Here is a 241,443-nt window from a genome sequence, read left to right as displayed (position 1 = left end):
TTTGTTTAGAATCATGTGATTAATATTACATATAGAGAACAAATTTAACATATTTTCCCAATTTAAATTTTCCTTTATGTCGATTATTTTATTATATATATAGAATATAATTAGGGAATAGGTATCACTTGCTTAGATAGTTGTAAATAATTCAACACAAATTTAAAATATTACATGTTAGACATTTTCCTAATTTATACCAATATAAATAAATGAAAAGGTTTCAACAAAATCAATCTTAATGAAATTATTAAATCAGACACATACATACACGTACATACATAGCTCAGCTTTACGTTTATATAAGGTACATAGATCAGATATACATACGTACATATATCAAATGGTTGAGACAAACAAAAATTCAACAAAAATTTATGAACTTACCAATCTTCTACGAAAGCAATTTATGAAAAAGGTGTGAATAACATTTTTGTTTGATTTTTGAAATTTTTATAAAGTTTCTTTTTTTTTTTGCATTTTAAAATATCCTGTTATTGTCTGTTATTAAATCCCAATTTGTTTTGGAATGAAAATTGGTCGTTTTTGAATTGGAAAATGGTTATTTCTCCGAGATACCTTAGACGGGGCTCCAACTCGAGAAAAAAGTATTATAGTTTGAGTAGGTCTTCACTGGGTCACCGACTAATTTAAAAACAGGTCTGATTAAGATGCTTTTGCTATTAAAATAATTATATCTGCACAAAGAGTAAAGTTTCCTTGGGAAGTTATTATTAAGAACAAGAATCAAATGAACTAATTTATTGTTAAATAATATTAATTAATATTTTTGACTACTACGATACGTTCGTTAAGTAAAAAACAAAGAGTATTAAGATAACAATAAGATTAGATAAGCCTAAAAGAGACACTTTGACATGTAGAACTTGTATAATTGCTAATAGTCAATTACATATGTCATATGCCACTTGCCTCTCATGATAGCAATCCTACAAATTGCTATAATTTAACAGTATGTTATCAAGTAAACTAAATAAATTACACTTTAAACATTAATAGATTAAACTTTGCCATGTCAAGCTATTTATCAAACACCCCTCGTTAGCCTACTCTTATATTCCAAAGCAAACTTGCTGCAAGTCAGCTGTTTTTCTGAATGAAAAGTTTGTTGTTGTTGTTGTTGTTATAGCCGGCTTTCTGCTGTTTGTGCTGATGTTGTTGGTGTTTGTGTTTGCTTTGCTGTTATTGTTGTTGTAGTTGTTGTTGATGGTAAAGACGCTGGAGTTGGCAGTAGAAGAGTCCAAGTCGCTCAAAAGATTATGTACATATTGCAACAGAGTATTCATTCATTTTCTATATATAATCAAATCATTTAGCCAAAAACTTATTCAAAAATTCACAATGGCGCCACGCTCAAGTGCACACAGTCAAATAAAAAAAATAAAAAACATGAAGCGTTGCGCCCGAAAAACGCTAAAGCCAAGGAGTGGGTGGAGGGTGGACAATGAAGCTCTGTAGCAGGACCTTTTGCATTGTTGTAAACAATCCATCATTATCGCATAGACTTCCGCCTCACCAAAATACAGTAAAACGAACGAACTGAAATAAAGAAAGACGGAAGCGAGGGAGTGGCCAAACAGTGCATTAGAATTTGTGGGTCTGGTGTGGCCTGGTCTGGTCTGGTCTCGTCCTCCGTCTGGGACCCCAAAACATCGCTCTCACTCAGTCGCACACAAATTGCTACGTGGCGCACGTGTCTGGCGTCGTTTGTTGGGGATTACCCACCACAGCGGAGGTCCGTTCTGGCTGGAGGCGAGTGAAAGTGACTTGGCAGAGTGTAAAGGATATATGCTATGCGGGCTATATGTCCTAGTCCTCCCTCCTGAAAAGTTGCAACGTCTCTTTCTCTTTCTGCCACAATTTTTGTTTAACTTTTTTAGCCCCAGTGGTTGTTGCGGTTTATGCAAATTAGCAAAGTTAACATTTGCCAAATTGTCGAAATTTCATTTTCTCTTCCCCCACCATTTTGCTTGAACATGTTTGTTTTCCTTTCCCCCCCTCTCTAACACTTCTTCTTTTTCCTCTTCATACTAGAGCACGCGGAAGTCTTTGCTAGCTCTCTCCAAAAAAGAAAATCAAAGGGCCCTATGCATTTTCTTTTGATCAGCAAATGTGTTAAAATATAAACGTTTCAACTATTTCCGTGTCTAGAGTAAAAGTTCTTTATTAAGCGGATTTTCTTTAGATTTCTTTCCACATCGAATGACACCCAGTCTCAGTCCCAGGAAAATGTGACAAAATGCACCTGCACGCACACAGAAAACTCAAAAGATTATCGTTTGGTCTCAGTCTCATCTTCTCATCATAATTAGATTTGAGGCAAATGAACTGCTCGGTCACACACCGAGGGGCAAATAGACCGTTTAATAGGATTTTATTTAATTTACTTTTGTAACTAAGATGGGAAAAAATTTGCTTCCATCTTCATTTTTTCCTGCATATCTCCAGAGCCTAAACTCTCTACCCGACTTGAGTGAATGATGGTACCCAAGTGAGCTGTTAAATGAGTGAGAAACACAAAAAAAAGTACTTGGACTTGAGAACTTAAAATGGAATTTTTGAATAGACATGAGCAATGACATTGTGAAGAAACGAAGCGAAATGAGCTTAAGGTGGGGAGTAAGGAAGGTATGTAGTCCTGAGCTCAGGACATGGACATGGATATAGACATAGACATTAAGTTAAGACTAACACGATAAACAGTTGCAGTGAAAGGATGCCTTTGTTTGTTTGTTGAAAGTTTAGCGAACCCGAAAAACCCAGACCAGACGTTGCGTTTACTGATTTCCTTTGTTTGTGTGTGGCCCAGACACAATGGAAAATATACAAGTTATGTGAAAAATGCTCTTGTTTGAACCATACAATTTATGCTGCTAAAGTTTTCTAGAAGAGAAAACGAATTTACAAGTACCCATTACTAAAAGTTTCATTTGGCATATTATAGAAAAACTATTTGGGATGATTTCTGATTTCTGTAAGGGTTTTTAAAAAGTAAAAGGTTCATCTAATCTCTTCACAAGGACTAAATGATACTTTGGAATAAAGTGAAATGTTTTGCGGTCACTCGTCTTATGTCAAGGACTCTCACAGACTCAAAATTAAGTCTCAATTAAGTTATCAACTCTCTATGATTATATTGAATATTCATATTCTTGATTTATCAATTGCTCTAATATACATGTAATATTTCCCTTATACATGTCATCAATCTGTTGGTGATTCCCTTTATACTAAAGGTTTTTTCTTTACATCGTAATTGCACTTTAAAACTCAACTCAACCCAACTTAAAATAAGAATTGTAAACTAGATTGACCAACTAATATTTTCATAGATTTCACATATCCGGCCCACTTGTAGTATCAGTCACATATTCCGCTACATTGGCAATCATTTTTTTGTCGCTCATTCACAAAACCATTATCAAATCTTGTGTAAAAAGAATTACGTCGCTTAAATTACACAATTCACTCGACTAGATATTAATGGAATAATCATTAAATAAAAACCCCATGTGATTGTAAGAAGAATAACGTAAATTACAATAAAAATATTATCAGTCAACAAAAATTCACTATAAAAATATTTATTTATAGATAATTGTCTTATCTATGCAATGATATAAATGAAAATTATTTATTCTTGGAGATACTTGATATACCGAGATATTTTTAACATTTCTGACTAATGAGGGAGTTTCTTTATCTTTATAAAACGCTAAAATCAATTTTTTAATCGTAATCCACACTGAATTTCAGCTTGCAAATGTTGTAACCTTCTTGTAAGTGAATTTGGGTATAGATTTTTGGTCATTGAAGGGGTAGGATTGGTTTTAGATGTAGAAAGGGTGAATTATAGTTCTCGGTGGAGAAAATCAAGTTCATTTTGTTCTCGATGGATCAGAATCCACTCTACGGCAACCCCACAACGTCTCTTACACATACTTTCAGTAATATATCTGGCCTTATCTTATAACTGAAATGTTACTAATAGCTTGCTGAACTTAGAATGTCCTTTCAGAAACGTTTCAATAAGATTCTAAAGAGTTTTCAGGTGTTGTTTTAAAATCAAACCCGAGTCGATGGCCCTGTAGCTAGTAATACTTTATTTAACATTGTAAATAATAATGACATTTCATTACTAACACTAGCCTAAAATACTAATTAAAAAAGTTTTGATTTTATATACATACATACATTTGATTCTTTACTTGCAAATCCTAATCCTAAATGGGCAATAAGCAAGTGTTATAAACTCTGGATGTTTTCACGGTCTTTTAAGGACGAATCACCAGTCCATCTCTGGGCCAAATGACATAAGTAAGTCGATTTCGGATAAAAAACTGACAAGTTTCTTAAATCTTAAAAACTTTTTGATAGATCACTATATTCGAGGTGGTTGCAAGGATTTAAAAGTTTTCTGTAATGGACTACTTGATATAATTTGCAAAAAGTGTCTTAACCTCGAGACCCTTAGGTGAGTTTTTCAGATAGAAACTCAAGAAATTAATCCTTTTTGATTCTTATAATGCTAATCATATCTTTGATGTATTTGCAAGGCTTTCATTAAAGTTGTCAGATTTAAAATCTTTTTTACAATGGGCTCGGAAGAACCGAAAGAAAATGCAAAAAGTGCTGTGATCTCGAGACCTTAAAGTGACTTTTTAGGTAGAGAAATGTTCACAATTGGAGATCACATAGACATTCGAGAAATGAAAGATTTTTTTTGACCCTGTACAAAAGTATTCATTTGGCTTGTCTCTACCAACTGACTCAAATCGTTTGTAAGCTCATAAACAATACTCACTTAACATTCTAGTCCTCATTAACATAGTAACTACAAACTAAGACCATATTTTGTGTACCTAAATAACAATATACCTATTCTGGAACTTAATGAACGGGGTATAAAGTGTATACAAGAGCATAACAAGTGGCATCTGGCACTGCAATTATATTATATGGTTGCAATTTCAAATGCCTTTCTACTACTCTGATACATACAGACAACATATAATTTGTGATACTATTTTGCATAAATTTTCATAGATATTAACATACAATGTACGTGTGTGTGAAGAAGCACTTAGTTATAGAGGTAATTAATTCGCTATGCGGCAAATGATGCCATCTCTCACGAGTATTTGAGGGAGTTGAAGTGGAAGAAAGGCTGAACTGCGCAGCAGATACATAGAAAGAAAGAAAGGAATTCAATCAAAGTCGCATTACATTTTCAACCCTTTTTCGAGTTTAAGTTTTTGGAATATTTTGTTGAATGCCAGCTTTCATTCTTATGAATGCCATTTATAATAATAATAATTTAGTTGGAAGTTATTCAAAATAACATCGAAACACACTCACGGCATAATGAGCATATTCTATTAGGACAGACAGTTAGCTACCCTCCTAAGGCAACGCACTTTTTTTTCGGTCCGTGGGGGTGGAAATTAACAAAAAAGCTAAGCCTGGACACATGTTGCATTCAATGCTAGAATGCTGCTGCTTTTTGGGGTGGGGTGGGAGGAGTGTGGGCGGTGTTGCCAAGGATGATGAGTAATGCCATGTTTTGACAAACCCCAAATCACCCAAAAACGAACCAAAATGAAAGGAATCCTTTTGAAGATGACAAACATTTTGCACCCGCAACCACCAAGGACACCAACACTCACCCACACACACATACACAAACAGACAAATAGACAGGGGAGTCCAAAAGCCATCGAGAGAGAAAGACAACAGACAACACAAGGGTTTAATGCAAGTTGTAAACGGGCATCAAAAGCCTAGGCAAACGCTAGCCTAGACCCAAGCCAGGAGGAGTTTCACTTTATCCTGGGGGAGCAACTGGAGCATACTGTAGTTTGGTGTATTTATTTAGCATAATGGATTTCCTTTGCTTTTGCTTTGGTTTTTGTGAGTTTTTGTGGCTTCATACCATAATTGAAAATCGAATCAAATCGCGTGAAATTTAATCAACTTAAGAACACTCTTTTTTTTTTTGGTTTTTGGACGGAAGCACTCGGTTACTCCCCAGCGATTGTACCAGGAAATATAGAAAAATTAGCACAAAATCCAAGGGATAATAAAAACAAAATATAAAAAAGAAAGAATACCATTGGCGACTATTTGTCTTGAATTGAGTTACCAACATGGGCGTGCAACTGCGAGGGGGCTGTAAATTAATCAAAAGACTTAGTGTATTGCCCCCTCTGCACCCATGTTTCTTACTGACCATCAACCAGGAAGAGGAAAGCCAAGCCAAACTGTCTGTCTCCTTGGCTACTTAGCAGCTCGAATGAAGCTTTAATGCTTGATTAATGCCAGAGCTAGACACGGACTCTCTGTATGCCCATTAGATAAAGTAGGATAGGGGTCTGTGGGGCGGAAGTGTGCGTCCATTTCATAGGAAATTAAAGACCTTTAAGCGGCTTTCGTTATGTGCAGCTATGCAATTTGAAGTGTGGACTACTTCACTTGCCTTGATGGCCATTTATTTGATGATATCAAAGAAACGAAAAAAAAATACAAATAGGGAAAATGGGGGAAAAGTTAAGTAGATTTACTCCCTCTTGTTGGCCCGGCGTCGATTATTGCCAAAGATGCGCAGGTGTTTGCTACGGGACAATTCACGGGCCTCACGTTGGCTCCACTCATAGACTTCCGTATCTAGTTCCTGTATATAGGCGGCCAAGGCAGCTTCCGGTAGGCGACTTAGCGCTAAGAAAGTAGAAAAAGAATCAGAATGAATTTACATATATATCATAGATTATATTCAGATTTTAGTTACCCATCATTTCTTCTATATCTTCTGGACTGAATTGACGCTTTTTAGTTTCTACTTCTTTGTCTTGCTCCTCCTCGGCTTGATCCTTTTTATCATGGGTTTCCTTTTTAATTGAGCTAACACTTTTGCTGCACTGTGCGGATTCTTCGACTTCTTCATTACTCTCCTCCTCATTGGATGAACTTGAGTTTGCAGGGGCTTCAGCTATTGGCTCAATATCCACTGGTAATTTTTCATTTTTCTTATTTTTCTTAGTTTTCTTAGCTTTCCCATTTTTTGTTACTTTTTTGGACTCCATGTCGATTGACAATTAAAAAAGTTCTCTTTGACAGTCAGCCAGGGTTGCCAGAGCACTTTGAGGGTGCCAAAAGTGGCAACACTACCCATTAACTTTTATTTAGCTACCCAAATCGATCTTTATAAACTTTCAACCCGTAAAACGAACCCCTGAAAAACCCCAAACCATTAACTTCAATTTATAAATATGAAAATTTTTCACCCCCCACAACGAAATAAACGGCCAAAGTTTGAGCCTAATGAGCCAGACAAAATTAATTGTCACCCTAAAAATCACGTGGCTCTAAAAAGGATACGCCATATCTAAACCGCGCATATCCTTTGCCGTCTAGATTAAATGAGCGGAAAGGCCATATTTGAATTGAACGTGTTTGCCTCATAGTTCACTTCTATGCTAATTCTGTTTTTGGCTAAATACACTTGAAGAAAACAAGTACAAGTTGTTAGGATTGGGTTAGGGTTGACTTTTTGTTAGATATTTATAAACCACAATTACAATTTTCCACGTTTTCCAGAAAGAAATTTATTTATTTTTTCCACTGTAACTAACTACAGTGAAACCTCGATATAACGAATCTGAGGGGGATCGCAAAATTATTCGTTATATCTATTGATTCGCTATAGGTACTGAAATGTAAAACCTTAGTATAACGAAATTTAAAGAAATCTGAAAAAAAATTCGTTATAAACATTGTTTCCACCAAAATAATGCTAAATTGCACTGAAAGGGGGTAAATATACAAAAAATAAACATTTTTTTTTTATTAGACTTTATTAAAGTAATTGGTTATTTTAGTTTGTTTGCGCAAGTTTTGAATACAGCCATCTATAGTTTGTGCAACAGATGCTAAGCCATCAAAAGTAGTCTGGGGTGTAGCTTCTTGTGCCTCAAGAAAAGTTTGTAGTTTTTCAACCATTTGCTTAGCTTCTTTTGCGGTGATAACCGTTTCTAGCTCTTCTTCCTCCTCGACAACATCGACTGTCTTCGCAAAACTACCAACAATGTCATCATCAGTTAAAGGCCCCGAAGCACTAACGTTGTCATCGAAGGTAACAAAATCGTCAAAATGTTCATCCAAATTAAAATGGTTTTTAATGACAAGCCATTCTTCACTGTCTTGAATACAATCGTTTGTAGCCGTAATATTTGGACTGTCGACAAAGCCACATGTCGCAAAACAGTTGACAATCGTTGATTGTTTTACGCTTTCCCATGCTTTATGGGCCATTCTGATACCTTGCAAAACGTTAATATTGCTCTTGCGCCCCTCTTCCATGTCATTGATAAAAATTTTGACCACCTCTTTGCGATAGAAATGCTTAAAATTAGGGGCTTTTAGGCTCAGAAATTCGTTATACCTATAGTGTTTTTTTGTATGAAAAACTTCGTAAAAACGAGGTTTTTTCAAGGGACTTAACAAAAAATTCGTTATATTGGGTTTTTCGTTATAACGAAGTTCGTTATATCGAGGTTTCACTGTAACTAAACAGAAGCCCTGCAAAGTCAGTACACTGGAGCGATAAAGGCTATTAGAAACCGTTTCTAAAGGACTCAAATTCATGTAAACAATCCATCATTAACAGCCGGTTGCAACACACACTCACACACACACATATTTCCTTCAACAACATGTGAACAACACGGCAGACAACCCTGTTGACATGGCCTTAACTTAAACTTCAATTCCTGCTGCAGCTACTCCTGTTCTGTTCCTGTTCTTCTTTAGGCAGGACACGTGTCGCTTGTGTTCGATGTCTGCCTGGATGGCTTAGAAGACGGAATAGAAGAAAAAGTGGGAGAACTGCTCATTATTGTATTTGTATTTTGTATATCCTTTGTCCATGTGCTTTTGTCCTGGTTTATGACAAAAGTTTTTACTTTTACTCGCGTCTCTCCCTCTCTCGCTCTCTAAATGCAAATTGTACAAGTTTATAGACACAAATGATGACCCTCTGGCCTCGCGGAAATGTTTCCCCAGAGGGTGAGGGTGAGGAAGAGGTCGAGGGAGGGAGTAACAGGAGGTTACATTGCAGTTTTAGTACATTTTGCAAGGATGTTTCATGTTATTATCGGAGTGGCACGTGCCAAATTGAAGGAAAAGGAACTTTTTGTTGTTGTTGCTGTTGCTGTTGGTGACTTTGATTTGTTCAAATTGCTGCTAAATGTTTGTTTTGCTTTTAGCCTAAGGGTTGAATAACCCCGCCAGAAAACAAAATGCACACATTTGCAGGACCCCATGCCATATTGCAGGACATTGTGCCACATTCTGTTGGCCAAAGTTGCCAACAGTTGCAACTGGTTTCTGCTGTTGCAATTGCAATTGTCCTCAATTTTAATGATTTGAATTTTCTGCATTTTTCTTCTGTTTATATTTTGCCTAGGCACAAATTGGCCATTTAATTGGATTAACGCACATTTCCGTTGCAGCAGCCTCCTCCTCCTACTCCTCCTCTGCCGCCTCCCCAACTCGTCGTTGGCCAATTTATCATTTTGCTCAGTGATTCTGTTGGCTGCTTGTGTTTATTTATGTTGCATTTTAATTATGTCGCCAACAGAAGAAGAAGACGAAGAAGAAGCAAAACTTAATTCCCCTCCTTTTGCGGATTGGAAGTGTGCCATCTCATGGGGTTGGCTTATATGCGGATATTCGCCTCGTTGCAGTGCTTGGCTCTCCTTCAGCTGCAGTCTTTGATTTACTGCTGACTGACTGAGTGACTGACTGACTGAATGAATGAGCGAATGAATGAATGAGCAATGGAATGTAATGTATGAAAAAACTGTTGAAACTGTCGATTGGTAATTGATATCCCAAAATTATTGCCCGTTGCTGTATCTGATTTGTTCGGTGGTAATATGAAATCTTTGCGGTTCACTAATTCCAGTCAATTCGTTTGATTCGATTGTTTGGCTCTCAGCCTTTCAGCCCCACACCGGGTGAAAGTAGCCAACAGAGTCCAAGCAAGACCAAGCCATACCCGATGACGATGATGATGATGATGATGATGATGATGATGGCGATGGCGATGAGATGATTGTTATGGACATCGACATGGACATGGACATGCATATGGACAATGACGTGAATAATGACAGTAGCAGAGATCAGGGGAGAGGGTTCAAGTAGCTAAGAAGCCAAATAACTGTGTTTGACTAGAAAACAAAAAAAAAAATAAAAAAGGGAAAGGTTCAAATCAAAATAACAATAATAGCTTAATCTCAATCTTTCTCAATCTACTAATAAGTGATTTCACAGTCTAGTCCATTATTAGAACTCATTATTTACTTTTCTACAATTTATCGAAGAAATTAAGTAAAGTCACGATTTTTGAACAAATTTTGAGAAAAGTTTAACAATATATCAAATTTTTAAATTTAAATGGTAATTAATTTCAAATTTTATTAATGAAGAACTTTGTGAAATCTTTCAGCAAATGTTTTACAAGCTGTTCAAGTTTGTTTTTTAAATTTGTAAACATTTTCTTTAAATTTATTTAAAGAATTTTTAAGATTTTGCTCAAGATCTTAATAAACTTTGATTATAGATTTCGAAGTTTTTTTTTTTTTATTTTTTAAACTACATTTTCCTTGTTTTAAGTATTTTTAAATACGATCTTCAATAAGTTGGAAAAGTTTTTATGAAATTGCCACACATTAATAATAAATTTGCATAATTTTCTCAGGCTCTGTGTTTTTGACGATTTCAAAACATTTTTCAGTGCTTTTCTTTTACTTTTTTTTACTTGAAAATACAATCTTCAAGAATCTGGAAAAGTTTTGATAAAATTGTCAAATATTTTCTTGGCGATTTTAAAAGTTTTTTTTAGGACTAGACAGACATTTTCCACTTAAAAATACTATATTAAAAAGTTCTATTTAATTTCCAAATTTAATTTCCAAATATAATTAACCAATTTTTGAATCTTAATAAGCTTTGTCCTTGCGATTTCAACAGTTTTTTATGACTTTTCTGCTACTTAAACATACATATAATTGAAAAAAAAGCAAATTGAATTTCCAAATTTTTTTAGTTTAGTTAAATATATAAATATTGACTATAATTTCTTATACCAAGTGACTTTGAATATGAATTCAAAGAATTTTAACTTAAAATTTTTAATTTATTTTATATATGTTTTTAACAATTGTATATTTTATTTCATTAGTATACAGTTAGTTTGCTTAATTGGTTGCTTTTTAAGATAAAGTGCTATATTTTTCTGTCTTTTGAGGTCTATGTGGGACCTTTTAAAAATCTTAATTTGAAAACTTATTTTGTACTAAATATATCGTAAAAAATCAACAAAGTTTTAATTATTAAAGAGCTTTTATTTACGGCCAATGAAGGAAAAATTTTCGAAAATAATGTAAAATTTTAAAAAAGGTTTAGAAAATAAAAATTACATCGAATGAATTCGACTTTTAGAACAGTTGGTTATGACCAAACTAAAATAGGTAGAATTTTTTAGCACAGATTTAGCTTCCTTGTATGCGATTTACTACAATCAAATCCAACCCGATCCAAAATGGATAAGAGAAGTCTCATACATGGATCTTAAATAAATTTGGTAGAAGCATTAAGAGTTATACTAACAATAAGTCCAATAAAATAAAAAAGAATTCACATTAACAAGCTTTCCCTCTCAACCATTTGTTCCTAAAGGAAATTATGGGCAAGGTAGATAACTTCTTTGGGTCAAAATGATTTCCTGGAAGCAAAGCTAACTTTTTCCGTAGAATAAAAGTTTAATTATTACTCCACCTAGAATGGAAAAGTCCGGCTTAAATGAATGTAGCTTTTATTATTCATTTTTTGTTCAAAATTCTGACACTAATCCATAATCCTCTTCGAGAGGCACCAAAAATGTTTGCATTGTTTGCAGAAAATACAAAAGGAATGCAAATGCTGCACATGCTGCAAAAATGCCTCAGGAATTGGGTTAGAGATCTGATATGAAAAGTCACTGGGATTACTTTTTGCTGCTCTGACTGCTCCTATGACAGAGGAGGCAGCAGTAGAATATGTATGAATAGACAGGCGGCAGGTAGCCTAAAAGGACCTGAGGCACACGAAAAACTGAAAGTTGTTTGAAGCTGCAAACCATAAAAAAATTTCCATCTGCTTTTGTTTTTTGTATTGTGCCTTTTGGGGATGGGAGACTCATTTGGCGGTTCGTAGCTCCGTGACATGTCCTGATGAAATTTATAATAGATATTTATCTTTGCACCCTTTCGGTTTTCCTTATGCTTAGCTAGTAGACGCTTTTGTGTCAACTTGGTTGTAATTTACGCTGACATTTTCTGGTTTCTTGTGTTTTTTTGCCTTTATTAATTGCCCAATGTCACGACTCGTGAACGCCAAATCCTAAAGTCCTACAGTCCTGGAGTCCTGTTGTCGCGATGTCCTTGGAGGGTTGACTTTTAATGCTTATGCTTGTCGTCGACGCCGTCAAATGCAAAACAGAATACATAAAAAGCATAAATATTAAAAGCCTAATTAATTTGCAGAGAGCAAGAGACCCCAATGGAATGGCCCATTACACATTCCATTCCAGTTTAGGCCAGGTGCAGCAGGTGTGAAAAACTCGCTGGGCAGCTGCTTAAACCAAAAAATATAAAAAATTTTGTCATTGTTAAGCAATTAAAGTAATTTACAAGGATTTTTTTTTTGCTCTTGTTTTTTGCTATTTTACAGCTGCCAAAAGCAAGCAATTAGCCAGCTTGGTCAAGTCTGATTGGCCCTAAGTGATTGATGATGCATACCGCAAAAAAAAAAAAAAGGAAAAGAAAAAAGGCATCAAATTGAAATTGCCATTGCACCCCCCAAGCACAATTAGAGTCTGGCACGCAATCCTCTCATGTTAAGCGGCTCTCAGGTCTTGGTTTAGTAAAAGTCGATCCACTTGTTGATGGCTTCAATGAATGGACGAATGGCTTGTTGGTTGGTTGGTTGGTTAGTCCAATCAAATGCAATGGCCATATCCATATCCACAACATCCACATATTGCCGCCAGCTAGTCTTGCACTTTTAGTTTCATCGAAAACTACTACTGCAGTGGCAGTGGCAGCAACAGCAGGTGCACCCATCTCTGGGCATCCATTCACCATGATGATGTATAACAAGTTTGCCACTTGGAAAGTAGGTGAAGCAGCAGCTAGAAGCAGTCATAGTCGGTGTCTACCTCTCTCTATCTCTATGTTGAGTGTCCATTGAGCCATGAATAGTAATAAGATTGGCAACAACAACTTGCTAATTGTTTTAGCAAGAGATCGTATAATGCATTATTTATATGGAGAAAACTTATATATGTGAACAATACTAGATCACAATTAAATGAGTAGAATACTAAAAATCATTTAACAGAGGAAGTGAACGCTCCTTTTATTCAATTAAGCAAAGAATTGAGTGTAACTAATTTTATTGACCATTTATATACATTAAACTAAATTTTGTTTACTGGATTTGCCAATCTATATAGAAATTAGGAATAAAAATAGGTAATTAGATTATTTAGAAAGTCATTGCTTAAGAGTTTTGCATTTTCAAAATTTAAGTTACAAAATCATTTTAAAGTATGTAAACTCCATAAAACCCCAATTTATACTCAGGAACTTAACAGAGGCTACATGTATTTATTTTATACTTTATAATGGGATCTTTAATGTATAATTTAACTTACAAGTACGATAATTTCTTGAAATGTTTTAAATTATGAGTTCTTAGATTGATAATTACATACTTTAGAGGGCAGAATTCCCCCAATTCATACCCCTAGATGCACCACTGTCATAAATTACTTCAGACCATTCCCGGTTTACTTTATACTTTAAAATGGGATCTTTAATCTATAACTTAACTTACTAGTACGATTCATTCTAAAATTTCTTAGAATATTTCGAAATTTGAATTGTTAGACTGATTATTGCATACTTTTGGGGGCATCCATTTCATAGCCCTAGATGCACCACTGTCATATACAACTTCAGACCATTCCCAGTCTTTTCTGATTATATTCCATTTGATCCTAATAACATCTGATATGCCATCAGTTGGATCATTATTCCCCCTTTGATCTGGCAGATGGTTGCTTCATGGTGATCCTTCAGATCACATACAATCATCAGTCTTGGTCTCTGTCTCCCATTTGACAAAATCCCCCAGCATAACCCATTATGATGGAGGTTTCCCCTCTCTTTGAAGTATTTCACAAAATAAAGTTGTTTCGTGGACAAAAAAAAAATACTGCAAATGGCAGGAAAAACAGCAAAACTAATTTTAGACTCACAAACTGAATGCATTTTGTGGCATACAGAGCAAAAAACTATTTTGCCCAACAACACATCAACACATTAAAACTTTCATTTCAGCACAAACAGCAAAAAAAAAAATGTTGTAAAAATTGACTTTTGACCTCATTTCCAAAAAGTTAGAGGGGGGTTTTTATCTGTTGTTCTTGAGTTTTTATTTGCGTTACCTTCAAGGAGTCAGCCGAAAAGTCTTGGCGTCATCGACCACCAAGAGCCAAGACCAAGACGACGCAGTTGCTGATGACAATGAAGGGGCAGCTTCTGTCGCCGCCAAGTCTGACCCAGTTTCTTCATGTCTGTTTCTTCGTGGCAGACAAATTGTCTGCGCGATATGTTCATCTTCATTGAGGTCCCCCAACTCTAGCTCCAGTTTCAGTTTCAGATTGTTTATGATGCTTTTGAACTTTCCTCCCAAAAGAATTGGCGAAAAAAAAATAAAACGTCGCAAAATAATACAAAACGAAAACGACGCGACCAAAAAAAAAGTGTCAAAACTTGCCACACATTTTCAGCCAGGTCGAAGAAAAGGTAAAGAGAAATTGTATGGAAAATGTATATTTCAATTCAATTATGTCCTAAACTTTGACTCTAATAAGCCTGAGGTTGAGGTTGAAATTGTAAGGAGGTTTGAGGGCCAATTAGGTTTTCTCTCACTTCAATTTGAGAAAATTTTTGCATTGTGCTGTTGGCAACTTTTGCATACTGCAAATTACACAAGTTACCACAAAAACCAGCCATGAAACATGTTGTTGTTGTTGTTGTTGTAGTTGGGGGCATCATCATCATCATTATGACAGAAGTTTTAACCTGAAGTGACCACCAACAAACCAACAAACTGCCTGCCTGAGATCTGAGAGTTAATTTCCCCGTTCCCAGTCCCCCCCTCCCCCTCAATTGGTTGACACAACCGCAAAAAAAATATATATAGGTATATACAGAGCGACTGTGCTCCATGCCACTCTGACTCTGACTCTGACTGTGCTGCACATACATAAAACTGTCAACTGCCTGGAGAGTGCGAATGGATATGGAGATATTGAGTGATGCAGTTGTTTTGCCATTTTGTCGCTCACAGTGGTTTAAAAATGTGCCTAACCATCTAAGTATATGTCTAGGTTATCCTATGGGGGATATAAGAAAAAAATAAAAAAATTAGACTAATTTTGTGGCACGATGGTAATTTTTACACTGAAACAGGATATGGTAATGTTATCAAATATCAATTTAAACTAGTTACTCCTTGAAGTTTATTACCTTACAAATAAAAACTTGTTGACAATTTTGTATTAATTACAAATAAAATAAACCAAACGAAACTTACTTTACCTGTACCGAAGTTTATAAACCATTTAATTCCTTCAATAAATTTCCTTGAATAAGTTTTATTGAAAAATAAAATGTTTTTCTGTTCTTTTTCTCTCTTTCTAGTAAACCAACCATAAGCCTACTTGAAAAAGACTTTTTTATATTTCTACTGAGATTTTTCCCAAAAAAGTTCTGTTATAGTGGTCTGATCCGACGAATTGCTCAATTTCAGCTCAATTGGACAATAAAAAGCTTAAATACTAACTTTTTTCATAAGCGTTCTAATTAAGGGCATGAAGTTAATAATCACAGACACAAAGATGGGTAGTTTGACAATGGATATATCGACTCCGCATATCATGCTGACCAAGAACATATACCTATATAGTTTATGGGGTCGGAAACGTCTCCTTGTCTCCGCTAAAGCATAAGAGTATTAAAAATATAAGCTGATATATCTATAGAAACTATATGAAATTTGTTTCAAAATTAGAGATTATGTAATTTGAACTCACTTAATTTTGACCTATATCTCCCTGTTCTCGTTCCCGAATTCTTTTCAAAATCAAATCGGTTTAATTAAGACGTTTTAAAAGTGAAAATAAAGCGATTTCGAAAAGAGTCAAGTGAAGAAGTTTGCTTGAAAACGAAGGCGGTAAATATATTTGGAATCAAAGACCAGAGCAGTATTGAATATAGTGTTATGTAAAAAATAATAGACTATCATATAGGTAGTCAAAGTTCTATATATTACTAAGATTGGAGAAATTTCCTCACTTCCGGATACTCAAAATTTTTGATTACAACAAAATTCACAAGACAATCAGCTAACTTGTTTCTTTGAATATTAATCTATTTCCAATGATATTCTTGATTACAACTTTATTTTATGATCCTCTTCCAATCAGTTTATGATCTTGCTTTTTTATGAATCTTCTGCCTACTGTGCAACGCCCACAGTGTTAAAAGAGGCTACAACATAGGAAGGGAAAATACTTTATCTAAAGGGGATTTAGCTTTGAAAACTTGATGAGATCTTGGCCAATGTAGAGACGATTGAAATGGCTTCATCTACCTTAGATTGGTAAATATGTACGGTCGTCACCCCTTTATAAGTGCGCCCATGTTAGCATTTATTAGAACTGCTCGCCAAATAGACATATTGAGATACGGATTTTGTTTGGGTTTAGGTTTCGGTTTCGGTTGTCGGGGCTGCCTGTCATTGACTTTGCTGTAACTTTGTTTTTTTTTTTATTTTTTTTTTTTTTTGTTTGTTGGCAGGGGGAAGTGGAGAAGCAAAGTGTCTAAAGTGAAGTGAAGTTTGTTGAAGAGTTGTAGTTGCAGTTGTCAGACAGTTTTGTGTTGTGTTCGTTCTGTTTGTCTCTGTCGATAAAGCAAACAAAGAAGTTTGCCGTCATCATACATACAAACAAACATAGATACATACATACATACGATATGTATATAGAAATTTATGTACATACCTCCTCCCAGTTAGAAACTGTCAGTCGGAGCTATCATCGCATTGACGCACCGGAAGTGCAACTCAAATAATGCACAAAAAGCTGAAACTTTTTTGTCACTTGTCAACACAATGATCCTGTCGTGTATCCTCTCTCCTCCTTTTCGTTGTTAACAATGTTTGCTAGGGACAGTAGTGATAATTATATTTTTTCTTTGTCTAGAAAGTTTTTTTTCCGTCATTTAATTGTATACTCATTAACTTGGCCCTGTCGAATCGATGTTCATTAAATTATATATGAAAGGGTGCTTCAATTGTAAAGGACATAACAAAAAGGGGACTGCATTCGGTTTTCTTTGTGCATTTTAATTTTCACTCAATGAAGCTGCGATTGCTGCGATTAATGCAAAAATTTATTTCACTCTTCAAAAGCTATTCCGGATGTCGACACACGCCCCGAACACCATCATCATTTAACCCTAGAAAGGACAAAAAAAAAAAACGAAACGAAACAGAGGCAACCCCTTTGGCAGTTAAAATGGCATTTTCAGTTTAGTGTTAGAGAAAAAGGAGTTTTGTGTCATCGTTGACGCCGCCATCGCCCCGGCGACGCGTCAGTTAATGTCAGAGCAATGTGTATGCAAATGAGTTTCCAATGACTTGGTCCGAAAACAAAAAGGCAACCAAACGAACGCGCAAAGGATGCACTTGAACTTGGCTCTGGCTGGCGAGACATTGTCTCGGCCATTAGACTTGCGTCTCATATGTATGTATACGTCCCCTTCTCCTCCATCATTTAGCTTTAAATGCTTTCGATAAGAGATAATTTAGGTTTAATGCAGGCCCTTAGTAAACCACATCTTATCACTGACACTTTAAAAGCCACTAAAAACCTGAAATGCATTGCCTTTTGTCTCGTTCTGCCCTTTGCTTCGATTTGAAGTTGGCGCGAAGTAAGCAAAAAGCTGTTAAGCAACACTGCAAACTCAACTATCTGGCAACACAGATGCGGGTAGTTTTGTTTTTTAGTCTGGCCGGTTAGAACGATTACCGAACAAAACAAAAACAGAAAAATTTCAGCAAAAAAAAATTAAATGTCAAGGCACGCTTTAATAGGTAAATAATTGAACAGATACAAGGCAGAGATACAAGTATATACATATTCGTATTTTCAACAACAGGTGGCGGCACTGGTTTTATTGGCCGAAACCTTGCCCAACATCTACTTAAAAAAGGTTAGAGCATTATTTGTGTTAACCCTTTTTGTTTTTGGCGGAGTTGCTTCTATATTTTGTCTTACATTAAGGCTATGAAATAACGATCATTTCACGTATGCCCGGTGCTAAACGCATCACCTGGCATGATCTGGAGAAACAGGGTATACCCAGCCATGTCACTTCAGTGGTTAATTGCACTGGGCAAAATGTTTTGGATCCATCGAGACGTTGGACTCCTGGCTTTCAGCAGAATGTTTGGAATTCTCGGGTCAATTCAGCCAAAACCCTAAGCCAGGCAGTGCAGGCGGCTCCACAGGTTTCCTCTTTCGTCAATCTTTGTGGGGTTAGTCATTATCGTCCGTCGGAGACGAAAACCTATACAGAAGATGATCATGTCGAGGGTTTTGACTATATGTCGCGTCTGTGTATAGCCTGGGAGAAGGCAGCCCAGAGTGCCGAGGATCTGCAATGCAAATGTGTGAGTTTAACTTGAAAGTCATCTATATAAGAAGAAATCTCTAACTCTTAATCCTTTCCAGACTGTGTTACGTACTGGCGTTGTGGTGGGACACGGTGGTGGCATGATAAAGTCAATTTGGTTGCCCTTTAAACTGGGTGTGGGTGGTCCTCTTGGTAGCGGTAAACAAATTATGCCCTGGATTCATATGAAAGATCTATGCCAGCTAATACAGCACATCATAGAGAATCGGGAAGCTGGCGTCTTTAATGCTGTGGCTCCAGAAATTGCCACTAACAAAGAATTTTCACAGGTAATACCCATAAATCTATGACTCCAAGAACTTTTCTAACTGAAATAATTTTATTTTAAAGAGCTTTGCCAAGGCCCTAAATCGTCCTTGCCTCTTCAATGTGCCTGAATTTGTGGTCTATGCACTTTTTGGCAAAGAACGCGCTGCTCTTCTAATGAGTGGAGCCAAAATTCAACCCAAGAGAGCTCTATCATCTGGTTACAAATTTCAGTATCCCACTGTAAAGGCGGCTGTAAACGAACTGATACAGAAATAAGCGAACAAAATGTGAAATATATTTATAATTTTATTTCCCGTAAGTTATTAATTGTTGAAGAAAGTATATAGAGTGATTAAATTGAAGATGCAAAAATGTAACTTATGTTTATTCAATGAATCGATTTGATGTGCACCCCCATGAACTTTTCTATTTTTAAACTTTTTGTATAAAACATGTGAATCGTTTGTTTCATTAATTCATTTTTCGATGATTCTGGAACTTAATTTGTTTACTCATCAGTCATGGTGCCTAATTTCCTGTCTATCTTTCTATTTTTTTTTGTATACGTATTATTAATGCAATTATTTAGTTAATTTGTGGACAAAAAAAAAACTACAATAAAACCAAAAAAAAAAAAAAAACAATTGACAAGTTAAACTACGAAAATTCAAGTGTAAAAACCCTAAAAGATCAAGATTTTCCGTACCTTACATCATTGCATAATTAATTAATGACAATTGGAAAACGATTACATCTGAATTTGTTGACCAGGTGATAGATTTTTCACTCACCTGGCCAAAAATAAAAAATAAAAAAAGAAAAAACGGTTGCCCTTTTACGAACAATTGAAAATAATTAGGTAAAAAAAAAAAGCATAGAAAAAAGCTAATTTATTTAAACATGCGCCATGATATAATTAAAAGATATTCCAAATTCGCTCCTTCTATATAAAGCCAAAGCTCCAATTCATGTCACAAGCAGTCGGAGTTTAAACGTCAAAACGTGCAAAATGTTAACTAAATCGCAACTATTTCTATTTGTGGCTTTGGCTCTGGTCTATGTGGTATGTGGTTTAATAGAGTTCCAAATGAGTGGTTAACACGCGAATTAAATTAATTTTCCTTAATTGGTGTACAGAATTCGACTGGAGCAGCCGATGTTGATTGCTCCAAAAAGCCACCATTTATGAATCCACGTACCTGTTGTCCTGTGCCGGACTTTTTAACTGCCGATTTGAAGGAAAAATGCAAGGAATTCGATACTACCCCATCGCCTGCTAGTGTAGAGGCCAGTGGAGAAGGTGGACGCGGCCGACGTCATCATCCCCATCATCCTCCTCCGGTAATCTAAGGCAAATCTCAATCGATTCTATTTATTTTTACTAACTTTATGAATTTGTAGTGCCTCTTCTCATGTGTGTTCAATGAAACTGGCATCTATGTAGATCAAAAATTGAACTCGGCCAAATTGGATGCCTATCTGAAAGTGGTCTTTAAGGATAGCACTGAATTGCAACAGTTAACAACCGAGGCTTTTAACAATTGTACCACCAAAATGGCTGAGTTCAAGGCGAAAATGGGTGATCGCCAGCCACCACCACCTCCACCAGGCATGCCCATGTGTCCCATGGACTCTGGTTTCCTAATGGGTTGCGTTTTCAAGAAGACCATTAAGAATTGCCCGGCTTCCATATGGAATAATACTGATGATTGCAACAATATGCGTGAGTTCTTCAACAATTGCAAGCCTCCACACCGTGGTCCCGGTGGTCCTCCATCAGCTGAGGATATGTAAATCAAACGAAGCCTTAGCAATGAAATCCTCTTAACACAAATCAACAAAAAAAAAAAAAACCATAAAAAAACAAACTTTTGAACAAATTTTAAATTTCTTTCAGTGTGTAAATAAATCAATTAGATGTGACTATGAAGCTTAAGCTAAGAATTTTGTGTTGTCTTTTTGCATTTCTGGAACTAAAAACTAACTGAAAACTCATGGGGTTAATCAATTGGTCATGGTAGAGAACTGTTTTCACACCATTTAAGTTTTACCTAAGAGAACTTCAAATAAACCAATTTATCGAAGTTGACAACTGTTTTCAGTCTAAGCTTTACCTATTAAGACTTAAAAAGAACTCAAAGCAGTAACTAGATTACGACCTTAATCATAACCTTCCATTTAAGCCAGATCAAGGTAAATCTTCAAAAGTAGGGAAAGCAGGTAGTCTGTATAGCTATTTCAAGAACCACCAACTTCTATCATCAGCAGACTTTCCTAAAGAACTTCAGAATTGCAATATCTTCAACGCTAAAAAGAGTTGGGAATCACAACTAAATGAAGCGAAAAAAGATTAGCAAGGCTTACAGTACCAGAAAATTTGAAATAATCTTTTATTAAAGATTAAGTTTGAGCCACCTTAAATGCACGTTTGAAGTAACTACAAGTTTTGATATCTTTTACATTCTTTTTCTTTCTTCCTTTCTTATTGGCATTAAATTTTCATTGCCTTTTATTTCCTTCGTGCTTTTTATCATTCTGCAACACACACATCTGGATGATGAAGGGCATTCAATGAAATGGAAAATTCAATTTTCACAATTTGAAATTGCTTAGCCATATGGTGAGAGCGGAAGAGAGAGAGAGAGAGGAAGACTCTAGCCAAGGATTCCCATGTCCTGTTTACCACATTGGCCATCATTCGATGACAGTTGGTTCGCTGGCAAAGACGTGTCATGGAGAGTGAGTTAAAGCAGCTCCTTGAGCAGTGTCAAAAGCAAAACTTTAGTTCGGAGCAAATGTCTAGCATATGTGAACCATTAATATGGACAATGCGGTGGAACAAGTTGAAGCGTTGCTTCCTCCTGGGCTTACCTCTACTGGTGATTTATCTCATTTGGATCTATTGTGATTGCTTTTCTTGGTCATTGAGTGCATTGTTTCGACTTTTTCTAATACAAGTTTTACCCTATTGGAATTGGAGTAACTATTATAATGGCAAGTGTTTAATTGCAAAAGATTATCAACCAAGTGAATCACCATCCGGATCATTTAGATGGAATAACTGTGATCTCTGCTCGAATTTGGGTGAGTGAGGCCAAATGTAAAACTATGCAAAAGTGTCTAAAATTTAATTTAACCTACGCAGAAGGCATTTCAACTGTATCAAATGTATCGTATTCCATGATGGAATCTCAATTCCTGGAGCTTGGTTTGCCTGTCATAGTCACAGATGCTGAATTGAAACTAAATCTGAATGATCTAATCAAACGTATGCAGACAAAGGCCATCGATTTGGTTAGCAGTGAGCCCTGTGATGTCTCCTCGAGTCTCATGCTGCGTCAGATATTTCATTTGGAGGCAGCCATCCAGAAAATACGTCAAGGATCAGCGCTAACAAAGTGGCACTTACATTTCCGTAATTGCCAAAGCAGAGCCGTAAAGACCTCAAGATTGTTGTTGCCAAGACCATATTATTATCCCAAGCACTTGGAACCCTACTATTCCAGTTGGCTATTGATGTCCCATCGCCAGTATCGTCCACAGCAAGAGATCTATGTGAAAGGATTGATTTTTATACAGCAATTGAGTGGTCACTTTGAGTTTCGTTTGCAACCAAAGGCTCCGTGTGATGGGAATGTGTGTCCCAGTCTCAGTCTGCGATTGAATGAAGGTGAAGGTTTGGTCTACTATACGGAGTTGTGGCATTTGAGTTATGGTTTAAACAAGCCGGATAATCAAGTCACCTCCATTGCCAGTGTCATGGAAGTGGATTGGGATTTGTAGATAAAATTATGTTTCGATTATGAAACTTGATTCTATTTTAGACTAAATATGTTGATGATATCAGGAGAAAGAAAACGGCACTGAAAAATGTTGTCTAATTTGTCGGGAGTATTATTTTACCTTTCTGGCCGCTAAGTCTATCTCTCTTACACACATTAAGCACTTATGAAACTTGAATTTAAATGTAAGAAACGTTTCATGGTTGTAATATAAACAATTTTTAACTAATTGTTGGTTTGCCGAAATTTTATTTACACCGGATATTGAATAAACATTTAAAATTTGTTCACACATAACTTTGTAGAAAAATCTTTTTGCTTTTTTTATGGAATTTATGCTCGCCGACATTTGGCCTCGACCAATTTCTGTAATGTGGCCGTTAGACTATTAATGGCATCGATTTTCATTCGTTCAATACGCTCCTGCTGGACCAAGGACATCTTTTGAATCTGAACTTGTTCACGTTGCAACGAACGCTGTAAATCCATTTTTTCACGTTCCATTTCCAATTTACGTTCAAAATAATCCTTCCACCACAAATCATCGGCGGCAGTGGAATGTGGATTTGAATGTGAATTGCCATTGGCCACCAATTGCAGTTGTTGCTGATGATGATGCAATTGATGTTGACTGCTGTCGTTGGTTGGATCATTATCATGACTCTGATCGGGATCATATTCCATTTTGGGTTGACGCACTTCGGATAGGCTATTGCTATCCTCATCGAATTCATCATTGGACTTGCTATCCGATATCATTTGGGATTGTAAGAGAACTTGATCCACTGGTGTTATATACGGCTGATTGGAGGCCGAGTCTTTTAACTGCGGTTGTAGTTGCAATTGCGGCGGAGTTGATGCCTCTGATTTTTTTTGATAGTTAACTAAATCCGTTTGGGGTTGGGGTTGAAGCTGAGGCAATTGTTGCTGCTGTTGGGATTGTTGTTGCTGCTGCTGCTGCTGCTGTTGTTGTGGTTGTGCCTGTTGTTGAGTCGCTGAAACTGGCAACTGCATATCGAAATCGGCTTTTTTGCCTTGCAAATATTTAAACATTTCCTCAAAAAATTCCCAATGCACATAGCCGGAGACATATTTCTTGCTCAAATTCTTATTGTAGGTTATCAATATGTTGTGCCATTTCTTTTGCACCTTAGCCGCACTGTAGCGAAAGCCCAGACGTTGCAGTTGCCGGGTACAGTGAAGCCAAAGTGCCGTGCGCTTTTGTCGTCCCTCGGTAAAGCTGCCCTCCATGGGACCACGTATGTGTATTAGAGCACGTGTTGCCTCTGTGGTCCAGGCACGCTCATAGGGTCCACGTCCCAGGCCACCATTGCCACCGGCCGATAGTTCACCCTCCTCCAAGAGACAATCATCGTCCAAGTCATCTAAATCATCGTCGCTAATTTGATAGGCTGCAATAGAAGTAAACAACTTGTTGCCGTTAGTTTGTCATAACAGGCGACAACCCTTCAAAATTACACTCTCTCTCTTTCTCTCTGTGTGTGTGTGTGTGAGAGTCACAGACTCTGCAGACTCTTGCTCTCTCTCATGCTTACCTGGGGCTTACCACCCACCACCAGACCAGCCCACACATCATCCTAGTTTGCGGCCAGGATGCTAACTTCAATCATAGAGTGTCAAAAATGTAGAAATTTTTCCCCTAACTTGTAGATACACATAAATTTTCCCATTTCAAAGGAAAATTGAATTGAATTTAATTGTATTAAAAAAAAACAACAAAAACAAAAAATGTACTTACTTTCATTATCATCCAAATTGGCATTAGTCGATGTTGCAGTTGACCCATTCAAGGGCATTGAAGCCATTTAAAATTGAATAATTAGTTGGTCTTATTAGTTTTAGTCCAACTCCTGTTTTTGCACTTAGACCTTTCGCCTGTCAATAGTTTTCGGTTACTAACGAGGACAATTTTGCTGACTTGGCTGCAGCAGAAGCAGCTTCCAGGCATTGTGAAAATTCTTTGCGCCTACGCCTCTCTCTCTCTCTCTTTCTATCGGTCTCTCTCAGTTAGAGAACTTTCTCTCGCTCTCAGATCTGCTGTGGGAGGCTGCAGCCCCAGCAGCAGCAACAGCAGCAATAGCAGCAGCTAGTCGCATAGTATTGAAGTATCTAGACGGGCCCAAAACTGTGGGTTGGGGTTGGGGTTTGTTTTTTGGGTGTTTGGCATCTGCGCATTATGTTTTAGCCCCAAAATCACTTTATATGTGTGTTTAACTGTCATCTCGCGTTATAGGGCTTAAAGACACAGCAGCCACCCTAGTATTCTAGCCAATGTCAATGGAAAGTAAATTCCAAAAGATGCAGGCAGCATTGGAAAACTATTAACTATTTTAGCCACTTGCAAGTTGTCTATATACTTAACATTTATATTTGTTTTTTGTATATGTAATGAGTTTTTTAAGTAAATTAAATATTTTTACCTCTATAGTAACGGCTAATTCAAATTCATGTATAGAGTTGCCACTAAGTTTCTAAGGCTTAGTATCTTAAGCTTTCAAGTCATCAGGCAGCTTTAATACTAACTAACTTTATGTTTTTAAGTCTTTTGTGATTTGACAAATAATTGCCAATTATTCATTTTAATTCTAAAGCAATTGCGACAAGTTTAGCTCATATTTTAGTTAGAAACTATAAAAATAAATAATTATTAATTATTTCACGTTATTGGCCAGTGTTGGCAGGTGTTAGTAATTGCATTAGAATGAAATGACGTAAAGCAATTACGTAGAACGCAAACGAAATGAAATATTTCACAAATATTTATCCGCGTAACTTTAAAATATACTTTATCAATCAAATGACTGTTGAGGTAAAGTGTTGACCAAACATATTTAATTAAGTGCTTATACTTGTCCAATAGCATATCTCACAGTGCAAGTGAGTAAATAAACAACAACAACAACAACACAATGATAAGATCCTTCATAAATTTGGGTCAAGAATTTAATTAACAATTGCATGTAAGTACCGTAATACACAAACAACAATAACAAAACGGTTGAAATTACTTACAGTTTTAGTTAACTTGTCGTCGCGATACTTCTGTCGCGGTTCTCTGTTATGTTGCAGAGTTTAAATTTTTAGGCAAGTGCCGGGGCGAAAGGAAGGAAACACGCCCCCGGGCATTGCCATTGATAAGCAGTCTCTATATACAGCTCTCTGAGCCCGCTGAGCGTCAAGCTATTACTGTGCCGATAAGAAGAGAACTCAAAACCAAAAACGGTATCAGTACTCAAATTATAGTTCACGGTACGAAAGTTGTATAAAAATTCTCCATATCCCTAGGAAGGCTTCAGTACGTAACTGAAATTCAAGATGTACACATCTTTGGGTCAATTACTTATCGTCAGTGTGTTGTTTAGTCAGAGCCTGGTCAATGCTCTGGATAATGGTTTGGCCCGCAAGTGAGTAAGGACTTTAAAGACAGTGACAACTCTTCGAACGGAATCCTTATTTTTTGAGTAGTGTTATTGTTATATTGTGACTCCCTCTTGGAGTGGAAAACTGTGTATGAAGAAGTAAAAATATATAGTTTTCATTCTATTGACCAATTTCATTTAAATATGCATTATGCATATATATGTAGTGTTATTCTTATCAAATATGTTTTATAAGTTTGAAATTTGTAATTTAGATTTTTTTATTATATATTATATACATATATTATATATATATAATATTAACATATACATATGTTAATTATAATTTTGCCAACTGTTGATGACCTTGTTGAGGATTTTTAAGAGTCAAGACTAATAAAGACTAGACTAGACAAGACTAATCAAAAATTAGAAAACTCTCAAAACCATAAGGTCGTTAAAAAAGTCAGACTTAGAAATTAATATTTAACCATTTAAAGTCTTAAGATATAACAACAAGAAATGTGATAATTCTTATACACAGAAAAGATTATTAAACGAATGGCGATTGTTTAACAAATTCTAAACGTTTATCGCATATATGCATACATATAAATAGTAATCGGAGAAACTGCAAACTCGAGAAAAAACAAAACATTCTTAAACGAACAGCAATCTTTCAACAAATTCTCAAGGTTGAAGTTGCAGAAACTCCAATAAGGGCATTCGTTAAGAGAGTTTATACTGTACATAATTGACAAAAATTAATTTAAATAATACAAAAAAAACATTTCTAGACCACCCATGGCCTGGATGTCCTGGCAGCGGTAAGTAAAGCACATCTCAATTAAAGCCAAAAACTAATTATCTATAATTTGTAGTTTTCGTTGCATAACCGATTGTGAAACCTATCCAAATGAGTGCATAAGGTGAGCACTAATCCAAGATTCGGCAGGATTTTTTCATAAAATTATAATGTTTTGTCTGCAGTGAAAAATTATTCAGTCGACATGCTGATCTACTGGTGTCAGAGGGTTATGCCGATGCTGGCTATGAGTATATCATTATAGACGATTGTTGGCTGGAGAAGGAACGTGATAATAAAACACAAAAATTGGTGGCTAATAAAGAACGTTTTCCCAGTGGGCTAAATGCCTTGGCTGATCATGTATGGCTATAGAAGTTTATTATCAAATTTTTTGTATTCAACCGGTTTGTTTTGCAGATTCATGACAAGGGTTTGAAATTTGGTCTATATCAGGACTTTGGCACTAATACATGTGCCGGTTATCCTGGCGTTATCAATCACATGGCCCTGGATGCTCAGACCTTTGCCGATTGGGATGTGGACTATGTGAAATTGGATGGCTGCTATGCCAATCTCACGGATATGGTTGATGGTTATCCCGAATTTGGTCGTCTATTGAATGCCACTGGTAGACCCATGGTCTATTCATGCAGTTGGCCAGCATATCAAGAGGATGAGGGTCAAATGCCCGATTATGAATCATTGAAGAAACATTGCAATTTGTGGCGCAATTGGAATGACATTGACGATTCATTGGAATCGGTTATGCAGATTATGGATTATTTTTCCAAAAATCAGGATAGAATTCAACCCCACGCAGGTCCTGGACACTGGAATGATCCGGATATGCTTATCCTGGGAAATTATGGTCTTAGCTATGATCAAAGTAAACTTCAAATGGCCATTTGGTCCATTATGGCTGCTCCACTAATTATGTCCAATGATTTGGCTCATGTTAGACCAGAAATTAAAGAGATTTTACAGAATCGTGAAGTCATTGCTGTCGATCAGGATGAACTAGGCATTCAGGGACGTCGCATTATTTTGCGTAATGATATTGAAGTCTGGCGTCGTCCCATTACGCCCAAGACCACTTCTGGAGAATACTCATATGCTTTGGCTTTCGTCAGTCGTCGAACAGATGGAGCTCCCTATGCCATTAAGTTTACCCTTCAAGAGCTTGGCTTGCACAATGATGGCGGCTACGATGTCCGAGATTTGTATGTCAAGACCAACAATAAATTGGGTGTTTTCAGTGCTTCAAGTCAATTCGCTACACGTGTGATTCCAAATGGTAAATCCGTGAGATCTGATATGCGTCATTTCGGCTATTTAAACATTTCTCTTATCTTTTTTTTAGGTGTCACTTTCTACAAGTTTACAGCGCTTTAAAGACGAGCCCACTTATCATCGCGTTGATTGATCAATTCGAATAATGTTTTTTTTTTATACAGATACATTTATATTCCATATGAAAGCAAAGTAAAATTGAATATTACTATGAAATGGGAAATTTGAGAGTTATTTTTTATAGTCATTCGAAATGGGAAACGATATAAAAATAATATGATATTATCATATAGTTAAATGGAATGCAAAACGGTGAATAACCTAAACGACTTCTAGACTTTGATACAAAATTTGCCCTTAAAATGCTTATATACACTCCCGGACAGACGATTAGCGCCAGATAATATTAGTTTAAATTAATATTTCATTTTCAATTGTTGCTGAATTAAACTTAAATATATTAGATATAAAAAGGAACAACATACTTTACGATAATTTCACATTGTTGTTCACATTTTAATGCAGATAGAATGATATTATTATTTTAACTTAAAAGTAATGACATACATTTTTTACGCACTCCAAAAATTGACTAATTTAGAGCTTCACAAAAATGTTTGAATTCTTTTGACTGTGGTATTCTTAAAACAATTTCTAAAGCTGTGTTTGAAAAATATAGTGTTTATTTTGCGGTCAGAGCCATCCCTACAAAAAAAAAATATATTTTCTTGGTTTTGGAGCTTAAAAGAGTCAATTTTTAAGTGTGGGAGGCTTTCAAGACTTTCGATACCCTCAATATGGGGATTGATGGTAAATTGGTCCCATCCAATCCCATCTCTGAGTCTTCAAATGATCGATAATGATTCTTAAAGTTGTACAATTTCATATTTAACCATTTCGAATCAATTTTTTTAATGTTTAGGTCACATTATTATAAAGACAAAACAAAAAATTCAGTTGTTTTAAAAAAGTCCCCCAAACAGTTTTTTGGTCCATAAATAACTTAACTTAAGGACTTTTTCAAAGTCTAATTTAACAAGAAAATTTAGATAAACCTAATGAGCTCAGTGTAGGATTATCAAATGCTACGGACCTCGCAATTTAAGTTCATTCAAAGGAAGATTCAATCTTTATTTATTTACCAAAATACAGTCTGAACAAAATTTAAGTGTGGTTAATATGGAAACTTCATAAAAACATATAACTTTGCGAATCTATAAATCTTAACCCATTTTCGAAAATGATATCTCATTTCAATGCTATTAAATTTAAACACTTTGAATTGGAATGTAAAAATACGCTATTTATTTAGTTATCTTTTTAAAAAATGACAATGGACAGCAAAGTATTCCAAACGATTCCAATTAACCTTAATTTCATGAAACTCTAATTTGGGGAGTTTTTGAGTATTTCAGAAATACATGTCTATACTTTGAATTTAATAGATTAACATTCAATCTGTATTAAAATCTTAAGAACTTAACATTTTTCTAATTTTTGCAAAATATCGTGAAGTATACATTATGGTTTTTTTTCAAAAATGGTGTCAAAATTTGGTATCAAATATCCAAATGTTTGATGTCTTTTTAAAGTATACTAAATTCCGATTTAATTAACTTATCTTTTACACATGGAAAATGATCTTCCAATTTGAATTAAAACCCCACAATCAAGACTGATTCGTGCCCCGCGCTGGACTGTTCCGCCACTGGTTAAGTTATTTGTATACATATATCCAGAGGTAATAACTATCAAGACTGAACAAAATTTCTTGTCAATCTTGTAAATCTAATCTTGCAGAGAAATCCATGATTTATGTACATTCAAGATTTTCAATCGCATCATAGTCTTGTCTTGAAATAATTTCAAACTTGTTAGATCAAATTGTTTGATTTGGTGTTTTTATTGTTGTTGTTGTTGTTTTATTTGTTTATTTTTCTCATTTACATAGCCATTTTATGTAAATGGCATACATACATATCTGCAGCATCATCTTTATATACATATATATATAGGTATATATAGTAGCATACATATATGTATATACACAGGTATAAATTGTACATTTATAGGCATAGAGAAGAAGGAAAAGTTGAAGAGAGTTTCACAATTATTGATTTTTGTTTATCCGCTGGCATGTTTAGAGTAGATATATATAATATAAATAATAAAATTTATGACTGACCTAATGAAATGATAATTGCAAATAAAAATAGATGTAGAAATATGAAATTCCATTTAAAAAAAACCCCCATAAGAAGAGTTATCGTCGCATCATCCCATCAGATGCAGATGTCACTTTATATATTATTGTCAAGTTTAAAATAGAGACAGAATCCATGTTTTTGTTGAGGGGGCTTGGGGGAAACAGGGCGTGTTAGTGTACACCATTTGTGATAGTTGGCGTTCTCTCGTACGTACGTCTATGCAGAGCATCCACATCCTTTAGATAGTAGGTGCCCGGGAACAGGATACCCACTTTGCCTGTAGGCGTATAGGGTGCCGCATGATTGTTTTTCTCACGCACCTCCATCAGCTGAGAGAATTGTTCGGGTGAGACTTTCTCTCGGGAACTGAGTAGGGGCAAAACATAATCCAATTGGCTGGCAAATTTCTTAAATTTCTCCGCATCCGATGTGACGCGTATTGAATACATTGATGCAGCCAGTCCCGAGCCATAGGAGAAGACGGCAATACGTTTGTCCACCAATGATTCTGGCGGCTCACTGATCAACAGTGAGACGAGACCCGAATAGACCGATGGTGTATACATATTGCCCACCTGATTGGCCAGAAGCAAAGATTTCTTCGTTTTGCTTGCGAAAATCTCAGCGGATTGAGTTAGGAAAGCCTTTTCCAAATCACGATCGAAATAGGTTCCCTCAAGAGTTGAGTTATTGAAGCGCTCCAGATCGGGATACTTTGCAGCTCGCTTCTCTTCGCTGGTCAAAAGGAAATCATTGAAACTCAGGCGACCCACAGACTTTTGAACCAACTTGCAGAAGGGTGTGTGAAAGATAATGGCATCAAATTTATCCAGACTGACGGCACTTGATTCCTTTGGCTGCACTTTTTCAAATTTCTTTCGATATAATCTATAGCATGTATCCAATGCTGAGAGGTAGCACTGTATGGACAATTTGCCATCCACAGTGGGGTATTCGGAGCTTAAGTCAGGCTTATAAAAGTCATAGGCATGCTCCATGTGTGTGGCCCTCAGGCCACGTTCCAATACCAATGGAGCATTTGGTCCCACTAACATGGCAATCGCTCCCGCTCCACCCGTGGGACGCGCTGCACCCTTGGCATACACGGCAATATCCGCACATACAGCCAATGCGTAGCGTCCATCCCAACTGGAGGATTCCAACCAATTGACGGCATTGAAGAGGGCAGCAGTTCCACCATAACAGGCATTTGTTGTGTCAATACCCTCAATATCGGTATTACCACTATCCGCGAATAGTTGCATTAGAACCGATTTAACCGATTTCGATTTATCCACTATCGTTTCGGTGCCCACTTCTAAGCGTCCAATCTCCGTATGTTTGATATGATGACGCTCCAGGAGACGACTCACAACCGTTAGGCACAATGAATTGACATCTTCGCGATCCGAACAGAAACCCATTTTAGCTTGACCCAAGCCAATTGTATATTTTCCCGCGGAGGCACCATCAAATTGTTCCAATTCCGTTTGGTCCACATATTGTGAGGGGAAGAGCACTTCAATGGCTAAAATGCCAACTTTTTCGGGCCAATTTGTAGTTGATGCCATAATCCTTGTTTTGATTCTGCAATCATTGACGAAAAATTAAAGAAAGAAAACTGTTAGTCAAGACTGTCAAGGTGTACGAAGGTTCACGGAGATTTTTATCAGTAATTTTCGTGGCAGAGTTCTAAATAAGCCTAAGAAACGAAAAAAAGAAGAATCAGTAGCTTTTCTTCGAAGTTTTCTCCTTAAGAACTAATTTTGAGAGCGCGACCTTCAAATTTTATGATTCGATCCGACTTTTTTCTGTTTAGATTAGAGTTCCTATTCACTTGTCGATCTTTTTTTGTGGAAACACTGGTTTTAAAATCCTTGCCACATGTTCTTTGATCACATTTCTTATAATGTACTTGAAAACAAATTTCACAACACTTTTCAGATAATCCAACACTCCCTTTAGATATCTGTAAGGTACAACTTTCACCTCTGGTTTTTGTGTATTTTGGTTTTCTTGTACAAAATTCGGCGCAATCAGAGAGAAAAAAAAATATAAACGTTTTATGTTTTGAACGTACAAATTGGTTTTAAACGAATTCCCCAACAACGAGGCCAAAGCTACCTACTACAGCTACAGCTAACTACAACTTGTTGCACGCTCGAGCGATTGCAGACGACTCCGAAGAAGACCCAAAGCCAAAGACGAGCCGAGCTTTTGGCCCATTCAGATTTCCCTGCAACGAATGCGAATAAGCGTAGACAGACCGACAGAGAGCGAGGGAGAGTCAAAGTTGTGGCCATGGCCAACAAAACAGCGGGCCAGCCAATCAGTTGGAGAAAGTTTAACACAGAAATAAAAGAGAACACACAAAAGCAGCAGCGGCAGAAGCAGCACGCACCACACACGCAATATTAAGTTAAGTCGTCTGACTAGCCCAAGACAAAGCAAGTAGTACCCTTTAAAAATCAGTTCACTAGTTCATACAATAACTGGCCTAAACAAAGACCTAGACCTTCTTTGTCTCAAGTGTCTCAATGTAATTACCATTTAATATAATCATTTTCCTAGTATTTAAACAAAGTTTCTTTAGAACACTTCAAGATAAGACATTTTTAATCAATTTGTTTGATGTAGTAGGTTCTACCATTAATTTTAATTGAGAGAAGAAGCTTAAAATCAAAAATATATATTCTTATTCAATGTTCGTGTGGAAAATTTTAATTTTTCAGAACCAATTAGACAATTCATTGTATCGTTTTGATTCTAATTGATCTAAATTAATCTGAAATTGTGATTTTTCAGAACAAGATAGCCAAATCTTTGAACCGCTTTGATTCTAATTGATCTGAACAATTTGAATTCTACTATAAATTATAGATTTTTAGAATGAACATTGAAAAGTTTTAATCTGAATAACCAAATTCGACAAAAAATAAAAACCTATTAGGATTATTCAAAAAGAATTAGGAAAAACTTTTAAATAATCTTTAAATTTCTAGTCTATAATAAACATAAAGCATTTTCGTCAGATGTTTCGAATTATTCGGATAGCAAATTTTGATTATCAAGAACCAAATTCGAATCACTTTGATTCCAATTGATCAGAATTGCTAAGAATTCTACCATAAGAGATGTTGTGCCTTTTGGTACCATATTTTAAAAGGGTATTCCGAATTTCGTATAGTTTTGTATATTGATTATTGTCACTTGAAGATGATTAGGAATTTGGTAAGCTGTTTGTTGTCTTTTGAGACAGGTTAAGAGCAATGAAAACGCCTAAAAAACAGCCTGTGTGTGTGCGTGTGTGTGGTGTGTGATGTGGTGTGCCTATGTATGTAGGTCAATCCAATGGGTCTCGGGTAACTATCTATCTCGCCTAACGGTGACTCGTCAATGTCTGCATATGTCGTATTTATGTATATGTATAGGTTATGCATATTGTATAACTGATAAGACTTATAGGGACCCAGTAGCAGCCAAGCCTCATGTTTACCGTTAAACTTAACACCTGACACAAAATGTTTTCACTTTTTGGACTCTTTTTTTTGATTTTTGGTTTTGGGTCTCTATGCGCGCGCGTAGCTCACTCGAGCGAATCTCTTTTGGAACTGAACAGCTCAGGCCGCATTGCAGTGCCTTTAGTAAGTCAATGCCAAGTAAATAGAATTTGTTGTTAAGACGTTTTTTTTTCTTTGTTTTTTGTTTTTGTTTTGTATTTAAGCAAATTAAGAAGAGAAGTTTACGTTGTGTTTTTTTTTTTTTATTATTGTGGCTATTGTATTTAGTTATCGTTTTGGCTCACGTACAAAAGTATTCGCATGCGTTTCCAACGCTATTGTTAGATAAGATGAAAGCGGTTCTAGGGGTCTCTTAGGTGATTGGGTTCAATTAGTCTGCGACGACTCTATGACTGATAAAAAAACAAAAAAAAACCAAAAGTGTGGGGGCAAAGAGTTTCCGCCTTTTCGAGTATACATTTAATTGTTACTTAAGGGTTAAGGTTCGTTAAATAGGAATAATTGTTTATGCAATGAGTTAAACTATTTTTAGCAGCCTATTTCTCATTTTGTTTTTTTTTGTTCCGAGAGGGGGCTAGATGAATGGATACCAAAAGTAAACAAAAGAAATTTAAAGCGCAAAGCACTTGAGTCATTTCCAAAGAAAATTGCAAATTATAAACCGAAAAAGCGCAAAGGTCTAAACCACCTCTTCCCTCCACGTACCCTTCCTTTCTCCTTCTATATGTATGCAAGTAAAGCAACAAATCAGGCCACCCATAATGGAAATAATTTGGTAAAGGGCAAGCCATGAAGGGGCAGAAGAGGAAGGGAAAGTGTCTCAGACACGTGTGTGTTTTATGACTGCGTGTGAGTAACTCGGGTGATTAGTTATGAAATTTATTGTTTAAATCATTTCACCATATGCCAAGACACAATTAGATGTTTAAACTTATTAATTTGTCTGCCGGCACACCACACGCCACTCTCCGCACTCTTAACATTACATCATATAAATTAACAATCACTTGCCTCTCTATATCTAAACACTCACCAAAAATTTCTGATTCTCCGAAATCCGATCAATTCGTGCCAAATAATACAATTAAACTAAAACAAAATGTTTCTTCTAAAAATTTGTTAATAAATTAAGCAACTGAGGGGATGGGGGGCGCCGCGCACTCTTATTTCTTCCATGCCCCCGAACTGGCAGTGTTTGCTAATCCGCGGCAGTCAGCTGTTCGCTTGCACGTTTTGCAACACTGCAACGTTTATCACGTGAATTGTTTGTCAGATTAGCGAGTTGAATTTCTCCATAGTCATACATTCCCACCACAACAATCACACACACACGGGCACTCTGAGTTTTTTTTTTGTGGGTGGCGGCGGTCAGCTTTGCAGCAGCTCCTCAAAAAGTTCGAAAAAAACACCAAATAGTGTCTTTCCATCATCAAACTTGCAAGTGTTAAAAAAAGTAAGTGAAACATATTAAGAAAAAATGCGGTTCAAAAGAAACCATAAAATTCAAATTGCAACTACTTCAAAAGCATAGAAAAAATGAACTCAAAACTCTTGAGTTTGCAAGTGTGTGCGTGCAAAAAAAAAATTGAATATGACCCTGAAATTGTTCAATTTTAGCCTTAGCAACGTCAGCGTGAACAATTCAAATATGCATAAATCAAAATTAAATGTTTCAACTTATTGTAATAAAGAAAAATATGTGTGAAAAACTGCAAATTTTCTAGGCTAAAATGAAAATGGAAAAAAAAACTCGTGAGAATGAGAAATTATTGATCGAATTTTACTGTCATGTGACAAGCCAACAAAACAGCTGACTTGTCTGGGAGAGTTCACCACGCCACACACAGCGAGAGAGAGAGAATAGTGTGGTGATAAATCAAGAGAGAGAGCGCGAGAGAGTGTAAGAGTGAGAGCCGTGTTGCTGCTCTGGGTAAACAAATTGTGTGGGGTCTCCGGCCGTTAAAATTTTGAAATTCTAATTGGGGAAATACGTAATAAACGAAACGAAATTTCGTTGATGTTATAGTGATGAAAATCTACTAAATACAAGGACTACTCTCCATACAAATAGTTGGATTGCGTGCCGCACATTTTAAGCGACCTTGACTGTTTTGACCAGATATAAACTTGAAACGCAAAGTCAAATAATATTCACACAAAGATATATGTATGAATATACTTACATACACACATACATATTTGCTTTGTTTCCCCAAACAGCTGCTTGGGGTTCCAGCGCGTGTCTCCCCTCCCTCACCCCACACCACAAACACACAGAAACAGGCAGGCCACACATTATTATTAATTAATTTTGGCCCAGAAGTAAGGACAATGACAAGGGTAGCAGGAGCTGGAGCAAGAGCTAGGCGAGGTTCATAGAGCAGATCATCATCAAAGTTAGACGAATAACAATTTTATAATTTATTTGTCGTCATCATTGCAAGCCAATTTCCTGTATACATATCTCTGTATGTCTCTCCACCCTCAAACCAAACCCAGACCTAACATTAAGGCCAGCCGTTAGCCAGTCTGGCTGGCGCCTGTCTTTTAGCCACCTCCTCAGCCCACCTCCTGCTCTATGTTCTATACCCCATGTCAACATCATTTATGTCTGTTGTTATCTGGGCAGCAAAGCAGCGAGAATCGTGGAATTGGTGGAGTCTACGTCATCTAGCAGCCAGCCATCAAGTCCCTAGCATAACTCACTCTCCCTCCAACATCCATCCATCCATACATACACATATTGAAGGCAATTATTGTTGATCTAAAAATAGACACCTTACCCCAAACAGCCAAACATGGCCTGATGAGGACAATGCACTGCCTTGAATGTTGATGTTGATGTTGATGGTAATGTTGTCATCCGCGAGTTAGCCCATGAAGGCCAACTACCAGGGAGTTATGTAATCATGATAGAGTATGCCAAAAAAAAGAAAAGAAAGCAATAACCAAAAGTCAAGCATACTCGAAAAAGGTCCTTTCTTTATTTGAAACAAGTTAGATTAAGTTAAAACTTAGATTTGTCTTGAAAGAATGGAATATTGATCTAGTTAGATTAAGTTAAAACATAGATTTGACTTGAAAGAATAGTAACTTAGACTTTGTTTTTATAAAAAAAAACATCCGCTTAGCATTTTGAACAATATAATTTCATTTCTTTTTCAAACATTTGATTAAAAACTTTAGAATTTTCAAATGTTTTCTCATTTGCTTATGATTCCTTGTTTGAAATTATAAACATCACATTATGTAACTATAAAAACTTCCTTCAAAAGTCACATATACCCTTTTTTTTTTGGCTAAGGAACTTGAAATGTTGAGTAAAGTTAGATTTCTATCTCATGATTACTCATACGCACTGTATGTGGTGGACCCTGTATATTAGAAGCAGGAGTCACAGAGCACAGCAAAGATAGGGCAAAAGAGATAGAGAAACAGAGTCAGAGAGAGAAGCAAAAGGCGGCGACACTTACCAAAATTGAACATTGGCTTGCTGCGGCTGCCATTGCGTGACGTTGGCTTTGTCATCATCACCATCATCGATTTGGCCATATGCCAGCCAAGGATAGAAGAACAGGGCAATGCCAAGCCAAGCCAAGTCATGTCAAGCTATTCCATACCAAAACATCGTATCCAGCTCTCATTTCGCTGTCAGCCTTTCGAGTGTAAACACGCAATCCAAAGAGAATTTCTCCTTGTAACTAAAGGAAAAATTTCTTATTTATTTTGTGTGTGTTTGTGTTATTAAAAAGCAAAGGAAAATGCCTAAAAAAGTGCAAGTCAACCAAGTGGAAAAACTTTTAAGTATATTATTAAAACGCAAAGAGTGCTAAACTATCTAAATAAAATAATAAACAAGAAAGTAAAGTATGTAAACTAAAATGTCAATAAGACGTAAAAGAAAAAATGGAAGGAAATGGAAAGGAGGCGGAAATGTTGTCGTCCTTTTGTCTGGCTAAAAAAAGAGGAAAAACATTGGCGTCGACTTCGTCACGTTTTCCTTTCGAAGGCCAACAGAATAATTAATTAAATTTTAAACGATATTGATTGAGTATACTTTCTTTCTCTTTCTCTCTCTCTAGACAATATAGCAAAATGTTGTCCGAATATTGGATTATCTCGGCCCCTGGCGACAAGACGTGCCAACAAACTTTTGATACGATGAATAATTTAACCAGCAAGCAACATAACTTGTGCAATAACTATAAATTCCATATACCCGATCTGAAGGTAAGTCATCTAATCAATTATTTAAAATATTCTAAGCTCTTAAACTAATTTCTATCTCATTTTAGGTGGGCACTCTCGATCAATTGGTTGGCCTTTCCGATGATCTGGGCAAATTGGATACTTATGTGGAGCAAATAACTCGCAAAGTGGCCAACTATTTGAATGAAGTTCTTGAGGATCAGAGGGATAAGCTTCATGAGAATTTGCAAGCCAATAACAGTGAGTTGAGAATTTGATTTAGCATTATCTTTGGATATACAGACTTTTTTGCATTATTAAAAGTTAGCTTAGTTTTAGATTAATAAATATACTTATATATCTATCTATCTATCATATATTAAAAAAGACTTTATTTTTTGTTTAGTCTTTAGTTATTTTCTAAGCAGTAGTTGAAATCTGGAATGCTCTCTGAATATATATATATACATTGTTTTTCTTGAAACTATATACTCTCTCTGTAACTCTCTCTCTCTCTCTATTAACTAACAAAATCAGTCCATTTTTACGCCCTTGAGAAAAACAAGATTAAATTTAAAAAAAAAAAACTATAGAATGTATTTAATTTTCAAATTTTGACTAACATTAAATTATATAATTCAATTTGAAATATTCTATCTTTTTAACTCCTTACACTGATGCCCTTTCTTTGTCTCTCTATATATATATACATATATTGAATAACAATTGAGTATAAAGAAAGAGACAACAAAAAACAAAAAAACTGAGATTTAAAAACTAATCGATTTTCAGATGAAAACATTTTTGAGGTTATCTAAACGATTTTGATTTTTCAATTTTGTTTCCTTTCTTATTTTATGTTTTATTTGGTTTTGGTTTTTATTCTTTTTGTTTCATTTTATTTTGTTTTAATTTTTTATTTTTTATTTGTTTGTATTTTTCTTTATTTAAAACTCATGCGCACAAATCATCACTACTATAAAATTCAAAATTAAATTTAGAACGAAAGGAAAACAAAAAAAATGTTATTGTATTTTCGTTTTTGTTTTCAAAACAACAATGGAATTAAAAGAATTTAAAGTTAGAAATGAAAATTATAAAAATTATGTAACTGCGGCTTGCCGTAGATAATGAATACCCTTGCAGTTGATATTATATTCTATATATGATTTTCTATATACATATGTATGTACAAAGTGTATAAAACAAGAATTTCTTTAATTAATATGTAAATAGTTAGAGTATTAGATTTTAAACCTTTTTTTTTTAGGTGAAATGTTAAGAAATTGAGATACAATTTTTGATTTACCTTTGTTGTTTGGGAATATATTTTGGAAAATTATTTTCAAAGTGCTTAAATCAATCAAAGTTTAATTTTGAGCTACGATTACGTTTCGAATTGTTGTTTGGTACAGAATCCAGAAATATCTTAACTGTACAATTCAGATAGAACCGGATATATGGAATGTTTTTATGAAGTATATAGACATAGATGAATATTTTCGGGAATAGGATTGGAATTTTTGTATTATACAAAATTTAGAAAAATCTCAACTCTCCAGTTTATAAAGCTTTTATGAAATATAGATATGTGATTATATTTTGGAACGAAGTATTTGGATTGTATCGAAATAGAATGTTCCGAAGAACATTCCTACTTATAGGAAGCTTAGAAATGTTGAAAATTATAAAAAGGTCTTAACAAGACACAGTATATTGAACAATTCTAGTTCAGTTGATCAAACAGTTTGAAACAGTTTAATCAAAAATTGAACAAAAAATGTGTCAATATATAGTTTTTACATTGAAAGGTTGCTTCTAAAAAAATGTCGTTTTAAATTGAAGAAATTTCTATTAAAAGTTATTAGAAACAAATCAATATTCTTAAAAATAAAAGACAGTTTGGCTGTATTTTGTAAACTCATTATTTTGTTATAGATCATGTAAAAAGTAATAGACAAAAATGAAAGTTCATGTATTTTAGTGTTAAGTTTCGATTTCTATATATGTTTGTATTCACTTCTTTCATTTCAAATATTAAAATAAAAGGAATTTAAAACCAAGTTTTAGAAAGATTTGCAAAAAAGACTAAAAGTCGTTGCATTAAGAGTTTAGTTTCGATTTCGATGTTTACTTACTTCTCCTTAAATTGAAATTTCCAAATGAAAGAGAATTTTGATATTTGGTTTTAAAAAGATTTGCTTGAATTTGAATTAAATCAACCATATGGAGTCACTTCAGAAGTGAACTACAATCGAGTCTCGATAATTCGAAATGGCAAGGGAACAGCATTTTTTATGAATTTTAGAGATTTTTGATTTACTGGGTTTTCCATTTCAATGAAGTTTTTTCAAGGGACCAGCAGTTTCTTACGAAATATTGATGTTTTCGATTTAGCGGGGTACGAATTATCGAGATTTGACTGTATATAATTCAAATCTTTAAGAAGTTATCTCTGCAAGGGTATATCTATTTATTATACATATCCTTCCCTATATATAGAAAAAAAAAACTGAGGAAAGGGAAAACTTAATTAAAGCGAAGCGAAAATTTGCGTTGTTTATTTTTTGTGTTGCGTTTGTTGTAAATTTATATACACGCCAACAAAACACACACACACACACACACAAAAATAAGAGATCCACCATACATTCACATACTCACTTCTACCTCCTCTGCCCCCCACACTCCCTTTCTCTCTCTTTCTATCTCTCTATCTCTCTCTTGATCCTTATTGTTCTATCTCTGAAATATATAAGCTCCGTATATATATATTAACAAACAGACACGCACATACATAGAAAACCAGAAACACACACATACACGCAATTGACCTGACCTCTGAACTGGCCAGGTTCCGGCTCCTCCTCCCCCTCAATACAAGGCGTTTAACGTCGCATCAATTCTAATTCTAAGGTCACTAACTACAACAACAACTGAACTTCCTCTTCTTTCAAGGCACACCCACTGTATGTGTCCTACCAATATCCTTGCACACATACGCACACACACACAGACATACCTCCTTCTCTATTCCACCTCGAAAAAAAAAACAAAACTTGTACACTTTTGTATATTTTTACACAAAACTTAAATATTGTTGTGCAAAATTCAAAAAAAAAAAAAAAATATCCTTGTTTAATTTTTTGATTTTCCTTTTTTTTTTTTGCCTTTTTATCTATGTGGTTAAAGAAAAAACTATTTTGTTTGAAAGCCCATTAGTTTTTAAATCATTCACCCCCCGATAAATGAATACCAAATAAAAAAAGTAAATATTAAACAATATAAATGATAAACATAATTATAAATATAAAAAAAGAAACAAAAGTCATTAAAATAATATAAAGCGTGTGTCGTTCTCTCTCTATCTCTCTCTCTCTCTCTCTTTATATATATACATATATATATAAAAAATAAATTTGCAGTTTTATTTTTCGTTTTGTTTTGTTTAATTTTTTGTTTTAGTTGGTTTTTCGTTGTTTTTTTCTTTTTTGTTTTTGTTGGTTTTTCGTTGTTGTTTTTCTTCTTTGTTTTTATAGTTTTTCCAGATAATTTAAGTGCAGCGTGTTTTAAATTTATGTTTTTCTATTTTTTTTTTTTTTTTTTATAATGTAAAATGAAATGTAAAATTTGTTAACTCAATGTGTTTGTGTCCGTGTGTGTGCCTATTGTGTGTGTTTTTGTGTATTGTGTGTGTGTGAAATTGAATCTGCTGCTAATTTTCCATTAACTGCACCCAACACTCTCTGTCTATTTCTCCCTCTCTCTATCTACATATCTATCTCTCTGTCTCTACTCTTTTGCATTTAGCTAACACTTCAATATATCATATCCCCCTCCCTTACTAACCCCCGCCGCCCCAAAAACCCTCCCCGTATCACCATGTTAAATGCTTTTTATAATCAACTTTTTGTAGAGGCAAAATCGGCCAAGGGAATCAAAACAATATATCTGTATATGAAAAACAAACAAAACGCTTTTACACTGTCTTAGTAAAAATTGTATATAACCATCCAAGTCGAAGTATATCCCCCCTATATATATATATATACTACATATGTATAATCTCTGTATCGAAATGACATTTTATCAAAATCATTTTTTTGGTTTGTTTTTGATTTTTGCGTTCCACTGTTGTTATACTCATTCTCAAAAAGCGTTTCGCCACTGAACCACATTTTTTTTCTTTTTTTTTTTACATTGCCTGATATCATTTTCATTTTCAATTCTAATTTTGGTTTTTAGTTTTATGTTTTTTTTTTTTAAATATATATTTTTACTTTGGTTTTTCTTTTATTTATACCTTTGGGTAAACTCTCTTTTTGGCTTTGAGTTGATGAAATGGAAATCCAAAAATGGATTAAATTAGGTTCTTTGATTCCCATAATGTTAGTATGACACTAAAAATTAAAAATATATTTCGCTCATTTAAGTATTTAATTGAAATTTGATAAATTTTTAGGGTCATACAAGCATAAGCAAGAATAGTTAACAAACAAAAACAAAACGTATGCTATATAGTTTTTATGTTATATATTTATATATAAAAAAAAAAAAAAACATTAATTTCCAAACAAAAAATCAAAACCCCACTTCCCCCGCCTGAATTCTGAATGGACAAACATTGAATCGGTTAAACCTTAAACCAAACCAAAATCGGGTATCTAAACCACCAAAACCAATCAACCAACCAACCAACCGACCATAATTTGATATGATATGAACAACCAAAAAGGTCCTGGTCCACCCGACGACAGCATGCCGTGTCGACACCATCAACGCCTGAAGCATCTAAGCCTGCGACACCAGCGTAAACACCAGCACACGCACCACCAAAACAATCCTATACACTATCCATCACAACATCATATACACCGTCAGCTGCCAGCGGATATAAAGGGTAAATCCACAACAAATCTTTCAATTAGTCGCGAAACAACAACAACATCCGGACTCCAATCCGCCCTAGGAGGAGTAGGAGGAGGAGATGGTGCACACACTACTAATACTATTGATGTTTCGTCTGCTGCTGCTGCTGCTGCTTCTGCTGTTGGCCCCGTCGGCTCTGGCTCTGCTGCTGCCAAGAGCTGGACTGGCGGCAGTTTGAATAATCTCTCGTCTACCATGACGGATGACTATGATTTTGTTATACCGCCGCCCGGTTGTATATGCGATGATTGTTATGCCGGCAGCGCTGTATTTGCACCCCCAAGCACAAGTGCAACGGCCAGCACATTGATGGCCGATGAATATTTTCATTCACAGACAACATCCTCGATGTTAAATGCCACACGTTGTGCCATCTCAACGGTAGCGGCCATTGCCACCGGCAGCAGTATGGCAACCACAAGTGCCCAAGCAGCAGCATCATCATCAGCAGCAGCAGCAGCACTTGATTCGTCTAATACTAATGAAGCCAATGTCGCCGCCGTCGCCGCCTCTGCTGTAACTGCTCCATCATCTGCTAAGCATAACTCTGCCTCGACGCTCTGCTCATCATCGGCTTATTTCTCCACATCGGCGCCAACAACCAGCAGCTCAGTGCATAGCAGCATGTCGCGCTCTAACAGCAAGAAGCTGAACAATAATACTTGCAGCATCAATAATAACAACAGCACAAATAGAAACAAACAGGAACAAAAGCAACCGGCATCGCCTCCGCCTCCATTGCAATCGCCTACACAAAAATCCTGCAGTTCCTCGATCGATGATGGTGGTGATTCAAAATCAAGTCCCCAAAGTCCACAATCGGAACTCTCTGAAACATTTGACTGGTGGTTCAATAAGCCCAAACGTAGTTCTAAGAAGAGCAGGTATCTTGTTCAGCGTCTTTCAAAAACGAAAACAATATTTTAAATGTAGAAACGTTGCCCAAAAAAAAAAGTTTAAGCACCCAACCAAAAAAAGTTAAATAAACTAAATCAAAGATAAAAGCCAGTCACCCGCAGTCATCTCACCAAATCAAAATCAATGAAAGTAAAAACACTGTAAAGAATCTTACAAAAATTGCAATACAAATAGAAAAACCGTCGTAAATACTTTTGAGATAAGGACCTAATTTATTTATTTCCTAAATTATTTATGATATTTCCGATAATCAAAAAAAACTCAACTTGAAATTTTTCGAGGAATTTTTGTTGTTTTCAAAGCGAAGAAAGTAAATCTAAAAAAAAAAACCGAAAAATTCATCGTTGATAAACTTGAAAGATCCTTTAAGGACAGTATTTTTGGTTTCCTAGCAACCTGATTGTCCAAGAGCTATAATTTTATCTAAGAAGAAAATCCATCGTTGAAATTCTTAAAAGATCCTCTAAGAAAAGAATCTTTCTAAGAAATATGTTTTTCCAAATGTTTGAAAAAAAAAACATTCGAAATTCATTTGAATTTAAAATTCATCGTCGAAAATCTTGAAAGAACTTTTTTGGGAAAAAATCTTTCTACGAAATAAGCTTGTCGAAGTGTTTTACCGACATATATTTAAATAAAAAAAAAAATAAATCTTCGTCGAAAATCTTGAAAAAAAATCTTTAAAATAAGATCTTAAGTGTTTAAACATTATCTTAGATGAAAATTCAAAATTCGTCGTCGAAAAACTTGAAAGGTCCTTACAAAAAATTCCAAAATTCATCGTCAAAAAACGATGATTTTAAAAAATTCCAAAATTCATCGTCAAAAAACTTGAAAAATCATTTCAAAGAAAAACGGCGGTTTTTCGTTTGTATACACCACACACACACACCAATCTACATACATATTCACACACAAATGCACATCAAACGCTTTGCCTGACCTCATTTGAACGTTAAAAAGAATCCAAAACCTAAACAAACATAAAAAAAATCCGTCCATAAATGTTTAATTTCTAATTTAAATGTGAAGAACAATGAACCACGAAATTGCAATAATAATATATTTCTTTTTTAAATCATTCCTCATTCTTCACCAAAATAAATCCCGCCCTTACCACCCACACATCTATCTCTATACACACCCCTTTACACACACACACACAGTGCACCACCACCCACCGCCACAATGACATTTTGGCATCAATTTGCATCAACATTTACACCAATTAATTTGCCACCGTCTTCTACTACACCACCACCATATTTCGCACCATTGACACCACCATTATTACAACCACTGAAATCACTGTCACAACCATCAACACCACCGCCACCGCGCTCTAGTTATCGCTCTTTCTTCAATTCTCTTGCCGATCAAATTTATAGCAAACGTTCTTCTACTTCCACTACTACAACGAGTCAATTAAACAATATAAACAATGGATTTAATTTAACACCAACTCATCATAGATCGTCGCCAGTGAGTAGTTGTTGTGGCAGTAGTAGCCAGGGTCGTTCCAGTCCAGACACGGATAATCTTGAACCACCAGAATTTCCACTCAGTCCAGGTTAGCACATCAAAAAAACCAAAAAAATAAAAGAGTCACAAGAGTCGTTGTCCATCCAGCATGGCCTTGGATAAAATATACATAAATATTTTAATTTATTATTATTGTGATTCCTACGGCCCTTCGCAAAAAAAAAACAAAACTTTATGGCTCTTCTTCTTCTACTTAATATTTCTATGTTTTAAATTTTTCAGTTTTCAGTCTTATTGTATAGTTTTTCTTTTGCGTTTCGTAACTTTCCAAAAACAACTTTTGATGTATATCCTTCACCGCCAAAATAAAAAAACCAGAAACACCTTTAATCACATGAATTTATCTATTATACTATATCAATATATATATGTTTTGGATAACAAAAAAAAATCAAGTGCCAATTGTTGTTTATTTTATTATTTTGCAAAAACAAAGTGTATTTGTTTTGCTTTTCGAATCAAGTACAGTTTTCTCGTCGTCAAGGAAAAGTGTGTTTACTTTCTCTCTCTCTATATATTTCTCTTTAAATCTGCTATATATCTATAGATTTTGTAACAGTGTAAAAGCGTTTTTTTTTAAGTTATGTTTATGTTTTCAGTGTACGCTCATCTAAAGTTGATTTTTTTTTTAGAGCTGCTCCACCACATCCAACAACAAAACAAAAACCGAAACACCACCATCTTGATCTCTCTCAATATTTCTCTTCTTACCAGCCGTTTTTGCCGTCCAAAATTGTTGATAATAAACTGCAAAAACAAAAAAGAATAATTGTATAATATTTGCCAACAAATTCATATTGATTTGCCTGTTTTCTTTTTCAATTTACTTAACTCACCAACAAATATGCCTAACTCTTTAAATAACTTAATAATTAACAAAGCAAAAAAGGTATTTAAAAATTGCTTTTTATTCCAGCTAACAAAAAAAAAAACAAAAAATACTGTAGCAAGTGTAAACCGATTTACTATAGCTTTTTGCCTGCTTTTCTATCTGAGTGTGTGTGTTTTTGTGTGTGTGTGTGTGTCTGTTGTGTGTATTTGTAATTGTTTAACTTATCTTAACCAGCAATAATATTTGTTATTTATTTCTTATTTATTTTATAATAACAATTTTAGCTTCATTTTATGTTTCAAACGTTTTTTTTTTTTTTTGTTTATTTCTAGAAGATTTATATTTACCATAAATATATGGTAAAAAAAAAATATGCATATATATACTGAATATATATTTCAATTTTTGCTAGATTTATAAGATTTTTATAACTCATCAATAACTGAAAACTAATGAGATATTTATTAAACCATTTATATAGCCAACCTACCCCAGTATTTGACACGTTTCCAATGGGATATGGCTAAATATCCCATCAAGCAATCCCTACGCAATATAGCCGATATTATTTCGAAGCAAATTGGCCAAATTGATGGTGATTTGAAAACGAAATCGCAGGCTTATAACAATTTGAAGGGTAATTTGCAGAATTTGGAAAAGAAGAAATCGTAAGTTTAATGAAAAAAAATAAAACTAAGCTAAAATTATTAACCTAATTTCTTCAATATCTTTTTTGTTTTACAGTGGCAGCTTGTTAACCCGTAATTTGGCTGATTTGGTTAAAAAAGAGCATTTCATTCTGGACTCGGAATACTTGACCACTTTGCTGGTGATTGTGCCAAAGTAAGTTTACGATAAACAAAATTTGGCAATGACTTACTCTTGATTTCTCTCTTTACAGAGCCATGGCCAATGACTGGCTGGCCAATTATGAGAAAATCACTGACATGATTGTTCCACGCTCCTCGCAATTGATCAAGGAGGATCCCGATTATTGTCTCTTCAATGTGACCCTGTTCAAGAAAGTGGCCGAAGAGTTCAAACTGCATGCCCGTGAGCGTAAATTCATTGTACGTGATTTTGTCTACAATGAGGAGGAGCTGGCCGCCGGCAAGAATGAAATCACCAAATTGATGACAGACAAGAAGAAGCAATTTGTATGTTAAAGAAAATCAATTGAAAATCTATAGAAAATTGATTGAACTTTACGCTTTTTTCCCAAATGTTTGCAGGGCCCTCTGGTCCGTTGGTTGAAGGTAAACTTCAGTGAGGCCTTCTGCGCCTTGATCCATGTGAAGGCATTGCGCGTATTTGTGGAATCGGTACTCAGATACGGTCTGCCAGTCAATTTCCAGGCCATTCTTATTGAGCCCAACAAGAAGAGTGTGAAGCGTTTGCGTGATGTTCTAAATCAATTGTATGGCCATTTGGATGGTGCCGCTGCTGGTGGACACGTTAGCAGTGCCGATGTAAGTTCGACTCATTGACCTAAAATGTTTTTAATAGATTTTAATTCTACATTTCGTTATTTATTTCTAGAATGTGGACATCCCCGGCTTGGGCTTTGGCCAATCGGAATACTTCCCCTATGTGTTTTATAAGGTCAACATTGAAATGGTTGAGCAGCCAAAGGTGTAAAGTGTGTCAACACTGTGACACGCACACAGAGAAAGAGAGAAAGAGGGAAGAGAAAAAAACGCCACAAAAAATTATGAAAAAAAAAATTTCGATACCGCCTCCAAAATTTTCAAATGCAAAACTATTTAGTGCTCATAGGAATCCTCCTTAAACAACATTCAATCAATTTGCCACGCAAGAAAAACAAAAGAAAAAAACAAAACAAAAAAAAAATACATATAATTTTAGTCATTGTTATTATAATTAATTGTTGTTATTTATGTTGCAAGCAGCGGTAAAGAATTCTGTTTCCAAAACATTTAAAATATCCTTTTTACATGTTAATCAAGTTTTTGTCATATATATTTCACATTTTTAGTTGATTTTGTTTTGCTTCAGTATTTCCATATGTTTTTTAATTTAGTTCTTTATTTTTGTCCTCTGTTCTTTATACACTTAAAACAAAAACAAAATAGAATGAATAGCTAAATTTACACATTGTCACTAAAAAAACTCTCTTATTGTTTTTGGTAGCAATAAAAAACAAACAAATCAAATCATTAAATCAAATTGAGTTATATTCGTTTAGTGGTTACACCTCCCGCCCCCAACCAGCCCTCCATTAAATTTTTATTATATTTTGATATCCTATGACTAATCAGCATCTAAATATACCTAATATATTTGTTTCTATGCCCCAATATGATGGTGTCTGTCGCAAATTTAACTAACGTTCTAACAACTATTTGCATAAACGAAAAGGAAAACTTATTTAATATAAAACAAAACAAAAAATAGTATTGTATTTTATAAAACGAAAACAAAAAAGAAGAAATATTGTTGACTAGATATCAAAGAGTTTATCGAAATGCGAGCATAAATTATCCCACTTTAAATCCTTTCTTCTCTGCAATTTGATGGAGAGAGGGACAAACGAACAATAAATATTGAAAGTAAAGTAAACATTAATTTGTAATTTGAAACTTTCATGGTTATTTCGTTATGTTTTTTGCTACTAAATGCTAAAAATCTAAATGTAAAACAGATAAAAAAAGAGAAAAACAGTATCTACTATATATATATATTATATAAAAAAAAACTATGTTATGTACAACAACAACAACAACAAGAACTATGTAAATGTCATTTTGTGCGTTATATAAGGTGCAAATTAAGAGCCATCCTTGTAAATAATTATATAAAGAAAGAAAGAGAGACATTCCAATATTGTTTTTTGTCTTCAATTCATTTCAATCGCTCCAAAAAGTAGGCAACACATTTTTTAAAGCCTCAAAAGGCAAAAACATGGTAAGGACAAGATTCAAAAACTCTTTTATTATACATTTATACACTGGGAATTTGACTGACTTTGCAAAAATCATCAAAAAACTACTTAAAGAGGGTCCTTGCGTCCTCCTACACTTCTTAAAATAGCAAACGGATCATCAAATCGACTTTATCAACTTCAAAGATCGAGAAATTTAGATCAAGACAAAGGACATCCTTAAAAAGGCTCTTCTTTAAGTACTGACGAAACAATAATAAATAACAAAACACGCATTTTAAAATGTGTACACCTAACTGAAAAATTTATTATTATTAAATATATTTTTAATGGTAAATTTAAAGTTATTTCTTCTTTCTACAGTTCAGATCTCTTGCTTGGTCTTACTTTGCGAAGAGGCATTACGTGATATTTTCAATATATTCGGAGGTTTAGGCTGACTCTTATCAGCCTCATACTGGGCACGATGTAAACGCTGACGATGCTTATACATGTTGGCGGAGCAAAAGAATGTCATTGGACAATTGGGACAGGTATACAATACTTCGCCAGTGTGCGTTGAGGTATGTTCCTGTAAAAAATTGTTGGATTATAAAGAAACACTTCGATGGGGGGAATAACTCTCTCAACTCACCCTCAGCTCTTGTGGTCGTTTAAATGCCTTTTCGCACATGGTACACTTGAATTTTCTTTCACACTCATGATTGTGATAGATGTGACGACGTAATGCTCTCGCATTGGGCGACACTTTGCTGCATATGTGACATCGATGCTCCCCGGCACTCTCCACATGTATGCTCTTCATATGCTGTTTCAGACCAGTCATACCCTTGAGCCAGGCGCCGCATATTTGGCATTGCTTCAGCTCTGGTTCGGGTCGTGGTTTATCCGAATGCATCAGCTCTTGATGCTTTTTCAGTATGATTTTGGTGCGCATCTGTTTGCCACATTTGTCGCAGATAATGGTACTCTCTGGATCGTGTATGGAATTCATATGATTCTTAAGCTTGCGCTCGGTGAGAAATCTATGAAAGAAAAAAAATTACAAATTTATTACTATTATGAATATTCTTCGTCATTTGTCGGTGGGTGACCTTACTTTTTATTGCACTCTGTGCAGGTGAATTTGAACTCCGATTTGGGTACATGTTTATTCAGTTTATGATAATCAATGGCCGTTTTACTTAGGAAAGTCTTGGAACAGAGATCACAAGTGAATGTCAACTTAATGGAGGGATCTAAATGCACTTGCTGATGTGACTCCAAATGTCTTGAGTTTTGGAATGATTTCGAACAGGTTAGACATTTGAAATGCTCTGGATTCCAATGAACTTGAACATGTTCAGCCAAAACTTTACGTTGAGTAAATTTACGGCCACAACACATCATATAGCCGGGATCCACTTGATGGGTGAGGCGATGATGTCGTTGCATTTCCGTGAAATTATGAACCAACAAATTACACAACGAACAGGCCAATACTTTGTTAAAGAACTTGGCTATAATCTCATCATATTCCTCTTGCTGCTTCTTGCGTTGTTCGATAAGTTCGCGGGACATGCGAACCTTTGGTTCCGCCGGCTTTGAGCGTTTCTTATATTTCTTGGGACGTTGAACAGTTCGTTTTGGTATATCAGCAAATTCCAATTTCTCTTGGCCATCATTCAGTTCGAAATCAGAGTCGGTATCTGATTGGGAATTGCTAGAATCCGAATCGATGCTATCCTCATTCAGGAAATCAGGATCTGGCAGGTTATCATCATCATCTTCATCGTCCATATGACCAACATCATCATCGGCACTGAACTCGAGTTTTTCCTCTGATTTTAAATCCAATGACTTTTCCACTGAAGTAGGTGTGGCTCCAGGTACTTTACGGGGTCTCCCACGGCGCTTTTTAGGTGGTTCATCCGCTGCAATTGATTCCGGTTCACCATCCAAGCCATCCTCCTGGACACCCTCGGCTTTAACTCTTTTCCTTAGACGTCTGTCACTTGTGTTTTCTAGTATTTCTATTTTGGGCAAATGATCCAATTCGTGCTCCTCAATCTTCACTTCGGGATAAAAGAAATTTCTATCCGCCTCCGTTGGGGCCTCTGGTTCAATGCTTACAATCTCTTCTACTTTTTTCGGTGCCTTCACTTCGTTTTGTGTTAATGGATCATCTTCCATGGGCAACACCTTGGTCTCCTCAAGTGAACTCTGGGCCGCACTGACAAACTCATGAAGCGTGTGGAATTCGATGACTGTTTTCCAACAACGATCGCATATGCGATCTCTTTCGCGTATCACTACGGGAAAATGTTGGCCCACTATTTTGGCCACATCCAGTTGCGTTCCTCGGGCCGAGTTAACTTCTATGTAATCTCCTCCAGCTCCTGGCGAAAAATCATCCAAGCAGAGAAGGCAGCAGCTCGTGGTCAGCTCGGCAGCTGTCGAGGTAACAGGGAAAGTTGTTTAATATTATTTTATTTATAATTAAAGAAAGACAAGGATGCTAGTTTATAATTTACCCATTTTGAAGTCAAGTCTGCTGCTTCTTCTTCAGAAGTTGTTGTTGGTTTTTCTGCAAAAAATAAGAGAACACAAAAAATAACAGCGCTGCCAGACAGATTGACGCTGCTGACGTTTTACAACACTCGCTGAATTTCACAGCACTGATTCAATGCAACTGAAACTCACCTCACCTCGGTAAATAAATAAATTCCCCACAAAACAAACAATAAAATATTTAAATATATTTTTTTTAGTTTAAAACGTAAATTAGCTGCTAATTAAGTTTTGACTACTAAAACTACAACTATAGATGTGGATGTACATACATCTATATATCAATTACCGATCCTGGACATGCTAATCTAGGAAAAGCAACATTTTTTATAATAGGTAAGTTTCTCTATAATTTACATATGAATGTACATTAAAATTGCTATAATTAATAGAGATTAATGACTGAATTGGATCTGGCTCAAATAAAATGTCTCTGAGGTAAGTTTCTCAACAATTTTCTTATATGTATTTCTGGGAATCCATTCTGATTGTTTCCATCTATTTATAGAGAAGAGCAAGACGAGGATGTAGAAGTGAGTGCAGAGGAGGAGCCAACGAAAACGAATCCACCAACCTTCTGGTATGACATCAACGAAGTCATCGAGGAATCCATTTGCCCAAGTTGCGGCCGACCAATGACTAAATTCAAGAATCGCTGTGCCCATATCAAGAGATGCTTTGCCATACGAAAACTGGGACCAGTTTATAGAATCAAAGGCTATATGGAATGCAAATGCGGCATGCTTATCAACGATAATCCCAAGGCCCAAAAGTTGCATGTGTGTGCGGTGAGTAAAACGTAAACGCCAATGAAAACAACAATATCTTTATTATTTTATTTCGTACAGGGGGAAGTGCCAGCTTTTGAGCCCCATATAAACTATAATCCACCTGTACCTAATGAGTCAATTGCGACCAGCGAGCCCCAGCTGCCCATATTACCATTGAAGCCCAAGCATCGTGTACGCAATTTTGATCTGTCAGCCACAAATACTGAACCCGATGTGGATTGTGATGTCTATTCCATTGAGCGACAGGATAGCGATAGCAATGATATTATAGTCGCCGTCAAAATATGTTCCAAATTAAGACAAAAGCCAACATCAAAAGTGGACATGGTGATCAAGAAACGTCTAATGCAATTGCCCGGTTATCAGAACGATGTCAGTTAAATGTTCTTTACATTTTTCGGAGTATACATATATATTTTTGCTACACCTAAAGTTTTTGTTTAATAAATAAAAAAATCATTTATTGTATATTAATAATATATATATATAAACATGTAAAATTGATTTACAATTTACAATTGCTTAGCGTTTTGTTTACATTTTTTTTCTTTTTTTGTTTCTTTGTGTGAAATACGAAACTTCAAATGCGATGACAATATATAGTAAGAATCTAAATTTATATGTATATACGTATAGTATGTATGTATATATAATAGTAGTAGCGGATGTATACAAAATTTTTGTTGTTTCTATATCAAAAATTACTACTAAAGTTAGTTTTTGTGTTAGAATTCAGCTGAAGAGATTACAATTTGTGTTTTTAATTTTATGATTGGTCGTAGTCTGCATTTAACTATTTGTATATATATGTATATCTACTTAGGAATTGCTCTTTAGTTTTAGTATTTGTTTTTGAAGAGAGGATAATGCAAAAAGCTTAATAAAAAGGATACCATTCAGAGTAGTGCTAAGCCATTTAAAATTGAGAGGAGAAGATTGCATTTAAATGCGTTCGGTGACATATACCTTGGCCGAGGCAGGTGAATTAGTTCTTCGTACGGCGAATGTAACAATAATGCCAATTAATATTAAGGTAATGCCTATTGCACTGGTTATATAATGTTCGATAAGACGATTTTCCGAGCTGCAACAAACGAAAATTTGTGAATTAGTTGAAAATGAAATTGAATTGTAAATTGTAATCTTACCTCAAATTCTCATCTTTAGAAGTTTCACGCTCTTTTTCAATTAAACCCGTCACTGAAGTGGCAACTGCTAACCAAAAATTGGCCAAACCCAAAGAGGCATGAATGGGAACCATGGCAGAGCGGCAGCTATAGGTCTTGTTCTCACAGCAGAGCATTACCAGAAAACTGAATAAAAGATGATATGTTAAATATAGACATCGATGAGGACATCTTCTTTTTTTTTTCTTGTTACCCACCTAAAGAAACCCAAGACAAATTGCAAGACAAACATGCCCATTGTCACGAAACCCAGCCACGAATGAAGACTATAAAAATGTTGCTTTTGCAATGCATTATGGGAATCGAGGACGGATAGGAAACCCAATGCAATGCAGGGTATAGCAGCAGCATGGAAAAACATATGAATCACCTTCACATAGATATGTTTGACGCACCGACAAAGGCGATATAGCAAAATAGCTGAAAGTACATTAAATAGATCTCAATCTCATTATATATAAATTATTATTTATCAACTTACAGAATCCTGAGAGTGTTATAAAGCCAGCGACCATCAGAATGGGATGTAAATTGAATTGCTGCAATGGACTCTCTGACCAGGCAAAGCCACCGCGATAGAACATCACCCAAAATAGGGTCAGGACCAAGACACCAACTAGCAATATGGTCGATAGAATGATAATCAATAAATATTCACACCAGGAACAACAGTTCCAGGCATTATCAGGATCTTCTTCATAGCGTCTGTAAAAAAACAAGAAAAGAAATCCAAAACATTTTAATTAATATTACAAATTCAATTTAAAATAAAAAAGAAAAATTGCCAAAAATTACATTTTCCGGTTTGTAGGCCGAAATATCATACTATTCAGATCATCTATAAAATTTTCATCAATTGTTTTCAATCTTTTTCTCATTTTTTCTTTCTTTTTCTAAATCTCCTATTCTTTTATCATTCAATTGAATCTGTCAGCGTAATTATGTTAATTTCCTTAAGATTTAATTGTAAGTTGAATGTACCACTAAATGGTCTTAATTGGGAGAGGGCAAAAGATAGTAAACTTAGTTTAAGTTTAACTCGGCAATTATCTAATTTACTTCAGATTCTAGAATTATGCGTACTGGCCAATTGTTCGGGTTCCCGCATTTTCTTCATTCCTCTTTCTCCCGAAATATTTGAGGATTGTTTCTTTTACTTTAATTTCTTTACTCTTTTCCCAAAGATCTTTTGCTTTTGTTTTAATCTTTGAATCCATGGCAAAAAGGAATATATAATACAAGTGTTAAAAAAAAAAAAACAGGAATTAATTTTGACAACAAAAACAAAGAAAAATATTGAAACTTTTAATGATCATTCTTAATCGATATAGCAGAAATCTCAATATTCAAATTAGAAATTATAAAACTGAAAGTTATACATTAAAAACATTGTTTAATCAACCGAATAGAAAACTTTAAAAATCCGCTTGAAAAATATTGCCAAAATGAGATCGATTTTATATTGTCAAAAATTAATTGGAAAATAATGCCCTTTATGGGTGTTCTTTCTGGCAACTCCTTCTAGAGACGGAGTCGTGCTCCTGCACAGCCTTTGTTAAACGTTCTTTATTATTGATTATGTATTTGATATATCTTACTTTCCTTAACGCAAAATGAGTTATCATACCCTAAATACTTTATATGGATTTTTGTTTTATTACGTTTTTTGATTGGACTACCCAAACGTCCCTGACTTCTATTATATTTTGACAGTGGCAGATCCTTGGAGTGAAAATTATGAAAATATGCTTCTACAAAATCGTAACAGATAACAGAACAGATCGTAACAGTTTACTTTTTTAAACATTAAACATTTCAAAAAGTGGCTAAAAGTTATAATATAATAACCATAATCGTTAGTTTTGAAATGATTAGTTCTTTATTTCTTCCAAAAACTTGAAAAATTTCAAGAGAAATAGGAAGAAAATAAATTTTTTCCAACACTGCGTGGACCTCTGCCGCGTCGTTTTCGCGTCGCTGCCGAAAGAAAGCAGACAATAGGAAAGGAGAGTAAAAGCACGTGGGTGCCTATGTGTGTGTGTGTGTGCAAAAATGATCACGTTGCGTTTTTTTGTTGTTTTGTTTTTTTTTTCTTTTTTCTTTTTCAATGTGCAAGTGTGTGTAACGTAACAGGAAGAAAAATGTAAGCATTACATTAAATTACATTTTTGGGTAAGCTTCTTTTTTCCATTTTCTTTAATTTTTGTGTGTAAGCATTAACAAATTGTTATTAATTTTCCCGCCTTCTAAATTGAATTAAGTAATATAGTCGATAATTCGACTAGGAATAAAGTTTTTCATTTAATGGTGTTTTGTGTTGTTGTTATTAAAGTAAATCCGGCCTTAGAATTGCAATATTTATTTTTCTAATGATAAGTATAATAATAATACAATTGACAAATATTTAGAAATTCATTGAGGTCTTAAATCAAGGGGTTACATTCATCTGGAAGCCCGGAAATTTACATTACAAAATTACATATGTGTTAATTATTATAATAAGAATTTCAATGGATAACAGTGCTTGAGGCACATCCAAATAAAAAAAGGTCCTCAGGGATAACACTGGCATCTCCGCAAAAATGATCGGCAATAAAAAACGTTCAAAGATTCTGCAACTAAATATTAACAACCAGTAATAGCCGATTTTAAAAATTTGTATTAATTTTTCGCCTACTATGAAAAACGAAACGAACGAAACAAAAGAAATAGGTGTAGTCTTTAGAATAATAAGAAAGAAATGTAAGTCAAATAAATACAAATAATGAATCGACTTTTGGCTTTGAAAAACATCATTCGAAGAAAAAACAATTTCCGAAGTCCCTTACACACACTCCAAATTGGCCTTAAAAACTCAGATATATCTCCGAACATATTTATCGAATTAGCTTCAAATTTGACAACAAATATAACTAACCCTCTAAGCCAAGTGAATTTTTGATAAAAATTTAATCGATTGATTGTGTATAATTTAGCAAATAATGGAACAAAAAAATACTTTTTGGGTTTTGTTGAGTGACTTTATCAATTTGTGAGATAAACTTTAAATATCTAATTTTTTTTCCATATTTGTTGTAACTTATTTAAGCTAACGACTTCTTAAGCAAAACTAATTAGCCAAATGTTTTAAAAAATGATCACTATTAACGATTTTATAAAATATTGTCACAATTGAGGCACTCTTAAGTCTTAAAGGGTTAAATAAATCATAAATAAAATATTCAAAAAATCCAAATATTCCCAACTGAATATATCCCCTTAAGAATCTTAACAATTTCAATTTACAATCATTTTCAAGATTGTAAGTAATTTAACAAGCGATAAGTTATAAACTTTAAATTTGAATTGCAGTGTGAAGGAATTTATTTTGTGTTTTCTAATATTTTCTCTGCAAACATATTTCCACATTCCAATTCGTTTTGACATGTTTTATGATGTCAAAATGATAATTATTCAAAACGGGGAATGATCTCACAAATATCAAGTGCGAAATACATCCATCATCAACTTGAATAAGCCCCACATACGGCTTCCCCTTCCTCCCCCCTACCACATGATGGACCACATTGAAGTTCTGTTTTTGCTCTCCGGATGTTGAAATTCCATTAAATGGTTTTCAAGTTGGATTAATTAGTTGCATTGCTAGCTACCAACGAGGCGGTTAATCATTATTATCAACAACTCCACCCCCTCCACCGCCTTCTCTTCATCGGATTGACAAGCAGCAATTCTTCAATGCAAAATGAAAGCCACACAAAATGATTATAAAAATTAATAGTGCAAAACAAAGCAAAGCAAAGAAGTTGAAATTGAAATTGAGTTGGAGAAATGAAAGCAAAAGTATTGTAATGAGAGTAAGCATTTAATTATTATCACTCACACTTTCACAGAGAAACAGAGAAAGAGAGAGAGAGATACAGAGGCGTAGACAGACTCATGAATATGAATATGAATATCACTTGCATCACATTTTGTGATAATGAATGCTCTAATTTACATGCGAACCAATGCTCCACTGACAACAATTTCATTAAGTGATGACGTTGTCTCGTTGGCAGAGTAGAGGAACAGATTGTAGAGCAGGCGGAGGCGGAGGAGGAGGCGGAGATGGAGGTGGAGCAAACAAGTAAGTTCGATGTCAATGAACGGCTGGTTCAACTCTTGGTGCAATGGGTATAAATGTGGTCTGCCGCCAAGTGGCTGTGCCTTTGCCTCGGCCTCTGCTTCTCTGTGGTTTTGTGGGCTGGGGCAGCTATTTAGCTTTCAACACATTACAGTTGCTGGTTGCAGTTGCAGTTGCATATGCTTTAACACACATTTCTCTTGGGGGCCCAGCCAGTCTTCTCACCCTCCTCTCTTCTCCCTATCTGTCTCACAGCATGCACTTTGTTTTGTGTTGTATCTCTTTCACTTTTCAATTGGTATTCGGTATGTGTGTGTGTGGGGGAAAAACTGAACTTGTCTGAGAAAATTTCGCCTTTTATATGGGCGGGAAAAACTTGCTTAAAACTCGTTTTCATTTTCATTTTTCAAGAGCGGCGCCACCTGTTTTCTTTTTTGTTTGCATTTTGTCGTTGGGTTTGAACCTCTGTGTGTGTGTGGGTCTGTGTGTGTGGCCAATGGGTCACATCGATTACATGAGAGGCCATTCACTTTACTTTTTCACTCCACTGAGAAAGCTTTTCTTAAGATTTTAAGACGACAGATCAATTACTATAAAAAATCGGTTTGTTAGTTTTCCGAATTATCTTCCTTACAGAGACTTAGAGTCATTTTTTTTGAATGGGTGAAAACAGCTTAAGCAAAAGTGCGAAAAATCTTGGGAAAATTTATAGTACAACAATTAAAATTAAACATTTTTTAATCTTATTCAAAAGTGATGTATGATGGCGATTGAAAAAGTTGTTTTCAATATAAAGAAAATAATCTTTATAATCTAGATAGTTTAAAATTAACTCTGACATTTGGTGGATCGATAGATATTGGTAACAATTATTAGTGTACCAAATTTAAAAGCGTTTGCTTAAATAAGGCTAGAAAGAGTCAGTTCTTTTTGGATTCTTAAAGCGGATAGACAGATAAACTTAAAAGGGGCTGTTTGGGTGGGATAATTTTATTTTGGGCTTGAAGAATATCGTCCTTAAAGGCAATAATAAAGTTTATAATTCTTAACTGATTTTGATTAAACAAAGTGCAATCGAAGATAAATAGTCACCATTCTAACCTTATCACATTTCGAATGTCAACGATTTTTTAATCCTTTTTTTTAACCAAATTAGAAATAGAAATTGAGCAATATTGAGAACTATATCCAGAACTATATCCATGCTGAAACTAACGCCTGCCTAAACTTAAATTTCAGACGATCCTGCATCGAATTTTCTTTGTTTTTTACTCCAAATTGTTCTTAATTCAATATAGAAAACATAATTTAAATAACTTTATAAAAAGGGTCCGAAAAATTTGTTTCCAAACGAATTAAGAATTCACCCAAAGAGTTCATGATATAAAAATTCAAATTCTTATAAAATAAATGGCTTTAAAACTCCCTTAAGGTATGCTAAGCCCATCCAAAGTTGCTTAAGGTTTCAGTTTGAAAGATGAAGTTAATGAAGCTTAATGTAGATTGATTAAAAACTCCAAAACTTTGTCCTAAGGGCAACCATGGAAAAGAGAAAGTAGGAAAATGAAAATGTTTGTAAACAAGTATTTTCGAATTCTTTAAAAGAAAACCACTGAGACATCGTAGCAAAGTTGTTTATTTCATTTGCGATCAAAACACTTCAAAGTTCTGTTTTTCCGAGTTATCGAGTAATAAGACCTATACCAAGAAATGATATACATAAATGAAAAAAAATATTGTTTAACAATTGAAATTATATCTAATTGGTTTTAGGTTAATGTTTGGTTAAGAATTTCACATAAAGGTAAGTATAAATAAAGCAAATGTGCAAATTATTAGAAGATTACAAAAAAAAACTTCCTTTTAATTTTAAATTTAAATATGGTATTGTTCTAATATTTTAGATGGAAAATTCTCCTAAATGTAACACTTCAATTACGTATTCTTTTAGAACATTTGACAAATATTTCAAGGTAGCTCGTTTTTTTAGGCTAATCGTTGAGTAAATAAGTTAAGAAAGAAAAAAAAGGTGTTTGTCGCTTATCAAGATAAAACTAGGAGATAAATTAACATCATTATCATCATGATCATGAACATCATATCTATCATGTGACTGACCCATGGTTACTTTGAGTTTCTTTCTCTCAAGACCAGAAAAAAAGAGGAACACAGGCCCAGTTAAAGCGAGGCTAATTATGGTTAAACATGATTCTAATCTAGGCAACCCAATAAGTAGAGCAAACTACTTGGTGTCTAATATAGGTATATGTATATGGTCAATCGAGTTTAGTTGCACATGTTTTGCTTTAAATACCCTGCAAGTTTTTCAATTAAAACGAAAGCGTAGGAGAGCGAGAAGAGATTGAGACATGTCTTTAAAAAATCTAAAGCAAAGTAAATTAAAATATCACGCAAGACCGGACTATATCCTGCGGGTTAATTATGCTTATGCTGAGTGAAGTGTGGGGGGAGGTTGGGAGGGGAAGCTGGTAGCTTTGTGTAGTTATATTTACAATGCTTGACAATTGTTTACAGACGTTCGAAGACGACGACGACGACGACGGCGACGACGTCGCGGCGTGTTCAATTGAAACAAGCGATCGCCCGGCCTGGCCTGGCCCGGCCTGGCCTTATTAAATGGCATGCCCATACACACACACGGACACACACACATGAGGGTGGGAGAGACTGAAATTGTATCTTTTAGATACAATCGAATTTCAACGAATATAAAATGCCATATGATGGTGGCTCAAAACACTTGGCCTGGCAATATCATCCATATACATATACATATACATATGTATATAAGTACATATTTTTCACCAAAAACATATAGCAAAATTATGACAGAGGACAAACTTATTCAATTTATTTATTTCTATATATATATAAGATACTTACGCTGTTGTTGTACCTCCACGCGGCATTTTATTTAAGTGACGATCACGCATTTATTTGAATTTATTTTTTTAATTTTTCGTTTTTGTCGTTTACACACTATATAGAAGACGTCACTCTCTATATAGACAGCTTGAGTATATGTTTTATCGGAATTTCCCAGTGTGTAGAACACACACAACAGAAAAACACGAACAAAACGAATCAAAAAACAAACACTTGCAAAATTGTTTTTTTTTAGTTTGGGTTTGGCTATTTGGTAGTAAAATTGGGCTAAATAGAGAAAATAGAAAATCGCACACACACACAAAAACTAGAGATCTAAATCAATCGACTGTGAGAATGTATCTGTATCTGAATCTGTATCTGAATCTGTATCTAAATCGTTTGTTTTAGCTGACATTTGGTTAACTGATTAATACAGACATTAGAATCTAGTGACTTGCTAATCAACGAGCGTTAATTTGTCAGTCACAAAAAGAAGGCAAAATAAAAAAAACAACAAAGTTGGACAAATTAAATTCAAACACAGACAAATTCAGTTTTGTTTTTTTCGAGGGTCAAAAAAAGTTCACAAAATCGTCGTTTGACTTATGCAATTTCTTTTGATAAGAAACTCTCGATTTCGATTTCAATTTCTCCGCCTTAAATGTTGGCACACCCGTATTTTTTTTTTGTATTTGTATATATTTACATTTCAAAAAACAGAAGACACAACACTTTTGTTTATTGTTAGACAACTCCTTTTGTTAGAAACACAGACACAAACACACACACAGACACACAAAACAGTTCGTTTTCGAAAATTATTTAAATAAAGCCACCGAAATTGTTAATGGAATTAAATCTATAAATTAACAACTGATCAGCATGAAGAACCGAAGACGACCGAATCTAGTGGATTGCAACAAGAAAATGCGGGATAAATTTGAAAAAGTTAATTTAGAAGGGGCTTTTTAAAAAATGACTATGTTTGACGGCGCCACTGCAAGGGGGGCTCGCAACTCGATGTCGCAGCTCGATCCAACATCCAACAAAAGAGCGCTGTTTATGCAAAAGAGAGTAAAAATCGTGAGAAATGATCGGAATCGAGCAAACTCCGACCATTCAGTCGAGCAAAAGAGTCAAACTCCGACAATAGAGTCGAACATGCAACCTCGGAGTCGAACGTCGAAGAAAAGAGAACAAAGAGCATTACAAATGCTTTGAAGATTTGCCAAAGCACTGAAAAAAAGCCCATTTTAGCAGAGACACAAACCAAACGAACAAATTTAAACTAAACAAAGGCGGTTAACATGGGAAATATACTTTTACATATATAGAAAAGATTTTAGACCCACAGTGAGTCAAAAATCAAACAATTAAAAGATCAATACCCATTGAAAACCACCACAAAAACCACTTTGAACATTTAAAAATTTTATTAAATATTTTATAACCTAAAAAAAACTTTTCATAATAGTTAAGTGTTCTTTAAAATTCATACGGAAAACTTTTTGTTATATATTTTCTTTATTTTAGACTATAAAAAAACCTATATGAATCAAAACTTTATAGAAATTACAAAAATTAATGAGCAAATATTGAAATTGCAAAGTTTTAAAGAAAGTTTCCCCCTTCCTTTAGCAAAGACACAAACCAAATGCTAGCCAAAGACCAAATAATTTCCTTGAAACTAAATTAAAACTCTAAACAATTGCAAACTAATGTAGTTAATGACAGTATCATATGAGTTTAAGAATATGATTATGACATTGTACTAAGAAAACAACGACCTTGCCATAAATTTCAAGATAAATCCCTGAAAAAAGATAGTCAAACTACGTACAAATCACTGCATTAACACGAGTTAAACGCAAGAGTTTAGACAACCTTAAGATAAGATAATAAACTTAATTAGAGGACACCTGTTTGTCTTTGCCATATATATACCTATATATAGTCTATAAATAACCAAACTAGGGCAAATAAATGCTTCATTAGACGTATTTCTATACTTAAATGTGAATATCAATCAAAGCACCTGAGACCTAATCAAATATTTATACGGCTACAAAGAGTTCAAGCTACTGGATAAATTGAAGTTTATTAAAGGATATCTAGGACACACCCTGCTCTCAGTGGCCATGTTCAGTCATTACCCACGGAAGTTGGCTCCAAATTAACAAGTAGATGGCCCTACGAATACGAATACTTGTTGGTTTTTTGTATTTTGGTCGTCGTCGTCGTCGTCGCACCCAAAAAAATTACTTAAAATCAAATGAAAATGAAATGAAAATGTGTGTGCGGCGAGGCGAACGACAAATAACAAAAGCAAAAACAAAAAAAAAAAGGCTTGAAGAAGCATTCGTATAGAAAATATGTCGGTAATTACATGAACTGGAGTTGCGTGGCGTGCCAGAAATTGGACTAAAAGGACACAATGTGTAAAAAACAAGCAAATAGAAAGACTGACGACAAGACAGGGGTGTGGTTTAGATGGGGGGGTGGGAAATTATTAGCGGTTTCAAATTGTATAATGTTTAAATGATTAAAGACCATTTATTTAGAATTTAGGGCAAATAAAGAGTTTATAGTAGATTATTATAGATACAGTCTATATATTATATATATAGACTATTATATAGATTATTATCAATCTTAAATACCTTGAAAACTAAACAATAGTTTTTTTATGCATCTTTTTGATTATTCTCTACCAAACAGCCTGAAGGTCTTTGTTGCTCTGGCTTTACAACTCATTGTAACTTAGAATTAATTCTTTTTTACAATAAAATAATAATAATAATAATTCTCTACCAAATTGTTGATAGGAATACTTTTCTAAACGGATTTCATTATATTTAATTTTTGTGTTATCTAATTTGCAGGAAAAAAATTATCAATCTACAAAAGAATAAAGAGTAAATCTACTAAGCTAATCAGTTTATACAATCTATTATAGACTATAATATGGTAGGACAAGTTGAATAGTCTACGTTTCCCCACCAAGAATGAGTGGTCTTTAGATGAGTTTGATATATTTATGTAAGGTTCTTGTTTCGTTGATATTATCTGAAAAATAATTTTTTTGTTTATTAAGATGTAAAATGATTTTGTTGTAATTAGCATACAGCGAATCCAAATCTGTGGTCATAAAATTCTACCTATTTTAGTTTGACCAGAACTGACTTTTGTAAAAGTCGATTTAAAGGTTTAAGCTATGTAATTTGAATTTTTTTTTTAAACGTATAACTTATTCATTTTTAAGATTTTAGATTATATGCAAATATTGATTTGATTTATTTACATTTACTATTTTAGTTAAAACTAGTTTACTATATAACAATAAAATATTGTTTAAGAGTATTAGATACTAAACTTAGCATTGTAGTTAAAGCCACATAGATAGATTATTAGCAATCCACCAAAAAATTTCTTAAAACTGTTTGGATGCCTTACGAATTTGGGCCTAGTAGAAAGATTTCTTCGACTGGATTATACATATGAGAATATTTAGCAATATTTGCATTAAATGGTACTAATTTTTTAATAAAAGTGAAGGAAATATAGAATTTTATCTTACAAGTGAACCAATAAAATAAACTAACTTTATATTCCCTTTAATTTTGACTATAATGCAGAATTTTTAGAAACAGAAAACTTACTGTCAAACAATTGTTCAAAATGGTTAAGAGTCGAAAATATTTTTTTGTTTTTGGAATTTATCCAACTCTTTGTTTATTCCCCCTAACATTTTGGTCTACGCTTCTGTCTGCGGTTGGTTAATGTTGGCCCTAACTTGTCTTTGGGCACGCGATCAACTGTTGAATGGATGTGGCTTTTTGTGTGTATTGTGGGCGAGGGATAGCGATGCTTCCTTCCATTACGTATTCTCTATGTTTGTGTGTGATTTGCGGCTACGTTCATACACATTAAAATAAAATTTACGACATATTAGGAAATTGGCGAACGTAAAAACCAAAAATTAAAGGAGTACGCGTTATCCCTGGCTTGACTTAATTAGGTTAACCAGTATTTCTGCTATATATGTATGTTTGTGTGTACGTATACGTAATAGAAATGTAAATGTCAAAAACATACGCCATGTGTGCCAAGAGACAATTTGATAAGTATGAGGTCAAGTCTCGCTGGCAGTTAGAAGAGCATTCGCAGTCCCAAGTCGTCAAGCAATTGCCTGGCTAGACAAAAGCAAAACCAAACCAAGAATTCAATCCAACCCAAACCAAGCCCAAACAGAGCAATTTGCTTTTGCTCTCAAGAGTCATTTTATTTATTTAAATATTTATACGCAAATATGTTTTGAATTGGTAAATTGGTGATGATTAGATGAGAGTGGAGAGAGAGAGAGAGAGCGAAACACTTACTTTTCATCTGGATCTGGAGGCGGTGGCATTTCAATGCCATTCGGTGTACCCGGCGGTGTCTTCTCATTCTCCATCATGGCTAGAGGCGGCAAGGGACTAACTGAATTTGAGTCCATATGAAAGTAATCAATTTTATATGAAGTAAGGCAACTTCTTCTACTCCTTCTTCTAGGTGGCTGCTGCTGCTGTGAAAAGAATTATGATATTTTTAATGTCAGTTCAGCTCAATGTGTATGTGTGTGTGCCCTTTCCCCTCTTTTGCTTTAAAAATAAAAATTGTGTTTTATTTTCGTCGAGCTATTAAATAAGGTGGCAAAAAAATGCAACGTCAACAGGAACAAGTCAGAAGAAGAAACAGAGACAGTCAGACAGAAAGTGCATTGCACTTGAGCTTCTTTTTTTTTTTTTCGTTTTTTTTTTTTGGTGTGTTTGCCATGTGTAAAATTGGCTATAATCATACGTCCGATTGAGTTCGGTAAAACGGAGCCATTCAGATATACAGACAGATAGATGGCTAGAGAGAACGAGCATGAAAGGAAAGCCAATTTCCGTTCTGGCTGAAGCTGTTGCCAGCACCTACAGTACCTTCATCTCCACCTTCAACTCCTCTATCTTCATCCCACCCTTTTTTTTGAATGACAATGATTATCGTATGCTCTATATTTTAGCTTTGCTCTTTGGTAATAGTATGAAGGTTCATTGAACCTACACGTCACATGGGTGGCACCTTGATGGACACTTCAATGCATAACAAATGTCTGGGATAGTAGGAAAGCCAAAAACTTCCTGTTTTCTATATAACCGACTTCTTCTACTACTCCTTCTTCTCTTTTTTTTTTTGCCTCCTGTGGTGTCTCTTAGTGTCTGTGTCATTTGCATTATCGACATGTGTCCAATTCTCACGGACAACAGTGACCAAGTGTCCAAGTGTCTGCACTAGCTACCTGTATTGTTTACTTTCTTGATTATGCCTCTAAAGGGGGCGTTACTGATTAATACACAGAGAGAAACTAAAGGGTTCTTCCCATTAAAAGTTGGAACAACTATTGGCTAAATCATTTGAAGAAGCAAATCAAACTAACTACTAAACTTCTTTGACTAAATTCTTTTTGCTAACTTTGACTAAATTCTTTTTGCTAACTTTTTTCCTCTCTGTGTAAGTCGAATGACCTATACCATTTCTATGCTCCTTTAGAAATTATGAGGGGTTATACATACGTGTAAATATTTGTTTTTCTATTGGCTTATTCCAGGAAAATTAAATGCGTATGTCTGTGTGTGTGTGTGTGTGAGTGTGTGGGAGCATTTATGAACAATTTAAATGTCCAAAGTGCCTTCAATTAATGTGTCGTTTGAAACTTTCCTAAGACTCACATTTCTCAACTACATATGTTATCATTATGAACTAAATTCCTTTACGCACACATATTTTTGAGAGGAAACTCTCATACTTCTCTTTATTCTCTATATTGTATGTATATATGTATATTATGCAACGTGCAGTGCCCGTATTTCCTATCAGTAAATAAGTCTAAATAAGCCAAACCAAAAAGAGCTAGACCGGAAATGCATATGCGTTTGCCTCGGAATAATATAATGAGGCATGAGAGTTTAAAGAGCTGTGAATGAGTTTCAAAACAAAAGAGATGCTCCATATATACAAAATTATATATATATATATGCTGCTGACTGTCAATGCACAATTTCAGGAACCATAACCTACCCCAAGCTCTTATCGAGTATGCCAAAAAAAAACACAAAAAGAAAGGTTTTTCCTTTATTTTTTGGTAGTTGCTGCTTCAGCCGTTTCGTGTCGGTGTTCTTTATGATTTATTCATTCAACTTTGTCACTTAATCACTCTGAGATTTACTGTCAACAATATTTAATTTCAAATATTTCACACACAAATTATGCACATGAACGAGGCATATATGCATCCCCCGGCAAAAACGCACACACAAAGAGACACACACACACAATGCCGGCACTGGGATCCTTTTCCGTTCCTTTTCGTCCAACTACTCCCGACGAATGCTGTGACCGAACTGAATTTGGAATTTAAGCTGGCCACAAGAGACAGCACACACGCACACACAGACACACACACAGGCCCGGACTGGGAACCTAAGGGCCCACCGGGCATTCAAGTTGAAGAGCCCCCTATTCTTACAAACAAACAAACAATGTTATTTGCCAATCTTTTTTCAACAATGCACTTCTACGTAAGGCGTAATTTTACTAGATTTTAAATCATCAAACAGTCAAAAGTTTTTGAAGTAAATTGCTCTGTAAGTATAAGGCTTTAATAATGCGTTCATTTTCAATTTGATTCAAGTTTTTTTTTTCAACTGCCATAAGCAAGAAAGTTTCTAAAATTTTGAAAACAATGTCTAAAGTTCCAGTAGCTTACAGGGCTTCTGAATTCCAGGGCCCCCAGCGTCCATCAGTTTATTACGTTTAAAAAATGATTCGTACTCGTTTGAAAGGCCCTAGTGACTAAAAACTGCTACTCTACTACATGAAATTTCATTAAAAGGGGCCCCCCTACCTTGAGCCAGTCCGGGCCTGCACACACGGAATGAGAGAGAAAGACGACCACGACCACGAAACATTAATGGGGAGCAGGGGGCATGGAGTCGAAGTGGAGCTCGGAGTCGTATCTTCATTCGTTCATTAACAGTGGTTCGCATACTAGGCAAAAAATGTAAAACAATAATTACAATTAATTAGTCCTATAAACCTAGTCCGATTAGGTATCTCATTTGGTTCAAGATTAGTTGCTATGATAAGATCAAATGTATCTGAGGGGTATCCTACTATGGAAACCCCAAGATATATCAGTTCAAAGGTAGTAAAAGTGAATCGCCTGCTACTTGTTGGAAAAATTAGTAATAAGATATGAGGTCAAAAAAAAAACTTTATTTAATTCAATATTTAGTCTTAAAATATAGTTTTTATATTCACAGGAACTCCCAAATTTGGTGGTTAAAGTTCAATAGTAAACAGAGGAATATTTATCTGCGTTATCATTGTCATCTTTTGTCGAATTAAACAAGGGTGATGTCAAGCTCCAGACAATTAATTCTAAACTTAGAAGTTAATTGAAATAGTGGTTTGTTTTCAATTGCAACTTAAAATTTCTAAAAAGTGTATAGAAACTGTTTGCTATATGTTTAAAAATCGAAACTAGAGAAGAGATTGAATCAAGTGATTCGTAAACCATAAGATCTAACCTTTGAGTCCTTTATAGATGTAAAACTCGTGCCAGATTCGCCACATAACAGAATTAGCGAAATCATTAATCATTTATCAAATTGAATTCTAAAAAAAAAGGTAAATTCTTTTCAAGCAAGGTAAAAAAAAACTAAACATTTTCATCAATCTTTTTATTTTTTCCAAGAGAGTTAGAATTAAGAAAAGTGTTAGAATAATTCGATATATTACAAAGCTAACATACTATGTACAGTTGTGGGGATCCGAAAAATTAAGTCCCTAGTTTTTAGAGTTCAAGACGAATATTAATTCAGTAGGGTTGGACCGGTTGTGAGTTAGTGGAAAAACTTGAATAACTCCCTTCCATAAACGGATCTACGAAGGTAATATGAGGAAAATTTTATCCCAATAGTGTACAATAAACAATCCAAGAATTAATAAAACATATATACATATATATAATTAAATTATTTAATTTAATTTTATTTCAAAGTTTTATTTCACAGTTTCAAAATGTAAAAATATTATTGCACAGGACTGTAAGGGTATAAAAACTTCGGCATAGCCGAAGTTAACTTCTTTGATATATTTTTTTTTTCTTAAATTAAGTCTGTACCATTGAACAGAAGATTAGTGAGTGAATCGACAACCAAAAAAATGAAATGAAATAAAATAGTGCAAGCTGTACACACTCTTCTTAGTTCTCTGTGTTTCTTTATATTTACAGTTGCACTAAGTCCATATCCAGTACAAAGCATGCAAGCAAAAATTCTAGGGTAACAGAAGGTATGATAGGTTATAGGTGTGTTAAATATGTAACTAACTATAAATATATAGGTATATAGTTTTGGAATACAAGGCATACGAAAACTTTTGTTTTGTTGCAAATAATGAATACTTTTCCAGAAGATTGCAGACTTTCAGGGGCGAATTCACATCATTTCATAGTCCTAGATCCGGCTAATGACTTTTTTCGGTGAGTGAGTGAATATGTGCCTCTTTGACTCATTTACCTGTTTACTCAGTAACTCACTGACTCACTTTTTTTTTAATTAATAGTTAAGTTTTTGTAACACTGCAAACAGAATTATTTTAATCATTTTTTTTTAAATAAAATCTAGATAAAAACATAAACTAAATTCATTGGCCATTTATACCAATGTTTTACCCAGTGTTTTTTTCAAAACGTTCCCTTTATGTATACTTATAACTAAATGAAGTAAGTAAGTCGTCTCGCCGACTTAGGTATACCATACACCAGTAAAGCAAATATTTCAACTGTATTAAACAAATGCATTTTCACATGCTTCTTACAATCATATCTTAGTATCTCGCTCACTCAATCATACGAGCACCCTAGCGCCCCCACCAGCTGACGGCCAACTCCGGCCTTATGGAAAAACGTTTATATGCATAACTCGAATGTTTTTTGTCCGATTTTGATCAAATTTGGTATTTTGCTAGATATTAGTATTAAATTTAAGTGTGCCAAATTTGATTGCATAAGGTAAAAAAATACGGGAGATAATCAAGTTTTTCAAATTACGGGGGCGGAAAAGGGCGTGGCAAAATTTTTATACATACAAAATGTGTGCATTTACTAAGCAAATATACATACCAAATATGGTGTCTCTAGCTAGAATAGTTTTTGAGATAAACGCTTTTTTTAAATTGCGGGGGCGGAAAGGGGCGTGGCAAAAATTTGAAATAAACTTGATCACTCTACATACTACACGAGTCTACATACCAAATTTGGTGGCTCTAGCTCTTACAGTCTTCGAGATCTAGGTGTTCATACGGACAGACGGACAGACGGACGGACGGACAGACGGACAGACGGATATGGCTAGATCGACTCGGTTGTTGATCCTGATCAAGAATATATATACTTTGTGGGGTCGGAGATGCTTCCTTCTGCCTGTTACATACATTTTGGCGACTTTAATATACCATTTCACCCTATGGGTGTATGGTATAAAAAGTTAAACTTATAACCGATTAATTAATTAGTTTTAAAATAATTGTATTGCCGGATTCGTAAGTTAGATTAATACATCCTTTTTAAGTACAGTATAAAAACTGTTAAGGGACCTCCAAAAATAATAAACTGACGACTGAAAAACTAAGTCACTACGTGAACAGAACAAGTAAGTAATTGAGTGATCATCTGAGTGACTGATTCTGAGTAATTAAACTTGTTTAATCATTAAAAATGAAGTCTGCGTTTGAATTACCATGATAAAGATCAAGTTTGAGCGTTTAAAAGGGTCAAACTTTTCCAAAAGATTCTAAACATTACTTAGACTATTTGACAAACAAACCCCAAAAACTTGACTAATGCTTAAAGTTCTAAAATCATTATACAAATTAAGATAAGTTTGAATATGATATATATTTAGAGAACAAGTTTAATACACACAATACATATATGTATATAAATTTATATATAGAAATACACTTGTACAAATAGAAACTATAGGAAAACATTTCTCAAAGTTATATATACTATATATCTGTATGTATATAAATTTATAGATTATTGTCATTTGTTACATTTATAGCTGGAAAACAACAAATGTGATCTTCAAGTACCAGACTCGGATCGAATTTGTTGAAAATTGACATACAATACAATTTTTGCAATGAGAAAAAATGTCTAACTAAATACAATTAAGTAGACAAATGCCGCTAAATCGTTCACTATATAATATGGTATGTGTTGGGTTTTGTATTTATTAGTATGAAAGATTATCCGAAAATTGATAAGGAACTCAATAGAAAGGCTAACTAAGTTTAAAATTTTCATATGAACTAAAAAGTTTTGGTGCTAATAATTTAGAGATTCTATAGATAGGTGATTTGTGTTAGTTTTGCTTTTTAGATGTTTAGATACTTCTATAGTCCTGGCTTGGTCTTATCGTCTCTGCTCGTTACGCTGTCCGCTTCCGATGGCACTGGACTGTTACTCAATACGGGACTGGATGTGGCACTACGATCCAAATCGCTGGTGCTGCACAGTTCCTGAAATGTTAGAATTGAATTTTGCTGATTTGCTTGATTTACTTGAAATTTGCTTCCAACTGAACTGACCTCATCAGCTGCGGTTGTTGTCGTTACGGCCTCCGGAGTGCATTCTTGCGGGGCATCCGTGGATTTTTCAGCCCAACTCTTGAGATAATCCACCACATCGGTATGACCGAAATTCTCTGCTTCATCGACGGGTAAATTACCCCAACGATCTTTCGGATTATAGGGGACATGGCATTGTTCTAGTAAAAATTTCACACACTCCAAATGACCCTCTGAGGCGGCCAAATGCAATGCAGTGCGTCCATCATAATCGGCCAAAGTGATATCCATGCCACTCAAGCGATGACGACGCAATGCTGTGACATCTCCACTGGCAGCCGAGAATAATAAATTGACAATAGACAAACCCTTGGTTTCGTAGCGATGTTTGCGGGGATCCTTCTTATTCGACAAATGCTTCAAATTGTCATAACGATGGAAATTGAAAATGTTCACCAGTTCCTCACAGAATTGCAGACCGCGTACAGTGTTCCCCAAGTGATCCAATGGCGGGGACCAGGCAAAAATGCCCATTACATTGGGTATGACCAGCATCATGCCACCGGACACACCCGATTTGGCTGGCAAACCCACTTTAAAGGCAAATTGCCCGGAATAATCATAAGTTCCACATGAATGCATAATGGAAAGAACATCGCGTATGACCTCTGGCCTAAAGACCTTCTCTTCGGTGGTGGGACAAATGCCACCATTGGCCAAACTTGCCGCTATAACCGACATGGCCTCGCAATTTGTTTCCATTGCGCAGCATTGGAAATAGAAATCCATTACCTCCTTGAGGTTAGTCCGTTTCGGGAAGCACTTATTCTCACGCATATAAAAGCCCAGGGCGTAATTTCTGTCCGCCGCCTCGCGTTCGGATAGGAATACAGCGTTATTGAAACTAATGTATTCACCGCCCGATAAACGCTTAAACCACGACATGGTATAATCAAAAATCTCCGCCGATGTCATATCCGGCTTGACCAAAGCATTCATCAAAGAGCAAGTTAAAATTGCTCCAGCATTGATCATTGGATTATGAGGTTTTTCTGCAAAAAGAATTAGAATTAGTTAACGCTTCCATTTACTCGCTTCTACTTACTATTCTGATCCAAGACTAATTCATTAAAGTTTCGACCACTTGGCTCTTGACCCACATACGAGTGCACCACTTTGGGGCCCAGCTTCTCCAGGGCAATGGCATAGGTCAGGGGTTTACTGCAACTTTGCAGGGTAAAGGGTTCTTCAACATCGCCAATGGAAAACCTTTGACCATCCACAGTGCAAATACTGACACCCCAAGCATCAGGACTATAGCGTGCCAATTGTGGTATATAATCGGCCAATTTACCCAATGTATTGCTCTTGCAACGCCAATAAATGTCCTCAATGTCCTTAATGAAGCTTGTGAAATCGGGTATAACGAATTGTTGACGGAATGCCTTGGCAATTAACACAATATTAGGGGCGACCACACTGCAAAAACAAATCATGTTAAGGGGGAATCCCATCATCAAATATGAAAGAGTAAAGACTTACGCCTTAAAGGTCTCTCGATTCAAATGTTGTGTCTCTGCCGAGGAACCCGTTTCATAGTTATTCAATTTATGGACTTTCTTCAAATTGTCCATTAGCTCCCGAACTCGAGGATCATTGCGCCTTATGCCAGTTGTCTTCAGGCCAGCCAGAAATTTTCCCATCGATATGAGTCCTGTCTCCTCGCTGGCAAACATATCGAAGAGCACATCCTCGGCATTTCGCTGCTCCTGTTCGCGATGACTGCAATAATGTATTCAAATTACAAAATTAGCAAAATTCCAGTGAAAAGAGGTTTAGATACAAATTCGTTCGTTCAGATGGGGCATAGTGCTAAGTGGAATCTCTTTTTAATTAACAAACAAGTGTGGAAAAGCAAGTCAGAGCAAACCATATCGATATAAAAAAAAGCAACTATACTACTTGTTGTGGGGGTGGTGGAGAGGAGGGTAAAAGCCAACTGGCTTAGTCTGGATACAGATGAGTGCTAAGTGTTTTGCAGACAACAATAATATTAAAACAACAACAACAACAGCAACAATAATAATAATAAAGGGGGGCGCGGATTTTGCATATTGCTAAAAATAAATCTTAATTAATATTCAATTAAAACCAAATAACTCTACAAATCAAATTGTTTGTGTGTCTACTATATAGAAATCATAAAGATTACTCACGGCCGCATCGAATAGTTGCGTCGCTGATTGCTAAAAGAGTCATAAAGGAAATCGCAATCTATATAGTATTACCATATTGTGGATCATATACATACATATGGAGATATATATTCGTGTAATGAGCGTCAAATGAACGCCAAAAAAACAAACAAGTGTAATTGTGTGTAGTTGTAGAAATCTATTTTTAGTTAATATATTTCTAATATAACATAATTTTTGTTTTTGACTCGACCCTGCTGCACATTTGTGTTTGTTCCTCTTTCTGCTATTTTTACCTGATTATTGCGGAAATGGTTCGCACAATTGTGCCACGACGTTGTTGCAGTGATATACCCTCAATGATCTCCTCGATAATGGCCGCCGTTTCGGTGGTCTCCTGTTCTTTATCTCGCCTATAGTTCTCCTCACTGATCTTATTGGCCCCATTATTTTCACTCTGAGGTTTTAGAGTCTCGAAAAATTCATCCGTTTGCACCATATTTTTTTTTTAGAATTTTATTTAACTATTTATTGTGAAGATTCAAAAGGCAAACCTCAACGTTGAACTGTTGCAAGGGTAATGAATTATAATGTCGATTGTGCTGGGATTTTTATACTTTAAGCGTGATGTGTGACTTTTGCGAATCAGGAGAGAGAAAGAGAGAGAGAGAGAGACAGAGAGGAGTTACTGTCAAAAGAGAGGGAGAGATAGAAAGAGGGGGTAGAGGTGCTAATTTCTAAATCATGTTATTGCCAATAAAATAAATTAATTAACTCCTTTTTTTTTTTGTTGAGATACCCCGCCACCACCAGCGCAAACCCTTTGTAATCTAATGGCTGCTATCTCTTTGTCTGGCTAAATAAATAATGCCAAAAAAAACATGGGCCTAGCCCCACTCAACACACGCGTCGATAAGGTCTTGAATACGTCACGGGGACTCGCCTTTTGAACACTTTTATGAATCACTTTCACATTTTACCTGATATACTTTGTTATCACTTTGATAAAGAGTTCCTTTTGACTTTTCGTACAAAGGCCAGCAACCATTTCGGCTATAATTTCTGCATCTATCAAATCGGCATCGTCTTGTATACGATCTGCCGGCGAGACGGGCAATTCTTCAGTTGCCTTGGCTGCATTTTGCTTAACCAATTCAATCAATTCTTCGCCACTCATCGACTTCAGATCCTCAACAATTTTTTGACGTATAATATCCTTAAATTCGGATGCCTCTTCGGCTGTATAGCCATCCATGGGTAGCGGGGCCTTCTCTGTGGCATATTGCAATAGTCTTAGACTGCGGTGTTCCATCTATTCTTTCAAATTTATATTTATTTTTTTCGCGATTCTTTCTGTTTGGCACGTTTTTGGCTGTACTGTCACTGCCAAAATGAGAGCATCGTATGGATGGGCAACGATTTTTATAGTTTTGCCATATGAATTTGAGCGTATGAAATGTTTTTGGGAGGGTTCGATTTGATTTTTATCTTCATTTAATAAACGTATGTTAATTTATTTTTATGCGCCAGCTCTCGATTGTCGATTGCCGGGACCAATTAGCGGCTCTATACACCCAGAGACACGAGCAATACAAAATGCCAAAAAAAAAAGGGCGAATAGAATAGGGATCGAAAACAAAGCCTGAGCAAATAGTCACACGAATACAGTAATCAATCGTATAATTGAATGAATAATGACAATTGTATTTAGATCATTATTTGAAACTAGTAAAGTTAGGAGAATTTGTATTTTTAACGCAAAACTGGGTAAGAATAGGACGACTTGGAAGCGAATTATATGAGGAAAATACATAGCTAACAAAGCCTCAGAACACAAATTTCCCCTGGTGAGGTTTGGCTTTTTGCTTTTAAACAAGGGAAAAATTCAAAGTGATGTGTATAAAAGTAGTTAAAAGCAGCAGATTACTTAAAAAGAGCTTTAGATAAAGAATTTCCACTGGTAAGTTAAGTCTTTTAGACTTAAAACATACAAAAAACTCAAAATGGTCCATATAAAAGTAGTTAATATTAACATTAATGTCACTTAGAGAGCTTTAAAAGATGAATTTCCTCTAGTGAGATTTGGCTTTTAATTTTTGAACAAGCAAAAAACTCAAAGTAACCAAACCAAACATCAAAAAGTAGATAAAATCAACACAAATATATCACAGAATGCCTTGAATCTTGAATTTTCACTGGTTATGTTTGTACCCTTAAACAAGCGGAAATCACAAAATTATCCAAATAAAGGTCTATAATATCGTTAAGATCATATATAGAGCTTTATATCACAATCTATACATCGGTAAGGTTAAGCTATCAGCCTTTAAACCACTAAAGAAGATCTCAAAGAGGTCCCTATAAAAGTAATCAAAGGACCTCAAATAAGAAATTTCACTAACTGAAGTAAGTCCTTAAATAAATACAATTTCCTTCTGCTTGGATTAAATAGAAATCACTTAATTATTAATATAAATTCAAATGCATTCAAACTGAATAACAAAAATCTATCCCAAAAACTTTTATTTTTCGCAGAAAATCATCAACAAATTACTTGACTTTTGCTAATTGTTTTGTTGTCCTGATGTCCCAACCCGGAAAAATATTTGCCCTACTATAAATAGTTAAAGTAAACTAGAATATATCTTAAAATATACTATTTTCAGTCAGTTGACAGATCTCATTTGCTGATGTGCATCTAATACACGTGGAAGTGCAAAAAATATTTGTTTTTGCTCTCTAATTAATATTTGCAGTGCAGTGTGCAAAGTTAGTTGCTAGTGAAAAGTCAAATGAACTACTTACAGTTTGGCATTATTATCTTCTTGTACTTTGGGTGTCGAGCTGGTGTCATAGAAGGATAATTTCCGATTGGCAAAAACCAAATTCAGCAACGGCGGTGCACGTAATTTCTTCTGAAAAGGTGTGAAAAAAGAACAATAAAATGTTTATAATCACAATTAAGTCGCATTTTTTAAGTTATTTCAAAAATTTAGTCTATAGTCACGTACTATCATATTTAATGGCATATTAAATGTAAGGCAATAGTCTTTACCGCTTGAAAAATATAAACAAAATACTGAAAAACAAACAAAAACTCTAACTTATATAGCTGAAGTCCAACTGAAGGCGCCTAAAATACTGCAATGAATTTTTAAATATATTTTTGTGTTACGAAGAACTTCATTTCAAAAATTAGTTTTCCTTTATCTACTAACTATAAATGGCCTTATCATGATATTAATTAATTAACCTACAAGCACCCCGACTACTTTTATATATCTCGTTATCATTAATTGTAACTAAATACTTGACCTAAACTTAAGTATTCGATTACATTAAGCCAACACAATAATGACATCAGCGATATACTAATCAATTATCTTTTCCCAATACGCTTAGAGAAAAAAAAGGTACAAGAAAAACGAAAATGTTAAATTTATAAGAAAGTAGTTAAAATTGTTGAAAGCTTTCTAACAATTATTAGAAATGATCTTATAGAATTGCACTTGTAAAGATAATGGGATCTAAAAAGGAGTTATCAATATAAAATATAAAAAGTTTGAGTATAAAAATGTATATATTAGTAATTAATATTTATATGAATAATTATGAAAGTACACAGGTCGGCAAAAATGAGCCGAAAATGAGCCTAGATTATAATGCTGTAAATCGCAATATCTTCTTGTTTCGAATAGTGTTAATCTTTTTTAGACTAAAACCAAAAATATCTAGACCAAAATAAAAATAGCTTCAAAAACAGGCAAAAACACAAATTTTTATGCTTTCAAGTTTCGATATTTTCTAAACCAGAGCAAATGTCATTAATTCGTATTCGTACGTAATCCATCATAATATATCAGTTTTGTATATTGAGTTTTGTACTACCTAACTAACTTGACTACCTAATCTGGCGAAACTAATCAGTTTTTTAATCCTAGACAGTCATCGTTTTTTCTTTTCAACGCTTAGGTCATTCTTGATCGTTTGAAAGTTCTTAAGAATGGTCTAGATTCCAAAGCTAACATTTTTAATACTTATCATGTGTTTGTGGAAAAATCACTCAATAAAACACCATAATTTCGCGAATTTAGAAAATGTCTTTTTTTCGTCTTTGATTCAATGAAGGATGGTAGTTTAGGGTTAAGGTCTACAAGCTTAAAGTTTTGACAATATGTGCAATTAATATTATGTTGTTTATATGATATTTCAGATTATAAGTAGATATACTCCCAAAGAGTTATCTTTAAAACCAAAGCATCTCATCTTAGGACTTTTGAAAAACATATTCGGATTGATGGCATAATAATCTATTCGAAAAGGGTACTCTGGTCTGAGTTTTGTTATTAATTTAAATACTGAACTAGGCAAAACTAATAAATTGTTTAAGTTTGAAAACCTAAATAAAATGTTCTTAATATATGTATATTAATATGTTGATAAATCTTTTCTTAAGTTGATATTTGTTTAAGGATACATAAGTCTTAAATTTAGCATTGTAGTTCATATCAAGATTTGTCTATATCTATACTAGTTAGATACTAGTTCAGATGTACTTTTGGGGCCCAAACTAAACTCTCAGTGTAAATTCGCACAACTGCCAAACGATAGATGAACTTATCTATTTGCTAATAAATAGCATAAATAATTGAACAAATAAATCATATTCATATAACTATATATACTATAGGATGTATATTGATTGGATTGGATTGTAAGCACGTGTTATTTGCCAAATTGTTCAACATTTTATTTGGCACAAAGAAAGTCATGTGCACAATAATAAGAACAACAACAATAACAACAACAGCTGCTTAAAAAAACATTTGCAAAAACAACAAGTTTTTGTTTAAAAATATTTTCATAATTGTTGACACCTATTTAACAAAACAGAATACAAGAGAACAAGCAACCAAAAAGAGAGAAAAAGAGGGAGACTTTGAGAGAATAAATTTGGTTATGCTCAGAATTTGAAATTTTTGTTTATTTCATTAATTTTTGGGCAAAAATCAAAAAAAAAAAAAAAAACTGAGAGAGAGAGAACAAATTTTTTAGCGCCTCTCTATGAACAGACATGTGAGGGGCTTGTTTAGTTGCCGGGTAGAACAAGCATATATATATATATATATATATGTATATACATTTATATGTATGTATATTCCATTCAAATATTTAAATGTTTCAGACATTTCACTTGCCATGGCAACAGCCAAAAAAAAACAATAAAAAAATAACCTTTCCCATACATTCACCAGACGCAATTTGTCGATTTGTGATTTGTTTCAAAAATTTAATGATAATACAAAGATTGCCAAAAAATTTGGCAACCGTTGCTAGGCTCACGTTTCCCCTAGGTATTAATGTTATTTATATTAATTTTTTTTTCTTCCAAGAGATTTCTTTCTGTGAGGTGACGGTGACAGTTTCGCGTGACTTTTGAATGTTTACTCAAGTTCTGCGTTCTAGACGTGATTCATATATGTATGATTATTACGCACACATCTGGTCATATTTGCAGTTACCAATTCGAATAGAAAAAGAAATCAGAGCTTATGAGAATTTGATATCGATTTTGTTTTTTGAACTTGAAACAATAATAACAGAAAAACTTACTAAATTATAAATATGTATATTAATTCAGTTGCCAATTCGAATAGTAAAAGAAATCGGGGATCGTTTAGATTTTGTTTTTGAACAAAAAAACTTACTAAATTACAAATATGTAATTGATTATTCTATTTTCAGTGTTTAATTCGATTAGTAGAAGAAATCAGATATCGTTCAGATTTCCTTTTTAAACTTTCCACAATTTTTTTTTGCACAATGACAGTAAAACGTAGTAAATTTAAGAGAAGTGACTAATTTTAGTCGTATGATATATATTTCTATTTTCTCTTTTTAACAAAATCTAATCTTTTAGTTTAAAATACGAATCTAAACTTAATCAGATTAGATACTTTGATGGATTTATTATATAAACATTTCCTGTATTTTTGTCGATGTATGTATATAGATTTATTAATATAGATTTCAGAAATCTAAGATCGGTTTTAATTGACCATATAAATGAGAAGTAGATATAGAAATATAAAACATTTTAAAATGCACTGGAATTTTATGGACCTTTTTGAATTTCATTAAACCCTTTTTGAGTCGACTCTAGGCTTTAAAATAAGAACAAATCAGTTTTCAATTTAATTTGTTCATATTTTCATAGTTAAGACTGCTTCAAAGAACATCTCTAGGTGTTACAATTTTACTTCTAATACGTTCTCTGTTTTGCTCAGTGTAAAATTCTTGGAGCTTAATCAAATTAAAAAAATCGACAAAAATCCAAAGAAGTTCAGTATATTTTTGTATCTTTTTTGTCAATAATAAGTTATGATTTATGTACTCATATATTTATTGCCATAATCTATCTAACAATAAGATAAACTTTTTAATATTCTAACTTCTATAGGTTAATTAACCTAATCCTAACCTAATTAGGTTAGGTTAATAAAGTAACTTGTGTTTCCCTCTCTATAGACGGTTCTAGAAATAGATTATTAAATATTTATATTTTGAAAACAAGTTACATTATGTTACGCAATAATATGTGGTTCAAATATCTCAAAAGAGTTTCATTTATCTAACATCTAGATATAGATAGTTCTAGAAAATTAAATAAAGTTATGAAATATTGTTTAAGCTTGCCTATTGAATTGGAAAGGGCATCAAAATTGAGCCTTATGCGCCGTTGTTTGACTCAGATTACATTATTCAGCATTGTGTTATCAAAATGTTTTGTATATTTTTGTTTCATGGTCTCCGTCTCGGTTTCGGTCTCAGTCTCAGACGTCTGGACGTCTGTACCCAGAATTTTGGTTGGTTTTGCTTTTTACAACCTTGTTTTCTTTTAGCATGAGTTCTAGTTATTTTTGGGTGGGGATTTTCACATGTGACAGTTGAAATATATAACTTTATTTGCATATGATTAGCAACAAAAAGAGAGAGAGAGAAAGGGAGAGGGGGGACTTTGATTAGTAACACATGATAAAAATCATATTCGTGATGATTAAAAAAAATTTCACAATTAAAAAATTTGCAGTAGCCGCCCGCCCACCGATACTAATCAGAATTAGACAAAAAAATCGGAGACTACTGAGAGATAAGATAAACTCAGGTGAATGGGCAATAATGGGTGGTGGGTGTGTGCGAAGCGGAAATCGTGGGCTGGTCCTAGACAAATTGCGTCAGTTTTTTTTAGGGGAAAGATAAACAAATTAAACTCATTTATCTGTAAAGTAGCATGACGGTGAATTACAAAGTTGGCTTCAGTTTTGTTTTTTTGGGTAAAATCAATATAAATGTTATAGGCTCAGCAAAATTTTTGGTGGTTGTTAGCATTTTTATCAAATCTCAGCATTTCTCACTCACCTCGGTGGCAATTTTCTGTTGCAAATGTTTGCCGGTATGACCAAATTTGGTTCGTATCAATTGGTCCTCAATGGAATCCTTTTGCAAATCCAAAGCCGTGGCCTTTGAACGTAGACCCAACAATGATGCCGACGTTTGGGACCTTTTCAATAATTGCAAATTCCAATTCGCTAGCGTGGGAACACCTTTAAACATTATCACACAATAGACACTTGCTTTTTGTTTGCTAAAAAGTTAGTAAGCCAATTTCTTTATCTCAGTTTAGTATTCAAGTTTTAAATAAGAGTTTTTGTTTCAAATAAGAAAATATATATATTTTATAAGTACGTTTATATTTGTTGTTGAGAGAAGAAAATCTATTCGTATATTACTTTTTTTTTTTGACACTATAAACGATGCGTATACGTATTTTCTGCACATGCGTTCTCGTTGGTCGCTCACAAGGTACTAATGCCGCTAATGCCGCTGATGTTGGCTGATGTTAAAGCTTATAATCAGTTCAGCTACCGTCGACCGAGAACGAACCGACTTCTTTATGGCCAAGCAAGAAGTAGTACATAAAGTATGAGAGAGAGAAAGAGATTTGGAGAGAGAGAACTCCCACACAATTTTTGCCGGCCACATGGCCCATGACGTTGCTTTGGGGGCTCGTCGTCTGTATCTCATGACGTCATTTGAGCGAAAACATATTTGTTTTTAATTATTATATAAACTTTATTGCCTTATATTAATAGAAAAATCATTGAAAATTTTTAACAACATCATCGTTAACTTAATCACTCTGCGGTATTACACTAAACAAATTAGACATTAACTGCAGATAATCTTCCTCAACCAATTGAACCTGAGATAATTCACAGAAACCCGGTTCGGTAGGTAAAGAGAAACTATGCAATTCCAATTCAGTTGAGGTATCATCTTCTGTGGCATATTCTCCTTCGGCATAGAGACGTTTACGACTTACGGCCCCATCCAAACTGGGTGTCGATGCGGCCACTTGTTGTGCATTTTGTGCAGCAGCCCCACCAATGGGACTTAGGACACGAGTCATATCGAAATTTGTTCTCTGCTGATGCTGTAAATGCTGCCGCCTCACCACATTCACACGCAATTCATTCAGATTGGAGGTACTAACACGTCGCACGACATCCGTATTACGGGTCGCTAAACTTCTGGCGGGATCGTGAAATTTAATCTTTAATAGACCATGCTTACGCCTCACCCATTGACAGCGTGAATCACGATAATCCACAATCACCTTGCGACGCACAAACTCATGATAACTGAGGAGCTCACTGTTGACATCTCGACGAATTATTTGTTTCCAACGTTGCTCTAGTTCGGGCAGGCGTATCATAAAAATCCCTTGCGAGGCAACAAACATCAACAAATGCTCCAGGGCCACCAAACACAATTGACCATCTAAGTTGGAGAGTAGCTCAGTCGAAGGGCATGCCACTGAGGATATAGAATTGGTTGAAAGGTTCTTGGAAAAAGTGCGTGAACTTGGATTGATTGGTGAATGAATGGAACTGGTTGTATCACATTGATCCGCCATATGTCCTATATCCAGATTGTTTAACTTATTGAGAGGTAGTTCATTGAAGCCATGATTTTGCTAAAAGAAAATCATAAAATAAATCAATTGAAAAACGTTTTATTAGTGAGTTAAACTTACCAGATTTAAAGCCTTAACAAAAATGGTAACCATATTGAGTAGCATGCCAAATGTTAGGGAAACATTTTGATCATTTAATTTTGATGCCCCGAATGTCACATCCAAAATGATATCCCATTCGTGTGGCGAATAAATGGTATTGCAAAGTAAATCTAAAAGATCCGGTGAGAATTGTTGCAACGACTTGACACAATAAATAATGATGTAAATGAGTCTAAAATGAGAAAGATTATTAGTTTTAAAGAATTAAAGGAATATAAAGATGAGTTAGCTTACTCATTGCAGGCTGTAATGATTTCATCATCAATGCAAATGTTATCCGTGCTACGTAATATCTCCAATTGAGAGCGTCGACCAGCTAAAAGACACTTTAAATTGCGTTGCTGATGAAACAGCGCAGAGGAATGACACAAAAGACCTTTGACAGCGCGCTACATAAAAAAATTAAATGAGTTAAAAAACTCTATAAACTGTTTTCGCACCATAATTACCATTATATTGGCCAACGATGAAGGATGATCTGAACGCCATTCCTTTGCATGCACCGATAGACTCGCCACTAGTGTAATAGCTGCTTTGATTAACTGCATGGCCGCTGGTTCTAGTGATTGTTTAACCAGCAAAAGCGATTCGACCAAATAAACCTCATGTATGCCAATGAATTGTAAGACTTCCGGGAGAAAACTTTTCTTATGCTTATCATAGATTATGTTAACCAACTCAATGCCTCTGGCATAGATGGGCCACCATTCCTCCACGGTCCAGCGATCCTTATCAGTTCCTTGGGGTTTGCTAAATTCATTTATTTTCGATTGCAAAAGTTCACGCGGTGGCAATAGGTTCAACCATAAACATTCTCCCACATCGCAATGCAAAAACTCTACAGAACAATGACTTTTGGCAAAGACTATCAGGACATCTAAGAGTTGGGCACTCAACACTTGTTTCGAGTGCAATGGCAAGGTGTGGGAGATGCAGCGCATTAGTCGTTGGAACAGTCTCACCGAGACAAAAGGTAAATCCCAATTGCCGGGACCATCATTGTGGAATATAGTGGCCACTGCTTTAAGCAAGTTGAGACACAATATTAAGGAATTTTCTGAGATCTCGGACGGCTTTGATTTATCCAGTTGTTGATCCAAGCTAACCGAATTCTCCATATGCTGCAGTTCCATGGAAATAATGCTAACCACAGAGTTGAGAAAACGCAAAGCAATCGATGAATCCTTGATTAACAAATTGGTATGCAAATGGGCGCATTTCGTTATAATGGCCAGACATGCCTCTTTCGCCCTCACATGTAAATCCTCATACGATGAGCATATCCTATTCATTAACTGCAGTAAATTCTCCATTAATTCCTCCTCATCTTGCGGAGAATTAGTATAAGAATGATTGAATTTAAGCAAAATGAATACATAAAGTTCAGCCAACATTATAAAGGGCCGCATATCATCCAAATAATGAGCTCGATCCACCAACACACTTAAACAATTTTTAGCCAAAAGCTTGAATTGAGGTTCCGGGATGGTCATGAACTTTGGTTGCTTCTTCAAAAGTATGATAATTAAGTCTTTAAATGATTGCAAACAGCAAATCCAATCGGGCAAATCATCCGAGGAACTCAATTGTTTTGCCGGCTCCTTGGGCATAACGAAAACATAATCCAACCACTTTTCAAACCATTTTTTCTCAAAGAACTTTTCCAAAACTTTCTTTAGGGCTTCATTTTTATCATCGCCAGTGTATATCTCAATGGATACCATATTGATCAATTGCGTATAGATGCGTAGATTGGGCTGAAGTTCGGAGAAGAGGGGCGAGCATAGTTTATCCCAGAAACCCTTCTCCTTGGTCAGATCATTAACAAGCATTTGCAAATTATTTTTCCACAACGAATTGAAAATATTCATTATTTTGCCAGGCAATATTTGCTGTATGGTTAGTGGTTCCTCTTGCAGGGCATCAAGAAATTCCCTCATATAGGTAACAATACTTTCACCAATATTGGGTGTCGTCTTGCCATAAATCTCCTTGCCAAAAAAGGATTGAGCACGTTTGTCCTCCTTATAATTGACCTTAAAGAAGGCTTCGGTTACGCCAGGTTGCTTGGCTATACAGGCATCGACCAGCTCCAGAATGGCTACCTTAATGGCATCACTCTCCAAGTCATCGGGCATCTTTTGCATAAATGTCAGTCTGATCTGATCCGCCTCCATGTCCAGGCAGGCCAACAGCGACATATTAAACTCCAAAGCAATTCGCTTTAGCAGGCGACACGATAAAATGGGTAACCATCTATCGAATATATTGGACATATAACTACAGACTGTGGGTATAATCCTGAGGGTATCTCTCTGCTTGGGTTGCGTATAGATCAGAGCCTCCAGAGGCGATAGAGAATTCTCTCCCGTCTTGCCATAGACACTCTCCTTCATGCGCAGCAGTTGCATTAAAATGCGCATTGACAGTCTCACCAGCATCATTAGACCATGTGGCTGTTGTTGCATCCAATTTGTTTCCAATTCCATGGAATATTGTACAAAGGCATTGCCGACGCCCACAAAACGTAGCAGGACCAAACCATTCTCCAGGTTAAGCAACGAGTAAACACAAACTTTTAGCAACAGATCTGCTGAAACTGTGGACGGGCCATTGCTTGAGGATCCAATTAAATCCAAGATATCACATATGAAACTCAAGACTTCAAAGTATATACGATTCTTGTCCTGTTGCTTCTTAAAGTGCCAGGCATGGATATGAGGAAAAACATCTCTTAGTAGGAAAATCAAACCAGGAATTTCCACCTGAGTATAACGATTCCTTTTCAGTTTCGTATATGTGCGCAGGAAATGCAAATAGGCCAGCAGAAAGTCATAACTCTCATTCTTCTTCTCCACATTGTCTATAATGGAGCCAAGGAAACGGGATTCAAAACAAACTTCACTCCCACTCGCATAGAGTTTGTAATCATTGAGAACATCCGCTCCCGTGGATGCAGTAATCGATGGCAGTATACCCAAATGTCTGACTCTGTTGAAGATCTCCTCATCCACCAGATGCAGCAGGGCAGTGCAGACATTTAGACAACTGGCCATTAATCGTGCCGGCGGATACTGCAAACTCTTGAATTTGTTCAACAGGTCTATGCACATTTCTGTGGGATGAACCATTTGGGAACTGATGCCATCTATGGACTTGACCCGTTGCACAGCTGCCTCCAAATACATTAGACCAGCCTCGACACGTTTGATCCTCTCACTGGACTCAAATTCACCATTCAGATGTGGCGTTTCCTTCAACAGGCAGTTAATCTCATGATGCAAAGCATGAAAAAAGTTCACCTGAGTACGAAAATGCATAAAACAGCTTGAAGGATGTTGTACTGCCGTGCAGGTGGTTCCAGCTGCCAACTCGAAGTCTATGTGAGCAAAAGGCTTGACACTTGCCGTCAATTCATATTCATCCGTGCCTAGTTCTCGCAATCTGTGCTCTTTTTCATCATAAATTACAGCCAATATGGGTAAGGATTCCAATTGATTTTTGATCTGTAAATGGAATTAATTTCAATTAAATGCAAAGCGAAATTCATGGCAAAGGCATCCATCCACTTACATAAGTGCCCTGTCCTGCTTTGGTCAAGGCCACAGCCAACTTAGAAAGGTGACCAAATTCAAGAGGAAAGTTTTCCAGCAATGAATTATAAAGCGAACGAATACCACCATCTAAAAGTACATATAATTAAATATTTGATAATTATTAATTTTCTATATATAGCCCACCTTCTTGACTACAAAAATCCTTGGCCAATTGGGGCCATGACAAGAGTTCACAGAGTACATCATAGATTCCCTCATATTGTGAGCAACTTCCATCGCCATCGAAGAGATCACACAAATAACCCAACTGATTGTAGATGGTCTTTCTAACAATTCGCGATAGCAAACTGTCATCGGAGAACATGGGATGCTTGAGAATGGAATGCATTTGAATGAAACATTTCAAATCCACTGAACGTTTGCCCAATTGACGGCAGAATAGTAAACTGGCTGGATCATCTGCATCATTGGTCAGACGCAGGCGTAGCAACATCCAAGCGAGAAGTAAAGGACCATGCTCTGTTTTATGATGCATAGAGGCAATATCTACATTGAGATCCGCTATGAATTGCTCAATCTCATTGCTGGGCAAATGTTCGAGGGAATCAAAGGATTTCAGAAGCAACATCTGTTCCGAGTAGGTGAGAGTTTTAATTAGATCCTGATGATAGATATTTGCCTCGTTTAGGTTATTGTAGATCCGTCCAAACGAATGCTGCTTGAAGGCGGAAAACATGCGCTTTATCTCCTTTAGACCCATGGGCAAATGTTCGCTGAGAAGCAACAAGATGTGAAGAACTTCATTCGTTTCTCGGGCATTTCGTTCTGACCAATTGATTAGCCTATCAGACGAATGAAAACATTCTCCCGCCATCAGTTTACGTGGGGGCAGTTCATTTATCAAACTTTCCAATTGCTCCAAGTAAGAGTGAAGCAATTTTTCCAGCGTCAGATTGTCTACAATCTGAATGTATTGCTTCTGATACGGATGATTTGGTACTCCATAGAATACTAATATATTCTTCATTATCTTTAGGACAATCATCCGTTCGAGCGAATAATAATGACGAATATCCTCCAGCAATTTGGTCATAGTGGTATCTGTGGATATGAGTTGGGTCAGCAAACTGGATGAACCTCTATACTCTTTGGTTAGATAATAGCACAGTAAATCCCAGCATTGTGTAGACTCAAGATTTAGCATTTCCTGCAATGTCTCCGTGAAGGGCAATAGCTTCTCCTGTTTCTTCTCCTTCAACAAAGTGGCCAAATCGACATTTGAAGCATTCTTGGGCTTGAACTGAAGCACACCATCCTGCAGTTCAGAGGAGATGCGGAGTAACTCCTCACCCACTGTCTCTTGCGGTGTCTCAAAGTGTATGCCAGAGACCATTTGCCACAGCCGTTTCCAATCATGGCTAAAAGACGATCAGAATGAATATTAGATGGGAATCTATTGGTTTTAATGAGCACTTACATGTTGCTTCTCTTTTCGACTGCCGGCATGGTTGTGTTTTAATAAATAATAATAAATAAAAACTCTCGGTTTCCCACGCGCAACTTTCGCGGTAAATTTGAAGCTGCCAACTCGTTTTTTTTTTGGCAATATAGTGAAATATTCTGCCGGCTGTATTTTGTGATCACATTGTGATTAAAATGTTCAAATTTCTATTCAACGTTTCAAAACGTTTGATCACGTAGAATTATTATTATTCATTTAGAAGAACTTTAACAAATTTATTTTTGTTTTTGTTTATCGCTCAATTGCTGGACTAAGTAACATTTGCTTTTTAACTGTGACTGATAGAAAAATATTTGCTCATCTCTAGTATCGGCACAGTTTGGTCACATTAATTTATCGTGCTTCTGGCGCATTTCATTAGTTTTTGTTTCTTATTTTTAATTGAGAGAAATAAATGTCATTTCAATTGCCAACGACTACCACAGCTCCGGCTGCTGCACCTGCGTTCTCCTTTGGACTAAATACCTCAGCTGCAACAGCCGCAGTGCCGGCGGCAAAGCCAACGTTTTCATTTGCCGCACCGGCAGCAACTGGAGTGCCCACACTTGGCGCCAATCTAGGAGGAGGCGATGCAGACGCTGCTAAGGTGGCTGCCCAGGCAGCACCTCCACCCTTCGGTGGCTTTGGACTGGGAGCAACCACGACGCCAGCTTTGGGAACTGTGACACCAGTGGCAACCACATCGGCTGCAGCTCCAGCTGCCACACAGCTCTTTGGTGGTTTTAAGGCCCCGGCTGCAGCAGCACCAGCAGCAGTAATAGCACCGGTGGTGGCAGCAACCACTACTGCAGCTCCTGCTCTTGCTCCACTGGTGTCGGCGCCTGCTCCCGTTGCTGTGGCTTCCACTTTGCCTGCAGTGGGTACCACTGCTCTCAATGCAGCTGCAGTTCCAGCCACCACTGGAGGTTTTGCCAACCTTACTACAGAAACCAAAACCACGGACTCATCAGCCGTCTCCACCACTACCCAAATGTCGTACAATCAACTGGAGGATCATATCAACAAATGGACACTTGAGTTCGAAGAGCAAGAGAAAATCTTCACCGAACAGGCCACCCAAATCAATGCCTGGGATAAGCTTCTAATAAGCAACAACCTCAAAATTGTCGAACTAAACGATGCAGTACGTAAAGTAAAAAACGATCAACAAGTGCTGGATCAGGAACTGGAATTTATTGCCACCCAGCACAAAGAGCTCGAGGAGAGTTTGGGCCCCCTGGAAAAGGAATTCAATAGTTTGAATCGTGACGATGTGGAGCGCAAGCAAACGTATCTAATGGTTGAGAATCTGGATACCCAACTTAAGCAAATGTCGGAGGATCTCAAGGAGATAATTGATAATCTGAATGAGGCCAACAAGGGGCAGGATAACACCGATCCCATAATCCAAATTGGCAAGATATTAAATGCCCACATGAGCTCCCTGCAATGGATTGAGTCCCAGTCCACCAACATATGCAAGAAATTGGATGACATTGGCAAGATTCAAGATAGCCAAAAAAGAGAAATCTTTCGTCCTCCCTTCTAGAATACATATACTTATATATAAATATAGAATGTATAATTTGGAAAATAAAAATTGTTATATTCCATTAAAAGAAAACAGAGTTAAAGAAATTGAATAATGAATTCTATTTTTCCATTTCATAAACTTAATAAATTGTTTATTTCTTTTTTTTTACATACAAAAATATATATTTGAAACAATGTCCATTAATAATTCTTAAAGTGCTTAAGTCTAAAGAGCGGAGCCTTTCTACCCTTAGTACTACAGGCTAAGAATCCACTATTTGGGGAAAAGGCGATTCCACGGACATAGCCAATAGAATCATGATTTTGAGTTGGAAAATTCGCATAGACCGTGGAGCTAGGAAAATGTGCCAATTTTAAAGAATTCATGACATCAATCGAACACATGGCCAGCAGTTCGGATGAATGATTAAATTTCAAGCCCGTGACCGAGGTGCGCAAATTCATGAAGCTCTTCTCAGGAGTGGGAACCGAGGACTTCCATACCTTCTCATAGTCATAGATATTGACGACGCCCTCACTACTGCCAGTGGCCAGAAGGCGTTGATTGGGTGACAACTCAATGGTTTGGCCATTGATGCAGCCCTCATCCGTGAATGAATGCTCCACGATGCGTTGTCGAATCGAAAGTATATTAACCTGGCTGGTGATGCCACAGCAGATAACATGGTTGGAATCTGCCGTCCAGCTGAGTGCTCTCACTTGACCCTCCTGTTTGTAGGTGTGCAGCAGCTCATTAGTGTCCGTGGTGTAAATGTGTATATGACCAAAGGCTCCACATACGGCTATATATTTGCCGCACGGGGAAATCTCGAAACGATTGAAGCTCTTTACATCCTTGTGAATCTTTAAATACGTCGCCTTGGCCTCCAGCAGATCGTATACACAATAGAGTGGTCGTGAGGATCCAAAAAATGCCTTTGTTCCGCAAGGTGTTATCCTTGTGCAATAGATCGGGAATTTGGGAAATCTAATCGTATGCAATTTCTCATTCTTTTGGCCATCCACCTTATAAAGACTGGCCATGCCATTTTGGCCAGATACCAGAGCCGCTGTACTCGTCGGATGAAATTGAACACCGGATACGGTAAGCTCGCTGTAGGTGGCTCTATTTAAATCTTTGACTTTTTTGAAATACAAGATCTTGGGTCTTAACTCTCGCGACTTGGCCTTGTGGTCTATGAAGCCAACAGTCTTCAATAGTTGCTCATCATCGGAGGAGGAGGAATCGGTGGAATCCACGCCCTTTTGTCGCTTCTCCTTTGGCTCTGCCCATTTGGGTTGGGCCATGGTACGTTCATAACGCTGGGTTAGATATTCTTTGTAGGACTTATCTTTCTTCAAGTGATTCAAGGGTCCTGTATGTTTTGTGGCCTTCTTGACCTCGCCCACTTCCAAATCATCATCATCCGAGTCGGTCCAAGCTGCTTGCCGTTTGGTAACAGGTTTCTTTGCTTTCTCCTCATCTTCGGGTTGGTATTTGTGGCCCACAGATTTAGCTAGATTTGAAAGAAATTTCTGCTTATCCCCAAAGAGCACCTTTTCCATGGGCACTTCAATGTAGGTCGATACCGCTTTTTGGGCTTCTTCCTTTTTCTCCTCCTTGGCATAGATGTCCATAAGCTCCTTTAGGTCATCCATGCTATCGCTGGAGTCGTCAGCATTCATGGTTGTATATAGCTTTTAACAATCAATCTGTAAATTAATGTCTTTTAACAGCAAAAAGTATACACGTGCAGTGTTTTAGTGTGCCCAGATGCTGTAAACAAAATATACTAGCCCGGTAAACGAAAACAGCTGTTTACATGCTGGTATGACACTTTTACAATTTTATTTTATTTACAATTATTTTTCGAATAATTTAAACTGAAAATGGTTATAAAAGTATTCTTTTATTCATCTGTACTTTTAATCCAACTTTGTTTGGCTGGTTAGTTGTAAATTTAATTCAAACGGGAAAAACATTTTTCCAGTGTGTACACACTGAATGGTGGGAAATATATTTGGCGGCTTTTTTGAAATACGTTTACAATCTAAACTGCTTGCGAGAATGTTTAATTCTTAATTCTAAGCCAATTTCAAAAATGAAACTCCACTTTGTTATGAAAACCTTTCATAATTATAACTAATATTTGTTTAATATATTTCAGAGAACATCAATAAAAATGAAATTGCATATATTGGCAAGTTGGCAGCACCTCGTGGTCAGTTTTGAAGCCCTGAAGAATGAAAGCGCGTAGCGTGGTGCGTGAAACTTTGATCGTAAAAGCATTTAAATACAAATTCTTGGAATTAAAGTGACTTGAGATATCAATAATATAAAAAAACACACGGATACCAGCAATAATTATGTACATTTCATCTGCAACCCTTTTTGCCTTCGTCTGCGATTAACTGCGGTAAGCTCATTCATATCCTTTACTTGTTCTTCCTCTTACCGTTTTTTTGTTTTATGACACGCGTAATTCGAGTCAAAATATGCAATTAAACAAAAACTTCTTGACTGTAAAAATATTTGCATAACTTGGGCAAACAAATGTCAGAGCACGTCGTCCTCGTCATCGTCGTCGGCGGCGGCATCATCTCAAGCTGAAAGACAATGCTAAGTTGTTGTTGAACTTGTCATTACACACACACAAACACACACACCGTGCACCATCCTCCCCCACACACACACATACAAAACAAAACCATGGGGTGGTACTTCAACTAAAGTGTAGATTAATAGCCTGGGCGTAGAGTGAGACAGAGAGCCAGGGACAAAGAGTGAGAACGGCATAGACTGAGTGGGGGTGGTGGAGATGGTGATGGGAGTGAGTATAAGCAAGAGGGCAGAAATCAGCGCTCGTAAAATTTACGTAAAATTCATTAAGCGCAACAAAAGACGAGGAAAAACAGGTTGCTGCCAAAAAGTAAGAGAGGGGATTTACAGGAACACGAAAGACACAGAGAGAGAAAAAAAATGGATTCTCGGCTAGTTTTCCTTTCTAACCGTTCCACTCTTCATACATATATTACGTAACAAAGTTTTAAAAAGAAGCTTTTAGCGTAATGTGTGTCAAAATAAACAAATGTAACAAATAATTTCCAAATTTCAAGGAAATTCACAAGGATCATAAATATCTTTTACTGCAAACACTATCTTGTGTGAACCAACATCCGTATTTAAAACTCACAAGGACTTCGCAAACTACTTAACAATACGTTAAATACATTTGGGCATTTTTCAAAAGTTTTCATTGAATTTTTTAAAAAACTTTTCAGATACTAAAAAACTATGGTTTTTAGAAAACTTTTGGCCTTTGATTTTCTTTCAGTGTATTGTACATACAATCGTTTAGAGACAAAAGCCTTTTGCATAGTTGATAAGAAGCGTCGACGCGTTGCGATGCGATACCAAAAGCTTGTGGTTCCCCCTAAAGTGTCTGCCCGGTTTGTTGTTGCGCCACAAATTTTTGTCATTTCAAAGGATACCAGGCCAGCACATACAGAGCACCAGTTACCCCATCCCCATTTATCCCTAACGTATTCCCTCTCTCCGCTTAGTGCAGCGAAGCGAAGCGCAACTATGTATTTTGCGCTGTGCACCTTAAGTAGCCTGAGACGTCATCCTCATCCTCCTCGTCGTCGTCCTTGTCGTCGTCGTCGTCGCCCGGCGTCACAAATGACTGACAGATTAGTGTGTTGACATTAAGTTTTATACCATTTTTTGGCCTTAGCATAGCAAACCAAATGGTTTAAAGTATTCTATTGGTATGGCGTCCAATTTTCGGCCACGCAAAATGTACCAACATGTGTTGCGGTTGTATCCCACTCCTTCACCCAATGCTTGCTTGATGATGATGGTGATGCCAATGCCAATGCCGTTGCCAATGTTGGCTGATTGTGTGTGGCTGTGTGTGTGTGTGTGTGTGTGTGTGTTGGTGTGATTGTGTGTATACAATTTGGGTGGGCGTTCCCGTGGTCGCTGTGGTATGTAATGAGTTTTACGTTCTTGTTATTGTTGTTGTTGTTGTTGTTAATGCCCCCATTCAATTTACCCCCGTGTTGTCGTGGGTGTCTGTCGAAATTTTGTGTGGCCAAGAGATAAGCCTGGCCTCGTCCTAATTCCGGTAATTAACGTCTTTTATCAACTGATTTAAGCGGTTAGGTTTAGGTAACACAAATCCTTACAAGAAACGTAATAGAAAGCACTATGCAAAAGTCCTTAGAAATCCAACAAGGAATTAATCATAAAGTCTCGACGACTTTATTAGCAGAAAATACTTCAATTTTGCCACAAAATTTAAGTATGTTACTTAAAGACTAACTAAAGGTAGGGAAAATTATTGTATAAATGTTGAGACTGATTAACTGCCTTCTTAAGTTGCAACAAACATTCAAATTATGCTTAATTTCTGTTAAAGTTCAGTTACTGAAATTGTTATTAACTTATTTGCTTTATTCTGCAACTGCATACATATTTTGTGCATGCAAATTTTAAGTGCAGTTGGCAAGTATGTACGTTTATTACAAATTTTTTTCCTGGTATGTCAGTACAATACTGACAACACAAGTTGAGCGACGGTAAAAGGGCAGCAGCAAGAACAACAACAACAACTTATTAACGCGCAATCTGAGCTCTGCAATTGACCGCAGCGATGATGATGATGACGGCAACAACGTGAACGACGTTGGCAATGGCGATGGCGATGACGACAGACGGAAACGGAAACGGCAAATAAACGCACGAGAGCACGGATAACGTGCGGACAAACGGACAACACCGACTCCGACTCTGACTCCGGTTCGTTTTGGGTTCAGTAACTACGCGCGCGGTACAATTGTGTTTGCATGCAACATTGAAGCATTGGGGCAAACGGGCATTTATCTGGCTACCCTGCTGGTTGAACCTGCTGCAACTGCGCCAACAACTGGCCACGCCCCAAAATGTAATACATTGCGGTTGGGATGTTGCATGTTTGTGGGCGCTCGCTTGCGTTTTTTCTTTCTCTCTCTCTCTCTCTCTGAACAATCCTTTCCTTTCCATTCCTTTTATTATTTCTGTTTTTTTTTTTGGTTTTTTGCCTGCACGGAAAGGATTTCTGCTGCTTAATTTGTGGCTTTCAACCAAACAGAATGCACATACAAGCATATGTTGGTAGGTAGGTAAAAGAAGAGTTAACCAAATGCTGGCCCAAACAACCAACTAACCAACCAGCCAGCCAGCCAGCCAGCCAGCCAGTCAGCTGGCCATCAACAATCAGCACGAATATTTGCCTTCTAGTATTCCGGGAAGGCCCTTAAATATGATTATGGCCCACATATGTATGCAGGTTTGTTAGTAAAACTGAATTGACGTCGGCCTATGTGGCTGGCTGGCTGGCTTTTGATTGTCCTTTTTGCATCTTCACGATGCAAATTTCCACGAACTTGATTTAATTGTCACACATTATTGTATGTACCACAATTACACGGAAAAATGCGCAACAACAATTCATGGAAAAAATAATAATAACAAACTACGAAGCTCTGGTTTGGTTTCTCTCTCTCACTCTCTCTCTCCTTTCTCCATTTCTTTTATGTTTTCTGCTGTACTTTTGCCCCCCTTTGCGCCATTTTGCAATTGTAGTTTATTTTAATACCGCAATTAGTTGTACGTAGCACTGTGAGGGCACACGCAAAGCCAAAAGCCCAAACCAACACATTGTATTGTGCCCCTCGATGGCACCCACCCCCTCTCTCCATCCATTAGAGGTTGTCATGTTGTTGCTGCACAATTTAAAGGTGGAATGGCAACTGTTGGTGGTTCTGTACTTGGTGCTTTTGTGGCTCATGGTGGCTCGTAGTGTTGTCATTATCGTTAACAGATGCATAAAATGTCCAAAGTGAACGATAATTTTCCAACATACATACATTCCGTGTGTGGGTATATAGATTCATCAATTATGTACTCATTATTCTAAAATCAATTTGTCCACACGGCTTCAGTGCAGGAGTTATTAATTGATTTTTAAGTGTCATTCGAATTGCTCAAATTGTTTCGGTGTCCAATCAGAGAGAAACCAGGTGCTGTCAACGACAAACGACTGCAATACATTCATATACATATATGTATATATGCTATATGCTATATGGTATATCGAATATGCAAAGTGCACTGTGCAAAATGTTAAGGTTTAACTTAAAAAGACTTAACTATAAATTGCTCTAAAAGTGCAGTTGTTTCTTTAGGACTATATTTAGTAGAGAATTCTCTTTAGAACTGTGTTTATATTAGTGCTTTAAGTTAATATGAAGATATGGCTTATACAAACTATCAAGGTAATTATAAATTATAGCTACGTGTCGGTTTAGACCAGCTTAAGGCTTATAGTAATCAAAAAAAAAAACCAAAATACAAAATTTTTTGAATTTTTTAAACATACATACATACATATACTTTTGGTCAACCTGCCTTTCTTCAGACTGGTTTTTGGCCAATTTCTAACTGATTTTAAAAAGTTATACCCAAATGGAAGTGCAATTCGGCATGTTTTAAAATGGCATCAAACACTTATATGTTTGAAAAAAGTGAATTAACTAATGTCGATCCAATTTCGAAAAAAAACCATTTTTTTTAGGAAAATTTTAGTTTTTACATTTCAACGCAGATTGAAAGTAATTGTCCTAACTTAAAGTAAAAGTTATGAAGACAAATGCTTCAATCATCGAGTCATGAATTAAACTTTATTTGAATACAGTTTGCTTGACATTTTATTCTCGCCCGAAAAGATAACTAGATCACTTTCGAAATTCGGTTAAATTTGTCAAAGTTACTGATTCGCAAGTTTTCGAGTTTTTCAAAATTACTTCCAATTTATTTTTGTCAATTAAGCTGTTTTTCCTTTGAGTATTGAATAATCGTTTTACAATCCTTCAAAATCTCGGGGCCCTTATCATACATGCTCATCCTCCTATATTGCTAATCCTGAACTGGAGGCATTTCAAGCTTGAAAGCTAAATAAAAATCAAAAACTTTTGAAATGCTAGATATACATAGTTAAATAAAATAGATAGATATTTTGCTAAAAAAGTTTTCTCACAGGTTAGATAACGATTTTGTTTTTAACGAACTCTCATTTGTCGATGCTCTATTTCTATATTTTTAAATTTCTTAAGTTCTCGAGACCAATTGATGATAACGCGGTGTGAGAGCAATTTTTTTTAAAATCGATTCCTGTTAAACTATTAAAATCCTAGAGGTAAAACTTCTTTTTTAGAAATTCATTTCAATATTTACAGATATTTTATTATTATTTTGGTTTCGATAGAGCAAATATCATCCCATCAAACAACGTTTCCCTTTTTCCTATACCAAAAGTTTGTTTGTTTTGTTTTACCTTACCTTCAAAATGAATTAGGTTGGGAACGAATTTGAAAGGATTTTGTAACATTGTGTAATCGGTAAGGCTAAGGTTCTAGAATGTTTATGTCCTTTGAACGTTTTTCTAGCTTTCTTAGGAGTCGCTAGCTTCTTCTTCTTGGGAAATTGGAAATCCTTCCGAGTTGAGATGAGAACATTTTTTTACAGTGTTGTGTCATTTGCCATATATAGAGAGAAATAAAAACCGTTAAAGTAATCAATTATAAAAGCGCTTTTTATGCTGATTGCACTTAATATTTTTTTTGTGTATGCCTCAACTAAATGCCAATTAAAATTCGTAATTATTTTTTAATGGCATTTTGTGGTCAATATATCCGGCGAATCATTGCACACAGCAGAGAAGGCAAGGATTACGATTGCTTTTGGTTTGAGGCCAGTGACAAGCGCTAACTGGTCGGTGAGGTCATTCAATCGGTCGTTCAGTCGGACGGTCAGTCATTATGATAGTGACGCTATTGACATTTCTGTCGTGAATGGTCAATCCAATACTTACTTCAATATCAAATATCAATTGCATGACTTGTCCAAAGTGATGACGCCTCAAAGCAACACACACACACACACACACTCACAGTCATACATTCATGGCCCAATGTCCTTAGAAAATTGCAAGCAATTGCAACGACTACAAGGACATAAAGGATTCGTATACGCAATGTAAAGGAGAACCACCACATACCGCCTGGAGCGTTCGAAATTCAAGCAATCATCACTATCAACGTTTCGTTTCAAAAACGACACGACACCACACACAGACACACACAATACACTCCTGGAAAAGCGGCAGGTTGTCGCTCATATCGTTTCAAACGACATGCCGCAAGTGACAATCATTTATATTTAATAAACAACTAACAGAAATGCGAGAACGAGCAGCAGCAGCAGCGACAGAAGCATGAATAACTGGCGGTGAGCGGTTCCGGGTGCCTCCATTGATTGCTATGTTCCTGAAATGCCCAAAGGCAGAAAAAGCCACCCAGGACAGGGGACATAGCAGAGGACCAAAGAAGAATGGTGATACGTTGGTCATTGTCTATCTGTGTGTGAGTGTGTATGGCCCGTTAGAAATTGTTTATCATGCATTTTGTTCGGCACTCAATGTTGAGGCGTCTGAATAATGCAGCAGGTAACCACCTACCCTTGAAACCACCCACCACCCACACGACATTTCCGAGTGATCAGCGCGCCAGAACAAAGCAAATAAATAAGTAAGCATGAAACAATACGAAATATAACAGAAAAACACAAGAAAAAAGAAAAAAAAACAAACAACTACAATAATGCCAGACCATAAACTATTCTCTCAATTCCGATTCAGTTGTGTTTTGCTTTGGGCGTTCATTCAAATTGAATATTGAAAGACCATCGACCATACAAAAACTGCCAAACGCTTGAATTATGCATTAATGATGTTTCCCCCTTACCCCTTTTTTTTTCTCACAGTCCAAGTAAAAGGACAAGACAATGGCGTACCCATCCCTCCCTCCAAATCCTGGTTCGACCTGGTTGTTGGCCCCTTTACTTATTAATTTTTTATGCGTCTGCTATTTTTATGCTCGGACATGAAAGAACTTTTTATATGTTTTTTTTTTTTTTTTTTTTTTGAGTTTAGCTGAATTTCCATAAGTGTTGGCTTTGTGGACGTTTTTCCTTTTTTTTTTTTTGTATTTTGGAGGGTGTAGACCAAACGTTTTCGATTATTTAGTGGAAAAATCCAATAAACCGTCTCTGGACATGTAAAACTCATTATTACTTTGGCCATATATAACTCTATTCGATGATGTTTGAATTTGTTACTAAAAACCTCTACCCAGTTGCTTGTGTATTTCAACTTTCAACAGAAACGTTAAACTAATTGTACTTTATATGTATATGCAGAGTAAATGCCCTCAACCTATTCAAATGTACTTAACTCTTTCATTTATACTATCTTACTAAAGGATATGGACATAATTATGGCTTATGTAACTAATTATTGGTAACACTATCTTGAAAAGTTAAGAAGAAGTTTCTTTCTTTCATGAATGTGAATAGCTCATTGATATACTCATTTGACATAATATCTCGTAATTCCTATATACAAATTTCCTCGTACAAATGTAACACTGGAATTTTGAAGCAAAGGACGAGACTAAATTATTATCGAAATTAATGTATGAGTCCTTATGGACTATGTCCTTATCGGTCTAGCCAGATATTACAAATAATATATGTATGACATGTTTCAAATATTTTGCCGATAGTCTTTAAATATGCTATGAAACAGGGTTTGTTTTGTTTTAAAGAGGCCACTTATAATCAAAGTCTGCAGATTATAATGGAGTCATTCACAGTCTAATTCATAAAATTTTGCAATATCATCGAAAAACGGATAATGTTAGTAAAAATATGTTTCCTTATTGAATTAAGAAAAAATAGAAGTGGAAAAAAGTTATCGGCCTGTAAAGTTAGGCGAAGAAAGAGATATGCTGCTGGCGGCAAGAAAAACTTGACGCAGGATCGGCTGAAATTAAAGTTAAAGCCGGCGTTAGGTTCAAGATAGATCTAATTCTGATCCAGACCTTAATCCGAATTTTGGAATTTTCTCTGATAAAATGGAGGCCGTTCAAACTGAAAATGAAATGAATTTGTTTTGACCTTTTTTTGTTTGAATATTGTTGAAAAAAAATAGTAAAACAAATCAGAAAATTATGAATGAGGACACGAACGAAATCGTGGCAATTTCGCGTCGATTGCACTCTGTTTTATGCAATTAAGTTCAAAATTATGGGCTGTATTTTTGAATCAAAAATTTGGTTTCGAGAACCGTTTAAAGTTTGAAGAGCGGGCAACACATGAAAAAACATTGCTTCCTTTCAAAACCCAGCACGACATTCTCAATACTTCAAAGCATAATTTCAACTACAAAGCAACTAAAACGCATAATTTCATACCACTACAAAAGAAAAAATAAAAAAGTGAAAAAAATGTTCCCAACCAAGATAATCTCCTTAAAGGTTACATTCCGTGAGAGGAAAAATGAACTTTTGTCTATTCAATAGGTCTTAAAAGTAACCATAATATTTTAAAATTATAGTTTTAATCTTTTTAAAAGTATTAGATTTTATTGTAAGCCTTATATTCCATTGATTTATCATTATTGTTAAGGGAAAAAACCTTCCTTTTAATATAAAATTAAAAGCGTTACACAATTTATGATAAATGACTACTATTAGTTACTTTAATTTAAATTTTTCTGCAAGTGTATTACAATCGATGTTTTCTTTGTTGACGGTGTTTTGTCAAAGTTGATGAACACAGCAGCAACGGGAACAGCATCGTCATCATCATCATCATGAACATCATCATCATCATGAGCATCACAGTTTGACCCTCATTTGAGTTAAGCTGATGTTAGTTTTCGTCCTGCTTCTTCTCCAGCTCCCTCCCTTCAGGGTGTCAGCGTGACAGTGGCAGTGGCTGCTGACTACATAGTCAACTAGTCAACAACGACAGGGCATTATCATCATCAACAACATGTTGCTGCTGCTGCTGCAGAAACAACAAACTACTAGAATGGGAGCCTCAACAGTGGCCAAGGCAGAGCCAGAAGCAGAGGCGACAATGACTTTACTTCACTTCACCTACTGATAGCATCAGCAAAGCTTTTGTATGCTCCACTGGTCTGCAAAAGCTAGCTAGCTGGCAGGCAGGTTTCCCTTCTCTTGACAATGTTGTGTTGTTACCCCCAGTGTGGCCCGTGACTGTTTCTGCCATTTGAAGTTTTTATGACCCAAAGTGAAACTAATAACAGTAATGCTCAACGTTTATTGAATAGAAGTAACCCAAAGAACTGCAGCACCTGGTAAAATGTTGTTGATAATATCAGCTCGAAGTTTTCCTAGTGTTCAGTTTAATGAAGCAAGTCGACAGTGGTTGGTACTCACTTTGGCATTGTCACAATTTTTGCATCCCCTCCCCTTCTCCCAACATCATGCCGCCCTTTGTATTGTAAATTAGCAACCAAATACGATCAGATATGCCACTTAGTAAGGTTAGGCTTTTGTTTTTTGGTTAACACTTACAACAAAGTCAAATATTTTCATAGCACTTTTTGGCCAAATTTTGTTCATTGTTACGAAATTGGTTGAAAATGTATAAGTTCTAATCTAAATAAAGATATTAGGTTAAACAGAAGAATAGAGAGAGCTTGAAACTTAAAGCATATTTTCGAAAGAGTTAAACGTAAGTAAAACATATCTTTTAAAAGTAAAAGAAGTCAGCATTTTAAAACAAATAACTTTTAATTTGCATAAATTTACTCTCAAAAGTCTAGTACACACCTTGAACTGATTTTAGTAAATGTCTAAAAAAAATATATATAAATATAATATGATAATTATGTAGCAGATGATAATGGCAGTTAAAATTTCCGGTATTCAAAATCAATTTAGTAAAATATTAGAGTATGAAAACAACAAAAAAACAAAAAAGCGAAAGTCGTTCTGCCCAACATATAAATCAAAATATGCACAAACATGGAGGGCATTTAGCATCTACATCTATTATATTGACCATTAAAACAAATTTGTCGACATTTGCCATTAAGAGTCGAATAACAACAACAACAACAACAACAAATACATTGAGTGTAAAAAGAGCAACAGGAATGAGTGCCCAAGTGCCCATAAATCAGCGTAAATAGACAGGAAGCGCCTTAAAATCTGCTACACAAATGTGGCCCGTGCCCCTTTTGGCCTTCCTTCATCTTTTGGCCCTGGCCCGGGGTGGCCTTGCCACACATTTATTTCAAAATTACCATAAATGTTGCTTGGCCCCTTAAAAGCTATTGGCTTGCCCCAAGTTCTCCATCCTCCTCTGCCTCTCTCTCCCACTCTCTCACTCTGTCTCTGTTTCTTGTCCATTTGTAATTTCCAGACAATTTATCAAAAAGAAACCAAACGACGAACTGGTCTGACTCTCTTGGCATAGCATTCGGAGCTAAAGTTGTAGTCAGTTGAAATGGTGCAGAAAATGCGCTTCAAGTGGCCGTCGTCGCCGCTGCTGCCTCCATTCGAGCAGAGCAAAAGTAAAAAGTCATCCGACAGCTGGAAATCAGAAACCTTGGCGGCCACTTCATAAATTTCTTTCTCTAAAAAGTTACGCAAAAAACGATGAAAAAATAGCGAGAGAGATAGAGAGAGAGAGAGAGAGAGAAAAACCCAAAGTAAATTAGTTATATCGATGTCTAGAAAGTTTTCAAGAATGCGAAAATTCAATTGAATTCTCGGAATGAACATTTTTTCCTAGGACTTTTTCTTCATCTTTTTTTGGTTCTTTTTTTGGGTGTTGTCAAGTTTAAAGTTAACTTTGTCAACTGCAACTGCAAGTCGTGCGATAAGAAGGCGTCGCATCCACTTGAAGCATTGTGTGTGTGTGCCTCTGCATTTGTTCGAATGCCAATGAAATGCAGTAAATAATTAATGCCCAGTTGCAGTTGCAACAGCATCCATGGTATGGAGGATGCCAAACGCCAACACGGACGCCATGTTGACACTTAGCGTGACACTTGGCCGCGGCCCGAAGGCATTGATCAACTTAACGAGCCGAATACAGAATACAGAACACTGTATCTGTGTGTGCCAGTGTCACCACACTCTGATGACATGGCCATCTCTACACTTAAAGAAACAATATAAAATAGAAATCAATGATTTGTAACGAAAGACATTTCGGTACTTCCGGTTACACATAATGGTTGACAATTTATCAAGGCCAATGGCAAATGGTTCAAGGGATAGACTATTAGAATACAATAAATAAGTGACGACTCAACAAAAACATTTTTATTGAAAAACCTAAAAGAAACAATTAGTACAAAATTAAGTAGAGATAAAAGAGAGATTTAAGGTTCTATAATTAACATATATCATTGAAAAGGAACACTAAAAGGAAAGGACATAGGGACAAAATTAACTTGATAGCAAAGAGGTTTAAGGTTCAATAACTAACATACATACATACATCATTGTAAAACGACAATTCAATAACTTTCGAATCAGGTGACTTAAATGTGGCTTGAGATATATAGAATAATTTAAGGTGATTAACCAGTTGACAGTCGGTTTTTTAGTTGTTTTTTGAAATATTTTTTAAGAGGAATTAAAAGATAGAACTTTGAATTTTTGTAACTTTTCTAAATTCAATTTAGAGACTTTTTCTTGTTGAATATGAAAAACTTTTGCTTGAGAGTAGGTTATGGGAAAAAAAGGTATTCCACTGGTCAACATGATTCCTGAATGATCAAAATTCAAAATGGAAAAAAGCTGAAGGCAAAATATGTTAAAAATATAAAAACGAAAAGAATTTACACGAATGTTAACAAAATTTTACGAAAAACTCCACTCTTTTTTGGTATTGTTTTAGAACATAAAATAAAAACCAACGATACCTTTGTAAAATATCCTAGTTCAGCTCTTAGAATTTTACAAGCGGAGTATACTTACCCTGAATGTTTCGGAAAGTTTACGAGATTTCATGTTAAATAGTTCAAAAAAACGAATGAAAGTTTTGATTTCAGAATTTCCAGAATTCCAGAATTAAGGGACAATAATCTTTGTAGTCTACAAGTTTATTTTTCGTAAGATTGGAAAGTTGTTTAAATTACTGTCAGTGCATTCCTCTAGCTAATTGAGTATTCGTCACTTAAGTGGCTACAGCCACTGGCGAGTAACCAGGACAGGCCTCGGATTCTGCTTCTGTTTCAGTTGCTTCTGTTACAGTTGCTGCTCTTCAACCTCTTTCCCTCTCTCCTCTCATACTGAATGCCAGCACATTTTATTTGCATGTTGTGTGCAGGCCAGTTGGCCTGGCATAAATCAATAAGTTGCATTGGCATGCCAAGCAGATTCTGTTTTAAATTAATTAAAATACAAAAAACCGAGAGACATAAAAAAAAAGAATCATCGAGTGATAAAGACTACTCCACATAAAGCCATAAAGCCAAGAGAATCTTAAATACTTCATACGCAAGCTTGAGCAATCAATCAAAAATTGCAGAAAGCAAAAACCTTAGCGCACGCGTTTGCCACAATGGGAAGGGGAAGGGGAAGGGGAAGGAAAGGAGCGAACGTGGAGTGAAGTGGATCGTAGTGAGAGTCCTCTGACTACATGATAAATTGTCAACACGCCGACGTTTGTCTGCAGCGATTTAAAAACTACTTAAAATGTAAATGTTGTTGTTACGGATCCCCCTTTTCTCTAGCTATCCCCCGCTATGTTGTTGGTGCGGGGTGCTCCTTTGCTTTTGGCCTGTGGGCGTTTGTTGTACTCGTTGTAGTTGTTGTTGTTGTTGGCTTGTTTTATGCACACGTTGCCATCGTCGTCGTTGTCGTTGTCGACGACTGTGAAAATCATGTTGTTGACTTTGAGCAAAACGAAAAAAAGCAAAAGCGACAAAAAGACGAGAAATTGTAAAAAGAGATGTGTAAAAATGCGCTATTGTAAATAACAGCACATAAACGCGCGACTCCAACTTTAGTCCTGACTGAATGACTACCAACTGACTGACTGGCTGGCTGACTGACTGACTGGCTGTGAGCTGAGTGATGACAGGCAACAATGTCAACATCAGGAACTGATGACTGCAATGTGTGAAGTTCTTTGCTGCTGCTGCTGCCACGCCCCGTTTTTGTAATGCATTACATTCGTTTGAAGTGTTGATTTGGCACTTGGTATATTCCCTTTTGATGCCACTTCAGAGCCAAAGAAGTAGGCTATACATATATACGACGACTACGATCGCATAGTAAATTCTCATATCAAAATACTTGACAAATGATTAATTGAAATCGACTCTGTAAGTAGGCAGAAGGAAGTTGCTGTCAATCAGTCAAACCCACATCCTCTCTTACTCTCTCATTTCCTTGCCCTCCTCCTTCAATCAATGCGTCATTTGTTGATGAGCTTAACTTTGAGGGGGGGAGCGCACAAAGCGCTCTACCAATTAACCCAAGACTAGTTAAACAAAGAAAGTTTCTCTTGACATTCGATAAATATCAGCATCAAAATGAGTTACCCCCTCCAACCAGAGAGCGTGTCTGTGTGTGTGTGTTGACAACCTCCCTTTTTGTTGGGGGGCGTGTGTTACATTTTTATTTATTTCACCATTTTTTATATATAGAAGCCAACATAGAAACAAATAAATAAAATGCCATTTCTACTTTCAGTTTGCATCCCCCCAATTCGAAGGGTGAATGGGATGATAGTATGAGGTCAAAATGCGGCTGATTCTACAAGTCTATTAAGTTGAAGTCGCTTATCTAATGCTGACAGCAAGTTTTTCACTTTTACCAAAAGTTTTTGGCAACTTCCGCCAGGCAGGCAGGCAGTCAGGCAGGCGGTCCAGCAGCTGGCAGGGCGTGTATGTCAATCATTTGTTTGGCCATTTTTCTTCGGTAGCCGCAAAAAGTTGAAAACGATATACATCACATACATCCGGCCAAAAGTTCTTAGACCCCACCCCCACGACCCCAGTCCCATCACAGACTGCATAATATATGAACAAACATTTCCCTATGAAAAATTTGAGCATATATCCTAAAGTTAAAGTGCATTTTATATCGGAAAGAAAGTGAAAGCCACAATATTTGACCAATATTTATGCTAGATAAATAAATCACTGAAGCAAAGATAGAGAGTGTGATGCTAAAAGTTTTTTGACCAACCATTTGGTCTAGTTATTTCCGTGTCAATAAATATACAAATATTGGTCGACAAAAGTTGTCAAATGTAAAATAAGATTTCTAGTTAAAGGCAGCTCAAGGTTTGTTAAAATGTCATTGAAAGTCTTTCAATTTATAGAAAACTGCACGATTTTCCCCCTGCAGAATTTGTGTATCTTAATTGTTTTAACATTTAAAGTAGCCTTTTGAGATTGAGTATGATTTGAAAATTTTAAAAATTCCAAATTTTATTGTGTTCTAAAACAAAAAGTAAACCAAAATGGCTGCCCAACAATGTCCTTGCGGGTGCGCACCTCGTCCTTTGGGCTACGGGAATATGTGAGTTTAATAGGGATAACAAGAGCCTCTTAAGCTTAAGTTTATAATTTTTCATAGGGAGATTTACACCAGAGGCACCTTGTTGGACACAGTTCAGAGATCGGAAATATATCCCGATTGTAAAACATTTGTGGATATGAAAATGCGTCATCCTGCCGACACAATTTTATCAAATTTTCGTCGTTTACGTAATTGTAAGCGAGTCAATGGCCATGCGCCAGATTTAAAAGATTTTGTGGAACACCATTTCGATGGAAGTGGTTCCGAACTAATGATTTGGACGCCTAGCGATTGGCAAGCTGAACCTCCATATGTGAGCAAAATTCGTGATTCCGAACTAAAGAAATTTGCCTTAAAATTGAATGATCAATGGAAACAATTGGGACGTCAAATTTCAAATGATGTACAACAAAATCCCGATTTGTATTCTTTGATATATGTGCCCAATCCCTTTATAATACCAGGAGGAAGATTTAGAGAATACTATTACTGGGATTCATATTGGATAATAGTTGGACTTCTAGCGAGTGGAATGTTTCAGACAGCTAGGGGAATGATTGATAATTTTTTGTCGATAGTCAGACAGTATGGTTTCATACCAAATGGTGGAAGGATCTATTACTATGGACGATGTCAACCGCCATTGTTGGTACAAATGATGAAGGCCTATGTCGATAAAACCGATGATGAGAAATATGCCATACAATCGTTGCCTTTGCTTGAATCGGAAATTGAAACTTTTCTCGAATATCATAAGGTTGAAGTTGAGGGTGGTTATATCATGTATCAATATCGGGATACATCGGCGGGTCCACGTCCCGAAGCATATCGTGAAGATCTAGCAAGTGCTCAGGACTTTGCCAGTGATGCAGAAAAGGAACTACACTATACTGAATTGAAGGCTGCCTGTGAATCAGGAATGAATTTCAGCTCACGATGGTTTGTAAATTCATCCGATTCTGTGGGGGCCCTCTTGGGGATATGAAAACTAGTTCCATAGTTCCAGTCGATTTGAATGCCATTCTTTTTCGGAATTGTAAGACTTTGTCGTACTTTAACAAGAAAGCTGGAAATACCGATAAGGAAAAGCATTATCAGCAAATAGCCTGTCGCTTGGTCCGGGCCATCAGAGATGTTTTGTGGAACGAAGAGGCTGGAATATGGTTTGATTACGATGTGACGAATAAAATACCCCGACCATATTATAGTATAACCAACTTTTACCCCCTATGGATGAGAGCTTTTCCCATTATGGAGAGAAAAAAAATATCGAAATCTGTAATGGATTATATCGAATTCAATATGTTAGATGACTATCCCGGTGGAGTACCCGTAACTTTGCTCAACACAAATCAGCAATGGGATTATCCTAATGTCTGGCCTTGTATGATGTATGTTTTGATTGAAGGACTCGAGAATTTGGGCACAACCGAAGCAAAGGACATGTCAAGACGTTGGGCTGATCGTTGGATAATGGTGAATTATGAGGGCTATCGTAAATCAGGATTAATGTATGAGAAGGTAGGCAAAGAACTGTTTTAAATAGATCATTTTAAGATTTTAGTTCTTAATTGTAGTACAATTGTGAGAATTCTGGAGCCCCTGGTGTTGGAGGTGAGTATGAGACACAAACTGGTTTTGGTTGGTCCAATGGTGTGGCCATATATTATCTAGCCAAATATGGCATGGATTTGTGTGTGCCGCCTGATCAAGCTGATAATAGATTCGAAAAGATAGAGGATGAAAAATCGATGGCTAATTGCATTGTAACTAGTGCTGATAATATGGATAATGATCAAAGTACTACAAATACCTTAAACGAAGATAAAAATCTTGATTCTAAGAAAGTCGAAGATGAGGATATGGGTCAAAGTAATCATGAAGGAGCCACGACTACTTGTGGGGGCAAATGTGCCATATGCGGTTATGTACACTCTCCTGTGAATAATGAAGAACCCACACAAAAAACTAAGGATACTAATGAAGAGCCATTGAATGCTGATGAAAGCAATGAAAATTGTAATAAAGAAAATAAGGATTTGGCTCCGAAGAGTAATAAAAACAAAGTGGATCCAAATACATGTGACGAAAATCATGAGGACTGTAAAGGAAAATGCAATGTATGCGGACTTTTGAAGTAAAAGGAAATATCAATCAAGATGTCATTGTATAGCTTTCCCTTCGATCAGTGTAGCCTTTGGCTAACTGTCTTTATTTTGGGACCTGTCAGCTTTAATCAGTTCATTTAGACATTTACACTAAAACACACCAAATTTTTCGTTGGGGGAACAATACTAAAATGGCTGCCGCCCAAAGCTGTGAAAATGGTCCTCAGTCTTCGTCAGTGGGGGGCGAAAACAGGTTTGCAAGAATTCTTAAAGTAGATTCAATCATTACTCATATAATTTTCTAGGAATGTCTATACCAAAGGCCTCTTATTGGAGACGGTACAAAGATCGAATATGTTTCCCGATTGCAAAACCTTTGTGGATATGCCAATGCGTTATCCACCTGAACGTATTCTTGGAGATTTTGAACTGTTCAGCAATTGCCGCCGTAATGATGGCTCATTATATTTTCTGCAAATGTTTGTCGAAAAACATTTTGATCCTAAAGGATCTGAGCTAGAGAAATTCACACCCACCGATTGGAAATCGGAACCACTGTATGCTGATAAAATTTGCGATATTGAGATGAAACAATTTGGTTATAAATTAAACGAACTATGGAAAGAGTTATGTTATCGACTTAAAGATGATGTCCAACGTAATCCTGATATGTATTCCTCGATCTATGTGCCCAATCCGTTTATAGTTCCTGGAGGAAGATACACAGAGTTCTACTACTGGGATTCATATTGGATATTACTTGGACTCCTTGCTAGTGGAATGCATCAAACGGCCAAGGGAATGATTGATAATTTTCTTTATCTAATTAAACAATATGGCTTTATACCAAGTGGAGGAAGGATCTATTATTATGGACGTTCTCACCCACCGCTGTTGATTTACATGATGAAGGCCTATGTTGATGTAACAAAAGATGAAGAATATGCCATCAAATCTTTGCCTCTGCTCGAAACTGAATTTAATAACTTCCGAGAGAGACATAAAGTGGAAGTTCAGGGTTTTACCATGTATCACTATCAGGATTTCTCAACGGGTCCTCGTCCAGAATCGTTTCGCGAAGATATTGCCCATTCTGACGGCCTTTGCAATGAGTCGTTAAAGGAAGAATATTTCTCGGAAATAAAATCAGCATGTGAATCGGGAATGGATTGCAGTTCCAGATGGTTCATTAATGAAGAAGGAACTAATCAGGGTACTTTAACAGATACCAAAACTCGTTGCATAGTTCCGGTCGATTTGAATTCCATTCTGTTTCGCAGTGGCAAAATGTTATCTGCATTTTATAGCAAAGCAGGAAATACCGCAAAGGCTGAAGAGTATCAGGATATAGCTTGCGATTTGGCCAAGGCCATTCGAGATGTTTTGTGGAATGAGGAATGTGGCATTTGGTTGGACTACGATCTGGCGAACCAAAAGCCAAGACCATATTTTAGTGTCTCTAACTTTTTTCCCCTTTGGACCAGAGCTTTTCCCATAGTGGATAGAGAGAAAATAGCCAGCTCTGTAATGGCTTACATTAAAAGCAATCAGTTAGATGAGTTTCTTGGTGGAGTACCAAATACTTTGGTCAATACGGGTCTTTCATGGGATTATCCTAATGTTTCGCCTTGTATGATGTTTGTCTTGATTGAGGGACTGGAGAATTTGTGTACTCCCGAGGCTACGGCCTTGTCCCAGCGTTGGGGCCATCGTTGGATCAAGTCAAACTATGAAGCTTATAGAAAAGATGGTCATATGTTTGAAAAGGTAAGTTCGTTGCAGTTTCAATTGAACGCATAAATTGAAAGTCTCTTCTTCTAAACTAGTATAATTGCGAAAACTTTGGATTAAAGGCGGCATGCCCTAAAGTTGAGACTCAAACTGGCTTCGGTTGGACTAATGGAGTTGTCATATATTTCCTCTCGAAATACGGTAATGAATTGTGTTTGACAGACACCAGCGATGGATCTAAACCAAAAGTCAGTGCACCAGTGAAGAAAAAAAATCTTATTATTACCAGCGAAGATCATATGCAGCTACAGGCCAAAGATTCTTGTGATTGTGAAGATAACGAAAAAGCTGCTCTATCGAGTCCTGCATCAAAAGGAGCGGACAGTTCCGCTTTTTATACTCCAAATTCGGATGACTGTCTGCAATGTCCGAGTGAGAAATCACAAAGACCCAGTGTCGTTCGTTTTCCGCCTAGTGGCAGTCAAGAACAAGAATGTACAAATAAGGATATTGCTATTGGTCAAATTCCATGCCCAGCAGCCATGTCAAAGCAATCCAGCGCAACTGCAAGATCCGCTCAAATTTGTCAATTTTGTGGCAGAATGGTGCGCCCGGAAAATATTGATCAGCAGCAGACCGGATGTTATCCAGAAGATGAATCACCAATGCAGCAACAACAGTCGATTTGTCCTTGTCAAAGTGAAGCGGCTGCTACTGAACAACAGGATAAGTCAACTTCGCCATATCACGAGGATCAGCCACAACGACAACAGCAGTACCCATTGCGACAAGACAAATCCACTTGCGTTAGTTCACACCAAGATCAAGCAAAGATGCAGCAAATGGCGTCCAAGTGCGCAAATAAAGTCACCGGACCATGTGTGCCATGTAATGGCTCTGCAACGGATAGTACCCAACCCGAGCAAACATTTGTGAGCAAACAATTTCCACTGGCTGATCCAAAGAGCATGGGATTTGGTCTGTGCTCGGATCAGGATGCGTTACCAAGCCAGTCTAAGCCCCAAGAAAAGGAATCCCTCTGAGACAGATCTAAGCAAATTTAAATTGCGTCCAACCCACATTGAGAGCAGAACAATTCACATTTAAATAAAGTTAAAATAACGGCAGCCAAAAAAAAATGAAACCCAAATATGCTTAATTTCTTCCTTGATATTCACATTTATCGTTATGCTTCCTTCGTCAATATCTTTATAGATACAAAGACACATTGTGTTAAAAAACGAATGTTCTACCCCCGTGACCTCTTTTCGACTTGGAATTGAGTCAGTGAAAGTGAAACAGTGATGCCACATTAGCTTTTTTAGAGACTAGCTTGAAAAAAGTCATATTTATAAATTTACTATAATCTAAATGAAAGGAACTTACCTATGTGTGATAAGTTCCTAGACTCTTTGCTCACTAAAGTATCTTCAAATAGTATTCTATCAAACATTGGCAAAATGTTGCGTTTGTTAATTTTGGTGACCCCGACGAGCCAAATCGAGCCATGTCGAGCTAAATTTGGGAATGAATTGTCTTGATCACATACTTTTCTTTATGTTATTGTATTAAGCGGAAAGATCTTTATAATTCTTTTAGTAACCCTTAAATTATAATGACAAACCTATTTCCAATATTTTCGCTAGATTTATGTATGTCATCACTGGTGAGTGCTCTCATGCTCTAATAATACATATTTTGCGAACAAATCGTTTATGCCCTAATATATACATACATATATACATTTATAAACGTTCATATAAGCTCTTTCACTTCCCATTCGCAATCACCCACCCTGTTGAAATGATGTGTTCTGATGCGATTGTAGCTCTCTGATATTATTGAAATGCCATTTTGATTGGCTTTGATGTGTCTCTGCCTCATTCAAACGAACGAATGAATGTGTTTGTGTGTTTCTGTGTGTGGTTGTGTGGAGGTCGTGTGTGAGTGTATTGTGTATCTGATTGTGAGTGGTAAAAGTAACAATTTCATATAGCTAAATGTTTTATGCGGCCAAACATTGATACGTTTTGATATGATTAAGCGATAAGCAGTCAGCCATAAAGTATTTATTTACGCTCAAAAATTCACTGCGAAAATCTTTGGAAAGCCCCTAGAATTTATAAAGTTCTTAGCCAATTATACACTTTGCCATTTAGCCATTTGTCAGCTCAACAACTGTCAGGAGCCAAAAACCAGAGTAAGAGAGAGGGAAGGGAATCCCAAGTACAAACAGAGAGTGAGAGATAGGAATAAATGGCAAAAGACTAGCATGAACCGTAACCACAACTGGAATCATATCACGGACGCGAGCACTTGATGATGATGAACAATGTGTGTGTGTGTATGGTGCAGTAAACACATTTCCAAGTTCTTTAGGAAATCACAGGCGTTTTAGTCTGTTGCATCTTGGTTATTTGACGGAATTTGTTCACAGTGTATGAGTTTTGCTGCTGCTGCTACGTAAACGACAGCCACACGCACAATGGCCACCACCATTGTTTTGAGCTCCTTTGACGAAATGCAGAAACGCTGTAGCTCATCAGTCTTCACGGTGCTGTCCTGTCCTCCTTCTTCTTCTCCTCCGACTATCTCCTTAGTGGCTTGGGTTGTGCTGTCTTTGTTCTACAGCTCATTCGTCAGACGGATATCCCCTCTTGATTATAATAGAAGTTTTTGACGCAATGCTGACGCTGCTTTCATTTCTATGCCCCTCTATCTCTTACACTTTCTGTTTCTATCTCTATCGCCGCCTGTCCCTACTCAATGTGGCAATGCAAACTTTTAGAGAGAGTTGCGTTTCCAATTAGTTGTGTAGTCGAGTCTCGGGGAAAATCATTTGCATGTTATTGACTAAATTAAGTGAGAGCTCAAAAAGTTGCAAAGCAGCAAGCAAAAAACCAAAAACAAAAAAAGACAAAGATTGCGAAAATGGAAAAACGAATAAAGACAGAATTGAAACGAAATGAAATGAGTCTCTCAGTCTGTGGCAAAATGCAAATTGAAATTCACCAGTTTAAATCTGCCAAAAAAAAAAATCCAAAATGATTTGAAAAAAATATTTCAATTACACAAAAATATTAATAGGAATCGAGACACAATATCCAACAACCATAATCAACAAAATATGTACATATATAGTTAAATAGTGGCAACAACATACAAGAACAACAAACAAATCTGTCATATGTCAAACTTTTGCCATATTTAATTTCCTTTTTGCGAAATTAGTTTTTCTCCCCCTCATATTTATGTGCACTACGAGTATTTCGTGTTTGCTTTGTTTCTTTAGTCTTTTGCTTTTTTTCATTCCTGTCATTTCATTTCATTTCTTTCGAATACCCTTGCTAAGAGTATAATGAATCACAAAATTTATCTATTTTCAAGTCATACAACCTAAACTCATAGAAAATGCATAAATGTTTAGTCAAACTCGTGTTAGTAACTTATAAAGTTATGAAAATCTAATTAAAATTTGTCAAGTTTATTTATTAAAACTAACTTTGCTGATGAATAAGTTTACTTCACTATCCTTTAGTTTATTCATACCTTAATCAATGTTACACTTTTACATCAACTAGCACTGGAAAGGGTATAGAAAGTTTGGTCTATAAAAAAAGTTATACTGACCCTCGAGTTTTTTGTTCTGTCTTTTTGGCTCACCAGCTGCAATAATTCATGTTCAAAAACTACAAATTGAGTCATAAACAACTTTTGATTTCGCATATGGTTTGAGTTGCCGAACAAACTTCAACTAACATTGGGTTTGGCAAGGGGAACGAAGGGAGGTGGTGATGTGGCGTTGCCATGTTTGCCGGAAGTGTTGCTCCTTTCTTTCTTTCTTTCGTTTTTTTTTTGTGGGCAGTAGATCTAGTTGACCTTTTTTAAAATGCAAAAGGACGAAAGAGTGCGAAACGACACTGCAGTAGTAGTAGTAGTTTTTTTTGTTTTTTCATCTTTGGTCTCACTCATTAAAAACAAAAGCATAAATATGAAGAGAGACTAAAGAGAAAAGAGACCGCTTAATTCATAATTTAACAGGCCGCACTTTTAGTTGGTGGTTTTTGCGGCCTGACAAATAAAGAAACGCAACTGACTAAAAAAGAACCCAAATAAAAGTTGAAAACCATTTAAAAAGGTATGCAAACAATGCCCGAAAAACTCCCTGTCTGGTTTTGGTTTGGTTCAGTTTTTGGTTTGGTATTTGGTTCAGTCTGCTCTCTCTCTCTGGCTTACTTATGTATTTTATGCTTTATGATTTATTTTGTCGGCCGGCAGCGGCAGCAGCAGCAGCAGCAGCAGCAGCCAGTATACAGCTCAGTGGAAAAAGCTTGCCGCTTAATTTCATTAAAAATTTATGAAATAAAGGCAGAAGCAAGGTTTTTATATGAACATATATATATATATATGTACTTTTTCAATGGGTATGAGGGGGTATTAAAATTTGATAGTCTGCGTGTGTGTCTGACTGTCTCATTTCCCTATCCCTCTTTTCTGCCTTTCCCTTTAGCTGTCTTCTCTTTTTTTTTTACTCCCTCTCTATCTTTATTGTTAATATTCTGACTGCGGTTTTTACGCCAAAAAGTCACCAATGCGTTCGCGTTCATTTTTTTTTTTTTTGCTTTTTGTTTAATTTTTTTTGTGTCGAGCTTCTGCACTTTATTTGATGGACTTGTTTATGAGCAATTTCACCATTTATTTCTTTTTTCCCTGGCATTCGTTTTATACACTTTCAAAAAAAAGAAGAGTATCGTGTAGTTGATCTAATTTTTTGTAAATTAAAAAGGTAAATCTGAGCTTATCTTTTTAAGCCTTTAAAATCTCATTTCTATTAGTATTTTGGCCACAAATGTTTTCATGTTATCAAAAAATACACGCTCTCAATATTTGGTTAGACTTTTTCAAATATAATTTATTACAAATGAGTCAAACTTAGTTTAGATTAACTTTTTAACTAGACTTAATTTTAAACACTTGCAAAACATAACAATTAAATTCGAATTAGTTTTTAACTTGTTGTTAATTTTAAACATTTGCAAAACAAAACAAATTTTGAATAAGTTAGAGCATTAGAAGAGTGTTTATACTTCGGAGAAATGGAATTGATATTTGAGATGTTTGTTTTTATTTGTATATTTTGTTTGTTGTGTTCGTTTTTGTTTTTTGTTTTTACTTTCTTGCAAAAGGCAATTTTTGTGTGATTTTTATTAATGTTTATTGCTGCTGCTTTTCGAGCATTTAATTTTGATGTGAAACGAAATGAAAATTGCCAAGAATTGAAGTTGAAAATGCAATTTACCAAATGCGTTTCGTTGCGGTATGATGGCCAACAGGTTTTTCTGGTTCTGTTTCTGTTTCTGCTAACGCACATCCTTCGCCATCTTTCGTCTTTCTTCGTTCTGAAATTGCATTTTTAATATCGCCAGGGTTGTCAGGGTAATGAATGCAAATGAACGCGAGTAACAATTATTTTTATATGAATTTGTAAAATGGTAAAAGAGAGAGAGAAAGAGTGAGACAACGAGCCAACGACGGAACGTACAAAGTAGAAGGAGTTGCCGGCAAGACAGCCGGCATGTCACTGTAATTTTAAATGAAAAGTGCGTCGAGTTGTTTGTAACGCACTTGAGAGACAGAAGAGAGGGTGAGAGTTGGGAGTGAGGAGTAGAGGGTTGATATGATGGGTAGACAACTTTACAAGACACTTTTGGCATTTTGCAATATTCATAACTTTTGAATGAAGCAGTGGCATAAGTAGGTACTCAAAAGAAAAATGCACTTTCCTGACAGGTTTCTCACAATTTCAGGTTACTGCCAAAATGGAGACAAACATATTTGAACATATTTGATTACAAATTAATCTACTTAATTGCATATCAGTTGTCGCTAAAATATAATCTCTATAAATCTAACCATGTTTTTGAGACATTATTTTGTTTTAACATTTTATTTCCGTCTGCAAATGCATGAAAATCCCCAAAATGTATGCTACAAATATTGGAAAATTTTTATCACTCGATGAAATTGATTTTGATGATTTTGCTGTTAAACAGCAAAGATTTCATTGCCATGTAGATACGTAAAGCTTTTTATTACTTTTGTTTTAGTTTCAAATGCCAATTAGAATAATTTATCTCCTGAAAATGTATAAATTACAATATTATTAACTCAATTATTTCTTATGTAAAAAGTCTGCTTAGCTAACTATGTAAGTATACATCATATCTATTATAAACTATCAAATTCACAAGATCTGGGCAAAAAGTAAAATACAGTGCAAAGAGAATTGACTCTAAACTATGTAGATTGCAACATATCACTCTTCCACAGATAATCTTATCTCATGTCAAGCAATTTCTCATACCATCGATGATGTCATTGTAATGGTATGTGCAGGCTATTTCGGTCTGGTATTTTTCCATATCTTAGAAATCAGTTTCACCCCATGTTTGAGTTATGACCAACTTTTTGTTTCTACTGTTAAGGCTTATTAAAATTTATATATTTAAATAGCATTTACCGCATAAGGGGCCCCTCAATAGACGGCGGCATAGATGAAAGTTTTGAAACTGTCCGCCCAAAGCATGTGCGAGTGTGGTTTCTCCTTATTTTTTTTTTTTGTTTTCCTTCTTTTGGCACACACTTGGTCTGAGTTTTATGCCTGGAAAATTGTTTGAAAAAGGGGTTGTAGTTGTTGCAGAGACCCTCAGCGGAATATATCTATATGTACGTAGACAGGCAGACAGAAAAACAATTTCACGGTTATTCCTGGCAAATATGGAAAGTAAAATGTAATAGCCAAAGCTACATATACTCTCTAACCCCTTGTCCTTGCCATTGCCATTGCCCTTGCCCTGCTGCTCTCACTCTCCACTTGACAACAAGGACACAACCCTCCTTTGGGCCTGCAGCATCGAGAGTCGAGTCATATCAAGCGGAAACGGAAGTCAGACACTTACATATGCGCGCGTAACTTTACGCCCATCGTCGTTTTGGAATCGTTGAAGTTAGAGTCGTTGTCACTCATGTTCTTGCCTCTGTTGTTGTTGTTATTGCTGATTTGCTTTCTATTTTTCTTTCGGTTTTTGGGCGTTGGGGATTGGGGTGGTAGCGGTGGCGGTGGTAGACGGGGGTGACATTGAGTCAAGCCTAGGGGGGGCATATATTTCAACAGTTGCCAGTTTGTCAGTTGCCAGTTATGTTGTTGCTGTCATAATATTGGCAAGCATATATCATTCTGACGGTCTATAAAAATTTCTACACAACTCTAAAAAGGGGTTGATATTGTATTATATACACATACTGTTGCATTTGTCATATACATTAGATCAGTTCTTTAGTACTAAGGAAGGTGGGGGAGACCATGGATACACATTTTTTTTGTTCTTTCTGTCAATTTTTTCTTTTTTTGTGCTGAGAAAATGTAATAAGCCTCGATGGACTATCGCTTATTTTGATCCTAAGTGGTTGATAATAAATTGTCAAGAATTCTTAAGGGTGATTCAGATTGCAACCCCTCTGAAATCCTTTAACAAATCAAATGCTTTAGATTTCTATTAAGCACGTCCACACTCACTCACCTTTTCTCTCCATTCTCCATTCTCGTTTCTTTTTTTTTTTATTACCTGTTCCCCAAGGCAACATTTTTTATTAATATTTAATGTGGAGTGAAAAGTTTTTCCCCAGCATCATCTCTCTTCAAGTCCATCAACAACCCCTATAAAGCGCAACTTTTCGCACAAAACTGACAACTCAATTTGCCATTGCACGTGCCAAAATGCAAAAAAAAATTATCCAAAGCGAAAGTCACTCTCAGATTGTAGTTCCTTCATGCTAAAGTCCATTAGATGTGGATCTGCCTAGTTTGTTTTGGAGGGTTGACAGACAGTCCGATCGACTGACAGACACGGGGTGTGTGTGTGTGGGTGTGGGTGTGTATGCCTTGATTTGGAGTTTTATCAAAAATAAATCATAAATATTTTAAAGTTTCAAATTACACTTGCCAGTGGCAAAAACAATCAGTTGCCCGCCCGCCTATTACAATTTCACATTTTGGAAACGCAATGAAATGAGGCGTTCCCACACAGTCAACAGTCGGAAGGACTCCCCTTACATCTGTCAACATTTTGCGTTAAAAGAAGTGCCCCCAGGTTATGTAGGACATCTGCAATCAGCGCTAATCTAATCAGTTTCAGTGAAACAATGACAGCATGTGGTAAGATTTTGTTTAAAATCTCTCATGGGGAAGGAGAACATTTTGATGTATTGAGCAAATTTTTAACTAAAAGCTTTTTGAAACCTTTTTTGGAATATGGAGATACATATACACAACAATATATAGTAAGTGCATCGGCTATGGAAATATATATATATCAAAATCTTAATAATACTTTTAATAATAGGTCTTAGCGAGAATGTAAATTAGATCGCTTTTCTTTCCTTTTTTGTCTGTCAAGTTACAAGTTAAAACTTATATTACTTAAAACTATAACTCATACGAGTGCGACATAAATTCTATTTCCCTTATTAGGTTTATATTAGATCATAGCATAAATACATTTAAACGACCAAACGAGTAATTCGCTTTTTAAAAATTCTGACAACACACTTCACTCTTTCGAATAAGTTTATAGAACAAAAAACGAATGAATAGAGCTTTTTTTTAATTCGTTTGACTAAGAAACACCAGGAACATTGTTCTGGAGGACTTCTTTCTTTTGTTAACATCTGTTTTTATCCCACCACTAAGAATATGATTGGATGAAGGTTAGAAGGTTATTATTATAAGACACTTTGAAAGTATTTTTTTGGTGTTTATTTAAAATCTTTATTTAAAATCTATCCAGACTTGGACAATGATTAAATTCGATGAAAAACATATAAAACGTCTCATTAGTACACTCAAAAAGCAATGCCGCAGAAGGGTCCAGGGGGTGGGTCTTACATCGTCATCTGCTGAGACCTTCGAGACTAGCCCTACCTACTTGGAAAGTAACAAGTTAACTAGTAAAACTTACTGAGATCTAGTTGTTTGTCATTAAGATGCTTAATAATAAGCTTTACTATGTCTTACTATAAATAAATACAATAACAAGTTTAAGGTTAAGAAATTGTAACTTAAAGCCTAAACTGCAGTATCTTCTCAAACTGGTTGAGAATTTTAGCTAAATGAAGCAAAATGGAGTTCTACAAAGTCCACTGATAATAGAACTCACTCGTTCTTTAAATATCTTACCTTTCTGTGCTGCCTTTGGAATAGTCTTCTTTTGAAAGTTTAATGTAATTTCATAATCTAAACAATCTCTATAAAAACTTTTCCCAATTGCAAATGCATTGAATTATTTTGGATTATCTTTAAAGATGTTGAGATTTAACTGCAACTTTTCTGTCACAAGACATGTCTTTGTGGTTGTTTTTCTTTGTTGTTATATGAAAAATCAAAACAAATTTGGGCCACCCTCTCTAGACATTCATATAGACAATTAAACTCAATTATATTGGCATATTTAAGCATGAACCGTATATACCCCAACACCTTGGATGGTAATAACATCAGTTACCTTCATCTTGGGATCTTAGATGGAATTCCCTAGAGTGGCTGCATCACTACATAGTTGAAGATAACAAGGGTAAAAGCCACATAGCCAACGAACTTGAACCGCAATTTTTTGGTAATGCACACACACACACACACACATGCAGACACGCACATGCACACATACTAAGATAGAAAGACATTTCTTTTTAGCTTTTTTTCTTTTTTTGGCTACTTTGTTGCCCGCAACCCTCATGAATATGTAAGCAGTTTTTGGCTGTGACAGCAACAGCAGCAAACGGCAAGGTGGTTGATTCTAAGGCCACAAAGCGCCCATCACCCCTCAGGTGGGATAGATAGATAGATAGACAGACGGAGGTGTATAGAGGTAACTGTAATACACAACTTGCTGCAGTTCAGAAAGAGAAAGAGAGGGAAAGAAAGAGAGCGAAAGACAAACCGACTGACGGACAAACATCAATAAACAACAAGCGTCGCGTAAATAATGCAGACGAAGACGATTTGACTTGCCCACTAGGCACGCATGGAGACGGAACGAAACACAACAAGCAACGAGCGAACGACTGAACGACTCTAGAAACGAAGAACGCAAAGGAAACATCAAAAGCAGACGATTTCGACGACGTTTGTTAGCCTCCACCCCATCCCCTTTTCACTCACTTTCATTCTTTCAGGTTCATTGTGGTACGTGCGGTAAGCCAAACCGCCTATCGACCGCCACGTCCACCCACCCGTTCAGACATTTCCCTTGTGCATTTCTAGTGCCGCCATATACTTACCTTACCTTTATTTTAGTTTCCCTTTTGCACTGCAATTGTCTCTTCTTTTTGCCACTGCTGCTCATGCATTTTACATTTTTAATAGATTGACTGGAATTAATATCTTAACACGCAGAGACAAGGGTGGCATATGAACCCACAGTTAGATCCACACTTAGTCAGTCCTCTGTGGGGACATGCAAAAGTACGCATAAAAATCACTGATCAAGGAAAAGTGCGTGCAATTAGCTAAAAGAACAAATGAGTTTGTGTATGAGGAGGCAATGACGGCCAGGATACCCTTAGGACTGGAAGGTAAAAGAGCATGCCTCTTAGAGAAGTGATTTTGGCGAGGAGCAAAAGCTAATTCATAGAAACTTACTTGTCAGATTGCTAAAAATTGAATCTTTTTATTGGGGTTGGTTCTTGTGACCTTTTATTATTAAAGTTAGACGTGTTCATTTTTGTTTCCATTTTGTGGTTAATAGGAAAAATATTGTAGAACCTTACCCTAGACAGTCATAGCTCGATAATACTTTCCTTAGAACCACTTCTATAACCTTTGTATATAGTAGGGACATTTCAAAATCTTACTTTAACGATTATTCATTACACGAAATTCTAAATGGTCTATTATACCCATTTATGCCAATGAAGTAGATAGAATGAAGAAAAATCTAAGGAGTATTTCAATTTCAGAAAAGCAACAATAACGACAACAACAACAACAACAACTTTTTGTGGCGAAAACTTTCAGTGCCACAAGAAAAAAATAAAGGCAAAAAGAAAATCGGAAAAGGCAAGGAAATGTAGCCAAAAGCGAAAGAAAAAAGAAACGAAGTGCTGCCCCAAAATATGCTCCAAGTGGCAAAGTTTGTGCTGAAGACATTAATTTGAGCCTTGATGATATTCAATTTAGGCACTCCACAGAGACCCCGGAACACACACATAGAGACACACACACACAGAGACACGGACGTTGAGATGCAGGGGCAACAACTGTAAAATATGACCTGGTCTTACGTACCCATACACTTACACATCCTTAGATATATTTATATAAGTGAGTGGTAGAAACTCCGAAGGAAAAAAAAACTTGGTGACAAAAAAATAAAAGTAGAAAAAAGGAAATGTATTTTTTGGCACAAGTTTTTTAGCCTGTTTGCTGTTCTGCCTTCTGCCGGCTGGTCAAGTCAACTTTTCATGCTTGAGCATTTTTATTAAGTTGGCAACACTTGCACTACAAAATGGCATTGGAGAACCGATGGCAACCACCACCGTCAATACTGCGTTCCTTTACATTATTCGGGTCAACCTATGTAAGTTGGGTAGCGAAAGAGAGACAGAGGGGTGAAGTGGACTGGAGCAAGCACTTTGTGTAACTTTTTTTTGTACATTTTATTTTTTAGTTAGTTATTTTAAAGTTTTTCGTTTAATTTTCAATTTGCTTGAGGCTAACAAAATAGTCTTCCTTGTAGGCTTCCAGCCAGATGTGGCCTGTTTTGTTTGGATTCTTTTTATTTTTTGTTTTTTTTGGCAAATATTTTGGTTTTGTGTGTTTTTTTTTTTTTTTAAATATATATTGTTTTTTATTTTTCGTTGTTGTTGTTGGTCTTGTTTGTATGTTGTCCAAATTTTGTGAATTTTCAATTTATGCTTATTTTGTGTCTTGGAAGGGGGTGAGTTTGAGGTTCTGCAGCCAAAATACATAGCATACTTCTGTGGGCTCAAAATGAGAAAAGTTATACTTCGACTAATAATAATCAAAAAGATCATGGTTAGCGGGCAGAAAGGGCCATGCAAGGCAAATTTAGTACTAAGAAGAAAAACTTTTAAGTTTGAAATCTGAAATTTAAGTAGATACAAAAAATAAAAACCAAAGATAATAATTCTGATTAAGCTTGATCTTAAGTTGATCTTAGACAAACTGAGATATTGTTTCATTGATTTCCCAATTAAAAAATCTTTGCTCTATCTTCTATCACTATCTTATATTATCCCCATTGTAATATTTATCAACTACAACCATGGGAATACTAGTAATAATAATTTGATTTCATTTTGTGCAGAGTTCACGATATTTGTATTTGTTCTGTCTCAGTTCCTGATGTTTTGTTTAAGGTGCGTCAATATTTTCCTAGGCAAACAAACACTACACAAGCATACAAGTATGTGTTTATGTGTGTGTGTGTGTTGTTTATTTATGGTTGTGTAAAATATAGCCATAAATAGGAAAATGGCAAAATAGATTGAACATTGTAGCACATAATTATACCATTCCCGTGACTTTGGTAAACTATTATAAAAGGTTTTTTTTTTCCTTCCTTATTCGCCTTTTTGCAGTAACGTCCATAAATTGCCAGCTTTTGTGTAGCAAGAGCAAGACATATTGAGGAAAATAGGAAAAAGTACAAGGGAAATAGAAAAGTATACATACATATTTGTGCGATCTCCCTGAATGGGGTACACAGCTGGCATGGAAAAAAAGTTACGTGTAATGAATAACCCCCCCACCAACAAAACAGTTACAGTTGCCACCGAGTTTCAGTTTCAGTTTTTTCTGTTATTGTCCATTCGACTATAAATTGTATTTGTATTTTTATTACGTCGTCGTCGACAACTTTGGCCCGCTGATTACCTTGTCAATAGGAATAGAAAATATGATTTTACCCTCCATTCCCTACCGCTTTCTCCTGGCCCTGGCTGACCATGTGCGTGCCTGGGTTAGCCTAGTCCTGTTGCTTCAGTGCCTCTGTGTTCCTTGTGAAATTATGCTCGTCATGGTGCCACTTCCGTTGGCCCCCAAGGCAAAACCATTGTTAGTGTTGGTCGTTGTGTAGCCGACAAGGAGAATAGAGAGCTCGAAGAGTGAGTGGATGGTAGGGAATTAGGTAGATAGGTAGTCGAAGAGCTTCTGTCTTGCTTGGTTCTTCTTTTCTCTCTCTGTCGTTTTCTTTTTTTTTTTTTAAGTTATTGCATTGGGAATCGGTTTGTTCCCCTGTAAGATAAACACAGGCGGCATACCAACAATAACAAATGAATCTATCTGCTGTTGCTTTGCTTCTCAACTTCCTCATCTCTTTCACCTTCAACATCTCCTTCATCATCTTGTTCATCTTTATCTTGTTGCTTTTGTCGTAGCCTATCGAAAAAAAAAATCCCCTGATCCCTTATGTAATTTTTAGAGATTTCCTACTTGCTGCTGCTGCTGCTGCTGCTGTTGCTGCTGCTCCTGCTTGAAGTCCAAGTCCAAATGTTTGCCATAAAAAATAAATTAAACCTGTTGCCAAAGAAAATTTGCCTTCAAAATACGAACAAAAATGGCTGACGAAATGAAAAAAATAAAACGAAAAACAAAAACCAAATTGTTTGTAAAACTTGCTTACCTATCGGTTGGCCAGCAAATTGCAACTTAAACAAAGCTAACGAATCTGCGTGCTTTGAGAAGGGTTGAAAGGCTGAGGACACGGTGAAAGGACAAGGGGTAAGCAGACGTCTAGGATTTCCGTCAAAACTTCTCAAAAAAGAAAAAAAAAAAGAAATAAATAGAGGAAGAGCACAATCGCTTCTTGTTCAAGTTCTTTGTTAAACACTCTACTTTTATAGAGGAATTTCAACAGAAACTTTTCTTCAAAAAAAAGTAGAAATAATTGTCATTGAATTTTTAAATTCGAAGTTATTAAAAACTAAGTTCAAGAAAAAGATTATGGATTTCAATTTATAAACTTCTTTTTATTTTTAAAATCATGACGCAGCTTTGTTCAAGATATTCTGCTTTCAATTAGTTTTAAGGCGAAAATTATTTGTCGTATGGCTTTTATTTATATTAGGGTATTAAAAATCGGAACTTTCTATATACCGACCAACATATGTATACATAAGTATGTCTTTGTGTCTATGTGAGACCGAATGAACATTTTCGAAGCTTGCCAAACACGAAAGGGACCGAAAGGACGGCAGATTGCTCGCGAAGGGCTTAAGCCAGGCAGAAAGTCAAAAGGCGGCAGCATCCACCGCAAGTTGCCTGTCGACAGGAGCGACGGACAAACTTATGGCTAAGACCACAAACAAATTTCATGCTGCAATGCTGGTTGCATCTCTATCCACTGTCGACTACCGACTACCGAATTAGATGTTGAAGAAAATTGTCTTCCTGTATGAATTTCATAATTTCCCCTCAAGTTTTTAGTTATATCCCATGGAAAAGGCAAGCAATTTCCTTTTTGGCTTTTAGATTCTCTGGCCAGGAGTTGAGGTGTTGCCTCTGTGTATGCGTGTGTGTCTAAATGTTGGCTTAAAGTTAAAACTTTTTAATATGAATCAGTTTAATGTGTTCTCAAGTGATTCCTAGACACACTATACATATGTACATATATGGATAACAATATACATGGTAAACAATTTTCAATTTTAGCTATTTGCTGATGTCATCGACAGAAAATCTTCAACTTTGGTTTCGATTTGTTTGGTCCTTTCCTTTTGTTTTGTTTGTTATTTATTCCTTGAAGATGACCCCACTCGACAGGAGGGCGGGAAGATGGGCGGCTTTTCCATCAACCCTTTTGTCACATTTTGCAATTTATGTTATTGTGATTTCTATCACTAACTTTTACTTTTTCCTATAGGCAAATCTACAAGAGAACTCGAGAGTTTCAGGTCTCTGGAGCAGAAAGCAATAAAAATTGTTTACAAACATTTTATTTGCCTTAGTCCTTGCTGGATGGGGTGAGGTGGGGTGGGGGGTAGAAGCACCTTGTATAACAAAAACAGAAAACTTATCTTATCCTTTGTCAACCCTTGGAAATCTCTCCCATTTAAATATGTGGATATGTATACAATTGTGCTATTTTTTGTTTGTTTTTTTTTAAACACACATACTTACACTCACACACACACACACACACACACACACACAATGGCTTGGTCAATGTTTATCTTCTTGCAGAAATACTAAAAACACCAAAATACCCATTAAAGCCTACAAAATAGCACAAAAGCAACAGAAAATAAACTAATGTGTCTGCTCCTCCTCTCCCCTTCTTTTTTGTCCCCCCATTTTTTTTCCAAATTGTTTGGGGTTATTTTTCTTGTCCCCAAAAAATCTATTGGTCCAATAGTTTTCTTTTCCTCCTGCTCTTTCTCTCTCCTCTCTCTTGTGTCCTATAGAGTTTTTGGGCAAAACATTTTACTCTGTTGTTACTTAAGGATTATTTGCAAATGTTTCTTTTTTGCTTTTGGCATGGGAATAGTTGAGCAACAAAGGGGATGCGGGAAGAGGGGGGTAGGGGATGCGTATGGGATTTGTGTCCAGGTGTGTGGTTAAGTGAGAATAGATTTCTATTTTGTAGCTAATTTGATAACTTGTTAGTAGATTTTCGTGTATTTCTCTTTTAATTTGTTCAAAACATTTTCTTAAAGTTTAACAAGGAAAAAATGCAAACCATTTTCTTTATAAAATATTTATCAATTATATAATCCATAAATCAAATTTATATAATCCATAAATCAAATTTATATAATCCATTGCAATTCATGGACATTTTTAAAGTAATTGAATCATTCAGCTGATTAAAGTGGTCGATGGCACATTAAAGTTTGCGTGATATTTTTGGGACTAATCTAAATGTTATTCTCATTTACTTAAATTCAAAAAAGATTACAAATAAAATCAGTCCATCCAAAACAAATTTACTTCATTGAATTCTTGAAAAGGTTTGCTTGTTAAAGATAATAAAACATCTATGTTATTATTTTAAGTTACTCTGACTCATAATTGACTCGATTTTATTATCCATTTTTTTTCAGGAAGATACTTTTATAGTTTTTTAGTCAGAGTTGACTTGATTGTGAGTGAACAAACAATTGAATGACCTCCCTTCAGTGAATGAATGATCACGCTTCTTTTTGAGTCACTCACTTGCTGTTAATAATTAAATCGAGTTAAAAAATGTATTTCATTAATTGATTTCTTAATTCTATAATAATTGAAATGGATTAGAATATGCAAGCTAAGCTTTATCTATGGACGGAGATATAGTGAATACATATTTTTATCTGACTGATCAGGGAGGGACTTCAGAATACCATTTAGTCTGTACAGACTAAACAAATGACTCAGTGAGTCAAATGTACAATTGAGCCAATGAATGAGAAACTGTGTCAATTAGTAAATAAGCTTGTTTATTCATTAAGAAGTGAGTCAGTAAACTCGTTCATCAAAATGAATCGTTTGTCCCAAAACTGATCTACAGTCGGATATGCTTTAATCGTAAAACTTTCGACTACGGTTAATACAGTTTAGGAACTGATCTGGGACCTAAGAGAGCAATAAAGTTAGCACAGACTGAATGAAAGAGTTAATGTGTTAACTAAACAAATGAGACAGTAAGTGAGTGAGTAAATTAACTTGTTCACTTATAAAGTTAGTCAATGAATTCGTTCATTAAAATTAGTCGTTTAGCCCAAAACTAATTCTAACAATAAGAGGTACATACAGTGGTGGTCACGAATTTATGACATCATCATTTAATGGACTTTAATTCTGATTTGCTCGACTCGTAAGTAACTTAATGAAATAATTTTTTATTATATTCAGATGGTGCACCGAAAAAATTGTCATCTTAGCTTTTGAAGATTTTTCAACAGGTACATTTCAGCAATACCAAAAACCCAATTTTCCGCTATGCAAATATTTAAGGCTTTCTTGATAAAATATTGAAAACTAAGGAAGTATAAATAAAGTTCTAGATTTAGGAAAACTAAGATAAACTGTTGACCACAAATTTCTAATGTAGCCCCAACATTCGATTTGTAGCCCATTGAAATTCTGCATTTTTGAAGACAATCGATCATAGTGTTTGATAAACTTTTAGCATAGAATTTTGAGTCTTAAAACTTTTGCTAAGCTTTTGTCCCTATTCGCCAGCATCGAATGATATGTTTGAATTTAAGTAGGTGCCAGTAGCCCCATTTATGTTTGCCTAGGGTGAAGTTGGAGTGATATGTGGACCCATTCGGATGAAGAACCCCTCTTGCAATGATATTAGACCACTTCCCCCTTTACGTTTTACACTGTGAACAACTTCATTTAAAACACACACACAAACACACACATATCAAGCTGAAAAAGTAGTAGAAGTAAAAAAGTAACGTGTGGAGGACACAACATATGTGTGTGGCATGTGTGTGTGTTGTAGAAAAATTCCTTTTGCCGAAAAGCAAAGTGAAACTGTCACTGCCAAGGTTTTGCCGTTTTTCCTCCACTCTCTTTGCTTGATTTTTTTTCCGTTCCTTGTGTGTTGTTTGTGTTTTGTCGGAAATGTAAAAAACGTTGTTGGGTTGCATATTTAAATTTATGATTATGTCGTTATGCTGTCGTCTTTTACCCTTCATCCTCTCCCCTCACTCACTGTGCTTAGAAGAAGTTGGTAAAAAAAAAGTTGACAGGGGCACACAAAACTTAATACAAATTTATGTGCAACATATTTTTGCACTTTTTTTTGTGCTTCTTTGGTTTGCTGTACCTAAAATAGAGGGTCAGCTGATACATCTATATATTCTAGATATATATGTACATGAGTTTGGGCTATATGCTTAGTTTTTATATGCCTGAAAGAATTTTGTCTATGCCTTTAATGTGAAAGACAAAATGACAACATTAAAATTCCTAAATTACATTTCTCGCTTGAAATAAAAATGACAAATTCTTAGGAAAGACAAATGTCTTTCATTTAGCCTAGGTGAAGCGGCGTGAAATTGAGTACATGGTAAAAAACCTGGCATCACTTTTTAAATACAAATTTGAAAAAATTTGATTAATTTCTGAAACCTAATGGCAAGACATAAATTTTGAGTTAATAAAACCCAGGCAAGCTGGAAGGCAGGCAGGCACTCAGACAGTCAGTCAGTTAGTCAGTCAGACGGTGGTTGCTTGAAAGAGTCAGAGAAATTTGTCTCCACTCAAGTCGAGACAGTCAAGTGTCAGGGAATTTGAGTTTGAGGATGAGTTGAGGAAAAACCGCAGGAACCGCAGGCAGCAACCGCACAAATGTCAACTCAGATGACAGTCAGTCTAACTTATCCAAAAGAGAATTATATTCTGAATTGGGTCAGAAAGAGCTAAAAGAAAGCAGAGAGAGAGAGATTGTCAAGGGGTTTTGCGCATCATTTTTGTCAATACGATTTATCAATTGTTTGAAATATTTCTACTAATCAAGAAGCACAGTTTATATAAATCAATTAGAACCTGAAACCATTTCACTTAACTTAACTGTCAATGGCAATATACGTTTTCGACATTTAATCACACTATTGTTGTTGGCAGCAGAAGGCAAGTTCTGCTTGTGGTGGTAGAAAGTGCATTCAAATTGGCTTAAACTAAGATGGTTAAAAGCAACAGCAGCTAGCTAGCTCTTGCAGCTGTCTAATTATATTCCCAGACAACCCTTTTGCCACCTCCTTTTCTCTCTCTCTCTCTGAGTCTCAGTCTCCACTTTGCCCTTTTGGCGGGTTGTGAAAGTAATGCCAAAGTGCTGCATAGCTAGGCAAGGCTACTTCAAGATTTATTAGCATCAAGATTAAAGCATTAAAAAATTTTCACAGAAGTAGCACATGAAACTGGGCAGGATAAGATGGTTGGAGGGCTAAAGGGAAAGTGAGTCCTGCAATTTTCCTCTGGGGCTACATCATCAATTTAGCCACGCTGTTTGTTGTTGTTGTTATTGTTGTTGCTGTTGCTGTGGTTGGCTGGTTGCCTGTTTCCGGTGAAGCGCAGCAGCAGCAGCAACAACAACAACAACAACCACATTAACTACATTTCATTTTTGCTCACTTTGTCGGTCAAAACTTTCGACATTAGCACTTAATTTACTAGCCCCCAAAACTTAATGAAGTCTCTATAGATACATACATATACGATATAGTTCACCTACAACTACCATTACACTTGACTAATTTAAGGGCAAATACTTTCAACTCTGCGTAGTTTGTTAAGCACTTTAAGTACTTTTCTTTTTATTTTGACTTCAATTTCGTCAATAAATTGATGAGAACAGTTTGAAACTGCAAGTGTAGTGGAAGTTTTCAATATGCTAACCCAGATTTCCATACAAATTACTGTCGTAATAATTTATTTACCTTGTAATTATAAAAAACCAAAAATTAGTTCAATGTATTTTGAAATTTAAAACCTTTGCTATATAGCAATTTCCTTTTTGTTTTACCATAATTGTAAATATATTTGAACTGTTTTAAAATGGACCCCAAATATTTACATATATAAATGGATGTATACATGATTATTTGTAATCTAATACCACCAAAAAAGTCTTTAGTGTTTACTAACATTGCAACTAAGGTTTTTAATATTTAAAAATGTACAGTGGTGACAATGTTTTCGTTTTTGAAGTTTAAAACTATAGTTTTTTAAATATTGTTATTGAACAGGTTGTTTGTATTGATTATTGTTTTATGATAATGTACTGTAAAATTTGAAAACTTAGCTTTAGCCCTTTTTTTATACCCTTCAGAGGGTATTATAAAATTGGTCAGATGTTTGCAACGCACAGAAAGAGACGTTTTCGACCCTGTAAAGTATATATATTCTTGATCAGCATGAGAAGCTGAGTCGATAAAGCCATGTCCGTATGTCCGTCCGTCCGTCTGTGCAAATCAACTTCACGCCGCCATCTTAAGAGCTATCGGGATGAAACTTGATATTTGAGCTACTTATGGCCTGGAGCAGATAAAGTATGAAAATTGTCCCGATCGGAGAACTATATCATATAGTTCTAGAAGAAACATTTTCATAAAAATAGGAATATCCCCATGAAATTAACTAATATGATAGTTTTGGATATAAAACATCAGATTCCGAAATTTCGATAAGATCGGATAAATATAACACAAGTTACAGTCAATATAAATCGACTCTACTACGTCATTGCTTGAAATCCACAGAGCAGCTGAGTACACGCATACACACACAGGCGCAACGCTACGTAAACTGTATGTGTGTGCGTGTCAATCGCGGCATGCAGCATGAAGAAGAAGATAAAGAAATGGAAATAATATTTGGAAGGTTTTGTCTGTGCATTGATGAATTGAGGATACAGAAAAAGTGTTTGGAACATGTAAAAATATTATGGCCAAGAACTGCAAGGGTATAATTTTAGCTTCTTTGATATTTTCTGGTACATTTTGAGGCCATACCCCAAATTTGGCATCCAAACGGCACACAATTTCTATAAGTTTAAATATTGACTTAGAGAAAGTTGTAGGTCTAGTAAAACTAAGAAATTTGGTATGTATAAATGTGTGATAATCTCCCACGTGAGCCACCTAAAAAAACATTTCTCAAAAGTACCTATATTTATATTATACACAAAAATAATTCTAAATTGCGTTTGTTCCTAATTTTTACAGTTTGAGCACAAATTTGAAACGAAAAGCAAAAGGTTTGCATTGACCTTGAGACCAGTTTGAAAATTTTTATTTGTGTTTACTACCATTTTGTATACCCATAAAATATACATATGTAAGTACATTTAAATCGCCAAAATGTATGGAAGAGTCAGCAGGAAGCGTTTTCGACCCCATAAGCTTCAACAGCCGAGTCGTTTTAGAATATGACTAATTATGTACATATAAACACACAAATTTGATATGTAATTATGAGATTAAGTTTATATTCAATTTTTGCATAATTTTCTCCCCCAATATTTAAAAAAAATGCAATTATATATTGTAATATCTATCATAACACCAAATTTTATTAATCGAACTGAAAATAGTCAACTTGTCCGTACAGACGGAGTTGATCGTTGGCCTGTGTCGGCGCTTATGATCGGATGTGTAAGAAGGAGTGAGATGGCATAAAAAATAATTTTATACATTCAACACAGTTGTTTTACTTAATGCATGGTATACCAAAGTCGGCGAGACCACTTTCTTATATCATTAATATTCAAGCAAACTTCTTCATGATTAACGCAATGAATCAAAGCATTTGAAACCACTTTGACGCTGATAAGGGCTAATAATAAAAAGTAACACAATTTCCAACGTATTATATGTAAACACATATTTTTATATCGTCAGATAAGCATGGACATGGGTGGTCTAAATTTTTTTTTACTTTTTGTTGTACTCTCGATAGAATTCGCATTTCTTTGGTTTGAGCTCAGTTTCTTACGTTCAGGCATGAAGTTCACATCGAGCAGTATAAAAATCCATTTGGCCATAGCCGGGCTTACTATATTGATATCCATGGCGTTTTCAATACTCAACTATTGGACGGATATACTAAAGCATGGACAAATCTGGACGCATATCTGTTTAATAGAAGTTTTAAGCAGCTTTTTATTAATAGCTGGCTCCATTGGGGTAACTCAATTGAAATATAATTTAAAAAGGAAATTAATGTTAAAATTTATAATTTTTTTTCAAGAAAAATCAATGGTTATTTGTACCTTGGATAGTATCAGCTGTTATTTTCATCTATGCCTTATTATATATAAGCTATTTCAACGATTGGAGAGATAAAGCGATATATACACAAATACGTTATAGGACTGTGTTTCATATAATAGCAGGTAAGTAACCCAGCTAAGCTTCATTCTATATAATATTAGTTATCGTTTATTTTTTTAGGTTTCTGGTCATACTTTACTTATGGCATATATCAAGATTTTATAGAACTCCGACGTTATGATATAGCAAAGATAATAAGAGCTGGGGTAAACGTTGTATAAAAATGTAAAGTAAAATTATAAAACTAAACTAAACTAAGCGTTAAAATGTCTACCGAAAACAAATTGGAACAGAGATTCTGAAGACTCAGCAGGAGGCACGCGTTCAAAGTGTGAGTTAGCCGGGAGGGCGAAGGGGCGGTCTTGGTATTACATTTCATACTCCATTCTGGTTGCCATACAAAGTGGCATATGAATAGATACCGTAGCCTAGTGTTGTCTACCCCCATGTCTACCCTTCTGTCTGAGTGTCTGAATGTTTCTGTCTGTCTGTCGGTTGGGTTGGTTCGTTCGTTGGTTGGTTGGTTGTAATCCAACAAGCAGACAGGTTAAATACACCGCAAACCCAGGCCACACACACACGCAGCAGGGAAAAGAAGGAGAAAAAAAAGTGGCAACTAGGCGGCAAACATGTGCACTTTGTCGCGTCTATTGAGCTGTGGGTAAAGGATTGGTTAGGTGGCTAAGAGTTACCCCAATGGCAGACAAAACGGTAACGGTAACGCAGCATCGCTGGTTCGCAACAAACCAACAAACAATAATAATGCAAACACAATAGTCGGAGAGAGCCGCAAACAAATTGCTTTTCTAGATGTCGTATACCATGCAGATTAGTTTCGTTTGTTAGTTTTTATTTTTAGACATCATCTACGAAACGAGCAAAACTCCTCCATGTGTCGATGTGTCTCTGCCACCCACAATTCACCCCTCCCTCCCTCTATATCACTCTTTTGCTCTAGTCTTTATTCCGGCTGGCTACCTTTGGTTTGTCTGAAAAGTTTTGTGTATTCATTCAACACAAATGTGTGTTGAGCTTGTTCAACAAAATTGAAAATTAACTATAAATTCAACTTCAACATCTCCCTCCCGTTCTTCACTCTCTCTCTCTCTCTTTCTCCCACTCACACTTCTCTTGTGTTTTGCGGAAATGGCAATACTTGAAAGGCCACTCAACGGGAGGGGGTCAGGCCACTCGATGTGAGTTAGGTAGGTGTCAACACAAAGCTTCTCTTTGTTGCGAAATTTAATGCTTTCCCCTTTTTTTTTCTCTGCTTTGGGTTTCATTAAAAACTCACAGCCAAAAATTTGTATGAAACGAAATTTGTTTGACTGGGAAGCCCTGCAAAGGTGCTAAATACTAAATACCAAAAAATAAAGAATATATATAAAAATGAAGTAAGTAAGTCGTCTCGCCGACTTAGGTATACCATACACCAGTAAAGCAAATATTTCAACTTTATTAAACAAATGCATTTTCACATGCTTTTTACAAGCATATCTTAGTATCTCGCTCACTCAATCATACGAGCACCCTAGCGCCCCCACCAGCCAACGGCCAACTCCGGCCTTATGGAAAAACGTTTATATGCATAACTCGACTGTTTTTTGTCCGATTTTGATCAAATTTGGTATTTTGCTAGATATTAGTATTAAATTTAAGTGTGCCAAATTTGATTGCATAAGGTAAAAAAATACGGGAGATAATCAAGTTTTTCAAATAACGGGGGCGGAAAAGGGCGTGGCAAAATTTTTACACATACAAAATGTGTGCATTTACTAAGCGAATATACATACCAAATATGGTGTCTCTAGCTGGAATAGTTTTTGAGATAAACGCTTTTTTTAAATTGCGGGGGCGGAAAGGGGCGTGGCAAAAATTTGAAATAACATACTACACGAGTCTACATACCAAATTTGGTGGCTCTAGCTCTTACAGTCTCCGAGATCTAGGTGTTCATACGGACAGACGGACAGGTGGACAGACGGACGGACGGACAGACGGACAGACGGACGGACAGACGGACATGGCTAGATCGACTCGGTTGTTGATCCTGATCAAGAATATATATACTTTGTGGGGTCGGAGATGCTTCCTTCTGCCTGTTACATACATTTTGGCGACTTTAATATACCATTTCACCCTATGGGTGTATGGTATAAAAAGGGCATGCATTTGGACGGGGGTCAGCTAACCCTTGTGACAAGTTGTTCATAAGTAATACATGTTTTGTTCTTTTGAATAAGTGTTTTTTTCGCTCTTCTTTCGTTTTGTGGCATTAAAAAAAAAGGGTCCTGCCTTTTTATTGTCATCACCTTTTGCTTTATTCCCTTACAGAAAAATGTATATTTGGCATTTAACATCAATTGTCGGAGTATTTAAAACAATTGGAGTCGCCTTCTTAAGCTGAAATTATTTCATTACAAAGGCAGTAAATTAATTGTTTTATAGACTTTTAAGAAATTTAAAAGAAAGTTACTTACAAATTGAAATTATGACAGGAAATAGAAACCAAATAGGAGCCATTTCTATGCCAAAAGTAAACAAAATTAAAATCAAAGCTGGGTTTTAGCCGGCTTGTGGTCAATAAATCTTACTAATTTATAAGACTTTAAGTCATAGGCAGCACAAAAGGTAAGCAGGTTGTCTGTATAGCTATTTTAAGAACCACCAAGTTCTATCATCAGCAAACTTCGCTAATAAATGCACAGTTGTAATGGCCATCTTCAATGCTAAAAGTAGTTGGGAATTCAAGCTACATGAAGCGAAGAAAGAACGGCAAAGTTTGCAACTAAAGAATCTATCTTTTTTATGTGCTTGCCCTTAAAATCTTTATAAAAATAGTTTAATTCCCAAAATTGAAGAGAATATGAAGGTCTTTTGGAGACTTTGTAGAGGAACTTTGTATACAATGAGATGCGTACAGTTTGAAGAGATTTGAGAGAGACTTTGTATAGAATATAAAACTAATTTGCACTATGATTCACATTCAAATTTTAAAAGTAATTAAAAAAGTACTTAATAATAGTGTTAAGTGTTCAGATCTGTAATGTAGACTTCATATTATCATTTAAAATGGTAAAAAATTAGTTGTAATAGTGTAGTAAGTTAATTGAAATCAAATAAGCCCTCCATTATGTGCAAGAGTATCGAAAAGTCGTTTACTCGCAACATTTTGGCACGTTTTTTATTCGTAAAGGTGTGAATTTTAACTGTTATTTCGTTTTGGGGGCATAAAATGAGCAAGTCGACAAATAATTTTCTTTTCTTTTCCTTTTTTTTTGTGTCCCTAAATAAATTTCAAACGAAAAATTCTACAAATCACCCAAACTCAAGCTGAAGCTGAAGTCGCCGGAAATCATTTAAGCTGCCAAATCAGCCAAACAGCTGGTCCAACAAAGGAAACGCAAAAAAACAAAAAAACCCAAACCCAAAATCCGAAAAACCCGGCTAAAGAGAATGTGAGGGAATGGAGGGGGTGGGCGGGGTCCAAAATGAGAATGGCCAGATGCCAAGGCAAATGGCACAGGCAGAGTTCCAACGGAATGGTATGGTTGGAGACGATTAATATTCATTCAGTGTCGCGCGTATATCACTTTTTATTTGCACAGGCGCCGGGCCCCCAAAGTATGCAATGGAATTCGTAGCAGGTGAAACCTCTGTGTGTGTCGTATGTGTGTGTGTGTGTGTGCACGCTTTGTATGTGATGAGAGCGTGTTGATGTGTATGAGAGAAACGCACAATTACATACAACAATTTAAGCTTTGTTTCATCTCGACCAGAAAGATGCTGGCTGGATGAGGTAGGCATCTAGCTAGTGAGGTTAGCAACGCCACCAAAGAGCAATCGTGCACAAAGAAAGCTAGAGGAAACTTCATGCTGGCCATCGTAGGGAGACCAAAAAGAATAGTGTGCTTGCAAAAAACAAAAAAAAATTTGATGCCCAACAGCACTCCGTAGGGATCCTCCTCCTCCTAACTGTTTGCCAGAGCTCTATTGCTAGGTGAAAATTGAGAAAAATTGCCAAACGACTTGGTAAGCGATATTCTGTTTTGACAAGGTTACCAGGCGGCAGCTCCAAGTCGATGGACATGAAGTTGGTAAAATGCCAGGTGCTCTGCTGCTGCTCCTCCTGCTGCTGCTATTCCTTTGCACTTATTGTTAGTTCTATTTCCTGGAAGTCACAAAGGCGCACAGCGAACTCACACACACATTTGGGGGGGTCGAAAACGTTTCATCAAATAATACCAAATTTCAGCTTCAGTTTTCTTGCCCAAACTGCCAATTTTGCTTCCACCCACAGTGAGCAAATGACGCGAAACAGTCACACGGCCATAGCAGGGAAAAAAACATACAAAAAGGAAAGAAAGGAATCGTGCTGGCCATGCTAAACGTTTTTATCCCTTTTAGCCCCATACACACACACACACACACACACTCTCCGACTTTTCTTCGTCTTTAGTTTCAATGGCTTGGGGCATTTATATTTTTTTTTTCTTTTTGTGCTCCTTCTCGTAAACGGAGAAGGATTGTTGGCTCGAGTCAGATAAATGCCGCATCATTGCTTATTTATAGGCATACTTTGTGGAGCCTGATGCTAGGTTTACCCACCTGGTTATATGTATATATATTTGATTTTTATTGATGGAACCATCTATATATGTAATTGGAAATAGTTAAACTAGAGGCAGAGAGAGAGAGAGAGAGATAGAAAGCGAGAGTGAGAGAAAGACAGAGTGAACTCAAATTAATTGAAAACGCATTCAAAATGATTGGCCTGTACGTGCCCATTATTAATTTGCGCATAAATTATGCAACATGTCTTAATGCCAAAAGTGATTTTGCCTTTCTCCTTGACTTTCACCATTTACCACATACATACATTTATGTACATCTCTAGTTTTACCGTAAATTAATCAGTTTCAATAGATTTATATGTAAATGTTGAAACATGTGCGGAAATTGTGATCATTTTAACTTCTTCCATTTGAAAGATAGCACGTACATATGTCTGTATGTAGTAGTTTAGCTAGTTTTAATACCCTTCAACATTTACCCAAGTTTAGGATCAATCTATTATAAACTGCTTTTGGAGTACTGGTACTTAAAACTGTAATTGCAAATACTTAAATACTTGCTTGAGTTGACTGTCCTTTTGAGAATGCTTTCCTCATGTAGTAGCAAGAAGATTTGGCTACAAATGAAGTTTCCAAGGTGTTAAGCTCTGATCTGGATAAGTTAAATACCAATCGGAAGAACTTCTTTTGTTAGAATATCTTTTGGAACCATAGATACATTCTTTTCACTCTTTTGAAGCATTTCCAAATTGCATTTCTGCCCTCAGGATCATGAATTCTGATTACTACGTTGATACAATTTGGAATTCTGGAATATTAAGATAATAGGATATAAACTGCGACTCTTCGTGGATATATTGGATAATTTTGGCAACTAAAATCGATGAAATTATGTTCGTTTTATTACACAAACTTTAATCAAGAGACACAAATAATAAACCTCCTAAAAGATAGAAATTTTTCAACCCCTTAATAGTTGTTAATAGGTATTTTCTAATTCCTTTAAATTAGTTTAATAAAATACTTATTTTAACGGAATTTGAAAATACCTCCTAACAGTACTCAAACCTTTAGAGTCCTTTTCAAACCCTTGCTGCAAGTGAAGAGAATATAAAATTCGTCTTTACAACTTTTTGGTTCTGTTACACAATTTTTTGTGTTTTACTGATTTATGGCAATTAATTTGCAAAAGTTGTGTGTGTGACCGCCCAACCCAACCCATTCCAGAACCCACAACTCTTGAGATTCAACATAACATCTGCTGCTGCATTCCTAATTAAGTGCTAAGGAATTTTCGATATTGCCTTATTTGAAGTAGCTAAGTAAATATCTTTCAAAAATATGCTGTAACTTTTAACTACAATTTTGCTCTAAACTATTTCTAATTGAATTTGAGCATTTGATGATAGGCCTCTTCAAATTTCGTCATATTGAATCTTTATTTCATTTGCCATTACCCCCCATACACCCCCCACCCATTTGTCCTTTTAACATTAACTTAACAGAGCTGCAGCCGAACGCCTGCGCTGAGTCATGTAAACAAATGTTAAAAATGCCGGCAAGAAACAGCATTGCCAACATTGTTGATGAAATGGCGAATGGCTAAAACCGACAAAAACCAGTTTTCACGAAACACTTGCAACAACACGAACACGACGACAACCAAGACGAAGCTCTCCCATTGGAGTGTCGTTTCTTTGTGGCAAAAACAAAAGTTTCAGTTTGTGTTACAAACGCGTTTTGAACGGTGGCTCTTTAACGCGGTGAGCGCTTAGCCCCATTATTTTGACTGTTTTGCGGTCGTCGTCAACAAGTCAAGTTTTTTCTAATATATAAACTCGTAATGAAACACCAATTGAGTTAGTGCTAACATAAAAAAGGAAAAAGTGCAGTGCCAAAAAAAAAAAATCATACAAAAATACAACAAAACTTAAAAAGTTGTATAAACAAAAAACCCAAGACAACAAAAAAAAAACATTAAGAATTGCAATAAATGCAAAAAGTGCTTAAGGTGAATGTATATATATACCTTTGTATATTTTTTTCAACGTATGAATGGCAAACTGAAATTCATGTGGGGGGAGTTCCCTTTGAGCTCTCTTTTTCTCTCATTGGAGTCTGTTGTATTTTTTTTTTTTGTTCTTTGGGTTACCTGGCTGCATTTTTGCCATTTTACTGAGCCGGTCCAGCTTGTTTGGAAGTCGTTTTGCATTTATTTTTCTTTTTTTTTTTGCCAACGTCGACCAGTTTACTGCAACTGGTTCGTTCGTTTACCCCATGGAAAGAGTAAAGAGAGATACCAAAAATGTTTCAAGAGATTTACTAATCTGCTACAACAACCAAAATTGTTATAGCACTTAGCAGAAAAAAAAAACACACACCAACAACAATAACAATAGCAATGTAAACTGTAAATGTAAGCAACAAGAGAATAAAAAAAAGAAATCTTATGACCAGCTGCAGCACCTGGTCTAAAATGCAAGATAGACAAAAAAAAAAGAACCCAAACGAGTGAAAAAGCACCAGTGCAAAACCCGCCGAGGCTGCCGCTGCCGCTGCTGCTGATGTGTTCTCATGCCCTTGGCTATATTCTGCAGTATTGCCGCAGCGACTACGACAAAGACGGAAGAAGAAAAAAACTTCAAAAGCATTCAATGTCTGTGTTCTTTAGCTCTTTTTGGTCATTATGAAAAGAAAATATGCAACTAGAACTAGCACCGTCAAAAAAGAAAAACTGAACGAAGAACTTTGGCAAAAAAGCCTCACTAGTTTCTCTTTCAGAAGCAGCAGCAGCGGCGGCGACGGCGGCATGTTCAAAGCGGCTTTTTTAAGAGGCTTTAACACCCAAACGTGCCCAACACACATACATACATATGTACCTACTGATGGCAGGCAATTTGGTGGGCTTTTTCGCATGTGAGACAGCTGCCAATCAATGGGTAGTAATACCAACCAACCATAGGCTTCCAGCAACATTGTCTCGTTTATGTTTATCGCTCTGACACTTTGTGGCTATTTTGCCTGAAACTCCTCTCTCTCTCTCTCTCTCTCTCTGTCTCTATCTAAGTGTGTGTGTGTGTTGCATGTGCTTTCATTAAAAAGTTTTCCAAGTTTTATGGGTATGTCAACCTTTTGGCTCGATAATAGGGACAAAGTTATTTTCATAAATAACTTAACTCGAACGCCCAAGAAAAACCCTCCCAAAAAAAACTGAACTGAACTACAGTTACAGGTACCAGTAAATTGCTCTACATTAACAATAATGATTGTGTATGTTTGTGTAGGTGCATGTATGTGTGTGTGTACATTCAGTCAATCACTTATTGGCCAAGACATTTGCTGGTTATTAAATAAAATTAAGCAATTTTCGTAAGGCCCATTACTGCATATTTGAAATGAGTTAATACAAAAGTCCAAAAGGCTAACAAAAAGGAGCGTGTGTGAAGTGAAGTAAATGGCTAGAACCGACGGGAAAAGGTCAAAGAAACCTCTATGTGGCACATGAGACAAATTAATCAAAATAATGAGACAAAGTTCTTTGTATTACATATAAAATTATTAAAGTTATTAATTTGAAAATTTTTGATAGAAATTGTTGGGAAATTTTACCAAATTCTGCAGTCCTCGGTAGATGAGTTGTTTAAGTCATTTAGGCAACTGAACAACGATAGCCCGGGTCAATTTATGGATGTAGTTTTCATCTAAGCCGAAGGCCTTAGTTGCCAGTGCTTGTTAAATATAGTTAGGTTGATAGTTTACAAGTATGTATATCCTATACTTATAATAATAATTATATAATTCTAAATGAACATTTTTAGCGTAAACTTTTATATAAAGTCAGGAGCATAAATTATATCTGATATTAACGAAAACCTGCTTTATTCAATAGAAATATGTATAAAAATGTAGTTGCTACTGCCTACAACCATATCCTATACTGATAATAATAATAATAATAATCTTTGTATATTAAGACTACTTAGGCATGAAAGGAAACAACATATGCTTCTTAATGATCAGGATAAATTGTCAGGAAATGACAAAAATCAATTGCAAATTGATTTGCCATTCATCTCTGTATTATCAAATGACGAACAAGTCTTTTGTATTGTCTTGTTGATTATTGGGACATAGGAGAACCAAGAAAAACGAAGACCTTATCACATCTTAGATTAATTTTCACTAAACTTAACCTTCATCTTTGCCCTCTAACTTTGGACAATTAAAATAGCTTTTAGCTCGTAGTTTCTTTAATTAATTCTCTATGCAATTAAACAAATATTGATGAAGCTTTTTCTTCTTTTTATTTGTGTTGTTTTTTAATACTTTTGGTTGGTGGTCGTTTTTGGTTTTTATATTACTTTGCTTCTATTGATTGTTAAGCAAATTAATGTTTTCATTGCGTTTTTCCTGAAAGCCTTTTAACGGAAGTGGACGACTCTGTAAAGCATTTCCCAGTAAATCAAATGAACACCAAGAGCCAACAACAGCAGACCGTTAGAAACTTCAAGGAAGCGCTCTCGAACAGAAAACAGAAAAAGGCCAAATTACGCCTAATGGTTTTTTAATTGTGTAACAATAATTGCTGTCGCCATTGCATGAGGTGGACGCAGAAAAACGAACCAGCAAATGAAAGAAGGGCAAATGTAGAACTAACAACCTGCTGGTGAAGCATTTTTAGATGCCTGCAAATTGCCTTTTGAGTGAATGTTAAAAGAATACAAAAACCGAAAAAACCAAAAACCCAAAACCTTTGGTAATAGTCTTTCTCCCTCTCGTTTGGCTAGATTTGTGTGTGTGCGTGTCTATAATTAAGCCAAAAAAAAAAAAATAAAAGAGCTGCTGGCCTATGGGCAAATCCTTGACTTTGCTGACTTTTCTCTCTCTTTGTTATTTTGTTACTAGTTGATTATGAGTTCGTTTTTTTTTAAGCTTGTTGTTTTTTTTCATAGCATACTTTTGTGCTCCTGCTGTGGTCTATAATGTGCGCCATTTTGGTTTTATGTTACTTATGCGTGTGTGTGTGTGTGTGAGCATGTGAGTGTGTGTGTGGTATGTGTGGCCCAAAGGTCATTATAGTCACTGGCAACAACTTCCGTTGGCTGCTGCGAAACCTTTCTGGCTTTTTGGTCCCTGGACCTAACCTCTAAAGTGGCAATTTGTCTAGTTTTGTAAGCGCCTCTTTTAACGATAATGATGATTGCGCATTGTTGCGTTTTTATTTCAATGCACACACATACAACCACATGCAATTTTTATTCGCCAACTAACACATGCCGCACCATATATGAAGTGCCATTCTTTTTGTTCCGATTTTCACATTTACACATTGGAAAAGTCTGTTATGTAGTTCGCCTTAGTAGGGTACTTCAGAAGTGATATTTCCTGAAGTTGAGCTGAAAATAAGTCATCTTTACTTTCGTTTATAGCAAACTTATCAATGTTTATGTTATTTTTAGTTGGGCTAGTTAGTCTTTGCTTTTACTATATTCTTAAACGTGTTGGAAGTGAACATATTAAGATTTTATTATGTTTTAGTCAAAACCAAAAGACTTCTTAGATTAAGGGCTAAGATTTATGTTTCACAATCTGTAAACGGAACAACAAATCTTTCTCTTACACTTACAGCTTTTACCACGTTTTTGATGATAATTTTCTAGCCAAATAGAAAGAGCTTACATAAAATAAGATATAAATCACATACCAATACCTACACAATATATTAAATCTATAAATTATTAATATTTAAATCATATTCAAGATAAACATATGACAATTTCTACAATAAATTCATATCAAATTGCTAATTGACTTGCAATAAACGAGAGACACATAAATTTTCTTCATTTTTGATCTACCCCAATGTGGTGGGTTCTTCACTGACAGCTTGACTCTGTTTGTAGTCAACCAAAGTAAAATCCATCAACTCGACATGGTCGACCTCAAACTAAACTGAAGTTTATGTTATTTGTTTTCTCTCGCCGTGTCATGGCTATTTGTTAATTTTTCCGTTCTGTTTTTTTTTTTTGTTGCTTTTGCATTTGCTTGCTTTATGGCCCATGTTGTGAGTGTATATGTATATTCCCATTGAGTCCTGTCTAGACTTTTTTTCCCTCAGTCCAAGAGCAGGCTAATACTATTTGGTTGTTGGTTTGTTTGTTTGTTTATTTGCTTTTCTTTTTGCCTGTCTATCTCTTTGTATGTATTTTGGTATATTTTTTTTCTCGTTTTGATATGGACAACTATTTTGGATTTTGTTTTGACGGCAAAAATTTTGTTATTGGCCAATTGAATGTCGTCTGCTGCTAGAGGTGAATGATAAAATATTTTGCTATGAATATATATATATTTTTGCAGAATATTTATTTTGATGAAATATGCAGAAATGACAAAAGAGAAAATCAATAAACATTTTGCGGTTTATTTAACGCCAAACATGAACTTGCCTGACACATACACGTACAATAGTCTTCCATCCCATCCCTGGCTAACAAACGGGTCTATATGGACATATATGTGTACATATCTTGTTTCCGCATCTAACCAAAACTATCGATTTATCTCTCGTTTATTTTTTCCGCCGAGCATCAGCTGATTACTTTATCGCAAAAGCGTAAAATGAGCAGCATGAATACAGGATGGTAAAAACAGGACATAGGACATAGGAGACAGGGGCAAAGGGCACTGGGCACTGGGTTGTATGGCATTGGCTTTTCGTCCTGCTGATTCTTTTCCCTTACATTCACGTGGCTGCATTGAATGACTTTATCGACTGCTAAATGTCGCTTGGCCATTTGATGTAGACACGTTTAACCCGCTTTCACGCACACAACCACACAGGCACACATGTGTGTGTGTGTATAGAAACTTGACTGGCTCTGAATCTGACTCCAATGATATTTTCTCTTTTCCTCACCGGCCTCCTTCTTCTCATCATCATCATCATCATGCAGCTCTTGCTCATGCCCCTGCTTCTCTCTAAATGTTTATTGCTTCATTCTGTTGTGCAATTTAATCGATGTGTATGTCTGGGCTCTGGTCTCTGGGCTCTGGCTCTCGTCTGCCTGACTGCCTGCCAACCAGCCAGGCAGCCAGTCAGCCTTCCTGGCTATGCGTTTTTGATTTTAAAGCCCAGGCTAATGTAAATCGTTGTAATGTGGCCATTTAGAGTTTAATGAGCGACGAAAACATACACACAAATTGACAGACTCTGTTGCCATAGGCAGCAAAGCAAAAAAAAAAAAACTTTAATCTGGTTCTTTTTGAAAATCTTTAACATTCGATAAATGTCCTTTAATGAGAAGACTTACATAAAGGCGAATAACTATGCTAGACATATGCGTTAGGATATAATTAAATGTATTTAACTGAGAGTTGCCTTTTTAAAGTCATATGGATTTGTAAAGTGTTTTTCTAAATTGTCTTGGAATTGATGTAAAATCAACAGAGAAATAGACTATACAAAGTTTAGTTCCATCACTTTAAAATGGAAGAGAGTTTGTTTTAAACTTGATACTATATAATAATTATCTATTTCTAAAACAGATTTATGTATTTGCCAAAACAATTCAGTATCTCTTTTATCATAACTATAGGAAATGGTATTTACTTGCATGGATTGGAAAATGATTATTCAAATTCTCAGTTTATCATGTTTGAATTTTAAACCAGAGCAATCTTTTCAAAAAAGGAAGCAAACGAATTTTCATTGTATTAACCTACTTAGAGTTCATGGTTAATGTGTATTAATGCCGCTCTTCATTATGTTCATTCGACAGCTGTTGCGGTTTTGGTTTAAGCAATTATCTTTTCATACAATAGACACAGCAAATCTCTGGGGTCAATCAGTGCCCTGGACCAGGGACCGCGTGTGCCTACTTATTTTGCGCTAGAATGCGCTTTAACAAAGTAAAATTTAAGTACCTCAAGCCGTTTACATCAAGGCGTCTAACCGGAACACAAAATTCATCTGTCTGCCTGTCAACCGGTTTGTCTGTACGTCCTTTTGTCTGTCTATCTGTCCTGTGCTGTGCTTGAACCCCTTTTTCTGCCATTATTGTACGCCCTTGGATTATGTATTTTGTTTATCTTCCACAGCTACGTAATGAAATGCAAAATCGCTTAAGTTCTTTAGTGGGTGGGGAAACGTAGGAAAACCCAAAAAGAAGCTGAACAATTTTCGCCCCCTTTTTCCCAACTTTCCCCCCATCCACTGCCCCGCTCCTCTCCCATGTTGACGACAGCGTGTTAGTGCAAACTAAATGAATTTCTCCACGGGTTTTTGTGGGTTTTTGTTTTCACTTGGAACGATGTATATGTCTGGCAGCACAATTCGTTGTGTACGAGTGTGCGATTGGGTGTGTGTGTGTGTGTGTATGTGTGTCCGGGTGTGTGTTAAGGGCGTTTCATCTTCATACTCATTATCATGGTGATGTGGTAAAAGGCTAGATGCAAAAAACTTCAAAATTTTCGCTGCTGTTCTATGGATGCTGCTTCACTCTGCCATTGTCCCTGTTTATAATTGAAAGCTTAGACTCATTGAAATTGTTCTCGTACTCATGTGTAGTTCAGTGTGTGTGTGTGTGTATGTGGGCGTATATTTTCAATGACTTCCTTCATAAGTGTTTAATTTCCTGTGTATTAACATGCCTAACATAAAAACACACACACACAAACACACTCACAGTAAAACAAACAAAACGAGAGTGACGAGAGATATACGCAAAAACGCACCTTACGAGGGTTGCAGAGGGAAAACAGCAGGAAAAAAACCAACAACAACAACAGTTAAATAAAAGGTAGAAACACGCGTCGGGGTCACCCTTCAGGCAGCATAACGATTTGTGCCAACAAATTTATTTAAAAAGGATTATCAGGCAGCTAAGCACCCATGCTGGCGCACTTCAAAGGCGAAACTGGCAACTGCCGTACCACTGAGCCCGGCCCCCCACACCACACCACCTTTACCCCACCATCCTCCCTTCCCACTCCTCACCCTTATACTTTGGTCTACAGTTTAACCCTCGTGGAACATGAAAATAAACATTGAATGGCATATGCAAATTTCAATGTCAAATTCATGCCACACATTCAATACGAGTATAGAATTTGACATTCAATTTTATTTTGACACAGACACAAAGATACACATACACTTACACAAAGGGCTAAGTGGCTTTTTGATACGCTAAACCAGAAAAACAAGCAATGTGAAATGTTTTTTGAACTAGGATAAAATATTTTAAATATGATTTAGTTAAGTTTGGGTTTTTGCCAGAGTAAAATACGTTTATGTAGTTAAATGAGAGAATTTGGTTTACCTTATACAGTTAGTTATTCTAACTTTGAGCTATGGTTTCGATAAAGTTAATCGAATGTAATACAGATATAGATAAAACATGATAAATAGCAGTTCAGATAATTAAGGCCATGTGGTTATTTGTTGAAATTTATTGGTTTGCTGATAACAATATTTTAAAACCCTTACCTTTACGTACTTTAAGAACTCTGATTAAATTTTATATCACATATCGAAAACAACATTTAAGGTTTCTTTACGTTTGAATTTTTTAGTCCTAGAAAAAGAAAGATTCAAATTTCAATAGAATGTAATAGGAATTTTTGTAATAGAGTATCAACCTTTTCATTTATCCATTAACATTTATGCTGGGAATTTACCTATTGAAAAGTATTGTTTTTCCCCCACTTTCCCCTCAACTTCAACGCTGCTCTTATTAAATATTTCAATAGAGGTAACTTGACTCGGTTGTCTTTTGGTCGTGCTGCCTGCCGACCTTTTCTAAATGAAGTTCATGACATTTTTGAAAATAAAACAATTTAGATCAACAACAGCGAACAGAAAAAGAAATGAATATATATATATTTACTTCATAAACTCGGTGTGTGTCTATTTTCGGGCGTGAGAAATTCAATTTGGCAGGCCTGTCCATCACTTAAGGAGGGGGGTGTGGATGATGGTGTTGTGTGGGGAGGGTCGTCAAAACGAGAGGTTTGGCATTTCGTTGTTATTGAATACTTTAAAAGGTTTTTCTCGAACCCATTCTAAACACCATCATACACCCCCATCGCAATGTTTCTTTTACTCTAAAGTATTTTGCCTAGCAACAGAGTGCAAGTACGTCAAAATAGCAAAATGTATTTACACTAATTGCTTTAATTTTCTTCCAACATTTTGTGTTGTTTTTTTCTCTATTTTTCCGAAATGCTGAATGAATGAGGCTAAGGCTTTTCGAATTGCGTTTGTATTTTGATTTTCAATTGGGCCTGGGTTTCGGGGCTTAGACTGGGTTCAATGTGCATGTGCGGAAGTTCACACACGCCTGAACACTCGTCTCCATACGCCTGTCAAACGCACTCCAAGATGTATGTGAAAGAAGTAGTAGAAGCAGCAGCAGCAGCAGCAGAGATCCTTAACATCCTTGCACTACTAAAATTTCAAATTTCCGGCCCATGACTACGGCAATGGGAAAAAGGGGAAATTGTCTACGCATGTTTTTGCTCAAAATCACTTTTAAATACACTCGTGTGTGTGTGTGTGTGTGTCTTGGTGTGTATGCGGGAAAACTATTTAGTGTTAAAACATTATTAATGCATGATTTCAAAATGTTCAAACACAGATTTTCAATTTGTTCAACAATTTAAGCACATTTAGGAAAATACTTCAATTTATTTGGATTTTATTTTTTCCTTTTGCTCTCTCCTGTCTACTCCAAATATAAATCTACAATATGTTCGTTGTTCCTGCATTAGCTGCAATTTTCACAACAAGATAAGGCCGTGTCCTTTGAGAATGAACTGGACCAGTCCAGTCGCCCAGTCCTTCCGCCTTTCGTCCCAACCATATGCCTTTCCGTTTCCGTTTTTGGCACAAGGGTTGCTTTTGGCTCACACTTACCGACAGCATCGTGCCATATCTCGCTGTATTGTGATCTGGTCTCAGTCTCTCCTCCCCATTGCCTCCTGTCACTGATGTGATAATCCGCAGGAATTAATAAATAAACCATTAACAAATAAACTAGAGGCCGAAATTTCCTCTCCGGTCCGATGCACTTGGTTGGGATAGTCGTGTGCCGCCCTGTGTGCGTGCCATTTTGATCTTTTATCCTTATCAGAGTCTATCCAGGAGCTTGACGTTGACTTTTCTGCAAACATCAGCAAAAATACAAATTCCCAGCAACTAGAGGCAGGCGGCACGGCACGCAAACCAATATCGAATGCCCATCGTTCATAACAAACCAAAGAAAAAAGGGGTCTTTATTAAGGTCAACCAACTTTATGTAACAAAGCGGGCAAAATTGCTCAATAAACCGATGCGAAATGATTCAATTCTTTTCATATGAGTATTGATTCAATTAGTTGATAAGTTTTTTAATATTACACTTAAGCCTCTACAATAAAATTGTAGAGAAAATTTAGATACTGTTAATTTGGTGTGGTTTTTGATTTGAGATGAGAAATTTTCAAACTTTAGTTCTCCATGCTTGAAAGTATGAAATAGTTTTTCTAAATGTCAAACAATTTTTGGCCAAACCAAAAGAAAATAGTTTGAAAATATTTTGTATTTTGATAAGGAAATAATGCAATACATTTTTCTTAAATTTTTACAAACAGGATCCTAAGCTTTCTGAAGAATCATTCAAATATGTTGTTATTTGTTTATTTATAAGCTGAATTGAAGTATACTTGCAATTCTTAACTTAGCTTTAGCTGCTAGGCCTTAAGAAAGAGTACTTTAGATACATCTTCTTAAGATTATATTTTTACTAAAGGATCATGAATATCAGTTAATTTTGTATGGAGAAAAAAAGTCATAATCGTCCAACAGATAAGGATTCTACAAAGGATTCTAAGATATTGTCATTATTATATCTCCTATTATCCAAATCTGGTGAATGATTTTCGAGAAAAAAATTAACGCCCTAATGTACATTGTAATTATCTAATCACTTCTCCTTGGTATGTTTAATTGTAATAATTTTTATATAAAACAAAGCATGTCTTTCGGTTTGTTGTTTCAAGAATGTATGTTTGTATATAAATATTGTAACTAAGTGCTACAATATGTTTGTAATCTTTTTTATACATTTTATGTTTATGTCAATACTTGAACATGCTATAGCATACCTTTAGAATTAATTCATTTTTGTTAATATTTGGTGTTGATATAAGATGGTATAAATTGACTACTTGTAAAAAATTAGTTCATTGGATTAGACGTTGGAATTGTTGAGGTAAACAAGAGGGTTACTCTTTTCTTTTAGTGTTGAATTTGCGACATTCTGTGATTATATGGAGGGATGAATTTAAAATTTGATAGTGTCGACCCGTCTGAAAAAGGTCTTCCATTTTTATTTGAGAGTCTTGAACTAACTTTCTTAATGTTATTGTAAAAATCAAATCAAATGTTTTTCCCATTTTCCATATGACTCACATCATTAAAACTTTTACTAAAGCTAGACGTTTACATTAACTAATGTACTAAGCGACTATATAACAAAGTTTGCCCTTTAGCTATGCTAATTAACACTGTTGTGGGCTCTGTTAATTAACATAAGTACCACACCCCCTCAGAGTCGTGTTAGGGAAATTTTGCCTCCATTCTTATCCTTTTTCGTGTTTTGCTGTCGTGTTTTGTTTTTGTTTCAGCATTTTTTTTTTACTTATCATCACATGGCCAAAGTTCAAATATCTAAGCAATAAATTTTATAGGCACTTGCACTTCAAGCTGTCCATCCAGTAACTCCTACAAGTCGAAGAGGGCGATAGGCGTGGCCAAATGACATTTGTGCGTGTGACAATTGAGAATTTGTTTAGTGTCGTGTCAATTAAATTGAGGGGTTCCAAAATAAATGAATAAATGATATAGTTTCCTTTTTTTTTCTCTGTTGGTAATTAAAGGATTCTTAGGTTTCCTTTCTCTATATGGAAAATTGTCATTTGAATATTTTAAAAGGCGTGGGAGGATCATTTTGGCCTTCCCTCTTTTGGAATTGACATTAATGACAGTGACGAGCGAGCCAGCGCGGTGGAAGGAGTGAAATAAAGGAAGGAAGGGAGTTGGTGGTGAGCGGCTGTGCATTGAATACAAACAAACAAAATAGGCAAACAGACAAAGAGAAACAATTGCACGTACGTTGAGCGTAAGGAAAGCAACAGAAACAACAATCAAATGCCATGGCAGGATGCGTGTGGCACTCGGCAATGCCAACGACAGCGACGACAACGACAGGACCAGAGAACCGGAGTCGGGCAGAAGGATGAGAACGTGGCCCAACACCAGACAAACGTCAACACACACAAATGGCAACTGATTGCAATGCCAGGCAAATCGGAGTTTGCCTCCATGTGTTTGTCTAGCCTTACTACACCTTCTCCACCTTTTCGCCCGTCCCGTCTGACACTGACTCTGACTCTCCAATGGTTTTTCATCATTTTCCCCTCTTTTTCTCTGTCTGGTTTCTTTTGCCATTAAAATCAAATTGCCAGAATGAGAATTCATTTTTTTTTTTCTTTTTGGCAATTTTTGGTATACATTTTTTTTATGATTAATAAAAGTAAAAATCGCATAGAATCGACCGACGGCTGCTGCAACTGGCGACCTTCAGACCAGCTATAGAGAAGGGTGGTTCATTCCATTACTCCTACTCACACCATAGCCAGTACTTTCGCTTAATTTCTATTAGCATTGGCTGCGGCACGCGGCTAAGGTTGCTGAGGTTACCACCAGTCGATAGAGAGATGGGTTGGTTGGTTGGTTGGTAAAAGTTTTAGAGGTGTGGGGGGGTTGTGGGTGTGGGGTGGATGGAAGGTTGTGATGCCGGTGCCGGGTGGCGAATGCAACTGTCTGGCAAACTGTCTGCCTAGCTGGCCTGTCTGTCGCACTGCCTGGCTAGATGGCGGGCTCTCTGGCTGGTTTTTACTGTTTGTATTTCTCATGGCACTCGATGTCAGTCGTCAAAATCGTTTCGTTTTGTCGTTTCCCTGGTGGCCGGCCATCCCAACAGTTGCTTCATTACTTTCGTTCCTATTTTCTGATTTTTTTCTTCGTATCCTTGTTTATGCTTACCCAAAAAAATAGAAGTATGACAATTTTCTCACCATGTTTGTAATGCAAGGAAACCAAACGCAATTACTGGCCTCTTAAGCAAATATATTTGTATTAAAAGAAAAATATTCATAAATGTCAAAATATTGAATTAAGTCTGATGTAACAATAGGAAAGTTTATATATAAGATTTAGAGTAGATATTCCTTAGTAGATTAAATTTAGATTTGATGAATTTCATTTAATTTAACTTTAAATGTAATAAACTACAATTTTTCTAATTTCGTAAAAAATCGCGATTTAGTAAAAATTAAGTTTTATACAAGAAAAATAAAAAAAAATCTCAAATAATCGCACATGACCCTAACTTTATCAACCTATTTTCGACCGATTTTGTTGCATTAAACATCAAAAACTAAAATGTAGATTTCAAATTTTACTAAACTTCAAATTTTTGTAATTCAGCTTCTGTATAATACGGTTCATTATGTAATTAGATGAGAGAAAGTTTCAATAGATCTACTAGGTTCATTTACAAAGAGTGATTTACTAAGTATTCAAATACTAATCGATTAATCTGATTGTTCTCAAAGAATTGTGTTTCAAAATTTAAAACTAGATTTTAGATTTCATTTTGCAGATTAGATTTAACTTAACTGAAATTTTACAGTCATTTATGTATAATATTATATTCTCAAAGGAAAATTTCGATAGTGATAGATCCAAATGCAAACAATGTTTCACTATTAAAAAAATTAAACGATTCTAATAGAATGGTATTTAAAATTCCGAATATGAGTTTAAATTGAAATACAATAAAGTATTAGTCTCTGTAAACGTTTTATTACTCGCTTTTACTCTTAAAACATTCATATATGCAAAAAATCAGAGTCTCTGTCCACATGGTCTGTCAGTTGTATTAAGCATCCATTAAAGGGCATTTATTATTCGTATCAAAAAAGAGAATAAGCTGCCAGCATGTTTTGTGTTGTGTTTTTCTTTCTCTCTCATTCTTTTTTTGTTTTTTGATGGGCGATGGGCTTGTTTGTTTTAGCAGGTTTTTGTGTAGCTTGTTGGCAAGGATTAGCTGAGGCCTCAAGCCTTAACCTGTTATCGCTGCAGTCGCATCTACATTGTAGAGGTGGGTCGAGCGGTGGGAGGGCGAGCACCCACATTAAATGCATCGAATTACATTTTCTATTAACCCAAGCGGGGTCGACGTCGGCGGGCGGTCTCTTTGGCTCTGGCTACTTTGTTTTTCCCTCTCTTTGTGGGGGACTGGGAGGGAGGGAAATGTTCTGCTTGTTTGTTGCTTGTTTGTTTTACAATTCATTTTTTAACGCTTTTCGTGCTGTGATTTTCTTGTTCTTGTGTCCTTGTCCTCTGTATCCTGTCCTGGTCTTGGTCCTGCCCCAAAGGCTGTCACTGACATTGTGTTTTGGTTTTGTTTTGTTTTTTGCCTTGAACCTGGCTACTAAGTCCTGATTGCATAAGTTGTAGTTGTTGTTTTTTTAGTTGCGTTTTAGCCGCTTTTCACCGACTGCTGCAAGTTAAAGTTATGAAAAGTTTTGTATTCTTTCTGCTTTTCTTTCTCTTTAAGCGCACATTAATCAAAGTTTTTTGAAAGCATTTTATATGGCAATTGTTAAGCTTGTTTGACAGAAAGAGACAGAGACACACACACACACTAAAAAAGAGACAGAGACAATAAGAGTATGAGGAAGTGAGACAGGTAAAGGAAACCGGGGAAAACCTACAGAAATTTTACTTTGGCAAAAGCATAATAAAAATTCCCCTAAAAACTTTTTGTCGACTTTTTGTGGTCAGGGACTTGTCGTCCGTCCTTCTCTTGGGCAAAAGTGCTGCGCTCCACTGGCTAGTTTCTTCCAAGTCAAAGCCAAGTCTGTGTGAGAAAATGTCTGAAGGTTAGCACACACACACACACATACACTCAAAGCTGTGGCTACTGTCTAATTGTCTTTGTGTCTGCGGCCCCTGCGGCCTGACTGACTGTCTGAAGTGACTTATGTCTAGCCTTAAAAACCCCTAGGATCAGAGCAGGAGTAGGAAGAGAACTTTGTTGCATTGGAAATTGAAACACGCGACGCAGAGAAATAATAAAAAAAAATGTATATGCTTTCCATACTTATATATACCAGAAGCCATGGATACACAGCAAGACGAAGAAGCATTACAGGCATATGCATAAATAATCAGTCACGGAAAATGCTATTCCAGACTGGCTGCTGCTAGGCTCAACATTAAATGATAAACGGGAGCGGTTAAACAAACGGCCAGGGGTCAAATGGGATTCCCACTGAAAGCGTCACAGAAAAAAAGTGCCAAAAAGAAAAATCTATTTTTTCTATTTAAATTGAATTAAAATTTCATATTTTCCTGAAAAACTTTGGGAATGATGAGATCCACTCTCTTTGGTTCAGCTATACCAATTTACTTCATCTTTTATATAAGCAATCTAACATAAGCTAAGACAATGTTTAGATGAAAGCCTTTTTGGAAAATGTTTGTCTAGCCAAAATATTGCTTGCTATAGAATGAATTCCTGTAATTGATTTTAAAATTAACAATGGCTTATTAATTGCATAGTTTTCTTATTATTTTCTTATTCAAGTTAAAATTTAAAAAGCCCTTGGTGCATGCAATTTAATTACCTTGCTCCCAATATGGGCTGTTCATTGAATTTCAAGAAGTGCATAAAGAAAATATATATCAAAATTAACTGCCTTCTAAAAAAGACTAAATTATAATGAAAGAACATAGTAAATTTTATAATAACTCTCTTATTTAATGGCCTGCTGTGAGCTGTTTAAATTGCCTCTTAAGCTAAAGGAACTAAACCATAATATGGTTTATTAGAAAGATTTTTAACCATTTTTCGTTGCCTCAAACTATGAAGAGATATCCATACATTAATTAAGTAATATTGGCTTCATTTAATTTGTGTAACCACAAGTTAGTTAAACTCTAAAGCATTTCATTCAGATAAACCGCTCCTGTTTTTAACTCTTCGAAATGTCTCAACTCGTTGTTGATGTCGTCTGGTGGCTGCTGGTCCAGTGAATCGTTTGGGTGGAGGGTGAGAAAGGGTCGCAGCAGCAGCAGCTTTTGATGCACTTCAGCTTGAATGTGTCTGCAGTTACCCTTGAAAAGTGTTGCCATTGTTGTTGTTGTTGTTATTATTGTTGTTGTTGTTGCAGGCAGACTGCGTTGCACGTTGCACATTGCACAGCATTGAAATGAGTTCAATACACTTGCTGGTAAACATAAACATTAAGGGGAAATTTTTCATGGCAGGGAAATTTGTTTTGGGATAGTGCGCCTGCGCTTTAAGCATTAAACGACTATTCTAACTATTCTCTCCTTTCTCTCTCTTTTTATCTCTCACAGGTGTTGCAAACAGCCGAAGAGCCGAACGAAATCCTTTGAATCCTTCGTCGTTTGCTGCTGATGTTTATTTAACACAGTTCCTCGTGCCACAGCAGGCAGTTAGTTCGTGTCTGCCACTCGTAACGGAACATTGACGCACACTTCCGAGTCCCCTCAGTGAAATGTGAATTAAAGGAAAAGCCGCGTAAACTTACTTGATCCCTGAGAATACAAAAAATTGTGAACAAATGTCGTCGCTCAATGATAAGGCAAAACAAGCTCAATACTATTAGTTACATATCTCTAATATAAACCGCGCGTGTTGAGAATACTTTAAGAGAGTACAAGCCAAAAAAAAAGGAAAACTCAACGGAAAAGGATCTGGGAATTTATTAACAATTATGTTTTGCTCTATGGCAAGACGCCTTAGGGCCACCTTGCTTTTACTGCTTGGCTGCCAAATCATTTACCATGTGGATTATGCTCAAGCGGATTACGAAAACACTTGGAATTTATATTATGAGCCACCCTGTTGCACAGGAGCAGCTGCTACTGCCCATCATTTAAGGCATCATAAAGGTAAGAAGATGTTCTTTCGAAATTCCTACAATTAAAGTTGAATAAAGAAGAGTTCTCAACATATCTGTATATGCCAGTATAGTCTGTAGAATTTTATGATTTTTAAAACAACATTAAATACTTTTATTTGGAAAGAAAATGTGAGGAAAGTTAATTGAAAACAAAGTTGATTTTTGTTGACAATTTGTCTTTGAGTAAAACAGGATTCAATTTAACAATTAAGAAGAAGCATTAGATTATTTTTTGTTTAAATGAAGAATTTTTTTCGTTGTGGTTTTAAAAAATGTTTGAATACTAAAAACCGAATAATAGAAAAATCATTTTCAATATCTTAAAAAATTCATCTCATTATCTTTGCTTGAAAAAGTTTAAAAATAGTTATCAAAAATATATTAAGTATTTATATAAACGATTGAATTTATCATGAAAATGTCTAATTATATATAATATATACATTCAGCTTTAGATATCTTAGAGTATATTTGAAACATTTTGCTGCTTTCTGATTCTAAAATATATATATTTTTGTACCTATTTATATAAAAATGTGATTTACTTTATGTAAGTAACAACGATTTTAAGCTGGCGCATAATTTATTAAATATAATTCTTTTTTCCTTTTTTTTGTGTGTGGGGCATTAAATATTTAAGACATTGTTCCAATAATAACAATGAAATCGAATTAAATATTAAAAGTAAAGTTAAAGTTATCGACAAAATATAATTTTATTAAACAATTTTCAATCATGTTGAGAATCAATAAATATTTACTTCGTATAGAAATTTAAGGCTAAAAACTTGTTAAATTTTCTTTGTAGCAACATTTTGTTCTATTTATGTAGGCCCTTGTATGGCAATAAGTAAAGCTGGCTTAAACTGTTTTGGTTAAGCTTTTGTGTAATAGCCTAAACACATTCCTTTTTTCTGTATAGAAGAAAAGAGAAAAACTATTTCAACTTTTTGGGGGAGGTGGAGAAGACCATGAAACGAATCGAACGAACCTTGGCAAATAAGTCAACAGCTTAGACAGAGGCGCGAATGGTCCTAACACAAATCGAGAAAGAAGAGGAAAGAGAGAGAAGGAAGGAGATAGAAACACATGTTTGGGGCAATGCCATTTTTGGCCGAAAACTGTTGCTAAGAATAATTTTCACTTTAAGCGGATTTAGTGGCCACGTCTGCTTCAGTTGTTGCCGCTTTGCCTGTGATTTTACCCATTACGCTTCACTTCCGTCGGCGACGAGAAAGACGTGAACGACAACAACGACGAGGACTACGACTTGGGAGGACGTCTGTTATCCTTTCTCAATACTCTGCTGCCATTTTACCCAAAAAAAAAAAGCTATTGTTTTGCCATTGTTTTATTTCTACTTCGACGAAGACATTTCTCTCCTTTTCATTTCGCATTGTATTAGTGTGTGTGAGCATTGATTGTGTATCTGTGTGTGTGTGTGGGTGTGCTCTGTGTGTGTGTGTGTGGCACTTTATAGACTCATTCGCCTGCGTTTCCTACTTTTACTATTTCTTTTTCTTCTTTTTGCTAAACTTTGAGTGCTGGTCTTCGCTTAAAAAGTTTTGCCTTCTCTCTCTCTATATATACATATATATCTACTCTTTCTGTTCCTATATCTATATATATGTATATATACATATAGTCTTAGTTCATTTTGTTGTTGGTTTAATTGCACTTGGCGATTCCAAATGCTGCCGCTTCCGCCACTTAAGCTGCTGCCTTTTTGCCTTTCTCCTTTTCTTTTTGCCTCGTTTTTGTTCTTTTCCCGCTCTCTCTCTCTCTCTGATTCTGTCTCTTTCTTTGCTATTAGTGTTTAATTAGTTTTCAAGTGGTAAGCTGAGATTTTGCTCTGCTTAGTTAATTTGTGGTTAATATTTCTCTAAAAGAGCTTCAATCCATCATATATAGGGATGTTCCAATATTAATTTTTAATTTTAACAATTCATTTTACATTTAAGTTACTAATCGGCTTATGTCGCTTCACTCCGAAACTTCTTTTTTTTTTGCCTTATTTGTTTGTCATGGATTTATTAAAAAGCAACTGTTTATATTAAAACATTTTAAAAATTTTTTGTTCAATTGCTTCAACACTTGCCACAAAGATTGCAGCTCAAACCTTTTCAAAAGTTTCTACTTTTTCCCATGAACAAAATAAAAAAAAAAAAAAAGTTAAGCAGCAAAGAAAAGCAATGGAAACTTCTCATAAAGGTCGCTGGCTACCCAAAAAAAGAAGAAAAAACGAGAAGAAAAGTGTGTGTATATATAGAGTGTAGCATATCTGATGTTTACGTTGTTAATTAAAGAAAAACAACAAGCAAAAGTTTAATGGCGAATATTAGCGAGACTTTCCCTTGCAGCCAGCCGTCGCCTCACCTACCCTTCGCCAGGTGTGGTCCTAAAGAACCAAAGTTTGCGGCCAATGCGTAAATAGAAGCAGAGTGAACACAAAAAAAAAAACAACAACCAGAAGCAAAAGCAACAACAAACTGAAAAGGGGTGTAAAAATACACAAAAACAAAAAAAAAAACCTTACGGAAGCTGATTTTTTCTCTTATAGAAGTTTTTATACCCTTCATTCCCATGGGAGTTCTTCCTAAGTTTTAGTTCGCCATTCAAGCAAAAACAACTTGGCTTCCTGTTAACCTTAAATACCTTAGATGGAGTGGAAAATTCCTTAAAAAATAAAGGTAGTTCCAGGAAACACTTTCACTTATACTTGTCGCTCGCATTCTTTTCTTAGTCCTGCAAAGTCCTTTTAAACCTATAAGTTTACTTTAAATTTACCTTGCATTAAAATTAAACGTTTCTTAGTTTGCTTAGATTGAAGGAATTACGATCTAACAGAGTCAAAACTCGTTGGATTCTTATATTGTCCTTTTGGAATATTTAATCTAAACATAATTCAATCAATATGCAGAAGACATTTGAGAAGATTTTCCAATTAAATATACCCTTTATCCAGGGTATAAAACACCCAAAAAAAAAGGAGAAAAACAGAAAGTTGGTGGCTACAAAAAACTCTTGGCCATACACTTTGGGCCTTATTTCGTGCACGCACGCAAACGAAGAAATAAAAAAGAAAGCAACCAACACAACACCAAAAACAAAAAAAAAAGGAACCAAAAAAAACGAAAAAACTGAAAACTGCGCACAAATGTTTCCTTTTCCCTTTTGCCCCACTACCCCATCCACACCCGTTGCTTGTAAACTTAAAGAATTTGGGGCATTTAGCGTTTTGGCACCCACACCCCGGAGACTTTTTCCAAACAGAAAAAACAAAAAAATAAAGAGGAAAACTTTTTGGCTAACGTACAAATAGACGGGAGAGAGACAGAGAGAGGGCGAGAAAGAAAACTTTGCCCTGGCCAGGTATGTGGCCAGCTAAATTAGCCAAGCTAGCAGCAGTTCAGCAGCAATTAAGCAACAATTTTCAGCTGTAATCGCCAACTAGACAAAGGAGCCAAGCCAACGAAGAAAAACAGCTAAGCACACTAAAAAAAAAACAAGAAAAAAAAACAAACAATACAAAAAGACGAAAAGTTTAAAAAACAAACCAGAAAGTCGAAAGTAAAATCCCACATAAATCCATCAACAAAAATTTCATGCAATTGAATTGAGAGGAGTTTTGTCAACTGTGTGGCATTTGTGGTTATTGTGGTTATTTCAGGATGAAACCATTATAAACACATACAAACACACACATATCCTCAAAAACACATACAATTGATTGGCTTGAGCCCAAAAGAAGCTAATGGAAAATTGAAGAAAATACGCCAAGAATGTAGTAAGAGGGTTAGTCAAGAACTATGCGAATATTTCACCTCTTTTCAATTATATTAAAGCAAATAAATAATCTATCATTGATAATTATATATAAATGATATTAAATACTTTTTAATGCACTTTAATATAAGAATTTGTTTTAATGTGAGCTAATTTACTCTGAAAAGAGGCATATAAGGTAAATTTTGCATTGGTTTGGAATGCATTTGAATCGAAATTTGCAATTTGTTGGCATAAAGGGTTTAAAGCAATTGAAGAATCTCAAGTTTAAACTTATGGCTTAGCAGATTGGCTTCAATTGATGGGCCTTTTCACAAAAAAACAGAATTCCATTAGTCGTGTTTCACCCTAATGTCGACACTTGCTGCGACACACAAAAAAAGAAGGAAAAAGAGCAACCTGTGTTTGGTCCTTGCTGCTCTTTTTTGCCATTCGTTTTTCTTTTTTCCTTTTTTTTTTTTGCTGTTGTGCTATGGTTTGGCCTTAATCCCTAATACGCCTAAAGCCATAATTTACAATGCTGTTGACCCAATTTTGGTGTGTTTGGTGTGTGTGTGTGTTTTCTATAGTAAAAGCAGCTGCAGCTGCATCTGGCTGTCATTGGCCTAACAAATTCATTAGGCGGTTCCAAGTCTTGGAGTGCCATAATTCAAGTTATTTCGTTTTGCTACCAACAACACACAGAAACACTCACATATGTAAGTACACACACACATACATACGTAGAGACAGAGTCATAGTCATAGAGAAAAGCCACAAGTACAAATGCTTGCTCAACATGTAATATATCTTCATACCAAGAGTAGAGAGAGAGAGGAGAATGGGCCAAGAGCGAGACGTTTGGTTAGGGTATGGTATAGTATAGGGCAAGTATCTCCCTACTTAACATCAGTCGGTGCACCGCAGAAGCAGCATCTGTAGCAACACTCAAACATGTGCTGCCTGTACTCTTACACCCATTGAGGAGAAGAGGAGAAGAGCTCTAACTGTGGTTTCTTGTTGCCTAAACAAAGACTAAATGGTAGCACATCTCTCTATCTATCTATCTCACTTGTGAGTGTGTCTATTTGTGTGTGTGTGTGTGTATTGACACCTACATAACATGAGGAGAGTGCAGAGAGCAAGGACACCCAACTAACCATTTGGCAACCAACTCAAATTTAATGACATACAAATTAATTAAACCAAAAATGTTCTTGTCTGTGGCACACAAAATTTGATTATAAAATACAAACTTTTTACTCCATATAAGAGCTCGCATAATACACTCACAGAAATTATAGAGCAAGTTAAGACAAAATGTCAAGACAACTAAACAAATTTGTTTTTAATTTGTAGACCTAGAGTTTTGTGTCTCTTTCGCTTCAACTTTTAGTCCTTAAAAGAAAAAGTAATCACACTTTTCTCTCAAACACATTTCTAGAATAAAAAACCTTTCAGTGTAATCAAATTTGAAATGAAAACAATGCCAAAAACTATCATTTGTATCTGGCTAAATCATATAAAACTAAATATTTCCATTTGATGCTAAAGTGTTGCTAATAGTATGAGTTTTTTTACTGCATTTATTTTAAAACTTTCCCATTGCTAGTGCCAGGCGTAGATAATTTCCTTTTAATGAATATTTTCTGGTTTTGATTATTTTTTAAAATTTTCATCTTTAAATCGGAAAAGTTTTTTTTGGGTTGTGAAAAAGTTTTAAATTCAGATTTTTGTAGCGTAAATAAATGTCATTTAATGTAAATTAATTTAATTTTATTTTTAAAACACATGTCGCTTGATTTAATTAACATCAACATGACCAATGTGGCCAGGATCAGGACCAGAAGCAGGCAGCTCTACCAGGAATTGTTTTCAAACTACAAGCATGTATGAAAGAGTGCCCTATGGTTCTGTTCGTGTGTGTGTGTGTGTGTGTACGTGCGTGTTTTTTTAATTAAACACTTTAAATAAGAACAACAAAAACCTTAACAGGATAAGCCCATGTGTATGTTGAGTAAAAGTGGTGGGAAAAGGGGGAGATAGAGGAAAGTTGGTACATATGTACATATATCTCTGCATATTTCATGTATTTGTCACGCCTTCAATACAAAAAAAAAAGAAGAAACGAAATAAACTAACAATAGTCGGCACACCTCGCTTCAGCACTTATTTACACTCGATTCAATTATCTGTTAATATTTTGGACAAAAATAAAATATGCTAGCTATCATTGGGTAGCAGTAGTTTATGTAGAAGGGGAAGAGAAACATATTTTTATCAACGGGGAGTCCCAATTTAGTACGAGACTCTACGACAATAACGACATTAAAGTGAGACACGCAATTGACCGACCTTTTGGCCCCATCTTTCAACCTCATTCCTTCCATCATCGTTTGCTTTTGGTCTTGATGTTGGTGGTGGTTAAAGTCAATTCCAGTCAGAAAGGGGGAAGAACCCCACACACACACACACACGAACCAGCACACATCATTTTTGGTCAAAACTATTTTGACCATCAGCATTATAATAAGAATCTAAGGGTTGGTTCTGTGCTTTGTGGCCCACAAAAACAGTGCCCAGGCATATTGCCAAAGTTGAAATTGGTTTTTCGTGGCGCATTTTTATGACATGTGAGGTTGAAATAATTGCATTAAGTGCAGTTTTGCTGGGACGAAAACAGGACATGCATGGAAATGGCCTCTTTAAAGCAAGTTAAATTTTTGCATTTTAATGTAATGAAATTTGTTCGTCTTCAGTGTACATATATTCAGCAGTATTTGTCTATTTTCCCTAAGGCTGAGAAACAAAATTAACACATCATTTAATCCTCACACATGCAGACAATAAACCAGTTGAAAAGGATAACAAGGCCAGCGGACCGAAAGCGAAAGAATCAGATGGAGAGAGCTCGGAAGGGAAAAACCAATTTCTAATTAATGCTTAGGCCATTGAAAAACTTTTTGTTCAGAAAAACACAGCAGAAGGCAAAACCAAAAACAAACAGCAAAAAGGAAAAAAAAAACGAATAGAGAAATCGATTGACCCGTTTCCTGGTTTCAGTCCATATAGATAGACAGACAATACGCCCACCTCGAAAGACAATAGTTTGGCTCAATAAAATTATTTCATATTGACTGGGGGAATCCCCCACCATACCTCTCTCATTCTCTCACACTCTATCTTTCTGGTATGTGTGAGTAAGGTGTGTGTGTGTGTGTGTGTATGGTGTGTATATGTGGTGTGTTCAGTCATTTATAATAAATAATAAACGGAGCAAAACAAAAGGCTCACTTTCACATGCAAGCAAGTCAAAGAAGCAAACGAGGAATATAAAGCGCAAACAAAGCCATTTTTCCCTTCTGTTGATGTTGTTGTTGTTGTTGCCTTTGTTGTCCTTGTCGTTGTCTATATCATATTGAAATCTAAGAATTTATTACCTTTACTCACCAATATATGTTAATTGGCTAACAAAACGCCAACTATAAGAAGCAGATATACGAACTGAAGCATAAATACACATAGAGACAGTTCAATGGAGCAACAACAAAAACCAAAAAAAAAAAAACCAACGAAATGGAAAAACCAAATTTCCTATAAGTTATATGAAATGGTGTGGTTTCTGAAATATGTGAATAACTGCAATAGGAAACTTATTTTTATTTTCCTTTAATAATGGTTTAAGGTATTAATTGATCGAAACTTAAAGGAATTTGCCACATGATTAATCTAGAAAACTATAAGTTTTACACACTACTACTCAAGTTGGTAATGGGACTTTAATAGGACAGCTTTTTGGCCAGTTTTTAAACGAGAAAGAACCTAACTTTAGATGCGTCGAAGTTCATTTAGCCTTGCGCCATTTTAAAATCGTTTATTCATTTAAAGCATTTAGGTTTCGTTTTCGAAATATATTTGTAGTTCATAAGGTTTCTCTATATTATGATAAAGTATGTTTAGTAACATTCTTTAAGACGACTTTTCTATATTTCCAGTAAGATTTATTATTATTAAGAAAGTAACTCAAAACTATAAGGTTTAAGCATAGTGCATGTATGTTTCAGTTACAATCTACTTTGTACTTAAATATTCAAAATTAAACTTGTCAAGATACTGATTAGTTGGATACACTTATTACAGCTTATTGTTAGATTTTTATAGAAAGACAAAATAAATATATGTATAGGTATATCGCGTTTTTCCGACGTCCGATCGTCGAACAAGACATATTAACTATATCTACCACTTGATATCGGTAGCTTTTAGAAATTTAATAGTTTCTTCTAAGCTTAAGAATGATATTTCTTACTAAAGTAGACTTTTTGATCGCTTATAATTTACCGATTCGATAAGTTGTCAAACTTAATCTCAATTAGGTATTAAGGAGCATAAATACCAAGACAACTTGCTAATTGTGGGCATGAAGTTAATAGGCACAGACAGACAGACGGACAGGCATGGCTATATCGACTCGTCTTCTTATGCTGATCAAAAATATACATATGTAGTCAAAAACCTCTCCTTCAAACATCTCACTAATTTTATTATATCCTCTACAAGGGTTTACAAATCCAATTTATTGCCAAAAGTTTCAAATTCAATATAAAACACATATCAAAGTCTACATAAGTATATAAATTCGGATTGTAATACTCAAATCCATTGAAATTCAAAACAAATGAATGATATATGGTAATATATATATATCAATATTATACCAGTTTATTCGTTGACCATAATTATACAGTAGTTCCTCTAATATAGTTAGATTTACTTGCTCTGATAATTGACCGTTATATTTGTATTTGGAAAACAATTTTCATTGCTCTCACTCTCTCTCTCTCTCTCGCTTAATATCAAATTTTCAAATCAAATTAAATGAACTTTTCATGCATGAAGCCTTAGTCCAAAAAATAAATGTTTTTTTGTTTTTTTTTTCTGGCTCGAATATAAATCTCAAACATACAATTTTACATTTTCTAGTATATATTTCAATTGTTATGCCAAAATTATGAGTAAAGCATAAAAGCCGCAGCATATGGTAGAGGGGTGAGGTCTAGGTAGAGGGATTGGTTGTTGTGGAGCATTAAATTGCAATTGCTCGCAAAAGTATGCAATAAAATTTTGGCTAATGCCCACAACAAGCAGCTGTGCGGTGACTTTGTCCATGTGTGTGTGTGTAAATGTATACACATACATACATATTAGTCATGCCATACAGCCATATAGAATTGCACACACATAAAACCGCCAATTTAAAAATGAAAACTGCCAGAGAGCCCGCCCTACTCCCCCCCCCTCCCAGACCAGACCAAACAGACCCATGACCATGCAGACGGGGAGTGAATGCCGCATAATTTTCTCTCCTTTTTTGCTGTTACCGCTCAATTTCTGCAGTACCCACACATATGGCGCACACACACACACACACACAGACACCAAGCCAACCCAACCCCAACTTTTCCTGTCTTCCCTCCTGCTGCTGCTGCTGCTGCCTGCCTGCCAGCTAGGGCAAAGGCAAAAAGTGAAATTTAGCGGCTACAATTACCGCGCAATTTTGGCCAAATTTCCTTTTTCGACTGCAATTTGCCACAGTTTCAAAAAACAAAAAAACAACAAACGTGAATGAAACGAAACGAAGAAGAAAAAAGTCAGGGAGAACATTTGGCCGTGTGTCTGGCAAATCATAAAAGGTAAACATATAAAAGCAAATTCAGACGAGGGAAATTTGAAATTCTCTTCAGTCATAAATAAGTTGGAAAGCCAACACACTGAGGTGTTGCACAAGTGCGGCAAACAGAGCTAGCAAGTGGCACTAGCTGGCTAGAGACTTGGTCACTTGCTTGCAACCTTGCGACGAAGCGACGCGTCGCTATAATTTATGCACCCTTCGTTTCATAGTTGAAGAAAAACTGCTTGCTTTTACTAGGGGTTGGGTTTTCATCGTATTGGTTCGGTCTGGTTTTAGTGCTTACACGAGTTTTTTTTCTTTCTTTTTATTTATTTTTGCTGGCTAACCAGACGGCGAAGCTTCAGGGGGGTAAGCTTACCCCAAAATTGAGGTGAAACGGAAATGAGCTACAGGAAATACCTAAAGGCGGCACATACAAACATACATACGTTTGGCCATCTCAAAACGATGTACATATTAAATGCATGTACATATATCTAACTAACTGGTAATTTAAAACAATTTAGGCCACGCGCTTACAAAAATTGAGTTTTGGTTTCTTTTTTTTCGGTTTTTACATTTAAGGGCGGCTGCTGAAAGGAATTCAACCTTAAAGATGAGGCAGAAATTGTTACTCTTAAAGCCGCAATGCTTTCTCATATTTCTCGTCTTGAGGTTTGTTGTCGGCCAGTCGCTGAACGGCGTTGAGAGGTGCCAAGTTATGCGCATATATAACGCATGTGTGGGCCATAAGCCCGTAGGTCTCTCACCTGTGCGTGTTGGTAAAACGTTAGCATACTTTTCGCAGGTGTAAATACATACAAGTTAAAGTTGCCCTTTGTCACGAAATAGATACACGCCTTTTGTGCCCAAAAACAAAAACGTTGCCGAACGATGAATGGGGCGAAAAACTCAAAGAAAAGAAACGAGAAAGAGAGAGAGAGAAAAAAAGGATAATCAAGTTCGTAAAACTTGAACAAGAAGCGCACATTGGCAACAACAAAACGCGCCAAAACGTGTTGAAAATTAAGAAAATAACAGGACAAACTCGGCAAAAGAAAGCCTCCAATCAACGTCAACTAAAAGGTAAAGTGGGAGAGCAACCAGATGAAAACCATAAGCCAAAGGCACAAAACAGAAAAGAAAAGCACCACACAAAGGCAGAAGGCAAAACTAAAGGTAAAAGCAAAAGCAAATCCTTATATATCTGTATGTATATAAAACTGAACCAGAGGCAAAACTTTCTTTCTTATTTATACACTAGCCAAAAAGGGCAAAGTATTTTTGATCAGTTCCACAAACTGAATTTATGAAGCTGATCAAAAAATTCTAACATAGTTCTAGGACTAAAAAATGAGAATAAAAATAGAAGAAGAAAAAACAGTTCTTTATTTCTTTTATATAAAAAGGTTTGTAGGAGCAAAAAAGGACGAAATTCGTCTTCTAACATTCCCACAATTCTTAGCTGCATCCGTAAAATAAAAAGAGTATGTAAACATCGACATAATTTACAAAAGCCCAAAACATTCTCTTTGCTTTCAATGTCCTTTTCTCTCCCTTCATAATGTGGTGGCATTTGGCTTGACGTTGGAGACCTTCAGTTGACACACACACAGAGCAAGACAGGCGACAGAAGAGATAGGGGGAAAAAAAGGTGTATCCTGAACTAAGCATATTATTATGTGGCAAGGACAACAAAACAAAAATCTAATGAGTAAATGAAAGCAAAAGAAAAGGCACGAAAAGGACAAGCCGAATGATTTATGTGCGAGCTTGGTCCACACACAAAACTAAACACAACAAAATCGTTTTATGGCACACTAACTGACACACACACCTTTTGTGTGTGTGTGTGTCTTTTTTATAGTGATTATTATTATACCATATTAAGTAGGTATTCCTTTTCTTAACATTTTTATGGCAGACATAAATAAGAAGACGGAGCGAATGAAAATGCAATTATCATTGCACACACACGCAACATAATAAATTTATCCCTTAACTGGGTCACAGTTGCAGCAAAAAGTCCTCGTACTAATTAGCACTAACAACTTCTTTCCTTCTACTTCACGCCATTCCTCACTTCTTCTTTATCATTAAGTTTACGTTTATTTTATTTTTTTAATTTTTTTTTTCTTTCCTTATTATCTTCATCATCAAATGAAGACATGTAAACTCTATTTACATTCAACAAAAATGCTGCTACAATGTGGGTAATTAAACTTGCTTTTTGTAATCAACTTCCCACCAAGTTCTACTCTGCTCTGCCCCCTATCATCCAACACCTGCTTCTGTTCCATGAGCTTCTTCTTCTTTAACTTTAGCTACTTCTTCATATTTATGTTTTGCCATAGACATTATGCTCCCTCTCTCAACTCATTGCCCTTCTGCTTTTCTTTGGTTCGTCGGCTTACTCAACTTAAATAATAATGCTCGCATATTTATGGCAGTTAAGTGAAGCCAAACTACCCAGACTAAAGTGAAGAACTCGTAAACATAAATCTTGACTCACATAATTGCCATATTAACTATCCATGGTTAATGTTTTGCCAAGTACCCTCGAAGTAACTCAATCAAATCCTTTCGAAACAAAGTAAACAAACTAGAGTAAGAGAATATTTCAGTGAAAAAAAAAACCAAACAAAAAGCCAAATTTAAGCTAGCTTAATAAACTATTATCTGCTTGTTTTCTAAATTGGTCAGATAGATATACATATGTAAGGGATCATCCTTCTTCCTGTTCTGTGACTAAATCTGAATTCGATTTCATATTATACATTTAATCAAATCCAACCAAAGAAACTTTCCATGATCCGTCTTCCTGTTATGTGACTATATCTGGCATTTCCAGTCAGCTCAGTGCCCTTTCATATTATACATTTAATCAAAACCAACCAAAGTAACTTTCCATGATTCTGTTTGAAATAAATATTTCATTACTATCCTTCAACTTTTTGAAGTAGCTATTGTTAATCAAATTGCCAAAATTTGTTGCTCAAGTGTGAAGACATCTTAAGAGCTTTGATATTATTTTCTTTTCGAGAAGATTATCTCTTGCCAGGGTGAGTTGTCAAAATGTGTGCTGAATGGTTTTTAGTGCCATAAAATACAACAACCAAAAAAAATATATATATATATTTATATAGATTTATGTATATATTTTTCTACTTAATTAACCTTAGCCAAAAGGTTAGATACATAGTTGCAGTAACATCTGGTAAGGAGGGCGAGTGTGACTAAAAAGAGGGTTGCATCAGCAACCATCACCCCCAATAAACTTGCTGCCCAGGACTCGCCCTGTTACCGTATGGTATTGGGGATCTCCCCCTTTAGTGTTCATTGACTTCTCAATATTGTACGTACTTTGGCTCGTATATGCAATATGTTTCAACCTAAACTTTTGACTGGGCTGCATTAACATTTAAATGAGTTTATCTGACAGCAGACGGCAACGGCGTAGAATAAATATTTATAACTAGCAAAGGTCCCGCAAGGGCAGTAAAAACATTATTCCGCCAACCAACCAACCAACCCCCTCTTTACCCATGCCATAGAGACTGAACATAAAGTAGACTGATTTATGTGCTTTTGAACTTTTTTGCGTAATTTAATTAATGAAGGAAATGCATAAGTAAGTACATAGTTCGTAGGGAAATGTATGTATTACTCAAGGGCGTGCATTCAGTTGGCCTGAAGGCACCTGAAGATTAATTAGGGCTTGACATACCACCACAATTCACCTTGCCACTCTCACCCTTACCCTCACCCTCACCCTCATCACTCTCTGGCCAATACAAATTGCTGACGGGGCTCGCTAGCTAGGGAAATCAGAGTAAAGTGTTTCTACTAGATTGCAGTTGACAATTAAAAACCTATTTCATAAAGACTCTAGGTCAGAAATACACACACGTTAACGAAGGTCGTTGAGCAAAGAAAGCAAACAAAAAAAAAGGGAAGCAAAGAGTTAGAAATCTAGTGTGAGGACACATAGCTCTGGGGAACAAAGTAAAAGCGCAAAAATTTAGTGCGCAAAAATTCAAATGTGCTCGCAAAAATATGCAAAGGTTTTTGCTTGGCAAACACTAACACCATTACACACCCACACACACACACGTCCTCATATCACGTTTAGTTTTCATAAATTTTATGCTATAAATATTTATGCTCGCTTCACGTTGCCCCCTTCCCCTCCAAAAAAATATGTAAAATTTTTGGGTAATTGGAAAATTTTTATCATGCTCGTGCCATGAATTTCCACTAGCCAATTTTTTTTTTCTTTTTTCTGTCCTAGCTTTTTGGCCAGATATTGAATTCCAATTAAGTTCCAAGTAATTACAAAAAAAGTGTGTGTGTGTGTGAGCAAGATAGAATGATGGTTGGTGTACCTGCGGTAGATGCACTATTCAGATACATAGTTTTACTATGCATACATATGGAAATGAGCCTTGGCTGGGTAACGAGTTGGTGGAGCATTGCAGTCGGCAGGAAGTCAAGATGTGTATTTTTCCAGCATATTTAACAAGCCAAATGCCAAGATCAAATGTCACACTGTAGTATTCTTTTGACTATGCAGTTTACCATTTCCGTATTCCCCCCCCACCTCCCCACAATATTTCCTTCCTTTAGCTAGCTGTCTGGCTGTCAGGGCCCCACGTCGTCTGCTTGACGTCTCAATTTTTTTTTTTTCTGTTTTCTGGTTCCTTCTTTTGCGCCCTGGCACGTTTGGCAAGTCGTTTCTTGGTTTCTTTTTTTTCGGGAGGCAACCAAGAAGACATAGGTGTCTAGACTTGCTAATGTTTCCTCTCTACTGCTTGCGCTTGCATTACGTTTGTTGCTGCTGCTGTATGTACGTTTCACCAAAGATGAAGTCATAAAAATTTTCTAGTGAATTATGTAGACCAGGCAGAGCAACTTCAATTTGCTGAGGGGAAGGGACTTAAAGTGCACTCTTTATGGATTTTAAAATAGTCGAATTGGGACCAAGTCTGACTCTGGTCTTTCTCTCATTCCCTATCTTTGTGTATCTGTCTGTCAGCAATTGCTTTGGTAGAATCCAAATTTCCCAAGTGCCTACAAAAGAAAATGCGAGAGTAGAAAAAAACTTGTGTGGTTTTCTACTTCTACTTTAAGTTTAACTTGACTTGACTTGGCATTGTCTCTAGCCACATTTGTTCCTCTGACATACTTCCTAAGCATAATGGTGGCAGCCAACTTGTTATATATTCCCACGCTATTTCGTGTCGAGTGCACACACACAGACATACAGGCTACCACACCACGTACGGCATACTCCACTAGTGTAGAATGAGCTCACGTGAGTGTGTGTGTGTGTGTGAGTGTTTGCCTAGATTACAGTATTGTCTAGTTGCTGCCTCTTGTCTATGGCTTTATTTTGTTCGCTATACATTTCCTGTGTGCGCCTTGCCTTCATTTTGTTGTAGTTCTCTAGTTTCGTGTTTTTTTTTTGTCGTTTCTGTTTTTGTTGTGTGCGGCCATCATAAAGTGGCATAAAGAAAATGTAGAAAACAAAATGAAACCAAAAGCGCAGTGGCAGCATCAGCTCAGCAAGTAGTAGCAATGGCAGTAAAATGAAGTCTAAAACTAAATCCCACATAAGGTACGAACGTGCTCAACACAAATGCCAGGTGCTTAAACGAGTATGTATGTATATAGATAGATAAAGAGAGAGAGAGAGAGAGTGAGGGAAGCCTGCCTCACTCTACCCACTTTCCACCTGATACTGACTGGATTTTTTTTTACTTTTGCTAGCTATTTGTTGTACTTACATAGAAAAAGATAGAAAGAAAGAAAAAAACTAAACTAGAGACCCAAAAAATTGTAGACCCGCAGGCGGGCAAAGACACTTTGCATATGTCTGCACTCGCTCAACTGGAAGCTGTTAAATATCGAACATGGCCGAACCGATAGAGAGAGAGCAAGAGAGACATTGGTAAATGGCTAAAGATTTGCTATTGGTGCCCAGAGATAAGCTTGATGCATGGCTTTTGGCCTTAGACTGCTTACAGGAAAATATATATGCATTTAAAGGCAAAAGTTGTCAAAGCTCTTTAGAAATTTCATAGAAATTGTTATTGAAACGTGCTAACATTTGAACAAAACTCACATGAGATGAATGCATGCGAAATGCATAAACTGTTGCCTACATTTCAGCGCCAGAAATTGGGTCATCTAACCTGGCTCATTGAATAATTTATTATGCAAATGCAGCATTCAATGGAGAAAGCAAATAAACACTTAATTGGCTTTAGAATGATACACTGATTGATTTTACATTGTGCATTGGCCATAGAGATGAAAAAGAGAGACATTGGGCGGCTTTCAATCATGGAAAATGGTTTTTGAGTCCGTTAAAAGGTCGAAAGGCCAAAGCTCACTTGACTGTATACACTACGATAAGTAGCCTCAATAAACACACACACACACACACACACAAAATAAAGCCTCCATACCAATAGCTTGGGCTACTTCATCTTTTTTGCTGAAGATTCTCATTTATCTGCCCAGCAAAGATAAAGCAGACCCACACAGACACACACACACACAAACTAACTAACAAAGAGTATGAGAAAAAAACAAGCCAAGGAAAAACGCTCCACTTAAATCCATTTAAGCGAATTTTTCAAGCATTAAATTTGCGTTTACGTTACGTATACTTAACTTCCCAGAGCAACGGCCACAAAAGCAGAAGGAAATGGTGTGAGGCGAGAGAAAGAGGGAGAGAGAGGCAGAGACACTGTGAGAGATATGGGTACTGGAGAGGGAAATGGGCCCATCTGGGCAGGTAGAAAGGAAATTGCCAGCCCTAAGAGAGAGATTTTAGATTATATTTCTTCTTTTTTTTTGGCTCTTCTTCTCCTGGTGTTTTGCTTCTAACGTATTTGCATCCATTTGTCTTAGCCCGAAACACCTTTTTGGCCTTGCATATGTTCGTTTGGTTCGTTGCTTGCCCAAAGATGCAGTCTGGTCGGGTTGGCAGAAAACAAATTTTTGCCAAGTGCAAATCATCTTTTAGATATCTCATCCTCTCCATTTCCAACCCTGTTGTTTTCCCTCCTTGTTGTCGCCTAGTCAACAGTTTTGTTGTTTTGCTGCCGTTTTCTCCATTCTCTGTTTCTTACATTTCGTTTTTGTTTTTTTTTTTTTTCGTTTGTTCCATTCTTTTCTTGTATTGTTGTTGTTGTTGTTGTTGTTGTTGTATTTTGTGGCCATGTAAATGGCAGTTCCACCTTCCTCTTCTCTTGCTCCTCCTTCAATGTCGATGTGTATGTGTGTGTGTTTGTGTGTTGTTTTTCACAGTGGAAAATATTCTTATCTTCACTTTGCATGCCGCGCGCACTTGTTTTGGTTTTTGGGTTTTTCCTTTTCTTTTATTTTCTCTCTCCACTTTTTTCTCATTTCTCCGACTTCTCTTCCAGACGAGAGCTGCTGAGTCAGCACTTAATTTTTATTTGATTCTGCCTCTGTGAGAGAAAAGTGCGTAATTTTTTATGCTTTTCATTTTTTACAATGATTGAGTTTCCTCTTCTACAAGACAAAACCAAAAGCAAAAAAAATATTCTGCAAGTCAACTAAATTAACTCTAATGTAATTAATTTTTCTACTTATTAAAAAAGGAAGTCTGTAAGTAGTCCTTTGGTTACTTCTCTCTCTTTCTCTGTTGCTTTCTCTCCGACTTTTCCGATTATCCATTTAGCCGTTGAGTTTTTTATGTCTATTCTCGCATATAATTCAAATAAATGTTTAGCTTAACCTTCGCTTAGCTTTTCTTTCCCTTCGTTGCTATATAATTTTACGATTTATCTAAAACTGTTGCTACTGCTGGCGCCTCGGGCCGGGCTTGGCCTGCTCTTCTGGCTGTTAAGTTCAACAAGCCACAACACTTTCTTTATGGCCAATTAAATTCAATAAGCCATGGCCACGCTAAAAACTGAAACCGAACTCAACCAAATGGAACCCATAGCCAAGATGCTTAGAGCTAATCTTGAGATGTTCTATTCTAACTGGGTCAAGCTTTAAAAAGTGTTAAGTTTAAAGATTGATAATGAATATTAAAAATGTATATTTTTTATATTTAAACGACCTTTTGCACATACACATAGCCAGCCAGACGAAGGCACGTTGACACAGGCAAAGAAAGAGACAGTGTGAGAGAGAGGGAGAAAGAGATAGGGAGAGCAAATATTTTGACAGCTGTCAGTTGAAGAAAATGATTTCACATTCATTTTATTTTTTTTTTTTTGCCTTTTGCTGCTTTAAAGGAGTCAGCCGCCTGATAGAAAGGCAGACGAATAGCGTACATGTGTGTGTTCGTGTGTGAGTGTGTGTGTTGTGTGTGCGAACTGCTGGCTGACTGCTCTTTTAACACCAATTGCTTTTTAATGCATGCACGTCCTCACTCACTCACACACAGACACAGACACACACACACACACATACTCTGAAAACAAATATGCGTGTTAAAAGAAAAAAAAAATTGATTGACATTTTTGGTGAGCAGACATTTCCCTCTATTTGATATGCAAAACAGCATTATATAGGAGAACCCACACACTCACACACACACACACACACACACACACACACTTATTCTCACACACATATGTCACTGTGTCGCGTTGACAGACAATAATGACGTTAAAATGCCTCAGCATTTTGCCTGTCACTTTGTTCAACCATATTCAAGTCTCCTAAAAATATGTTGACCCTCCTTTTTTTTGGAAGTAAATTTTTACATTTTTGTTCACGAAAATTCTCAACTGGTTTTTGCATTTAAATTAACCCCAAATTTCATCACAAAAACTTCTTAACTATTTTTAGTTAGTATTCATTACTTGAAATTTTTATTCACTTCTGATACGATACAGGAAAATGTGGGAATGTCCAGGTTTCCGGCAAGGATTTACCATAATCCAGACTATATTGACGATTTTTCATATATTCACAGATGTTTTCCGGTAATGGACGTAAATTGGAGATATCTAAAGACATTTATTAGGAAACTTATGATCTTAATTGTATTCTATTCACTTACCATTTTCAATTAAATATTCGGCCACACTTACGCCCACATGAAATGAAACCTCATTGGCGTCTCTCATAGAGGGATACATATTCCCGGAGTTAAGATTCTCCTCCGATGTAAATTTGGCTATCGTTGAGGCGGCCACTGAAAATACCTCATTAGGTAAATAGCTGGCACGGGCTGAAATGGCACCCAAAGCTAAGCCCGGATAGATGAGACAATTGTTGGCTTGACCAGGTTGCAAACGTTTGCCATTATATGTTACGGGTGGAAATGGTGAACCGCCGCAAAAGATGGCCCGACCCTGAAAGAGAGAGAGAGCGAAAGATAGAAATTTCATTTACTACTTTAGCTCTCAGTCTTTAACCTCAGTATATTGATAGGCCTGTTCAGCTGTACATTCTGCCTTGTTCGTGGGATTGGATAGGGCAAATATGACCGGCCTCTCATTATACTTGGCCATTAAACGCAAAACTTCCTCTGTAAACAGGCCGCGAACTGATGATCCTCCAACTAAAATCGATGGCTTTAATTGCTCTACCGCTTCATCAAGTTTCACACAGTCCAGTGGCTTGGCAAACTTTCTTGCCTCATTTACACAGCCGGGCAAAGCATCGTTCAGCAGGCCATGTTCATTTATCATGTAAATATTTTGACATGCATCCTTTTGCTTCAAACCGCGTCGCTTTAATTCACTCAATAGCATATTTGCTATACCCAAACAGGCACTGCCAATGCCGGCGAAAAGGAAAACATGATCTTCCAATTTACGTTGGACCACACGTTCCACGTTAAAAAATCCAGCAAGACTCATTGCTCCAGTACCCTGAATATCATCGTTGAAACAGCAAAATGATCGCTGATATTTTTCCAAGAATTTGAATGCATTTGGCGTGGCAAAGTCCTCAAAGTGAATACATGTGTTTGGACCAAAGCATTCCAGGACAGCGTCGACAAACTCCTGTACAAACTCCTCGTACTCATCACCTTGAACACGTTTAGTTCTGGCTCCCACATAGAGCGGATCATTTAGCAATTCCTCATTGTCGGTGCCCACATCCAAGGCAATGGGAAGCAATTGATTCGGTGGCACACCACCAAGAGCCGTATATAAAGCCATTTTACCCACACATATGCCCATAGAGCTGGCGCCCATATCACCAAGACCTAAGACACGACCGCCATCCGAAACGCACACCGCTCTTACTTGCTTTTCTGCTCGCCAATTTTTCAGAACATCTATTATATGACCACGATCGAAAATGGTCACATATAGACCCGTGGGATCACGAAATAATAGGCCATAGGCATTCACAACATCGGCCACAGTCGGGGTATATACTATGGGCATAACCTTCTCCAGATGTTCCCGCAAAAAACGAAAGAACAGTCGTTGATGTCGTCGACTCAGAGACAAGAGATATGTAAACCGACCAATGTTATCACTTCGAGCATTAAAATTTGCCATCACTGCATAGAGTTGATCATGTATGGTGCGATAGGAGCAAGGCCATAAGCCATGAACGCCCAGAATTTGACGCTCTTCCATGGTAAAAGCTAGGCCCTGTCATTAAAAAACAAGAAATATTTTATAAGTGTGTGTGTTCAGGGACTATGAATAAGACTCACCCCTCACCTTATTGAAGCTTTCGCCGGTAACAACATGCATTTCGGGTCGCACTACATTCTCATGGGAAAATCTTAAGAATTTCATAAAACTTCTTAGACCCAGCAACTTGGATGCCTTGATGCACTTCATGTTCATGTTCATTCAAACAAAATATAAGAAAAATTTGTATACAAATTCGAAAAACTTTGTCTTGACAGAAAAATCAATTCTTAGTTTTTCTTCAAATTTGGATATGACCAAGTCGGTGTCAATGAGGAACCATAATCAGTTGGATACAATTGACTCTTAACACATTCGCATATATCCTTTGGCTTGGGATCGGCATCGGATAGACCGACCTCAAAGAAATGTTCAGCAACTTTTACTCCTATATTGAAAGCCAAATCGGCAGCATCTTTAACAGATGGATATATGCTGCCACTCTCTAGAGACTCATCAGATATAGAGTTAGCCATGGTATGAGCTGCCACAAGATAAACCTCTTCGGGTATATGATGGGGATTGGCGCATAGAACACCAAGACCCACACCCGGAAAAATAAAACAATTATTGGCAAGACCCGTAACTCTACGTTTGCCATTAATAACCACAGGTGGGAATGGTGAGCCGGAAGAAAATATTGCACGACCCTTAAAATGAACATAAATCAGTAATGGATCACCTTGTGACTACAGAACTCACCTCTGTGTGCTTATAGGCCTGCTCGGCAGTACATTCCGATTTATCGGTGGGATTCGAGAGTGCTATAATGCCTGGCTTTTCATGATTTTTAGCCATATTTTGCAATATCTGCTCCGTAAAAATACCACCTACACCCGTGGCGCCAACCAATATGGAAGGTTTGAGCTTCTCCACACATTCTGCAACACTTTTGATAGCCATCGATGTATCTTTAGCCAAAGGCTTTAGCCTTTCGAGCATATCAGGTCTATCTTTGGTGACCAAACCTTTCTCATCACATAGATAAATATTTTTCACAGCTTCATCTTTTTCGAGTCCACGTTGTATTAGTTCTTTTACCAGAAGATCTGCTGTACCCGTGGCGGCACTGCCAGCTCCGGCAAACAAAAAGACATGCTCATTGAGCGGCTTTTTTGTTATTTTCTCGATAACCAAGAAGCCTGACAACACAGTCGAGGCTGTTCCCTGTACATCATCGTTGATAAAAGTATAACAATTTTGATATTTATCTAGGAAACGAAATGCGTGCACAGTCGAGAAATCTTCGAAATGTACTAAAGTCTTGTGACTCCATGTCTCGGTCACAGCATCAATAAATTCATCCACAAAATCTTCATATTCTTCGCCAGTCATACGTTTCTCACGAATTCCTATGTACAACGGATCATTCAGAAGCTTCTCATTGTTAGTGCCCACATCGAGGGTGACGGGCAGCGCGTATTGTGGATCGATGCGACCCAAAGCTGTATACAATTCCAATTTACCCACCGATATACCCATGCCATTGGCACCCAAATCGCCTAGGCCGAGAATTCTTTCACCATCCGTGACAACAACAATGCGTACATCCTTCTCTGGCCAATTGGCTAGAACATCCTTAATGTGACCACGATCGAATTTGTTAATAAACAGACCGATGGGATTGCGAAATAACGTGCCAAATACACTACAAGCCTCGCCCACTGTTGGTGTATAGATAACAGGCAATACCTCTTCAATGCATTCGCTTATAAATCGAAAATACAATCGCTCATGACGTTGCCGCACCGAGCGTAAGTAACGATAACGGCTAAGATTCGATGTGCGTCCTCTAAAATTTGTCAACACAGACACGACCTGTTCGTCCAAGGTCCGAAAGGTGTAGGGAAATAACCCATGAACACCCAAACGTTGACGCTCCTCTATATTGAAGCCAAGACCCTAAAAGGCAAAATGAGTTGTCTTCATCTGTGGTCTTTGTGGACTTACCTTATTATTTTTGGGATCGAGCACTGTTTGCACTGAAGGTTTCACATTATCTGGATGTATATGAAGCGACGGATTCTGTACATTGGAGCTAAATGTGGTCTAAAAACGTTAGTTTTACTTATTCTGCATAATTCAGATAGAAACTTACCAGGCCCTTCTTTGATATATACCTAAAATTTTCCCACAAATCATTTTTAAAAGAAATACTAAAGAAAAAATTCCAAACAAAATAATATTTCTGTCTAATACTTAAATGACATTTTTAGCAAAGGCTAAAGGGATAAAGCAGTCAAACCAATAAATATCGTGACATTTATTACTCTAACTGATGTTCTCTGCCAATATTCCTAACCAAAATCAGTTATCACTGAAGCCTCGACATCTAGCAAGTATGAGTCTAGACTTGAATCCGTTCAAAGACAGTTTTTGGTATTTGCATTTCGTGAATTACTCTGGCATTGCAATGTTGATTTGACTTCGTATTTTAGTAGATTTCTTTTACTTAACCTTTGCTCCTTAATTAACCCCAGAATCAAGCTTATTTCATGTGTTATATTTATCTATGACTTACTGAGTTAAGAATCGGTACCATGTACATAGATGAAGTAGACATCCCTTTATTTCATTAATTCTAAGTCAACGATTTACTAATTATACTTTGCATTAACGTTTTGGAGTCCTCTGAGCTGACTATCATCTCCTATCCCTATAACCTGCTCAAAATTCCTCTCTTTCTTCAAGACTACGATCCGGATAGCTTCCTAAGTATATTTCAAAAGTAGAAAAAAAACCTTTTACAAGTAATAATGGTTCAAATTTCACCAAGACCTACTGCCACCTTACAATTTAAATGAAGCAAGGCAATAAGGGTCAAGTGTTTCAGCAGATTTCTAACTTTTCAACTGTCCTTTAGGTCATTCGTAAATTATTATCATTATGCAAATCACAGAGTGAGGTTGGCCATCAAGTTAACAATCATGTTTTGTTGGTCCTTGGCCATTGTTGTTGCTGTTATTTTTATTTTTTATTTTCTGTGCCTTCATTATCTACGTCACAAAATGACTCAAAGGATTTGTTGGACAACGTTAGTAGTCTTTTGACTTTGTGTACTAATTGGTTGACAACTTAATGTAAGACCAAAAAGAGAATTTTTGCAGCTAAATGCCTCAATGGTTTCTTTTTTTCTGGTTTCATTTTGCTTTTGTTAATGACAGCGTCGACCTCTCTCAACTGAAGGGCGCTAGGGAAGGGCAGATGAAACGTGACATTGACTACGTGACACTTTTGGGGGGCGCCTTTTGTTTACACATAAATTAACTTTGTGTATGTGTATTTTTTGGGGGGCTAAATTATAATAGTTTAATTAGTTTTTTTTGAGAGTGAGAGAGGAGAGATTGAGAGAAGTGATGTATTCAAGCTGGCATTGACAGTTGTGTTTAAGCTTTAATTAACTAGATTTTCACTACTATATTTACACATTTTTGTTGTTTTCTTCTTTGCAGAACATGTCAAGGACTTTAGCTGCGGCCCATTGCATTATAAAACTTTCTATATGGATGAGCGTAACAATGCGCTTTATGTGGGTGCCATGTAAGTAGCATCATTTAGATAACTAATAACAGCAAGAAAGAAAACTAAAAACTATGACGACTAACTTGTGGATAGCCATAACTCAACAAACGACCCAACCCAACCCGACACGACACGACTCCCTCTCTCTGTCTCTCTCTTGCTACGTTCCCATAATTATAAAGTTCCGGTTTCTGACTGTGTGAACTTCCGGGGAACCCACCAATCCGCCCATTCATTCCACCTACTGACTGCTGCCACTTTGGGGGGTTGGAGGGTTGCCCGCAACGCATTTTAGTGCCTGCATATTTCATTTTTCAAACCCAGTGGCTACACTGTCGGCATACATAATTATGAATTAATGCCTTCGGTTCGGTAGGAGAAGACACTGAGACTGAGTCTGAGGTTTTTGACAACGAGCTCTCTACTCGCTGCTGCTGCTGCTGCTTCTGCTCGTCTGCTGCTCATTTGTCTGTGGCAAGTTGAACATGGCCGCATTTTAACGGCTGTTGCGGTTGAAAATGGGGTAGCCTGCCGCACCACGCCCCTAACCATCTCATCTCATCCCATTCCATACCATACCATCAAAAAATACGGTAGCCTAAAAGCTGCCAAACAAAGTAACCAAAATTACCACTTGACTCGAGCGGCGCTTTTTGCCTCCACAGCTGCAGCAGTAGCATCAGCCGAAGCGGCCAAAATGGAAATGAAGATTAATGGTTTCTGACAACAGAGGCAACGAGGTGAGGCAGATGAGTGGCCTCAACTCGATCTTCTGTCTCTCAGTGCTGGCAACTCCATAAAACATACGCCGCCCCCATCTTAGGGGTTTTGGTTTCGGAGGTTTTTGGGTTAAAGTTACTACAAGTGGTTAAAGTTCTCTGGCAATATTGTGACTGACTTTCTATTTCAATATTCCATATCAATCAATCACAAAGGCCTACACAGTGATTGCAATAAGCGACGAAACAGAAGACGCAGCAGGTGCTAGTGTCACGACTTCCCTCTACTACCTTGTCTGTGCTGAAACAAAACAATTTTTCAAAAATGTCAATGAGTCTGCAATGAAATGAGAAAGAAGACTAAGTTGCCCTTATGTCACAACCTACAACTTGTCGTGATGTGGATGGTGGATGGTGTGGGACCGGGTGGTATGGGTGGGCGGCATTAACTTATCGTGTATCAAGGCACGAGTTTGGGATTAGCTCCAAGTGTCAGTGTCATCCATATCCATCTTCAAATCTGTACTTAACGCTTCTTGTCTGCTAACTCATTTATTTAACATTTCTTTTTCCTCTTCTTGCAGGGATCGCATATTTCGACTGAATCTGCGTAATATAAGTCAATCGATTTGTGAGGTAAGTCATATGAAATCTATTATAGATAGTCTACAACTTTTCAAATTTAAATCAGACCAAGTTGTTCATTGAAAGGATGTTTTCGTACCTTTTAGCCCTCCATTAACATTCTAATAATTCAACATTCTTTCTTTCTTTTGAGCATTCAAGAAAATGTCTATGTCCCCTGTCCATATCCTGTCAAATGCAATTGCAATTGCACTTTCATTGCACTTTGAATTTTCTTCTTCTTCTCTTTAGCTATCAAATATCCGTTGCCATTTCAAGTTCATTGGACAAACCATTTTCATGCCCTTTCCGCACTTCTTCGTTTACCCCTTTTTGCCTTTCCTACTGCCTTATCTAAGGAGCAGCAAATGCTTTTAACAGCAATTATTTGTGCGTTTTCAAGTAGCACTTTAAAGTGCAGGATGGCAGGCAGGCAGGCTGGTTGGCTGGTTGGCTGCTTGGCAGGACAAGCTGACATTGCGGCAGGATATTGTGTCCAAGCAGAAAGCAAAACGGAAAATTGAGCTTGAGCTTGATGAGAGTGATTTTTTTATCTCTCTTTACACACAGACACACAATTCTACTGATTTATACATATATATATAGAAACGAGGTTCATTCAATAAGTATAAATAAATGGAATCAATATATCAATATATTGAGCTACTTTTTCTTGTACTTTCAAGATGAAAAGTATAAAATGCCTTAAAACGTTTAGAGGAAACCAATTGCATTGTTTTAACTTACTGAAGATAACTTAATCCTTAATAAGTTAAACGATCTTTAGACTAGTCATCGATAAAACGATAATTCAGCTTCTTAAATTTCAACTAAACCACCCAAATCTTCTTGATAGACCCTCGATTAAACAAATATATATGTTTAAGTATTACATTCATGAAGACAAAAAAAAAACGTGCGACAATTTTTGGTTCTCTTATTATTATTGCAATTGGAAAATCGAATTAAATAAACAAATGCTTAACGTGAGGCAAATACCAAAATGAAAAATAATGAAAAACCACAACAAAAAAAGAAGAAATTGCTCTTGCTGCACGTACAATTCGCAGACGACGATAAAAAAAAAAATATATATAAAAATTTAAAGTCTATAAAAATCAATTTTGATAAACTTTGTTTCATACTCCATTTGTCTTTATATTTTAGCGCGATGTTTTGATATTGGAACCCACTGGCTCTGATATACTCAATTGTGTGTCTAAGGGCAAAAGAGAGGTGCGTATAGAACATAGAGATTTACACACACCAATACACCCACACAAACATACACATACATATATGCATTTTTAATCCATAAAACTTCCAACGAAACAAAATTATACCAAAATTTGAAACCTTTTAACAAAATTTAATGAAACTCATGCAAAGCCCTCTTGCTATTTATTTATTTTGTCATCCCTCTAATACAATTACACCCAATTACATATACACCCACACACACACACACACATACACACAATCTGAATTGTTTAACAAATTATTTAAACACTTGTATTATTTGGCGCACAATTAAGAAGGTGGAATGCCGCAATCACATACGTGTTATCCAGCCGATGAATTTCAATGGTCAACGACTTTATGTGTGTGGAACCAATGCCCACAATCCCAAGGACTATGTGATAAATGTAAGTACATACAAATATGATTTGCCTTAAATTTTAAATTAGAAGAAGAGAGCAAAATGAATGTTGAAATTAAAGTGAACTAATAAGCTTTTTTCTCTTTTATTTTTTATTTTTTTGGTTTGGCTTACTCGTTGCCCTTAGGCAAACTTAACACATTTACCCAGATCCCAGTACGTGCCTGGCATTGGTCTGGGTATTGGCAAGTGTCCCTACGATCCTGCTGACAACTCAACCGCTGTCTATGTGGAAAACGGAAATCCCTTTGGTTTGCCTGCCCTGGTAAGAGTTTTTCCTTTAGCTAAAGAACAAAAATAAAAGGCAAAAGTAACAGAAAGACACACAGAAAGAAAGAGAAGGAGAGCCAAAGAGAAAGCAAGAAAAGAAAAGCGAAAAATGTCAATTGTAATAAAATTACAAAAGTAAAGGCACAGAGCCACCCGAGTGCTGAGTAGGGGGTGGGCTGAGGGGGAGAGGTATGGGGAAGTGCCTCAGCGCAAAGTAGGAAGTTGCAAAAGAAAGAAAAGTTGCTTCAGCTAGAGAAAAATTTAAAAAGAGTAGAGCAATAAAGCAGCAACTGAAATTAAATTAGAGTGAGGGACAAAAATACACACACATACATAGAGAGGAGTATCCTATATAATACATACAAACAACTTGAAACTGAAGCACGTGCGTACACTTTATGCGTAATTGTGTGCGTGCCTTGTATTTGGGCCTTCTTAGGCATACATTGCCTACCACTTTCGCATTTTGTTTCAGCTTCTCTACTACTACGCCTCACTCTCCTCTTTCTGTTTCACAATTTGTCAATTTTTTTGTGCAAATATTCGGTTATCCTTGTATTTGTTATATGGTTGTTCTCTCCCCTTTTAGTATGCTGGCACCAATGCCGAATTCACCAAAGCTGATTCGGTTATATTCCGCTCGGATTTGTACAACTTGACAAATGGCCGCAAGGAGGCCAATTTTAAGCGCACCGTTAAATATGACTCCAAATTACTAGATAGTAAGTATTAAACGATATAATAAATTGGCAAATAAGTTGTAATGATATTGCTAGCAATTAGCTTTAATCGTTCTTAAAGCACATTATAATGCTCATATTACTTCTTCTCTTCTTATTTTAGAACCAAACTTTGTGGGCTCTTTTGATATTGGTGACTATGTTTACTTCTTCTTTCGCGAACATGCCGTGGAGTATATCAATTGCGGCAAAGCTGTTTATTCCCGTGTGGCACGTGTTTGTAAAAATGACCGCGGTGGCAAATACATGATCAGCCAGAATTGGGCCACCTATTTGAAGGCACGCATGAATTGCAGCATATCAAGCGAATTCCCATTCTATTTCAATGAAATACAATCAGTATACAAAATGCCCAACGATGATACAAAATTCTATGCAACATTTACAACGAATACAAATGGACTGATTGGTTCCGCTGTATGCAGTTACGATATACGAGATATCAATGCAGCCTTCGAAGGTGAGTGGAATTGGGTTGGGTTACCAGATAAGTGTAAGGGTAAGGGTAATGGTGTTGAGGACAAGTGGAGTCACGATTTTGCTAGTGGGCGTTGGTGGGTGGGAGGGGATGTGGGTATGTAGGTTTGTGTGTGCGGTAGATTTATTGCCTTGGCCATAATTCTCTGCGGCGGTATTTTTACGTACATACGGACCAACATTTTGTTGCTGCTGCTGCTGCTTCTGCTGCTGCTTCTGCTGCTGCTCTCCTCAGCGAGCAGGTGAGCTCAGCTTGGAATTTGAGCATTAAATGGTGCGCATGGAATTGATGGGCCTGCTGTGGCCGCTTTATAGGCCAGGCCAGCCTTTTTCAAACTCTTTAAGGAAAATGCCCACACAAAAATCAAGAAAAAAAGGAAGAAAATATCGAGGCAAAGGCAAATAGTGAAAAGTTGAAAAGTTCATTAACACCATAATGTTTTGCCTTGGTATGCATGCGCTGGCGCTGCCAAGTCTGACAGACGGCCAAAAATAAGAAGAAGAGAAAAAAAACCATGTTTTAAAAAAAATTGTGAAAGAAAAAAAATCTGGCATACACTTAAAATTCATTACGAAAAGTTTTGCGGGCATGATGCTGAGTTGAAAGCGCCAACAAAACTGAGAGAGCAAAAAATTGGGGAGTGGGGGAAAAAAACAACCAAGCAATGGCTGAAAGCCACAGCAATTAATTATGGCAAACAAATGATTATGCCAGGCCAACACTTAAAGCTCACTCGATAATCTCTCTCTCGAGCTCTTTTTGATACCCTTACCACTTGAGATACTTGTCATAAAATGGGATACATTGTTGTGAAATTCTTTGCAAGTAATAAATAAGAAGTTCATTATGAAATTTAGACACATAAGCTAAAGGAATTCTATAAGTTTTTTATAGATAAAGTCCTCTCATTTACTATTTTAGGTGAACTAGTAATCTACTAGTTATGTTTATATTATAGAAACATTAAGCGTATAAAGACATTCAGTCAATTGTGTCTTGCTCTATCGCTTACACGCAATCAGATTTTATCTTAGTTTTTATTTGTTTAAGTGTAATTAGAGTAGTTGTGCTCCACAAATCAGCGCAAGAGCTGTACGTACATACATAATTTATGGTCAACCACAACACACTCACACTCAAGTCACATGGATGCACATAAATTAAATGTAGCATACATCTGAGCGCTGTACTTTTATGCACTCACTCACAATTCTCTCTCTCTCTTTCTGTGTCTTTCTCTCTTTTCCGTCGTACAGGCAAATTCAAGGAACAAGCCACATCGAATAGCGCCTGGCTGCCCGTACTGAACTCTAAAGTGCCGGAGCCACGTCCGGGTACATGCCACAATGATACCGCCACACTGCCGGATTCGGTGTTGAATTTCATACGTAAACATCCGCTAATGGATAAGGCGGTCGATCATGAATTTGGCAATCCGGTCTTCTTTAAACGCGACATTATACTGACCCGTCTGGTGGTGGACAAGTAAGTAGAGTATAAAATGTATTCATTAGCAGCAGTTACAACTGCTGGCAAGCAGCCATACTTATATTCCCATACACACACACACACACAAGCGATATATCAATGTGTGTGTGTGTGAGTATAAATGTACCCTGGCGTTTTGTGTTGACATTTGTAAAGTTTGTTCGCGGTGGCAAAAGTCAGCAAAGCGAAAAAAGTAAGAAAAATACAAAAAAAAAAAAAGAGTAGAAGCAAGCAAAAAAGAAGAGCAAAAAAGAAACTCAAGCAAAACGCTGGCATAACTTGGCCGGAACTTGTGAACAATTCTCTTGAGGCAATGCTTTCCTCTTTAAATGCCTTGTTTAGCACAAGAAAAAAAAACCAGTAAACGAAAACCAAAGAAAAATATAAAGTGAGAAAAACTTGCCACAGAGTTTGTTTCACATTCAACCTATTTTTTATTTTTATTCTTCTTTCTATTTTTGTCTTTATTTCTTTCGTTAAAGGATACGCATTGATAAACTAAACCAAGAGTTTCTTGTCTACTTTGTATCAACGAGTATGGGACAAATCTATAAAATTGTACAATTCATGCACTATGGCGAAAGACATTCGAATTTGGTTGACATATTCGAAGCCTCAAATCATAATGAGCCCATACGTGAGATGACATTGAGTCAGAAAACCGGCTCCCTGTACATTGCCACCGATCATCAGGTGAAACAAATTGATATAGCCATGTGTGCACGACGTTATGACAGCTGCTTCCGCTGTGTGGCGGATCCATATTGCGGTTGGGACAAGGAAGTCAATGCCTGTCGGCCATATCAACTTGGACTCTTGCAAGATGTGGCCAATGAGACTTCGGGTATATGTGACACGAGTGTGTTGCGTAAACGTGTTACCTCATCGTATGGCCAAACGTTGCATCTATCATGTTTTGTCAAGATGCCCGAAGTGTTGCGTAAAAAGCAAACACGTTGGTATCATCATTCCACCGAGAAGGGACGGTAAGTAAAAATAATGAACATATAATGGAAAATGAACTTTAAAAATGAGGTTAAACACAATGTCTTTAATTTGTTAAGACACTCCGAGTTTATTTCTGTTTCTATCGTTAACTTGCGTCTTGTGAGAGTCAAATTACTTATTAATTTCCTAAAAAATCATAAATACTGAACGTTTTTTAAATCATTCGGAAAATTAATTTAAGTTTATAAGTTTATTGTCAACTTTCAATCATTTTCATAAAGAACTTAGTTCTCATTATTTGTTTATCGAAAGACTTTTGATTCTATCAACGATTTCTTTTCGATAGGTTTGCATAGATATGCCATCGCTATTAAGTAATATGTATGTGCGTGTGTTTGTAAGACCAAAAAGACTTCACTTCATCTCACTTAACGTTTTGGCGTTGCGTTGCTTTGCCAATACTGCGGTAAATTGACACTTTAAAATGTTGAAGCTCTGCTTTCTGGCGTTTTTACGCTTATTTGACGATGCGCTAGTAATGGAAAAAGTTTCCGAGGGAGAAGCAAAGTTTTTCTCATCCACTACAGACTCCCCCTCTCCGCCAACCAACCTAAAAGTCTGCTTCTTACAAAATATATTCTCCCACACACACTTTATATTGATTTTTATTGTGCGTTTTTGGCGACAGTAAAATGAAAATACATAGAAAATCTCTTTATCTCCTCTTACCACTTATTGCTCCTTGTTGCTCTTCTCATCTCTTTTAGCTATGAGGTACGCTATACACCCACCAAATACATTGAGACCAATGAGGGCGGCCTTGTCTTGTTGGCTGTAAATGAGGGCGATGGCGGACGCTATGATAGCTACCTGGATGGTACTCTTCTTTGCAGCTATGGCGTTACAGTGGATGCTCACAGGTGAGTTGCGGGGGCTGACAAAAGCGACGAAAGAAAAGACTAAAGCTAGGGGTGTGAATGGAAAGATTGGACATGGAGCAATTAAATTTGCCAGCTGCAGGCGTCGACAAAATTTCCGCCATGCAATTAGAAAAGTTTTGAGAAAATGAAAATTTTCGTTTGAAAAACTGTATGTGCGAGATTAATTTCCGTAGCATATGTGCTTGTGTGTGTGTTAGTGTGCGTGTAAAGACCAAGGACAAGTCAATAACTTTCGGTTTTCCCTTATTTCCGTTGTAGATGTTCGCCGCCCTCACAAAAGCAGGACTATCAAAAGATCTACTCACATTGGTGCAATGAGTTTGAGAAATATAAATCGGCCATGAAGCAATGGCAGGCCAAACAGGAGGTAAGAATTTAATTAGCCTAAATTAGCAAGAAGCATATTTTTCGTTTTCTTTTTTTTTTCGTTGTTCGTTGTTCAAGCAGCAGGTGCTGTTTATTGTTTTAATTAAATTTTAATTTATTTGACAACAGCTGCCGGCTATGTCGAAGCTTTTTGATTTTTCGCTTGCGTAATTAAAATTTGATGGCTAATTATGGATTTTATTTTACTTACAATTTCCTCTTTTAGCAATGCGGTCTGAAGGATAATAAAAATGGTCCTCTTAGTCCCAATGGCAAGCATGTCAATGATGTCTTCAGTAACGATGCCTTGGTCTGACCTCGAAGTGAGTAAATCCTAACCAAATGATATTTAATCTCTAGTTTTCTAAACTCCCTTTACTTATGTCCTATGCATTTCATTCTTTTCTTTGTGCCGCTGCCCTTTGCTCAGAGTACTTGTACAGCTTTGAGTTCTTGTCGGCGGGGGGCATGAGTCTCCATTCTTATTGCTGCTGCTATTATCAGCAATTGTATATTTATGTGTTTGTTGTGCTTACCATTTTGACTAGCTTCTAAAGTTTCTAGTTCAAAGTAAGTTGCTAAATTTGTATTATATTTGCATTACTTGTTCAATTGAAAAACGAGACTGAATCTACTTCAAGTTAGCTTAGAAAAAGTGTTGAAGAAGTGACATTGTTTCTAGCACTGCGCTGAAAAGTATGCTATGATATATAAGCACACTTGATCTGCTGCTAACAGATAAAATTTCTAAAGACTCGAGATGATTGTTTCCCCAAGATGAAATTTACATTAAACAGCGCTTGATATGGAGCCTTAAAGTGTCTTGAGAGTTCCAAAGAATAGAAGCTAAAGTAGCTGACAGAAACAGATAACTTCTCACACCGTTTTCAAAGAAAACAAAACACACACATGAATGTATATAAATGAATAACAATATCTGAACAAAAAGCTTCAGTCTCGTTATTTAATAAGACACACTTGAAATATGAAATACAAGTAAAATAAATCCATCTTTAACTTTTTCTCCTTTTATCTCCATTTCTATTTCTATTCCACAATTGACAATTTTTTGTTTTGGTTTTTTTTTTGTGTTTTTTTAGAAAGCATTAACAAGAGGAGCCGAGCATTCAACTACAAAGACTGAAATTTTTTAAGCTTTTTAACGGACAATATTTCCCAAAATATATAATTTCATTTGTTTATTGTCGATTTTTTTTTATTTTTTACAAAAATTCAAACGATACACCAACAAGTTTTTGGTCATGCTTTTGCGTTAATACTAAACCACTCATTCACTCACACATACATATATATGTACACAAATATATAATTTAATTTCCATTCAATCAACTATATAAACAAAAGTGTAGAAGCGAAAATTTAACGATAAAAGTTACTATCAAAAGGATCCTGCCACAACTGAAGCAAAAACAAAAAAATGGAAAAAATACGGTTTTACAACATAAAAACAAAACACAACAAAAAAAAAAAGAACAGAGAATCTCTATTTCTATGCCTAAGCAAAAACAAACAAAAAAAAAAAATACAAAACAAAATGAAGATAAACGAAAAGTAAATTCAATAACCACCTAAATGAGATCGATGAAATCGATCGATCGATCGAAATCGTATATATTATTTAGGCTTTTCTTATATTTTGCATTTCGTAAAACGCTTGGCCATTTGATTTATGTGGGGAAAATAATGAAGGAGATGAGATCTTAAACGAATTTGTATTATAAACTAGCAATATTTGTTTAATTAAACTAGTAATACAAATAGTTATATATATATATATACAAAAATATATAAAGCTACTCAAATATAGTTGTATGGAACCAAAATTTAATTAAAAGTCAAAGAAAAAACAAAAAAAAAATAGATAAAAAATCAAAGCGCACATTATAAGCAACATTTTTGACAACTTTACAACATGTGAAAGTATTTTTCAAAATTTTCAAAATCCTTTGGGCATTCTGAAACCATAAAATCTTTACTTAGATTTCATTTTGAACTGTTTCTGACCTTAGATTAGTTTGTGGTCTTAAAGAAATGGGATTTTCCTTTTTCCTGAATAGGCTTTACCTTTTCGGCATAACACTTTATTTTCTTAATACATAGTCTGTCCGTTTCTTTGTTGAGCCAATTAATTGTCTGTCTGCTAAGTTCGTCTGTTTATCTAACCGTCAATACACATATTCAAGTCTCTGGGTCTCTGTATTCTAGTCGGTCCGCCTATCTAAACTATCAAGTGGCTTCACTTTTAAGTTCTGAATTTCTTTATGGTATTGGGACTTTTAGGATAAACTCCTTGAAAATGTATGTGAATGGGGCTCCACTTTCAAGGGATAGAAACAAAGATATTTATAAATTGAGATCCAAAATTATCAAGACCGAATTTTGGCTTAAAGTTATAGCTAGAACTGAGGCTACTTCAAAGCCGTTCAAAGTAAACTCTTTGATTCTTATTTTTCATTCTTTAAACAGAATATCTTTCCAAATTCCGTAACTACCCGCTTCGCTTTTTTCATGTTGTACAGTTAAATTGTATATAGAACGAAATTTTTAGCTCTAAGTTTAACGATTAATGAAATCTTTTCGTTTTTAGCTTTTGTATTGTGTATTTTTTTTCGGTTTATGTTTTTTTATTGGCTAAAGCAGCTACGCATATTGTATAGATTGTGTGCGTTTTATTGGCCTAATGTTACGATAAGCAATATAAATATATATGCATTATATATACATGTATGTGTGTATGTATGTATACATATAACTACATAAAGTTACTGCATTTGAGACCAACATGCTCATCTAAAGAAAAAAAAAACAAATAAAAAGTAAACTTAAATTGAATTAAATTTAAAATCTTAAAATTAACCGATTTAGCTTAGTTAGTTAGTGTTAAGTTGGTGTGGCAAAATACATTTTTAGTAATGTTAAAGCAGAATACAGAAAAACGAACATAAAAACCTAAAGCATTTAATATTCCAAAATAATCTCATATAAATACTGCCATTAAGAAACAAGAAAAAAAGAAAAGAATGGAAAAAAAAAAATGAAAAGTAAAAATGCAAAAATGAAAAAACTAAGGAAAAACTAAACGCTTCTCACTCTCATTCTATGAACAGTAATAATACCAAGAAACATACAAGATATTTTTCTAAAAACAAAGATTTTCTCTAACCCCAAAAACCAAATTCAACTAAAGACAACCCATTTTTGCCCTTGTAAAAATCATGAGAAACACATACACATTTACAGGGTGTCTTTTTAATGTGGTATTTAGATATAAAACTAAGTGAGTTCAATTGATCAGCATGAGTTGGACTAATTCAATAACAAGACTTGCACAAAACTTCACTAATTCTTTAAATACCACAAGGAGAAGCACCCTGTACTGTCATGCATACAATACAATAGATATGTATGTAGGTGTGTGTAAGTATTCTTCAGCTACATATACATAAATGACTAAAATGCTCTGAGCTTCTAACTCTTAAATAATATATCTGCATTTTTGCTTTTTGCTTAGTCCTTGATTTCAGTTTTTAGTTTTATTGTAAATAATTTAAATGAATTATGTGAAATGTTTTGTATGACAATCACATGATGTTGAGTAAATAAAGATATTACAAACACAAATTACTTATATATATATATATATATATATAAATATATATACATATATATATATAAATCTAGAAAAAAAAAAAAACAAAATACAAACCCCTAAAGTAACTAAAATTGTAAAAGTCAGTCAGTAAATGCATTAAATGGATAAAACTCTCAATTCGAAAAGTGAATAGATTGAAATGGAATTTGTTGTAAAAAGTATTTAAACTATGCAATATTTGCGGCCGCATATTATTATAAACAAAATTTTACAAAAAGTATTCAATAAACAACAACAACAACAACAAACAATTTGCGCTTAAACAATACATTCGATTATCGATATAAATTACTTAGATTACAACCAGCCACACACACACAAACATACATACATAAATAATATGTATGAAGTAAATAAAATTCATACTTACAGTTTTCTGTCTATAAAATCATAAACGATGATCGAAATCCCATGAGCTAAATTCAAATCGAAAAACAAACAATTTCAGTATAATACTTATAAATATTATAAAGAATTAAACAAAACAAAACAAAACAAATTAGTTGTAAACATTTAACAAGAAATGAAAACAAAAATGAAAAAAAAAAAATGCAGTAAATAAATGTGATAAGATTTCTTAATAAGTAAAACAAAACATTTTCGTGTTTTTTTTCTCAGGGCAACTAAAAACGTCAATGCGGAAATCTCAGAAATCAAGTAAGTTATAGTGTTCTAAATATCGAGTTATATCTATATTATCATAAATATCTAAGATTTTCTTTAACCCTTCAAGGCTCGTGAGTTTTTAATCGATTGTCATAAAATATAACAAAAAATGAAAACTAATACTGTTTTGAAAGTTCTTAGAAAATTATTTAAGTTAGAAATAAACAAATTAATCTTTTTAACATTAAACAATTTAACAATGGAGTTAGAAAATGGTCAGAATTAATGATTTTATTAAGTATCGATAGGGTCTACATGAAAGTCCAGAAATTCTATAGAATAAATTTCATTTTGTTTTCTTTTATACTGCAAAATTGTTTATATGTTTGTAACACAGTATAGGAAACTTTTTTAATTCCACAAACTATATGTATTCTTGATCAGCGTAAGAATACAAGTCGATATACCGATGTCCTACCGCCTTATCTTCACCTTATCTTGTCCTACTTATATCTTCACCTTCTCAATTAGAAAGCTGTTGGAAGAAACTTAAATATTAAAGCTTTTCTTTGCCCAAATGAGTTGAAGTTTGACAATTCGCCTGAACAGACCATTATAACATATAGCTCCCATAATCTATTGATCAAAGAGCTTACTTTATTGAAAAAATACTATAGAAAAATAGTAGAAAAGTAGATTTAGTAAGAAATTTCTCATAACATCCAAAAAACTTGTTTTAATTAATCGTATTGTTATTAGAAAATTTGTCATAGCATAAACAAATATTCGAAAAATATTTGAAAAACGAAACGGTTCTACAAAACCCCACACTACAAGAGTATATGAACTTCGGTGTAGACAAAATAAGCTTCTTCTCATTTTATTTTTTGTTCCCTCTTCTAAATTTTTGGCACAACTAAATTTCCACCCACAGCAGCAGCCTTAACTTGAGAAATTGTGGCAAACAAGGGGGAGGCGAAATGAATGAAAAAGAAAAGAAAAGAAAGAAAAACATTTTCCTTGACGCGGCTCAGAAGGCAGAAAATAAAATCAGAAATTTCACACCTTATCAATTTTTGCCAGATTAACAAAATGAACAAAGAAAAGTCTTAAATTGCATCATCAGAGGGGGAATACTCCCCCTCTGTGTAATACTCACATAGGCGTAGTTTAAATGCTTAAACAGGAAAAGGGGATGTCATTGTTAAAGGCCTGGTAAAAGTTGTTGAAAGAGAATTAAACTTTAACCAGATTTATAGTTACTTCTAAAGTCAACTAAATTGAAAGACAAATAAATTGTCTAGACTTTGCGAAGTGGTTTCTGTTTTATGATAATCACTTCGAAACTAAGCCTGTTCGGGGGGGTGGGCCCAATGTGTACGTCCATGACTTCTCTTGATCATCTACATCATCATCATCGTCATCATCATCATCATTGTCATTACCAGCAACGTGTTTGCTGGGCGCAGTGTCATTAAGGAAGTCGCAAAAAAAAGAGAAGTAAACTACGACCCCCAAAAGTAAATGCTCACGATGAAAAGGGCGAAATGTCGCTCGGTCCTTGACGGGCAACGCGTTGACATTTATTTTGATTTCAGTTTCAGTTTTCGAGTTTCTTTTGGGGGGCATAAAGTGCGTAACCTGTAACTCCTCTCATGCTAATGTGCATCTCTCTGCTAAGCTCAATGTCGAGGGGTTGCTGGCCTTTTTTTTTTTTGTTGTTGTTGGTGTCTTCTTTTGTTGCCACTAAATTGAATTTTATGTGACAGAGCCAACTTTTGAAGTGCCTGTGCGTTTATTAATGGTTATATCGAAATATGGAAAGGGGGCGAATGGCTATGGGGAAAATAAATGGAAAGTGGCAAGTGGGTTGGATGTTAGGAAATGGAAGTCAAGGTAATTGCAACACTTACTCTACTACACATTGGGCATGTAAATTCAATGAAATATTGTTGAATGCAAAAATTCCTGGACAAGCTATGCTATCAAATGCCAGAAATGTGCTTGACCATGGCCAAGTAAAAGCAGCAACAGCAGCAGCAGCTGAAAATTCCATGCATAACTTGTAACAGCAACGAGACGAGCATATGTAAAAGAAAAGTTAAAATAAGAAAAAAAATGGAAAAGAAATATGCACACACACACTCACACACACACATCCTTGCTATACATAGTTGAGGTCGCCATAAAAAAATCTAGTCACTAAATTGCCCGCCCCTTAAAAGTGTCCAGCCAACAGCAGCAGCCAGCCAGCCAGCCAGCCAGCTAGCCATCTAGCTAGCCCATAATGCCATCCAGTTCGAGTTGGAGACAGAGAGTTGTGTGTGTGTGCATGTGGGTTTTGGCTCGCACATACACAAATCTGTCTATGTCCATGTCCTGCCTGCTGCATGCAACGTTTTCTCTCCCATCCCCGTCCACCCGTCCCCGGCTGCCCTCATCTGACTGCCTCTGCCCAATAGCCGCAAGGAATTTCACACAATTGCTAGAAAAATTGCAGAAAATTGAAAATGTGCGAGAGCATATAAATTTTTTACTGCGTCACTTGTAAATGCTAAATTGTTGTTATTTATGGGGTCTTAGCGGCAGCAACATCAGCAGGAGGCGACACTCGTTGGTGGGCGGTTAAATGGGCGGGACGAAGGGCCAGCAGTCCTAACTATCCCTTGGGTTTTTCCTTTAACCAAAAAAATACAGGAAAATATTAATTGATTATTTTTTTTTGATCAGAGAGCACAGCAATTACAATGAAAATGCTCGAGAATATTAGAAAATTTAAAAAAGTGCATTTTCCGACTTTTTTGAATAATAATTTCAAAATTAATCAAGCTGGATTCGCTGCTCTTCACCAATAGACAAAAGCTTTAGCATTTAGTGATAGATTTTAGTAGTAAGTCTAACTATTAGCCTAGTTTAAACTATTGTTCACTATTTTTATATTTAAATTTGTTTATAGTTACATACTATAACTTAACTAACTTAAGCTAATTTCTTGTGCTCTATTTGTCTTGTTTTGTGTATAAGGATAATAGATACATACTTTTATCCCATATCCTATATCTATATATATTGGGTATAGCCCTGTAAACACAATTTATCATTTTAAAGGGAGTTATTACCTCAAAATTCTATAAAAACTATAAAATTCAAAAATTTAACATAAAATTTTATAATCTTCACGTAACGATATTAATCCCGACTCCTTTTCCCTTGATTCGTTAGGTGATTACTTACACTTACACATATAAAGTTATAATATTAAACTTTATTGTGTCCTTATTTTCGATGTTTCAATTGGAAAAGGTTCTATTACAATCTTTTAACTTAAGACTTACTTAAAATAAATTTGTTTGGTGTTTTTCATATTTTCTTACTGTTCCCAAATGTCAACAGATACTTTTTGTAAATAACTCAAATCTCAGTTTTCAACACTTGCGTATTTTATGTTTTTCCACACTTATTTTAAAAATAACCCATCGCAGTAAGCTGCGTGTTTTGTTTGTCAATTTAACTTTTGCCAATAACGTCAGTTTGTGAATTCACTTTTCGATTTACGTTCTGAGAGAAGGTTGTGCTGGAACAATTCAAGACTGGAGACTGAATTTTTTCTATAAGTTTCAAAATGGCCAACTTTGTGGAAGAAGATGATTCTATTGATTTAACCGAAGATGAAATAGCACTGGAGAAAGTTCACTCTTATAAGAATGGTGGTGAAAGCGGCGACAAGATGAACTCTGATGACTTTCGTGGTGAAACACCACGCAATCGAAAACGTCCTCGTGGTGGTGCTGGTGCAATGCAGAATAAAAAGAACCTAGATAACAACTCTGGGAATTTTGGACATGAGAATGCGCATTCGTCTCAATTTACTGGACAAAAGAATGATGGGCCGCAGAATTTTGGCCAAAAGCTACGCCAACTATCGGAGCCTACTCTGGACCTAGAGCCGATTGAGGATCAGATAATCAAATTCAGTGGTCGCAGTCGTCTCTATATAGGCAATCTGGGTGCAAATACTAAAGAAAGTGACTTGCGTGAATTATTTAAACCATTCGGAGAGATCGACGACATTTTCAGTAATCCCAGAAAGAATTTTACCTTTCTAAGGGTTGACCTATACGATAATGCGGTCAAAGCCAAACTGGCTCTGGATGGAAGCATGTACGATGGACGGCAGTTGCGCGTTAGCTTTGCCCCCAAAGCATCTTCAGTACGTGTGAGTAATCTCAATGGTTTCGTTTCCAACGAGTTGCTTTACAAGTCGTTCGAGATCTTTGGACCGATTGAACGAGCCACCATTAAAGTGGATGATCGTGGCAAGTCATTGGGTGAGGGTTACGTTGACTTTGTCAAAAACTCGACGGCCAAAATGTGTCTACGGATGTGCCAGGAGAAATGCTTCTTTTTGACTGCATCGCTACGCCCTTGTGTGGTGGAACCGAAGGAATTGATCGATACTATTGGGGGATTGCCCGAGAATTCTCTTAATAAAAGGATGCCAGATTTCATTGCAGAACGCAGCGTTGGGCCGCGTTTTGCCGAATTTAATACGTTTGAGCATGACTATGGGGGCAAGTGGAAAATATTGCACAATGAATTCAAAATGAAGCAAGAAGAACTCAAGCGGGAGCTACGAAAAGAAGAGGATAAACTAATGGCTCAATTGGAGTATATACGCAATGAACGTGAAACTAATCGTTTGCGCGAGGAGCTTCGTCAACGTGAAGTAATGCAAGAGCGTCAAAGATTGTTTTGGGAAATGCACAGGAAGCGAGCTGAAGACGAGGTCCCTCAACGTGACTTACGCAGGCAGCGTCAAGGACATCCTTATCAGCAGGATGACATCGATTGCGGCAACGAACCTGGTGAAGGTCGCTTCCAACTCGATCGTTTCATTCGTGGTGAGAACAAGGTGCCGTTGCTGGATCTACACGAGAACGCTGCAAATCACAATAGAAACCAAATTCGCCAAGGACACCCTTATCAGCAGGATGACATCGATTACGGCAACGAACCCGGTGAAGGTCGCTTTCAACTTGATCGTTTCTTTCGTGGTGAGAACAAGGTGCCGCTGCTGGATCTAAACGAGAACGATGCGAATCGCCATAAAAACCTAATTCGTATTGTCCGCCAGGGAAACGAAATGCAGCGTTATCAACAGGAGGGTGATCATTTCGGTGCTAATGTCTACAATTCGACTCCTTTTGATGTTTTTGGCAACGTTTCCAACCATGAAGACGTTTCTGTTCCACAAAATGACACGGATGAGCGCTTGAACACTTCCGATGATTTTTTTTAAATTGATGCCAACTATTTTGAGAAATAAAACGCCTTAACTGAATTCAAATTCTTTTTTAATTCAATTGCAAACTTATTTGCTAAACAACATCAAGACTTTTTGTCTAATAAAAGTAATGACGCTGTTTAATCAATAATTATCGCTTTAAATTTCGAGTAAACATTTCTTAAAAAATAGAAATCCAGTTTTCCCAACACTACGAATATATCCACGTCCAGTTTGTGAGACAATCGACAAACCCAATACATACAGACCCATTGAAAGGACATATCGATTAGCATCTACCCATCTGAGTAGACGTTTGCAGGGCTGCTCCATCGATTGCTCGTAGGCATCACAACTCTGACCATAGATTAATAAATAGGATATTTGCATACAACTTGAATTTGTGATCAGAACATGACGATTATCCTCAACCACAGTCACATGCGTGGGCATATTAATGAATTCCACAACGGCTACAGAACGCAAAACAGATCCACATCTCGAACCACCCCAACCAGCTTCGGCTGGACTCATGGCCAGGGCCTCATCAATATCGGTTGTAAGCATTACAGGTTCATCCTGATTGGGCAAAGTGCCAGCTGTTAGAATGGCGTACAAGTTATCTAACTTTCCACCATAGAAACCCAATCGTACAGGATACGTATGAATCGCCCTCAACTCTGCATAGACCTTGCCACTGGCCATAACCTCGTAGATTCGAGTAGGTGAGTTTTTGGGTGCCGGCATTTGCAAATGTTCATATAACTCTGAAAATTCGCATGGTCTCAGAGTGCTAAAGGCCATAAACTCCCTATGTAACACCAGAACTGTGTGCAATAATTTCACAACCTGCGGGGAAAAACATCTCCATAGGCCCAGCTTTAGTTGTTGCAGCACATATTCCAAACGCGGTACTTCTGCGATTGTCTCACATATTAAGTCAATCGTTAGTTGCTGAGAATTATTTACAAAATCCTCAGGAAAGGGCAATAATAAACTTTCATGGAGATGACTATGGGCTGCCGCCACAAAGAGCGTCCATTGGGCATCACAGGCCAAGAGATCGGCCTGCAAACGTTTGAAAACTTGTTTCAACATTTTCTTTCTTGCCCTAATCGCACCATTCTCGTCACCCTTATCTTTATCATTTATTTGGAAATTTAACAAAGTCATAACGTAATAATTTTTGTTCAGCCGAAATTAATAAGGAAAAAATGTAGCATTAACCATTTTCGAATCCTGAAAAAATTTGTGATATTTTAACAACTTGTTATTAGCCTACTAATATTTGCTTAGCATCAGATCTTTAGTTTTTAATAGAGAAAAATTGGATTTATTTTTAAGCATTCTAGGAATATATTTTAAATTTCTAAGTTTACATGCATTTAACTACCTACAAAAGAAACAAAAAATCACTAAAGTATTTGTTTATTGATAAATTTTAGGTAAAAAAGTTTGAGGCTTACCTTACGGACAAAGCTAAGGAGTGAAAGAGATAGACTTTGTAATTATCATTTTTATTTACAATTTCACTTACAAATCTTTCATTATTTATCCAATTTTAGTTGATAATATCTTATTCAACGCGTAAAAAACTTACTTTCTTTTACTTCACCACAAAAAAAAATTTTTCTTAGTAAAAGTTAGAAAAACAAATTATATTAACTTATAAAAGTGTATTTAATTGTAATTTTAAAAAGGCAATAGTTATCCTTTGTAAACCTATAGGGAATTTTGATATGGAAGTGTTTAATAATTGATGTATATGAACTAAATGAACATTAGAAATAACCTATATACATATATACTTTCCAACGAAATGAAGATAGGAAGCATGCAAAATAGTAAAACTTCACAAAGTTTCACATTTTTTATAGGTGTCTAAAAAGACTCTGGAGCGCTAAGTAGGTATATATTTTAGTGATTTTCGTCTAGTTCCAGGGCCATTTCTAAATGAGTTTTTTATAGAATTGATAGAGAGGTTTAATAAAATCACAAGTCGTTGACTACATCAAACAAAATTTTAAAACCCATATACCTAAAGCTAAAGACTAAGAAAATGTCTAGATGCCATAAAAAAAGTCAAGGACAAAAACATAAATGAAGTTTCTTAATTAATGTATAAAAGATACAATCACAAAGTTAAATCGTAATGTCTTTTGTACTTACATAAATTTGAATACCATCAGTAACTTTATTTGCATTATAGAAATGAAGTCTTTTAAACATTATTTAATACTTGATGTCTGCAGAGTATATAAACGTACGTTCTTTGTTTGATTTCATCATCCCTGATGCCCAGAGGCTTGCCCCCCGAAGCCTGGCCAAGGTGTGTTGATTGACGGCATCCAGCCGGGGTCCAGTCCTATTAGTTAGTGTGTGTGTGTGTGTGTTTTTTTTCTAGACTCGCAGATTGAATTTTTGGGCCCTCTGGTCGGCCGTCATGTAATTGATTAATGGAACAGCAAGCTGGATACGTAACTTATGTCAGCTTATGTCGCCATCATCATCTAACTGAACCACTTTCAATACCAAAATGGGGGTTAGGAGTTAGTGGGCTTTATCCTCTTCCCCTCAGCCCAGTTAATTGGACAGACTTTTTGCCTTCATCTTCGTTTGCCGCCTCTTCTATCTATGCTATCTATTTGAGAGAAAAGTTAGAGCTACCTACCTCTGTTTTCTGTGTCATGGCATGCGTAATTTATTGATATACTCCCGATAAATTATGAGTCTCCTGGGAAGGCGCGAGAGCTGTTTTTTTTTTGGTTGTTGTTGTTGTTGGGGGAGTGTGAGGAGGGGTTGGCTGCAGGTGTCTGTGTAGAAATCAGTTAACCGAAAAAGTTTGCAACTTTTCTTCTTTTTTTTCCTACATTTCTCTCGTTTCTCGCTGTGAAATCAAAGTTTGAGTTTATTCAAATAAACGCCGACATTAAGAGAGTTGCAACTGTTGCTCTGTGGCAAGAAACAAAAAAAAAAAAAAAAAATAACCAGCCCAGGCGTAGAAAAATAAATCAGAGGGCAACTTTTTTCGGGTTTCGTTTCTCGTTTTTCTGTTTTTTTGTCGTAGATAAACTTTTTCTACAGCCGGCAGCAACACCTTTTAACCCTCTTTTCCATGATGTTGCCATTTCTGCCGGTTGCCAGTTGGGTGTGTGTGTTATTAATATGCCTGAACTTTCTTCTTGTGAAATTCCCCTAGGGAATATCTGCTAAATAATTGCCCGAACACATGCTCAAAATCAAGAGCAAGACGATATAATACATAACCCTCTATGTATAAGTAGATATGTATATTATTTCCTATGTATTTCATATAGCTTCATGCATATTTGTATACATTTAATATGATATTTCAATTGCTAAAAACTTGACAGAAAGAAATACGATTTTAGAGAATCGACTATTTTATCTAAATAAATACTGTTATTTTCCAATACAACTTTCAGCTTCTGTAGATGCACAGAGTTCTGCAAAGAAAGTAAAAAAAAGGTTGAAAAGAAATGTTTAATATTAGAATCAAATTTCGAAAACGTAAGCAATAAAAGGCAAAAGAATTCCAAACATAGCCAAAATATTGTTAGATTGATTCTGCTCTTCAAAATATATATATATATATTAAATTATTTTATAGGTCCAAAATATAGCTTTTGATCTTTTATAGAGGATAACTAAGTTGCAATTTGTCTTTGCTGCATAAAGTTTTTCTACTGTTGTTTACTTTTTGTCATAAAAGTGAACTAAATCGTATAATGGCTGAGCTATGTATGTAAGCACATGGATAAAATATTTGCTCAAAATATCTTATTTGATGGATAATCATCTGTACTTAGTCATGTACCAACAATAAATTAGAAGAATTAGAGTAGTAAAATGCCATCAAAGTCGACAAACTTGAAAGGAAACATAAGATTTTGTAAGAATCTTTTTTAGCTGTCGTTTCGGCAATTTTTGTTTTGAAAGAATAAGATAAGATTGTAAAAATGACTATATTTCTCCGTCCAACCCAAAAATAATGAAAATCGGCCTGTTCAAGATGATTCCTGTATCTCACCGAGTTACATGATGTTGTGCTCAATGCAGCATTAGCTACAGCATGAGGAGCAAAAATTGAGATAAAAGATTTTTGATCACTGAAAATTTAATTTAACTTTCATTCATTTACCACTTCAAAGCAACAAAAAGTAAATTGACAAAAATTTAATCCAAATAATTCTGAACATTCTTAATAAGTCTTAATTTTGCGAACCTGTAACTTTGCCAAATTTTAACTAATTTCAAAATTTCGAAAGTCAATCTTAATGTTTTTCAAATGAATTGGAATGTAAGTCATGCTATTTATGAAGTTATTCTTTTAAGAGAGACAAAAAATGTCAATGTACAACAAAGTTGACCAATGAACCTAAATTTTCTAAAGCTCTAATTTATTCAATTTTTGGAAAATTGTTAAATTTATTTTCTTTATTTTCAAGTTAGAATAATCTGCGTTAAACTATCAAATACTTATTTGCCAATTTTCTGAAAACAAAATAAAATTGTGATCTATGCATTATGATTTTTATCAAAATCTCTCCCAGATTATTTTTTTCAAATATCCAAGTGTTTAATGCCATTTTAGTAAGGAATCTATAACTTTGTGAAATCGGTTGTTTAGTACCATTTGTAAATATGCTAAAGAGCGATTAAATTGAAGTAGGCATAACTTCTTTTTAAACGGTTGAAAATTGTTGAAGATACAGATTAAAAAAAGTTACATTAACCAAAAAAGTATGTTTCAAAACTCTAGAAAAAGAAACAAGCTTGCGAATCATTTTAGACCGTCTTCGATTCATGTTTTAACTTCACATTGAAAAGTGATATTCTAGTTTATTTTATGACCTCAAAAACTTACATTTACGTAGATTAGGCCGAGCCTCGCGTTGGTCTAACCTGATACTGCTTGTGCTGTATTATCTAATAAGATGTTAGATCTCCCAAGTCAGAACAATTTAAATATAAAAGTTACTCTTGGGGTGAAGTTTGACTTTCCCTTGGATCACACTAAGTACACATACATAATCCATATTTTTTCAATTGCCGTTCCGTGTGTTTTTTTCAATTAAAGTCTTTGCTTATTGAATTGTTGGCATATTTTCACACATTCGAAATAAATCGAAATTCGGTGGCTCCGATTCATTTGCTCTCATAAATATGTCTGGCACGTAGTTTAGCTCAATTGCCAATTAGAAAAGCGGGGTGCAAAACGCCTTGGCACTTGCTTTTTATTTTTCGTTCTCGTTTATTTTTCTTTTTTTTTTTTTTTAAGAATAAAATAAAAATAAAAACCATCAAGGCGTGAACCAAAAAATAAAGCGAAACGAATGAATGGAAAGCAAGCGGTAAGAAAGAAGGAAGTTGATTTGTATACAGGCACCAAAAAAGAAAATGCCTCTAAAATGAAAAGAAATGCTGCTATGAAATTTTTCTCACGTCTCACCTAAAGGAAAATTATTAGGCCGCTACGGCTGCCTGTTGAATTATTTCTTGTTTTTTTTTTTTCATTTCAAATTCTCTTCTTCATTCAATTTTGCCTAGAACAACACAAAAAACGCCTCAAAAAAAAAAAAAAAAGGTAGAAAAGGTGAGAGATGAATTTCTTGATTGAGCTTACCAGTAGATTATCTAAGAGAGTTGCAAACTTTGGTGTGCCAATGCTATTGACCAATTTGGCGAATTGTTTATCCGTTTCAATTTTATCGAAAAATGTGGCCAAAATTTGATCCTGTGGCACAATATCCAATATGCTTTTGACCAGTCCGTGTAGGTTATTTAATTTGACTTTCGGTGTGCCATCCTCCTCATTATGAATCTCGTCTAGTTTTGCATCTTTGGGCGCACTTGACTCTGTCGCATCAGTTGGGTCTAATATAAGCTCCTCTGGAGGCGGTATCGATGCCTGGATGACTGAGTTTATTAGTTTTAATACATCCAGCCCGCTGGCATTTAGATAGCTTGTGAAACTTTGCACTTCTGGGGACTGTATGAAGTCCTGCTTCATTTTGATGAAGTAGCTGCTGGTGAGAAAGGCAACGGCACGTTGAACCTTTGCATCATGGCGATAATAATCTTTGACCATCGTTTGAACCTCCTCGAATGGTATCAAGGCCATAAATGCACTCATATCAATGGGAGTGACAGGTGTCGTCTCCTCCTCCACTTTTGGTTTATCCTTGTTATGCTCATCCATCGTTTTCTCCTCAATGTGATGATGATGATGGATTTGAGTGATATGCAAGGGACTTTTCGGCGCCAAGAATATCAAGTCATCAGTCACAGATTCCTCCTCACTCTCTTTGCTCTCCTCGCTTGATTCTTTCAGTGTGATCAAGGCCACGCTGCTACTGCTACTGCTGCTGTTGCTGCCGCTGGCATCCTGCGTGATTTCCTTGACTATATCCTCCACCATGACCACTTCGTCGGAATGCAATTGCAGATTCCGGGCTGCACTCAATGAGATGCAACAGCAGCCTATAAGAAGGACAACGTGGTAAAGCATTCTGTATATCTTCAATGTCATTTGGCTACTAAATTTATGGAATTTTGAGGCAGATGTTGTTGCTGCTGCTGCCGCTGTGTTGCCTCATTGAGTGAGTGATTATTTAATTGAATCACAGATGAGTGTGACCAAATAAGTGCGAGAGAGAGAGAGGGAAATGCTTTTGATTTATGCTTGTTATAAATTGAAGCTTATCGCTCTCTCTCTCTCTCTCAATCTCTCTGTGTTCAGCTCTCTGTGTGAATGCTTTTCAAAAACAACAAATTCGATTAGGCCCATAAAACCATGACTGGAGGCTAATGCATCATAAATTATGCTTCCTGTCCACTTTGAGGTTAGTTTTGTGCATTTCCGCATATGCAAATTGAAAGTGAGATGAAATACGAAGCCAAAAACCAGAAATTTCCCATGGCATACTCACAATCTATCTCATTTACCTCTTTTTGTCCCCCCTTACCAATCCCTGTGTGTGTGTTTATGTGTGTGTGTGTGTATCATTCACACTTTGACAGCTGTTGCGATGTCATTCAGTTCGTCACTGGGTTGTCACTCAGGTTTTCCATTTTGCTCGGGCTTGTCAAACTGTGCATAAAATATCTACATATAGCTTTATATATGTATGTATATAGACAGCTAGAATATGACACAGTGATTGAAATAAGTAATCACACACTTTCTACCAAATGTTTAGTTACAGTAAATGAATATATGAGCTATAAGTAAACAATTTCTGAATCCTGAATCTTTTTTTATTTAGTTTCTATACTAAAATAAGCGACTCTGCTTTTCTTAAAGGGTTTTTTGGATGAGCTTTTCACGAATGCCCATTAGCCAGGCTTAGACTCTTTGAGATTAAATTAGGGTGACAATTCATAAGGATATTTGTTCCAAATATAAGATAGTTCAATTATGGCGCTTAAATTCATTTGGAAATCTTTGCTTTGGCTGTATGAAAAATATTTTGTATCACTGTGCTTGTGGGCAAAGACTAAAAGCTTACACACACACACCCTCTCGCATTTCTCCCCACACATGTGTGTGTGTGTGTGTGTGTGAGTATGTAGATAGATACCCACCGACATCTCATTCGCTTGATATATTCATTTGCTCATTCAGCAAGTTAAGTAGGAATAAAATTGTCAATTTTCATGTCATTATTTCATGTCGCCGTTTGCCGTTGCCATTTGCGCCGTTTTGCTGGTTCGCATGTGTCACAGAATGTGCGAGAGGGAGAGAGAGAGACAGAGAGACTGAGCTAGCGAATGAATCTCTCAAACTGAGAATATATATGGCAGATATGATTTATTCACTTGGTTTGATTTATTACAAGTCACCAGCCGTCCTACCATCCTCCCACCCATCCACTCAGCGCCTATTCGTTCGCTTACAGCCTACAGCCGATCAAATGAATGTAAATTGTTCGTATACAAAACCAATAATAATTGTATCATTGTCAAGTCTGAGACAGACAGCCAGATAGATAGACAGAAAGACAGACAGAAATTTTCTTTTACGTACATAAATAATTTGACTTGGTTTAACTTTATTAAAAGTTTTGCCAGCTAGCTGAACGGACAGCTGGAGTACATAACATATGACACTTTAGTGAAGCAAAAATTTTAAGTGCCGTGTAAACTTTGCCCACGTAAACACAATTCTCAAATTCCAAAAGGACTTAACGTAAAGGTAAGTGAATGGTAAAACTGTCGCGGACTCACCAGCAACAAAATGAGAGCGACAGAGAGAGAGAGGAGAAAAAAAACACAACCAGAAGTGGAGGAGTAAAGGGAAGAAAACTTATAAATTAATTTTACCACACGGCACAAAACTTTGGGGCATACCTCAGCTGCTGCCATAAAGCCCAAGGAAATGCAAGTGAGCATGGGGTAGATGGGGAACGCAAGCAAAGGGAGGAGGGAATATGTCCAAAACGAAGGAGCAACCGCAAGTTAAGCGAACTTCGTTTTTCGTTTCGTTCCGTTTCCCTGGCATTTTGTTCCGTTCTCGTAATTAACTGCAGTCCGGTCGCATCGCACACACCTGTGACAGGCAGGCAGAAGGTAGAAAGAAGAAGAAGCTGAAACTGGAATGGAGGCTCAAGTTAATTTCATGCTCATGGGTTCCCCCTGTGTGTGAGTGAGTTTTCACCCAGTCTTTTGTTTATGTTGCGGCATAAGAGCCGCAAGTCTGAGTTTCCGACTCTCGAGTGCTCTCTCACTCTCTCTCTCTCTCTCTCTCTCTCTCTGTCTCAGTCTCTGTCTGAGCCGCGCTCCAGTTTACCGCAAGTGTCAACATTTATTTCCAACTTAACACTTTGGCGTAACATTGCGCCTTAATCCGTAGCGCCAAAGTAACTTGACTAATTTTGTGCAAAGTTCAGCATTAACATTACCGCAAATTAGCAAAACTTTTCGCGCCACCCAAAAATCCGTAAAACAAAAAACAAAAAAAAGAAAGTACAACAAGGATAGAAAATAAAATCGTTGAGGCAACCGTTTGTCTGGATCTACTGACTGCCATAAATTAACTTGTCTTGTGACGCATTTTGGCAACGAGAATTTGCAAAAACTCTAGCTATCTACATACTTCTTTACCTTCTCAGTCTTTTGCCAAGTTGCCAGTTGCAAACATTTTTCGACCATATTTACCAACCTTTATCGATTTTGGAAATTTATGTCTATTTAGAGATGGAAGGTAGCAGAAAAACACCCTCCCTCCGCCCCCCTGCAGAGAGCTAATCGATATTGTTCATCTAGTCAAATGCCAAAAATATCTAAGGACAAACATTGACATTTCCTCAAACAAGTGACTGACTGTCAATCAGCGTTCAGTTTTGGGCCACATAAAACAACAAATGTCAATCTATAGGTATATTTATATGTATGTACATATATACATACGCATACACACAAAGAGATAGAAACATCGAAGAGAGAGTCAGAAATATACAAAAACTGAAAACTGAAAACCAAGTTGTACACTTTGAAAAAAAAATAAAATAAATAAATTAAATGACACAGAATGTAGATGACAGCCAGGATATTTTTGTTAATTTTACACACAATTTCTTGTGCATATCCTCTGAAAGGATACATAATTTTTACGGTTATTAAAGCTTCAATTAAATATTTTTAAATCTATGAGATTTTTTTTTCGCTTTTGTCGTCTTATTCGAAATATTCAACGCAAAGCAACACTTATTAAGCAAAGAGATAAAGTGAGAAAATATTATAATCAGGCCTGGTCTCGTTTTCGAATCTTCTTTAAACGTAAATTGTTTTTGAACTTACAGTTCTTAATTCCGATTGAAATGTTAATAGTTTTCGTTTTTAAAGGTAAGTCCGAAACATATTTGTTTTGCCTACTATTCCAGGTTACAGGGTTGCCAAGCTCTATAATTATTTTGGTAAGCATTACGATTGTCACATGTTTTTCGCACTAATTTTACGATTGTTTGCTATGAATAATTCTTGTAAATTAATGCAAGAATCGTATATTGAATATTGTTTATAGGTTATTGAAAAATAATAGAAAAATATTTAATGACCCATAATTATAATAAATTTATTCCAAAAATCGATAACGAGAACAGGCCTGAATATCTTCTTATGGCTGTTAATTTTCCATAGCATACTTTTCAGGTTATTTAACAGAAGACGCTTGTTTTGCAATTTTTTGAGTGTTCTTCTAAAACAATCACTTCTTTCTCAGATATAACTTATTTTAAAATATTCACTATACTTACTTCAATTTGCAAAATCCAAAAACTTAGAGAGTCTTTGCAAATCTTGTGAAGAAGAAGTCCATCAATGCATTCAGTTAATATTTTTCGGTATTTGCCATTTGATTTGAGTAACTTTGAGTGGTTAAACGAATTGGAACTCATTCTTGATAAAATTGCTCATTCACTTAGATTTCTTCGAGTGTTTGTACGCTAAATTTTCAGCGATAATTTTCAATGATTTCCATGTTGCAGTCGCTCAGCGAATTCGCTAGCTTGCTGGTTTGGCGGCTCCCTTGCTTTTCAGATACTCCGGCGTTATCATTTGTTTTTTGCCTGACCGCTTCGCACAGAGGTTTTTGCCGTTTTGGAGCGACAACGGCATCAACCACCACCTGCATCAGCCCGCACAATGTCCAATCAATTGTGCTAGTTCCATAAAGAGGAAAGTAGGAAATGGGAGTGGAAGTTGGATAGATGCTTGCTGGTGGGATAGTAGGGATAGAAGGGAAGGATTCTTCCTCCAGTGGAGCGCAAAATTTGCAACGCTTTTGACACGTTTGGCAAATATTTGAGCACGTCTAAAAGCGCGTAACATTCGAGCGGGAAATGGCCTGGGCATATTTTGATTTTACCAAGGCAAAAAGGACGCTGGACGCAGCAATTCTCTCTCTCTCTCTCGTTGCTTTTTCCTCTCTCTCTCTCTCTTACTGGAGAAGTTGCGTGCCAGTTAGAGCTTTACTTTGGCCGCTTTGCCCGTTTCGTGGCTTAATTAATTTTCGCTTCCGTTAACAATTTTTATATACATAAGTATGCATGTGTGTGTGTGTGTGTGTGTGTGTGTGTGTTTGTGCTGGTTATGTGTAAGCGCTGATTTCGTGTTAATGGTTGAATTTTTATTTTCTGGTTTCTGTTTCTTTAATTTAACCCAAAAATTATTTGCCGGATACATGCGATTAGTTTAGTTTGGTTTGGGCTCAGATTGGCAAATAGTTTGTAAGCCCGAAATGAGCGTGCATTAAGTTAATTACAATTAATATTTATTTTTATCGAAACGGGATGCAGTTAAAGCGTTGCCCAAATGAAAAATTGATGTGCTCCTTCGGAAGCTGGAAATTTGCCACGCGACCAGCAATACAAATTCCAAACAAAAAAACCAAAAAGAAAAGTCAAAAAAGAAGAAAACGAAATGTACAAAATAGAAAAGAAAAAATTCCAAACCAGTTTATTTACGATTTAGCCGAATTGCTTATGCCCTTAAGAGAAATTTTGTCTCTCCCCAATTCAGTTGCGCTTTACCAGCCAGATAGTTAACATGGTTAAGATAAAGTTTCATTTGAATGGCAAAGAAAGAGAGTGTATTAAGTTTGTAATATATTTTATTATACCCTTTAAAAGGGTATAAAAAAGACGCAAAACGTAGCAACGACTTAAAAAATAAGCTAAAAGTCTTTTTTGAAGTTTTCTTTTCGGGCCAAAGTAAAAGCAAACGCCAAACGCAGGACAAAGACGACACAGAGAGAGAAAGAGAGACGTGGGAGGAGATGAGGGGCAAAAAAACGCGATATAAAAACTTGGGGCTTTTTGGCTTTGACGCACGTAGAGCTGACGATTTGAAAGTTTGTCGTGTGTGTGTGCGATATATACGATATATATATACGTATGTACTGTGTGTGTGTGTGTGTGTGTGTGGCATCGACATCCCTGGCTATAGTCTACTTTCGACTTTCCCTGCCAATGCTTTGGCTGCAGCGCTTTTATTAAGCTTATAAATTTTTTATTTAAGACTTTTCACTTTGAGTTTGACTAGCAGTTTTTGGTGCATGCCACCCAGAGGGAAATCCAAAAATAAAAGAAAAAGCAACACAAACAACATTTATGTGACATTCATTTTGAGTTGCTGCCGCTGCTGCAGCTTGCGGCCTCTAAATCATTCATTCACCATTCTACCCATTTCCTTTTTGAACTACTCCCTGGGCATATAACATACATATATATATATATATTTCTATATATTTGTTTCGCAAATTGTCCAAACGTTTAAAATGTGACTCGAAAAAAAAGAATGGCCATATAAATTTGAAAATATTTCATAGAAATATACATATTGTATATGTATTTATGTACTAAGCGTTGCGGGAATTGAGACTTGACAAATAAATTTCAAATGCATTTTACAGAGACAACGACAAATTTTATTGTCTATAAAATAAACAAAAACAAAAGGAAAGGCTTGGAAATAGACATTAGAATAAATGTTCAATGACAATAGTTTGAAATTGAAAAAAAAAATAACCTTCATCAATATTTATGGTACTTTTTTAAAATTTTAAGGGAAGTAAAATAACTCATATTAACTTTTAATACTAAAACTATCAAGTGAAAATCTAAAAAAAGAAAGGTATAGTTCAAATACACACTGATCTGTTTGTATAGGTAAAGGAATGTTGTCATAGTACCTTTTAGCGCCATTTTTGTGCAATCTGAAATCTTTCCCTTCTTAGACCGCAAACTTTTTATCTTACCTCAAATTTGGAACAAAAGGAGGGGTTAAAAGAACATCCAAAAATTGTTAAAAAAATTTGTTTAGAAACAAGTCATCCCAAAAATAAGCAAAAAGGAACGTTAAGTGGTTTGACAAAAAGAATTCCTAGTCCTCTGAATGATGTGGTTGTGATAATATGCTATAACGTTATACCAAAGGACGTCAGGGTCATCGAACACTTTTTGTTTTTAATGTTGGAAAGAATAACCGGACAGAACAGCAAGAAATCTTGGGAGATTTTTAGAAATGAAGTTCATCTCAATCCTTCGATCCACATTTGATGTATTTTTTTTTGTATTTTCAGAGGCTTGCGATATAAAAGAATAGACAAAAAGAGATAAAGTTGACTTAAAAGATCTTCTTGTTCTACTTATTATGTGGATGATAGAACAACTGGATAGAACAACAAGATCTTTTGGGTCAACTTTATCTCTTTTTGTCGGTTCTTTTATTCTTTATACATCTTCCACATAATAAATTAATGCTCGAAGTTTTGGACTATATATATAGGTGGTATATTTGGCTAAATAGGAATAGGATAAACACCATGATGGCAATTGACATTATCCACATACCATTCTTTTAAATTGACATAGGAGAGCATACTTATCACTAATTTCTCTGTCTAGACTCTCTAGTTTCTTGAACATATTTGGATATAAGAATGCTACTTTCCCTCGAAATCTTTAGAAAATATTAACAAACATTGTGAAAAGTGGCGAAAAGCTTTCACAAGAGGCATAAGTTCGAAACCTGAATTAAATTTTCATCATACAATAATGTTTTAATCAGATTAAAACATCCTTTTTCTTGCAGGTCTAGATTAAAGAGTCCCCTTGACTTAAATGGTCCAACCCTGACTAATTTAATTTAATAACTTCTTGTTAACGGTTAACAATTTTCTCTTAACCTTTTGAACTATGATGATTATGATAAGATTATTATTATAATTAGACTATTAATTGCAAACTAAATTTATCAGCAAGAGTTAAAACAGTCTTCGACCATGATGATATTTCCTTATATATTATGCCTTTAATTTTCAGATTACTCTCCAACTATTAAAGCTGTATAAAGAAATTTCAAAGTAATACCTAATACAAAGTGATGAAAATGGTTGATCAAATTTTAATTAAATTGTTATTAATTTAATCCCGAAAAATACTGGTTACATCTACCTCGCCTCATCATATAATATTTTTGGTATTTACATGATATAGAACCATTATGATCGATTCTTGCCGTTAATAACAATCAAAGCCCGCATAGTTCATTTAAGAAAAAACCTAAATTGGTTATTGTGGAATGCAGAATATACACAATGAAACTTAAACAATATGCATTTATTATTATTATTTTATTTTTTATGTCACTCAATTTTCTATTGTCTATGGTTTTGCCTATTGAATTTAAATAAACTATAAAATGTAGAAAATTGTTTGTGAAAAAAAGATGTCATTTGGTATTTAATTATAACCATGAATACTTTTTTTTTCTGAAAAGGATTCTGTTGCACAAATTGCAATAGATTAATATGATATTTTCGCCACGTAGCACGCATGGGTGGGTAATGATGCCCTTTTGCGAGAGTGTTTTTTGTGTCTCGACTCGATGTCCGGCATATAAATGGCCTTATTTTCCAAACGTACATATTTCAAAAAGGCAAAAAACAAAAATAAAAAACACAAACTAAAATCAAAAGGGAAAAGAAAAAGTTTCGATAAGGTGCAAATTACTTTTCTCTCGTTTGGTCTCTTTGCAACGTTTGACAACTGTCAAAATAGTCAAGCATCAAATGACCAAAGCCCCAGCTCCAGCTCCAGCTGCTGGGCCATTGCCTAAGCGTGCGTGTGAATTGCCAAACAGAAAAACGCTGGACATGAATAGGGAACTAACTGGACATTGGATACAAGCCATGGGGAAAACGTATAAGCCAAAAGGAAATCAATTTCCATATGCAAAACTTTTTTAGGGTGTGTTAAGGGGGCGATTCAGAGTGAGAGAGAGAGAGAAATGGTGCGAACTAGTCTACTACGTTTCTCTCTCACTCCCTGAAATCGAATTTCATCCATAAAATATTCAAATTGTGCCAAAATAAACGGACGCATAAACATTTTTTGACACCCTATGCCAAAAGAAAGTACATTAAGTTTTGAAGAGAAGAAGCATATATGTATATTTTTTTTCTGGACAGGAAAACTTTAAGTGTTTTAACTGAAATATAGAACCTCAAATATTATAAGGTCTAAACATAACTAAGGAATTTGATTGGTGCTTAAACCTCAAACATAAAATGATGTATGGTTTCTTCACGTTATTCATGATATGTTCAAAATTATTGGCCCAAATATACAACAAATATAAACATTGGTATATTCCACTTTTGGGCTGAACGATCCAAAACACGAAAGGGCATTGAAATTACGGTATTGTTGAGCTTAACTGGCCCTCAAGGTTCATTTTTCTGCACGGCACCTGCAGTGCCATTTCAATATATCTTTCAGCTAAAAACTGAAACTTTACCTTTTCGATTCTTTTTTTTTCGCTCTTTGTTTGTCGGCGCTTGCATAAAATTTTATGTTAAAACGCCAAAGCTATAGGCAACTGGAGATCGACTCAGCTAGAGTCGGGATGGCTGGCTGGCATCGCTTCTCACTGTTAATGTGCCCCGCGGCAGAAATTCAATTTGTATGCGAAACGGAGGCAAAAAAACACAAAAACGGCATACAAAAAAAAAAGAGAATGGCCGAAAAAGTGTTTTTCCCCCTTTGGACAAACCGGAAATCAAACATGCAACCGTAGCTAAAGGAAACTGTCATCATGCTCCTCCCACTCCTTTCCCTTTTTGGGGTAGTTGGATTGATGAAAAATGATGACTATTTTATGCATTCTTTGTAGTTGTGGAATTTGCCTCCCTGACTTTTTCTATATGCAACTTAATTTTAAAATTTTTGTATGAAACACATTCGGTGGTCTCTTTTATGGAATTTTATTTGAAAAAGACCCTTACCCATTCTTCAAAAGGAGGACTTTTGGTCGCCGCTTCTCCACAGTTTACCGAAAATTAAGCCGCTTATGGCCCCAGCCATTTGGTTCCTTTTGTTTTTTTAATGCTTAGCCACGCGGCGGAGTTCCGTTTATTATGCTTCCGTTCCCCTTGTTCTCGATGCCTTTCATGGTATGTCTCAGCCGGGCTGTTGCCATTTCACTTAAGGGTCTTGGGTCCAAGTGCACTTGTGCTAACCACAAATAGCTATGGCTGAAGAGAAAGAACAAAAACCAGAGCGAGAGGGTCCACACCCTTTCCTCAACTGTTTCACTCTCTTCTGATGGCTGTCTGTCTGCGTATTTAGCATAAAAGGTGGCATTGCTGATATTTTTTGGAGTAACTTTGATGGGCAACAACGAAACAAGATCCCAACAGCGGAAGTGTGCTACAGTTTTTTTCGGTTTTCCATTTTTTTTCTGCTTTTTTTGTTGTTGTTTTGAGTCGCCACAAAGTGGGCAACGGAAATTTACATAATGCCATGGCTAATGCAAATGGCGACAGAGCTCTCAGGACACTTTGAAATTTGAAAAAGTTTCATATACCACAATTTAAGTTCGATCAGTGTTTACATCGCTGAACAATTCAAGACATGAAATTTATTATTTATTTTACAATTTGTTGAACAAAAATATTAGTGTTGCATTTTTTTATCTAAGATTCAAATTTTTTCCGTTATTAAAAGTGTGCCTGCTTTTAATTTTAGCTGTTTTTAGCCAAAAGCTAGATTATTAGCCGTTTTATGGTTGCTTGCTCAGAGCTTTTTTAAGTGTGTGGCAACACTGTTAGTTTTTTTATGCTGCAAGCGCCTTGTTTTTAAAAGAAGTTTTATTGTTTTTGTTTTAAAGTCGAAACATAATGCAAATAAATTAGATTTGACTACAGTTAATACAATCAGATGTGAAAAGTGAAGAAAGTAATGTGTCAAAAGGAGAAAGAGAATGTGTAAAAAGTTTGTGAATGTATCTAAAAAGTGTAATGATGCATGACCGCTGAAGCGAGACAGCTGCAATTCCAGCTGATTGAAAATAAAGGTAAGAACGAATTGTAATGATTAAATGAATGATTCGGGGAGGCAAATATCGGTATGTCAAATATGTACATAATCTAATTTACTCTAATTTCGATCACCTGTGCTTATAACTTCACACAATCTAAACACTTTAAACTATATATAATTTTCTATTACCAAAAGAAAGATGGCTCCAGTTATAAATCGTGCCCTAGTCAAGTCAAAAAGAGTCGAGGAATGTCCGAAAGAAGATGACGAGTCTAAAAAATGGAATACACTTCCTCGATTATGGGATACCTTTTGGTTGAATGATTTAAGCACCTCACCCTGTCTGCTGAGTGGTCATGATATGCTGAATAAAAGCTTTGTGAACAAATCCTTGGGATTTACCCATAGGGAGAGGCAACTTTACTGCATCCATGGGCTATTGCCCTATGCAGTACGCACTCTGGACGAGCAGGTTGCCGCATGCAGGAAGTATTATGATCTTCTGAAGACTCCACAATCGAAATTTTCTTATTTAAATGATATGCAATATCAAAATCGTCGACTCTTCTATCGTCTGCTGTTGAGCGATGTTAGTGAATACATGCCGATACTGGATAGTTCTGCTTTCAACTATATGATAAAGAACTATAGTTTATTGTATACCTATGGGACAAAGGGATTGTTTATCACCATCAAGGATCGAGGTCATGTGCTGGATATACTCAAGAATTGGCCCCATCGTTATGCTCGCTGTTTGTTGGTTACGAATGGAGCTGCTGTCCTCAGTATGGGTGACAATGGGGCACATGGCATGGCTGTGTTGTGCTCCAAATTTTACCAACATGTGGTTTTCGGTGGCATACATCCGGATTTCTGTATCCCCATTTTCCTCGATGTGGGCACAAACAATGAGGAGCTGCTCAATGATAAACTGTATGTGGGTTTGAGGGAAAAACGCTGCAGCCGCAAGGAGTATGATGAATTCTTTGAGGAATTCGCCACAGCTGTGATCAGTTTATACGGTCCACGTTGTATCATACAATGCAAGGCATTTGATACACAAAATGCCAATACTCAATTGGAAAAATATCGCAATCGTCAATGTATAATCGATACCGATTTTCAATGTTTAGGTGCTTGTGCTCTCGCGGGAGTTATAACAGCCAATCAACTAACGCGAAAGCCCTTTAAGACCAACATGTTTCTATTTTATGGCCAGCATTCGATCAATGTGGGAATGGCTCGTCTATGCATTGCCTATTTAAAGCGTGAGGGCTTAAATGATAATATGGCAAAATCAAGAGTTTGGCTGTGTGATGAGAACGGTTTGATTGTCTTCAATCGACCCAATCACAAAGTTCCCGATGAATTGCTAGAATTTCAGCATGAACATGAGCCCATCGAGAGTCTGGTAGAGGCTATTGAGACTTTAAAACCCAATGTCTTAGTGGGCGCTTGCTCGCAACCCAATTCTTTTACCAAGGATGTGCTAAGGGCCATGGAACGTAGCAGCGAACAGCCCATTATATTCGCCAGCTCGCGTCCCATTGAGCAGGCAGAATGCAGTGCCGAAGATGCCTTTGTCTATACCAAGGGCAGATGCGTCTTCATCTCGGGCTCTAATGTGCCGCGTGTGAAATATGCTAATAAGTGGTATGCTCCAGGTCGCTGTACTAGCATTTACCTACTCTCCGGAGTGGCTTTAGGCATTATGTTATCTGGCATGACTACTGTTCCCGATGAGGCTTTCTGTGTGGCAGCCGATCGTCTAGCCACTTTGGTGTGGCCCAAGGATTTGGCTCTTAGACATGTCTTTCCACCTATGCGTAAGATACAGTGCATTAGTCTACAAATTGCCGAGTCTATATTCACCTATGCATATCGTCGTCGTTTGGCTACCCTTTGGCCCCAGCCCACTAATCCCATGGACTATATTAAGAGTCATTTGTATGAATCGGATTATCGTGAAAATGTATTTACCACCTATTGCATGAGTAATCAAGTTATTGCGACTAGCGAATCGGCTACCTATTATAAAGAAAAGATATAGCTAGCTTTATGTACATACATACATATATATAATTAAAGACTCTTTTCTGTATTGATTTCACTCTTGCCAGCGGGCAATTAATTGCATGCAATTTTCATGTGTCAACTCATGCTGTTTCTGTCTGCTAGAAGGGACTGTGAGTTTTCCCTGGTGGCACTATGTTCCACTACGTACGGAAACTATTAAAAACAACAAACAATGCCATTTGCAATCAAATAATTGAAACAACCACCATAAAATGGCATAAAACAAAGCCACAACAAACAGTCGAACTGAACCGAACCGAACTGAAATTAAATTGCATTTATACATATGTGTGTGTGCTTGTGTGTGAATTGTTCTCCAGCTGGCTGACTTTGACAGGTGCTGCACGTGCCTATATAGAGCAGGGAATGGGGGGCATTGCAGAATTGGCGGAGGGCTACCATGTGATGCATTTTATTTCATTTCATTTATCAATATGACCAAATGAAATGGCCTGTCCCATTCAAGGGACAAAGAATCAATTTTTTCTCACTACAAAATAAAGAAAAATTCATCTGGCGTCTATATCTATTGTCCAAAAAGAACTATATATCAAACAATTTATAAAGAGGATTCGAGTTGTAGTGGAATCTTTTTTTATATAGAATTATATACTAATATGATATATTATAACTTGTTTATCTGGTCTAAAGTCTAAAGGATAATATATAAACTTTGTAAGTTTTAACCAATCCATCTTTCGATTTTTAACGCCTAACATATAATTCATTAGTTCATATATTTGAATCTGGACAGTTTTTTTTATTTTAATTTTTTGAAAATACATATGGTTGGACCCCAGGATATGACTTTAGAGAAAATTTTCACCAGACTATGAGCATCGATGGAATTGCTGTTCAAAGTACTGATAAGATTCTTCACATTTTGTGTGACCTGCAAATAAATTTTAGATAAGAATTTATTCAAGAGATGAAAGTTGAGGTACTACTCACCATGGCATCGCCTACCATAGCACGGAATCTCATTTGACGTAGTGCGTTATAGAATTTGGAAAAGATTTCACTCTTCTTACACTTCTGCTTGATCAAATTTATATATTCTTGACGTGGCAAATGTGTGAAAACTTCTCTAACGAGGTTACTAAAACTACTCAACTTTTTCACACTGACATTACTATTTTGAGCAGTAATCTCAAAATCGTTACGATCTTTATCCAATGGAACATTTTTCAGATGCAAATATTTTATTAGTATAATAATTTCAGGCGTTCGTTCCGCCTGTTCTCGGAATTCTTTGAATCGTGAACTATACAAAAATGAGATGGCATTCCTAAGTTCTGAATCAAGAATTGGAGGTTTACCCACCAACGATTCTATTGTGCTTTTGGGAATTAGTTTAAAAAAGTCACGAAAATGGTTTATCAATTCGGGTGAATAGCGCACTTGATCAAATTTCAATGGAGATGAAGTTGTAGTTGGTCCATTAGTTAGGGCTTTCCGTGGATAATTAGTAGTTGGTACATTAGTTAGGGCTTTCCGTGAATAATTAGTAGTTGGTCCCTTAGTTAGGGCTTTCCGTGGATAATAAAGATATCTCTTGCCTTGCACAATCACAAGGAGAATGCTTATTAACACCAACACCGATTGCTTTATGTAGAGCATTTTATTCCAGAATATATAAACTCAGCTTCAGTTTATCAACTGAATTCTTTTCTAAAACATTTCAATGCGAATAAACTAAGTTTGAGAAAAATAAGAGTTAGATATATAAAGAGGTTGTTTCGCCTCTAATTGATTCGGTACGTTTTAGCATATGTGGTCTTCTGACAAGGAAAAAAGAATTGTCCAGAACAAAATTAATTAGTAAATAAATTTAAACCAGATAATTTCAATAATTGATCTTAAAATTTTATTAATAGCCATTGCAAATGTCATTCGAATTGTTATTTTAGTGTCTTAAGGGGGTTGACCTGTTGAGCTGTTTTTTGAATAAAAGCTAGAATTTTGAATGTTATTTATCAAATATTTAGTAGGTCTAACGTTAAATTTATAGAATTATTTTTTGTCGAAATATTTGAAACTTTTCGTGATGCAGTGCGAAGGAAAAAAATGGTTTCCGTAGGTCAACACGATTCCGTCAGGCTGTAATCTGGCATCAAGAACATAAAACATTTTAATCTGTGCGACTATAGCAATAGGATGATATATGGTATCGAAAACATATGATATGGAAATATAGAAAAATACAAATTCTATACGAATTTGAGCAAAATTTCATGAGAAAAGCACTTTGTTTGCTCCTGTTGTCCTGTTATAAAAAATATAATAAAGTGCCGCTTTTTTAATGTCCTAAATCAGCGCATAGCCCCAAACAAACTGAACATATCCTGAAAATTTAGCTCGCTTAAGAAGTTTTCAAGATATTTTGTTAAACAGTTAAAAAAAAGTAATTTCGAAAAAAACGAGTTAGAAAGTTTTGATGGGAGGTGTTCGTCTAACGCAGGCTGTATTTTTTAACGCCAAAGACTATCGAAAAATCGTTTATTATATATTCTACATATGTGAGTAATCGTATTTTTAGATTAGACAGAGAGTTATTCCCCCATAAATGGCTTGAGAGGCTTCTTGAAATCATATTTATTTCTAGGTTGTTAATTTCTTTACTTCTTACTAGTAGCGTTTCATTCCAGAGTTTCGATTGGTTGTGATTTCAATTCTAAAAATCCACAATGGCGAAGTTTTTGTATGGTCAAGCAAGCTAAAAAATTGAATTAGAAACATTATTTACTACATGTGGTGTCTACCAAATCAGTGTCCATCTAGGTTTATTCCAGACAACAGAGTTTACAATGTTTATATTTTTTCACATATGTGATATTGGACTCTTCGTATAAAGTTTAATAAAGAGCTTCTATTTATAAATAAAATCTCTCTTTGCAAATAAGTTCTACAATCAGTCTCTAACAACGAATTCTCTTTATAAAGAAGTCCGCTTACGTTTGCTATAAAAAGCAATATACTATACGTCACTCTGAAATGTGATCTCAGCCGAGAGTGAAGCATTGTTTATTATTATTTGTTGTTGTTTATTTGCACTTGATAAAGCAATTGCTGAATAAACAGTTTATTGCATTGGAGTCCGACAATCCACTTTACGTTATGTTGACCTTTACTTTATTATTCATTATGAATGTGTTTTAGTTAGTCCCTAAAGAATTTATATTCAATTCGATTTAAATTAAACATATTTTATTTATTCTATTAAATTTAAAATAAAATTTTCATGAAATTGTGTAATGCAATGCAAATTGCACAGGAAGTTAAGCAAAGTAATATTTTTAGGATTTTAATTTATTAAATTATGAGTTATTATACTGAAATATAAATTCAAAATGAACAGAAATTATTATGTAGTTAGGAAAAGGGCAGCAAGGCTTCAAAAAGTATTTGAAACTTGATTGCCATCATTCATTTACCAATATTAAGAACAAGTGGCATATATTTTTAACAGATTCGTTAACAATATTCACTTTAAATTATTATTTAAAAAGAACCAACTTAAACATAGAACATACATAGATGGTATTTTGGTTATGAGAAAACTACATAGTATAAAGTTATAAGAGATTAAAATATTTGCAAATATTTGTTCAACATCTGCTCTATTAATAAGTATTCACCTATGTATATAAGCCACATAACTCATAAAACTGAACTTTAAGAACCAATTTATAATTAATTAGCAAAAACAACTGCAAGTCTGGACATTTAAATTGCTTTAAGATGGCCGCAACAAAAAGAAAAACCTCAAAAGTAAAAAATACTTTGCTCGGGTGCAGATAATAATGATTTCTTAGACAAAAGTCCTTCAGGCACAGATGGTTGGGTGAGGTTTGGTTGAGGTAACTTGCAGGTAAATCTATTTAAGTCTGGCAAATTGTCCATTTTAATCAGTTGATAATTTCATATGACTGGACCCCAGGAGATGACTTCAAAAGCAATATTTTTCAGACTGTGAGCATCAATGAAATTGCTGTTCAAAGTACTGATAAGATTCTTCACATTCTGTGTGACCTGCAAAATGAATTCAGATAAGAAAAAACTATTGAAGAGATGAAATTCGTAGACACTACTTACCATGGCTTGCTCTATCATTGGAATGAATTCTGAACTACGTAGAGCCTGATAGAATTTGGCAAAGATGGCACTTTTCTCACACTTGTCCTTGATCAAATTCACATATTCTTGACGTGGCAAATGGGTCAAAAGTTCTTCCACGAAGCTAATGAAAGTATGCAAATTTCTCTGAGGTTCAGAGGGCATTAGAACCAAAATCACAATGTCATTGTCATAACTACGACGAACTCTTCGTGGCAATGTTGTATCATTCAGATGCAAATAGTTCATGATGTTGATAACCTCAGGCGTTTGTTCCGCTCGTCTTTGGAATTGTTTGAAGCTTGAACTACGCAAAAATAAAACGGCCTTTCGGAAATCGGAATCGATAAACATATGCTTGGCCACAACGGTATCTATGGTGACTTGTGGAATTAGATTAATGAAGTCACGAAAATCCCTTATCAATTCGGGTGAATAGCGCACTTGATCCAATTCCAATGGAGATGAAGTTGTAGTTGGCCCTTCAATATTTAATGGGCGTGGATAATAATGATATTTCTTGCCTTGAACAAACACAAGAAAAATGCCTATCAAAAGCAGCACAGTTTGCCTTATGCAGACCATTTTATATTAGAACAGACAAGCTCAACTTTAGTTAATCAACTGAAATACTTTTTCTTAAAATTATTTGAATGAACTGAGATTGAGTACGTTGAGATTACGAATGAGCTTCTCTCTCTTTCTTTCGAAATTTTATTCTCTTAAAATGAAAATCGTAAAAGCCCTAAAAGTATGTTATAGAAGTAAGATTAAATTAAACTCAAGCGGAAACTATTTTAAGTAACGAATTGTTTGTTGGTTCTTAGCAAACTGTAAAGATTTTCATACGATCTATTCTATTTATATGGAAGCCTTGATCCTTCCATATGGCCATATGGTCTTTTGCCTGCATGTAAACAAAGGATTAGACTTCGTCGCCTCGCAAAAAGAGGTAGTTATACTGCTCATACTTACCACCTGTGGGTTTTGCCATCGCCATAGTCCTTTATTACCTAACCAGCAATCCCTTGCATGCGAAAGAAGAAGAGGGAACTAGTTGGGTTGCTTTATTAAAAAAATATCCATTTTTGCCAGGCGACGAAGTTGAATTATATTTTATCCGATTTTGATGAATAATATCTCATTCGACGGGGAATTTAATTTAGTTTAACAAAAATAACACTTTAGAATCAATTGTTACCGTAAATTTCAGCTAAGTTGAATCACCAAAATAACCATACAAAATGCAAATTTTTAATTGGCTTCAAATTGTGTTCTGGGGCTAAATTTTAAAATTGTGGTATACAGTTTATTTTAGTTTTATTAGACCTAAATCTTTCTCGGAGGGTTTAAAGAAGTTCGGATTGCCCGGCTTAAGTTCGGGACTCTGCATTAAATTGCCGAAGAAAAAGAAACGGTTAAGCCCACAAAACTTACGGTACATTATCTTAATACAAATTTAATGATATAAACAGACATTGAACTGATCAAAGCCGTAATTTAAAAATCGCGTAAAATCAAAATTAAGAGATGAAAAACTGAATGTCAATAGGTAATATCCTAAAGTAATGCTCAGTATTTGATTTTAAAATAAAATTCTTCCTCTGATTTGATAAATTACATTTTGTGTTGTCTGAAATGTTCTAACTATAAAATTATCTTAGTTTAATCCCCAAAACTAATTATTATACCCTTGCATTGTAAAATTGTTCAAGTGCTTATAACGCACAGAAGGTGACGTTTCTGAACGTTTATCAGAAATGTTAGCGATGACTTCTAAAGAAATGTCATCAATGACATTATCAGAGATGTCAGAAATGTTATCCATCGATGACTTTTTTAGAAATGTCATCTATCGATGACATTATTAGAAATGTCACCTATCGATGACTTTTTTAGGAATATTTATCGATGACATTATTAGAAATGTCATCTACCGATGTCCTTTTTAGAAATATCATCTATCGATGACTTTTTTAGAAATGTTATCTATCGATGACTTTTTTAGAAATGTCATCTATCGATGACTTTTTTAGAAATGTCATCGATGACTTTTTTAGAAATGTCATCTATCGATGACTTTTTTAGAAATGTCATCGATGACTTTTTCAGAAATGTCATCGATGACTTTTTTAGAACTTGTCATCGATGACTTTTTTAGAACTTGTCATCGATGACTTTTTCAGAAATGTCTTCGATGACTTTTTTAGAAATGTATCGATGACTTTTTCAGAAATGGCATCGATGACTTTTTTAGAAATGTCATCGATGACTTTTTCAGAAATGGCATCTATATCTTTTTTAGAAACGGCATCTAACGATGACTTTTTCAGAAATGTCATCCATCGATGACATTTTTTGAAATGTTGAAATTTCAAAAAATGTCATCGATGACTTTTTCAGAAATCTCATCTATCGATGACTTTTTCAGAAATGGCATCTATATCTTTTTTAGAAACGGCATCTAACGATGACTTTTTCAGAAATGTCATCCATCGATGACATTTTTTGAAATGTCATCGATGACTTTTTCAGAAATGTCATCGATGACTTTTTCAGAAATGTCATCGATGACTTTTTTAGAACTTGTCATCGATGACATTTCTGAAAAAGTCTTTTCAGATTTTTTAGAAATGTCATCGATGACTTTTTCAGAAATGTCATCTATCTATTTTTTGAAATGTCATCGATGACTTTTTTAGAAACGTCATCGATGACTTTTTCAGAAATGTCATCGATGACTTTTTCAGAAATGTCATCGATGACTTTTTTAGAACTTGTCATCGATGACATTTCTGAAAAAGTCTTTTCAGATTTTTTAGAAATGTCATCGATGACTTTTTCAGAAATGTCATCTATCTATTTTTTGAAATGTCATCGATGACTTTTTTAGAAACGTCATCGATGACATTTTCAGAATTGTCATCGATGGCTTATTCAGAAATGTCATCTATCTATTTTTTGAAATGTCATCGATGACTTTTTCAGAAATGTCATCGATGACTTTTTTAGAATTTGTCATCGATGACATTTCAGAAGAAGTCTTTTCAGATTTTTTAGACTTTTGACTTTTTTAGAAATGTCATCTATCGATGACTTTTTTAGAAATGTCATCGATGACTTTTTCAGAAATGGCATCTATATCTTTTTTAGAAATATCTTGGATGACTTTTTTAGAAATGTCATCGACGACTTTTTCAGAAATGTCATCTATCGATGACTTTTTCAGAAATGGCAACTATATCTTTTTTAGAAACGTCATGTAACGATGACTTTTTCAGAAATGTCATCTTTCGATGACTTTTTTAGACAAAGTCAAAGACATTTGAGCTATAGCCCGGAGCAGATAAAGTATAAAAATTGTCAGGATCGGGCCATTCTATCACATAGAGCTCTTCAAGAAAATTTAGTAATATGAAGTCACATCAAAAGTTGCTGATCTGAAGTTAATAGTTGCAAACGAAGAAAAGTGACAAACATAAAGTGGTTTTTCCGACTATCTGTAATTAATGTATAATTGATTCGATACGTTTTGTTATTTTATTGTAGCTGCGAGAATCGCTTGCCGCAAATATTTTAACACTCAATTAAAATTGCATGGCAAATAATTGCAACACATTTAAAGGCGCACACAATTATAAATATATATGTATTGATGTTTCTGTCTGTAGAATCACACACGTTTAATGCATTTTTGTGGTAATGGGAACAAATTAAGCGTAAATTACATGGCCAAATGATATCGATATTCCTGTATCCTAGCCCTTCCACACTTGCCACTTTACCAAGAGAGTATTGCTCTTTTTCTGAAAAATATTTATAAAAATAAATGTGATTTATATTTTTCTGTAATTATATTAAGAAGTACATGCAACCTTTCCACATGAAAATACATACGCATTGAGACCCTGTGTAAGAAATAATGAAATTAAAAATGATATTCTCATTTCTCATATCTGTCATTATTAAAAAGTTTTCAACACAATTGAATTTGTTATGAGGTCTTATAGTAAATTGATAAAAGTATTCAAAGAGGAGATTACCAAATTTACTTACAATCAATTGGTAGTTGAATTAGATGTCTTATCCTAGGACAATTTCTGGTTTTTACCCTTACCAAGAAAAACATGTCTATTTTGACAAAATTGTCAACTATTTTGAATGAATTAGGTACCAACAAAAGTTTGAAATTTACTACTTAACAAAACGTGTAGGTTGGAAGATAAATATTATGTACAGTGTTGGTTTGTATAGGCTTATATACCCTATAATCCCAATTCCGCGAAATAATGATCGTCGAGGATTATTGCCGTGTTGCCTAAGTCCCGAACAGAAAAACGTCACAAAACAAATTTTGTGAAAACGTATGAAATAAAACCCAAAAATTATTTATCAGCTTCATTAGATAGAAAAGCTCCCGACAAGGTGGAGGGCAGCAAAAATACCTCATTCACTTGTGCAGAACTTTGTGGCGTGTGATTAAAGCCAAGAAACTTTGGTGAAAATATTATAAAACTATAAACATAGTCAAAAATTAATACCGTTTAAGCACTTCTTAAAAAAACTTAAAGTAATTTGAATGTTATGAATAAAATTTTTTAGGTTTTTATTCGTAAATATATCAGCGAAATCTATACCTAATTCTTTTGTTGATTTTTGTAGTTTTTACAGGTATTTAAAGTTCGAATTGAAAAACATGTATCCACTCTCATTCATAGGTTGCTCATATGAGTAACTAGTAGTTTAATGTTTCAGAAATAAAAACGAAAATTCACTCCATTTGGTTATATTTTTATTTTCGTTAAAATTGTTCACACTATGGTTAAATTGTTAAACATGCTTGTTAGATATTCCCAGGATGTTGTTTCCCTAACTATTTGGCATTCATCGTTGTGCCCAGACACGACCAGGAGGGAGGGCCCTCAACACTTTGAGAATGAGAAAGAGAGAGAGAGAGAAAAAGATAAAGTTCAAATATAAATTAAAAACTTTTCTAATTTTTTATTTCATTTTTGTTGTTGTTGGCGAGTTTTATGTGCTTGATGCAAAAAGTGAAAAGTTTTCTTGGGGGAAAGGGGGATGGGGAAGTAGAAAATGGCGAAACGACATTGAACCCTGAATGTATTTTGTTGCTCGTCCTTTTGGTAATCCTTTAACAATTTCCATTTTTTGGCATTACTAGCGCGAAGGCATTTTATTAGGCTTGAGAATCGAGTCCTTGACGCAAATTTATGCAATGTCCTGCATTTGGTATTTGCCATACATTCCTTTTGGCCTGTCCAATGAAGTTGTTCCTTTTATAAAATTAATTGCAAGGGAATCCAGGAGACAAAGGCATAGTGTGGATTGAAAGGTGGGTGGTGCGGGAGAGGGCAATGGAATGAGTAACGCTAAAAGTTGTGGTCTCACAACCACAGGGAGAGAGAGCGACGGAGAAGGAATACCAAAGGAATGAACGACTGGAACGAACGGCATTGTTGTAATATTTTTGTTAGTAAAATGTGGTCAAAGTTTGGCTGCCATAAAGGAGCAAACAACTTACAGTACACACACAAATGGTGAGTGTGTGTGTGTGTGCGGCTTTCAATGACTATGTGTGTGAAAAGCCGCAAACATCTCCAACTGTAATGCAAACGCATTTGCTGCGTGTCCTCCTACCAAATCTTTTCCTCTTCCATCTCAAACTCTCCTTCTGCCCTCTTGCTCACTCTCTCTCACTCTCTTTGTTTGAAAGGCATTGCAATTTTCCATCTTGCGGCTGAGCCAGTCAACCTTGTGAGCAAAAATCAGTGGAAAATCTTTTCAGCTCCATACGCCATGCCCCTATATATATGTGTGTGTGTGTGTGTGTAAATGTAATCCTTTGACTGTGTCCTCATATATCTCTTTTTGGGGGTCTGTCTAACCAGCAACAACATTGGCTAGCCCGAAAATGTGGTTGCCAACACAAAAAACTAAAACGAAGGAAAATAAAAAAAATGAACCAAAGATAGAGGAAATTAAGTTCAATAAAAAGAGCATGCTTGTAATTTATTAGATTTTGCCCCTGGGCCGCAACACACAGAAAATGAAATGGTTTTTACTTTAAGCTTTAAACTAGGTTACAAGCCATGTACAATGTACATACATATAAACATATATCTAATACCTACTAGGTAATATGTTTTTTGATCTAACCTTATTGTGCAAGGTAGCAATTTAAAGTTACCAAAGGGAGCAGAAACAAAAGAGCATTTGATTGCATGTACGGCGCATTAGGTTGATTTAACTAATACATGTTTGTATCTGATGAGGCTATGGTACTTTCTGTTAAACGGATTCAATCTACATACTCTCATAGAACATTGGTCCCACTTTTCTGCCATGTATCAAGAATGAATAAATCGTTTTCTATAAAAGTTTAGTAGAATCCAATCAATAACTTTATAAACGGCAAAGAAAGACAAATTTTTGTCATGTTACAAGTCTAAGGATCTAATATAGATTGACTGTAGATTCAGATATCAATATTGTTTCAAATACAAGGTTCAAAGAATATAATGGATCCATCCTTTTTGACAAATTTCACTAAATTCTCGATTCTATTTAATGATGAATTGTGAAGTTCTCAATTTTGTCAATTTTTTTAAAAACCTATCCTTGAATGAATGAATCAGTTTTGTGTGTCTATAACTTCAATTAAAATTGTACATCATTAAAGATCTCAAGAATGATGTCAAAACCTTTAACCGTTCGTTTTGTTGCTGCACTCATAATTCTCATTTATATTTAATTTGGTGAGAAACTTATCATTTTGTTTGACAAAGTTCTTAATATGCAATTTCATTAAGCGTTTTCTTTCAGTTCAACTGGCGACTGTCAACAACTGCAATGCATTTTCCTTCCCCTCTTCACCAACTAGTCCCAACCTACCCCCTCCCTTAAGATTGAGTTTCCGGGTTTTCCCCCACCTTTTTCTATTTCCCAGCTCTCATTTTGCCCCATTCCTTTTTGAACCGTTCATTCATTCATTTTACATTTCTGCAACTTCTGTGCAACCGGAGCATAATTGCATTTCGTGGACAATTAATTTCTTTTCTATTGCCCATTTTGCCGTAATTTAATTGCAAATTACTTCCTTTTGTCCAAGCCAGAAAGCGGGAAAGAGACAGAAGTTGCCATCGAGGCAAAGAGGGAGATAGACTTAGTTGCATTTGGAATTAGCAGTGAAAATTGTAAAACCAAATTGCAAAAGTTGTTGACTAACTAAATTTATTTTTTTATTTTTTCTTGCTGGGCCATATGAGTTGCTGGCCAAAGTTAAGAATTTATTATTAAATTCACTTAACACGAAGAACGAGATGGAGAGAGCTAAAAGAAAAAAAATGAAAACTAAAAGAAAATAAACGCCCAGCCACTTGAGCATAACATTGAATTTCATTTTCGACATTTTTGCATAATTTAGAGGACAGAGAAGCTGAAGTGGAAATGGTCACCAGCGTCGAACGAATCAAACAAAAGCGTCAACTTTGGCAGTGAGCAAATGAAACCAGAGTCCAGGCTAGGCTACAGCCAGATGGTGGAATGGTTGCTTACTTTGCCAACAAAGTAGAAAATCCCAAAGAATAACACAAAAAATTTAACGCTCTTACGACTTCTTCTACTACTACTTCTTCTTCGTGTTCGATTCGATGCGGACCGCTCAAGGAGGTGCATCAGAGATAGAGACAGACAGAGTGGGGAGGGGAGACTGAATTCACCTGGACAGAGCTGCCCTCCGGTATTCCATTGCTTCATCAGTTGGCAATTGTTTTGCTGCGCTTTTGGCATTGAAATTCATTTGAAATTTATGCAAATTTTTTTCTCTTTTTCGGGGGGTGGGCGAAAAAGGAAAAGTGTGCAACGAATGTGTGCATTATACCATGGTACCCAAGACTTCTAAGAAGGGATTTTACACTTTTCCTTCTGGGCTATAGATAATTATCTTAATTGCACTTGGAATGAATTTACAATTTAATTAAACCTTTGCACTATAAGGAGAAGAGGTTCCAAGAATTTCGTGACCGAATTATTCAAGCTCAGGTTAAACAATTTTGCTTAAATAAGGTAAAGTTGCTCATGTAAATTTATTAACATTATTCAATCATGAATGAAATTGATATTAATTTAAAAAATCCCGATAAATGCATATATGTATGTATATATAGAATTAAGATAAACCTTAATTTACATTGTTTTGCACTGACTACCGTGTACAAAAAAGTGCCTTTTCCATTTAATTATGAAGGTGCAAGCGAGACGAAACTCGTCTTTCCGGAACCATTTTAGTAAGGAAAGAGTTGCTGCTGAGAGTTTTTCACAAGGAGAAACAATTGATTTATTGTTTTCTTTTAATTTCTTTCATATAAATACTTTATTTATTAATTGCACTCGATGTCGGAATGAATTTGAAAACTACATATAAAATTTGAAGAATGTTTGAATATGGTTGAGTCTTTATTTCATGTGCAGGAATCGTTATATAGTAAATTTTGAATGAAATAATGTTTATTTTAACGAAAATGTGAAGCCAAGAAGACAAGGATATATTGGTGCTTCTCAAGGACTTTGCCTTCTATCAAAGCAACGAACCATAACGTATTTTACCCTAAAATAGCTTTTTGAACCAAAACTTCCCAGAAACTTATACAAATGCCTCGATAGAGTACCGACTATAACTTAATTGAGAAACGTTGGTTAAAATTAACTATAGGAGCTTATAAGATTAAAATTAGTATGCCTGGTCAATAAAAAGATCATAAAAATCCGTAAAAGTTTCGAAAACGGGTAGAATCCTTTCCAAAGCATTTCAGCGTTTTGCTTTAAACTGGAACTGGAATGCTAATAGGTATTCGTTGATTTATTTCTAATATATTTACCTATTTAGAGTGAGCAAACTGATGTCCGAATGGGTGAAGTTTATCATGTTTCAGGCCCAAGTGGTCAGAAGTAAATTTTAACCGAATGTGTTCTTATGACTTAATCAAAAAAAACCTCATTCTTAAATTATCTTTACAAAAAACCAGTTTTTGTTTTATCTTTTTTTAAAACCCTAGTGCTGCATTTCAATTGAAAGAAATAGCATACAGAATAACTGTGGCCTTTGGGTAAACACTCAGTTAATTCCTTCCCCTTTTTACATACATTATAAAAGTAACATTTTTAAAGTTCAGTCGCTGCTTTTACAGATTAAGCTAATTAGTCGCTGGCTCATTAAAAAAAAAAAAAACAGTAAGTAGACATTTTACCTTTTTGAGATGAATTGGTTAAGTTTGTTGGCAAGCAGAAAACAAATTAAATGCCAATTAATTTGTACTGGAAGTTTTTTTTAAACATTAATAAATGCATGGTCGATTATTCATTATATGAACTTGCACCAAAAAAGTTTGTTGATCCTAAGCCCCACTCTCCATAACTCTGCTGCCATCCCTCTCTCTCTCTCTCTGTCTCTGTCTCTTTTCCTCTCTGGTTGCATCATTTTTCAACTAGGCGAAGGCAAATGAAAGATGCTTAATCTTAAGACTGAACTTTCCAGGCGGAAACCAAGTAATACTAGCAGCAACTGAAACGCTCTTGTAATTTTAATCAATTCATCTTAATTTCGTTTGAAGTGCACATTAACCTAATGGGCAGACACACTCACACACACACAGCGTAAGAGAGAGAGGGGAAATAGATGAAAAAGGAAGGAAAAAGTAGAGTTGTACAGGAGCCAGAAGTTCTCACTTAGGTGGCACAGGGAACTTGCGGCTTGACTAACAAGCTGTTTCTCTCCCTAACATATTAAAATGTTATCTTCTACTCTAGTGCGCTTCTGCTTTTGCTTCTGGCTGATGGCCATGTCTTCTGGAATATATCAGAGAATGGCAGAACGAGCGTAAGGGGGGATAGGTAAGGAGTAAGAGGCCAGGACCAGGTCCGGCCACAAGATGAAATATAAATAGTTTAACTATGTTAAGGTGTGAGAAATTCTACCTCTCCCACTGCTTCCTCTCGGTCTCTCATGCCAGCTTTTTCTCTTGTCTTGAAGGTCCAAGGTGATGTTTCATTTTTACATTTCTCATTTATCTTGTTTTAGCCTCGAGAACAGGGAGGATGAAGTGAAGAGGATGATATGGGTAGAACAGGTATAAATTGTGGCACAAATTTTACCTTCAACTTGTTAATCAGAAATCTACAATCAGTTGGGTTTTTGCTTAAGCATTTCCTACAGGATACAGGTTGCAGGATACAGGATGCAGGATGCACTTTGCTAGCAATAACAAATCATTTTTTGATTAACTCATGCGTGTCGATTTGACGTAAATCAAATATTTGCTCAACACACACTGCATACACACACGCACACGCACACACACACACACACTCAGCGCATACACAAAGTCTATAAGAGAAAGAAAACCCGATTGCAAATTCGAAAGGAAATTGCAGTCAAGTATGTTTTATTTGCTATTTGCCTGAGTCTTTCTACAACATACAGAGATATATATATATATAAATATATTTTGTATGCAAATGCAGCATAAACAAAATTTAGCATATTTATTTCAAGAGAAGAGAAGAAAATGTAAAAAAATGTATTTTTATGCTTCATTGAAATCACAAAATATGCATTTGATGAGGCAACAAAAAAAAAAAAAAAGTATCGATGCCAGTCAAGCAAAAGCAAAGGAGTGAGAAAGAGAGGGAGAGAGAGAAAGAGGGAGAGGGGCAGACCAAGAACTGGAGAAAAGTAAGTATGGTAAGATTGACAATTTTCCATTTTCTTTTTGAGGTGCTTCAGGAAAAAGTTGCTTTTGTCAAGTAAATCAAATTAAATATGCGCTGATTAGATTCTATAAGAAGCAACTTGCCACCAAGAACAACAGAGACAGCAGCAACAACAGCAACAACAACAAAAACAGTGTCAGCGATACAAGGCAACAGCGCAACGTCAAATCTAAATGAGGTTATAATTAAAAAAGTTTTCTTATTTGCTGCCTTCATACCTCCTACTACAACTCCTTGTCCTTCCACATCTCCTCTGCTTCTCCTAGCTGCAAATGAAGAAACAAGTAATTCGCCTAATAACGAGCTTATGTAATTAGCTCATAAACAACAAGAAGCAGAACCAACAGCAACACCAGCAACCAGCAACAGAGGCCAAGTCCAGCCCAGCCAATTGCAGCCAACAAAAATTTCTACAAGTCAAAATGTAATGAAAAAGTTGTGTGGCAACCAAAAACAAAAATACAACAACAACAGCAAAAACAAAAACTCACAATCAGAGAGAGAAAAAGAAGAAGAAATAACCAACAAGAACAAAAAAAAGTTCCAGAAAATTGAAGGTAAAAACAGTCATGTTCAATGTGAAAAGTTGTTGTATGGCACCAGAGAGACAGACAGGCGCTTGGTAACACACGAGGGTCGATCGATTGAAACTCGAGAGGTCTTCTAAAAAACATATATTTATATATTTTTAATAGATATAAAATCGTGGAAAATGATTTTAAAACTAGCTAAAAAGAAGTAAGTAAGTAAGTAGCAATAAACATAATTACAATTCACATTGGGCCAATTTTTTGAGGCACAAATTCGAAAACAAACTTAGTTTTAAAAGTGCCTAAGAATTATACAGTATATTAAAGATAATAATCAAATATGTCCATATGTGAGCGGTTTCTTTTGATGGGAACCATTTTTTGTTAACTAAAAATAAATGTTAGATGTAGAAATTTTTAATTAAAACAAAATGGTTATATGTTGTTTATTTATTTATTTAACAATTTAGCTCTACTAATAATTACAGAACCTAATGATGAAACAATGAGTACTAGCAATTAGGGTTTACGAAAAAAAAGTATAAGTTTATTTATTACATATTATATGTTATTTATGTGTATAAATTATATGTTCATTAGCAGAAAATACTTAACCATTAGTTAAGCTAAAGTAGAATCCATGTACCATTAGCTTAAAGACATATCTAAATGTTCCTACTCAACTCTTTAATTACGTATGCGCAATGAGCTCTTATATGAGTGGTAAGGGTAAGCCAAAATAGTTCACATTTTTCCCTTTTTTAAACTATTTGACTTAGTCATTTAGACCAAGATTATACGAGATAACACATTAATTAGACTGAAAAGGTATCGACCTATATCGAGTGGGCCCAATGTTCATTTGAATAAATCCATTGAGAATGTTAAAGACTTGACCTCCTTCAAAACTATGTGATCAAGTTTTAACATGTTTCCGCGATTTTATTGAATTACAATCAATATATAAAAGACAAGAGAATTTACGTGGATTTATTTTAGGAAACGTTTTAGATGAATTGATTAAAAAACTGAAAATCTAAACGTGTATTTTATTGAAACGTTCAAGCCAATTTTTAACAAGAAATATATAGGAGATATTAAAGTCCCGAATTCAGTCCCATTCTGAATCAAATGAATGAGGTTGTAAACTGAAATGAATTGAATGAATTTAAGAGCTGTCGTAGTAGTCAAATTCATTCATTCGTGACATGGTCGACTAAATTGAATAAATTGAGAACCGAATTGAGAAACAGAATGGGTGTAAAAACGAATCAACAGATTGTACACAAGAACAAATTAACTGCTTAAAACAAATGACTACTCAGTTTTTCCAAAACTAAACTACATACGAAAACAATTTTAAATTTATTTTTTATGGTTTTTCATTCTGAATCACAAGACCACAAGTGACCACAAGTCACTCCTAGTAATATTCTATTTTATATTCAGGCTATAACATTAATAAGCATTATTTAACGAATAGTTAACAAATTATTCCATACGCAAGGTTTTTATTCATACTTTTAATAATGTTCTTCTAAGCTTTCTATTTTCAAAACTTTCCAAAAGACCCTCGTTTATACTTTCGGTCGCATGATTTTGTACGTGTAATAGTTTTTCTATAAAATTTCACAGATTTGGCCAATTAAATATATGAAGCTATAGGTAAAATTCACAGATATATAACTGATTCAAACTAAGAAAGAATTTTTCTTTAAAAAGAAAAAATTTGATTCTAATTAACTTAATTAGAAGTAGAAAATATGAAAAATTAAAAATATGTTTTAGGCTAGGAGAAAAACAAAAAAAAAAAAGTAAATTCGTTTGTTTTAGATTTCAAAAAATATTGTTGTCTGAAAGAAAATAACTTGGTTTAAAAGCTACATATAGACAAAGAGGATTCGCCTTAATAGTAACTAATTCTCAAAAAACTTTTATCGAAAAAGTATTATGCAGAGAAATGACTTCCTTTTTCGTACCTTTTTGTAAATTATTGTCAACCTTAATGGGTTTCTCACTTAAGTAGAGGCCTTTTTCACATACTTGAAAAGATTTTTCGCTTTTGATAGTGAAATTTATGAGCATTGATGGAGTATTCGTATTCCATGTACTAGTTGCAATCTTTTGTGGGATATCGAATCCCTTGTCAATGATGATTTTGTATTTGTTGGTTTTGCTTGCTCAACCGCAACTAACCGGAAACAGTGTTGAGTCCAGGGCCAACACTTCCGCTGACATTTCAATTACCTTCACCACTTAATAAACGAAAGAGCGAACCAGTTGACCACCAGTTGTTGGCCATAAAGTGTGTATGAGCTCCAATCCTACATACTTTGCCTGCGGCTGCCTTTTGTCCCAAACTCTTTGGCTATCCCCCATCGCCATGGGTTGTAACGATTTTTTGATTAATGTGTCTGCTAAAAATTACAAAAGAGGGCCACCAAATGCAAAAACTCACACCGGATTCCATTGGATGCCCGCTACTAATGTGACACACAGACAACAATTTTGTTCAGTTCCTTGCAACGAGAGTGAACTGCGTTTGTGTATTTTGCATAATATTTTATACAAATTTATATGTATATGTTTGTATATTGGCAGTGAAAATTTACTTTATTAATTACTCGCCTAGCCTCGGCCCGAAAACCGCGCCAAAAAGCTGGTTGAAAGTTGTGTTGGCAGAAGAAGTGGCAAGTGCCAAGCAGCGGCAAGTGGCAAAGCCGCAGTCAAAATCATTTTCTAATTAAATTCAAAAAACCAAAGTTTTCTGGCCCAAGCCAAATGAAAACAACACAAAAATTTGCCTTCTTTGGCTTTGCCAGGCGCAAAAACTTTAAAATTCAATTAAAAATTATGCGAAGAAGACTGGAGAGTGAGAGATAGAGATTGAATGAGAGAGAGAGGGAGAGGGACAGGAGAACCAGAAAAGTCTCATGAAAATGAAATATAAGCAGGCGAAAATTAAAAAAAAAAAAATGAGAAACCAAAGAAAAAGAAGAAGACTCTCTGGCTAGATGCAGCTTGCTGTAAAAATTTTCTAGAATATTTTCCTTTTTCTTTTTTTTTTTGGCTCTCTCTTTTTACTGAAAATTACTGCCAAAGAAAATTTGCACATAATTTGATTAAAAAGTTACACGCATTTCCAGCGGATGCAGCAGAGGCAGCAACTTTGTAGCAGAGAAAGCAAAAACAGAAAAAAAACCTAAAGAATATGAGTGAAAAGTGTTGCGGCTGCTGCTGCGGCTTGTGACGAATCTAACGCTTCATTAGGGTTATTCAAAAGGCTGACAAAAAATAGATTTTCTTCTTCTCATTATCAGGATAGTAAGAATGTTGCCTACATTTCAGAGAATTCCGACGAGCCCTTAGGAGAAACTTATCTCTCGAGATCAATCTTGGGCATAACACCAAAAGAAGAATCAATTGAGCTTTTCAGCCGTTTCTGTTATCAACTTAGTCATTATTTCCATTACGATCTTTAGAGATGTTAGTTGAACTTAATGTCTGCCTTTTAATAAAGTTTAAAAGTAAAATACCTAATTTCCATAAGTTTGTAAGATTTTCCTGAATATTTTGGCGTTCTTAACATTATTTTGTTCAATAAAACCGTGCAATTTTTGGTTACTATTGTCCATTCAATTAAGAAACCATTTTGCAATTATGAAAAAGCCAATTATGGAATGCAAATCCTTATACGAAAAATGTCCTTGATTCCCTTTAATTCCCCGTTCGGGATTCCATCAAATTCTTCTGAATTTTCATACAACATGACTAACCCTAAGCAAAATTATATATTTTCCATGTATATGTAATCTTTGCCGACAATCTCAGTTGACTGAATTGTATACTAAGTACTATTTACACTTTTTTTGCAGTTTGACGGCTTTTTGGCAATGACTTAGACTGCTGCAACTCCTGAACATGGGCTTTGGCTAGTGGTTTTAACGCTTGAAGAGTGTTTGCAGGTTTGGTCTCTTCTTCTATCTTCATCTAATTGCAGTTAGCTGTCAGTGGTAATCAAAATTGTATCCAATTCAAAACTTACAAAACAACCTAAATGTCAAGTTTTGCTTCCCCCCCTCCATTTAGTTGTTTATGTTACCTGCAAATTAAAAAAAAGTTGCAAAAGTTTTGCTAGAGCTAATCAAATATTTGCAGCGACGACAGAAGCATTCGTGCAGAGATACGAGAAGTACGAGTACGAGTGCTTTTGGTTGCCCAACCCCCCTCCTTTTAAAGGACTAACCAAAAATCCTTTTTAGACACGTGTGTGCAGAGTACCGTTAATATGACAGAAACACCAGGCTCAGACTCAGAACTCTGAGTCAGATTCAGGCGTGCGTATGTATGTGACATGCAAATCTTGTTTGTCAAGTGCCAAGCCCCACCTCTCCCTCTCCTAGCTCTCCCTCTCCCCTTCCTACTACCATAAAACACAAAAAAGAGAAACAAAATGTTTGTTGGGGTCTGAGGGTTCAAGGGCTTTTTGCTTTTGTTGGGGAGTGATATGCCAGTGTGATGTACAAGAAGTGAAGTGCGTTTTTTAATTGAAAATTATGATGAAAAGTTGTAAATCCTTTTGGCATTTAACCAAATATTCTGGGGGTAGAGAATGGGCTCATTATTAGAGAGGCTAAAAGGTGGTCACATGCCACACATGTGAGAGAGAGATTCTGATGATGTTTAATTAAATTAAACCGCTTGGCGCCATGTCTCCTGTCGGTCTCTCCTTCTGTCTGTCTCTCTTTTGTTAGCTGCGGCATAAAGGCGTTATTAATACGCTTATGTAATACTTGTGTGTGCGTATGTGTGTGTGCAAGGGTCAAATGAGGGGATGCCACAACGAATGACAATAACCCTGACTTGGCCATTTCAGGTGCTTAAAATGTATAAAAAAAATGCCAATTCTGGGGACCTATTGTGTCTTCATTATGTTAATAACGAAATGCATAAAAGTGAAACACCATTTTGAATACAGCTTATTATTATTATTATCATAAGCAGCAACATTGGTGAAATGACACAGCCCCAGCAGCCTACCACCCTTCCCCCTACCCCACTCACCGCTCCTTAAGCGACAAATGTACTTGTTCTCATAAGAGTTTCAACCACTGTAATTGGTTAACTTTGAACTGCAAAGGGTGACATGGCAATGGCATGGCAGCAGTTTACCAAAAGGGGGGTTGGCGAATACGTGTATAGTAAATTAATTAAATTCATAGAAAGTTTCATCAGAAAGTTTATTCCTTGTATCTCAGACTTTTTAGAATTTTACAAAAGCAATTTTTACGAACTAAAACTTAAACCATATAAAAGTTGTCTTTGAAATGGTTTCCTGAAATGTCAAAAAAAATCACTAATGGTAATATATAGTTATAACAATAATAAGCTTTTACAAATACGTTCTAAAATTATTAAAACAAACTATAGGATAAAGATGTTATCCTTTTAAAACTATGATGCAGCTCTGTGGTAAGTTTTCTAATAGGAAAACCTCTTACTTAATGGGGAAACCTTTTACTTAAATTTCGCTAACGGGTTTAAGATAATATTATTGTTCCACACCCATGAATTAACAATTTTTCACTAAAGTATATGACATTGTATCTATTTCCATTCCGTTCAATTTGCTCCTCACTGGGGGAGGATTGTCTCTCTGGTTGTTTTGTTTGTTTGTTTGTTTGTCTGTTTGTGTGTTTTGATTTATTTCATTTGGAAATGATGCAACCCTCTTTACGGCATGAGCACATGCACAATTTATAGAGGCAAAGTGTGGGTGTGGAGGGAGGAAGCTGGAGGACCGAAAGGAAACTGGATACCAAAGACCAGGACCCTTCTAGTTCTAGTTGTCATATGGCTTACAGCTATTTTTATTTAATTTTTGTCTCTCCCACCTCCCGAGTGGCTGTTTCTGTCGATCTCTCCTGGAGCTTGGCAACAGTCTTTGGCCATTGGACACTCTCGCTCTCTCGGTCTGTCTCTCTCTGTCTCACTTGGTATATTTGCTCATGAAAATTGCAGCTTCTGTCTCCCACTTCGATATTTACTGTTTACTGATTTTTCCCTCCTTGTCGTCTTCTAAGTATTTACTTGTCGTTTGCTTGTATGAGTACCTTCTTTTTTACTAGAAAATTTCAATTTCTTCGTTTTCTTATTTTTTTTTTTCTTGTGTCGTATTTACTTATTTCATTCCTGTTTTTTTATTTATACTTCTTAAGGGTCTTGGGCGAAAGTGCCTAGCAATAAGCGTGTAGTACAAAAAAAAAAAAACACAACAACCAAAAAGAGAGAGAGAGAGACTTTTAGCAACTTATAAGTTTTTTTCTTTATGACTTTTTTTTTTTTTTTTTTGGTTAGTCAAAAACTTTTAATTAGCTTAAACTACAAAAAGAAATGTCGAAAAAAATAAAATAAATAAATAGAAAAAAGAAAGTACATTTTTAATTACAAAACCCTCTAGTAGTTAAGTTCAGGGTAATTAATTTTTTATAACTTTTCATTTTCTTGACCATGAAATCTAGAACCCATAGAAGAATCTTGGGCTGTAAAATGAGAGAACCTTTCCCCTTGAAGTATGCAACAAGCAGTTGAAAAATTCGCTACTTAAAATATAAAAGAAAATTTTTACATTTTCCATGTACGAAAAATAGTCGCCAATCTCAATACTTGTTTAAAGACGATTTTTAAATTCCAAGGCTTAAGAAAAGTCATTAATTTTTAAAAACAATGAATACTTTTTTAGCCAATTGCATACTTTATGGGTCAAGTGTGTTTTATTTTATAGACCTAGATCCGTTTAGGCTAAAAACAGTCTGTTTAATATTAAATCTAGACTAAAACTATTGCAAGTTTAATTCTAAACTAAACTCATAATCTATCTTTAATTTTTAAAAGTAAGATAAAACTAATAGATAATATAACATACAAGGTGGCGCAAAAGAAGTCATCCGATGTTGTTTGGCTCTCATTTTTCCCTAAATAAAAAAAATGTATGTTTATTTGGCCAATAAATTTCTCAATATTTAAATAAACATCATTTACAAACAGAATCAAAGTTTTTCATAAAAAAAAAAAATTAGAGCCAAACAACATCGGATGACTTCTTTTGGCCTGGATGACATACATATACATGTATTATATTATATTATCAATACTTTTAAAGTAAATGTAAAAGATTTGTGGAAGCTTCTTCTTTAATTTCCTCTTAAGTTCTTATGTCAAATTCTACCTTAATTTACCCCTCGTATTTACCTCTTTAAACTTTGCTTTTAATTACATCTCAATATTGGTTTCCTACTTGTAATTCCATGCACGAAATACAGTCATCTAGTTTGCTAACCCTTTTAACGGTGATTATTCCCTAAGCTATATACGCTTCAGGCATTAAAGATCTAATAAAATTTTCTATTAACCCATTCAGGTTTAGCCAAGCGTCAAATAACATAACTGCAACGTTTAAAACCGAGATAAATAGTTAAGGCAAACGACTATGGCCTCCTCTGGCTATTATTAGCCAAAGGAAGATCAAAAGCATTAACCCATTATCGGCTCGGGTGAAGTTTAATAGTTGCTTAGTTTACTTAAAGCTTTATATTTATTATTTGCATTTTTAGTTAAATGCTTTGGCTCTTCGTTGTTTGAATTAGAAAGGAAATATGGCAATGAAAAATATAGTTTCTTTTTTTGGTTTCTAATATCTGACGAAAAGCGCATAAAACAATTAGCTAGACACTTTGAAATTCGAAATTGCCCTTCAAAAACTATTATTTACAGTCGCAAATATTTTCTAAACACCTAAAGAGGGAGAGAGCTAGAGAGAGAGAGAGAGAGAGAGAGATAGAGAGAGAGAGAGAGAGGGAGGGAGAGAAAGAGATGGCTAAGCTTATAATGAAATTGATATCATCTAGGGACTAACTGCAATTTGCACTTTTCACACGTTCATAAATTACGGTCATTAAATTGCAAATTTAAATTTAATTAGTTATTTATGCAATTTGATATTTTTCACTCAAAAATTGAAATAGTTGCAAAAATTTTTATTTGTTTTCATTTGTGGCAAATGTGCAATGTAAATTGCATGACGATTTGTTATGCAATTGAGTTTTGTCAGCCATTTTTTTGTTTTGTTTTTGTTGTTTTTTTCTTCTCGTTAATACTTGTTTTTTTGATTTTGTTGTTGTCTCTCAAAGGTTTGTTGTAGTTTGTATAAATATTCAGTAGCTATTAAATGCAGTTATGCATATTTAAATTTTACAGTTTCATTATATGTTGTATGTGGCATATAAATATTAAATTAAACTACATATTTGTCACACATTCCCCGAGAGGATACAATGAAGAGAAAAAAATTGTAGAAATTAATAAGGATAGATTGTTTAGAATGACGACCGTGTAATACCTTGCAACATATGAGGATTAACTCTGATTTTGCTTTTATTATCTATTCATTAATGATATTAAAGTAAATTCCTAATAGACTATTACTGTCTGTTGGATTGTTGATAATGCCTTTCGTTTTAATAGTTGCAGGGTATACAACTGATAAAAAAAAAAATGTATAATAAATATTAATGAGTTTTAATGAAACAGCAGAAAATTAATATAAATTTTCACCTACCTATGAACCTTAATGCATTTTAGTTGGCAATTTAAATGCTATTAGATAAGCAATTGAAAAAGAAAAATTGTATTTTCCAGCACACAACTCTCTCCCCTTTTCGCTCTGGCCCTACGCATATCATGTTGCCTTTCAACGGTTTTGTCATGTGAAAATTTGTTTGCGAATTTGTAAATAATTCCAACTTGAAGGCATTCATTCGAGTTTATTCTGCTGTTGTTGTTGTTGTTGTTGTTGTTGTTGTTATATTTTCAGATACGCATCAACTTGATTTATTTGCATTAAACTTTTCACTCTCCCCTCTCCCTCCCTCTCTTTCACTCTGTCAGCTCTAGTTCTCTCTGTTCTCGCGTCCGTCTGCCTGTCTCTAAAATGATTTACATAAGGATAATAGAAAAAAAGCTAAAGCAAAAAAAGAAAAAAAAAATAAATTGATTTTAAATCATTTTCGCCTTGGCATTTGTATGCAAATACGCGTGAAAATAAGAATAACAACAACAACATTAACAAAAAAAAGAAACTCAAAAGCTGCAAAAGAAGAAAAAAATAAAAAAATCCAGCAAAGTTAACGAGTATTCAAAAACGAGATTAAAAATAGAAGTAGAGAAGTGGAACGGAGGGAGTTGTTAGGGAGTTGCCTTGTCGTGTGCCTGTGCCTTTGCCGCATGTTGTGTGATTTACGGACCCATCCGTTGCTTTGGATTGGATTGGCTTGGCATGTGATGATGCCCGGATCTGTCCTGACAATTGCGTTTCACCCTGTCCTCGGGTAATTCACATTTGAGTCATGGGCGTAGCTAAAAATGCATAACTCCTTTGTATTCAAAAGTTTTATATAAACTGTATCCTTTTTTCAAATACCATTTAAGAACTAGCCTATATTTAGTTAATCCTTATGAAAGACTAATAACTAGCCTATATTTAGTCCTTATGAAAGACTTCTTCATTCACAAGTTTCTCTTACTTCAAACGAAGGCAAGGAAAAAACCATAGCATACTTTTCAGGATATTTTTCTTATATGAATCTATAATGAACCAAAACTAAAGACTATTCTAACACTTTTGCTTATTATTAGTAATTAATTAAGTTCTATAGATCTAAGAAGACAAAATTACTTCAGATTAGCTTTCTTTTAGCATTGGGAAAGTGTTTTCACCCCTTTCTATGTCTACCTCCCTGTACTTCATTTACTGGCATCTTTGGCCCTTGTATTTCCATCATATTCAATTTGCAATTCACCGCCGATTAAAAGTCCAGGACATGGGGCAAGTTCCAAACCAAAATGAAAGTATATTCTGTTTGGGTTGAACTATCTTTGCTCATGCAGAGTTTTTGGTATGTTGCGCTCCACTTACCTAGTATATATAATCTACTTTCGCTGTAGTTACAACTTTTTGTGTAAAATATGCAAATGTCTAGTATGTCTCTCTAGTTTTGCAGTTGCTGTCTGTTGTCTCTGATGTTCTGTTGTGGTTGTTGGAATGCTGCAACATGCCGCATCAATCTATCAGTATTTTGTGCCACCAAATTGAATACATAGATTGTGTTAGAGGTGGACGGACCGCAACAGCAGCAGCAGCAACAGTCGTCGAACAGACGCTTTGGCATTTTACCCCCAAAAATTTTGCATACATAAATATTTATGAATTTATTAAAAGTGAACCACACGCTTGGCCCACACACTCACACACACACACACACACACACATGTTTGGTAGGGGGCTTTTCCCTGGTTTTGGTTTTACCCCTCGTTTGGGGAATGAATGAGTTTTTGGCTGAATGCATAAGTCAGCCTGCAGTTTTGATGTTGCCGTGAGGATGCCAAGTTGTTTCCACATGCCACATAGCGCAGACAACACAACATTTTTCGGGGGCAACAAAAAACCCAAGAGAGAGAGAGAGAGTGTGAGAGACAGGCAAGAGAGAAAAATGCACAAACTACCTCGTTGACTGAAACAAGCTTCATAGATGAGGATGTAGATAGTCGGTAGGTCGGTCGGTTGGTCGTTCGTTCGGTCGGTTGGTTGGTGGCAGGAGCCCGCCCGTGATCCATTCATTTTCACTCGAACAAGGCCATTGCATACTTGCGGCAGAGGGTAAAAAGGAAGTGAGAAGTAGGCGGCTTGGTTTTTGGGCTGGTGAAGCGAACGAGATTGTCAAGTTTTCTGACGCGGCGGCAGCGGCTGTCGCTCAAAATGTGGCCCAGGACCCCAGGCGGAACATGGACACATCCCAGGAATACACAACAACACACACGCACACACACACACACACATGTATGGGAACTCACGCATAATGCATGAAGTTGTCATTATCAGGGCCAATTCAATTGAGAATTTTTGGTGTCTAATTCAGGGGTACCCTCAAATAGACAAGAGATAGAGAAAGAGAGAGAGAGCGGGAGCAAGGGAGGGCAAAATAGACAATGAAATGAATTTTGCAAAATTGAAAATTTGCTTTTTTCTCTCTGTAGTCGTTGACCTGCGGCCGGCCTGGCCACTTGATTATACGCAGCTGTTTTACATATGTTTCCCCTAAGCAACTCGCCCTACTGCGTTTAGAGGTCGCTCTGGTCGCTCCTCCCAGGCCCTCTGCCTCTGCTGTTCACCCAAAAGTAATTTAAACTTCATGTCAAATTCAGCATCGTCATTCAATTTCATTGACGCATAATTTTACCAACATTCTGTATGTCTGGGCACTCTGCTCCTGCCTCCTGCTCCTGTTCTGGCCTGGTCGGG

General features: G+C 35.8%; 26 protein-coding genes and 2 long non-coding RNA genes across 44 annotated transcripts; 13 read left to right on the top strand and 15 right to left on the bottom strand.

Moving 5' to 3' along the window:
- Positions 1–6,447: 6,447 nt before the first annotated feature.
- Positions 6,448–7,137, bottom strand: LOC26529401. The gene is made up of 2 exons (XM_015178903.3): positions 6,806–7,137; positions 6,448–6,735 (listed from the first exon to the last, which is right to left on the bottom strand). The coding sequence occupies exons 1-2, from the start codon at positions 7,098–7,100 to the stop codon at positions 6,578–6,580; spliced, it is 453 nt and encodes a 150-aa protein (XP_015034389.1). The 5' UTR covers positions 7,101–7,137; the 3' UTR covers positions 6,448–6,577.
- An 11,114-nt stretch (positions 7,138–18,251) lies between these two features.
- LOC6640180 (epimerase family protein SDR39U1) lies at positions 18,252–19,516 on the top strand. Its single transcript, XM_002062964.4, has 5 exons — positions 18,252–18,288; positions 18,354–18,407; positions 18,479–18,867; positions 18,929–19,159; positions 19,221–19,516. The coding sequence occupies exons 1-5, from the start codon at positions 18,267–18,269 to the stop codon at positions 19,413–19,415; spliced, it is 891 nt and encodes a 296-aa protein (XP_002063000.1). The 5' UTR covers positions 18,252–18,266; the 3' UTR covers positions 19,416–19,516.
- Positions 19,517–20,115: 599 nt separating this feature from the next.
- LOC6639953 (general odorant-binding protein 67) lies at positions 20,116–21,075 on the top strand. The gene is made up of 3 exons (XM_002062965.4): positions 20,116–20,202; positions 20,277–20,480; positions 20,541–21,075. The coding sequence occupies exons 1-3, from the start codon at positions 20,149–20,151 to the stop codon at positions 20,931–20,933; spliced, it is 651 nt and encodes a 216-aa protein (XP_002063001.1). The 5' UTR covers positions 20,116–20,148; the 3' UTR covers positions 20,934–21,075.
- Positions 21,076–21,861: 786 nt separating this feature from the next.
- Positions 21,862–23,167, top strand: LOC6639960. The gene is made up of 2 exons (XM_002062966.2): positions 21,862–22,223; positions 22,285–23,167. Exons 1-2 carry the CDS (start codon positions 21,872–21,874, stop codon positions 22,920–22,922), a joined length of 990 nt encoding a protein of 329 aa, XP_002063002.1. The 5' UTR covers positions 21,862–21,871; the 3' UTR covers positions 22,923–23,167.
- On the bottom strand, positions 23,140–24,939 carry LOC6640475 (putative mediator of RNA polymerase II transcription subunit 26). Of its 2 annotated transcripts, none has more exons than XM_002062967.4 (2): positions 24,681–24,939; positions 23,140–24,333 (listed from the first exon to the last, which is right to left on the bottom strand). In XM_002062967.4, exons 1-2 carry the CDS (start codon positions 24,745–24,747, stop codon positions 23,255–23,257), a joined length of 1,146 nt encoding a protein of 381 aa, XP_002063003.3. In that variant the 5' UTR covers positions 24,748–24,939; the 3' UTR covers positions 23,140–23,254. The 2 variants fall into 2 exon arrangements, 1 of the variants encoding a protein (XP_002063003.3); XR_006953995.1 differs by lacking the exon at positions 24,681–24,939 and adding an exon at positions 24,478–24,603 and having other exon boundaries at positions 24,271–24,333.
- A 732-nt stretch (positions 24,940–25,671) lies between these two features.
- On the top strand, positions 25,672–28,622 carry LOC6640476 (alpha-N-acetylgalactosaminidase). 2 transcript variants are annotated; one of them, XM_002062968.4, is made up of 8 exons: positions 25,672–25,902; positions 26,012–26,164; positions 26,232–26,346; positions 27,099–27,128; positions 27,183–27,230; positions 27,292–27,469; positions 27,527–28,403; positions 28,470–28,622. In XM_002062968.4, exons 3-8 carry the CDS (start codon positions 26,258–26,260, stop codon positions 28,499–28,501), a joined length of 1,254 nt encoding a protein of 417 aa, XP_002063004.1. In that variant the 5' UTR covers positions 25,672–25,902; positions 26,012–26,164; positions 26,232–26,257; the 3' UTR covers positions 28,502–28,622. The 2 variants fall into 2 exon arrangements, with proteins under 2 accessions (XP_002063004.1, XP_023037833.1); XM_023182065.2 differs by having other exon boundaries at positions 26,228–26,346.
- A 1,676-nt stretch (positions 28,623–30,298) lies between these two features.
- Positions 30,299–35,295, bottom strand: LOC6640241 (hydroxymethylglutaryl-CoA synthase 1). Of its 2 annotated transcripts, none has more exons than XM_015178749.3 (2): positions 35,161–35,295; positions 30,299–32,193 (listed from the first exon to the last, which is right to left on the bottom strand). In XM_015178749.3, the coding sequence occupies exon 2, from the start codon at positions 32,175–32,177 to the stop codon at positions 30,777–30,779; it is 1,401 nt and encodes a 466-aa protein (XP_015034235.1). In that variant the 5' UTR covers positions 32,178–32,193; positions 35,161–35,295; the 3' UTR covers positions 30,299–30,776. The 2 variants fall into 2 exon arrangements, with proteins under 2 accessions (XP_015034235.1, XP_002063005.1); XM_002062969.4 differs by lacking the exon at positions 35,161–35,295 and adding an exon at positions 34,103–34,229.
- A 159-nt stretch (positions 35,296–35,454) lies between these two features.
- Positions 35,455–49,378, top strand: LOC6640212 (V-type proton ATPase subunit C). 2 transcript variants are annotated; one of them, XM_023174852.2, is made up of 10 exons: positions 35,455–35,580; positions 38,210–38,357; positions 38,423–38,576; positions 43,051–44,128; positions 45,329–45,732; positions 47,018–47,204; positions 47,281–47,379; positions 47,438–47,693; positions 47,769–48,005; positions 48,076–49,378. In XM_023174852.2, exons 2-10 carry the CDS (start codon positions 38,223–38,225, stop codon positions 48,172–48,174), a joined length of 2,649 nt encoding a protein of 882 aa, XP_023030620.1. In that variant the 5' UTR covers positions 35,455–35,580; positions 38,210–38,222; the 3' UTR covers positions 48,175–49,378. The 2 variants fall into 2 exon arrangements, with proteins under 2 accessions (XP_023030620.1, XP_015034240.1); XM_015178754.3 differs by lacking the exons at positions 43,051–44,128; positions 45,329–45,732 and having other exon boundaries at positions 35,462–35,580.
- Positions 49,379–49,713: 335 nt separating this feature from the next.
- Positions 49,714–52,025, bottom strand: LOC6640213 (transcription factor grauzone). The gene is made up of 4 exons (XM_023182082.2): positions 51,952–52,025; positions 50,538–51,870; positions 50,073–50,463; positions 49,714–50,009 (listed from the first exon to the last, which is right to left on the bottom strand). Exons 1-4 carry the CDS (start codon positions 51,953–51,955, stop codon positions 49,803–49,805), a joined length of 1,935 nt encoding a protein of 644 aa, XP_023037850.1. The 5' UTR covers positions 51,956–52,025; the 3' UTR covers positions 49,714–49,802.
- A 65-nt stretch (positions 52,026–52,090) lies between these two features.
- LOC6640353 lies at positions 52,091–53,297 on the top strand. The gene is made up of 5 exons (XM_002062972.4): positions 52,091–52,129; positions 52,189–52,324; positions 52,381–52,426; positions 52,497–52,776; positions 52,837–53,297. The coding sequence occupies exons 3-5, from the start codon at positions 52,416–52,418 to the stop codon at positions 53,158–53,160; spliced, it is 615 nt and encodes a 204-aa protein (XP_002063008.1). The 5' UTR covers positions 52,091–52,129; positions 52,189–52,324; positions 52,381–52,415; the 3' UTR covers positions 53,161–53,297.
- LOC6640354 (lysosomal membrane ascorbate-dependent ferrireductase CYB561A3) lies at positions 53,239–67,395 on the bottom strand. 5 transcript variants are annotated; one of them, XM_002062973.4, is made up of 6 exons: positions 67,081–67,395; positions 65,358–65,542; positions 54,448–54,671; positions 54,164–54,386; positions 53,928–54,092; positions 53,239–53,863 (listed from the first exon to the last, which is right to left on the bottom strand). In XM_002062973.4, exons 2-6 carry the CDS (start codon positions 65,471–65,473, stop codon positions 53,722–53,724), a joined length of 870 nt encoding a protein of 289 aa, XP_002063009.1. In that variant the 5' UTR covers positions 65,474–65,542; positions 67,081–67,395; the 3' UTR covers positions 53,239–53,721. The 5 variants fall into 5 exon arrangements, with proteins under 5 accessions (XP_002063009.1, XP_046866210.1, XP_015034234.1 ...); XM_047010254.1 differs by having other exon boundaries at positions 65,358–65,539; XM_015178748.3 differs by lacking the exons at positions 65,358–65,542; positions 67,081–67,395 and adding exons at positions 60,994–61,263; positions 61,685–61,763.
- Positions 67,396–70,944: 3,549 nt separating this feature from the next.
- LOC6640287 (glutaminase liver isoform, mitochondrial) lies at positions 70,945–81,583 on the bottom strand. 6 transcript variants are annotated; one of them, XM_023182135.2, is made up of 7 exons: positions 81,255–81,583; positions 76,641–76,750; positions 73,857–73,886; positions 73,183–73,422; positions 72,746–73,119; positions 71,662–72,692; positions 70,945–71,592 (listed from the first exon to the last, which is right to left on the bottom strand). In XM_023182135.2, exons 1-7 carry the CDS (start codon positions 81,447–81,449, stop codon positions 71,467–71,469), a joined length of 2,106 nt encoding a protein of 701 aa, XP_023037903.1. In that variant the 5' UTR covers positions 81,450–81,583; the 3' UTR covers positions 70,945–71,466. The 6 variants fall into 6 exon arrangements, with proteins under 6 accessions (XP_023037903.1, XP_002063010.2, XP_023037902.1 ...); XM_002062974.4 differs by lacking the exon at positions 73,857–73,886 and having other exon boundaries at positions 81,255–81,582; XM_023182134.2 differs by lacking the exons at positions 76,641–76,750; positions 81,255–81,583 and adding an exon at positions 74,816–75,186.
- A 386-nt stretch (positions 81,584–81,969) lies between these two features.
- Positions 81,970–88,125, bottom strand: LOC6640436 (nucleoporin Nup188). The gene is made up of 7 exons (XM_002062975.3): positions 88,009–88,125; positions 86,715–87,949; positions 86,548–86,657; positions 83,424–86,480; positions 83,209–83,363; positions 82,933–83,146; positions 81,970–82,872 (listed from the first exon to the last, which is right to left on the bottom strand). The coding sequence occupies exons 1-7, from the start codon at positions 88,035–88,037 to the stop codon at positions 82,027–82,029; spliced, it is 5,646 nt and encodes a 1,881-aa protein (XP_002063011.1). The 5' UTR covers positions 88,038–88,125; the 3' UTR covers positions 81,970–82,026.
- A 245-nt stretch (positions 88,126–88,370) lies between these two features.
- Positions 88,371–89,609, top strand: LOC6640403 (nuclear pore glycoprotein p62). The gene has a single exon (XM_023182103.2). It carries the CDS (start codon positions 88,448–88,450, stop codon positions 89,579–89,581), a length of 1,134 nt encoding a protein of 377 aa, XP_023037871.1. The 5' UTR covers positions 88,371–88,447; the 3' UTR covers positions 89,582–89,609.
- Positions 89,610–89,738: 129 nt separating this feature from the next.
- Positions 89,739–91,346, bottom strand: LOC6640599 (U3 small nucleolar RNA-associated protein 18 homolog). The gene has a single exon (XM_002062977.3). It carries the CDS (start codon positions 91,249–91,251, stop codon positions 89,767–89,769), a length of 1,485 nt encoding a protein of 494 aa, XP_002063013.1. The 5' UTR covers positions 91,252–91,346; the 3' UTR covers positions 89,739–89,766.
- A 507-nt stretch (positions 91,347–91,853) lies between these two features.
- LOC124460041 lies at positions 91,854–131,917 on the top strand. Its single transcript, XR_006953994.1, has 4 exons — positions 91,854–91,982; positions 131,338–131,564; positions 131,629–131,773; positions 131,832–131,917. It is a non-coding gene; the product is annotated as an uncharacterized LOC124460041 (long non-coding RNA).
- LOC6640681 (trehalase) lies at positions 105,941–108,171 on the top strand. The gene is given in 4 exon segments (XM_002062979.3): positions 105,941–106,029; positions 106,087–107,005; positions 107,008–107,550; positions 107,607–108,171. Coding segments are annotated over 4 exon segments (2,085 nt in total). The 5' UTR covers positions 105,941–105,970; the 3' UTR covers position 108,171.
- Positions 108,269–111,012, top strand: LOC6640483 (trehalase). The gene is made up of 3 exons (XM_002062980.4): positions 108,269–108,390; positions 108,443–109,904; positions 109,964–111,012. Exons 1-3 carry the CDS (start codon positions 108,329–108,331, stop codon positions 110,909–110,911), a joined length of 2,472 nt encoding a protein of 823 aa, XP_002063016.1. The 5' UTR covers positions 108,269–108,328; the 3' UTR covers positions 110,912–111,012.
- Positions 131,918–138,274: 6,357 nt separating the features above from the next.
- LOC6640484 (semaphorin-2A) lies at positions 138,275–189,233 on the top strand. Of its 3 annotated transcripts, none has more exons than XM_023174835.2 (16): positions 138,275–138,296; positions 153,759–154,316; positions 177,867–177,954; positions 179,240–179,291; positions 180,447–180,515; positions 180,818–180,925; positions 181,067–181,204; positions 181,799–181,931; positions 182,053–182,409; positions 183,684–183,912; positions 184,398–184,901; positions 185,631–185,783; positions 186,063–186,171; positions 186,397–186,493; positions 186,601–186,740; positions 187,271–189,233. In XM_023174835.2, exons 2-14 carry the CDS (start codon positions 154,139–154,141, stop codon positions 186,484–186,486), a joined length of 2,208 nt encoding a protein of 735 aa, XP_023030603.1. In that variant the 5' UTR covers positions 138,275–138,296; positions 153,759–154,138; the 3' UTR covers positions 186,487–186,493; positions 186,601–186,740; positions 187,271–189,233. The 3 variants fall into 3 exon arrangements, with proteins under 3 accessions (XP_023030603.1, XP_046866207.1, XP_046866208.1); XM_047010251.1 differs by having other exon boundaries at positions 180,815–180,925; XM_047010252.1 differs by lacking the exon at positions 186,601–186,740 and having other exon boundaries at positions 180,815–180,925; positions 187,271–189,232.
- LOC6640257 (NADP-dependent malic enzyme) lies at positions 172,592–174,640 on the bottom strand. 2 transcript variants are annotated; one of them, XM_002062982.4, is made up of 4 exons: positions 174,442–174,640; positions 173,173–174,369; positions 172,815–173,109; positions 172,592–172,761 (listed from the first exon to the last, which is right to left on the bottom strand). In XM_002062982.4, the coding sequence occupies exons 1-4, from the start codon at positions 174,574–174,576 to the stop codon at positions 172,628–172,630; spliced, it is 1,761 nt and encodes a 586-aa protein (XP_002063018.2). In that variant the 5' UTR covers positions 174,577–174,640; the 3' UTR covers positions 172,592–172,627. The 2 variants fall into 2 exon arrangements, with proteins under 2 accessions (XP_002063018.2, XP_023030604.1); XM_023174836.1 differs by having other exon boundaries at positions 174,435–174,501.
- Positions 174,579–176,638, bottom strand: LOC26529215 (NADP-dependent malic enzyme). Its single transcript, XM_015178893.3, has 4 exons — positions 176,513–176,638; positions 176,365–176,452; positions 175,117–176,316; positions 174,579–175,064 (listed from the first exon to the last, which is right to left on the bottom strand). Exons 1-4 carry the CDS (start codon positions 176,554–176,556, stop codon positions 174,645–174,647), a joined length of 1,752 nt encoding a protein of 583 aa, XP_015034379.1. The 5' UTR covers positions 176,557–176,638; the 3' UTR covers positions 174,579–174,644.
- A 2,750-nt stretch (positions 189,234–191,983) lies between the features above and the next one.
- On the bottom strand, positions 191,984–193,853 carry LOC124460034. The gene is made up of 4 exons (XR_006953990.1): positions 193,684–193,853; positions 192,806–193,126; positions 192,363–192,511; positions 191,984–192,285 (listed from the first exon to the last, which is right to left on the bottom strand). It is a non-coding gene; the product is annotated as an uncharacterized LOC124460034 (long non-coding RNA).
- A 133-nt stretch (positions 193,854–193,986) lies between these two features.
- LOC6639986 (protein no-on-transient A) lies at positions 193,987–195,790 on the top strand. The gene has a single exon (XM_002062983.3). The coding sequence runs from the start codon at positions 194,072–194,074 to the stop codon at positions 195,746–195,748; it is 1,677 nt and encodes a 558-aa protein (XP_002063019.1). The 5' UTR covers positions 193,987–194,071; the 3' UTR covers positions 195,749–195,790.
- Positions 195,787–197,003, bottom strand: LOC6640139 (protein mono-ADP-ribosyltransferase Parp16). The gene has a single exon (XM_002062984.3). It carries the CDS (start codon positions 196,904–196,906, stop codon positions 195,893–195,895), a length of 1,014 nt encoding a protein of 337 aa, XP_002063020.1. The 5' UTR covers positions 196,907–197,003; the 3' UTR covers positions 195,787–195,892.
- A 2,005-nt stretch (positions 197,004–199,008) lies between these two features.
- Positions 199,009–202,358, bottom strand: LOC6640140. Its single transcript, XM_002062985.4, has 2 exons — positions 201,381–202,358; positions 199,009–199,200 (listed from the first exon to the last, which is right to left on the bottom strand). Exons 1-2 carry the CDS (start codon positions 202,284–202,286, stop codon positions 199,093–199,095), a joined length of 1,014 nt encoding a protein of 337 aa, XP_002063021.3. The 5' UTR covers positions 202,287–202,358; the 3' UTR covers positions 199,009–199,092.
- Positions 202,359–212,696: 10,338 nt separating this feature from the next.
- On the top strand, positions 212,697–214,708 carry LOC6640141 (NADP-dependent malic enzyme). The gene has a single exon (XM_002062986.3). It carries the CDS (start codon positions 212,777–212,779, stop codon positions 214,625–214,627), a length of 1,851 nt encoding a protein of 616 aa, XP_002063022.1. The 5' UTR covers positions 212,697–212,776; the 3' UTR covers positions 214,628–214,708.
- Positions 214,709–215,392: 684 nt separating this feature from the next.
- Positions 215,393–216,336, bottom strand: LOC111518362. Its single transcript, XM_047010249.1, has 2 exons — positions 215,605–216,336; positions 215,393–215,545 (listed from the first exon to the last, which is right to left on the bottom strand). Exons 1-2 carry the CDS (start codon positions 216,271–216,273, stop codon positions 215,414–215,416), a joined length of 801 nt encoding a protein of 266 aa, XP_046866205.1. The 5' UTR covers positions 216,274–216,336; the 3' UTR covers positions 215,393–215,413.
- Positions 216,337–217,898: 1,562 nt separating this feature from the next.
- Positions 217,899–219,612, bottom strand: LOC6640142. The gene is made up of 2 exons (XM_023182149.2): positions 218,749–219,612; positions 217,899–218,685 (listed from the first exon to the last, which is right to left on the bottom strand). Exons 1-2 carry the CDS (start codon positions 219,352–219,354, stop codon positions 218,575–218,577), a joined length of 717 nt encoding a protein of 238 aa, XP_023037917.1. The 5' UTR covers positions 219,355–219,612; the 3' UTR covers positions 217,899–218,574.
- Between the last annotated feature and the right edge of the window lie 21,831 nt (positions 219,613–241,443).

Source organism: Drosophila willistoni (genome assembly GCF_018902025.1).
Source record: "Drosophila willistoni isolate 14030-0811.24 chromosome 2L unlocalized genomic scaffold, UCI_dwil_1.1 Seg196, whole genome shotgun sequence".
Lineage (NCBI taxonomy): Eukaryota > Metazoa > Arthropoda > Insecta > Diptera > Drosophilidae > Drosophila > Drosophila willistoni.
The sequence above is the reverse complement of the archived record's forward strand: the minus strand, read 5'-3'. Positions and strand labels throughout refer to the sequence as shown.

Excerpts from the sequence above, each read along its gene's own strand:
- LOC26529401 (XM_015178903.3), bottom strand. The coding sequence starts at position 7,100 with ATGGAGTCCAAAAAAGTAACAAAAAATGGGAAAGCTAAGAAAACTAAG. Across the intron at positions 6,736-6,805 it reads AGATATAGAAGAAATGATGG|CGCTAAGTCGCCTACCGGAA; the intron begins GTAACTAAAATC and ends CTACTTTCTTAG.
- LOC6640180 (XM_002062964.4), top strand. The coding sequence starts at position 18,267 with ATGTCAAGGCACGCTTTAATAG. Across the intron at positions 18,289-18,353 it reads GTCAAGGCACGCTTTAATAG|GTGGCGGCACTGGTTTTATT; the intron begins GTAAATAATTGA and ends TTTCAACAACAG. Across the intron at positions 18,868-18,928 it reads AGGATCTGCAATGCAAATGT|ACTGTGTTACGTACTGGCGT; the intron begins GTGAGTTTAACT and ends AATCCTTTCCAG.
- LOC6639953 (XM_002062965.4), top strand. The coding sequence starts at position 20,149 with ATGTTAACTAAATCGCAACTATTTCTATTTGTGGCTTTGGCTCTGGTC. Across the intron at positions 20,203-20,276 it reads CTTTGGCTCTGGTCTATGTG|AATTCGACTGGAGCAGCCGA; the intron begins GTATGTGGTTTA and ends ATTGGTGTACAG. Across the intron at positions 20,481-20,540 it reads ATCCCCATCATCCTCCTCCG|TGCCTCTTCTCATGTGTGTT; the intron begins GTAATCTAAGGC and ends ATGAATTTGTAG.
- LOC6639960 (XM_002062966.2), top strand. The coding sequence starts at position 21,872 with ATGGAGAGTGAGTTAAAGCAGCTCCTTGAGCAGTGTCAAAAGCAAAAC. Across the intron at positions 22,224-22,284 it reads TGATCTCTGCTCGAATTTGG|AAGGCATTTCAACTGTATCA; the intron begins GTGAGTGAGGCC and ends TAACCTACGCAG.
- LOC6640475 (XM_002062967.4), bottom strand. The coding sequence starts at position 24,747 with ATGGCTTCAATGCCCTTGAATGGGTCAACTGCAACATCGACTAATGCC. Across the intron at positions 24,334-24,680 it reads CAATTTGGATGATAATGAAA|CCTATCAAATTAGCGACGAT; the intron begins GTAAGTACATTT and ends CTTCTATTGCAG.
- LOC6640476 (XM_002062968.4), top strand. The coding sequence starts at position 26,258 with ATGTACACATCTTTGGGTCAATTACTTATCGTCAGTGTGTTGTTTAGT. Across the intron at positions 27,231-27,291 it reads TATCCAAATGAGTGCATAAG|TGAAAAATTATTCAGTCGAC; the intron begins GTGAGCACTAAT and ends TTTTGTCTGCAG. Across the intron at positions 28,404-28,469 it reads TACACGTGTGATTCCAAATG|GTGTCACTTTCTACAAGTTT; the intron begins GTAAATCCGTGA and ends TCTTTTTTTTAG.
- LOC6640241 (XM_015178749.3), bottom strand. The coding sequence starts at position 32,177 with ATGGCATCAACTACAAATTGGCCCGAAAAAGTTGGCATTTTAGCCATT.
- LOC6640212 (XM_023174852.2), top strand. The coding sequence starts at position 38,223 with ATGTTGTCCGAATATTGGATTATCTCGGCCCCTGGCGACAAGACGTGC. Across the intron at positions 38,358-38,422 it reads TCCATATACCCGATCTGAAG|GTGGGCACTCTCGATCAATT; the intron begins GTAAGTCATCTA and ends ATCTCATTTTAG. Across the intron at positions 45,733-47,017 it reads AGAATTTCCACTCAGTCCAG|CCAACCTACCCCAGTATTTG; the intron begins GTTAGCACATCA and ends CCATTTATATAG.
- LOC6640213 (XM_023182082.2), bottom strand. Across the intron at positions 50,464-50,537 it reads TGCACAGAGTGCAATAAAAA|ATTTCTCACCGAGCGCAAGC; the intron begins GTAAGGTCACCC and ends TTTCTTTCATAG. Across the intron at positions 50,010-50,072 it reads AACGACCACAAGAGCTGAGG|GAACATACCTCAACGCACAC; the intron begins GTGAGTTGAGAG and ends AATTTTTTACAG.
- LOC6640353 (XM_002062972.4), top strand. Across the intron at positions 52,777-52,836 it reads AAAAGTTGCATGTGTGTGCG|GGGGAAGTGCCAGCTTTTGA; the intron begins GTGAGTAAAACG and ends TATTTCGTACAG.
- LOC6640354 (XM_023182077.2), bottom strand. The coding sequence starts at position 55,183 with ATGGATTCAAAGATTAAAACAAAAGCAAAAGATCTTTGGGAAAAGAGT. Across the intron at positions 54,672-55,049 it reads GGAACCCGAACAATTGGCCA|ACGCTATGAAGAAGATCCTG; the intron begins GTACGCATAATT and ends GTTTTTTTACAG. Across the intron at positions 54,387-54,447 it reads TATAACACTCTCAGGATTCT|CTATTTTGCTATATCGCCTT; the intron begins GTAAGTTGATAA and ends ATGTACTTTCAG.
- LOC6640287 (XM_023182134.2), bottom strand. The coding sequence starts at position 75,147 with ATGGAACACCGCAGTCTAAGACTATTGCAATATGCCACAGAGAAGGCC. Across the intron at positions 73,423-73,856 it reads CGCAACTATTCGATGCGGCC|TCATCGCGAACAGGAGCAGC; the intron begins GTGAGTAATCTT and ends ACATTATTGCAG. Across the intron at positions 73,120-73,182 it reads AATCGAGAGACCTTTAAGGC|TGTGGTCGCCCCTAATATTG; the intron begins GTAAGTCTTTAC and ends TTGTTTTTGCAG.
- LOC6640436 (XM_002062975.3), bottom strand. The coding sequence starts at position 88,037 with ATGCCGGCAGTCGAAAAGAGAAGCAACAT. Across the intron at positions 87,950-88,008 it reads GTCGAAAAGAGAAGCAACAT|CCATGATTGGAAACGGCTGT; the intron begins GTAAGTGCTCAT and ends ATCGTCTTTTAG. Across the intron at positions 82,873-82,932 it reads TTGTTAAGGCTTTAAATCTG|CAAAATCATGGCTTCAATGA; the intron begins GTAAGTTTAACT and ends ATTTTCTTTTAG.
- LOC6640403 (XM_023182103.2), top strand. The coding sequence starts at position 88,448 with ATGTCATTTCAATTGCCAACGACTACCACAGCTCCGGCTGCTGCACCT.
- LOC6640599 (XM_002062977.3), bottom strand. The coding sequence starts at position 91,251 with ATGAATGCTGACGACTCCAGCGATAGCATGGATGACCTAAAGGAGCTT.
- LOC6640483 (XM_002062980.4), top strand. The coding sequence starts at position 108,329 with ATGGCTGCCGCCCAAAGCTGTGAAAATGGTCCTCAGTCTTCGTCAGTG. Across the intron at positions 108,391-108,442 it reads TCAGTGGGGGGCGAAAACAG|GAATGTCTATACCAAAGGCC; the intron begins GTTTGCAAGAAT and ends ATAATTTTCTAG. Across the intron at positions 109,905-109,963 it reads ATGGTCATATGTTTGAAAAG|TATAATTGCGAAAACTTTGG; the intron begins GTAAGTTCGTTG and ends CTTCTAAACTAG.
- LOC6640484 (XM_047010251.1), top strand. The coding sequence starts at position 154,139 with ATGTTTTGCTCTATGGCAAGACGCCTTAGGGCCACCTTGCTTTTACTG. Across the intron at positions 154,317-177,866 it reads TCATTTAAGGCATCATAAAG|AACATGTCAAGGACTTTAGC; the intron begins GTAAGAAGATGT and ends TCTTCTTTGCAG. Across the intron at positions 177,955-179,239 it reads GCGCTTTATGTGGGTGCCAT|GGATCGCATATTTCGACTGA; the intron begins GTAAGTAGCATC and ends CTCTTCTTGCAG.
- LOC6640257 (XM_002062982.4), bottom strand. The coding sequence starts at position 174,576 with ATGAACATGAACATGAAGTGCATCAAGGCATCCAAGTTGCTGGGTCTA. Across the intron at positions 174,370-174,441 it reads CCGGCGAAAGCTTCAATAAG|GGCCTAGCTTTTACCATGGA; the intron begins GTGAGGGGTGAG and ends TTTTAATGACAG. Across the intron at positions 172,762-172,814 it reads CGAATATTTAATTGAAAATG|ATATCTCCAATTTACGTCCA; the intron begins GTAAGTGAATAG and ends AAATGTCTTTAG.
- LOC26529215 (XM_015178893.3), bottom strand. The coding sequence starts at position 176,556 with ATGATTTGTGGGAAAATTTTAGGTATATATCAAAGAAGGGCCTG. Across the intron at positions 176,317-176,364 it reads TCGATCCCAAAAATAATAAG|GGTCTTGGCTTCAATATAGA; the intron begins GTAAGTCCACAA and ends TTTGCCTTTTAG. Across the intron at positions 175,065-175,116 it reads AGGCCTATAAGCACACAGAG|GGTCGTGCAATATTTTCTTC; the intron begins GTGAGTTCTGTA and ends GTTCATTTTAAG.
- LOC6639986 (XM_002062983.3), top strand. The coding sequence starts at position 194,072 with ATGGCCAACTTTGTGGAAGAAGATGATTCTATTGATTTAACCGAAGAT.
- LOC6640139 (XM_002062984.3), bottom strand. The coding sequence starts at position 196,906 with ATGACTTTGTTAAATTTCCAAATAAATGATAAAGATAAGGGTGACGAG.
- LOC6640140 (XM_002062985.4), bottom strand. The coding sequence starts at position 202,286 with ATGACATTGAAGATATACAGAATGCTTTACCACGTTGTCCTTCTTATA. Across the intron at positions 199,201-201,380 it reads CTCTCTTAGATAATCTACTG|AACTCTGTGCATCTACAGAA; the intron begins GTAAGCTCAATC and ends CTTTCTTTGCAG.
- LOC6640141 (XM_002062986.3), top strand. The coding sequence starts at position 212,777 with ATGGCTCCAGTTATAAATCGTGCCCTAGTCAAGTCAAAAAGAGTCGAG.
- LOC111518362 (XM_047010249.1), bottom strand. The coding sequence starts at position 216,273 with ATGCTCTACATAAAGCAATCGGTGTTGGTGTTAATAAGCATTCTCCTT. Across the intron at positions 215,546-215,604 it reads CTATGGTAGGCGATGCCATG|GTCACACAAAATGTGAAGAA; the intron begins GTGAGTAGTACC and ends ATTTATTTGCAG.
- LOC6640142 (XM_023182149.2), bottom strand. The coding sequence starts at position 219,354 with ATGGTCTGCATAAGGCAAACTGTGCTGCTTTTGATAGGCATTTTTCTT. Across the intron at positions 218,686-218,748 it reads CAATGATAGAGCAAGCCATG|GTCACACAGAATGTGAAGAA; the intron begins GTAAGTAGTGTC and ends TTCATTTTGCAG.